Source organism: Myiozetetes cayanensis, unplaced genomic scaffold (genome assembly GCF_022539395.1).
Source record: "Myiozetetes cayanensis isolate MyiCay16 unplaced genomic scaffold, myiCay2020 scf1, whole genome shotgun sequence".
In the NCBI taxonomy this organism is placed as follows: domain Eukaryota; kingdom Metazoa; phylum Chordata; class Aves; order Passeriformes; family Tyrannidae; genus Myiozetetes; species Myiozetetes cayanensis.
In genome coordinates this window covers 118,954,168-119,201,627 of record NW_026086604.1, presented here as the reverse complement: position 1 = coordinate 119,201,627, position 247,460 = coordinate 118,954,168, and the positions used below count along the sequence as shown (strand labels likewise).

General features: G+C 41.1%; 5 protein-coding genes across 8 annotated transcripts; 4 read left to right on the top strand and 1 right to left on the bottom strand.

The window, feature by feature from the left end:
- The first annotated feature begins 23,543 nt into the window (after positions 1-23,543).
- Positions 23,544-47,423, top strand: KLHL7 (kelch like family member 7). Its single transcript, XM_050329361.1, has 11 exons — positions 23,544-23,789; positions 27,765-27,867; positions 29,158-29,251; positions 30,485-30,609; positions 31,626-31,801; positions 34,452-34,626; positions 36,058-36,200; positions 40,799-41,039; positions 43,996-44,197; positions 44,490-44,587; positions 46,157-47,423. Exons 1-11 carry the CDS (start codon positions 23,670-23,672, stop codon positions 46,438-46,440), a joined length of 1,761 nt encoding a protein of 586 aa, XP_050185318.1. The 5' UTR covers positions 23,544-23,669; the 3' UTR covers positions 46,441-47,423.
- A 145-nt stretch (positions 47,424-47,568) lies between these two features.
- Positions 47,569-57,613, top strand: NUP42 (nucleoporin 42). 3 transcript variants are annotated; one of them, XM_050329523.1, is made up of 10 exons: positions 47,569-47,967; positions 48,860-48,936; positions 49,426-49,504; positions 50,605-50,692; positions 52,565-52,814; positions 53,498-53,592; positions 53,909-53,985; positions 55,842-55,928; positions 56,695-56,779; positions 56,918-57,613. In XM_050329523.1, exons 3-10 carry the CDS (start codon positions 49,430-49,432, stop codon positions 57,526-57,528), a joined length of 1,368 nt encoding a protein of 455 aa, XP_050185480.1. In that variant the 5' UTR covers positions 47,569-47,967; positions 48,860-48,936; positions 49,426-49,429; the 3' UTR covers positions 57,529-57,613. The 3 variants fall into 3 exon arrangements, with proteins under 3 accessions (XP_050185480.1, XP_050185490.1, XP_050185501.1); XM_050329533.1 differs by lacking the exon at positions 47,569-47,967 and having other exon boundaries at positions 48,442-48,936; XM_050329544.1 differs by lacking the exons at positions 47,569-47,967; positions 48,860-48,936; positions 49,426-49,504; positions 50,605-50,692 and adding an exon at positions 51,073-51,239.
- An 18,880-nt stretch (positions 57,614-76,493) lies between these two features.
- Positions 76,494-91,985, top strand: GPNMB (glycoprotein nmb). The gene is made up of 11 exons (XM_050329400.1): positions 76,494-76,663; positions 81,545-81,691; positions 82,391-82,534; positions 83,812-83,991; positions 85,074-85,232; positions 85,705-86,013; positions 87,196-87,318; positions 88,029-88,131; positions 89,027-89,232; positions 90,572-90,659; positions 91,478-91,985. The coding sequence occupies exons 1-11, from the start codon at positions 76,594-76,596 to the stop codon at positions 91,629-91,631; spliced, it is 1,683 nt and encodes a 560-aa protein (XP_050185357.1). The 5' UTR covers positions 76,494-76,593; the 3' UTR covers positions 91,632-91,985.
- Positions 91,986-97,460: 5,475 nt separating this feature from the next.
- On the top strand, positions 97,461-105,014 carry MALSU1 (mitochondrial assembly of ribosomal large subunit 1). The gene is made up of 4 exons (XM_050329610.1): positions 97,461-97,641; positions 99,216-99,394; positions 102,153-102,234; positions 103,448-105,014. The coding sequence occupies exons 1-4, from the start codon at positions 97,461-97,463 to the stop codon at positions 103,624-103,626; spliced, it is 621 nt and encodes a 206-aa protein (XP_050185567.1). The 3' UTR covers positions 103,627-105,014.
- Positions 105,015-107,285: 2,271 nt separating this feature from the next.
- Positions 107,286-221,380, bottom strand: IGF2BP3 (insulin like growth factor 2 mRNA binding protein 3). 2 transcript variants are annotated; one of them, XM_050329384.1, is made up of 16 exons: positions 221,254-221,380; positions 220,536-220,757; positions 219,222-219,282; positions 195,781-195,829; positions 150,576-150,627; positions 150,416-150,479; positions 141,910-142,194; positions 139,578-139,712; positions 138,866-138,988; positions 136,351-136,486; positions 134,434-134,565; positions 119,269-119,388; positions 115,193-115,267; positions 112,244-112,375; positions 110,819-110,932; positions 107,286-109,924 (listed from the first exon to the last, which is right to left on the bottom strand). In XM_050329384.1, the coding sequence occupies exons 2-16, from the start codon at positions 220,708-220,710 to the stop codon at positions 109,823-109,825; spliced, it is 1,755 nt and encodes a 584-aa protein (XP_050185341.1). In that variant the 5' UTR covers positions 220,711-220,757; positions 221,254-221,380; the 3' UTR covers positions 107,286-109,822. The 2 variants fall into 2 exon arrangements, with proteins under 2 accessions (XP_050185341.1, XP_050185332.1); XM_050329375.1 differs by lacking the exon at positions 221,254-221,380 and having other exon boundaries at positions 220,536-221,098.
- Between the last annotated feature and the right edge of the window lie 26,080 nt (positions 221,381-247,460).

Here is a 247,460-nt window from a genome sequence, read left to right as displayed (position 1 = left end):
TGTGCTCTGCTGTTCTCCCCTGTCACTCGCACAGTCCCGCTGCCATCGCTTAGACATAAAAAAAGAGCTGGCGGCAGAGGCTGAATCGAGCCCGTGGCTGCCCCAGCAGAGGGACGGCCGAAGTTCCGCAAGGGACGTCTCGATAGGAATGCCTCGAACTGAACACCTCTGAAGTTTCATCATGCATGTCTTAATCATTATTTAGATACTGGATTCTTACCAGCCCTCCCAAAGTGAAGCGATTGTGAGCAAGTCTCATTCCACAGCACTCCAAGGCCTTTTCAATTACTTTCTTTCTTTTCCATTTTTTTTCTGTTGACTTCATCCTTGAAGTGCTTGAAGAATAAAATAAATCTACATACAGCAGAATTAGCTGCTTTTGGTTTTTAAAGTTCAGTTTACATTTTTTTGTTACCAGTAGAGTTGCTTTGCAAGCATGCTTTCAAGATGTAAATTTTAATCCTCAGGAGCACATGCTTATAGTAATCTTCAGGATTAATAAAGATTAGTCACTAATCTAATTGCTCTATGGTGAAATCAAGGCGAGGAGGGTATGATTTGGTCAGTATCAAATATGATGATGATATAGTCCAGATTAACACCACCAACATTTGTCACAAAGTGCTTCCCATACAGTTACTCATTTGAAAGTCATTGTCTTCTGTGCTGTGCCAGTCTTCATTTCCTCAGTGACTCTTACAGGTAGATAACCTGTTCATGTACAAGTTTATTGACTTCCCTGGAGCCTTGAATGCGAGAAAATACCAGGTTCACTGCAGTTCTTCAAGTTTTCTTGACATCAGTGTCTTTCTGGCTGGGCTGTTTCTAGGCTTGTGCTATTTTACCATTCACTTCCATAGGTATATAGTATATCAATTTATTCACAATAAAATATATGTGCTATTTTCAAGGATCTTTTATAATACAAACTATAATAAAATTTGCTTTTCGAATATAAATGTCTTACTTAAGCCATTTGTCTTTAGAATACTCCCACTGTGTTATGGTCTAAATTCATTCTGTCATCAGTTTCTATGACACTGGATAAAATAGGTCTGTTTTCCTGAAAAGATAGATATTAGTTCCAACAAAGATGTGAAAAAGCTTTATTATTTCACTAAGATGAAGAGAGACAATTAAATGCCATAATCTTAGGAACAACAAAATGTAGCTTTTTGAGGGAGATAATAACCTTCTACCTTCGAAAGAATACACATCTGAATCAGAGCCAGAACACTTAATGGTTTGGGGCTTTTTTTAAGGTTCTTTATCTGACTTTCTCTGCCACTGTTTCTGCCAACAACATTGCAGGCATACACAGCTTCCATCACAGTGTCTTTCCCACACGCTGACTGTACCTATTCCTGAGACCCTTCTGGTTTTTGTGACCCAACAGTTACACAAAACACCAAATAATTCAGTCTGAAAAGAACCAAGTAGAAGAGAAGGGTTTTTTAAACACTCTTCTGTTCCCTGAGCTGGTTTACTGCTCAGTTCTGCAGTTCTGAGAGCAGCATGGACCAAATTAGCCTGCATTCTCAGACCCAGTATCAGCAGGGAGATTTCAAACTGCCCTCTCAGAGGAGGGCTACAAGAAATCAGAACTTTTGTTCCACTTCCCCAGTAGTCAGGACTGCTCAGTGCTGTTTCACAAACAGTATTTCCAGGAAGAAGTTCCCTTTGTATTTCATAAAACATTGCTAAGAAACATAATTTGGAACCTAGAGCTTCTGCCTTCTTCGTAATTTTTGGTCTCCACCTTTTCATTACAAGTTCTTATATTTAGATATATAATGGAGTTGTAAGCCTCTTTAAAAATAGAAATCCTTGATAAATAAATACTTAACAACCTTAATCTCTGTCATATGACCGTGTTCTTAAAGCTCAATTCAACACACAGACCATTTTTAAAAGATAGTACATCTGGACCGTGGGAAAAAAATAGCAGTTATTTTCAGTCATCTGATCTCATACCAAATCCATATGTGAGACACCAAGAAGGGCACCATTTAGGGAAAGAGACAGAACTCCAGAAGACAATTTGTTGGTCCTCTATCCCACTGCCAGCTGAGGCCAGGCCAGCTGTGACTGCAGCAACTGCACATGCTCTTAGATGGATGGTACAACCATCGTGGAGCAGCCCTTCTGTTTTCGTTAGGATGGGAAAACACTCACAGCAGAATTAAGAGTAGTCTGTAGTCTTGATTAGAAATTCAGCTAACATTTCCAGAGACACTCAGAATCCACACTGCTCTCCTACAGAGCCTTTGATTAACTCCACTAATTGGGACTATGAGGAAGCATCAAGTCGTCCTTCAAATCAGCAGAGGTCTAAGAGCTTTGTATCAAATGCAGAGGGCTCTGGAGACTCTTGGTCTGACATTCTCCATGAAAACAGTTTCAGTAACAAAAGCATATAAAAAGTCAGGGAGAAAAAAGTAAGACAGTCATGCTGACCTAGGAAGAAAAACAGATATTCTGAAATTTCCTTTGCAATAGAAATAAAGTGACAGCACTTTCTGCAAAAACACAAATTCTGCAATTTTTATTTTTGGACCTCTGAAACAACTGACAAATTTTTGACAGTGTCAGATATTCTGTTTTGACTTATGGCTTTCCTCTTTATATTCTAGTTTCAACCATAAATAAAATATTTCGATAGCTTTCCCTTGAAAACATAAAAGAAACCAGTATCTTCCTACAAAAAGTTACATTTTATCAAATCCATGTCTTGACAGAAAATTGCTCCAACAGAAAGCTTTTTACCAGATCTTTCCAGAAAGTGAAAAATCACTAACATCTGTTTGACTCTAAAACACTGAAGAACTCGGTGTCTCAGATTTCTCATGTTTTCACAAAACATTTTAAAGGAAACTGATAAAGAAGGAAGGACTCTATAAGTATTCTGTAGCTCAACTGATTGAATAAAGTCCTCTTACTAGAACTTCAGATTAAAAAAAACACAAACCATACATTAACATAGAAATATAAAAAAGTATCCTTTACTTCATAATTTATGACAAGTTTTATTTATTCTAAATAAATATAGCTTTTATCTTATGCTTTTTACTGACCTGGAGCTCTCCTGGCAATCTGGAGCTCTCCTTACTTCGTTTTTCTTGGCAAAGCTTATACACAAGCCTAATGCCACTATGCCTTTGGTTTGCTAATATTGTGAAGAAATATTTATTGCAAAAACATTACAGTAGAATTAAAAACAAAATAGTTAATTTATTCTGCCATGCAAAAGCTTCCCAAAGGTTTAAATTTACATAACTCAGATTTAAAACTGAGTCTGACTTGTTGTTGATGGCCAGTTTTATAAACAATATGGTCCATATCAATATTTTGCACGAAGGGATGATGCTCACACCACTTGAAAATGCAAGGTAATAGCTTCTAATTTTGATTAAATTTTGAGGAGAAGCTACTGTAAGAATTTGATAACAGAAAAAGCTTTTTCTAACTGTACCACTAAAATAAGGCAAAATTTAAAAAAACATAGCAAGCAAATAATCATAAACATAAATAATACATAAGCTATCCTTACTACACAAGAGCTAGGAAATCCATTACTTTTTGTTTATCACACTTTAAAAGCAGAGGTTAAAAGCACATACATAGGTTTGTAAGCACAGCAGTTCACAAGATTAATTGTTTGAGTGGGAAGACACAAGCATTGCATCAAAACCTGAGTAGTCCAGAATCCTAGAAACGATCCCTCAAGGTAAGGGTGGGGAAGAGAAGAACAGTGTGGAGATCACTGTTATGAGATCTACAACCAAACGCACAGCATTACAACAGAATTGACAGCGGGGAAGGCTGTTTTTGGGAGGGGAAAGCTAGAAGGAGACAAGACTCTGCTACAGCAGAGCATCTTCTGTGACACACTCCCCTTGCAGCGCTACAATCCTTCCTGCTCAGTGAAGTACTAAAAGAGAAGCTGTTACCCACCAGGCCTTTTATGCAACATCCCTGCACTGGTATTAGCAGCTCAATTAAAGTATCACAGCTATTTTAATTATCACAGCTGAGCTGGGTTTCCTCTCCCTATCTACAACTGTTTGTGGTGCCTGGCTGGGGGCTCTTCCTTGCTGTATACACAAGAAGGAACAGGGAGGGCTGGTGTGAATGCTGTGAAAGTAAAAGAGAGAAAGACAGAGAAAAAATTGTGCAAGGCAATCCAAGGAATTTTGCATTTGCATGGTTCTTCATGCTCACTAATTGTTACTCCTACAGAAAATTCCTCTTCCAGCCCACGTGTGCCTGGGCATGTTGACAGTATTCTGAGTGTGTGCATTTATGGTCTTGCTGCTGGACTACAGAAAATAAACAGCTGAGTTTAGAAGGGCTGTCAGACCCCCCAACCAGCCTAAGAGCTTCATATTCTTTTCATGAGAAACTTACAGTCGTGGGATGTCTTGCAGTGTCCCACCCTGCCTCCCAAGGGGCCTGGGGGCTCCCCCATGAGCAGCCCTGCCCCTCTGGGGCAGCATTCGGGGCCAGGGCAGAGCCACTCAGCAGGCCTGCAGTGCTGGGTGTGTACGAGGCTGCCCAGCTGTGCTCACCACTTCCTCCCTCAGCATGTGTTTAGCTGATGAAGAGGCTGTGGTTGGGCTCGGAGCTAACAGTTGACATTTAATTGCTGCTTACTCTTGGGTGATGCTTGTCGGCTTTTCCCTTGAAGCACACGCACACATTTTTATATTGGAAGCTGTCCCTTCTGGTGTAATCCTGTTAGCCCCAAAAATCAAAACACTAGAGCCAAGCCCACAAAGTTCATGTGTCTTCTGCTAGCCCAGAGAAGAAGCTTGATGTCCCGCTTGAACACCCTGACACCCTTGGCCTGTGTGAAGGAAGCCCTGTATGGTTGGCTCCATACAGGACCAGTGGAAGCAGCCCTGAAAAGCAGCATGAGTGTGTCTGTACAGCAAAATCTTTTTGGTCTGACCCAACTTCTCTGCCATAGCCCCATCTTCCTCTCACCTGTAGCTATTTCAGGGTACGGGACCAGCACTGATCTGAAGACTCCACATTTCAAACAAATTCCCCAGGAAAAGCTAAGGCTTCAGCTACTTTACTAAGTTTCATAATCCTGAGAAAGGATAATGTTTACTTCAAAGCCAAAAGGGCAACAAATTTCAAGGCTAAGCTGCAAGGGGGACAGCAAGTAGGAAGTCATAGAATTATAGAATAGTTTGGGTTGGAACGGACCTTTAAAGGTCACCTTGTCCCACCTCCCTGCAGTGAGCAGAGACACCTTCGACTAGATCAGTTTACTCAGGGCCCAGTCCGGTCTGACCTTGAACACTTCCAGGGATGGGGCATCCACCACCTCTCTGGGAAACCTAGTCCAGTCTTTCACCACTCTAATCATAAAAATTTCTTCCTTATATCTAGTCTCAGTCTACCCTCTTTTACTGTAAAAGTATTATGCTTTGTCCTGTGATAAGCCATACTAAAAAGTTTGTCCCCATCATTCTTATAGGCCTGCTCTAACTGTACAGATAGCACTGCAACTGCAGATCACTGGAAGAAAATGTGGAATTACCATCAGTTCAGGTTTTTAAGAACAGTTTAGTTATATTTGACCCTGATTTAAGACAAATACAGAGAACTGAGTGATGTCTTTTCATGATTACCTTTCTGAGCTTCTAGGTTTTATTGGCTATGCTTATTCTCTCCTTTCAAAGTAATGGGTTACAGACTGAATATTTTAAGACTTAAGTGAAATTAAATTACAGTGTCATGAAATGCTTTTACAATAAGTATGGGAACACAAGTATTCTTAAATAGGAAAATATATGTAACAAAAATCTCACATACTAGAAGCAAAATACAAAGCAAACATGAGTTAGATAGTTACCTTTGTTACTTTTTCTGATAGTTTATAGATAAGTTTGTTCCCCATTTTTATAGTTCATAGCTATCTCTACCCAGTTCTTAGAATGTTACTGTGGGGATTTTTACAGTTTGTTTTCATTGTTAACACTAAATTTCCTGATGATAAAAGACACGCTTTTTTTTCCACGTTCTTTGGCAGTGCCCAAAGGAGATAACTTAAAAAGAAGTGCATTCTTTGCATCCCTTTCATTACCCCATTTATTTTAATAGAATTTTATGGAGTTTTTCTGCTATTTTTGCTTACTCAGAACAGCCAGACAGATGTCTGTTCTTGTTCTGTCAAGAGCATCAGCAGCTTTGTTTTGATTAAATATGTTGTTTTCCTGCCAGCAGGGAGCCTTTCCACTTGGTCAAGGACAAAATTCCAGCCAACAATTTTTTTTTATGAATGTGAACAATGACAAAAATCCTGCCAATAAGACTTGCTTTCCTCTTAGTGTGGGAGGTCACACATTTGTTCTAATTGTTTGGCCATTTCCCCTAGAATTCATAATGTTGGTTGCAGAGACCTGCTTCATTTTCAGAGTGGACTAAGGAGGAGAAGCAGACTCCGAAGTTTATCAGGCCATTAGTGCTCTGCTTTTTTGCTATCTACCTCCCCAAAGCCTGCCATTTTGAAGAACAAAACCTTATTATTCATAGGGCTATTATCTAGACAAAAGAGAACATTCAACTTATGTACTTATTATTTGATATAGGTGTACCCTGTTGATTTTTAGAAAGTCATATTTCAGCTCAGCAGCTTCCTTCACTTGGTTCAGCTTGTGCTATATTTTATCTAACAACATCTTCCGTACTGTCAGTCTGTCATGAAGAACACAGACATAGCACTGGCTAAAATTAAAAAGAGACAACATATACTAGTCACCTATCACATATTCATTCAAAGCTGCTGGGACTTCCAAGGTGGGGAAAGGTGTTTGATGTTTTTATCTAGTCATGAACTTCACAATCTTTCTGAGAAACTCAGGTCAGCTGTTGAACAATAGCTAAACATATTTTCAACTGCTTTTCAAATTATTTGTAGATGTGTGTGTTGCAGCCTTCAGCCCTTGTGCATATAAAATTGCCAGTGACTGACTTGTCTCTTGAATTTTCTGGGGATTTGTTCTCTGTTTGAGGGATTAAAATTATACCTAGTAATAGTACAAGGTTGTGGATTACTCATCGATGAATAACCATCACTCGCTCAGGCAGCTGTGAACCTTAAAACTGACTGGATGCCAAGCAGCTCAGGTGCTGGCAAGTGTGGAGAGATTCATTCTTGGTAAGAATAAAGTAGGAGGATTTGGGTTTTCCTTTTAAGGATTTCGGTTTTTCTTTGGAGAAATTATTTCTAAAGAGGATTAGGGTGGAGAGGGGGAAAGATAACAGAAAGGATGTAATGGTTTTGAGCAAGGGTTGTAATACAAAAGAAACTATATAATTGGGGGGGGGGAAGCAGTTGACAAACTGAGTATTGCACATGTGCATCTGTCCATATATATCTATATTTATGTCCACCTTCAGAGCGTATAGACACCACTGCCACAGACTGCAGCCCTGTGTGACCTGACTGGTGACTGTGTTTTATCAGTCAACGTGTTTTTCAAAGCATTATAGAAAGAAAAATGTCTCCATAAATACTAAGCATTGAGAGAATTACCTTGTTTTGACAGATACAAAGTCTGTTACAGCAAAGCTTGTTTCCTTCCTTGGCAAAAGAGATTTCATCACCAGTATCCCCAACAGTATTCTCCATTGTCACGATGACATCTACTGGAGGGGATAGGGCTGAACATCTATTTCTCTGTACAAAGTATTCAAGCTTCTAACATCAGCAGGGTTGGTGTAGTTTCACACACTGAGAACTACTGCAGTATTGAAATGTGTGGAAAGCAACACGACAATGTCAGTGTTCCAGGTATTTTAAACTGCAGCTCCCTCAAGAGACACAAGAGAAAAAAGGATTAGAGGAAATCCTTCAAACCTCATCTAGTATGTGTAAATAAAAATGGCCCTGCCAGATAATTTTAAATTATCATATGAAAAGACAGAAACCTGTTAAATATCTATTGAAAGATTCAATAAGCATTAACTGTACAATAATACATGTTATTGTGGTACTCCAAAGATATGCTAATCTGAAACACAGGTTTGTTAAAACAAAGGAGATATTAGAAATCAGTTATGCAAAACAGTATTAATTAGAAAGAAAATATATGCAACACTTTACATGTGAGGTTTTTAATTTTCTCCACAATAAAAATACCATATGTTGGCATGAAAAAATAATGTGTATTCTTGCTACATTTTCACTTCATATTTGCAAATGCAAATAGATCTTCACAATAACTGAGAGCTGAGAATGAATATGTTTTCTGAAGCATCACATTTAACTTCTTTTGTTGGAAATGAATTTCTGCAATTTGTTTAAATGAAACTGGAGTCACCAACTATTCAAGATGCTTTCTCAAAATAAAAAATTTTCAGGGAAGTGTGCTTGTTTTCCTTTAAGCCCATTCATCACTGCTAGACCATGGCTGCACCTTGGCAGGCTCCTCTTAGCCTGTGGAGGTCCTCTACCTGGGTGAGGGACAGCATATGCCAAGTTACCCTATTGTCCTCTTGTTCACTCAATTCTGTTGCTTTTCAATGGAGAGGAGCAGAGAATAATTACATGGGGCAAATTCTGTGTGCTACCAGGTGGCCTCTGCAGGCTCAGCCTGTGTCTGGGATGGAGAGTGTACATGTGGATTCTGGCTGTTGCTTCTGAGTAAGTTTATAGAGGAATTTCCCAGGAGAGAAGTACGCAGTCCAGGCCAGATTTTGCCAGGAAACCAAAGCAAACAAAACCAGTCCTGATCAAATAAACTTGTGCCCTAACACTGCACAAACCCAGACTCAAGGGGAAAAAATAATATTAAAAGAAAAGGGCTTTAATTAACAAAAGAAGATTTTGTGGTTTTTTTTAATTTTATTTTTTTGCCTCCTGAAGTTCCCCTTTCCTTCTTGTGGAGGAAGAGAAACAGTAACAGGTGCCTGCAGATGAGCAGGTGGTCTGAAATGAATGAATTTTTCAGAAAAACAACAATATACAAAGTCAGGAAATTTTTTCCTCATGAAGGAAATTCACTGTAATAATGATGAGAGTTGAGGACAGAAGAATAACATGAAGGAATCATTTCAGCTGGCATCAGTTGTGAGAGAAATGTGATAGAAAGCAAGAGGAGAGGAAATAGAGACTAGAATAGGTATCACATGGGGCTTTGACAGCAAGGCCCTGGATCTTACACTTGGCAACAGACAAAGAGACACTGAAGACTTCAAACTGCAAAATTAGATCTGGATACTGACAGCAGTGTGAGATAATGCAGGACAAACTGGGAGGAAGCAATGTCTGCAGCCAGGAGGCCAACAGGAAGAGAACCGTATATGACACATGCTGAGCAGCTGCTCAGTCTACAAAGGGGTAGGAATCCTGATGTGCTCTTTGTCAAATTTCCAGACCATGCCTGCCCTGGATTTCAAGTTGTCTGGAAACCAGAAGACCACAGGCAAAGTAATTTGGCAGCAGATAACTGCTGCTAAAAGCAGCCATCTACTGCCCAAGGTATTAGGGTTGGCAGGCTAGCAATGTGCTGTCAATGAACATTCTGAAAGGTACTGGTCACAAGCTGAAAGAAAACCACCACATCCCCAGTAAATAACATACCTCTATTCAAAATAAAAGAAGATACTTCAAAAGGATTTTACAAAAGACTTCTTCAAACAACTCCACTTAGCCAGCAGTGAAGATAAGTCAAACATCTGGGAAATTCTAGTGCCTTTCGTTTGAAGGATGTCACACACATAGCTGGAGTAATAGTTACAAGAACTACTAGTACATGCATCTATCTAACACCCCCATTCATCAAACACTACTCTTAGGAGGATTATACACATCAAAGGAGGAGATAGAAAAAAGCAAAATCACAGATCTAGAGTAGGAAAAATGAAGGGATGAAGGGAAGAACACATTCCATTTCTCTCTCTCTCTTTTTTTTTTTTTTTTTTAAAGGGGGAAAGTTGCTTATTAACATTGCTGTAAAAATCCTTCTGACCCCAGTCTGAGCAGGTTTATTCCCACATTCCAAGGCTCTAGCTCTAGCTATCATTTTTTTGTGTGTGTGAGGACATATCATGATGCTTCTGTTTTCTGCTGGGGCCCTGTCTGCACTTTCCAGACCACTAGTTATGGCTCACCTAGTCCTTCACATATAACTGTACTTCTGTTTTCTCTTCTGTTTATGACAGGTGCAAAGAACAGCCATCTTAAATCCTGTTATCTGTTACTTGCATATGAAAGATAAAGGTATCTTTAAACCATGAAACTGTCCACATGTACAACGGTTAGGTTTGCCACTCCATTTCACAAGTGAAGGCTTGTATTAAGGGAGAAGACACTGCCTGAGCATTCTCACACCATTCATTCTCAGGTGCATTCCCTCCTCCTTCAGGCTCAACCCTCTGTTTCCCACAGCAGAGTCTCAGGTGTTGGATTTTATAAAAACAAATAATTTAATACAGTGTTACAGCAGCAGAATCAGCTTGAGTTGGGTGCCTCCAGAGAGCCGCTGCAAAAAAAGAAATCCCTGGACAATTATATCCTTATGATTTGTGCACCCATGCCTTACATGCTCTGCATGTGCCTTTTTAGTCCAGTGTTGTTTTATGGTCTGGGGTCTTCTAACACCTTATGGGATTGTTTTTTCTTCTCCAGACAGGCGGGACATTAACTGTTCTTATCTGGTGGAGTTGCATCTTCTGCTGCCGACTGCCTCTTTATCTTGTTTGTGTTTCTCTTGTGCCTGCTCATCGATGGAACACAGGAAACTAAAAAAGTCCTAGACTTAGTCAAGACATTATTCAGCAACAACTAAAACATCAGTGTGTTAAAAACATTAATCTCATACTGAATCCAAAACACAGCACTGTACAAGCTACTAGGAAAATTAGTAAGAAAACAAGTTCTATTCGAGCCAAAAGCATAGATGTCAGTGAAGGTCCACAGCTTGTGGCCTAAGGCTTTAGCAAACCCAGTTACTCACCCTAAGCAAGTAAAGCTAAGCAAACAGCATGCTAAATCACACAATATTACAGCTCTGAAGTGACTCATTCTGTTTAAAACGTACTTATTTAATCTAAACAACTAACACCTCTAAACAGCCAGATATATTTAAATTCTCTTCACAATCTCTCTCCTTCAGTTTGTCTCCAGAAGGAACTTCTGAAAAGTGATCTTCTCCTCCTGTGTCTTCTCCAAGGATTTAGAAATCTTTTAACTCCTTTTGATATTCAAGGTCTCAGACTGAAGTTTGTTTCTCCTTGGAGACTGCATATAATGTCCCTGAATCCTGCTAGTTTCACTCATTATCTTTTCAATGTAGGCTTGTCTGCTCTTGTGTGGGAACAATTACATGTTCTTTGTTTGCTCTTCCCACAGCCTCAGGCTAAGTAAGATGAAGATGGGACACTCAGAATCCATCCTGTACATATTTCCCTTCGGTGATTAGACATGTACCTTCCATCACATTGTTTCATCTCAGTGCTAATAATTTTATTACATCCCCTCCTTTTTTTCAGTTACCTGTTGTAAGCATCCCAAAACACTGTCATTCACACTGCTTGGATCAAAGGTCAGCCTAAAGGTGACTCTGAACAAAGAACATCATCAGTAGACCCTGACTGCTGATGCTTTGTTATGCTCATGTCAGCCTCAGAAAGTCCACCTTAGTAATCTGTAAATACTTAATTGTATAACTTTCATGAAGATTAGAACTGTGAATATTTTTACACTATCAGAATTCCTTACTTAAACAAATGTCCCTACAGAAAATAATTCTGATCAAATTAAAATAAAACATATTTTTCCCCTGAAAGCTCCTGTTTACTTATCTTCCATTTCAACACAGAGCATACAAACTGCTGAGACAGATGCAACTTCAATGGGAAGAAATGGAGTGCAATTCCCATGCAGCTGACCTGATTAGGAAACAGGATCAGCACAATCTAATCTAATGTAGACATAGTCTATTGGACATTTCTTGTACCAAAGGCCAAACAACTTGATTCACCATGATTAAGGCACAGCAGTGTTGGTCTGGAACCTGGTGTTGAAGCCACTGGAGATCATTATGCCCTCCCAGCACTTCCTCCATTCCCATGGGGAGTTTCCTTTCTTCTCAGGAAAACAGAAAAAAATAAGTCCTTTCAATCAGCAGTGACTGCTCTTAAGCTCTAATTTCTGCAGTACTGGTTCTCTGCTTCACTCTAGATCTGTGTAACTGGAGGTTAATGGGACTAATGTTTTCAAACACTTTGCAAGATCAAGCCATGGTGGACTGCAACTTGTAAGATTAAGACTACTTTGAGCAGCCCTTGAACTTTATAGTCATGCTTCTTGCTGACCATACCACCTCTGTCCTATGCTCCATAGCTCCTGCATTGTGGGATATCATGTTTATGGGGCCCTTGAGATAAAAGGCTTTATTTTATCTCTTACAGTCTCATACATTTCTATGATGTAGCTAGTTCATCCAGCCAGACTCCAACCTGCTTCACAGAGAGCTGCAAGAATCACTTTCGTGGTACAAGCGGCTGTTTGACAACACACTTCAGTGCTACATAGGACAGGTTAAAACATATCCATCTAAAGGAAAACTCCAGAGAATTTTAGAAAGATAGAATGCAATTGTTCCACTGAAATTCATCCAAAACATCACCACAAGCTGGACTCTCATTTTACTAAGTGGTTACAGCTCTGCTGACGTCAGTGGATTTGCAGCTGTTCACAACAACATGAATTTGGCCTTGGATCTAACAATCTTATTGTTTGCAGGGAGGAGAGAGAAGGGTTGTTTGTTTCAGACAGAAGTGAGTCAGTGATTGTGTTGTAGCCCTGCTCACTGCCCACTGGAAACCAGTAAAGCCCCTATTATATCCCAGTTGCACGTGTATTATTGGGGAGATATTAACACATTGCCACGACTGAATAAAGGAGGTATCAGAGGTCAGTGTGTATCAGGCACCATCTGACTTCTACGTATTCATAAAGACTTTTATATAATCATAAAGACATTTATTAATTTCTTCGAATTTCAGATTATTTTCTAAAGGGATGATACGCTACTGAAAGCAGCCATACCATTCCCATCATCCCTGCAACGTGTACTCACTTGGCACCATCTAGGCTTGGATCCAAACAAATTACTGCACCTTGTAATCTCCTATCTAGTGTGTCTTTCAACCCTCTCTTGGTCATCTCCTCTGTCAGCCCCCAGGGGTTCAGCTGTCTGTGCCAAGGATCTGATCCAATGTGGCCTAGCTGCATAACCTTGGCTCCTCTGTGACCAAAAGCTGTGAGAAAATCTGGGCAAAATAAAGGAAGGGAAAATTACAGAGGTAGGGTTGTTGAATAGGGATAGTTAAGAGCACCAAGAGAATACAGGAGGAAGAACACTAAAAAGAAAGGCATAAAATGTTACAGCTTGGGAAATAGGGAGATACCACTGTCACTGGAGGCCTCAGTGAAAGATAGCAATCCATCAATCCTCTTGATTGTTCCATAAATCAGTTGCAATCGACTGCAGAATAGCTTCTTTTAATTATCACTAGTTGTTTCTTTCAAAACCAGCTTCTTCCTACCCATATAACAAATGTGCAAATGAACATGACAAATACATCAGTGTCATTCTAACGTGATTCCTCAAAGCTAGTTACTCCCAATAGCACGTGCATTACAAACACCAAGAATCACTACTCCTCCAGCTGTCATTCAGAGTCCAGGCTACTCCCAGGCTCTCGAGGTCTCCCATCAGTGCTATAGAAAACCTCCAAAAAACTCAGCCCTGTGGGGAGAGATGAGTTAGAGGGGCCAGGTATTTGATTTTCTTTAAGTAAATGCCAAAATGACAGGGCTTGTCTGTGTAGTGCCTTTACTTTCCTAACTAACCAGTGTTTTCTGGATTTCCTTCTACAGCCCTTATTATTCGTCCTGGGCCCTGTCAGATCTCTGGAGAGTGTGTGAAGTTCAGCTTATCATATACTCTTGTGCTAGCTCCATATGGCACACTCATGCTATACCAGGAATGACGAGAGCAACGTGACCTACTCTAGCAGTAGGATGGAATAACAACAGCAAGAAAGTATTACAACTGAACAGGGGCCTGCTGGTTGCAGGTAGGGATTACATAGTCTCTGAATTCATGCATCAAGTCACATGAAATGCTTTTTCTCCTTACAACGAAGGTGTACCATTTGTTTGTGTTTTGTGAGACCCTCCATCCCACACCTGCAATGAGCATAGTATACACTTATCTCTTCTCAAACCTTTCTCTCTTTGCACTAATTCTTCCATACCTCTTGGAATGGGAGAACTAAAAACTAGAGCCAAGGGGCTGAGAAACACAACCAGCATTAAGCCCACGTATGACTGGGAATTTGTGGAAATCTGTTCTACAATAATATTTTCATAATACAGAAAGGTACACAGAAAAAAAAAACAACACACAACAATCCACACAAGTTTGTGACTGCTATCTTACTCTGCCAATCCACAGTGAGTTGTTCATCTGCCCTGAGCTTCCCACATGAATTAACCCTCAGAAAGTATCTTTTACATTCAGACATTTAAACAAGTGCTTAACAAGGAGTAGAAGTTTTATGAGTCTTAAATGATCACAGGCTCATATTTCTTAACATAATCCAGAATAAACCATCACTGAAATGGCATTTTAATCTTTCTATGATGTTATTCTAACTTTAACATCAACAACTCAACATTAATTCCTACTGTCATAAAAACCCAGATTGCTTCTAAGGCCATTGGGGAATTATGTGAGTAACATAATATTGTTTATAACTGGATATTTTAGATGGATGTAGATGACTTCGTTCCAAAGGAGGAGCCTCAATTGCATGTCTCTTGGGGATGACTCACACAATGTTTCCTTGAAGGCATCCCATTCCAGGCAGCATTGGGAATGGAAAAATATGATTTGTTTAAAAGCACGTATATAGAGCTATCTTCAAATGTATTGTTGGGGCATAAAGGCTCTGAGTTCCTTTAAATGATCCAACATGACTATGAAGGCAGTTCTGTTGTTTCCTATTGTACTGCTACCAAAAAAAAATTAAATTTATGCCCTGCTAAGAGTTTCCCCTATATGAGGGCAATCCTGCCTTCTTTTTTTTTTGGTCTTTGATCAAGAAGCAGTTAATTGGCTTGTTCAAGTAGAAGAGTCTAAGGAATACACCTTGTTCACCCTGAGAAACTTGTGAAAGCTTTGAACTGGAATTGCTGATACCAACTTTTCTGTTTTGCTAGGCTTCATTTGTAGGTGAGATGGCATAAACTTCGCTCAATTGTTATTGTTATGCTTCTTTTCTGTACCTCAGTTTATCTGTGGGTAAAGCTCACAAAGATAAATATAGATAAACATAGATAAACTCACTCCCCAGCTTCACTGTTCCTATGTTGTCCTATGTGTTCCTGTTAAAAAAAAATTAAAAATAACCAAAAAAAAATTAAGATGCTTGGTTATAAATTCATGTTGAAACTAGCCACACTCAAGGAGTTCAAAACAGACTTTTCTTGGAATGTTTATTGTTTGGATGAAAACAAATCTCGGAATTGATGGAGCCTTAGTTGTGGAGAGTCTGATGGCGTCTGTAACACAAGGCAGCAGTTTTAACCATCGATTTGGACTTTGGCACAAACAGTTCTACTACTCTCTGATCTAGTTTCCAGCTTGGAGGCTAACCTGCTGTGAATTTAAACAAGTTCAGACACTTAAGCACATACTGCCTGAATTCCTCTATTTAGTTAGAAAGAGGATTTATTAACACTGAGAGCCATCCTTAACAGAAGCTATTTAGATGTAAATAACACTTTTCCTGATAGGTTTCTCCCAAGAAAAGACTCGTTCCCAAGAGGAGAGGACAGCTCTGGGCAGGGTCTCTGGTTGTTAGAACACCCAGAAGGGCAAGACAAGGCAATATGTTGTCTCTTTAAGGTTATGGTATTTCAAACTAACAAAAAAGAATGCATATGTAAGTGTTCATCAAATTGATGCCAATAACTTTAAGCAATAAAATCAAGAAGGGTACGTTTTTGGTTTTGTTTTTTCAATTCATTCTCCTGTACACTTTTTTTTTTTTTTTTTTAATCCTGTGCTTATTATGACCTTGCTACAAAAATCTCCCTTGCTAGGCCTGCATGGTTTTCCCTCTCAGGGGCAAGGAAGACTAGGGCTTTTGCAGCATCCAAAAGTTTGTCAGGAGGTTCAGGCTCCTCTGGCCCAGCCCCTGGCAAGCTCCCAAAGGTCAGCTCCAGAGGGCAGGAGGCTGTGTTACCAGAAGATGGCAAAGCCAATCCCAAATCCTTATACTTCAGACAGGCTTGCTATGTTCAGCTGCTCTACATCTATGTTGTTGCAACATCTGCTACGGTAGTTACTGAACTGTCTTGAAGACACATCAAATATTATGTTTTCCTTGACAAAAGGGCAGAGAAGTGGATAAGAATCACTGTAGACAGCCAAAATATTTATTGTTCTTCAGAGCAAAGAAGATAAATGAAGGAAAAGATTTGGAATTACTTCCGAACATTACCAAAGAGATGCATTCAGCCTACAACAGATGTTAATGACTTTGTGCAACACCTCTTGTGGCAGAATTCACTTCATCCCACCCATCATTTGGCTGGAGTCAGCCAAATAGGGATACAGGGAATCCTCTGTTCTCCATGTTTTGTTTACTTTATCTGTTCCCAAAAGGAGATTGTTTTAAGAGTATTCATTTCTCACAGTTACCTCCTTTGGCTGGCTCTGGCGATAAATCATTCCACAACAGCTAAAATGGAAGTTTTGGCATGAGGAAAGACCAGTGCTTGACAAAAGGCACGTCCCAGTCTGGCTGCCAGAACAAAGCTGCACTTGCTCCTCAGCCCGTCATGTCCCAAGCCTGACCACTGAAATACAGAGGAGTTACATTACAACAACAGTGCAATTAAATAGCATGAAGTTCAGCTTGGGTGAATGCAGGAGGTACGCTTTCAGTGCCAAATATATTAGGTATTGTCTTGCTGGAACAACCTCCCACATTCAGACTATCAGAGCACTGAGCTCCTGGGCAGGCTGCAGTGCCCTGACCACCCTTGCCCAGGACATCTGCTGGCTGCCCAGGGACCAGAGCTCCATGTCACCTCACCTCCTCTGATGACCACTGGACCATCTGCAGGTCCTGTCAACACCCTGGCCCTGTTCAGATGTGGGGGATGGCACCCTTCCCAAGAGAGCACTCACGTGCCAGGCTGGGGTCTCCTTCACAGCCTGCTCCCTCCTGGAGCACCCCCACTCTTCCTGCTCCCTGGCACAATGTGCTGCTTTGAGATAAGCATTACTGCTTGGGTGAACAAGCAGTAAAAATTACACAGTACATACAGTGAAAAAGAATCACTTTGCCAGTTGGGGCTTCAAGAGTAAATTATTTCTTGGTCCAGGTTTTCAAATGAGACCTTAATCTTTAAAGCAAAAAGGAAAAAAAACCTTCCTTAAATCATGAATAATCAAATAAAGTATAAATCCATTTTAGTTTCTCTTCCTTATGCCTTTAAAGATTTAACACAACTGACATATCTATGAGAACAGAAAATTTGGAATGTCATGGGATGTTGTAAGACACAGTTCACAGCATGGTAAGAAAACAAGAGTTTTCCTTTGGTTAGCACTGAGGGTCCCAATCTAAAACTTGAGAGAAAAAAAAAAGGAACCATTTCATTAAGAAAAGGGAAATAAAGCCATGAGAAAAGGGTACTTAGACTCTAGCAACAAGTGGTGAGGCAATTCAAGACAGTAAACAACTCTCCAAGCAAAGAAATCAGAAGGACCTCTAGTAAACTGTACAGGAGAGAGTATCCTGGAATTACTTCAAACACAAGGAAATTGTTCAGACCAAATTTCCCTTGTGCTCTGGCACGGCTCACTGGGATAAGGCATCCTTGCTGAAGAGGTTGCTGGCACCCAATAGGAGCATGATCCTAAGATGGCCAGCAACAGCTAAAAATGCACTAGTCAAAACCAGAATATTGATTTCAGGAAGTCTAAGTTCTCCCACTGCTTTTGGGAGTACAAGGAAATAAACTTTTGATCTACCTATACAGTGAGGCACCCTGGCTAGTGTAGTGATAAGCCCATTTTCTCCATGACGTTTATGTTTCCTGTGAGTATCAACTTGTCCTGGTGCTCCTTCTGGCATAACACAGTTTAAATTCCTTTATGTAGTTATATGGAGTAAAAAAAAAAAGGACTGGCCTGGGATAAATGAAGAACAGCCTTGAGGTTGTTTTAAAAAAAAAATCTGGGATGGGTTAAGATGAAAAGAATCAGAAACATTACAACTTGGAAAGTATTTTGCCACTTTGTTAGAAACATACCTGAGACCCTCAGGAAGTTCGCTTCAAAAAGTTAAACTTGCTGACAATCCCTGGTTTAATACTGTCCCAACTAAGCATCTATTTTCTTCTTTGATGTACTATTTCCACTGATCCAGTAGTGTCTTATCTGACTGATTGTCATTGATATTTTTTGCTCTCTGCTGAGACAAGTCGGCTTGTATTTCTCTAATCCACTGAACACAGATAGATGACAAACTCAAGAGAATTGGTTTTAAAAGAGAAGTCTGCTAAATGTATAATTCAGGCCTCATCTGGGAGGTCTCATGCCAAATGTACCGGCTCCTCTTCAGTCATCGCACTCTGAATGAAGCCTGTTACCGATCCCTACTCACAGGTTCCTATTTGATTTCATTGTTTCACCTGGGTTGATGGCTCTGCTCATGACAGCAGTGCTTGCACCCATCAGTCCTCCACGCTGGCATGAGTAGAGGGCACCTGACCTACCACCAAAGCTGACCGAAGGCATTTGAGTCTCCAGCTACAGTACTGCCAGAAATAGGATCATAGTACTGCTAAGTGTCATAATAGAAAGGTATCTTTCAGAGAGGATCACTGTGCTTTTGAAGGGAGGTGGCTTAGCATGGGAAAGAGGGATTTTCCCTGATCTCTGTTGGAAGAGCGCAGCATTCCCTTGGCAGCCTTCCTCTCAGGGCAAAAGCAGCACTGCAAGTTGGCACAAGATGTTCACTACATCCAGCACAAACCCTCCCCTTCTCACTCATGTTCCTACTAGGACCCACAATTTTTCTCATCTTCCCCATCTTCCCAAATACACACATGTTGCCCACAAAAGGCAGAGGCACTGCAGACAAGATGATGGGAAAGGAAAGAAGGGAGAGGCCTTGAGAGAGAGCAGTGTTGCTTCATCTGAATGAAGAAGAGGCATGGGAGATGGGTTACTAGACACAGGCTCAAGAGAAAAGACATAAAACTGGAATGAGAGATGAATCTACAATGTGGCTTCAGATTCCACACTAGGTCCATATCATTGTGACATAATTGATGTCCATGTGTTAGAAAGCTAAATTATTTGTTGGTAGAACTGCCTTGTCAAAGTTTAGGGCTTGACACGATTCAGTGCTCTCAGACCTAGGGGGAGGTTAACAAAGCCTGGGGAGAAGGATGTACCACTGATACTGTACACAAAGAATGAAGCATTTACAGGCTATAGGGACATTTGGCAGAACTCCTAAGTCAAGGAAAAAACTAAAAAGACACCTCAGTAACTGTACTGAAATCAGCTCCAACTGGATAAAAGGCAATTCTGGCAGGGGGAGATCGCGACCACTGATCCCTGAAACCCACTGACCTAAAAGAAGAGGAAGACTGAGTACATGGAATAATTAGCATGAGAATTGAGAGATCATTTACCAGTAGAAGATAGAATAGTAATTAATAAAAGAACCAGGGAACTTGTAGCCAATGAACATTAATGCTATAATGTTTGTTTGCTAAAATGTATAAAAAGTGAAAAGTTTTGGTAGTCATTGTGATGTGGATTCACCACTCAGCACCACTTTCTGTGCAGAAATGTAAATAAATCAAATACTTCTCCTCTGTGTGTGGATTGGTCTCTTGCACACCAGGTGAAAGAACATATTTTGGGACAACATAATGAGATCACACACGTTCACATTCAGATCTTCTACATCGTGTGTTAATTTGTGAACTGGGAAAAAAAACAAGGCCCAGGTGAACTGTTAGCATTTGTAGACAGCATATAACAAATTACTAATGCCAAAGACAAGCATTCCTCCTCCCCACAGAAGCCTGTGCACCCCTGAGAGAAAAGGATGCTGTAAATATTCTAATTTTCAGTGCCAGGCTAGCACAAAGAGCTGAACAAGTTACCCTGTGCCATTCTGAATCCATACTGTGAAGTCAGGCCTTGCTAATCTTCTATATTTCAGCACAACATGCTTATTACCTCAGCTTCTCGATTGAAAGATCTCTACCACAGTACAGATTAGAGAGTATTGGATTAAGCAAACAACATTCACTAAACATTTCAGGATAGCTATCTATCTTGCACCAGTCTGTTTAGTAGCATTAGTTGATGGCTTAAAATGTAATTTGATACATTTTTGAAACCACAATGAATAGGATATTGTTTGTGCCAGGCCGATAGCTTTCCTGTCGTGGGCTTTAAAGCATAATCTTTTTCTATTTTTAATTTGAACCTCAGTTTGTGAATTGAGGGATAAAATATCATTAAACTATAAGTGCTTGTAGGGTGCTTTGAGAATAACAATGTGCTTAGAAGAGACATGATACATTATGATGCTTTCATTTGTATTAAATCTGTTTAACTTCCTATTCATTAAGTTATTTTAATTTAATTTCTCAGATTTCACAAGGAGCTGACTCTTCTTTCCAATCCTTATCCTGAAATTTTGAATAAGAGATTTCTGTCGCTGAGATCACAGTGTTTTCTGCCATCCCTCCAAGATTCTAATTTCTTGGACCTGAAATCTAGGACCTCTGTATGTTTGGCTTTGGTTTTGGTTTTGTTTTTTTTTTAATCTTGGCATGTTCTTCCTGTATGGCTTTGTTTAATTACAGATGGCAGCGCACACACGCACATGTATCCCAACATAAGAAAGACATGGAACTGTTGGAGCAAGTCCAGAGGAGGGCCACCAAGTTGGTAAGAGAACTGGAGCACCTCTGCTGTGAAGACAGGCTGAGAAAGCCGGGGCTGTTCAGCCTGGAGAAGAGAATGTTGTGTGGAGACCTCACAGCAGCCTTCCAGTGTCTGAGGGGGCCTACAAGGAATCTTCATCAAGAACTGTAGTGACAGGACAAGGGGAATGACTTCAAACTGAAAAAGGGAAATTAAGTTAGATATTAGGAAGAAATTCTTTACTGTGAGGGTGGTGAGATACCAGAACATGTTTTCCAGGGAAATTGTGGATGCCCCATTCCTGGCAGTGCTCAAGGCCAGGTTGGATGGGGCTCTGAGCAAGCTGGTCGAGTGAAAGGTGTCCTGGCCCATGGCAGGGGTTTTGGGACTAGACGATCTTTAAGGTCTCCTCCAAGCCAAGCCATTGGTATGATTCTGTGATTCTATTTGTACACATACACAAAATAGCTGGTTTTCATCAAACAGGAATATAGAATCTTACCTCACATAAAGTGACATTTAACCTTAAAAGCATTTTAATTTAAAGTAAATCTAGACCTCTCTTGCACAGCATGCCAGCTCCTTGTTTGATAAGGCAACTTCTCCCACCTGCTTTGGGATCATGCTTTCCTCCCAGCTCTAAATCCCTTTCAGAGCATCTGGCTTGATCCCTCACAAGCTGCTCAGCTCATACTGTGGTCTGAAACAGTGAAAACTTCATGAAAGAAACTGGTTTTGTGGTATGTTGCCCCTTAGGGAGGACAGAGGTTCCCTGCATCCCAGGTTGCCCTCAGTGTCAAATCCCAGTGCAGCAGCTCACAGAATTCGGGTATGGCTGACCCTTCATTTGAGCCTGGTCTGGATACGGACATCATGTTAGCTCCTGCCTGTGTTACAGGCAACTTCCTGGACATTTCTTCTACTGCTGTGACTGATGCTACTATGCTATATGACTAATGCTATACATTAATGCTAATCTTTAGGTCAGGTAACGCTGCGCAGCCCAGGCACAGAGCAGTACAAAGGAAGGCAGCACACCGAGTGCTATCAATGTATGGAAGTGCCCATGTGGTGTCTACCAGTTCAGCAGGAACCAGCAGTTAATTCGCTGCTTAAAAGCAGGTCCCCAGGGAAAGGAGAGACAGGGACTTGCTTTTAGGCTTTCCTCACCATAGCACTCATCACCAAAGGAGCTGACCTTGCACACAACAAGCTGAACTCCTTAACTCAGCCAACTAAGCTCCCAGAGCAGGAGAGTGCACTCAGGGATCCAGCACAGCTATTTCTGTGTATCCCACACACAAAAAAGCCATCCTATGACTGCCCTCAAGATGAAATTAATACTCTATAAGTAAATTCTTTATTCTGTGAAATCTGAAATGCCCAGATGTACATTCCCAGTTTTCTCAGGCTATTACTTTGGCAAGAGAGGTGTAGATTTCTCATTTTCATACTGTAATATCATAAAATCTGGTAAATCAAGTGATAGCTGTGTCAGTCTGTTTATTTCAACGAAACAAATGTCAAACACATTAAAGTTCTTACAGCTTCCATGTAGTAATAACTGTTAGATAGCAGAACCACAGAATATTAGAGCACAAAGCCCATCTTATTAAGGCTTACCATATGAGATGTGATTTCAGGAACAAAGCAGCTCATTCATTTTATTAATAAAAGGAATTTGAGAAAAGTAATAAAATGACCTCATGTTATTTCTGCACGAAACTCTCTCCCTCCAAGTCATGGCGTGAAGTTGTTCAACACCTTCTTGTCTGTGGAATTAAAACTGGAAACATCACACAAGCGCACAAACAGCAACCTCACACTGAAACACAGCTTTGGCTGTCACGACGCTATTCATAGAACGAGGATCAAACCACCAAATATTTTGGCCATGGCATTATTTCTGGAGGAGGGGTTAGTGCAGCTGTCAAGAGAACGTGGTTTGTCTCTGGGTCGCGTTTGTTTCCTTTCCCAGCCCACGAGAGCCCGGAAGACACACGTCTCCAAGGAGGGGCGAGGTCCCTCCAGCGGGAAGGAGCAGCAGGAACCACTCGCCCCTTGCTCACTCCCACGGGCAGCCAAAGCCCCGCCAGCCCCTTGGGCAGGGCAGCTTCAACCTCCCCCGCGCGCTCGGCATGGCACGATCTCTAAGAGCACGCCCAGAAGCGGGAGCCTCGTGGCGCGCGGGACTGATCATTGACAGGGATTGGAATTCCCGGGAAGGAACCACGGCCACGCCCCCTAGTGGAGCCTGGCTCCGCCCCGCCGGTGCCCCGCCCAGAGTGGGCGTGTCCCTGGTGTGACCACGCCCCCAGAGCATCCCCGGGCCAGCCCCCTTCGCACTACGCATGCGCTTCTCTCCGGCTTCCACGTGACTCTCCCGAGTCCCGCCCCGCTCTTTGTTTACCCCGCGTGGGGGCCGCGCGCCTGCCGATGGCGTCATCGCGCCAGGCCCCGCCCCTCGGCCGCGTCTGGCGCGGGCACGGCGGCGGTCGAGGCGGTGCGCGCGCTCGTGTCCCGGTCCCGGTCCCGGTCCCGGTCCCGGTCCCGGTCCTGCCTCCGCCTCCCGGCACCGAGCGGCGGGAGCCGCTGTTCGCCGCCCGGCAGCCGGCGGGCGCATGTTGGCGGGCGGGGGCGGCGCGCCGGCGGTGAGCGCGGGCGAGCATGGCCGCGCCCGGGTCGGAGAAGAGCAGCAAGAAGAAGACGGAGAAGAAACTCGCGGCCCGCGAGGAGGCGAAGCTGCTCGCCAGCTTCATGGGCGTCATGAACAACATGCGCAAGCAGGTACGGGGGCCGTTCGCCGCGGTGAGCCCCAGCCCCGCGGGGTCCTGCCCTGCGGGCGCATCCCGATCCGGCTCCCGAGCGTGTGCCTCCGTGGGCTTTCCGTCCCTGGAGCGGGATGCGCTGAACGACCCACCGCATACGGCACCGCGGGGGCCCGGGGTCTCCGACAGCCGCACAGCGAGAGCAGCGAGCTCCGATTTCCCTTGCGTCTGCTCGCTGCGGGCGCTGGAGGCAGAAGACGCCGTGGAGCCGCTTTTCCTTATCTGATGATGCCTTTCCTGTGGTAGGGCAGGAGCGAGGCTGCGAGTGATGAGTGATGGCCCAGTGTCTTCAGCTGCAGCATTCACAGAGCCCTTTCCGAACAGAAACTTGAGGGTAGTAAAAAGGTGGTGATGTGGAATTTTTAACCAGGAATACCTCTCTGAACGAACTGGCTATGTGCCCCTGTGAACAGTGAAACTGCAGTGGGAGGAGAGGGATGACTGGAACCATGGTTTGGTTTCACAGGTAGCATTTCTTCTTGAATGCCTCTGGCCATCTTACTGGGAAGTCAGTGGCATTGTAGGAGTCTGCTGGCCTCATCTGGCCTCAAATTTTAACCTTTTATGCTGATTGGTTTTCTTGGTCAATAGTGCAATGATTATTACAGATGACTCCTCTGTTTACCAGTAGACCAAGAGTAGTAACCAAAATTACAGTCATGCAAGTGCATTTCAGTTGAGCTGTTAAAACTAAAAGAAATGTTTGGGTTTAAATTATTCTTTTTTATAAAAAGGCTTAAGTTTCTGGTACAAGAGCAGATGGATGATCTGTGTAACTCCTTGCATAGGAAGAAACCTTTCCTCTCTTTGGAGGAGCCAGCTTGATTGTGGAACTTTGGTTCATTTAAAAGCAGTGATGTGGAGCCAGAATGAAAGCTGCCTCTGAAGGCAGAACATGTAGGGGCTTCATACTTGGCCCTGTCATGTGCTGTATCTTCTAGGGTTTGGATGCTTGTCCTCCAGGGTTAGTCTTGCCAGAGACTCAGTCCAGCTTTTAATGCTGTCTGGGTCTTGGCCTCGAAGTGATACCATTGTTGGTTCTGTTTTTCTCCAGTGCTTCAGCCCTGTTCTTCTCTCACTAAAGCACAGTCAATTATGTTGTCTGTATAAACCATTTCATGGAATTAAGCTCCTATGTATAAAAAACAATATTGTTTTCAGTGACTTCAGGTAGCAGAGTAAATACTTGAAGCCTGGGATCTACTTTTTTGATGTAGTCTTTGTTTCTGATCTAATCACGTAAACATATCCCGAGGTGTGGCTAAGTTCGTAACTTAGTTCATCAGTGTTCAGATCATACCTCTGTCACTGTTTAAAAGGGGATGTCAGACGCTGCTATGATTTTAAAGTAGATGGAAGAAATATTGCCTTCCCTTAGATGTGTGCACAGCCCCCTTAGATGTGTGCACAGCCCCCAGCACGGGGAATTCACTGTGCTTTACCAAGTCTCTGTTCCAGTATGTGACACCCCATTGTCATTCTGTGTAAGTATCTCGTCTTTCAGTGCAGTAAAGTGACAACTCTCATGTAGCTATGAGTTACTCTAAACACAGAGTGAGAGCATCAGGATTAAGTGCTGTGAAATCTGTGTGTACTTGTGATGCAGATTTCAGAATCTGTTATGCTCAGGGAGGTACAGCACTGAATTTTTCTTGGAAACTTCTTATCTGACCTCAAATGGTGGCTTTGCATGTCCCATGTAGGATAAAATTAGGAAGTGAGCAGGACCCAGAGGAAAAATATACTGGTTTCAACTGATTAGTTGTGCTAAAGTTAAAGAGGATTTACAGGCATCTCTTTCTTCTAGTGTTTTGATAAGTCAAGAATTATGCTGTGGTTATAAAATCTGAACATGAGTTAAAAATTTCTCATGATGGAAATGTCAACATGCATGTGGAGCACTAGATACTTATCTGCTCTAGTTTAATGCTGTAGGAAGATGGGCTGAAAGTAGAGCTAATTCTGAAGAGACTGCTTTTTGTGTGAGCTGGGATCAAGAGGCAGCCTCCATGAGTATGAGTGTTTAGAGTAAACCATGGCCATACCTGGACTCCGTACAGGTGAGGTGTTGGGGCCACGTGTGTTTAGTGCAGGAGGACTTGCTTCTGATCTCCAACATGTGATGACCCACGTCTTTGTGGGTTTACAGAGCTGTTGGACAGCATGGGCATAAAGCCTTTGTTGCAACTTTGCAGCTGAGTGGAGGTCAGCCAAGAAAGAGTCACTGGAAATGAAGCTGGGATAGAGCTGCAAGGTGTTGCTGAACCTGTTGTTTGGAAGGTGAAATACCCTACGGAAGCTCTCGTTGGGGTGTGTCCTTTGGTTAACACCAGTCACCGGTTGCATCATGGAGGCGACCCAGTGACAGCAATGGATCCTTCTAGAAAGAATTGCAGAAATCCTTGGAAGAGCATTAGTTGAAATGGAATAGTCACACCCAGAAACATCCCAGTGAAAGAAATGAAAACGATGATCTGTTTTGGTTGGCAAATGCACTCAGGGAAGCCTTAGAACATCTGAGATCCTTCTAAAGCTGAGCTGAGGCATTAAATATATCTTACAAATGCAGTTTGGAGTTCAAGCAACAGTTGCAAGTCTTGGCAAAGTTTGGCCAGAGGATTTTATGGTACCTTGTACTGATAATTTCTGATGCTTGTTTTGAACCAGAAGTGCTGGGAATTTCAGCTTAAAAGATTTCCTCTGAAACTTTTCCAAAATAGTCTCTTTTGTTGTTTCAATCCTATATAATTTAAAGCTACAGATGTACAAAGGAGGCTGTATGTCACCCGTATCTAACTTCCATTTAAATAATATTTTTGAAATGTATTATTTATATTTTGTCCAAGGTTTGCTTCTGAATGTCCTTAAAAAAACCTAAAAAGACAGACCTATTTGAAGGGACTTTACATATGGGTTATCAACCCCTTGACCTGGATCCTAAATAATATTGTCTCTATGTGGTAAACACTGTCACAGTTCTAAGCAAGTATATATTTCCCACAGTAGGAACGTTCTTTTTCGGGGTTAGCCTTGGGATGACTGTGGGTAGGTGTTTCTGAAGGTAGATCATGAACTTAAGGTAATAGTCAGAAAGGAATTCCCATTTTTTGAGGAAGCGGTGCAGCTTGTTTTTTCTTTCTTAATAGAGAGGATGTTATAATCAACTGCAGTATGGTATGCATTTATTTCAGTCAGTATGTTCTTAGAAAGGATACCATTTCAAAATCTATTCATATTACTTGTTTTTACCCCAGTCCCTTACTCTCCTCTCACTTCTTCTGAAAACATCTATAAGTTCTGTCACTTTCTCCTTCTTGTGCATGACAGTTCACATGTAGGGGAGAAACTAGCTGCCTACATATAGATAACAAATGAGAAATAAATGATTTTTTTGTCTGGAAGCTAGTTGCTCAGGTATGGCCATTCAAACCCTTCCACAGAAGTGGTATTTTTCAGATAAATTTTCTTTAAAATGTTCCATTGAATGCTTTTAACTTGTTCGTCACTTTCACTCCAGTTGGGCAATCTGGTGGCAGCCTTCAGATAGGAGATTTCTGTGAGTTTTCTTGAAAATCAGCAGAAGAGTAGAGGAAAGCCACTGACAGATGTAAAGAGTGCAGCCCCTGCCAGATGCTGCAGAACCTACATTATTGGAGGCTGATGTAAATGCCACAGGAAAAACTTTAATCAGAGCTCGTATGTTATTTGTGGCCATCCTTAAGGTACAAATTCAGGGCTAAACTGACCTTTGATAGTTCTCCAGGTTTACTGAACTTGGACTTTCAGAAAATCTTTTTATCGCATAATGCTCTTGAGTTGTGTGGGTTACAAAAAGCAATGAATTTCCATAAACTGTTCTTAAAGAAATATTGCTCAAATATTTTAAAAAATACTGATTTCTGTGGTTTTTGTCTGTTTTTTTCCTCTGATTTAGAAAACTCTCTGTGATGTCATTCTTATGGTTCAAGAAAGAAAGATCCCAGCTCACCGTGTTGTGCTTGCTTCAGCCAGTCATTTTTTTAACTTGATGTTTACTAGTAAGTCTTTTGAAATCAATTGATTTTAAACTTTCATGATTATGTCCTGCTAGATTTGTGGCTGACAAGTTTTTATTTTATGAAAGTGATTAAGTTGAGGCATAAGTATAAATGAAGATATCTCACTTTGTGTCCTTTCATTCATCTCTGTTCACCCCTCCCCTCATTTTCCCTTTAACACTCCTCTGATCAAGTGTTACTTCATATGTAAGCTCTCTTAATAATTGGAGCCTACACTCTGTATTAGAGTTGATCCCCTTCCCTTAACCTGAAAATTGGGAGGTTAGGGACATGGTTTAATGGGTGGACTCAGTGATCTTAGAGGTCTTTTCCAACCTCAGTGATTCTGTAATACTTGTGCTTATGTGTAGTATCTTATCTTTTGTATGCCTTACCCATTAATTGTAAAATTACTGTGAAATCTAAGTCGAGTAGAAGTAAAATAACCGTGCCTTCCAGTGGTCAGCTGGTAACCATCTGTGGGCAAGCTTAGTGCTGTGCCTGTGTGTGTGGAGCTTGGAGCTGTCTCCATTGTGATCACTGTAAGGTAAACATATGCAGGTATTCTTCCCAATAATACCAGGGCAGTGGAAGGATTAAAAAAAAGAAAAAAAGGTTTATTTCAGATGCAAGGACCACTTTTTTATGATGTTACATTCCTCGGGCCTCCAGGGGCAAAAAGGCAGTGCTCTGCCTCCTCCAAGGCTTTTTGTATCTTTTATCTCCCCTCCCCCACTCTCTCTGGCCCAAGGAGGCCTTGTACATGTCTGCAAACATCTTATCTCTCTGCGTACCACAGAGCAAGGCTGAGAACTTCTCTTGCTATGGGGAGCAGGTTGAACAGGTGGGAGGGGGGAAAGCATTGAAACTACCTTTGAGAAAGAGTTACTACTCTAGGCAGAAAGCCTTCCTAGAGAAATAAGTTCTAACTTTCCCTTACAAATTCTTCCGGAAATGGCTTTTGATAGTGCAACATGTGCTTCCTGGTTTTGGTAGTGCTAACTTGGCAGTCTGTGCTGCAGTCAACAACATCTATGACCTTTTCTATTTAATACAGTTATCATAATTTACATAATACAAGCATGTACTCACACCAGTGATCTTGTTTGTTCCGCTGCCTCCTTTCTTTCCTGACTTGCATTAGTAACCCTGGGAAAACAGCAATCAGCTGTGTGCTGTTTTTAGCAGGTTCTCACTTTGTATAATCACTTTATTTTCTACTGTTTGCAAAACATATAATAACTAGAGTGGCTTTATTGATTAAAAGTTTGTCTTATCATCTATTTGCAGCAAATATGATTGAATCAAAGTCCTTTGAAGTGGAGCTAAAAGATGCAGAGCCTGACATTATTGAACAGCTTGTGGAGTTTGCTTATACCGCAAGGTAGTTTTGTTATTAAAGCTCACACTTTTTCTAGGAAGCCTGACAATTGTAAATGATAAAATTTTAAAATAATGCTTTTGTGATTCATCTGTTTTGTTACCATTATGATTCCTTATTTTCTTTAAAGCCTGATGTGACTAGACCTTCTATCCTTCCTCCATTTTCCTTTTTAATGAGTAGGAAGCTCTACAGACCAAAGAGGTTTGGTCTGTAGAGGTATTTGTCTCCAGAAAGCAATTCAAAGAATTTCAAGCTTTTGACTTCAGTGTTGGAGTCAAATAATATTTCCCACTTTTCCGAAATTCAGGCCCATATTGTTGTCAGCACAGTCTCTCGTTGTGGCCATGGTAGCTATGGTACGGAACCATTTCCAGGAGTTATACCTTCATCTCAAAACAGACAGGGTGGGTAACTGTTCTGTGAACAGCATTTCCCTCCTATCTCAGGTTGTCAGTGTGTTTGAGTTTTTTTGTGGTTTGTTTGGGTTTTTTCCCAAACAGAGCTCCTGCAGATGGTGAGGATTGTAAACAGTACTTAATCAGCTTTAATCAGATCCATGGATGGCAGGCCTTTCATCTTTGTACTAATGGGATTAGCTCTCATTAGGGAGGCTTTCTCTTTTTTTTTTTTTGTTTAAGAGGAATCTTCTTGTATACTCCGTCAGTGGTAAGAGACAGTCAGTGTAGGCACCCCACCCCAGCCACATGGTTGCCTGCCCTGGTGCCCAAGCCCTAGTCTATGGGTTCTGTACCTTCTCTAGAAGCACTGCCATACTGGTTCTGCTTATGAACTCTGGGCAAATCAGCCAGGGCACTCCTGATGGTGAGTTTAGACAGAGGACAGAGTTTGTTGGTGTCTGTTTGGGAGTACTAAACTGTCATAAAAATTTTTTTTTTTGATTTTGCTGCCTTTTTTTTTTTTTTGTGTTAGTGTCTAATCACACAAGTCAAAGCAATGGTATAGGACTGCAGAGGACCTGTGTTACAGGCTTATTCTTCAGATCCCAGGACTGGTTACTCTTTGCCCTGCCTCAGTAAAGCAGGGCAAATGAAAGCAGTTTGGAAAGGTCATGAAGGGAGATTGTGTCTTCAGACTATGTATGAAAGATTCTTGGGCATATAGCAGGGAAATAGTTTTGCCATTTCTGTGAATTGGTGTTAAGTTTGGTTTTTTTTTTTTACTGAAGCAAATAAGGTAATTTCAGATGCTAATTTTATGCCTTCTCCTTTTCAGAATCTCAGTTAACAGCAATAATGTCCAGTCTTTACTAGATGCAGCAAACCAGTATCAAATTGAACCTGTGAAAAAAATGTGCGTGGACTTCTTAAAAGAACAAGTTGATGCTTCCAATTGTCTTGGTAAGAGAAATAGACTTAAACTCACTGCTTAAGTTTTTTAACTTTGCTATTCCCAAAAAGTAGATAGTACTGTCTAAAAGACAGTAACATTTGGCTGAATCCAGGCAGATAAAAATAATTTTGCTCTGGATCTGAACTGTTGCACCTTGCCACAAGGTCCACTGAATGTGCAAGGTCTCATCCAGCTTGGTAGGACATTGGTGCTTAATTAATTAATTAATTAAATTAAACCATGGCTTAATTGGAATCTCTTGAAATTTTGTCAAGAGGTCATACACGTGGATTTTATCTTTCTAGTTTGCATTTTACTACTTAGAGCAGCTTGGAATAGTTGGAGCCCATGGGATAGTGAGTTACTCCTAGTACACTTGCTTTTCAGTTCCTGCTGAAAAGCTCCGTGCTTGTGTGGTTTCCAATGGGAAGGTTGGCAATTGTTGCTATTTATAGCTTTGTGCCAACCTTCCGCCCTTCCATCAACGTGGACCTGACTTTTTTCTGTTGGTCTGCAGCTGACTGTGCTACCTGTGTAGAAAAGTCACAGTTCACCATGACTCTTGAAGGAAATTGGGCTTGGTTGGTGACTGATGCTGCATGAGCAGGTCAGGGAAGGTCATAAACCCTGGATCCAGTTTCTCAAGCTGTTCTGGTTAGACTTTGTTGTTGTGGCATGGCTCAGACTTGGTTAAGGTACTGTTGTCTGCTTCATAATGGGGAAAGAAACATGAGGAAATAGTGCTGAAGAGATACTTAATACAGCAAATGTTGCAAGTCTGACTCTCCAATTAGTTTGGAAGGAATAGGAGTCAGCAGCTTGTCCTTGTCGTAGTTTGTCTTGAGTTGCAGATGAGTTATGATAGCATGTGTTTAAAAAAAAAAAACAAACATGGTAATAAATATTAAACTGGAGTTGCAAGTATCACTGAAATTATGGTAATTGTATTCTATTTTAATATATTAAAAGTAATTGCAGTTCAAGTTTGGAAGGTTTTTGGGTTTTTTTTACTTTTCCTTCATAGGCATAAGTGTGCTAGCAGAATGCCTAGACTGCCCAGAACTGAAAGCCACTGCAGATGACTTCATCCATCAGCATTTCACTGAAGTTTACAAGACAGATGAGTTTCTTCAGCTGGACGTTAAGCGGGTGACACACCTCCTGAACCAAGATACGTTGACAGTGAGGGCAGAAGACCAGGTGAGACCTGTTTCATACCAGCTAAGAGCACAGAAGTTCACTATCATTTTTTAATCAAGGACTTGCTGCATGCATTCAAGTATCTCACTTCTGATATTCCTAGAGGAAGCACATAGTGCTTGCTAAATTGTGGAATAAAACATGGATCCTAGCTTGGTCAAAATCAAATTTTAATAAATATTCACATTTCAAGTGTGGTTTTATGTATGTGTTGTTTTGGCAAACTAGGAAGAAAAGAGTCACAGAGGGAATAAGCGTAACAGTTTCCTTTATCGACATAGCTATAGGGCTTCTGATTCCATGGTATATGAGCTGAATTAAGTTTGATGTATCATAGCAGTTGCTTCTAGATTGGGATTTATGTGCTTTTGGTGAAAGTGGACTGCTTCAAAGTGTGAGCAGACTGGGCCTTAATGGCTGCATGTTTCTACTGAGTATGATCTCAACCTATTCTAGAGAGCAACTGCTTCTAGATGGAAACATATGCACACACGAGTTAAGCTTGGGGAACTGAGGGACTTGGAAGCAAGATAAGCAAAACACTGAAAGCTAAATGCATTGGCAGTGATGGATTGATGGAAGGCCCTTTTTTAGGAAGTGTACTTTAAAAAGTTTAGGTCACTTAAAGGAGCCTGGAGTTTCACTCCATTAAAAGTTGTAACCTGTGGTAGGAGTTACATTTGCAGCTGTCCTACTTGGAATACTTGATTCAGCTTGCAGCACAGCCCTGAATGTTTGTTTGCCAGTTTGTTCTTCCTACTGCAGGAAAACAGGAAGCATATAGGAGTCTGCTCTGCAGCCCGAAGAGTTGATTGTAGGGTCGTTGTAGATGCTGGGTAGTACTTGTAGCTGCTGCGTGCTTGTAGCTTCTCAGTCAAATCTGTTGAAAACAAACTGAATTATAATTTAATTTAACTTTCTTTGGGTATGGCATCATGAGTTGACTCATACCTTTGAAGTGCAACAGAGAGATTTTTGTAGCCAAGATGATATGTGTGTCCATTTAGAAGTGGATGTTTTGCTGACTGTAAAGTTTCCATTTATGTTGACCTCCAACAGGCAGAAGAATCAGTTTGGAGCATTAAGGTTTAGTTATTTGTCTTACAGTGTGGTGATGTACTTTACAAAAATAAGAATTACTAGGAGTGGGGGCTAATATCAGGTGACTGAATATAGTAGTAGGACGGTTACAAGTATAAATGAAGTTTTGTCACAGTTCAACAATCCTGCCAAGTGCTGGATGAAAATCAGGTTGCAGGGTAACATTCTCAGAGCTGGAAGTGTTGTTTGGCTTGTAGCCAAAATGACGCTTTAAAATTCCCGTTCTTGAAGTTCTGTTGGTAAGGTAGGATGGCATGCTTTAGCCTGGCAGCAGTGGTAGAAATGTTGTGTATCATCATTAAAATTCCTTTAGGAAACTAGCAGTGTGCAGTATGAAAGTACAGAAGTTTTCCAGTGGTACTGTAGGAATCTTATTTCTCAGGAGTACTGCTAGAAAATGGACATAGTACTCTAAAGTCTCTATTGGTGTAAAGCATATTTGCATTTAGCACAAAAAGAAAGGTGGCTATAAGTACTACCTGTCCCATACAATGTTCCCATCCCAGTCATTCTGTTGAATTTCCTTAGCTGATGGAATTGAGCCATAAGTATTTTTTTCTCTACTTTCCCTCATTCCCTGGTAATTTTGCAAAGTTATAGCTGGAGTGGTTTGCTAGTCCTTCTAAATAATTCTGCCATTAAGTGTCTTTCCATGTTATGTCTCAGTCACTCACTACTGATTATTGTGACCAATTTCAGCTACAGGCATAGGTGTTGGCTGTGTTTGTAATGAAGTTATCCGGCCACTTCAGAGTCAGTGCTACTAGATCAGCTTGATGTGTCTGAGAGCAACATGGAAGTATCATGGTTCATATATAATACTGGATTTTTGTTTCATTTCTTCCTGACTTGCAGTACAGTCATAAATAGAGCAGATTTCATGGTTACTTTCCCTGTTCTGACTTCCCTGCCCCTTAAGGAAACCCATTATCTTTTTGTGTAAAGAGGAGAAAGAGAGAAGGCCCTCTGATAAATTTACAGTAGTCTTCAGCTAAAAACTTTGATTTAAATGGTCCCCTGAGACATAACAATAGCAATATATTTGGATCCCCAACATGATGATTTGGTAACAGAAGCAGTTTGTCAGCTTAGGAAACCCTATCAAGTAGAAGCTATTTCAGCATTTCTGGGGAATTATTACTGATGTTATGGCATAGAACTTAGAGAGTACTAGACTTAACCTGGTACAGGAGTTACCCACATAAATGTGAATTGCAGATTCATGCTTTCCATTTGGAGGACAAAAAAGTTAAACAGCAGAAGTAGTGGGGTTTTCAAAACCTACTAGTAGATGAGTTTTATTCTGTGATTGTGTATTTGTTTTACTTCATGTCTGAGTATTGTCTTTTTGGGGGTTTTATTGACTGTTTTGTTGGAGTGGGGGTTGAGGTTTTCTCGGAAGCTGGCGATGGATCTGCACATACTAAAATGTTAGTATGCGTTAACCTGCAGCAGATATAAGAACCAGTTTAGAGCATTAAGGTTCAGTTATGTGTCTTACTGTGTGTTGATGTACCTTATTCTTTTCTTTGCATGTCTCTTGTTTAAGGTTTATGATGCAGCAGTCAGATGGCTGAAGTATGATGAGCCCAATCGCCAGCCGTACATGGTTGATATTCTTGCTAAAGTCCGATTTCCTCTGATATCAAAGAACTTCTTAAGTAAAACAGTTCAGGCTGAACCACTTATTCAGGATAACCCAGAATGCCTTAAAATGGTGATCAGTAAGTTGACCTCTAGCTGAAATCTTTATAATGTTCAGTATAATTTAAAAAAATGTTGTGGAATTTCTGAAGATTGTTTGCTTTAAAATGCTCTGACAACATACCCACATTAAATCCGTCTGACTGTGTTCCCTTTAGTATGTTGCCTTTAGTTGAAGTTGGATTAGGAGATTATTACGTAAATAAAACCTATCTTATGTAACAGTGTGACTTTCATTTGTTTTCTCCTAGCAAATGACATGAACTCCATGAGAAGTAATGGAATGGAGATTTTGTCAATGACTCATTAGGGTAATTGAAAGTCAGTCTACCTTTGGGACACACTAGTAATTTCAATATCGTTCATGCTCGTATGTGAATTAATAAAAGAAATACTTTATGTCAAAATTTTGAATATTATAAAGCTTCCCTAAGCAAATTAGAATGTTAATTGTATGTTGTACTATTTTTATCTCTAATATATACTGATGATTGGTCCTAAAATGATTGATCCTACGTTTGCATTCTCAAGGTGCAAATAAGATACGGAACAAGCTTCCCTTTTGTTTTTAGATACCATTTGTGAAATTTTGTCACGTAAGAAAGAAAAGCCTAGATGCTAACAATTATTCTGGAAATAAATTTTTAATTTCAGTAGCAGTTAACTAGTTGGCTTCATTTTAGTGTAGATCTAAAAACAGTACATAACTGCTTTCCTTCAGATTCAATGAGCAAGATTCAAATTAAGCTATATGTTGGTAAGTATTTGCTGACCTTGGACATCTCAGTCATACTTCTTGTGTAACATGGAGTTGGGTGCATTGTTTAAGAAATAAGGATTTTTTTTATGGTTTTAGTGGCTTGTAATGTCACCGATATTTTTGCATTCTCTGGATTGTTTCCTAGGAGAACACTTATTCTCTTCTACGAGTTATAACTAATATTTTGCACTGTCAGCTAAGAACATGAGTGTGCAATATGCTTATTATCAATCAGAAACTGTGGTGTGAGGAGGTGCCACAGTTGACTCCTCACTGTATTCAGGTCCCTTCTTTTAATGTTAGTATTGTTGTCTTTAGGCTCCTGGTTTTGCTGTTCCTATTCTTTGGGTTTGCCTCCTTTTGCCTGTTTCAATGCAACAAACTTAGTTGCTTGTTAATATTTTATAAGTCAGCTGTTGATCAGTTGGTGTATAACATGAATCTATATCCATGTCCTTATTGCATGGAGCAGGCAATTGGAAACAGGGTGTAAGTCTGGATGTATGCCCTTATCCTCACGTGCTGCTGTGCATTATTCTTCCCTTTTAAATCAAAGCCGTGTAGGTGTAATGTAGAAACTTGGTTTATCTCTTTTCCTTCTCTCCACTCTCTCCCCTGTCCCTGCCTCTGAAACATCCCTCTCTATGTATGAGCTACGCTAGATCTGCAACAGTCATTGTCTTCATTCCAGGTGGGATGCGGTACCACCTCCTTTCCCCAGAAGACCGAGAAGAGTTAGTGGAAGGCACACGGCCAAGAAGAAAAAAACATGATTATCGCATTGCTTTGTTTGGAGGCTCACAGCCCCAGTCCTGCAGATATTTTAATCCCAAGGTAATCGTTACCTCAGAATGCATTAAGATTCACTGTTTGTAATCTCACCTGTTTTACTCGCTGATGATATTAACTAAGAGATTATGATCTAGAAAATGGTATTAGGAAGGATGTATTCCCTGCTTCTTGGGTATACAGTTGGAAGGATATGGTTTATTAAGTATTTTTAAGTCTGTGTACCAAGATGTAATACGTCATTTTGAATAGAATGATTGTGTTTGTTTCTTGGCAATATTAGATACGGAGATCTGATCAATCCGTGAGTTGAGAATTGATTGGTATGTGCATCACACAGCTGCAAATAAATAAAAGGTCACCAAAACATCAGGCAATTGGTTAGGAATATAGAAAAGTCTGTATGCATGTGCATGCGCGTATGTGTTTAGAGAGTAACTCAAAACAATTTTTTTTAGCACTGTTAAGTTATTGACTCATATGTTAGTGTAGAATCCAGTTTTAAAGTGCAAGGATTTTGGTTTTTTTTAGTGCATTTATTATAAATATGCAACCACTTCTGAATACTAATGGTTCAGGATTTTGTTTGTTTGTAAGAGTATATAAAGAGTGGAATGGGGAATGGGGAGCGAAGTATTACGTAAGTGGAAAAGAATGAGTTTCTTCAACAAATAACTTAGAGGTGGCCAATTTAGAGCAACCAAGTTCTGCCTGAAATTTGTTCCCATGTTTCCTGAATAAAATTGAGCCACAGGAATGATGTATATTTCAGCTATGCAGACTAAATGGTCTAGAAATATCAACTGCATACAGAAAGATTACCCATACTCTGTTTTACCAGGCAAGCACTTGCAGTAATACAGAAAACATCAGGGCTCTCTAAGTTATGAGATCGCATGCATGTAATATTTTGTGCAGAAATTCTGGTTCTAACTCAGCATATTAAATGCTTGTTATGATTTCAAACAGTTTTGTGTGTTATCTGTGTGAACTTTATAGTCAGCGTGAGCCCTGTCAAATCTAATTCAGAATCAGTGAGCCTTGGGGATGTGTTTTGAACTTTTCTGTCACATTCCTATGTAAGATGAAACTGAAGGCACCTTCTTTGAGTACCACTCAGGTCTGGGGAGAAGGAAAACCTACTACCTTTGCTGACTTAGATTGAGAGACATTTGATATGTATGTCCATTTGGAGTTCAAAATTCCAAACTAATGACCACCTTTTTCCTTCATACACATGCCCAAGATAAGCAGTACTCCAACTGGGGGTGAGGAGGTGAGGGGTGCAGAGCAGATAATTCTTTGATAAGCCTTTGATCAGGGCATTCATAACTTTTCAAACAAGTTACATGGTTTTGGCAAAGAAATCTGGTTTGTGGATAAAAAGTACGATCTATGAAAGTCTACATAAAGCATAGGCTAAAATGGCTTTTTCTTTCATAGAGTATTTGTCTAAGCATAACACCAAAAAGTAACTCAGTTTGGAAGAAATTTTGCAGAACTGCCTCCTGATCAAGACTTATGGCTTTGCATGTGGATTATTGGGTGGGGGGAGAATGGGGCAGGGAAGGAAAATTTAAAAAGTGGGTAATTGGGGATGTTTTTTCTAACATGCATGTTTTCCTGGTGCTTGTATCCTTTCTTGGGTGTTCTTAGCTAGCCTGTCTTGTCTCATTGAATATCTTTTACTTCATTTCCAATTCTAAGCTATTTAAATGTCCTTTTCTGAATGTTTTGCTTGAGTATCTGAGTTTGATCTTTAAAACTGTGACAGTAGCTTCTTAAATGCAACAGAATCCAGAACCCCTGTTGAATTAGCATTTAATTCACTTTAATTAGTCTCATCAAAAGATGATGAAAGGGTCACAGAGCAGGGAATTAAGCTTAAGTACTTTTGCAAGGTTAGGACCTTAGGAAAGAATTGAAATTTTGTTTGTCTGTTAATTGAATAGTGACCTAGTCCTTCACTTCTGATTTTAATTGAATTTAGTAATTTAATTAAAATCTCATATGTCACCTAAATTGACAGTTGTAATACAAATTTCCATAACTCTGACATGATAAAACTAGTGCAAAAATTTTAATTTTCACCGATGCCTTTGCACACAAGATTAGTCTCTAGTGCTGATCTTCATTTCCTTGTTGTTAAAAGGGTGCTTTAAATAAGACTGGATTGGATACTGTGTGTTACTTGTTGAGATTGTTATCAGTATGAGTGTAAGACTATATTTGTTGTTTGTGTTGCACTGTAACTCGTATTTCCACTGATGCATGTACTTCATCAAGAGAGCAAAATGATGCACTGGGGTAGATGCAGATGGGTATAACACTTCTGGAGCAGTCTGGCACTAATTTGAGTAGAGATGTTTGTTTTCAGGCTACTGTTAGAAATCCTATTAACAGTTGTGGGTAGCATTTTTTCTTGTTAAATTTTCCACACAGTATTTTAAAAATATATATTCTTCCTTTCCCCTCCCTCAACCTGCCCCCCCCCCTTCCCTCCCCCCAGGTTGGGAATAACATACTGGTTGTTTTGTTCTATGAGTTCTTTGTAAAAAATTATATGTGACTTTGAGATTTTGTGTCAGCAATATTCTTATTCTTTGAAATTGCTGTCTCTAGTGACAAGAAATGGTTGGAAGTTTTAACTTTTTAGCAGTATAAAATTCAACAACATCAAGTAAAAAGTAACAGATGTCTGGCAACGCTATTTTTTGATGATTAAGGAACCAGCATACCTTTTATGAGGAGATGGAGGTGTAGTCAATAAGCTGTTAGTGGGGAGGTTGTCCATATTGGGCATGTCTGCTGTTTTCTGTGACAAATTTGGAAGACGAGGTATCAACTGAAAATGAGGGAAAATCTTAAACAAGAAATGTGCTTTTTCACATGGCCCGTAATTGCCCATGCCAGTCTTATCACAGGGTCTTGTGGCTCTTAAAAGGTCAGATAGTTTTAATAAGTGGTTAAGTAATTTGATGAAATCAACGGTTTGTTGAAAACAGAGATCAGCATGGGAAGTGTCACTGTATATCTGTCTTAGTCTGTCTTTCCCTACTCAGGCCCCCAGAAATGAGGCTTGCACTGCCCAGGGCTGTGTGTATCTTGGCTGTAGTGTAAAGCAACCCTTCTGCATAATTCCTAAATGTGTTAAATGCAAAAATTGAATCAATTCTATGTGGTACAGACTAACACTGAAGAGCATTGCAAGAGGATGGCCTAAATTGCCTCCTACTGAAAGAGGAGGATACTGCTGAGCATGCTCAAGTTATGGCTTTCCATTTGATAAAGGTATGGATGAAATGGATAAATGAGCTGAAGCCATAAAAGTGGGTCAGATCACAGCTCTTTATAACAGTAAAGGAAAACAACAGGATTTTTTTGTAAAATTGCCAGAAGTTTAAGCTAGAAAGTATGTTGATCTTGCACAATGCGCTGAGACGTTTTCTTAAGATTTATGCAGCTATTTATTTTGCCATGCTGTAGTATGGCTTTCCTTTCTAGGATGCCCCAGGACCTGTTTCTCATCATAAAGGGCCACATGCACCTGCCAGCTCTTCTTGATATGGGGGATGCTACAAGAAAAGATTGTAAGATGTTTTGGACTATAACATGCTCTGCCTCTCTTTCTTTGAACCCCCATGTAGGAGTCGCTGTTCTTCCTCATTGACCAAGGTGTTTGAAGTATGTCCTTGCTAAGAAAATGTAATGATGTAACGTCTTGTGTGAACCATTGCAGTGAAGGTCATTCAGCAGGTTGAGGTAGACCATCTTGAGGTGGCACAGATAACAGTTAAGGTCCCGTACTTTCCTGTTCAGTATAGGATACAAACTATGCTCATGGAATATGTGAGATGCTATTACTCAAGAAGTGTTTCTTGTGCTGTATGCTATCCTGGTCTGCCATCAGTTGCTGAGTTTGGTGTTATTAAGGCTTTGGGCATTTCTGCCTATATTTGATACTTGCTGATTTTGCCAATCTGTGCAAAATCAGTGTCTAGGCAACATGACTGCCAGTATTTGTGATGGAGCATTACCCTATTTCTCATGCGATCAACTGTGGATAGCTAGAGATCATTTGTGTTTTGTAAATTCTGTAAATAAGCTTCTAGTTGTCATGGTAATAAAGTATGTATCAGAGCTTTTTAACTGAGTTGCTTGTCAATTTGGATATTCTCCTTTTTCCATTGTCTTTGTTTGGTACATTCTGTATTTTATTATTTTTTAGAAATAATCCGTTACTATGTGTAAGATGTCTTCTTCCATTGCTATAAAAGAAAATGCAATCCTCACTTTATTGATCACATGCATTGTTTCTAACATAATAGCAGCAGAAGATCAATTCTGTTGGAAAAAAAACACAACTGTTTTTCAGGGAAGTTGTACCGGGTGCACACAGGGAATGAGGAAATAGAAATTCATAATGTCAATGGTTCATTACAGCTAACTATGTCTGTGTCTAAGAGAATTTTTCAAGAGTACGCCTGAGGAGTATTCTTCAATAAACAGTGTTCATGTTTGTTTTGAAAAGGAACTTAAAACTGACCATATCTAAATCTCTGTGAAAAGCTCTGTTTGAAAAACACTCGCTGTGCAGGTAAGTGTTATAATCTATTAGACATTACTTGTTCTTTGTAATGCAGGATTACAGCTGGACAGACATCCGATGTCCCTTTGAAAAGCGCAGGGATGCAGCTTGTGTCTTCTGGGACAACGTAGTTTATATTTTGGGTGGTTCCCAGCTCTTCCCTATAAAGCGAATGGACTGCTACAATGTGGTGAAGGATAGCTGGTATTCCAAGCTAGGACCTCCAACACCTCGAGATAGCCTTGCAGCCTGTGCTGCTGAGGGCAAAATTTATACATCTGGTGGTTCAGAAGTGGGTAAGACACTAAAAATCTTTAAAACAAACAAAAAAGCACAAAGAAAGATAGCTGGAAATTTTTCTGGTTTTTTGCATGACTGTTGACAAGAAACTGCACTTTGCCATGTTAGCCTAATGAGTTTATTTTCCTATATTTAGGATTTTATCCCCCTTTGCCCAGTCCAACAACCTGTGTTTTTTAAATGGTTTCACTGATTTAAATGAATAATCTTTACATTAACTAGAGCATAAAGTACACTGCAGCTCTTAAGAGTTAACTAGGGACAAGGCCAGGCTGTATGGGGCTTTGAGCAACCTGGTCTAGTGGAAGGTGTCCTGCCCATGGCAGGAGGGTTGGAAATAGATGATCTTTAAGGTCCCTTCCAAATCAAATCATTCTGTGATTCCATGAAATATATTTTGTGAGTCCCACTTCTTTTAAAATCTACAAAATTCAGAGTGGTTTAAAGTTTTCTGTGGTGTGTGGCCAGAATAGCTGCATTTTGACAACAGCTTCCTTGTATGCAGCATGTGTTGAGCCTAATGAGATTTTTTTCAAGGGGAAAAAAGAAAGGTAGAAAAGAGATCTTATAAAACTAATGCTTTTGGTGGTGAAATGATACCTGGTCCCCTAAAGGAATTTGTCCAATTTTTCTTTCAAATGACAGAAGTTATCTTCTTTTATTTTGTTATTCTGTTGGTTTGCTTCAGCAAAGGGAGAAATAATACTTTCTTTAGATGTTATTACTCTAAATAGTAAAGAAAAAATAAGACCATTGGGATTTTTTCTCTCTCCAAAAAAACCCAAGAGGCTGACTTATGCTATTGTGTTATAGGAACATTTTATTTTGTCTACACCTGGTACATCATCAGCAACCCAAAAGTTGTAATGTAGGCATGCTATATCTTTAAAAGTAGAGCTTTAAACAAAGCTATGTTCTGGGGGGGAAAAAATCCTAGAAGAAGAAAATTTTCTAATAGATCCTTTTGAGTTCTGCCTTGGTGCAGAGAGAGGTGAACAGAGAAAAACGGTCATAATTGGTGCTTAACACTGATAAGTCATTTCATGGGAGGTTGTAACATGTAGACCATGTAATTTGGCCTCAAATATTTTAAGAGGTCTAATTAAGCAGCAGAATAGGCAGTTCCCAGCTGCCACCTCGTGTAGTAAATGTGAAATAGCACCTTTCCCATTACTTGAAATAGACTTAACTAAGACTACATTGGGAAACTTGGAACACTACAAAATCTCATAAATATTCATAGTTTCCCACATTTCAGTTCATGGGGAATAAAAATAGAAACTTTTGATTGTATAGTTTATTTTCTAATATGTGTTAAATAGGTAATACAACTGTAATGGAGATCTTAATTTAGCAGTTTTCTTTGAAAACTATCCTCACATTGTGCACAGCTTCACTTTGTTTTCCATGAATATTACTCAGGACAGAACAGTAAAAGCCAAAAATTAATAATGGAGTTTACTTTGCCTGTACTTTTTCCATTAGAATTCAGTGAACACTGAATGTTTGGAAAAGTCCATCTCTCTTTAATCTAGTATTTTCTAATTTGAAACAGGCAATTATGTGAAAGCATTAACCTGATAAAATGCTTCAGTGTGTTTAGCAGCAAAGAAATAGAAAAAAATTGTATGTTTTTTGCATCAGTTGAAGAGGTTGGATTACTGTGCCAGTCCACGGTTCATTTCACCTTCTTGAATTGATGGGACTCATGTTTTATTTGCAATAACTAGCAGAGCTGAGAAGCTGAATTGTTCCACTCTGTTTTGGTACACGAGAAATACTTAAAATTATACTGAAAATGGAAGCTTCTATCTGTTAAAAAAAAAAAAAAAATTAAAGACAGATCTGCCTTATTTTCCATGGATGGGAATTTCTACAGCTTCAAAACAATAAGGATGTCTGTTTATATCAAAGAAAAAAATACATCCCGCTCTATACAGTTTTTGGTGAAATTAAGGATTACAGAGTAGAAGTAAACAAATGTGTACAGTTTATAGGAGTCTGTTTCTGTATTTTGGATCTGGAAACATAGCATTATTTTGAAGGTTCAAACCCTCAGCTGGTAGTGAGGTGCTGCTAGTATGACACAATTTTTGGAAGTAGAAATCCAAGGAAGAAGAGGCACAAGAAAAGCCACCTTTTACTGTTCTAGGTGAATATATCTATTGAAAGAAAGGGAAGAAGGACATTGGTTCTTTTCTGAGAAAGTTGTATGCAGCCTTCTCTGCCTTGCCTGTGATTCAGTTACCTCAGCACAAGTCTTTAAGCTCCCATCAATCTTCGTTAGAAAAATCACTTTTGATTTCAGTAATAGTTTTCTTGGCCTTTGAGGGAGGAGTACACAGACCCTGCACTTCCCGAAAATGAGTATCTGCCAATCCTCAGGAAGAAAATAAAGTGGGGAGGGGTAGCTGTTCTGTGGTTGCTAATAATTCAGGAGTATGACATAATCAAGCTATCAAAATTCCAAAGGCAACAAGTATTCTGGGAATTCAGCAAGTCACACTGCATACAGAAAAAACTCATGAACTTGTAGGAAGTTTACAAAGATGGTTACATCTTTACATCTGAAAGTTCAATATATCTCCAAGTAGTAAGAGTAGCATGAGCTGATGACAATGGGACCAGTAATCTATATGTGTCTCTGTTCAGCATTTATTCCCCTCAAAAAAAAAACAACTCTTTTTTTTTTTTTTCTTTTTGTTTTTAAACAAAAATAGCAATTTTATCAACTTACTTACTGGAACAAAAGAGTGAAAAAAAAAATATAAGTAGGTGCTTTTGAATAGTCCCAAATTTCAAGTTGGTTAGTTCTGCTTTTGGAGGTGGGAAAGCAGCTTTCCCTTTTCAACTAAGAAACAAAGCATCAGTTTGATAATTGCTGTTAGACTCTTGTCTTGAAAGACAACCCTAAAAATTAATGCCACTTTGGTGGGTTTCTGTTTTTTTAAGGAAATTCTGCACTGTATTTATTCGAATGCTATGACACAAGAACAGAGAGCTGGCACACGAAGCCCAGCATGCTGACTCAGCGATGCAGCCATGGAATGGTAGAGGCGAATGGTCTCATTTATGTGTGCGGAGGGAGCTTGGGAAACAATGTCTCCGGAAGAGTCCTAAATTCCTGTGAAGTTTATGATCCAGCCACCGAAACGTAAGTATTGTATTAATTCTGGTTATTTTTAGTCATTTGGGTCTTTGCTAGCTCTGTAAGTGACTCAAGTATAGATGACTAAAGGAAAAACTGTGTGTGGTAAGGAATTTTCCTGAGTCAGCAGTGAAGCATCAGTTATTTTTGTAGCCTTACTTGAAAGGCAGTTTTTCTTAAGCAGCTTTCGTCCCTATCTCATTTTCTTAATGATAGGTTTCATTTACATATTTTATACTTATTTTCCGTAAACTAGATGGTGACTCTTCCTCTTGTGTTTGGCTTTCTTTTTTCCCAGGTGGACTGAGCTGTGTCCAATGATTGAAGCCAGGAAGAATCATGGGCTGGTGTTTGTAAAGGACAAAATATTTGCTGTGGGTGGACAAAATGGTTTAGGTACTTTAATTCTATTGATTCTCTAGCTGGTCACACAGCAGTGAATTCTGCTCTGGTCTATTTTGCAATGAATTCTGCTCTGTTCAGCTGAAAAACTCTGAGCAACACTATCAAACATCCTATTGTTGCCACAGCAGTTTTGCCTTCCTCTTTTCACCTCCCTACTTTGCTCTATCTTATTTTTTAAATTCTTGTACTAATGACAGTACTGTCAAGTTCAGATATGCACCAGTTCTGAAGTAGTTAATATGGCTAAACCAGGCATCTAAGAAAAGAAATTTTTGGGTGGTGTTTTTGTTTGTTGTGGTTTTTTTTTTTTTTTAGTTCTTTATGATGTGTTTTGAGATATTTTAGCATCTTTTGAGAGACAGGTAAAGGTATAGCCCCTGTCTTAGGAACTTCAGTCCAAAGACTTAAAGATAGTCAGGTATTATAAAGTGGTGAAAATGTAAGACCTCTTTTCACTGCCCAGCTTTGAAATAAGACTTACTGTCATGGGCAGGTCATTTATAATCTGCCTGTCTCCTTGTCTTTAAAACTAGATGAATAGTAGTTTATTTACCAGAATAATTGAATTTTAATTACCCAGGGTTTCTAAAGTGCTTTTCAAAATGAAAAAATCGCATTATGAGGTTTTAAAAATCACTGTTTATGGTAAGTGGAATACTTGATTTCAGATGAATGCTATTTTAGAATATAGCTTGATTTTTAATTGGCTACTAAGACTATTCTATCGTGATTGATTCCTAATGCAAAAACAGTAGATGCATTTATTATCAATCTGTAACTGCCAGAGCTGCCATCTTGTACAGTGAATGCTGAATGCTCCTTTTAGAAATGCTAATGACTGTTCTTACTGGAATAGAATGAGGAAGAGTTATGTCTGGGGTGAAAGACTCGTACCTCTTAACATGATAGAAAGGTTTCTTAATCTCTTAGATCTAATAATTCAGAACTGGAAGTGAAAACTGACTCAGGGGTAACAGAATGTTTGTCACTATTCTAAGGTGTAATTACTAATGTATTTCCTGAAGAAGTGAATCTTAGTCACAAAATCCACTCTTTTCTAATAACTTTTGGTTTCTTTGGCCCTTATCAAAGGGACTTAGGCTTTTACACTTCAATGATTTTACTGAGCATCATGAGGAGAGACAATAGCCAATTTTGGTAAAGGTACCTAAGAGTCCTCTAGAATAAAATGCCCTAGCTATAGGGAAGTTTCAGATAGATTTCTAAGTTTTAGTCACTAGCCACAAATCCATCACAAATTCAGCATCATTAGTTCTTCTGTTCATGAAGTAGTAACATGTTGGAATCTCTAGAAAGCATCTAATGTGAATTTCTTACAACACATCTTGCTTTCAATCTCCTTTTTACTTTTCTCTGTATTTATACAAGGGTAAACTGCTAGTTTAGAAACCTGGGGTGTTTTTTCAGGTTTGGTTTTTTTACTGTAGGGTTTTTAAAACCTTAAAAATAAAGACTTCAGTTTCATGGAATATTTGCATGCTCCAGTTCAGTCCATACAGTATAATGTAATAAGCAATAATCTATGTCATTGTTTTGTAGGTGGCCTTGATAATGTAGAATATTACGATATCAAGATGAATGAATGGAAGATGGTGTCTCCAATGCCATGGAAAGGTGTAACAGTGAAGTGTGCTGCTGTGGGATCTGTAGTCTATGTCCTGGCTGGTTTTCAGGGTGTTGGTCGCTTAGGGCACATTCTCGAATATAACACTGAAACAGACAAGTGGATAGCCAACTCCAAAGTCCGTGCTTTCCCAGTGACGAGTTGTTTAATCTGTGTTGTAGACACTTGTGGGGCAAATGAAGAAACATTAGAGATCTGAAGACCTGTAGGAGATGCTGAGACATTCTTCAAGGACTTGGGGAAAGATGGCTATTGGTGCTTTGCTTCCATATTTTACTGAATCTTGTTAAATTTAATAACAGGAAAAAATGAGATGCAGCCTTTCAGTTTGTATATACAGCATATTGTGTAATGTGGATTTTGTCATACCCATTTTCTTGCCTGTTTTAAGAGATGGGGATGTGTTTTGAGAATCCACTTACCTAGGTGACATCACATGGCATCTTCCTTTAAAAGGACTGTGGGTGTGACCTTGTCAAACATAGACCAAATTAAAAACATGTAGAACTCTTCTAAAGCATTTGGTGAAGAAAAGATTTCTGGTTAAATGACACTTTACCAAGGTCAGTTGCAGAGATACTTCATTTAGTAATGGTGAGTAGATATAGTTTGGGTCATGAGAAAGATGAGCAAAATTTTTTTCTCATTCATACCTACCTGCAGAAATCTTACCAGGATGCAATGAAGATATTTTCTCAGGAAAGACCAAGGACTGCTGTCTAATAAAGATTTCCAATGTTTCTACAGCTCTCTAGGTCATGATAGCTGCCCTCTTCCAATGAGTTTCTTCCATCATTTGCATGACTGCTTATCAATTTTTGAAAGTTACAGAGGCCATATATAGAGATTAGACAAACATTTTGATGGTCTCTTTGGCATTTTGGGGAGCTTTCACAGAAAGACTTGGAATTTTTTTTTTTTTAATTACACTGAGGTAAGCGAAGTCAAAGGGTGAAGTCGACAAGAATTGTGCACTATAATTAACAAGTTGGAAACTTGGAGTGAATTTTCAATCTATCTTCCCAGGCATCAGCCTGTACATACTGTGGATGCCAAACTTGTAGCAAAGATGGGAAGAGGAATGGGAAAAGCAAATACAATATACAGATATATTGATTTTCTTCTTGAAAGTGACTGTTTTTAAAATGGCATGAACAGAGTCATTAAAGATACTTTACAGAAGTCTTCAGAAGTTGCGCATGGTTTTTCATCTCTGGTCTAGAAGCACAGAATTCTGTAAATGCTTTCAGCCAGTATGATGGTAAATTTCTTCGTCCAGCATAGAAGTCCAACCTGCAAAGCTCTCGGTGTCGTCAACACTGCGTGCCTCTTCTCAGTTCTGGAGAACTATACAAATGATGTCTGGATGTCTGTCCTGCTCCTATGCTAGTTTATTAATAGCTTCATTGTAATTTTGTCACCTCTCTTCTAACTTGCTCGTTTTTTCAGATCTGTTTCTATGAGACTATTGAGTTAACATCAAAAGTTGGTGCTTGCCTACCTGTACCTTGTACCTCACTGGTGCTGTGGATGTTTAGTCTGTTTTAATTTCGAAGGTCCTCCAAATTCTCCTAAGTAGTCTAAATCCTGGTTTTCAAAGTCAGTGCTTCTTTGTAGGCTTCCTCCTGGTTTTCTCCCTCACCCTGACCACTCTGCCTGTACAGACAGGAGTAGATGCGCTCATGGGCTCAATAGCAGTTCCTGCAGCTCCGTTCTTTTTTCAGCAGTAAGTGAAGGCTGTGCGACTCTTTTTTTTTTTTTTTTGTTCCCCCTTCCCTTTCCCTTCTCATAACCACGAAACAAACGTGTCCCTGGTGCCTCCGCTTCTTGAGAATCCTGGCGGGAACTCTGCCCTTTTTGGGCTGGACAGGCTCTTTTGTCGTGTTTGTATCCGCTTTTGAACTCGCGGAGCCCCGTTGTTCTAAGGGTTGAATATTCCTTGGCCCCCAGCGCCCCTCCGGCGGCGCCGCGGGGCGGCCACGCTCGTCCTTCGGCTCCTGCGGGGCTGCTGCCGCCTCGGCTGCGGGAGCGGGAGCGGGGCCCCGCACCGCCGTCCCCGGGTGCCCGAGCGGGACGGGCGGGGGTACGGGGGCCTGGAGGCCGCCCCCAGCCCTGCTCTGCTGCCGGCGGGAGCTCCGGAGCCGGCCGGGGCTGTCGGCAGCGGCCTCCGGTTCGGCACCCGCGGGGCTGGGCTCCGGCGCAGGGACTGCGGGATGTGCCACGAGGCCATGGGAGAAGCGGCTCGGGAAACTTTTCTGCCGGGAGCAGCGAGCAAGTGTCCAGCAGCTGCGTGCTGTGGCTGGTGAAAGCTGCTTCCGTTCCCACCGCCTCTGGGTGTTTGGGAGCTTCGGGAAGGCGAAGGACACGACGGCGAGTCGAAGGGCTGCAGTGATGGCACGGCAGGAACACGGCTGCAGCCGCTTCTCTTTATTCCTGTCGAAGGAGGGTGGTGTTTCGCCAGCTCATTTTGGGCGTTCACACCTGTGAAGTTTGATAATGAATCCCTTGTGTGTCTCCAAAAGACCATGTAATAACGGCCCATTTATTCGTAAATAGGGAGAGCAATTGTAAGTATGAATCTGTTTTCTTGGAGGTTTTGACTGCTCCTATCCTTGCAGGCTTTTCGGATGGCTTGCCAGAAGAGCTGCGTCTGGAGTATTACAACTGCAGAGCAAAGAATATCATTGGGAATTACGTAAGAATTTTTAAAATGCTGACTGCTGTGGACACCATGAGATAGGACTTGTTACTGTTCTTCAGTTTCCTAACTCTTGACTTACTTAGCTCCCAACTCTAGGAGATTATCAAAATGCCATAATATCCTTCAATTCTGGTACACCAAACAGAATGCTGAAACAGCTGCTGGTCTGTATGCTCTGCTATAACATCCTCTTTCTGACTGAGATCCCTGGCACAAATTGTCCTATCTCATCTTACTCTTTATATAAAATCAAAGAAGTTGATTTAAGGGCAGTGGGAGGAACACTTAAGAGGAATTCTCTGTTAATGACAAAAATCTCATTTTCTTGCTTTGAAGTTTCAGGAAAGCCAAAATCCTGTCTTCTTGGCTTAATGAAGTTATTTTTTAATTCTGGATACCTTTTTTCAGTTCAGTTGTCAGATCACTTCTTTTGTATTGAAGTCTTCAGTAATAATGACTTGCTTTTCTTTTCCCCCTTTTTAGATAAATGCTGTTAGTTGTACAGTGGAAAAATCGTCTGCTTCAGTTGAAAGCTTTAAATGCATCTACAAAAGCAGCTTTGGTAAGTGTTCAGGAAAGGCAAAATGTTCCTGTTGTCACCATTGAATGAATTAATTTACACTGATGTTAATTTCAGCTACAAAGACTTCTGAGATATAGCTAATTGTGATGTGCCACCTGGGCATATCCTCCGGAATCCTGAGATCAGTGAATTGCAGGCGGGTATTATAGACCCCTTTAGTTCACTGAGAGAAAAAGCCAGTCTGGACGATTCCATGTTAGCAAGGCAGCAGCTGGATCCCAGCTTTGGAATATTCTCATTACAAACCACATGAAAGGGACCAGAGCTTAGCACAGGAAACTGGATGTGCCAAGAAGAGAGAAGAGAGCGAGTGAAAGCAGTGCCCTAGATGGAGTCACAAAGCACAAGATGAAACAGTAAGAGATGAGAGCGAGAGCTGCAAGAGGTGATCAAGTCATTGACTGACAGGCAAAAATCTATAAACTGTAGCAGATTTGCATTTCTGTTTTCCAGAAAAGAGTGTGTAGAGACTGAAAGCATCTTGTTCATAACTGCAAGAGCATGTGGTCATGATGAAAGTGATCTGTGTCCGACTGGACAGCTCTATTTTTGCTTCAAGTATTTACTGAAAGATGTTATAAGTTAGTATAAGAATTTAGACAACTCAATTCCAATTAAACATTGATAAATTTATTAAGCAAGTGATAATAAAGCAAAACAGCGCTGGGTGGCCTGGAGGGCAAGTGCCCTGCCGAGACACACACCAAAATGTAGTAAATGTTCCTTTTTATACCTTTCCAAGTCCCGAGTTTTTACTGCGGCTGCGTTGAGGCTTCAGTTTGTAGCTCATTTTTAAGTGGTCATCTGGTATTTGTCAGAGATGAAAGGTGCAGTTTCTTATCAGTTGTAAATTTTACTGATACTGATACTTGTTTGTTTAGCAAGATGTCTGCAATTATTTTTACTCATACTTGCTTGATTAACAGGATGTCCATGAAACTTATCTTGTTGAATTATAACAAAAATTCCTTATTCCTTCATACACATAAGATTTTATGAACAAAGTTAACCCTTCTATTACAAAAGACAGTTCCGTTTTGGAATCTAGTGTTCACTTATGTCTTCGGAATTTTTTTCAGCTCTCTGCTTTCAAGAACACGGGCTCTCAAAGACCATCTCCTGCCTTTGGACTGGGAGGACAGCAGACATCAAGCTTTGGGCTCTCAGGTAAGTTCCTGGCCTAAGAACCATTAGACACGAATGTTTTCTGGAGTTTCCCTGCTGCTGTGTTTTTTGAAATGCAGCAGTGGTTTAGTGCGACCGGGGCAGCCACTATTTTTATATTTTTATCACTTCCGTACTAGCAGGCAGCGGCAGCAGTGCCAGCGCCCGGCTCCTTCTCCTTTAAACCCAGTTCCAGCCTTACCACTTCCTCATCACCTGCACCTTGGAATACTGTATTACTGGACGTCTAAAAGAATATTTTATCGTATTATTCCCGCTTGGGCCGCCGCCCGGGCCCCGCCGCCCGCTCTGACGTGACAGGCGCGCGCGCAAGGCGCGCGCCTGTCACGTCAGAGCGGGCGGCGGGGCCCGGCGGCGGCGGCGGCCGCGGCCGAAGCCGAAGCCGGGGCGGCCGCAGCGACCGGGAGCGGGCGGGCCATGGGCGTGTGCCAGTTCTTCCTGCGGGGCCACTGCCGCTTCGGGGAGCGCTGCTGGAACGAGCACCCCCGCGGCGCCGGCCGCGCAGGGGGACCCGCAGCGGCCCCGCAAGGTAACACACCCTCCCACCCACCACCCCCTCTCAGCGCCGCGGGGCGGGGGGGGTTTCGGCAGCACCTTCCGGTTCGTTTCGCTGGCGAAGGGTGCGGAGCCGCAGGTGCCTTGTGAGGAGAGGCTGAGGGGAGCTGCGGGGTTGTTTAGCCTGGAGAGGAGGACGAGGAGGAGGAGGAGGAGCCAGGCGGGACCTTATATCATCTCCGCGACCACCCGAAATGGTGTTGTAAAGCCAGGTTGGGTGGTGGTGGGGCTCGGTTTCTTCTCCCGGGCGACCAGCGACAGGACACAGCTTTAAGCTGAGCCGGGGACTGTGTAGGCTGAGCGTCAGGAAGGATTTTCTTCACGGAAAGGGCGATTAGGCGTTGGAATGGGCTGCCCAGGGAGGTGGCGGAGTCACCGTCTCCTGGAGGTTTCTAAGGGGAGACTGGCACTTAGTGCCATGGTCTGGTTGACGTGGCTGGTGTTGGTCATAGGTTGGACTCGGTGGTGTCAGAGGTCTCTTCCAGTCTACTTGATTCTGTGAGTCTGTGACCGTGGGGTGTGCCACAATGCCACGGGAAAGCAGCTCCAGGAGCTTTCCTGCCAAGAGCAGCGAGAAAGTTTCCAGCATTCTTACGTTGTGGCCAGTGAAGGCTGTTTCTGTTCTTATTTATTGGCTCTGTGTGTCTGGGAGCTTTGGAAAGGCGAGTGACATGATGGGGAGTTGAGAGCTGCAGTGATGGCAGGAACACGGCTGCAGTTGCCTGTCCTCATTCCTGCTGAAGGAGGGTCGGAGTTTGTAACACACATGCACAGATGTGTCTAAGGCCTCAGAACGGAATTCTGGAGCTCTCTGTGCTGCAGCAGAGCAGGAGGCAGGAGCTCCTAATGTAAACACATGATGAGGTAAATTTTTTTCTGCTGGGGTAGTTTCTTCATGAAATGACCTCAAGAAGACTGAAACAGTCTCTTTCTGGGATGCCACAGGTTGTTGGCGCGGTGATCTCATTGAAGGTGTCTTCGCTTGTTATGGCACGGGGGAGGTCAGACTAGATGATTTTTAAAGGTGCCTTCCAACCCAAACTATTCCGTGGTTCCACGTGAGGAGGAGGAATTCCCATTTACCTCTGACTTGTGAACTAGCGTGCATTACTCACTAGGTAAAGCTCACTAAATAATGAGGTTAACTCATTAGGGAAAAAAGCTACATTTTCATTTTAAACTTCTTATTGCCACCGTAAGACTCTGGTTATACTCACAGTTGTTGTTGATGCTCTTTGTTTTGTGTCTTAATGATTAAAAATTTCTCTTGTTTGCTTTCTTGGTTTTTTTATTTGGAAGTTACTAGTGGCAGAGGAGGAGGATGGGGTTCCTCTAACCAGAGATACAGCAATGTTATCCAGCCATCTACCTTCAAGTCTGATACATGGGGTGGCAGCAGAGATCATGGAAGAGGATTCTTTGGCTCCTCTGACTTTGGATCATCCGGCGGCAGCAGCAGAAATGCAGACTTCTCACAGAACAGGTTCTCGGCATTAGTGAACAGTCAGAGCGTTGCTGATGGCTCCAAAGATGAAGAGGAGAGACTTCTGTAAGTTATAGTCCTGTCTTACTGAAAGCATTTAGAATGAACAGTTTAAAAGCTTACTGACTTCCTAGAGATAATGCAGGGAACAGGATCGTGAGGAGGAAGCTGAGACATGTAGAAAGAACCACAGAGAACACAACTTCATTTGGTTCTCTGGAGTGATGCTGGCATGGGAAGGAAGTGATCCGTGTCTGGGACCTGAGCTGGGCAGCTAGACAGGTGTGATACTAATAAGATGGCATGGTATTTAAGTTGTGGGCAGAAAGATAAGGAATGAAACAAATATTTCAGCACTTGAAAATAAAGGGTCAGAGCCCCTTTGGGAAAATGAATTATCTGACTTGGTTTTCCAGACAAGACAACAAATTTTTCTGCCAACAGCAAAACTACTGAAACCTAGTTTCACACAGGCAATGTGTTACAGTCAGTTGAGAATGAACAGCAGATTCAAGGTGATTATAGGGCAAGTGCTGAGAAGCAGCAAGCAGTGTAATTTCCCAAAGAAAACAGGTTTTGGAACTACTTCCCATTACTTTCTTTAAGATTTTAACCGCTTAAGGAAACACTGTTTTCATGGTAACAGGTATTTGATTTTGACTTTGGACTCAAACCAGGCAATTGTTTCTGGTGATTTTGTTTTGACCATGTAATTTCACCTTCATCCGTGGTTTTGCTTTGTTTTGTAGAGAATGTGTAGTAAAAGACATGGAAATTTGGGAATCTTCTGGACAATGGATCTTTTCGTCTTACTCCCCAATGAAAGAAAAGATGAATGTCTCAGGTAGGTAACGTTTTTAATGTTGTTGCGTATTGCTGCTATGTAGGATGTTTCTGTGACTTGCCTACACTGTTGTACCTCTGTGGAACTGTTTGCAAGGTCATGATTTGCCTTGTGATGCAACAGAAAGGAATATGAGATTATGGCAAATTCATATTGGACGCTGACACCTCTGAAATTCTGTAATGGATCTTTCTTTGTGTCTCCGACTGTGACTGACTTAGGACAGACAACGTACCAAGGGCCATTTCTTTGTAGCTGGTGATTGTAAGTATGAATGTGTTTTCTTGGAGGTTTTTAACTATTCCTGTCCTTGCAGGCTTTTCGGATGTCTCACCAGAAGAGCTGCGTCTGGAGTATTATGACAGCAGAGCAAAGAATATGATTGGGAATTATGTAAGTATTTAAACAATACTGGTGTGGACACTCTTTGGGACAGGACTTATTCCTATTCTTCAAATGGCAACTCTTTACTCATTTAGCTCCCAACTCTGGGAGATTTTCAGAATGCCAAAATATTTTTCAATTGCTGTGCACCAAATAGAATCCAAAAATAGCTGCTGGACACTCCTTGACTTAATCTTGTCCCTGCTCTTGTGCAGTATTTGTAGAAGTTACTGGAATGCTGCCTCAAAAATTTAGTATCTCATATGCTATTAGTTTGATTATTATAGCTGGTTGTCTAGTGCTTTAAATAGAAGACTGGCAAAGTTTATTTGACCTTGTTCTTTTACATGCCTTTGTTGCAGGGAACTAATGATGAAAATAGCAGATACTTCTTTTTTAGAAATATGTATGCCTTTGGAAGTAACACATATGTTTTTACATAAAACATCTCTCAATGTGTTTGTATTGTTCCTTCCTCATAGTCCTGTCAGTATCAAGGAAGCTAGCAAAGTTTAATGTTGTGCCAAGAAGGAAATTAGGCTGTTGGAAATTAGGCTGGTGGCAAGTATAAACTAATTTAAGCTAAATTTCACTCTTACTTCTTGTTCTTGGTTCTGTGTTCCAGAAGAAATTGCTGTTGTCATCACTCTGGCTTCATATGTTTAGATTTACCAGAACTGCATTTTCAGAGACAAGAGATACATAATTTTTTAAACTTCAATTAAAATAATAAACCAAAATGATTAAACAATATGCTATGCCTGGCTATTTAAAAATAAATAAATTATGGTCTCACCAAAGTAGTAGATGCAAGTTCACAAAACCCTCATTGTGTAGATGATAACTGTATGATACGGTTCTCTCACAAAATGTTTAAGTACAGCATGTCTTTTCCATGTTTCTATTCTTAAACTGGGTCAAAATGTGAATTTTCTGGTCCGTTGTATAGGCAGATATCTAGTAACATGATCTTCCAGCATGTGACTAGACACAGGAGAATTATTGATGTTTCTGTTGTAAGACTTTTTTTAAAAATTAAGGAATTTGTCTACAAAAACATTATTAATTCTATTCTTAAAGGCATTTTTCACATTAGATGTTTTACTTGTTTAGGTTTTAAGGAAAATTAAATTAGGCCAGGCCTTGAATTAGATGTGTTGCTAAACTTAAACATAATGTTAGGAAATTTACGTTTAAAATTCCTGAAAGGTTATTTTAAGACTTTGCAGTATCTTGTTTAATACTAAATCACAGTTATCAAGACACAGATATTATTTACTGCTGCACTGTTCTGTGCAGTTATCTAATGGAACACATTAAAGGGGTGGATTAGATATTTTAGGATGATACTATTAAAATGTTCTGAATTACAGTGTTTTGAAAGTGGGTATTTTTTTTCTGAAGATGTGTAAAAAGCTAAGGCAAATCTTAGGACTTGAGCTTACTGAGTGAGTGCATAAGTAGACAGGCCGGAAATCAAACAGCAATTAAAGAGTTTGTTCTCATATATTTAAAACTTATATGTCTTATGTCATTTGTTACTTTTTTCCCCAGGTATCTAATTAAGAAGGAGATAGAACTTGGATTTAAAAAACCCCAGAACTTTTTTTTTTTTAATATTATCCCTGTGTAAAGTACAAAGGTTGATTTAAGGGCAATAGTAAGAGAGTTTAAAGGAATTCTCTGCTAAAGACAAAGGTGTCAACTCCTTACCTTGAAGTTTCAGGAGAGAAAAAATCCTATCTTGGCTTAATGAAGTTTCTTTTTTAATTCTGGGTATCTTTTTTCAGTTCAGTTGCCAGATCACTCTTTTTTGTTTTTAAGTCTTCAGTAATAACGACATGCTTTTCTTTCCCCCTTTTTAGATAGATGCTGTCCAACAGTTAGCGGCACAATGGAAAAATCGTCTGCTTCAGTTGAAAGCTTTAAATGCATCGACAAAAGCAGCTTTGGTAAGTGTTAAGCAAAGGCAAAATGTTTCTGTTCTGCGCTAATGTTGACCCTTCCAAGACAGAATCAGAAGACGGGACTGGAATTGCCCTCCAGGCCGTCTTAAGATAAATAGAGTGTTTGGGTAATGCCGGAATGAGGAGTTGAGAGATAGGTGGGAGACAAACCCTTTGGATAACATTTGAAGATAAAAAAAGTCATTGATCCTGGGAAGGTGACAAACACTTCTGAATTGAGATGTTTTTTCAGAAGCAATTGCTTGAGTTAAAGCTAATAAGCAATAATTGGGAAGACAGAGGAAGTGACTTTATTTAAGTGGAGTTTCCATGAAGTGCATTAAAGGTTCAGTAGTATGATCTCAGCCCTTGGTCTGTTCAACGCTGAAAGTGGAGAAGCAGGATTTGGGCTTTAGCACAGGAAACTGGATGTGCCAAGAAGAGAGAAGAGAGCAAGTGAAAGCAGTGCCCTAGATAGAGTCACAAAGCACAAGATGAAACAGTAAGAGATGAGACCGAGAGCTGCAAGAGGTGATCAAGTCATTGACTGACAGGCAAAAATCTATAAATTGTAGCAGATTTGCATTTCTGTTTTCCAGAAAAGAATGTGTAGAGACTGAAAGCATCTTGTTCATAACTGCAAGAGCATGTGATCATGATGAAAGTGATCTGTGTCCGACTGGGCAGCTCTATTTTTGCTTCAAGTATTTACTGAAAGACAGTTCCCTGTTTTGGAATCTAGTGTTCACTTATGTCTTTGGAATTTTTTCAGCTCTCTGCTTTCAAGAACACGGGCTCTCAACCATCTCCTGCCTTTGGACTGGGAGGACAGCAGACATCAGGCTTTGGGCTCTCAAGTAAGTTCCTGGCCTAAGAACCATTAGATACAAATGCTTTCTGGAGTTTCTCTGCTGCTGTGTTTTTTGAAATGCAGCAGTGGTTTAGTGCGACTGGGGTAGCCATTGTAATCTATTTTATCACTTCTGTACTTGCAGGCTTTCCTGTGAGCAGCAGCAGTACCAGTGCCAGCAGTTTCTCCTTTAAAGCCAGTTCCAGCCTTATCAGTTCCTCATCATCTGCAGCCAGCCCTGCTGCCGGGGTCTCTTCTGCTGCCGGTAGCGCTCCTGCGTTTGGGGTGACGTCCTCTCCCAGCGCGCCCCAACCTGTTGGGTTTGGCAGCCCGGCAGCTCCATCTGCAGCCTCCTTCTCCTTCAAAACAGCTGCAACAGCGGGTGGCTTTGGGACTTCTGGGTTCTCGGGCTTTGGCGGTGCCGCTGCTGTGAACTCTTCCGGCACCACCACTCCGCTCCCAGCCTTCGGAGCCTTTAATGCAGCCACGGCCACTTCTGCCTCGCCTTCGAGCGGTGCTTTGTTTGGACAGACTGCCAGTGCCTCTGGACATCCCGTCACCTCAGCGCCTGCTGCGGTCACCAACACCACCACCTCAGAGAAGTTATTTACACCCAAGAGCGAATTATCGGCTGAAGAGTGGCAACAGTTTGAAGCCAAGGAGTTCACCATTGGAAAGATTCCTCTTAAGCCACCCCCATTAGAACTTTTAAACGCTTACGACCTTTTAAGTTTATTCAGAAGTAACATGTTTTGAAATTAAATCAAATACTTCCCTTTTGTTACTTTTTGTTTCTTGAGTCTCTTTTGCAGTAATAAACCCACAATTATAAACACTGGAATATTGTATTTTTTGTAATTTCTTGGTTATTTTGGATGGACTTTTTACATCTAAGATATTAACTGTTGAAACTAAAATAGAATGTTCCCTTCTGTATGCTGTGCTGTGAAATTCTGGGCCAAAACTGTATGAAATAGGCTGTGTCGAAAGAAAGACTGTTTCAGTCAGATATTCACAGCCGACTGCTAGAGAGAAACAGATGCAGTGCAAGATTGGTTGTTGTTGGACAGCCTTGTCTTTTGCCTCTTGAAAGGGTCCATGCAGCCTTGGACGGTTGTGTTTGGAGAGAGAGGAGGGCTCCTGTGTGGTCTGTACCATGCCAGATGCTTCTGTCCCCTGGGAGTCATTTCCCTGTGCCAGTTGATGCAATTCAGCTGTCGTGAGTAGTTGTGCCTGAGGTCACTGTGCCTGTATGAATGTCACACAGCTGGGGGAGGACAGCACTGAAGGCGTTCATCCTGAATAAGGAACTTGTGGGCTGCTATTTTGACACCTGAGATGAAACTTTGCAAGCAGTTGCAAAACTGCCTTTCTGTGAACCTGTGGAATTTTGTTGTCAGGTTCTCAAAACATGATGGGTACACATATTAGCAGTACCTTTTCTGAAGTCATGATATTAAGGTACCCATTTTGTTACTAAGACGCTCTAAAAGCGGGAGTTGGGAATCTTCCAGAGGATGTCCTAGACACAGAGATGGCAAGATCTGGTGTTTTCACAAATGGGCTTCTGAGCATCTGAAAAGGCAGTAGAGAGAAGTGTGATATGACTTACCTAGCAAAAAACAAGCTATATATTTGGCTGCAGAAGTAGAGATAAGTATAGGCGAGAAAAGAAGGGAATAGTATTGCTCTAGGGGGCTCACCAAACTGCAGAAAATAGGCAACAATTTGTTAGACCGAAGGAATTTGTCCCAATATTTGCACTGTGTTGGGTTTTTTCCTGTTCATTCTGTTCTCCTTTGGGTATACTTGATTTCAAAGTAGGTTGCAAGTAAAAAGGAGTTAAATATCTTCCTTTTAGCTACAGTCCTTTCATTTTTCTTAACTTCTCCTTTTTGCAACTGTGTTTTTGTTTGGTATATGGCTGCTCTCCAGAAAGTCATAATATTGTGGTCTGGCATATAAAAACATGTATAGGGTGGCAGCAAACTCACAGATGTCACTTACTGTACCTTGATTTAGAACAGGAAACATGAGGTGACTATCCAAGCAAAGATGTGTAACATGTCCTGATTAGCAGAAAATCTTGGTCTGTGGAATAGGCTCGAACATTTAAGCTCCACGTGATATTTTCAAGTAACTTCCCTTGCTTTGAAATAACAGGATTTATGAGTCACTGAAATTCCTGGGGTGTGGTACAAACAACTAATTTGAAGAATGATTTGAAGTTTTTGTTTTCAAGAGATCATGGATTAATCCCCAGACAGTAGCACTTGAGACTGGCTGCATACAGGAGAAAACCCCTCCACTGCCCCAGCTGAGGAGGCAACCCAGCATGTAACAAATGCTCTACCCTTTTTCCTCCCAGTGATACTAGCAGCACTAGCATCTCAAAATGTGAATTAGCAGCTGATCAGGAAAAAAACAAAAAAAGTAAACCTCAGAGAGCGTTACAATTGTGTCTTAGGAGTTAAGCATCACAGTGGCCACGTGCTCTGTAGTTCCACAATGTGCAGTCTCAAGTGGCATGATAGCTTTACAGTGAATGAAGCAAAATGGACTGCAAATAACCAACTGACTAGATTTAAGCCTCAGAGGATAAGCTAAGGGCATCAGCAACAATAAATTAACCAGTAGGCTGAGGAAAGAAGAGCCTTCACAAATATGCCTGGGAGGGAAATGAATATGAAAACCCTATTAATACAGGAGCACTGAAGGGAGATTGATAACTCTGAAATGGTGGAAATCTGTTTAAAAAATATTTGAAATGAGGGACAGCTGAAAATCAATGAGGATGTAATGCGGTAACTGATAAAAGCAAGTAAGAAAATATTTGTGAAATGTGAGCTTGCTGCAGCACAGTGGAAGTCCAGGCAATTGCTGTACTGGTCAGTGAGGGAATCAGCTAATGGACTTGCTACTGTTCTGGTAAGTGATATCACTTACTCAGGTAAGTGATAGAACACGAGGGATGTGATAGCAGACTGAGGAAATAACATATGTTAATGACCAGAAGTACTCACTTTGTTGGCGGTTACAAATAATTTGAGGAGTTTATAAAGACAGATCATCTGGCTTTCAGTAAGGCATTTGATACAGGCATTTAGGAGGTGTCAGATGTTTATGTGACAGTGATTAGGGTTAGCAATTAATCAGAAACATCTACAAGTGAGTGAAAATTTTTATTTCTAGTCCACCTCCCGTGTCCTAATGCAGAGTATGGAGAGAAACTGGGCAATAGTGGAGGAAGAAAGCCACAGGTTGTATAAGATAGATATCTAATGTATAAGTAGATATCTAATTATATTAGACCTAATATAAGCCAGCAGCTGAAGGAAAAATCTGGACTGCAAGTATTTAGAGAGCAAACTGAAGAGATGAAAGGTGCTGACAGTGAGATATGAAGCTGTGGTGGTTCAGATCAGTAAAATGTAGTTTGAGCTGTAGGAATATCCTACAGCTGCAGTAATGCTGTGCTTAGTTATGGGCATGCAATTGCCAGAGACCTGTGAGATGACTAGGAGGAGATTCAGCAAGCAAGCAAAGCCATTGGAAATGAGAATTTAGGAGGGAACTTAAGAGCTGAATAAGCTCTGCTTGGTGAAAGCAGAGGCTGTGACATGAAATGACTGTCTTATTGAAAGGGTACCCTCTCAGGAAGGAGGAAATGGGACTTTTTAAGGCATTCTAGTAACCACAATATTGTGCTACTTCACAGAAGTCTTAGGAAGTTTCCCACCTGGGAAAGTCCTTTTCTACTTCTGTTAAGATCTGGCCAAGCCAAAACCAAAACGCTAGAACCAAATCCCTACCTGTCAGGATTAACAGTTCATGTTCTCAGAGATGCAGCAGTCAGCAGAAGTGGATCTGGTCCCTTCCCTTTGAACCAAAATACACCAACGTTTGTGCAGAGAGTGACAGGAGTGCAACGCTGAGCATTTGGGGCAGGGAGCTGTGTGTGCCCCCACCTCTCCTGGGAATGATTTAGGGGGCTGGCCATAAAGTGGGACCCTCTCTCCATTGAGTTTAAAGAGGCAGATTAGCTCCCTAATACTGGGAGAGAATATGCCTCCTGGTCTTGAAACCCACACTTAAAACTCTCACTTGCAATTGCCTGGTTTTCCTGTTAAGAATAGCTAAGCAAAAAAAAAAAAAAAAAAACAACAGAGTTGTTCATAGCAGCTCAGCCTTAGGCAATATGCTTATTTAATCTGCAGTGCTGTTGCAAATTTTCAATTTGGTCTGCAGAATAAAGCTAGGCACCTTCTTACAGCACAGTATCACGCAATGGGCTCCTTGGTGGGACCTACCCTCCTGTAAAAGAAGAAAACAGGTCTTAAAATGGAGGGAAGAAGAGCAAGAACAAACAAGACTTAATGTCAGCAGGCTAATCAGCATTTTTGTTTGCTTTGTCTTTCCTTCACAGCCAGTAGGGTTTGTTCTTACCATGTCACATGAGAGACATAAGAAACAAGTTTTATACCTTTCCTTTTCTAATAAGCAGATCTGTTATATTGTTAATTGCATATTAGTCATCAGAAAAGTGATCTGGTATTTCAAAATACCTGTTGTACCCGAATTTCTGTTTTGTTATGGCAGTGGGTTCTTAGCAAACTAAATGCTGTTTAGTCAACATCAAGTAAGGCTTCTGCAAGTCTTCCACAGAGCCTTATCTTTGCAAATCACATGAAATATGCCCATTGCATATGCCCTACAAGTAATTAGATTAGTTCTAATTATACAAAATAGATCCGCCCTTCTGTGTGAATGAAACAAGTAACATTTGCGTGTGTGCATGTAAAACCACGTCATGTCACTTTTAAACTGAGACTAATGAGGTAGAGTTTTGATCTCTGATAGCTTTGCTTTTCTGTCTACCCAGTTCTGTTGTTGTTTTTCTCAGTCTCACAAACATCTGTGCAGCTCTGGCTTGTAATGCCCTCTGGTATTAAGGCACTCTTTATAGGCACAGGAGATCTTTAGTAGTTTACCTCTGCAAGTATGGGCTTCTCTTAAAGTATCTGTAACGATGAAATAGAAGTAAAATAAGATAAAGCTGAAGCAGTTTGTAACCATGGGTTGCATTACAAAAGATAAAAAATAATTAGAAAAAGGAAAAACCTGGTATCACTTACTGTTTCTGTATGATAAATGGACAATAGATGAGGTGGACAAAAGAGGGCCTTCAGCATTCTCCCATAGCCTGTGTGCTTGCTCAGAAGCTCCCACAGGACTGGGGACCAACAGGTCCTTGCAAAGTGAAGCACTACTCGAACTTCACCCTAGGAGCTTGGCAGAGCATAAAAGAGAGACCCAGCCTGCAGGCAGATCTGCCAGCCTGGAGATAAGGCTGCCTCAAATTTTACTGCAGATCCTCCTGCCTGGAGTCTGCTTCAGACATCTCTCTCTCTCTCTAACCTACCTTCCTGGAGACTAATGTCTTTACTCCCTGCCCTGTGTGCCTCCCACTCCCCTGCTTTTGCATACAAGGAGGCATGACTCCCTTGGCCTCTCCGTGCAGGTTTTGCCGATGAAAACGGCCACCAGAAACCCTTCTTCTCCAGAAGTCTGTGCCTCTACCTGAAGCCTACATGGGAATTCACATGATGTCGGGACACAGTACTCATGATTTGACACCTCCAAGCCAGCCCACAAGCAGAGCTGTACATCACAGGTGCTGGTGGACCTTCAGCATGACCTGTCTTTCCAGCTGGTGCTGTTTCAAGGTTCTGTCTCATCAGTGCCCTTTACTCACATATTCAAACTCCACATCACATGATGTTCCTAGAAAAATGAATCCCACTTAACCTTTAGTCATCCTCTATAACCACTGGTCAATTCCTCCTGCCTGTTCTTCCCAGAAGCTGCCTCTGCTTCTGAGGACCAACCCTAGAAACTCAGAGGTACTAAAACTCCCCCTACCCTCAACAAGAAACTGCCTCTGTTTTTCTAGACTCTTGTCTGAAACACGTGAGAAGATTTCTCCTAAAGATCAGTGATACAGTGATGTACCTTCCTATTTGGCATGTCCTCTGGTCGCCCACCCCTTCAGTAGGGAGCTACAGGGATGGTCTCTGAGCTGTGCACTGGGGGCAAAGGTGGCACCACCATTTTGTCATTCATCAGGTGTACAACCCTGAAGGAGGTTGTACACCTGAGAAAACGCCTCTGGGCCTCCACACAGTAGTGACTGTAGTTCGTTTGCTAACAGGTCCTTAGCTGTCTGTATCTGCTAACAACAAGATTAACTTTCTCCTATTTTTCCCTTCTGAGCTTTGCTCTACAGAGGATGAGGAAAAGAGGGGCAAAAAAAAAAAAAGGCACAAAATACTTACAAGTTTGCTGAAATACATGACACTGCCAGGGGAAAAAACCTGGACACCCTAACTTTTACTTATATGATTGAAGCCCATGCTTCTTTTCATAGCAAAACTACAGAGCAATGACTATCAAAGAGCACAAGCAATGTAAGTTAGTTCTTGCAGAAGGAAATACAGGTGCCAATAGTAAGTCAGTACTGAGGTAACCAAGGTATGTTGGACACCTGATGACATATTAGACTGTCCTATCTGTGCTGAAAAAAACCAGAATCATTGCAGAAGAGCTTCTACAATCCGACCCTTTCTTTTGCATTAATCTCCTCCCACTTGGAAAAATACTGGATAACATTACAGAAATTAGTAGAGTGTCTCAATATTAAAGATACTGTTGGAGAACAAACAAATAAATGCACAGAAGACCCTCCATGATCACAGCTGAAATAAACTGGTTCTGGCAGCAAACTTCTGCTTAAGTGGTCACTGGACAGATTCCATCCTTACGATGACCTACTTTGAGAAGGTTTATTCTTCCAACAATAACAGAAACAGTCACGAACAGAGGGAGTCCTATAAAGCAACTGAAGAGTACATGAGAACAACATGTGGTGTTTTTTTGTTGTTTTAAAACTGTTGGAGTGTGCGTGGTGTAATTTATAGCTATGCATCCAAAATCATTTACTTAGGAGACTTGTCTATATTGAAGTACTTGGTGTACAGGAAGAGGAAAAAAATTACATTTTACAGCATTCCCACCTCTGAGGCTGGGCCTGGTGATTCACGCATCCCTGGAGGTCAGCCAGGGGACTTAAAAACCATGGTCCCAGTGCACACTGTGCATCTTACAGACCCTCAGTGTGGACACATCTCTAGAAAAGGTGCCCCAGGGCTGTGATGCTGGCTGTTAGACATCTAAAAACTTCCCTATGAAAGCAGGACTCCCAAATACCAATTTAAGTTTCTGATGTAGCGCACAGGAGTTAGAAAACTGCTGAGGTCAAACTCATGGTGTTTTCTGGTTTATATTCAAATCACTCCATTTTAACAGGTTTCCTAAAAAAACCCCCATGGTTTTGATTACGCTGCCTGATCATCTGTCTGTGATTCCTTCAGCATCCGTCACCTTTTTTAACCCCATGGCAAATTTTCAGGTTTTTAAATCTCAAAGATTATAATCTCATAGCTGTAGTAAGAATTGTCATCTGGATGAGGAATTAGACTAAAATTAGTGTTCCAACTGATAGAAAAGTAGGCAAAACTCAGATACTAAGATATGAATACTGCTAGCAACTGGCTGGCTGATCAGCACATATGCAAATCTCTTATCCAGAGCAGTTTACCAGAGATTTGCCTCTTTGGGGTATTAAAGAGGACAAAGGGCACCAAACTACAGGAAATTAAGATTCATATCCATATTCTGTGGGTCTAAACCAACTTGTTTCAAATAGCAAAGCAAGATTCTTCTGTGTTCAAGCATGAAGTTAACCCAAGAACAAGGAACAATACCATGTGAGTGCAAATATAAGAAAGAATCGAGGCTCCTAACTCCATCCTGGATTGCCAATTTGCTGCCAGTTTCATACTTAATAGAAATCAATTAAATTATCCATGATCCAGGAGCTTTGCTGATGTCTCCTCTCTCAGTATTCCTAGGATCCTGCCATTGTAGGACCTTCCAGCCTTCCATTTCTGATGAGGAAAACAGAATCATTGCAGAAGAGCTTCTACAATGAAACAGAAACCAGGGATGATCTTTCACTTAAACAAAACTGAAAATAATAGTCTGACTAAAATTAAACCATTGTTATTATGTTTTTTGCCTTCTGAGCAATTTCTAACCATAATTATTCCCTAACCCATTACTGTATCACTTGCCCTTTGTCCTATCATATGACACATATCATATTAATTTGCTTACTCTTTTATTTGGCAGAGAATGCCATTTCTGCCAAAATATGTGAAATTTTTCAAGACATTTCACGTATTCTGGTTATTGTAAAGAAACTGCTAGCTGTAGTAACCAGTTGAGGAAATTTGGATATTCATTCATCTTCTAGTCTTAAGTGTAACAAAATTTCCACCGTAAGTCTTAATATACAGGAGCATCTGAATGTGACTGAATGAATTCAGACAATTTGAGATGTTTTTCCATCACACAGCAGACTGAAGAAGCCCAAAGAGCCACTGGCTCCCTCTGTTCAAACTGGGAAGAGTTGTCTGTGCATCAGTATATGCAGTCTCCTTTATTTTGCAGGGCAATCACATCCTCCCTGAAAGGATCCAAAAGATTCAAGGCAACCCAGGTCCAAGTAGGAATATTCAGACTCACCAGTAAACTGAAGCTTGGGCAGACTGCAGAGCATGGCTCTGATGGGCTTTCCACAGGAAACACCAGTGAACCAGTAACTATTTGTTCTCTAACTTGACATAACTTCTGCCTGTACATATTCCATCATGTTCAGATGGGGACTTCCTAGTTATCATCCAAGGCTTGATAAGATTTTTGAAATAGTCAGGCAAGACTTCTCCCATTCAAATGTAAAACAAGAGAAAGCAAAAAGCAGAAAAACCCCAGATCAAGCCTTTGGCCCAGTTGCATTGCTCCTGGAAAACCTGCACTGCCAGGCGACAGAGCCTACTTCTTGCTTGGTTCAGCTGTAGCCCATTACAGGATGAAAGAAAGGAAGCAGGGTTCAGAAGTCCTTTACAATGATAATGAGAAAAGGATGACATTAAAAGTTTCCTTGGGTCCCCAGCAGAGAGAGGATTGCATCTCTATGTGCCTTCTCCTCTCTGTGGGCACGTAGGTTTCTCTGAAATTTGTGTCCTGGATCACCAAAATGTTACTCCAATCACACACATAAAAGGTGTAACTATGCCTCTTATTCTCTGCTGCCACACGCCTCCTGCCTCCTAACTGTTGTTATCTCTATTGGCCAAATTGGAAGCCACCAGAGATTACCTGCTGGCCCTATGGCTACCACAAGAGCCTGAGCTAATGCAAGAGCAATCTTTGCTTACAATTAATGAATTATATAGAAAATAGGCAAGTACTAAGTAGGGTTGTGCTTCCCAGGGCACCAAAGCTGGCTTGGTAGAAGACTGGCTGAGCCAAGGCCATACTGTAGAATCCCAAGAGCACATGAAAACACTCCAGCCATGCTGGTGCTTGGCTGCCTGGCTGATCATTATATGGTCATGAAATGCTTAGCACAAAGCAGTGATAGCTGATTATGCCTGCTAAATACTGCTGTGGTACTAACACTAAGTGGTTCTATTAGCAAGTCCGTTTTGCCAGTTCTTAATTGCAGTGAAACTTGGGAAGATATAAACATCAAAGGAACCCTTTTAGCTAACCAGATAAGTCTTGTCTTTATTCCTATGACCTTTTAAAATTTCTCACCCTATTCAATTTGAAAACCTGCTGTAGGCTATTAGAATTTAAATTAATACATGTTTATTTGGAGACTGTAAAGGTAAATGAAAGGTTACATATACTGGTACAAAATTGCTTCCTTTCAATGGTTTGCAGGTACATAAGAAATAAAATTAAATACCCTTCTGGTCTCCCAGATTGTTCATTATAATTGCCCAGGCTAGTAGTTTTTTAACTGAATTTAAAAGCTCTGCTTAAAGATTGTGATGTATTTCAAAGATGTATCTGCCTTCTCTCAGCACTCTCTGTAAATTATTACTAGCAAAAAACTTGTGTACATCGCTTTCTCCACACAACTTGCTGCAACAACATTAGAGGACTGACTTCTTAAACAACAAGAGAGTTGGGATTAGGAGAGGAACTTAACCAAAGGTCACTAGTGGGAAACAGACCCTTAGAGACATTCCTATAGCCCTTACAGCATTTAAATGGCCCTAAAGTGAGGCATAGCAAAAGAACCCGTCCAACAAGAATGCAATGAGTAGGGATGGAGTCTCTTTGAAATTGCCTGCTTTGTCTTAGGCTATATTTGCTCTTATTTAAATAGTAAATAGTTCTCATTTGTGTTGTAACCAGAAATAGCTCTTAAGAACCAAAGCCTTTCTTGTGTATCATGGATGCTTGTTCTAAGGAGAAGCCATCTCAAAGCTCTGGATGACTTGGTTGGTCCCCACCCAACAGGAAATAATCTTTCTTCTGTTGTAAATAAGTTGAAACTTTTTTTTTTTGAATTTAAAAATAGTAAGTATTTCAACTATATTGTGTGAGAGAGTTGTGTGTAATCCAAAAACACATGAAAAGTATTCAAATACTATAATAATAATGGCCAGTCTTCGCGAGCGAAGATCCGGGGAGGTCTTTACACCTTCCAGCCTGCGCATTGGATTTTTTAGGTGAGACACAGTGTGCGCGGAACTGAGCCCACCCTTTAATCCTAAGGTTCATCTGCCGGGGCCAAGCGAGCTTGGACGGTGGCAGTGAGGTCCTTAGGACGTAGGTGGGTTGCCTTTAAGGGCTAACGAGCCCCACCTGCCCGGGAGTGGCCCTGACCGGGAATCGAATCCAGGTCTCGGCGGTGATAGCGCGGCGCCTTTACCACTAGACCACCAGGGGCTCCACTCAACTACTATAGGAATGAAAACTATAAAACACACTGTAGATCAATAAAATACAGATTTTGCAAGTCCCTCTGCTTTCAGTACAAAGTTGTGATGAAGAGTAATGTGAGTAAAGACTTCCAGGAGATTATATTTTCTGGAGCTTTTAACTTCCATCTGCATGAACACACCATGCTGAAGCTTGACAACAAATGTCACCTGAAGTCCAAAGCTTGTGACTATGGAGCAGCGTATATATCTTGCCTGGGCTTTTCAGAACACGCAAGTGATGTCCTTGAGCCTTGCTACATTTGACTTCAAAAGTTTCATAATGCAGTTTGTTCCTTACTTTTTTATTTAAATTTGCTGTGGTTCTAAGAGCCTCAAAGACCTGGAAGATGATTCTTAATTAAACACTTTGTGATTTTCATACAGTGTTCTCTTTCCACTGAATTTAGATAGCCAGAAACATTTTAGCTGCTTAAACAAAGGAGCAGTCATCAGTGTCATGTCCATTCCGGGGAGAGACTGTATTAGCTCCTGGGAAGACCTATCCAGAGGGAAGGGGAGCTGGTTTATGATGTTTCGGTGGGTTTCTCCACTGAAACAAAATGTCACCTTCAATCACTTTCTTTCAGAATCTTCCTATTTCATATGAATTAAAGAAATAAATCAAAGAAGTTGCCTTCAAATGTTTTCAGACACTGCAAGCACAGTGGTATTGGAGGTGCTGGGGAGACATATGGGGTCAGAAATATGCAGCCATTCCTCAGCGCAGTGGGCAGAGTGCTAGTGGGGGTTATTGATATCTGCATGTACAGCTGCACGACATTTTACGTATTGTTATACCTGTAGTGCTCATTTTGCTTAAAGTATTACTAACTCTCCCTTCTCTTAATTTTTCTCCCTTACTAGTAGAAAGCAAAGTAAATTATTTACCCAAAGAGCAGAGTGGCAAAGAAGTCTCCTTCTTCGTATTAATGTACTTTTCTCGCAGCTGCAGATGATGTTTGGAACACCTCACTTGTGCTCTCTGTTTGCACAGCTGAGATGGAGAGGATGATGAAGAACCCTGTCTTGCAGACTGTCTGCAAAGCAGCCCCAGACAGTAGTTATGTTTTTAACATTTTTTTCTGAAAATTCTCTCTCCCTTCTCTCCTCAGTTACCTGGTCCTGAGCACTTACTATGAAGCTTTCTACCATGCTCCAGTTAGACAAGGAGATAGGCATCGTAACTCGCTCCTGTGCTGTTAAGGCCCAAGCAAAAAATTAAAGCAAATAAATGGATCTCACTATTCTGATACTTCATCTGTGGTTTTATGAGAAAATTTTGAGATGCCTTATCAGGGAAAGACATCTACCAGAACCCAGAGCTGAATTTCTTCTGAGGAATTGGTGAAAACCATATCCACGCAAAATACTGATCTGAAAAGTGGCTGCTGCTGACAGTGTTCCAGCTCGGTGACATGATGCCTCAGCAATGCTCTCTACTTGTTGAACTATGAAATCAATTAGCTTGGAAAAGACCTTTGAGATCATCAAGCCCAGTGTTTAACCCAGCACTGCCAAGGCCACTTCTCACCCCTCTGTCAAGCAGCAACACCATCACAGCAAAGGGCATCAATTAGCATTTCAACTCCAGCTGAGTTTTGCTACTCAGAAGATTATTTCTGCCTAAAAATGTAAACAACCTTATGTTCAAAGTAAAAGTGTTGGGGCACAGAAGAGGAGGAGAACATTAAGTGTGCATCTAGGTGAAATCTGGTAATTCAGCTGTCAAAATAGGTAAACAGTTTCATCATTTGCTCCCAGTTTTAGACTTTTGAATTGCATCCTAGACGAAAAAACAGCATGGCAAGGTAAAGAAGATCTGACTTCCTGTGATATTCTGAATAAAACAAATATAGCTTTTTGGGCTATATACGACATTTCCTTACTTTCATCAATGTCTCGATTAAACTTCTTGATTTGAATAAAGTTCAAGTACATGGACATTTATGACTAATTAATCTGCCCTCAGCACCCATCTATTGTAGTTTTTATTTGTTATCAGAATATCCATGGAAATTCGACTGTTAAGAAAATTGCTCACTGAAGAATTTTTTACAGCTTGAGTTTCCTCGGCCTCTGTGTCTTAGCAAACACTGACTTTTCTTATGTTTTTATTTTTCATTCTACAACACACCATTCGATAACCAGTTTTGTGTTCAAAAGTTATTTTGCATTGTGTAAGACCAGAAGAACTAGATCCTCTGAAATGTAGGAATTCGCAACTAAAAGATCAAATTATATCTATTTTCATTTCATAATTTTGTTCTTATTTCATAAAAACATATTATTTTGCCTTAATCTGAACACCACTCACCACAACTACAGGATGAAATATCAATGTAAGTTTATAGAGATCTGAATGTAAAATCTGTTTTTCTTCACTTATGCTTCTTATTTCTTTACTTTTTCTTCAGGACTATTTAATTTTTTATATATTTTGATGTCAGATACTTACAGAACAGGATTAAATTCAGACTGTTCAGACTGGATATAATATCCCTTACTGAGAAGAATGTCAACTACCACACGTTGGATCTAAATTTTTTCTTAATAGCTGTTCACCTTCTTTCCATGTGCAGCAGAACTGAACCTTTTGCAGTGAAACCTCTTATGTCAGGCACGAAAGAGCTTTCTCTTCCTCCCAGACCACTGGATATGGTAGTGCTCCAGGCAACCAGCTGCAATTAAGCAGCATGGCTGAGGGAAGATTTGTTTAGCTATTTTGCTCTTTTAATGGAGACAGTTTAAATTATAGATCTAAGAAGCAAATATTTCTATTACATGATGCGCACACATTTTCTGTAATGATTCTTGTCATGTTATATAGCATTTCTTGTGCAGAGCTCATAGGTCTGGTGATCAGTGCTAGACACATGTTAGACAGATTTTACCCTCAGTATGTCACTTAAGCCTGGGATTGCAAGTAGGCTGCTGTAGTAAATCAATTTTTTGGTTCTCACACAGTAAAGCCGTGTTAGATTTCCCAGTATTGGCAAAGAAAGCTGAAATAAAATAACCATATTCCCATGCAGATTTAAAACAGAATCGGTGCAAGGTTTACTGCTCCTATCACATAAATAAAGGATATTGATGTTTAAGATGAATTCAGAAGATTAACTCTTATATATTTAATATATATCCTTGCCCACATGTGATCAGAACTGTTAAAGATTATTATGTAATGCATTTGGGATAAGGGCATTAAAAATATACTCTTGTCCCAGAGAAACAGCAGTTTCTGTTGAAGTTTCCACAATCAGGAGCTCCTGCAGCCATGGACCAGGGAAGTAACCCTACCCAAATGCTGATTTGGGGGCTGCACAGCTGCATTACCAGCCTCAGTGTCCCCTCCTGCCCTGCCAGTGCTATATGGTGACATGAGGGCCTGATCCTGCCACCTGTTACTCTGCAACAGCCAAAGATGAGTCGATGTGGTGATGGATGTGTGGGAATGGGCAAGTTACAGCACAGCCAGACTGTTCCTCCAGTGCCTCACTGGTTAACCCACAGCCCCAGCAAGCCATGACCAGTCTGTGCAAGTGGCAACAGGCAAACTTGGAAAAACCAATCCAAACCAAACCCCCATATGACTTTTTCTTTCTATTTCCCTCCAGGCCTTCAAATGAATCTTCCTCAGTGCTGTCAGCCACAGAAGGTGGATCCAGGTGGATATAAATCCTAGGGTGACAGCAAAATATCACTAGGAGCACAATAGCTCCACTAGCCCAGAGTTTGCCTTCTTTTTATGCCATAAATGTTACTATCTAAATTGGGCTCCTAGATAGAAAACTGGTTGCTATGTAATACAATAACCTTTCTTCTCCCGTCTCTATTGCCTGTATATTCACTGCTGGGCCCAGCCTCTTTGGAAGAGATTACTCTGAATTACTGCCACGAGTCAGTGGGAATACAGTGCAAAAATGCAGCATTTTGCCCACTTTGTTGATGTTAACACATTAAAGAGTATGTTACGCTATAGCTCAGCTGCCAACATTTTCATTAATTCTGAGTCCTATTTCAGAGGAATGTGGAGGTTATTTCTTAAGCAGTCAAGGCAATTTCACTGGAGCATAAAACAACTGAGCTTGTGTGGTGAACTCTTATCCCGAGCTCATAATAAGTGAAACATAGCATATACAGGATAATAGGGTACAGCTGAGTACATTCAGTTTACCTTGTTTCTTAGAAAAGTTTTAAAGCAGCTTTGCCTGTGAGACTTCTCCATTGGTGTCCTCTCACCAAAGTAGCTACATAGTTGATGTTCAGATGTTCTTAACTCTATTTGCTTTGATAGGTCACCTTTTTTGGGAGGTTTACTGGTTTTATTGTTTCTGGATTACTTTTTTGGAAGAATTTTTTCTTTTTTTTCCTAGCCAAAATATTAATGAACATCTTTAGAGAAAAAAGAACTTTTCAGCAAAAATTTGATTGCTCTCTTGAGCTAAATGATACCAAAAGCTGTCTTTAACACCTCTGGGCAACAGGGAGGCCTAAATTGATTTCATTATATTATGACGTAAAATATGGGTCTCATGCCACAATAATCATGCACTTTCAGCTCTCCTGATTGGAAGAGGTCTGTGCCTTGATGAATCATGGTGCCTCTAAACCACATCATTAACAATTCATTATATCAATATGAGGAAAGCAGTAGAGTAAAATCAATGTTCAGATTGTAATTTAACCATGGCAGCTGCAACAGTGAAAGTGGGTCGAGCTATAGACAAGCACATAGAGCAAGCCAGAAGCTTACAGAGGCTTTGGAAGACCACAGGCTACCACCACGGAGCACTGGGATTATCAGGATCACTACACCTCCTCCTTCACTGGCATCATAGTTAAAAAAACCCCAACCAGCCTACCTAGAGATATTGGATAAACTTGCATTTTGGGGCACTGTCACACACATGGCTATGACTGAGCAGGGAGTTTAGCATTTGTAGGCAGGGACCAGTGAGAAACTCCCCTGAAAAAGCAGAGAGCTGGCATGCTCATTCGAGCCTTCCCTTAAGAGGAAGTCAGGCCAAAAATTACTTGTATCACAAAACATCTAAAACTCCCCTGGTGCAATTTAAGCCCATTTCTTCTTATCCAGTTGGTTGTTACCTGGAAGAAGAGACTGATCCTCACGTCTCTACAACCTCCTTTCAAGTAGTTGTAGAGAGTGATAAGGTCACCCCTGGGCCTTCTTTTCTCTGGGCTAAACAACCCCAACGTCCTCATACAACCCTCATGCTATGGTCATTCTGTGTTCCTATGCTGTCATCAAATGCCAAGTTAGGAAAAGATCTTTAGATTGCAAACAGTTTTAGATTGGATATTAGGAAAAATTTCTACACAAAAATGGTTGTCAAGCATTGGAACAGGCTGCCCTGGGAAGTGATGGAGTCACCATCCCTGGAGAAATTTAAAAGACAAGTGGCAGTTGGGGACATGGTGGACTTGGTAGTGCTGAGTTAATGGTTGGACTCAATGATTTTACAGGTCTTTTGCAACCTAAACAATTCTATGATTCTATGATTCTTTGACCAATTCCAACACAGGAATTTGGAGAAATGTACGAACTGCAAGGAAATACCTTCCCATAGAAAATGGTAAAATGCACGGCTTTAGCTACTACAAAAGCAAAAAATAAAGATACTAGAATTACTAAAAGCCTTTTTAATCAGTAGCAAGGGTTAATTCATTTTTTTAGTGATAAACTGAGACTGATGACCAGAAACTGATCAGGAGGTTTTTTTCCCTGGTACAACAAGAACTGCAGACTGCTGAGGCAGCTTTGTTTACATGTTCGGTTCAGTCAGCTGATGGCCATTGTCCCGTGTGAAGTGAGACCCACATGATTTCTTCCCAGAAAGGGAATTTGTCCAGCCTTAAGCAGAGTTCCCTTGAGAGATCACTGGTAATGGCAGACAGCATTTACCTAAATGTACCTGGTTGCCAAAACAAGATTGTCTCGTTTTCCTTTGCTATCTTGGCTAAAAGCCAAGTTCATTCTTCAAATCCCTTTTTTTTTTTTTTCTTCTTCTTTTGTTTTTCCTTTCCATTTTTTTTCTCTTTTTTTTTTAAGGTCTGGTGAGCAGTGATTAAAATTCCTGTATTCATGTTGCGTTGATGGCAGTGTGATAGGAGTGTGAGCACGCCAGCTCTGTCAGTCTGGACATGCAGGTACATATGCTGTGTTCACACCCTGTCATCTGACAGGCCTTCAGGTAGCAGAGATGTGTATCTCCTCAGTGAGATTTAATAACCAAGGCATTGAAGCTGTGAAATACCAAGCACTTCCTGCCCACGCACTTCTTTGTCAGATGAAGCCCTAAATCTCCCTGAATGTGTGTTTCTTTGCTAAGAGAATGTTTAGGGTATATTTTAAACCTTTTCTCCTCTGTAGCTGCACAATTCAATTCAGCTGTTTAAATTGCAAAGCTGTTTCTCAGAGAACAAGAATAATAATGTAAAAACTATAAGGTTAATTTAAGATCTGGTGATATTCCACCGGTTTCAACCAACTTTTCAGTGTTTCAGATAGGCTAACTTTCAGACACAGTTAGCTATGGCTGGGACATTTGGAGAAGTTAGCTCAGTTTTCAAGTGGCCTTTTCAGCCTTCACTTATCATACTGTTCCTTGGCTTTTTATTCTTATTTTCACTTCTTTTACACCTCTGTTCCTCCTAGCTCTTTCTTTCCTTCTTATACAGTTTTCTCCTCTCCTCTTTTCTTATGAATGTTGTTGGCTGCAGCCACAGCACAAGCAGACCCAAACATTTTCTATCTCAGCCCTGCAGGAATGTGTAGTCTAAGGCCCAAGAGCTGAGGAGGAAGAACGTGAGGGACTGTAGCATCACAGTAAAGCCACCTTTTAGTTATTATCCCAGCCCTGGTGGTTTTGGATTACTCTAACCACAGGCCTGATCTTCAGTGCCTTTGAAGTCTATTTACAACATGTTTAATAATTTTCACCAGCTGGTCCTAATTGAGACTGTCACTCAAAATTTATGTAACAATTTCATGTATCAAATAACATGGCAAAAAACTCCATCCTAACCAACTTCATTGTTTTTAGGCTGATAAATTTTTGTTTTTAATTAACAGGCATTTGTTAGCAGCTTTCCTCTGGAGGTTCTGAAAATCCTCTTGGGAATGAGAGTTCAAACCTCCTTTCTCCCCAGCAGACTTTGGATCAGGCCCCCAGTGTTGAACCGTGGTGTTTGAAGGTCACTTTTCGCTTCTAGGATTAACAACCTGGAAACGAAGGAGTGCAAATAATGTCCCACGTGGTTTAAAAAATAATTGTGAATGGCTTAAAAACCTGACATTTCAACTGGGATGTAGCTGATTGAATAACAACAAAAACGAAACAATCACATGAGGAAGTTGCAATCATATGATTTTTTTTGCATAGTCAGTCACAGCTTTGACTTTGATTTATGCTCTCTTTCCTTTCTACCAGATAAAGAGGGCTTAGTTTAAACAAGCCTGGCATCCCTAAGGCTATTGCCTTCACCCTTCTCCTTGGTTTGCAGTAAGAAGGAGGGTTAGCTGCAGCCAGGGGTTGTTGATGCATGGAGCCTACATATGCAAGATGCACAAGACTGGACATCAGAGCCTGTGTTACTGAGAGAAATGCTGGCTGTGGTGCTCAGGGTAGTGACAGTAACTTACACAGCTAGTAGAAAGCACTAGAAAAATGGAAGAAACTAAGAACAAATCAAAAAATAAAAAATAATAAGTAGTCAGAGTTCTAAAATTCCCTTCCACTGGGCAATCTTCTCATTCTGCTGACAGGGCCTTGGACTTGTGGATTTCCACCTGCCCTGCACAAAATAAAAATGGTTTAGTGGTGCTCAGCTTGCTGGTTTCTGGCTAACTAGTATCTCGCTTATGAGCGCTATACTTTGGGATCACTGAAACTACTACTGACTTCTCTCTTGAGGACTTTATTTCCTTCTGTGCTATGTCATCTCACCAAAGCTGCAAACAGCAGCATGAAACTTCACAAGGCTGCCAGGGCTGCAAAAAAATTCAGCTGCTGCACTGCCTGCAGAAGAACACCTGGGCTGGTGAAGCCCGTTGAACCTGAACTCGAACCATTTGATGCAGTTTGCAATCTGCATGTATTATGCTGCTCCTCTTGAGCCATTGCTTATACTTCATTACTAGGTTGGGCAGCAAAACCTACTTTTTCTTTATCTCTACACTCCATGAAGTTTATACAATCAAGTACTTGTCTGTGTGGGGTCATGGCAACTTGCAAGCCAGATATTGACTGGCCATCACCACACGGGGGTTATGATTCCTCTTCTAACCATGGTTGCATGGGACATGCATGTACTCACTAAATGTTTAAATAACGTTTTCCTTAACAATCAAGTCTGATCAGGAGCCAGATCAAGGGATGTGTTTGAGTTGGCCGTTCTCCACTTAGTGTACAGTTGCTGCCCAGCATTTGGGGAGAGCCATGTGATTAAGTAGCGACGGGTTCATCAAAAGCAGTGAGCTGTTGCAGTAACACTTGCAAATCAGGCTGGGGCAAGAATTAATTTGGATTTCTGGAAATAAGTGTTCTTAATTTAAAAACAAATTAAGCACAAAAATTGATCATAGTGCAAAACTAGTATAAAAATGCCCGTGAGGTAAATGGTGCGGCTCTAAACAGGTCTCTCAGAATTCCCAGGGAATGCTGAAAGCAAAGGGAGTGAGTCATAAGCACATGAGCTGAAAGAAGCTGAAGACAAAATCATGCATCTCTGCTTAATTCCATCACATGATAAGTCCCGGGGCCCTTCATTTAATCAGAGAGCAGAGCAGTGGAGAAACTTCATTCTCACTTCGCAGTGGGGACCGGAGGAGTTACCGTAGGCAGGCACCGGCCACGCTGCTCCTCTGTGCGCGCTGAGCTGAGCCAGGGTCTCCTCCAGCATGAGCAGTGTTCGCCACCACCTCGGATTGCTGCTCCTGGCCGAAGCGGTGCTGTGTGCTGCCGCCACACGTGAGTGCTTCCTTCACCCCGTCTCCTTTCCCTCCCTGCCTCTGTGGGCTCGGTGACCCAAGCCAAGGGCAGCGACAACGGCTGCTCCTTGCAATGCGGTGGTTGCTGGAGCTGTGCCTGGGCATCAGTAGGCGAGAGCTAGCTCCACCTCAGGGTTGCCTGACTCTGGGTGGAAATGGTGCCTGAGCTGGAGAAACATGCTGAGAACTGTTCGGTTATCTGTTCCCTGCGCTCTGCAGGTACACAGAGCTGGCTGCAGCTAAGCCTTGGCTCTCCACAACAAATTTCTAACAGTATTTCCCCAGCTCAAGCATGGCCAAAAAGGCAGATGCAGGGTGGATTTCTCACAGTTTGCTCAGCTCAGCTGTAGCTGGGAGAAGCCAGGCCAGAGACAGTGCTCCCCACTGGGACACCCAGTCCACACTGTGGATCCCCAACCTCAGGTAGCCCAGTCAAGGAGTTAGATTTGCAAGCCACCATAGACAGGGATTGAGCTGACCTTCTGCTTCTTTCTGGGCTCTCAATTTGACTCAAGTATTAGGATGACTCCCTGAGCTCAGGGCTGGGAATGTAAAAATGGGATTTTCAGCTCAAATTCCAGAATCTACAGTATGGAAATTGAAGACCGTAAAAGCTGAGCATCCATCTAGCCTCCCATGGGAAATAGCAGTGAATGTACAACTGGGCAAGTCAGGACACTTTGCCAGCTACTGATGACTTACAGGAGCAGAACTGCCTCGATCAGATGCAGAGTCATTGTATTTAACAGCCTTTACTAGACTTTCTTCCATCCATTTGTGCACTTGCGTTTTGATTGCAATCCGTGTAAATTTTGGGGACACACTACATCCTACCAGAAAGAAATTTCACACCTTAACTCTGCCTTATGTGAAGAAGTATCTATCATGAGCTTAGAACCTGCTGGTTTCATTTGATTCTCCTTTTGTACTTTTAGCTTCTTCCTCTGTGCTGTTCATGATCCTGTTTTTATGTTCTCTTCTATCACCTCTTCTCCAGGCTTCAAGACATAGTCTATTTAACTGTTCCTCAGATAGAAACAATTCTTTCCCTTTGTAGCATCCTCACCACCTTTCTCTGTATTTTTTTTCAGTTCTCTTATACTCTGCTTGAACTACAGAGAGCAGAGCAGCATGCAGTACTCAAGACATGTAATTATACAGTGCTGTAATGCTCATGTTTGTTCTCTATCTAGCCTTTTCCTAGTTTTTCAACTACCAATGAGCACTGCATTCAAATCTGTAAAGCTACAAGATCTCATCTCTGAGTTCAGAGCTAGTTTAGAGTCCCTCATTCTCAAAGTAAGGTTAAATGTAACTATGCTAACTTTCATACAGTTTGATTCTTGAGCCATTAAGTCTCACACAGTCCTCCCCTCTATTACTTTAATGCACTGTCTTTAGCAGATAAATGAACTTTACTGTTTACCTGTTATTCAGATTATGAATATTTTAAATTATTTTAACAATTTAGAAAACTGGGCACTTATTCATAACTTTTGTTTCATATATCCTAACCAGTCATTTATTCATGTGAAATCCTTTATTCTTATCCCACAGTAAGTTAATTGCTTTACATGCCTTCAGCAAGGGACCTCATCAAATGCTGTCTGGAACTCAAGCAGAGTGTAGCAGGCAGGTCAGCCTTGTTTCCATGCTCTTTGTTTCTCTCAGCAAAACTCAGAATATGTTTGTGAGAAATGCACTCCTTTTACAGCATATCATATTAATGTACTTTCTGCTAATTCTGTTTTTCACTGCTGTTTTTACCAGCCTCTCCAATTTGAGCCTCAAACATTTTGTAATCCTCTAAATCTTCCCTGGAAGTGTTTTTAAAAACTGTCAACACATTTGCCAATTTTTTTTTCTCAGTCACTGAAGCAGTGTTAAGCAAGATGCTACATGCTATGGTTAATAGCTCATTTATTTCGCTCTTGAATAACTTCCATACTTGGGCCATCCTATCTAGACAAATTTGGAATTTTGCTGATTTGTTCTGTAATTCGTTTTTTTGTGCTACACTTTGTTTTGAGGGAGGTTCTTTGTCACTGTAAAGAAAAATTCTAGCACAGAAACATCCTATGTTCTTCCTTTGAGAAAATGTAAACCAATGTATATGACTATTCCTTTATCTTCCCTGAATGCTTCTTTTGTATCTACATCATCTTTTGGCCCTAAATTTCCTGGTAAGCTTTCCACCTTCCTTTATATTTTAAAAAAAAAAATTAATTGGTAATTTTTATGTTTTTGCAAGTTGTCCCTCAAATTCTTTTTGCTTTATTATGTTTCTATATAAACTTCCTTTAGAAAGTTTACATTACTGTCTGATGCCAGAGCACCAGCCTTTATACTTCTAATACACTTTTATCCTCTATATCTGAGTCATCTTTTTACTGCTGCTGTCCTAACACTGGCTTTTGTTCTCTCATGGCTAATACACCATCACAGGAAATGCTGAACTTCTCATCTTTGCTGCATTTTTCACCAAAATAAAAACCAGAATGAGAAATAAGAAAGTCAGTTGGAGCATGAGATCTTTCGTCCTGTGATCACCTCACCAAAACTATTACAGTAATCAGATCCTTGGAGTGTAACATTATTCTGTCTATTTCAAACTGAATTGCTCTAATTTTGGTTATGACCAACATCTGTTCTCGAGTGGTTTTCATTGTTAAAGAAGAAATACATTTAAGCTTTTTTTTCCTTTAGATTCAGCAACTGAAAATCTTCAGTTCCATGTGTTAGAGAAACCAGTGCAGAAGGCTTTCCTCCTCTGAGAAACCTTCTTTGTCTTCTGCTAAAGCTTGTGAAATGTTTTATATTCGATTGAACTAAACAAAGCACATCAGGGAGGCAAAGAAATGCCTAAGGACCTTGTGATTTAGAAGCAGTGACCACAGTTATTACCAAAGCTGGCCCAGAAAATGAATTGTGAATTCAAGGATTGTTACTGAAAATTCAAAAATTAAAAGCATTTATAAAATTAAAAGTGATCCAGATCTTCTTGATGAGTTGACCATTTGGGAAAAAAACAATGATTGAAAAGTTTTGATCTGAGAAAATCAAAACATTTTTACACATTAAATAATTTCTAGATAAAATCAAAGTGACTGGGTAAAAGAAATGACAAAAAATGTGTAGACATTTAATTCAAATAATATGACACATTAATTTAATGACCTAAAATGCAATTGAACTTGATAAGCGTTTATGAAGTGCTTTTATAGTTGCTAATCTGTTTTTCTCCTGAGCAAAGTTTCTGAAGGACAACATTACCAAACTCTTCTTCTGACCAAGACTGAAAACAATACATCATGTGATACAGGTCATTAAGTAAATACCAGTAGTGATGTTATGCTTTGCTCACATCAAAATATATTAAATCTCCAGGAAATACTTGATTCAAGTGATTTAAGTGAGACTGCAGGGAGTTCCTGTAGGGCAAAAGACTGTGGGAGGTTATGTTTCTGAGTACAAAATCTGTTATTTTCCTCAAACCTTTCAGTCCTCAAGACTGGGGAGAGAGCTACTATCATCAGCTCAGAGCTGAGATGGCTCTGGCCAAGGGACGTCCTTCCTGCCCAGTAGAAATCTCACTGGGTAATAAAACATCATGAGAAAGCAGCTCCTGTCTCTTCTTCAGCACAGTTTTTTTGGTTCTCCCTTGCAGTAAAATTAGGAGTCACACACCTCTGAAGACTGTGCTTAAATTGGCTACACCTCCTCTGGGCCTTTTCCAAAGCTTGTAGAAATTCCAACGCAGCCAGTTAGGTTACAGCACACAGGACCGTTCTCGCCCTTCTTACAGGTCTCTGCATTTCCCTTGAAGTCACCCAGAACTTTGTTGCACTGGGTATAAATTTCAGAAGCATTCTGCATCAGCTACCTTTACAAGAAAGCCATGGAAAGCAGAAATCCTAACTTTCTTGATGTTGTGACAGAACGGCACGCCCAGCTGTTACCTTACCTGATTAACATGACAGAGTTCCGTAAAGCCTCCAGGCTTTAATGGAGCTCTGCCCATGAACCTACATATGAACATATTTTTGTGGCATCCTATAGTGGCTGACGTGTTCCTAGAGGTTATTTGGATATTTACTTTGCTTTTCACTATCTGTCCTTCGCGACAGAAAGAGGAATCCCAGAAGCCTGGGAAAAGTTTGAGCCCATCATTTGTAGTAATATGAGAAGCGAGAGGTTATTGAAGTTATTTAATATCTGAGCCATTTTTAAGTAATAGACATGAAGCTTAATATGTTATTGTTGTTATATTACAAACACATTGAATTTACTACTCAGCTCTAAATTTCCTTTTCTGGAAATACCAGCTTCTGTTATAATTGATTCCACCCTCCCACCCAAACCACTAGCCAACTCACCAAAGGAGCTTCACTGGGTCAAAATTAATTCCTGGCATAACTTACACTAGAACAAAACTCAGACACAGAGTGAATTTATCCTGTTAGCCTTTTACTCATACATTTATTACCAAGCAAGCTGTCAGAAATCAAGCAACCTCTATACAGCCAGCCTGACTGTTGCAGGGTTGTGTCAATTCATACAAAAAATTGCTCTGATATGGTCAAAATGTTGTAAACCCTTTTATTCTTTCTCTGGAAAGTTTGTAATACTGCATGTTGGAAAAAAAAGGGTCAGTCTGACAGTGGTGGAATTGTCTTTATGTTGACTATAGTTGATGTGTTTATAGCTGAGATGATAAAATTCCCTAACTTCCTATTGGTGAAAAGTTTTCTATCACCACAAGAATATAATTATAATCAAAAGGCCATTCAGCACAGGAGCAATGCCTTTATAGAGTGTTAGGGAAAATGGCATTACATTACATGTTTGGTTTTCTCTCTAGGGTTTCAAGATGTGCTGAGCTATGGAAGTACTTCTGCCACATCCTACAAGAAGCTACAAGGCTGGTCTAGTGACCAAAATAAATGGAACGAAAAGCTTTATCCTTTCTGGAAAGAAGGAGATCCCAGATGGAAGGACTGCTGGAAAGGTGATTGCACACATGCATTTCAAAGATACTTAAAAAACTGGCCAGGAAATCCACCTCATTGCAGGGTGTAGGTGCTTTAGTACATTTTCATAGGGGCAATATCCACTGCTGCAGAGAACAGCAAATTAGGGATGATTGGCTTTGATACCATTCCCAGTAGGTTGCCTGAGGAAGCAGAAGAGTGAGCTATTACATAAAATGCTTTCCCATGACTACTGGTCTCAGACATTAATACTTCTTAAGAAGGGCTCCAGGACAGTCCATTATTTGAAACATGCCCTAGAGGACAGCTAGCTTCATCTGTTTCTCAGTAGGGCACATGGGCTTCAGTTTGACAGCTTTGGCAAAGATCCTGTTTATTATCACCTGGCCTGAGCTGAGGTCTAATGACTGCATCCCTGGGGAGAAACAAACATTTTCTCCTTTGGAATATATTGACCCCCATGTGTAGAAAACTATTCTTAGCTCTACAAAGGAAATTTATGTCAGATCAATAAGTGATGTGGGGGGATATGATGATTCCCTCTGATTTTTTTCAAGTTGGGGTTTTGATAAAAGTGCAAGTGACTTAGAAGCACGAAACCCCTTAGAAGCAGAGTAATCAATAAAGCATTTATCATGTAAATAGTGCACAGTTGATGGTAGCTTCTTCTCTGATACATCCTTTACTGCAGTGAAGACCCATTTTCTTTTCTACAGGTGGAAGGGTGACAGCCAAATTGGACAGTGACAGCCCAGCACTGGTAGGATCCAACGTCACCTTTGTTGTCACTCTCCAGTTTCCTAAGTGCCAGGAAGAAGATAATGATGGCAACATAGTATACAACAGAAACTGTACCCAGGGTAGGTAATGGCAGTTTCCCTGCACTGTACACACATCTGCCTGGTGTTGGTGTGAATGTGTCACGAAGCTTTGAAAGCATCACAGCTCCACCCTATGAACAACAGCCAAGTTGCTTTTAATTGACAACACTACTTGTGCCTATCTAACCTGTGCCACACCAGTTTCTTCCCTAAGAAGATCACTGTGGTATTTTGAGATTGACCAACACTATAAAATTACCTTCCCAAAACAGTCGCGTTAATTTGGCTTCCTAACAGAACTGTTACTGCTTTTCAGCTCAGGCACAACATTGCACAGTCACACTGCTTTCTTCCAAACTTACAAAGCTGTAAATTCGTAAAACTGGGTGGTTTTTTTCAGTTAGGATTTGTAGAATTCAGTAACCATACCTGCATCCTGAAAAACCCTCAAGAAAGAGTAAATCTCATACTCCCACATTTTAAGAATTAAAAAAACAAACAAAAAAATTTAAAAGTCAAGCAATATTTTCCTCAAATAACCACTTTCTTTCATCTTATTTACTGTTACATGGAGCAAAAAAACCCTATCATAATTCCAGTGTTTGAAGCTGCTGGATCTAGAATTAAACATGCTGTTGAACCTTTCATGCTCTGAATCCATAAATGTTCAACAAATTTTTTACTGATCAAAGTAATTTTCATTTCAGGGAATATCGGCAATTTTTTTTGTCAGCCTAAGTTCTAGTTTTTAACTGTCTATTGTTTTGTTAATAGTTGATATCCATTCTCTACTTAATATCTACTTTGCTGTTTGGGGGAGGAAACTATTTATTATTCAGAAAAGAACTGAAATTCATGTTTAAGTTATTAAAAGGTGTAATAGAAAACTTTTCTGACAAAACAAAACAAACTAAGTCACTTCTTCCCAGTGCTTCCATGGCCACTATTTCTACTTAAAATTTTAGATTCTCCTTGTTAAATATTTAGGTAGCCCCATTAACTTCAGTGACAGAGTAGCCCCCTGCAGACTTGACAGCAAGTTTTTGGGCAAGCAGTTTAAATTGTGTTTGGCCCATGAGACAGTAAATTTTTTTTAAACTTTTAGATAAAAAACCACCAAGATGGAACAATTCAGTGTTTATATTAAAACCCAAACAAAGCATAGTCTCAGAAAAAAAAAATGGATGTCAGTCTAAACATACTCTACCTTGTTGTTTAGGTGCAATAACTCCTATAACTGGGGATGCCTGCCTCATGTTATCTGACTTTCTGCACATTTGTCAGTTGGCCAGAACTCATCCTATTTCTCCCCTTAGATCCTCCAGCTTCTGAGGATCAGCAAGTCTATGTCTACAACTGGACTGAATGGATCGACAACTGTGTCTGGGAAAACTGCACAAGCAATCACAGCTATAATGTATTCCCAGATGGGAGACCTTTCCCTCATCATCCTGGCTGGAGGAGAAGGAACTTTGTCTACGTGTTTCACACATTTGGTTAGTACCACAGCATATACCTTGGTTTGGGAGCTGCAAACCTTTGCACACTAACTCATTCGTCAAGTATGTTTCAATAAAAGTCCTTTAAAAAGGATTCCACCCTCTTGAGCGGAGACAATGAATTCATTTCCCACTTTCCAGATATTCGGTGTGAAAATCGTGTATTACCAGAAGATTCTCTTTAAATCTACATTCACAGTACTACCACTGAAGAATATTAATTTACTCCTTTCAGTAGTACTCAAAATCCTTTTCTAGGAAAATGGAGGGTCGGAGCAAGTCAGTCACATGATTTGTTGACTGTTCACTGCCACTGCAGACTCTTAATTTTAAGAGAGAACAGAGTGCTGTATATCATCAGTTTAACAGTGTAGCACTTCTTGCCTCTGGGGAGGTGAGAACTGCCACTGACTGTGTGATACTGGTCTGGTCACAGATGCTGATTTTCAGTGTTTCCAGCTCCTGAGAATGTAATGGTTGGGCTGTTCCTACCCTTGGCTACATACTAAATCTTCATATCCTAAGTTTGCTTGGCTAAATCAGTGTTATTGTCAGTATTGTCAGAGCATGAGTAATAATAATGTTCCAAATTTTATGTAGAGGTGATAGTTTTTATCTACCTGAATCAGGTCTGTTAAAAAGACAAATAAACAAACATACACAAATAAACAAATAAATATATACAAATGATTCTAGAGTATGAAGTAAAAGGTATTGTATCTTCTGGCTACACTGAAAGAAAACAAGATCTCCTAAAGTGCCTAACACATCAACTACATAATCTTAATGACTTAATATAACAATTGCTTTGGAAAGATGTAGATGCTTTGGCAAATTTTTCTTGGATTAGTGAATTTGAGACCTCTTTCTGACACCTTTGAAAAAACACGGAAATAATGGGAGTAAACACATAGTAAAAGTATTCAGTCCTCCAAGAACACCTGCCAGATTACTGGAAGAGAATTCTAAACTATTTGTTTTGATTTAGACAATCCGAGATCCTCAGAGATATTGCCTCTCATGAAACAGCTTGTATCCAGGCTGAAGGGGAAAACATTTAAGTTCATGTTCTCTTTCAGGTCAGTATTATCAAACAACGGGACGATCTTCAGCAAAGTTTTCGGTCAACACAGCGAATATCACTCTTGGCAAGCACGCGATGGCAGTGTCCATTTACAGGAGAGGGCACTCAGGATACGTTCCAGTTGCGAGAGCAAAAGCCGTTTACTCTGTAACAGGTGAGTGTGCTGGAGTAAACTGCAATAAAATACTGGGGTATTTGTTGCTTGGATGTTAAAAGAATTCCACACAAGCATCACCTGGCATGAAAAGAGGACATTGCCCCAAGAAAGACTTTTAATATGAAAGTGGAATCTCTGGTAAATTGCCTTGCAGTAGAGCAAGTTACTTTTGTGTCTAGCTCAGTAGTGACACCTCTACTTTGGAATGAAAAATTATTTATGAAAGGAAATGCAATCTTCCACAGATGTCTCTGATTCCTCATTTGTTTCCATACTTTTCTGGGTAGCTGTTTCCTACTGACATTTAGTCATCAGATCATAAATCAAATTAAAGTAGAAGCCCGTGCTAAAGATACTAATGTCTCATATTCTGACTGTTGCTGTTCAGGGACTTTGGAGCTGTTTGTTGTTTGTAGCCAGGCATCTACGTGTTATTTATTTACTCCTTTTTTTTTCTTTTCCCCTCCAGACAAAATTCCAATACTTGTGAGTATGTTCCAAAAACACGATCGCAACATCTCAGACTCCATTTTTATCAAAGACTCACCAATTACATTTGATGTGAAAATCCATGATCCCAGCTACTATCTTAACAACTCTGCCATCTCCTACAAGTGGAACTTCGGAGATGGAAGTGGCTTATTTGTAGTCAGCAGTTCTACAACCTCTCACACTTACACTCTGCAAGGAAACTTCACTCTGAATTTGACTGTCCAAGCCATTATTCCTGTGCCCTGCAGGCCAGTAACACCCACTGCACCACCGCCCACCTCAGCAGGTAAGAATTTATCAAACAACAGTGACATTTGAAGCTATGCTAAAACTCTAGCTTCTGATATTTTAAATCCATATCTTTAGGAGGTTTACTGTCATCATGAAAGAGCAGCAAGGCTCTGCAAACTCTCCATAACTTGGTTTAGAGACAGAACCAATAGCTTAAACTCTTCTATGACTCTATGGCAGGGATCACTTACACATTTAACACGTTACACATCCAGTTCTACCCCCACAGTGACAGCATACAGGTGTCTTCAGGTGGACATGCAGTACACGTAAATTTTATTGTATAACCCCCATCACACCAGGTCAGGACATTTTAGCCTTGCATATTCAGGGTCATCTTCTGAGGTAAGATGCAAATTTAAAGTGAGAAGTATTTCAGAACACTCTTGCAAGTTCCTTTCTGGATTGCATTAAATTCTACGCAAAATTAAATGAGATCAGATTGAACTAGAACAACTTAGTCATATTCAAAAATACGGGATTTCCACATGGCTTTAACCCAAAACAGCTTTTCCACTTTAAATTTATTGACTATCATATTTCAGAACAACTTCCATCATTTTCAGAGTTGGTTTATGATCTCAGAGGGTTTTAAGGTTTGCAGAAGGCCTGCAGTTTCAGCTATAATACTATTATTATGAGATTGTAAATGTGGCTATATTTTTCAAATTTCATATTTTTAATATGTGCTTTTACCAAAATGTTGAGTGAGAATCAAAAATTAAAGGAAAGACATAATTTTCACCACTTCCCCTCTTCGTTTTTCCACTAGCTGTAATGTAGAGCAGTGGGAAAATACCAGCTTTTAAAGAAAGCATTTTAAATCTTTTATTGGCCTTGGGATTTCTTATATAGTTGATTTGGGGATTTCAAAGAAGTGATTAATTATATTACACCTTGTAGCCTCCCTTTCATTTCACAGAGATGGGTGACTAGCAAGGTGGCTTTTAGAGTGAGTCTACCCAGGCCACTCCGGCGTTCTACAGCTGAGCACATGTGTATTATTTAGGGATTATTGTCGTGATCCCATACAGATACATACATGACTGCACAGCTGCAAACCAAAGTCACTAACGACCTATGGAATGAAGGCAGTTGGAACATATGGCCATGTTCAGAATACCCCTAAGTAGAGCTTGTTCTAAAGTTGTGTATCTATTCCTTTTCCCTCAAACAGTAACAACTGCAGCATCTTCCAGTTCAGACCCTTCTGCCTTTGTCGAGTCAATGGAGGATAATCCTGATGGAGGTTGCCATATTTACAGAAATGGATACTATGGAAATGGTATCTCTGTTGTAGGTAAGGACATGGCCAACACCAGAACAAAATTACGGCACTAACAATGCACAAAAAAGTATGGTAGGGAGACTATTTATTTAGACAACATTTTATCAAATACATAAGACCCACAATAAGATCCTTCTTACAGACATGGTTGAGACTTTTAAAGATTAATGTAGAGACATCTAACTGGCTGACTTCGGTTTCTTCATGCACTCTGCCAGGACCTAGTGGCAGAGGTTATGGTCCCTTGGTTTCAGACACAGGAGTCTGGGCTTTGTTCTGGATGCCTGCTGATGGCTGACCCTGTGCTACATGTGGTGTTCCAGGCACTTGCGCTGGAAAATGGCTGGTAGGGATGTGCACAGTATCACTCCTCTCTCTATCATCAGCTTCTGAACCTGCCACACCAGGAGCGTATGGGCTGGGGAGGGGCTTTAAACAAGGTTGAATTGACCTTTGAATGCAGAGAAGTCACACGTAGTGGGAAGTGATCGAGTAAAATAAGTAAGTAAATAATAATAACGGGGGAAAGAAGCAGAGCAGAAAGGAGCAGCCTCACAGGGAAAGCACTGGAAAAATTTCTCAACTTTCAAACCACTAAGAGGGAGAGGAGGTTATGGAAAACAAGACCTGAACTGAGCATCAGCCAAACACTTGAGGTTCAGTATAAACAGACTTCAGAGCTTGTCAAGTGTCCTACTGTTGACATGTGTTTCCTCTCCCAGAGGGAATCCTTGAGGTAAATATTATTCAGATGACGAGCATCCAGACGACAGAAAGTCAAGCTGAAAACTCCCTGGTTGACTTTGTTGTTACCTGCCAAGGGAGGTAAGTGTGTGAATGAAGCGGTCAGTGTTCCCTCTTTAAAAATAATTAGGTGTTGGAATGCTGTCTGCGCTTAGATACAGCTGTATGAACAAAATTTGGGAACTGCAGTGTTTCTATTTCTTAACTGGAACTAAAGATAATGCAAGTCTCATTTGTAAACTGTGGCAACAGAGGTTACTGCCAGGTGCTTATGATTCAGAGCAAATGTCAAGTCTCAGCAAAAATAACAGAACTAGAATTGTGGGAAGAAACAATTCTTTATTTTCCTGGCAAAAAAAGATTTCAGCACCTATTGTAAAATGGGAATCAGTTTACTGAAGTTCTAAAGAAATCTTTCCTTTCTGGACGTGATTTTTTTGACACTTGAAGTAAATGGGCATGTCCAAGCAATTTCTTGGATAGGAAAACATTGTGCTAATAGTCCTGGCTCTTCTAAGATTAGAATTGAGAGGACTAAGAAGTACAAGAATAACCTTGGTAATACAACTGGAAAACAATTAATCTCTCTTAATCTAGTGGTTTCCTTTTTGACACATGATATCTACTTGTAAGAATCTGCATTCCTTTCTTAATGATGTGTATTAAAGGTAATGGACTTTATAAGTTGATTTGATACACATAATTTTGTGATTACCATAAAATGTTAAATGATAAGCAGAATAAGAAGATAATTATATAGATTGTATATATGCATTCCGTATAAAATCCACATGTGCATATATAAATATATAGGTGTGTAAAAACTATATATAGTATTAATAAAACACTCTTAAATCACTCTAGTGCCACTGATGTCAACAGGCACCAGTATAAAACTGGTGTACCGGTGCAATGTGTTTATGAACTGGGCTAGCAGGACTCCACAGATGCAATGTGTTCTCTCTTCCCTTCCCAGTCTGCCCACAGATGTCTGCACAGTAGTTTCTGACCCCACTTGCCAGGTGTCCAAGAGTGTGGTATGTGATCCCGTCGACATCAGCGATGAATGTTTACTCACCATCAGGAGATCTTTTGAGGAACCTGGAACGTACTGTATAAACATCACCTTGGGTGATGACTCGAGTCAAGCCCTTGCCAGCGCGCTGATTTCTGTAAATGGAGGTGAGTCCACACACAGCAGATGTGGGTTGTCTGTGAGTAGCTTCTCCCTGTGGTCGTTTCACTGCAGGGGAAAGAGCACAGGAATATATATGGGTTTTTTATTAAGCCTGGAGGCCTCAGCTAAGACTGTGCCAGCTTGTGTGAGAGTCAATATAAAGATAAGGGGACAATTATTTCTCTATGGGAATTTTAGGTGTTGGACCTCAGTTGATTTATGTTTACGATCCAGTGAGTAAGGTAATTATACAAACTTTTCAGTACTACAGAGTATGAATAGTTCTTAAGCCATAATGTATTTTTCCACCAAAAACTCTGTTGGACAGAAAAATGGGTGGGGGACATACCCACAGATGGAGAAACAGCAGAAACAGAGAGGAGTTCAGCTCACTTGAGACAGAATCAAAGTCTGCAGCAGAGTTGGCTGCCCAAGGCCCTCTTTGTATCCCATTGACCTTGACCAGGTTTCTATTTCTACATGAGGATAAGATGAAGCAGGTTCTGGAATGATCTGTGTAACATTCATTGACTACAGAGTCTGCCCAAGGTAACTAATTCAGAACAGCAGGTTTACCTTTGTTTGGAGGAGTATCACTGTATCTTGCTCATAGCTATCCAAGCACTTTGACAGAACCAGGTACTAAACTCAGCCTCAGCCAGAAGTCTAAATGATCATGCTGTCTCTCTGCTCCCACTCTGTTGCCCTCCTGACCTCCCATTACAATGTTCTAGTGACTCTTCTCAACTCTTTAATTACTATCAGCCAAGAAATTGACCCTTTGTGGTAATTTTTCTCAGTAATTTTGGCTGATTTTACTTAATCTAGGTATAAATGTATGTGTACTCCAATTAGTTCATTATGACTAAGGCCCAGTGCCAGAGCTGTAAGTGCATTCTGACTCCTAAATGTGAAAATAAGCATGTAGGATTTTCCAAAACTGTATTCACAGAGGCCTTCAGCCCAACGAAGCTGGTCTGCCTAGGTCTCCTCCAGAGGGCAAAGCTAAATTCTACTTTGGGGCTTCCACTATAATCAAAGCAGATTAGCTTCAACTCCTGGGGTGCCAGCAAGGCCCTTCATTCCCTTCTGTGCTGGAAGAGCACCCACGTGTGTGAGGAGCATGACAAAACTGGCAAAGCCCAACTCACACTCTGGTGGAACCGAGAATTACAATGAAAGCACCACCTCCTGCCAGTCACTGACCTCCAATGCTTAATGTATTAGAGCTATTAAGTCTACTTCAGTCCATACAGCAACGAAGTAAAAATGGGATTTTCCTTAGAAAGTCTATCTCACTGTAAAACAGGTTAACTTTTAATCATTCTGTTTTCTGAACTCTAGGATCATCATACAGAACAACTGAAGGTGTCTTTATCTTCCTTGGCTTGTTGGCAGTTTTTGCCACCATTGGGGCATTTGTCCTTTACAAGTAAGTTGCTAGTTTCTGTGATTAAAAACAGTTCAAGGAACTGCCAAAATATTAAGTTTAAATCAACAGACCAAGCAACTTAAATCAGCTTTAGCTACGTTTTTGTTTCTTTATCACTGCAGTTCCCAAACACTTTGGCAAATATTCAAGAAAATGAGATTATTGGCTTAGGCTACGAAACCAGTGGAAAATATGTAGATGTTAGGAGTTTTCATAGAAATTATGTTCTGTGCCCATAAGCTACTAATAAGAGCAGGCCTGGGAACTGCATGTAAGTGGAAAGCAAACTCACACTGCATGATGCGATTTATATATGTAGTGAAAACGAAAAAGCAGAAATTTAACTTAGCTCTAAACCTCTTACAAGAAATGTTTGCAATGACTGACAGATTGAGAATTAATCACCAAAATGCTTCATTAAATAACTGACAAATAAACTCTTCGGGAAAAAGGTGCTGGGGATGCAAGACAGTAGTTTAGAGAAGCATATGTTACTACAATATTAGCTTACTTGTTTCTCATGAGACTTTAAGACTTCACCAAGGCTCCTGAGACAAGTGTGTGCTCACCCTTCACAGTCAGTGGTGAGAAACATACACCTCCACAGAGCAACAGTTCTCCACTAAGCAGGTGGAACCTTCTCTTTAACCAGGTCCTAGTCACCACTACTGACCAGGCATTAGATGGGATTGGACAGGGAAGGAGGAGAGAGAATGTATGATGAATAAATGATTAATGCTCTTATGCACTGGTGGCATGCTAAATGTGGACTTTCATTTAAATGTCTTTCAGCCACTAACTGTGCACATTCCTTGCAGGAGATACAAGCAATACAAGCCTATTGAGAGAAGCGCAGGACAAACAGAGAAGCAGGAGGGACTCACCGCTTACTTCAGCAGTTTCAAAGCCATTTTCTTCCCTAATACCACTGAGAGAAATCCTCTGTTGAAGAGTAAACCAGGCATTGTTTAAACCTTTGGTGTAACACTATTAGATTACAGAACTCATACTGAACTGTACTTTAATGGGGCTTCCTTGTTATTGAAAAAAAAAACAACAGGGAGTAAGGTGAAAGCACACATAGATGGGATAATAACTTTTGGGGCTTGGTGCAATTAGAAACATTAAAGTAGTCCTTAGTAGAAGAACGAGGAAGTAGTTTTAAGCACTTGCTGTTCTTATTTATGATCTAGGATAAACTCTTCTGAACAACTAGCAACCCCCCCACTCCCATACCCTTATCTGGGTTTTCTTACTTCTGGGTTAACAACCTGCAAAATTATTCATATCCATAATTTGGAAGGGGGGGAGGGGGAGAGATTAATTTAAAAAAGACAGAAAAACCCCAACAACCAACCAACTGGTAAACACTTAGCTTTTATTGCTGCTTACTGCCTTAGCAGGATTCATGTCTTTGCTTGAAAGAGAGTCACGGGGGGCAGTCACATGTTATGTCTGTGGAATGAAACGTGCCATGGCCTATTCCCAGGCATTGACACTGAACTGCTGCTGCTGTTAAACTGTTTGGGAGGTCCTAGCACAGACTTGCCCTGGGGCAGTCTAGCTCCCCACCAAGCAAACCCTAGATTCTGGGAACCACCAGAGGGACAGATCCCCACCGGGAGTTTGGCAGCCGCCACCCTGATTTGCAGGGTTCAATAGCATGGGTGCAGCTCATTAAATTCCAGTTGGCCTCAGGGCCAGAAAACAGGGTTGGATACATTTAGTTTGCCACTGGACATGGCTACCAGTGCATGAGTCTCACTATGAACTAGACCACAGACACCCAAGCAACAAGATGAGGCCTATCGGCTCGGCTCTTCCTGTCCAAACTTTGAGTCCCATGTAAAATCCTCAGATGCAATTGCTGATGCTGTCTTTGTTTCCTTTGCTCTTGAGAGACCGGATTGGCACCGCCATTCCCTGGAGGGCAGATGTGTGGATATACCCTCCATATACAAGGGTCAGCAGAAGAAAGGGTCTAGCAGGAAGGGGTAGCATTCAACTCCCTTTTCCCCTTCTCTTTTCATTTCTCTCTCTCCTGTTGTAAAGATACAGTAATTTCTGCTTGCTCCTACATCCCTCTGTCTTTGACCACTTAATCAAAAAATGAAAAGCCCAATGTAAATAAAGCAGTATGTTCCAGTTTCTGCTTTTGCATGATGCAGCTTAGAAAATATAAATTTAAGTACAACCAATGTGCCTTGTTCACTCTAGCTGCAATTCTGTGTTAAAAAACCCAAACTCTGAGGCTTTTCCCAAGCAGTCTTGCTTTGTAGCCACACATGCTCACCATTCAGCATTGTGGTATTTCACAGTGTGAGATCAGCAGCAAACTGCTGAAGGCTTGGTCACTGGATGATGACAAAAGGACAGCATCTTATTTTTAGCAGAGTAAAGGTTGCTAAAGAGCTTTACTGAGATGAGCAAGCAGATCAAAAATGCTTTATAGTTCATGTTCCATAAAAGCCCTGCTGTTAATAGTAAAGGTTATAACCAAAATGGAGGCTGGCAATAACCTAACACAATCCACTTCTAAACACCGAATTCTTTGACAATCTATATTTCAAGATAATTAGCTTATTTGCTGTGTCTTGAAACATCTCTGATACATGCTGTTTTCAGGTGATATAAGCATAAACACACTTTCCTACTGTTTTATCAGATCCGTCAAATGCTCACCAGCCTATTTTGTTCTTTTTTTTTTTTTTTCCCAGGTTCTCTCATTATTTTAATTCTTTTATGGCCGTTTCAGTTGTGTTATTAAAAGCAGTGTATTTGCTATTGTTCCATCTTCCTTACAGTTAACATCCCATTGTCTAACCAGAACTGGGCATCTAAGACTACTTTCTGACTTAAACACAAAACACATTTTCTGCAAAAATTACTGCCTGAACGTTATATCCTCTGTTATCAGTCAGGCAGGACTGTAATTTGTATTTGTTGCTCTAGCTTGAGGCAGGACAGGGGTTCAGTGGAAAGCTTGAGATGACCTGAAATGAAGCATGAAAACATTAAATCTGTCACATCTTAGGATCAGTGAAGATGCAGGCTACCACTGGCCTAGGCTGTATGTAGAAAGCATCTTATTTCTGCAAAACACTGCATGTTAGGAGCTCAGAGATGTCATAAGCTTTTGCACAGAAAATAGCTTTTGGGCATATGTTAAGAACTTTTTTATTCTTTAACCTAAGTATACAGAATATATTGCATTACCTCCCTTTAAGTATCATGTCAGACTATTACACTTTTATAGTATGATTTTGCATTTTCAGCTGTAACTTCTATTTCATACATCTTTACTTTTATACAATGGAATTTAACTGCTGCACTGACAAATAAACCATCTAATGATTTTAAAGACCAGATTTTCTTTGTCTCAGAAAGGAATACTCGGAGATAAGCAACTTGACGAGTTGCCCAATTATTGATCAAAACAGTATCTACCTCCAGAAAACACAAATTTTCTTTGCCCTTAGTTCACACCTGGTACTACCATTGGTTATCTAGCTGATTTTGCAGTCTCCCTTCAAGTGTACTCAGAGCAATGGCACCACAAATCTGAGAAGCAAGGAGACTTTCGCAACAACCAGATGACAGCTAAGGAACCCAATTTCAGAACAGATCAGGATACAAATGAGCTTCATGTCCTTCAAAGGCAAGAACAGCTGACAAACAACATACTTGTGAATGTCAGCAAATGTTACAAGACAGCTTTCAGGCACCCCCTTTGGAGAAATAACATCAAGAATGACATCAAACATAAATGTACATAATTTTTATAGAAAGAACATCTTTTCAAACATGTCATCAAGAGAAACTGGAACATCAGTTGGGGAACAAGTTTGTTAAAAATTACTTTAAAAACTGAACTATTATTTCAAACCATTTGTTTTGTTTCTCCCCCCTTTTCTTCTGGAACATTTTTTATAGCACGCTGTTAAGACACTCATCAGATGTTGCATTTTTTTTCTTACCAAAAGTATTTTGAAGCTGAAACCAAGGTTAAAACCCACCAGTCTCAGAAGGAATTGTAGAAGAATCAAACAAGAGTTTGCAAGAGACATCTAGCCACTGTGGCTCATTAGTATAATTGATCACCTCTAGCCTCATACACCATAGTCAGATTTGCTTTAAAGATATACAGGTCTGTATAATTCTCACAGAATCACAGAATTCTTAGGGTTAGAAGGGACCTCTGGAGATTATCTAGTCCAATCCCACTGCCAAGGCAGGGTCACCCATAGCAGGTTGCACAGGAATGTGTCCAGGTGGGTTTTGAATGTCTCCAGAGAAGGAGACTCCATGACCTCCCTGGACAGCTGTTCTGGTGCTCTGCCACGCTCAACATAAAGACATTCTTCATAATGTCGAGGTGAAACTTTATGTGTTGTAGTTTATGGCTCCAGCTCCTCATCCTGTTGCTGGACACCACCAAAAAGAGTCTGGCACCAACCATGACTATGCCCTTTAAACCACAATACCATCATTTTACCATTATACTCAGTGAGAGAGGGAAAAAACATTTTGAATGGTAATTCTCTCATTTTACCATACCTGTAATTGCCAGCATGTCCAGGGGAAGGATAGACGTGGAAACACATTTCACCCACCTTAAATACAAATGCTCAGACATGCCTAGGTCATAATTTGTTAGCCCTTGACCACATTCTCCATAGCAAACCAAAGACAATGAGACTACTACCCTGTGCCCATTAACACTGTGTGGGAATTACACAAATGTAAAACACACTTTCCCAAGAAAAATCAAGTTTCAAACCAGCTGCAGCTTTTTAGCCAAAGCCACTGACTTTAAAAGGGGGCACAAGACTTGATCTGTGATATATGATTTGGGTTTATATGGCAGCGCCCACATTTTGTATCTGCCCTCTTACAGATGCCCAACAACCTAGCACAGCACAGAGTTGGTTAAAGTGCAGGAATGGCCTTTTCTCTCAAATCCAGATATATTAAATCATCCTTGATTGGCTTGTTCACTTGGTCACTTGGTTGGTTCAGCCTGGAGAAGAGGAGACTGAGGGGAGACCTCATTGCAGTCCCTTTCAACTCAGCATATTATAGGCTTCTATGATCCTTTAAAATTTATGCTTGCTCAACTATCCCCTGGTCCATGTTCCCAAGCCACGGTACCAAACAAACAGCTACCTTTGGGACATATCGCTAAGGCAACCTGCACCTGTTTTCTGGCTCCAGAATCCCATAGGCCAGGTGCAGCTCAAAACCCAACTGACCAGCTGCATGTGGCAGGAGGGACAATGGAGACCAAAAGGTTGAAGAGCAACCGGCAGTGTGTGCTGTAAAACAGATACCCAGTCACAGTTTCTTGCTGCATGATCCAGGGCTTCAAGGAGGCAATGAGCCACAGGATCGCGTCCGAATTCAGGGAGAAAAAAAAGTGGGTGACAAAGATGTTGAGAGGTAGGAAAATTTCAAAATCCAAATACGGGTTTCATGTAATGCAGGAAAACATACACGAACACACACACACACACAAGGAAATCTGAAAAAGAAGGCCCCTTCCCCTTTTACCACCTTGAAGGTCAGACACTCCTCACAGAACACAGACAAGGAGCACAACACAGGGATGGGGAAGGTGAGGATGAGCCACTGTCAGCCCCAGTGTTCCTTGTCTGCACAACCACACTCCCACACTGGGACTCTGGTAGGGGGCCAGGGGTGCTTGGCTGAGGCTGGCAGGGACCAAACATAACTGAGCTGCATCACAAGCAGTGTGACCAATAGGTTGAGGGAGGGGATTCTGCCCCTCTGCTCTGATCTTGTGAGACCACACGTGGAGTGCTGCATCCAGCTCTGGGGTCCTCAACACAGGAAGGACATCAACCTGTTGGAGTGAGTCCAGAGGATGACCACCAAATTGATCAGAGGGATGTAGCACCTATCCAGTGAGGAAATGCTGAGAGAATTGGGATTGTTCAGCCAATGTGACCCAATTTTGGCCTTCCAGTATTTGAAGGGAGCCTACAGGAAAAACGGGGCAAGACTATTTACAAGATCATGTAGTGACAGGAGAAGGGGGAGTGGGTTCAAATTGAAAAAGAGCAGGTTTAGATTAGATATTAGGAAAAAATCCTTTACTGTGAGGGTGGTGAGGCACTGGAACAGGTTGCCCAGGGAAGATGTGGATGCCCCACCCCGGAGGTGGTTCAAGGCCAGGCTGGATGGGGCTCGGAGCAATCTGGTCTAGTTGGGGGTGTCCCTCCCTGCTCATGGCAGGGGTGTTGGAAGTAGATGACCTTCAAGGTCCCCTTCCAACCCAAACCACTGTTTGATTCCAAGACGGCCCGAGCGCCCGTTCCTCAGAGAAGGGAGGTTCCGACGAGCGGAGCCGCAGGGCCCCAGGGCCGTCGCCCCGCTGGAGCTCGAGGACACCCGGCCAGAGGTTCGGGGACAGCCGAGCAGAGGTTCGTGGACACGGTGGAGTCCGTTCGTGGACACCCGGGCGGACGTTCGGGAACACCCGGGCGGACGTTCGGGAACACCCGGGCGGAGGTTCGTGGACACCCAGGCGGAGGTTCGGGGACACCCGGGCGGAGGTTCGGGGACACCCGGGCGGAGGTTCGGGGACCCACTGGGGTCGGTTCCTGCACACCGCTGTTCGCGGACTCCGCCGGCAGCGCCGCCGCCTCCGGCAGCCACCGCGCGCGCACCCGCCGCCGTTGCCCGAGCGACGGCCGGATGGGCCAATGAGGCGAGGGGGCGGCCCCGCCGCCGCCCAATCGCCGTGCGGCGCGGCGGGAGGGGGCGGGGCGCGGGGCCGGCATGTGGCGGGCGGTGTCGGGGGCGCGGCGGCTCCTGCGGCCGCTCGGGGCCGCGGCCGGGGCCCACCCGCGGGCGGTGCCGCCGCCACCCCGGGCCCCGCCGAGTCCCCGCGGGGGCTGCGCGGCGGCGGGAGCCGGGGCCGGGGTGCTGGAGGCGGCGGCGGAGCGGCGCCAGGCGGCAGGTAGGGCCCGGGCGCGGGGTCCGCGCTGCGGGGGTGACCCTGAGCGAGATGTGACGCCTCGGGGAGAGGGGTCTGCTCGGGGGCGTGGAGTCGCGTCTGCAGGACCCGTGCGGTGCCCGGTGCGGTGGGGTCGGCCTCACCTCGGCTGCCACCGCGGGCCTCGGGGTCACGGCATCGGCGCTGGGCCAGCACCGGCTCCCTTGCCCTGCGGGGAAATGAGGATTCGGGGCTGGCGCGGATGGATCCTGTGTGTGGATGCCTACAGGAACTTCTGAGGGGGCGGTGGTGCCGAGCTGGAGGTGTTTTTGGGCCGTGCACCGGCGGTCCCCCCGTTACGTAAGAGGTTGGGAAGCAGTAACGGGTGGCTGGTTACGGGACAAGCCTCGTGTGCACGGAGCTGGCGTGTCCCTGCGGCTGCTCTGCAAACCTTCTCCAGCCCCGATCGTTGTGGCAGACCGTGCCCGGGGTTGTTTAAGCCATTCGCTCTCTGAGGAGCCACTGGAGACTTCTCATGTGGCTACCAGGCAAATATTTAACTTTTGTAACCACTGCGTCTGGAGGGGCTGTGGCCGTCGCTAATTTTCTGCATGTGTGACCACAGCAAAAAGTTGAAAGAGTGCATGAGTCCCTGAGCTCAAAGGCTTCCATTTACAGAAATCTGATCCAATTTCAAATCCCCCGTTCATGCATGTAATTGTATGTAGCTATTGTTCTTGTGTTTGGCTTTTTCCTTATATTGGGGAGTACGAAGTTTGGCTCTGTGCAGATGCTCGGTCTGCACTAACGTGCACTTTATAGTGGTAGACTTGCGTTGCTGACAGATTCAAATTATGCCTTAAGTGTGCACACAAATTGCATCTACCTAATTAGGACAAATTATAAATAAACTGGTTTCTCGGTGTGAACTCAAGGTAGTTGCACAGATTTAATGGTTTCTAACCTGGCTTGCTTAAACTGTTGAAGGACTAAAGCATTGTCTACAATATCATAATCCTCTGCAGCAGAGCCGGCTAGGGAAAGACAAAAAAAAGTGGCTTTACTCCATGTGGAGATAAAAAATATCTGCATCACGTCAGCTTCATTTTCAATATATTGATTTCACCTGCTTAAGACTCAAGAATAATTTCATCACCATGTATTGTCATGGGTCTGTTGAAAAGCATTGTTTTGAAATATTTTCAGTTTTGCCTATTGTTTTAATAATGTCTGTTGCGGTACTTAAATTTCATTCTTCTTTATTGACAAGTATCTTTATGATATCCTTGACTTTTAAGTGCTAACAACAAGAAATAAGTAAGCTAGCAAACATCAGAGTTTCCTTTAGGTAACTGTTATATCTAGTGCTAAAGTGTTGTTTACCAGAACACTGCTTAGTTCTCAGCTTTGATGGTTTTAAAGATGATTTGGAGAAATCTGCAGATCATGTTGCATTGTGAGTATCAAACCAAACTCCATAATGAGTGACTAGCTTAGGCTATAATTCAGTTAATTGCTATTTTATGGCTTCTTAAATGGTTGATTTTTGCAATTAAAAAGATAAATTGCCACTGTGTTATTTTTTCCATCTGCTCCAGATACTGTTCTTCAGAAGTTCAACATTGACTTTGTTGTAGCACTGCTGAGGCAAGAAAATGCTAAAGACATCTGTGTCATCTGTCCACCTCCAGAAATAAAATACTGTGATTATTTTATAATTGTGAGTGGATCTTCAACACGGCATCTCCATGCAATGGCACATTACATGCTGAAAATGGTAAGTTCTTGCTGCTCTCTCTGAGTTTTGGGGAATGGTTTTAAATGTTGTGAAGGGAATTTCCTCAGGTTTGCACGTATAAGGTTGTACCAGGTAAGCTGAAACTGATTACATTATATAATGTAGTCCTGAATGCATCTAGCAACTAACTGTGCTTTTTCCCATTAGCAGCATTACACAAAATATAGGTAATATGTTTTAAAAACAGACCTCTCTGCATGTAGAACAGTGATGACATCAGCAGAGTCTGGTGACTAGGACAGGAGTGATGTGAAATGGTGATGACAACCTGTGTCCACTTTTATCTTTGTCCAGCAAGTGCCATAACTGTTCCCAGTCATTCATAATACTCACTGTGACTGACTCAAACCCTAATCCCTAAAATTTCCAGATCCTTAGGTATATTGTAAGGCTGGGAAAAAAGATAGCATTGTAAGAGGCACAGGATCCCCTCCTGGGCTTAGTAAAGCAAACAGCTGTTTAATATTCACCCTGCTGTGCATGAAGAGGAGCAAAGGAAATGCAGTGGTAGCCATCCTTGCATAGAACTCCTGTGCTGTTTGGCTTTGTGGAATGTGAGCTTTTCAGTATAGAAATAGAAGTATAAATTCAGTATAAAAATACAAGTAGAGCTTGGGGATGAGGATCAGACTCAGGGAAGGGGAAACTTCATGGCCAGAAAAGAACTGTCTGAGTTTAAAAAGTGCAGTGTGAGGAGTATAACCAGTCGCCGTCTCAGTCAGCTGTCTAGTCTCAGCCTGGAGTTTGCCTTCTCTTCACCCACTTTCTTTCCCTTCCTGTCCCCATTTTTCCTTTGGCTCTTGGTTGTACATTCTTCCTTCCAGTCCCATTGGTTTCAGCTGTGAGACTTGAGAGGGGGAACGAAAGAGGGAGAGACAGTTTTGCTTTTCAGTGTATTTCTGAACAGGTTGGGGAGTTTCTTATGTTCCTTGCAGGAATTGATGCATCTTTGCAAACCAAATTTTTACCTTAAGCTGGAAGTTGCATTAATGTGATTTGAATGTACTAAATCTAAGTGCTTAGTATATGTTCTGTTTGCATAACTTGCAACAACTTAACAGCTTTCCATCTCCCCCAGACCAGGAGATATCAGTGAGTACCACTCACCCTGCAGAAACGTGGCTGTGCTTCATAGCTGCACCCCCTGGTGGCTGTAAAAGCAGCGATTTTTGTAAGGGCAGAGCCTCTGGGGAGATATCGGGTCCCTCCTGGGCCTCCTGAAAAACTGGGAAGCCTGACCAAGTACATGGGAGTGGCTGAGCTTGTCTCACATTGAAAGTTTTCTAGGCAAAAATAAGCTGAAGTTTAAGATGTAAAGCAGAGCAGGTGCTCAGTACTGGCAGGCAGCTGGCGAGCTTTACCATTACCATACCTAAAAGCTTATGTTGGTGCATGATTTAGCCACACTAAAACACAGAAGTGCTCAGGCTGTACCGAGAGATCTTCCTGCTTTGCTTCCAGTAGCTTGTAGATGGCGAAGTCCCACCTACTGCTTACCCATTTCCATCTGGTTTCATGTTAGAGGAAGAAGCTAACACTGGGCTTTATTATAATCTGTTCACCTTACACATCCTCTAAAGATGGGGCTTGGAAACTTGTAGCAGAGATCAGCCTTTGCAGCCTGATGATAGCTGATGGCAGTGACCACAGGGCTTTTAGTGTTTTAAGCCAACTTTCAGAGAGTCTTTGACAGCTACCTGCTTTTGAAGATATCTCACAAGCCACCTTAAAGAAAGGAAGGTAGAACTAGTTCTGAGTTACATTTTGAAAGTAACTCAGAACTAGTACTGTTTAAAAGTTTTCCTGCTGGTTTTCAAATGGGTCATTATCTGGCAGCCAGCCAGTTGTCTGGAACAGCCAGGAACAGTTGTGTTTGGTGATAATTGCATTCCCAGTGAGGGGGGACTCGCTTCTTAGCCAGCCATGCTGGTGTATGTTACTTTGTGTTTTGCCTTTCATGGTAGAAAGGACTGTTAGAGCCCTTTCTACTGATGCTTCTTGTAAAGAAACAAGTAGGTTATGTGCAGATCTGAAAGTGCCCATGCTTGAGCTTCTAGTTGTCAAATGTCCTCATCTCTGGTGGTTGCAAAGGGAACTACCCACTTTCCCTAGCTGAGTGTGTGCTTTGAGCTGCCCCCTCACCTCTCCCGCAGCGGTTCATAGCTTGGAAACCTGTGTGCCTGTCCTGGTTTTGCCCAGCTTGCAGTGAGTGGTGAGCATGTGCACTCCAGAGACAAGAGGCTCGCTTGAATGCCTTCCTCATGGCACAGGATGAAACTTTTTCACCCCTCTCCCCTCTGAGAAGAGGATAAACTTCCATTTCTGCATCCTTAAGTAGCCAGTGTAAAACACCAGTGAAAGGGATCGGAAATAAAACTTGGTGGTAGCGGCAGTTCTAGAAACCCAGTAACTGAAAGACTACTGTAATGCCGAGCAGTTGTATTCAATATTCATCTTGGTAAAATATGGATAACCTACAAAATTCGTGGATAACTGTATGGGAATTCAGAGCACTAGGTTCCAGATTTGATCTGAAATCCCACTGAGAAATCTGTACTTATCTTCCAGTACTGGAAGTGCATATTCTTTTTTTTGTGCAGACCCCAGAACCAACATGAAGTAATCTAACCCATTTAAGCTTTAGAACAACTCAGCAAAATCTAGCTTTTCTGTTAAGTTTTAGTGCTTTTAAATAAATGCAAAGTACTTAATTTCCTGCCATTACTTTTTTTCTTAGTACAAGCATCTCAAAGAAGAAGGCGATCCTCATACTCAGATTGAAGGAAAAGAGACAGATGACTGGCTGTGCACTGATTTTGGTAAATATTTGTGAAACTGACAAGTACAAAGTTCTGCATGAGCTCTTTGTTGACAGAAGCATCTCACCATGAACCCTGGTTGCTATGGGGAATTCACAATACTTTCCTGTTTTGGAATTCCAGTTGTTGCTTGAACTCATTGAGATACTAAATGATTGTTCATTAAATATCTTTGGCACTGAGAAAACATACTCTTTAGTGGCTAAAACACGTTTTAATAAATTGGAGATAACAGTAGTGGAGAAAAAAAAACAACTTTTGTCAAATTTCTCAGGTTTCTAGAACCCCTGTTTGGTTAAGTGGGTACTTACTGTATACTGCCTTAGGAGTGAACTATTAAACAGGCTTTTTCACTGTCCAGATTATACCATGACATGGGGTAAAACATCAGTCCTAAGAAATTGAGTGTAATTCTTTATTCTACAAGTGCAAAACTCTACACAAGTTTAAAAGACTGCATTCAAAAAGCATTTCTCCTTCACTGCTAACTCTAGAATATCATCCTCTAACTTGGTGTTTTGACCTGAAAGAGAGGATAGATGAGTAAGGAGCACTGCAGCCAGTGATATTAAGCCTTGGTTACTTAATTGTCATAATACTTGACTGTAATAACTGAAAACCAATTAAAATTTAAGGGCATAAAATTGAAAACCAATTGAAATTTAAGGACATAAAAAAAGTGCATTAGACAAACCCTGGAATAAACATTCTCTACCGTTGTTTGCACAGAACGGAAATATCTAAGAAAAACTTACCAAAGTTTGGACCTATTTCATTATAAAAACCACCTGAGAAGTGTGAGCAACACAACTAAGAAAATTACTTGGCTATAGCTGGATGTTGTTGGTAATAAAAGCAAGCTGAAAATCCATCTGTCACCTTGTGGGAGTCTTTGAAGTAGAATTCCTTTTGACTTATTTTCTTCTGTCCCATAGAAGTCATAACTTCTTTGGTCTGGAGTCCTGTGATAATGTCTTGTTGTGAAGTATTGTGCCTCATTTTTGTGAGTGTAGTCTTGGAGTCTTTTGAAGGACTGACCAATTCCTAACGCTGTTTAAGAACTGGAAGCAGCAATTTAAGAAGATACCTCTATCAGCTGACCTGTTATATTGACCCAGAATGGGGGTGGAAGACTTGAACTCTTTGCACAGCTGAAGGTTTAGTAGTGCTTTACAGTCCACATTAATTTATTGTGAATTTCTGTTCTGCACAGGTAACATAGTGGTGCATTTCATGCTGCCAGAGACACGAGAGGTTTATGAGTTGGAGAAGCTGTGGACTCTCGGTTCCTACGATGACCAGTTAGCAGAGATGACTTCACAGTCCCTGCCAGAAGACTTTATATTTGGACTGACTGCTGACAGCAGTGATCAACTTGAGACAAGAACTTAATGCAGCTACTGTGTGGAAAGAGAATGGGTGTGCCTTCACAGATCAGAGAGAGGCTTTGGAACTGACTGAGCAGTCAGTACAGTTATCAGTACAAAACAGTGTATTTACTGGATGTGCCTAAGCAAAGTTCTAAACCAACTGAAAAAGTGATCAGAATCATAGAATCATCAAGGTTGGAAATGACCTTTAAGATAAAGTCCAACCATAAAATGTCAAAGAGGGAATCCTCTTAGAGCTTCCTGGGGGAGCCACTGTCCCAGTGGAGTTTGCAGTGAGAAGAGTGGGATAAAAACAGCTGCTCAAGCTACTTAACCTGAAACTCATGCTCATCCTCTGGAGTAATTGGTTTTTTTAGTGTCTTTGAAAAACTTGCCTGTAGTGGCAGTGCAAAACAGATTTGAGTGCTGCAAGTTAAAACTGTGAAATAGTACAGCTGGGATGACGCTTCTTGTGTTAAGCCATTTGCTTCTGGTCACAATAAAGCAAGTCATGGTCTGAGTTGAAGGGGGACAGAAAACAGACTGGTGTTACTAAGAACATAAAAGCCAAGAGCAGCAGTGACAAATAAAATGTGCTTTGAGTTAACAGAACAGTAAGTCAGTTTTTCAGCCAAGGCCAATCTGGTTTTAATAATAATAAAACCCAAACTGAAGTGCTTCAATTAGTTGTCTTCAGTTAAAAGATTCAGCTCATTCTGCATGTGCAGTTGGCTCCTCCTCTAGCTTTTCTCTCACCTGCTTTCTGAAAAGGGACACTGAGAAACACTCTGGCAGTATAAACCTTCAGCTCTTCGAAGTGGGCAAAAATAGCTCCATAGGAAGCCCTGGGTCACTGAGCATTACTTACTGCAAATGGACAGTTGGGCACTCTCAGAAGTTATCACACAGTTTGTGCTTAATCTGACTGCTCAGTGCTCTGCTAACCAGTTAAGAAGAGCTTCAAGGTGGTAAACTTGTCTATGTAACACACTCCACTACAGGGCAGAGCTTTCATCACTGGATTAGGATCTCTTCCTTCTGGAGAAATTTGCATTGCTATGCATCAGGAAGCAGAAATGAGATTCTGAGGGTAGTCACCTTTTTCACCCCATAGCACCACAAAGTACTCCGAGCCCTGCACAGCAGCTGCTCAAAGTGAGCCTGGTCATTGTGCCTAATGCTGTGTTGTTCAGGAGGATGTGTGCGTGTATTGAATTAAACAAACAAACAAACAAAACAACCAAAAAAACACACCCAAAACCTTCTCCCTCTATTTCACATCATGTTTTCTTTCTCTGCCTAGCCTCTCTTCTTTCAGGAATGAGTGCCCCCAAGTTCACCTGCTCTTTGATACAGGGCAGCAGATACTTCTGCAGTTAAGCAAAGGGCATTTATAAAATGTAGTTAAACTATACAGATAAAACATCTTTGCCCACAAAACAAATATATTAGTGTTAAGTTTGAGTGCAGAGAAGGACTTTCAAAATGCTTCATGATAACTTTTCAAAAGTAATCACATGGGGGAAAGATAACCTTGGCTGTCTTACAACCTGATGGGTTCTAAATCAGGCATTTCCTCCTAGGAGGGATGTGTAGGAGTAAGTGACTCATTCCCTGAAACAATTTGCCTTTTACTGCTGCTGAGGATCAGTAATACTAGATGGATAGAAGCAGGTTTAGGAAACATTAAGCCATTATATGAACCCACATTTAGTAACCAGAACCACATATGGTATCCTGTCTACGAGAGCATAATAATGAAAGGAGCACCTGGAAAAGAACACTTAGGGAACAGCTTCCATGGGAAAGGTTAGGATTCTTAGAGGTGAAAAGGGGTAATAGTTTGTAAGACAAGACAAAAAAATTAACGGAGGAGGCAAAAAGCCAGTAAAATAAAAAGGTATAACTGACTTTACCGCTAAAGCATAATGTGAAAAGGAGTTCTATGGAGCATCCACTGGTTGCTATTAAACAATCAGAACTGCCAGCCCAGGAAAACAACTTTGTCCTTACCCATTTAAGAGAAGCACTGACAATCTGTGCTGAGCTACTGCAATGCCTTAGTCAGGGTACTTGCCTGCCTTGGTGAGACTGCGGCCTGATACTGTTAAAAGCTGGGGACTTACAAATTAACTAAGTCAGGATAATCAGTACTGTGCAACATTAAACACCTTTTGGAAAGAAAACATTTGGGGAATTAGGTCAATGGGTCAGGTGATTTCTGTGTAAAATAAAAATAAATCAAGCAGCTTGTGCAATGAGTCTACAGATTCATCGTTTAGTCCTCTTGTACAGAGGTACATGCAGGTTTGGCTCCGTGCAGGATCCCTTGATGATGGATGAACAGGAGAAACCAGTGGAAGTGGAATTTTTGTCATCATTTCACCCATTTCCTGCACTGCATTTGAGTAACTTCATTTTCAGGTAAACACTGATTGTGTCCGTCAGTTGAGCTAACATCGCTGTTGCAGCCCAGCTTGAGTGCTTTCTCCACAATTTTTCATGTTCGTTTAAAAATCCTACACCCTAATACCGTATCAAACCCAGGCTGTCTTGCACAGCACACATGCTTCATTTAATGGGAAGTATTACAAAGAGCGCATGCCTTGGAAATTGCAGCTTCAGAATAAAAGCTCTGGAAGGTTGGAAGCAAATAAAAATGTCATGATTAAGCAAATGCTTAAAAAAAGGCAGGAGCTGAGCTGTCACAAATGCACTCACAGTACAGAGCAAGGCTTCTTACGTTGCTCAAATGGCAGGATGCTGGTTCTGAGAAGATAGCTTGATATTGGCATGGAAAAATGAGCTTAGGGTGTCCTGTGAAATACAATACACAGTGTCTTCTACAGACATAACTTCTTCAGTTCCCTCTTTCTGCTGGTTGGACCCAGGAAGTGAAGACAAGTAGGAGGCTGCAAGGGTTTGGAAAACAAGTTGTGTTTTCCACTCCTCTTCAGTGAGATACAGAATTGTGTAATTCATAATGTTCCTTCATTCCCCAACTCCTCCATCTCACCTCTGAGACATTCAGTTAGACATCCGGTCTCATTTCTATTCCAAATAATGTAAACAAGGATCTAAATATATTGGCATACCACCTCGCAGGCAAGTGGTGTGTGTTTGGGTGGTCATGGCTGGAGCGAGATACAGATTGCCCAGCACATTTGCTTGCTAGTGTGACTGGTTCTACCTATCCAACCTTCTAGGGCCACGTTCATTACACAGCTTCATCACACCAAAACCACCACAAGTAAAGACTGGGTTAAAAAATGCCAAAAAAAGAGAAAAAAATTATTGCATTTCGGATCTCACATCAAACCTGTTTAGGATTCCTTCACATTTGTCCTGGGACAGGACTGCTGAGTTCACATCTGTTCCACAGCAGATGAACCTGAGAGAGCTGTGCAAGACAAACCCTGAAGTATAGGTTCTACTACAGACGGTATGGCATTGTTAGATGGGAGGGAGAAGATGAATTATAAGCCCCAGAAGTCAATGCTTGTGTTGGGAAGTGCAAACATGGTAACCTAGTTGTCCTAGCAGCTATGGAATACCCATAAGGTGATAATTCATCCTTACCCAGTTGTTATTATGGACAGAAAACCAACTTGATCAAAGCACCGTAAATATTTAGAACAGTCTGTCCCTATGCCTCATTAATTTAAAAAAACACCACACAACTTTATCTGATGATAGGAGTTAAACTCTTTATTCCATTCAGAGGCATCTGGCAAGTAGAGCTGCATTGGGGGGCACATTACAGATGAAAAATGATCCATACTTTGTGGATATTGAAATCATTTACAGTATTTACTTTCTAGCTATTCCCAAATACTCCAAATTACCAAGTCTCAATTGAAAAGAAAAACATGAATTACCATATTAAGTCTAGAAATTTCAGAGAGATGACAGTATTTAAATCAGCAGATGTAAATGCAGCGCCTATCTGTAAAGTAATTTTTTATGGAAAATAACAAAGTCAAATCCTTCTCAAATGTTAAGAAAGGAACGTCAGACTGACTTAAGCCTCAACAAAATTTAAAATGCTATGTACTTTTCATACTTCAGTAATTTTAAAGTCATTGTAAGAAAAAAAATTATCCTAAAGGCTAGATGAAGGTCACTGTCAAAAAAGGAAAAGAAACTCATTTTTCTTTGCTAAAACTACAACATAAGTTTGTGGTTTTTAAACCAATTAGTAAAGAAGAGATGCAGGAAAAACACTTCAGACCATTTTCAAAATTATCTAATCTGTACAACAATGATCTTTGGGAAAATTATCTAGTCTATGTAGTAATGCCTCTATCTCAACATGAACCTAAGAGGTAGATAACAAAATGATGAAACAAATGTTTTTTGCTCGCTGTGCCCCTCAAATCAGTGCAGCATGGTGATTCTGATCATCTCATGCACAAAAAAACATCACAAAAAAGGTTCAGAGGTAATAGCATGGCTCTGTCGACCACACACACACAGGCGCGCACGCGCACACACACACACACAGCAGTCTTTATGCACCATGTGTTGCCACATTTTTTTTTTTTCTTAAACTGAGGTAGACTGAAGTTTATTGTAGAAACTTGAATGTGTCACTATTACCACAATCATCATTCAAATTACATTTGGAAATTAAAAAATTTGGTAACTTTCCTGTTATCCCTGCCTTTTGACATTTTTTTTTTGTTCTTCTCTAATGGTTGGTTGCAGAACGTGCATAAATCCTGCTGCATCTATTATAAGCCAGGCTAGAGAGGTTGTTGTTTTGTTTTTTTTTTCTTGTAATCATTTTTAATACCTTCAAAGTGGCTTAGTGTGGCCCATAACAGCGGCTGGATATGTAAACTTAGCCTTTCATTATCTTTCAATGATCAAACACTGTTTGACCTTCCCCCATCGTGGTAACTGAAAGCAGTATGATGTGATCTGCAGACAGCAGAGAGCCTCTTGGCCTCAAATATGCTCTAGCAGATCAAGTGTTCTATCAAACTGAAGATGAAGCTTGCTCTTTGAACAAAATGGCAAAGTCCAAATGGGCTGCAAATGGTTAAATGTAGCATTATTAGGTAGTGATGGTCAAAGGCACAAAGGGTTCATGCATTCAATCAAGTAGCACAAAAAAAAAATTCAGCCTCTTGCAGCCTTCTAAATTTTTCCCCCAACCCCAGCCTCTTGCCATCACTTCCTTGTCCTGTTCCCAAAAAAGTACCGTCACAAACTTTTTCATCCCATCTTAAAAGAAAACTAAACGGCATTGCTGCTATCAGAATGTTGGCATCATTCACTATCTTTTGAACATTCACTGAATTTTTTTTTTAAACAAATGATGGTGTTGAAGCCCTCAGGAAATCTGAGGCTGTGTTTTTTTTACCCACCTTACTCCCATCAGCCAGCAGCTAGAAGTGCTCTACTATATTTTTCCCCGATAAGTCTGTAGTACTCCTGGCTGGTGGCTGATCAAATTTTAATTTTTTTTAAAAAAATAAAATGCTCAAGAACTATTAGCTTTATAAAGTATACAAAATACCAAAAAAAAAAAAGCAAAAAAGGAACAATTTCTCATTGAGGTACTAAATGCCTGAGGTAGTTTAGTAAAATGCATATTTATCTTTTTATGCCCTGGCCAACACCATTCAACACTTCCCTTAGGTTATTCATGGCAGTGTTATGTAAAAATGCAACCAAATTATTTTTAAAAAATGCCACTTGTTTCAACATTGGGACTAACACTTAAACTCTTGTCAATACCCTTGCTCTAACCCAAGCCCACCCACAATCCCACCCTCCAAATGTGTTTCTTCTTTTACAACTGGACCTATAAGAGCAATGCCTTTTCTTTTTTTGTTGTTGTTGGTTTTTTCTTTTCTTTTTTTTTTTTTTTAACCAGTGAACTCAGAAGAGAAAGCTTCATTAAACCAAGTTCTAAAATTGTTGGGGAATAATAAGAACAATAAAAAAGACTAACGAGTTTATGTTAAATTGTGAGAATAGAACAAAAGGGAAGTGAAGGGGTCCTTATTTTAAAGCTGGGTTTCAAAAGTTTGAGAGAGCCTAAAGAATACATTCTCAGAGACAGCGTTCAACGGTTGCCTGGTCCTCGAACAGGTGATTGGCTTGGTGGATCTTCTGCATAACTTCAACAGGTGCTCACCACCCGTCTCTCTGTCGCACAGTCTGTCTTTGGTCTGGCATCTGTCTCTGATGGGCCATTTCCTAAACCTTTATTTTCGTCTTGGCTGAGGCTGTCCGCTTTGCAATGTTTTTTGCTGTTGCTGCTGCCTTCTTACCTGAGCCAGTATTTCCTGAATTTTTCTCTGAGCAAGCTGAAGGACACAAAGAAGAAAAAACAGCCCATCATGATGCCATGCTGCAGTGACTGCTGTTTACAACCAACAACAGATGCTACTAGGATTAAGAAAATATGGAATGACCAATGATTACTTGTTAGTTATAATACACTTGGGTTAGTCCTGATGTACAACTTAAAATTTAATTTTTCTTTTTCCACCTACCACAACTACCTGCCATAGTCAATTTTCACATCTGTAATATAGAAGGCATGAACACAGGAAGATGACTACCCATGTTAAGATTACTGAAGTTACAGCCTACCTTCATTTTACTCCTCTGGAGATATTAAAACCACTGCTTTAATAGTGTAAATGTTTTTTATACACCAGGGAATCCAGAAGGTCAGACTTACATGATTTCCCAGCCCCCTCCCATCCCATCTTTCTGAATTACAAGTCACCTGTAGCAAAATACCAACAGGAATTGGTCTGAGTTGAGACTTAAGAGAGGGAAGGAATCTTGTGATCCTTTTCTTTATGATATTAAATCAACAGATGGGGCAATGTAGACAAATTGCATATCTGGAGGCAGTTCTTGCCAAATAGCATGATATCATTTGTGTCTCTATTCCTTCTGAATTTCAGTCCAATCACAACTTGGGTTTTCTTTTGCTTTGAAAGTTTTAGCAGTGCCAAAGCCAACGAATTTAAAGAGACTGTTTTACATATGTAACCATGCAATATTGTTATAAATCTCTCACAAGCATGAGTAAAGTTTATTGCAGCAAGACAAGCAGAGGAGCCTGGCAAGCAGTGCTTTTTGTATCCCGAGTAAAAATCTTGCACCCCTTGGTTCCTGAACATGGTTATAAAAGAAAGAACATGGAAGCATCAAGTTAATAAGGAAGATCATTCCAGTCCTCCTACCTGGCATGCATAGAAGTGACCAGTTATTTTCACAACCACCTGATCATTTTCATCAGGTGTCTGGTCACGAGGGACTACAACTTCTGCACTTGTCAAGTTTTGAAGCTCATTTACCTATAAATAGAGAGTAGAAGTCAGAAAGCCTTAAACTAACAAATATTCCACAACCATCAAGCCTCAAAGGTACTGACCACCAAAACATCTTCCTCTTAAGTTACACTTCAAAAACACCCCTCGCTATTAGAAAGCATCTTTATGCAGCAGTGTGCATTCTGCAAGATGAGCCTCTTGTGCCTCTTCACATAAATTAGCACCAAGTTCCCTGGGTTTGTAGAAGTGTTTTAAAGACTAAATACAACACACAGAAGGTGTTAAATACATGACTTAAAAAAAGCAAATAGATGCCACAGTGTTTACAGTTGAGTTTAAAAGTGTAAGGTCAGAAAACTCATATAATGTAGTGAAGAAGAAAAATGCCAAAGTATTTATATGCTTTGCCTCGAGAAACCTCCACAAGATGGAGAACTTCAAACAGAACAATGAGAAGTCCTATTTGTGCAAAGTATTTTCAGTAGCTTATCGGCTTCTATAGTGTTAAGTAGAGGTAAGGTTAAAGTCTTTGTCCCATTTACACTAATTTTATTTTAGAAATGCACAGCATTATTTTATTAAAAATGTTTTAAATGAACAGCTTCTCAGATGTGTTTGTCCTTAAACCTCTTACCACTGCAAGTGATGGAAGAGGCCACATTGGCCTTCTGACACTGAACTTAGGAGACCTCATTGTACTCACAGATGGACACACAAGACTGAACCATTTCTTTGCAAATATCATCTAGCTCCTGACTAATAATCATATGAAAATACTAGAGCACCCACACCTTTTCAGGATTGAAAAATCTCAGTGGCGTTATTTTATACAATAAATTGAGCCTAAGGAATGCCATCAATTAAACTGAAACAAAAATAGATACAGTGTTTTTTGTACTATGAACATGTCTTAATTTCCCAGCGCTTCTTTAGAAATTATGTTTTCACTCAGTTTTGGACAGCAAAATCTGGCACATAAGCTAAGGTTCACAAAAGCAGGGCTCGAGTGGAAACATTCATTCTAAATGGAAAAACTACATTTCTATTAATAAAAGTCCTGCAGATCTGACTGGTCGTTAGACTATTTATTTCTTCCCATTCCCCCCCCCCCCTTTTTTTTTTGAGATGAAAGAAATCATTCTGAGATTGCTTTTTTTGAATCCACACTAGAAGAAAGGAAAGCCTAACAAGTACAGCTAAGGAAATAGCTCCTGCTTTAATATAACAAAGGATTAGCTATTAGTTAGCTAAAAGTTTAAGCTTTATATGTGTGTGTGTACACCAAAGTAAGAAACATAACTGAGCAACACCAAAAGTTTTATTTCAGCTACTTACTGTTTTGCCTCCTTTACCAATAACTCTACCAGCAGCATAGGATGGCACTTTTATATGAGCCTCAAGTTTCACTTCTTCTTTAGGTCCAAAGAAATTTTCTTCTTTAAGTTTTCCATAGATTCTCCCTTGAGCCTGCAAAAATGCTTTCAGTTAGAGAATGTGCTCATTGGGATCTAGTTAACTTCAAGAAATTCCACAGAAAGGAGAATTCTCAGTACTCAATCCTGACAAAGTGTTTTCCCCAATAAATACATTATTTCTCTAAAATAAGTTACTGTACCAAATTGGGAAGCACAACTGTCCTGCTGTAAAGATTGCATGACGAACCAGGGAATCAAACAACATTTTAACAGGAATCATTATTCTGCTATTTAGTAGAAATATTGCTTTTAAAAGAAACTATTGCATTTCTGTAGAGGTAAAGAGTGGTGGAAAGAACAACTGTCTGCCTGAAGCTTTTTTATTACACCCAGAAGCACGAAATGCAATTAATTGACTCAGAAACCCATTCTTTTAAGGATGCTAAACAAAAGAAGCCACAACACCCCCAACAAGTCATGGGATAAAGACTCCAATTAGCACAAACAGCTTGCTTTTACAATCCATTACAACATATTGTTTAAAAATAAAGAAACCTGAACTTGCTCAATTTTCTAAAGTGAAAAATCAAACTGCCTAGATCTAAATAGTACTGTGGGAACAGTATTACTCCAACCAGCACACCGTTCCTTTTTCTGGGAAACACAGAAGTGTCAGACAACAAGAAGAACGTCCATCAAGACTAAGTTTGCAAATCTTGTTGATTTTTAAAAATATTTATTTCTTTATTCCCTGACATTCATGAGTGAATTAATGAGAAACGGTAACCAGATCATCTTCTATGCATCTCCAAGATGCTTCAAAAGAACATGCGTTGTTGCTGAATTACAAAGCAAGGTGGGATCTCGACTTTTAAAAGGTTGTAGATGTTCTTCCAGCTGTCCCAAATCTTTCAGCTCTTGAAAAAGTCTTTAAGGAAAGGAAACAATCTAACTGGGCTGCAGTTGCTTCACAGCAAAATGGTAGCTGAAATACACTGTCTACACTAGATTCCACTACACTTGCACATCCCCAATCCAAGGCAATGCACTGATCCCTGAATACTGGTGTAATGGATATGCCTAAACTAGGGAGCACTGCACCAGAGGCTGTAACAGTGGCATAGTCTCTTCCCATTGCCTTGCTAATAACTAGCCCTGCATACTGCAACATCCTCAGGCTACTGCAGCTGAGGAAGAAGGGGCACAGCTGTTGTGGCCACCATGGACATGAATCAGACAGCAGAGCACAAGGTACTAAGGAAAGGAAGCCAAACTCAGTCTCTGGGACAAAGCTGACTCTCCAAGAGCTGGCTACTCACCTGAGCAGCAACTATTCCCTCTTCAAGTTGTTGAGCACCAGTTTACATTCTTGGTGCCCAAAAAAACCAATAGCCTGTCCTCAAACAGAAAGAACACCCTTAAACAGAGCCTAAGAACACTAATGAGGCTTGGCCCTGACCGTAAGGCATGCTTCAGGTTAACAGTGGCAATAAAAGAAAGGACAGCTCTCTCTCTGCCCATCATAGTGAAGGGGGCATTGCTCAAAGAGCAGTTAAAAGACTTACAAGGACTGGAGCTGAAGGAAGCCCCAAGAGATAATCACTCTCCTTCACAAGACCAGCATACTCAGGAGCATGGACTGTGCTAGTACACTGATCCACATTTGCAAGCAAAAGCCCAAGTGTAGAGAAGTGAAGACTGATTGATGTAATTTTAGTCTATGTATGGGGTACAGAAAACCTATTTGCATGATCCAGGTTGGAGAGAAGAGCTGCCAGAAGAACTCCATCTTAGTGAGGAAGCCTGAGGACAAGGCTTTGCCTACACAAAAAGTCAAGATAAGGGATGCTCAAATCTCCTTCAGCACGCTACTCCTAGAGGGTAAGTCCACTGTTATCTGATGAAAAGAAAGGGTAGCCAGTATCTGACCTTGCACTGATCTCAGATCATAAGAGTACCCCATATGTAAAACACTCCACGTGGCCAAGCCCACATGCACACAGAAAACATCACTGAGGCAGAGCTTCAAAGTTACCTGCCCTGATACTTTTCCAGAAATCCTAAAGGCATTAACAAAACTGATTCTAGATACCCCTGAAGTTTGTGTGCCTCCTTCTTGCTAGATGCCCTGAAGTAAAATTACCAAGTCAAAAATAAGAAGAGGCAAGAGAACAATGCCTGGACATAAACTCTCACGTGACTTTCTTTCTATCTGTTCTGGGCCTTATCTGTGATGAGGCCAGGCTGCTACACTGAGCTGTCTGCATCACTCCTAGCCTGGTCAACTCCTTTTGGGGTAACTAGATTTATCCCTTGGCATCTAAGGCAGAAGGCCACTCCAGAACTCAATTTAAACACAAATGAGATAATCAGGTTGACTATCAACTTGTAGCTGTAGTGGAAATACAATTAGAAATCTTGTAGTTAGTTATTCGTTGAGCTATCCAAAAAGTATTTTCTGTTGGGCACACAACAGCAACCTGGGAAGACTCAATCTCTCATTTAGTCAGCTTTATTATTTCAATTAAGCACATGAAACTGTTGCACATATTAAGACAAACTAGAAAGACTGAACTAAATGGTGCTTGCAGATAAAAGGAAAAAGCAGGAATGTAATATGGCCATATTTTTTGCTAGACTGGATTCCTACTTACATGAAACTCATAGTTGTCAGATGACCAGAATGTGGCTTCTTATAGTACTGTATTACTCATACTCTTATGAGACACTTTTCAACAAAACAAAAGCAAAACCCCAGTGTTTACTAAAATTCTGAATAAAGCACATTTGGAACCAAGTGTTTTATTTTCAATATCGTACCTCATGGTCCAAAGGCCATTACAGATTAACAAGTTTTTATATGTTGTACCTTGAACTGAGCTTCTGGAGGTCCAGTGATGATAACCATTCTCAGCTTAGCATCTGGTCCTTCAGCAGGGGCAATCTGGAATGGATAAACATAGCTTTTGGTAGCTGTCTTTTGAACGAATAGTTTAAAGCCACCTCCTCCCCATTTCGGTCTCACATTCTGTTCAAGAGTGAAAAATTATTCGTTACAGCAGCAGCATCACACTTCAGTCATGACGGGTTTATTCTCTTTAAAGTGCATTAATTAGCCATAATGTAATATGGAGAAACTGGCTAAACTATAAGCAAATTTACTTCTGAAAATTAAAGACACAGCAACTCATCCACATATGGCAGAATCCCACACGCCATTTTCACGTGGCTATGAGTGGTATCAGACACGTAGCCTTCAAAAAGATAAACACGGTTAATAAACTGAGATTCTCATCCCTACCCATTAGCTTGAATAAGTTTTGCTCATTAGCAAAATTTTGCATTCGTCGCCCTGAGAACAGAAGATCACTTTACTGTTGTAACTAATCGGATCCAAAACATTCCTCTATACAATGAGTTCACAGTTTCCAAGGGGTTTGTATCTACAGACGTTTGTGTGACCCAAATAAAAATTAAGCTCCACCAGAGCTGAGACAGAGACGCCTGCAGGGTCTTTAGCAGTTCATGTCACCACAACAGTAAAATTTCTGTGGGTGTTGTTCTCAGACTCCAGTGGCATTAAATAATTCAAACTAGCCTCTGACATTCCAAATGAATCTTTTGTTTATCACAACTGACATTTCCATTGTTGCATCTAGTATTACATAGCTGCTGTTGAATGAGCAATATATTAAACACTACAGAATTTCATCTCAGCTGTTGGCATAGGGATGTTATTCATATTTTACAGTTGTAGTTTATTTCAGACAAATTACCAGTCACCATGCATCATTTTGCTAACTAAATAATTTTGCTAAGGAAAGTTTATAAAATTATTCATATTGTACTCTAAGATATAGAAGCCATTACATCCTAGTTATCTGGTTTGCATATCTGTTTTTCAAGATTTCTGCATTCCAACTGGATATATCTAAAAATACACTAATTTCACGGCAGTCCATTTTTGTGACATGACGTTGTGGCAAAGAGCAAGTACAGACTAAATCCATTCATTCTTTGGAACACAAGTATTTTAAAGGGCCAAAATTTCAAGGCACATTTAGAGGCAACTGACTGAACAGAGCTCAGCCTGAATTGTCATTCATGAAAGTTGGACACTGTAGTCTTTTTTCAGTCACGTCATGTTTTTCTTACTGAGCACCAGCACCTTTATTGAAATGTTAAGAAAAATATATTCCATCAAGCCTTCATTATATTTTACATGCATTGAAATGTTCTGGGACATATCTTTCTTTGCTTTTGTCTTAGAATGTCCTGTTCTCAGAAGCTGGGGTAAAACATGGCTGAGGGCTGTGAAAGAAACACATATCAATGAACATTTCAATTCTGGAAGGGGTAACCTAAGAGTCTTCTGTGTTAATTTTGTCACCTGGTCTTGGAAAAAGTAGTGATATACATACAAATAGTAAAGAAGTGGTGAATTTAACTTTGGAAATTAAATAATTTTACACTCCTAGCCAGAAACAACCAATCTTCCATATGCCAAGCCACAAGCTGACAACTTCATACTCCCAAAACATTCCATCATCAGGAAGGGTTACTCTGGAAAGAATTTGTAACCAGGGAGATGACAGTGGGTTCCCAACTGTAGTACAGGATGGGCAGATAACAGCCCAGAAGTCTCTGCCTGGCTCTTTTAGTGAAAAATTGAGTCTGCTGGAGTCCCACACTGAGCCTGCACTGCCAAGCAATGACCACCAGCACAGAGACACAACCTGAGCTCATCAACAGCCACATACACCTCTGAACTGACAGCCTGAACACTGCAGCCCTGTATAGAACCCCTGCCCACCTGCAGTTTTAGTCTTACTTGGTAGCTAACGAATTTCATCAGATCTACAAAGCTCAGAATGAGCACAAAGAAGATGTACAGGGATTTAAAACATTTTCAGCTGTAACAAGCTACAGCACAACTCAAAACAAGACTTATGCTCAGATACATACTTCCTCCACAGAGTAGGATTACTGCAGCTTGGCAAGTTAAAAGTTACTCACAGGCAGCACTCCCTCCAACTCTTAGCTAAAAGCACAGATTCCTTGATTCACAATTTATTATTTTGCTCCAAAGTTTTGACAAAGGCCAGGTGGTCAACATGAGGGAAGTTCAAAAAGCTTTGAATAATTTATCACCTGTCATATTTAATACTTTCACACAGAAGCAAGTGTAGTGCTCCACATTGTTCTGCCAGATTACAGATGAAGTTATGTTTTTAACTGATAAGCATACATGCAACTTCCCAATTTAGCAAGCATACCCTGCATCTGTATAGTTTTGCTAAGATTTAATCCCATTTTCACAAAAATTTCTTTACTTTATTGCTAGTAAAGGAACAAAAGACCAGAACTTCAAAAAACTTTTAACTGAATTTCAGTTAATACAGAACTGTTAAATGCATTTTGGGTAGAGGGGTGCCAGCCAGTAGAGGAAGCCTGAGGCCACTGTTAGCCAGGTGCATGAGAAACACTGGAAACTCCCTTTCCACTAAACTGCCTTTCAAGGACCAACTGAAAAACGAGTTTGGATGGGTTCTTGGAGGTCCAGGTTGTTTCACATTTCTCTGTCCACCTAGCAGTACCTTCCATACACTGCCTAATCTTTAGATACAAGCTGGGGGAATGGAGAGGGAAAGAGGAAATCCCTGTGATATATCACACCTCCATGCAAGACAGATTTGATAAAGAAAAATCAGCACATCTCTCTTTCTTCTATTTCATTTTCCTCCTAAAAATACGATTATTAGCGCTCAACTAACGTAAACCATCTGGGTAGTATAACAACTATTTAATATACTGCTCAAAAGAAGGATGGAACTGGGCAGCACATCAGTTGGTTGACTGATCAGCATTCAGCAAACTGCACACAAGACTCATTCATCAGGATTCCCCAATTACTTCGCTCCGCACACTTAGATGAACACCTGCCAAGCCAAGCCCAGCCTCAGCGGCTTCACCAAGCTCAACTCAGCATAGCCAGCTCATGCCCCTCTGCCCTGGACTTTTGGCAGTTCCCCACCATAGCACTCACTAAACAGGCCACATCTCCTGATCAAAAACAAATTGCTGAGAAGAAAATCTTTGCTTCACCTGTGCAGGAAAATGTCAGTCTAACAGCACATAAAGCTACACACTGTACTTCTAATTTTTTTTTTTTTTTAATTTAGGCCAAAACATTATCTTTACAGTATAGAAGAGCCTAATTAAAAGAAAAAAAATGCTCAGTTGTCTAGAGAGGATATATGTGGTCACAATGGCATCAGTAGCAAGAAGCCAAGGCCTTCCTACGACTGCAGCTGGTACTAACCCCCAACAACAGCCAAGATGGATTTCACTGAAAGGTCAACCTCTGCAAACCACCTTGTACATGAAATGTCGATACACAAACAGCTGGATGTTAAACTTGGGTAACAAGGTAAACATGATGTTAAAGAACTGACTGACCCCAGGAGCTTGCAGCACATGGGTGATGCTAAAACGTGAACACTTCAGCATGGAGCCATCTGAGCTTGACAGCCCAGACCGATCCATCTGGAACAGAGCAAGAGCAGTCACAGCAGCAGGAAACTTCACCTGTGCTGCTGTTTTTAGAAGGGGAATTTACCTCACCAATTTTCACTGTACTGAAAGCAAGAAGAAAGCCTTTAAGCACTGCATCATTAAGACACAAGTCTGTTTCTAAGAAACTGAGACCACCAAAGTAGTTTTCTTTGCAGCTTATATTTCACACCTCAGGAGACGTTTGAAAACACGCTTCTAATTATCTTGTCTTAAGGAAGATTAAAAGATGATTTATAAACAAATGTACCATTTATCACATCACATTCTAAGCACGGAGTTGGGGAGGATGTTCACGAAAGCACGGCTTGTGCAAACTTGCTGGAAGTGTCATGTAGAATAGGCAGAAAGTTATAGTCAGTGTAATAATACCTTAATAGATGCGCCTGCAAAACGAGAAAGTTGTTTGATGTGCTGTCCCTGCTTGCCAATAATAGCTCCAACTGCCAAGGCTGGGATGAACAGATGAACAGTCTCAGACTCAGGCTGTTGCTGTGGGGAAGAAGGAAAAATGCAGTGAATGTTTTTGAACATTATGAATCGGACTGACAAGAAAATGGGTACGGAACGGGCATGCATGGAAATGAGGGGGAAATAAGATTTCCCCCTGTGATGTCTGAATATTAAGGGTCTGGCTTTTTCTGAGAATCACAGAATTCACAGAACATGATACACAGTTTGAGCCAAAAGAGGATTCTTTCATCTTGCATAAAATACTCGCAATTTTAATGCTTAGAGCTTTAAAAAAAACAATCGAGGTGTTGTTTCTTTGCAAGGCTTTTGCTCTTACCTGTTGCTGTCTGAATTCTCTTCCACATGCAAGACTCTGCAGGTGAGGCTACTACAAGCAGAGGGGCTACAGACTGAGCAGGCAAACTTTCTGGTTTTCCTAGCTACATTTTTAATTTTAGATTGTGCTGAGTGCCACAAAAAGCCTCAGAGTTACATATATGCTACAATTTCCTTTGTGTGGGAGTGATCTGGAATGATAGCCAGTTTGAAATCTGCCAGTGATTCCTCCTGTGTAACATTATGCAACAGTTGGAGCCTTGGCAGCAGTCCTCATGCAGGCTAGTAAATTAACCACATTAGGAATTCTTAAAAGCAAGAGGACCCCACCACTGCACCCACTGGGTATCAGGCATCACTGCATCGTCCTATTGCTTTCAAGCAGACACCCCGGTTGGAAAGCACAACATAATACTCAATATCCTCTCTACAGGCTGCACAGCAATGATCAAACAGCAGGGTTACATATGCCACAGTAAGTCATAACTATTTTAGCAGCCTCAGAAGAGCCTGTCTCAGATTAATGGAGCATCGTCAAGTACGGAGTACGCTACCGCTAACCCTTCTACTTATGTCAGGGTTACCTCAAAATCATTTCACACAAACCTTTCTTTGAACGAGGAGGTATTTAAGACATTACACCTCCTCTTTTGAAGCATTTCTTCCTCTGTGTAGCCCTCTTATGTATTTTCCAAATTCGTTTTGCTCATTCTCAACAAGACAAAGCCAACAAGCTCATTTTGTGCCAAGGTCTTCTAAAAAAAACGCAGACATTCTCATCCTTGCTTTCTCAAGGTGACCAGCACCAAGCACCAGCAAACAATGCACATGGGACCAACCACACTCCTTTAGCTTTGCTCACTTGCACATTTTGGTAGGGATACAGACCCAAGTACAGAAGCTCACCAAAGCAGCTTTTTCCATGACATTTTTGGGAAAAAAATCCTGCTATATTCAACACAAAGCAAAACACAGCTGCAATCCTAAAAACACTATTTCCCACTTAAAGTTTCAGTAACTTCTTTCAACTGGTAGCAAAGTCCCACTGCATTAACCATAAACTAATCAGAAAAAAAATGCTCATTTCCAAGTTTTACCACTTCATCTTTGGTAAACACAAGTCAACTGTAACCTCAGGGGATACAAATTCCAGGCACAGCTCCATGTACCAGGTGAAGAAACCCCAAAATAGGATATTGAAAATAGAAACACATTCTGGCAGTAGCTTTAGGTGATTGCAACAGTTGCACAATTTACCCTGTGTTTTCACACTTACAAGGTATTAGGATTCATAGTCATTTCATGCTGGTTTAAAAGCCCCCGTTCTCCCTGAATGCAGCCCTCCACACCCAGCCTCCCCACTGCCCTGTATGTTTTGTGGCCAGCAGGATTGCAGATCCAGCCGATTTTTAAGGCAGTGTGTTCCTGATCTGAATAACCAGAGAGCCAACAAGCAGCAGTCAGGATCAAGGGAGGAAGCAACAACAATTAGGTCAGGGAATGGGAAAAGGTGGGAGCACCCCTTCTAATCTGCCTACAGATCAGTTTAAAATGATCTCAAAACTACGCCCTAAAACTACGTATTTGTAATGAAAGATACCAGTCACTTCAGTATATATGTTAAGAAGACTTCCCAGAAGATTACTCATTTTCTCCTCCTATTACAAACATCCTGAGTGTTGTCACAGTAAGTCCTTTTACGTGTTCACTGAGAATCCACCAAGATTTCCAGTAATTTGGAAACGCTACTGTAGGTACTTGCTCAATCTTACCACTTCAGAAAACTTTCTAAATGGTTACAAGTTCATGAAGCATTCGTGTTTTTTCCAGTTTTGTTGCAAGGACCCATACTAACTGCACTGGTTGTAGAGGCAACCCCTCATTCCAATCCAGACAGTTTAGCCACCCCATTTGTTCACTCATCTCCTTATGCTTTACCTTTGATTGTCCACACATGCTTCAGCTCCTGCAGAATTCCACTGTTGAAGTTCTCCCTTCCACATGCAACTCCAGCCACCCTCTTCCAGCTAAACTTTGAGCTAACACACACACACACACACACTTTCCAGCTAGTTTGCACAACAGTGCTGCAAATCAACTGTGTAACTTGACTTGATTTTCAAGAATTTAAGCAGCTTCTACCTCAAGCCACCTCCAGACACATTTCTGTACCATGGAAACAAATCAAACTTCATTATTTTTGTTTGCATATATTTCCTGCCTTCCCTCTGTTGCCCATCTGTCTGCAGCACAGTTTTCCCCTCTTCTTCCCAAAGCTTAATTTCAGGGCATGTTCTTTACTAGATTCAACTTACCACTGAAATTCTTTTCTGCTGCCTCATCTTTAAACATGAAAGATGGGTAAAGGCAATAAAAGACAGAAGATGCACATGTGCCTTTCTAACTGTACAAGTCAGCTCACTGTAGCACTCTTCCCCCATCCCTCCTCATGCTTTTGACTTGTTGAAACATTTCAACTTCTCTTTTCCCTAAAGGATTTTGTTATTTTTTTATGTGACTGAGGATCTTTAACACTAAACTTGCATTTTGGTGTAACAGTGATATATGTTTACTAAAGAACAGCAGAGAATCTGTTGATACTGAAATGTTCATACACTCCTTTTTCAAACTGTCTGGAGGAGTACACTGGCACACACGCATAATCAAATTCATCTCCAGTATAACATGATACCAAATTTAGAGAAATCGTGTCCATTTCCTTACCCACACTGATTTTTAACCACTAGGAAAAAAACTACTGTATATCTTTCTTTTTATTTCTGGCAGAAACCAAGTCTAGCTAAAGCTTTTGAGAGCATCATAACACCAAGTTCAAATTATTTTCTGTCCACCTCCCTACCCACAATAATTTTTAAATCCTTTTGTATTTACTGGAAGACTATCCTGCAAAAGAAACACATCCAAATATAATGCAATGACTATACCGCCCATCAATCTTACAGATGCTTCTGGGGATCTTAGAATGGAAGAAAATCAGCTATAATTTAATCTTACCCATGCCATGCCACATAAGTCACGGAGCTTTCCAGGAACTCCTAGCATGAGTTATATCAGAAATAGATTCCTAGATCTTAAACATATGTTAGAAGCACTAAATTTAGGGAACTTAATTTCCCACTCCACGAAATCTGAGCTTCAATGTTCACTGCCTTAACAAAGCCAAGCTTGCTTAAACATATACTTAAAATTTAAAAACTAAAATATACATGTGTATGTATTTTTAACAACAGTAAGGTCTCCTGTACAATTTTCTCCTCCTCCCCATTCACTTTATTTTCCCCCCACATAAGAAAATACTTTATTCAAAGCCAGCCCAACCCTAGCAACTGACAGAAATGTAGAAAGAAAAATCTTTAAAAGTAGTAACTTAGGTTCACAAGATGTATAGTCCGTACACCCACCCTAATTTGCGAGTAACCATCTCTAGTATGTGATGCACAGATCACCTCTTCTGCCCCAGCAATATTTGCAGTATGGGCCCATGACTAGTCCATCCTAACGAGAACAGTTTGTCTTGTGTAGCTGTGGCACACAGATGACACCGCGGTGTTCACGCAGATGGAAAATCTAGGTTGTTTTGGGGTGGGTTGGTTTTTTGTGGGTTTGTTTTGGATTTTTTAATTCCAAGAAGAGTTCCAGAAACAGAGATTTTTTTAGATACAAGAAACGGATTCTTCAAAAGCATGGAGACAAGAAACAATTAATCTAGTTCATAAAGAGCTAATAATACTTGCTTTGTTTCTACAAAAATCAGTCCACTTTAGTCACAAAATAGGCTTGATAAGGAATTTTTGTCTATATCCAGAATATTTAACTAATGAAAACAATTTTAAATGCTGGGTTTGTTCATTAATTGGATTCCAATTTCCATCCAAATTTTGCCTGATGAAAATCAGAAGTTAAAAATTAATCAAGCAAATAAGAAAAGCACCATTCATCATTTTTTAACAGAAAATGGAAAAAATACATTAAACAAAGCAAATGGCAAACTGCATATTTGCATAAATAGAAAGATATATCCACTCTGTTAGCTAAGAGTAGTTGTGGTATACAATACACACTAAGGCTTTTAGAAAAGTAACCAAAGTACACATGTAAAATTTGATAAGTCAACTTAAATGAGATTTCATGCTTGATCATTCAAATCACGATTGAAAACAGTGACCTAATGCAGAGATGTAAATCAATCTACCCCACTGGATGACATTAAGCAACTGCTGCTGCACACCATTGGCTCTAATATTTTGCACTAGTCCAACTCTTTTTCCTTGAGCAGCTTGGGTACACCTCCTTCCATACCTCCTGCAAGTCCCTGAGCACCAGCCATCTGTCCCTAGCCTAACAGTCCATGCCAACTAATTTTTTTTATTTTTAATTTTTCCTTTAAATTCCCACCACCTCCATCCAAGATCTAGATTAATCTGTTCCTAAATCCTGTCACTCCTCTCTGCTTCCCCATTACACTGGGCTCACCTAGAACCCCTGCATTGCAGGTAGCATCATTCTACCCAGACCCTGCAGCCCTACAGAAGATTTTCCCAGGACAATCATTTCCATGCTGCCAACCCTACGACACTGTATTTAACTCTTAGCAAACCGGCTTAGCACAGCCATCACTTCTTGGTTTCCAGAACCTCAGCAGGAGTGAGACTCTTCTCCTCCTTGGGATATTGCCACATGTCCTTCAGCACAAGAGCTATTGCTCCACACCAGAGCTAGAAGCTGAGTACTGCCAGCCAGAACAATTTGCAAATTCACTCTTCTTTCTGCAACTCTTGCTTGCAGGGTTAGAAAGATCTGTAGAGACCAACTGCCCCTAAGATAAGGTTATTATAACATTTCTCTGCCAACTCCTGATGCATCAGTCCTACAAACTGCCCAAAATCAGACAGAAGAAGAGCTTTCCCCCTTACCTGATAGACTGTCAGAAGCAGCAGCATTCCCTCTCATCTCACACTTGGGTAACAGCCAAAGCATGGCCAGGCAAGGATGAAAACTCAGAAAAGGAAGCTATGATCCTCCAGGTAGACAGTGGTAGGTAAAAAAGTAGGTCCCAACTACTAGAGCTGGAGGAGGGGACATTCTATTTGGAGAATGGTATTTAAAAAACCAAACCAAAAAACCTACAACAAACCACAAGACAGAACAACTAACAATACACAGAAAAACCAATTTGCCTTGTGGGTTCTTCCCTATGATGACCCCTCCTCTTTTGCTTTTGGCTGATGCTGCTGCTAGGTCAGTCCACAGTTCCCTCCATCAGCACGAGTGTGTGATCCCACCCACTGCAGAGCTCATAAAGGGGCACACTTGTTATTTATGTCCTGAAAGTTCATTTGAGAATTAATCTCAGTCTTTTTCTGCAAATCTGGCAATAGTACAAAATTTTTTCAGTCATGTGTTTAAGTGTCTCCACAGACTCCTTGCTCCATCAAATACACGTGGTTGGTAAATCCATGGCAACATTTGGGATAAGGCTATAAATCTTTAAAAATGTTGTACCCACTGAAGTAAATACGATTTTTATGCCAGACATCAATAGGAGCAGAATCAGATCTTTGCTAGTTTTTAAGCCTGTTATGTTTCATGTTGCCAATTAATTACCTTAGGTTGAGACGTTTATTTTAAGTCACAAAGTCACACTAGCCATTTCTAGTCAGAATCAGGTTTTTTAAGTCGAGGGAAATAATTTAAAATCATTTTAAGACTGCATAGAGAAATCTCAGACAACATTTGTCTACCATCTAGCCTAGTGGGTTACCAGTGTGTTTTGGGGTTTTTTAATAAACAAATCCACTTTGTAAAGTAAACATATACAGACAGTAGGTGACTGCATTAAAAAGCTCTCTTTTGCCATTCTCCCCCTTCCCAACTGCCATGATCACCATCACCAAGACAAGGCAGACTTACAGATAATTTAGTCTTCAGAACACCCTGAGTTTTGCCAGGAAGTGAGGTATTTTATTCAAACCCTGTACCAGACACAAAGCCAAAATTTAAACTGTGTTTTTGCAATGCACTGTGAAGAATTATTCTGGCCTACAGCTATATTAAATGTTCTTATTTAGTAATAAAGACTTGTGGCAAGGGAAAACCAGCATTAAGCCAAGTATCCTTGAAGACATTCTAGTAGGATTCAAGGCATTAATAAGAAATAAGCTTTAGATAATGGTGAAAGAAATCCTACTGCATTCATTTTCCAATACTAATGCTAAAAATTTAAGCCTCTGTTGGAAACAAGAGGTTCATTAAGGACAACTTAAAGTCTTAGTACATAGGTCTAACATGATTCACAGTTTTATAACATCCTTGCAAATACCTCGAGCCACCATCTTGTACATCAGTGAAGTGATGCTGCCAGTGTAGATTATCAAACTGTAGCCTGAGCTCCCCCACCCTCCAAGATTTTGGGTTTATTTGGACCAGATTGAAGTTCATGCTGCAAGTCTAAAGCTTTCTGCCATATTCACTGCCTAAAAAGCCAGGGCAACAATCAGAACGTAACTGAGTTCTTCACTGCTGATTTCAGTCACTCAAGAGGTAGCAAAACACAATTTCAAAGAAGCAATGCATATTTTTAACTCTGATCTGCACACCCTGAAGCATTGCCCATTTTCCCATGCACAAACTGTATAGACACCATCCTCTCATGAACCCCAGGTTAATGCAAGATGCAGGAACAATAAGAAGGATTTCCAAGTATGGCAAGCAACTCCCCCATGCCAGCTTCAACATCACACTTGCAGCAACCTTCTAGTGTGATCAGGAACTCCACCACCTCCCGCTGGGTCTGGGTTCTGGGTTGGGAACCTGCTGTGTTCAGACCAGAGCTGGCTCCCCTTTGCCCTCTAAGTGTTACTGCTGCATTGTGGAAGAAACACGTGTCACTGGATGAATTGAGAGCATGACCCTTTCTGAGACACACAGCCCATGGCAAGGCCATGCAGCTGAACCTCTCTCCCAGCAAGCAGTCCCAGACCCCCAAAATTGTGTAGGAGTCCTCTGTCTGTCCAGCTAAGCTGGTCCTCTCCTCTGAGAGGTTGAAAACTTAAGCAATGACCTCTGTCTGCATTTCCAGTTTGGGGACTACTGCATTTAAACACCTGAATTCAACTCAAGGACAGCTGGTCATTACACAATGGTCAAGAGTGAGATGCTCTTAAAAATCATTTCACTTAGTACTACTCACTCCACTTCCTGGCTCTTAAACTTAGTACTTTTCATCACCATCGTCTTCTACCTGGCAAGCCATGGGAATCTCCTCAGACTACTCAAAGTCACAGTGGTCACAGGACCACACCTATCAGAAGTGTTTCCAACATGAGAGGCTAGCTAGGAACAAGGGGTAGAAATCACAGAAGCAGAGAAGGAATGTTTTCTGGCAGGCTGGTTATAAGGCATTTCACAAGCAGGAACTGGTCTGACATATTTCTGAACATGGCATGAACTTTTTGTTTTTGCAAAATCTGACTGGCCACAATGCCAAAAAAAGCAATCTGCCACCTTTTATTCTGAATAGACAGCCAAAAGCAGAAACCAACATAAGGAACAGATTGTGAAACTACGTAAGCAGTAATTTTGCTGGTCATTTACAAGCAGCAAACACAGGTATTCAGAGTTGCAATTTTGTATGACCACCAAAACAAGAAGTGTATGTGTAGAAACACTTCCACAAAATCATAGCTGTAACACAGGAGCCACACAGATGCTCCAAGCTCACACAAGTTGCACAGGAAATCAGTGGCTTTGGAAGACACAGGTAGTCATCAGCTCTGGTTTACAAAGACACTGCTCTCAGATTCCATGACAGCTGCCAGAGAAACAGGTTGTGTAAACACAGAAAGCTCACTTATTTTTCCATCATGTTTAACTAACAAACAAACAAGAGATGGAGCCAGATACAAGAGAACGAGGACTTGACCTACTTTTGTTTCTGGCCTGAAGGAGCTCAGTACACTCCAGTAACAAAATATTTGGCACCTTGAGGAATTAAATTTCCCATTTAGTTTAACATTCAGAAGGTGCTGAGCCTGGTACTTAGAGCTTGAGAGTCTGAGATGCTCCAGGGAACACAGATTAAATCTTCCCACAATGAGAATCTGGGAGCATAAAAACAAATTCTTATTCTCTTGTTCAAAGAAACTATAAATATCTCTACAAGTATTCAAATCCACAGAGGAAGACACTTTTATTTTAAAAAGCACGGATTAGTAGTTAGCAAGTGATGCTATTTGCAGTATGACAACCTTAGAACTACCAAAAGACCTACCATTGAGTTGCCAGATCTTTGTACATTACATGGTGACATTTTTGCTTCCCTCACAGGGGGGTGGGTCTATCTCCAGAGGCAGAATAGTTTGCTCTGGACATGGGTCTCTGCCAACACAGCACGGCAGGAGCAGGAGAGTTTCAAGACAATGGGAGAACCAACCATTTTTCCACAGGGTAGAACAATCCCAAACTGTTAGGCACCATGGAGTGAACATCTTAGTTGTCAAAAAAATTTATTATTAATTAATTTAAGGAATTAAGCATCGAGAAAGGTGTATTTCAAGGCACTGAGGTTACAGTCTTCAAAAGAAGTCTAATTAGCAGGTTGGGTGTTTTTTGTGTCAGACAATGCTGTCGTCCTATAGTGTCCTCAGATTCTATGTGCTGCACACGTATGGTTTTAATTTCACTGACATAAAACTATTTTGTAAGAACACCGGTAAATCCTTCTTCACTCCCCAAAACCAGATCCTCTTTTGGCTGTAGTACAGCTCCTCAAAAAATCATCTACTGCTTAACAAGCTGGCCAAATTAGGGCAAAGCCACTTATGACTACACACATTATAGATGTACAGACATTACTACCTTTGGGTAGGTCAGACGTAACAGTTGCGAGAGCTAATCCTATCAAACCCAGACATCCAAAGGAGCCCAACTCCACCAAGTAAGAGTCAAAGTACCTGGAAACACAGGACAGTTTTTCCTCTTCCTTGTCTCTCTCATCTATGCTCAGGGCATCAAATGAAGGCCCTCACTGAAGCAATTTTTCATTTTAAATTACTTTTCTTTCCTGCCAAAAGCACAATACAGTTATTTCTTCTCTTACTTCTATGCATTATGGAAGATGTCTTCTTTACTATTATATGAAAATTACTGGAGAATAAAGAAGGAATCTTTCTCTCGACCACAACGTCTTCTAAGGAGAAAGTTTTCCATTGGCATGTTCCTCACCTGCAACAAAAAGCTTCAAGAGACGGCAAAGAGAATAAAGGAAAGCAACCTATCAGCCTAGCTGTACAAGACTTTGTCATTAGAATAAGGTGGTTTCATTTTTTGGTTGTGTTTACTGTAGGAAGCTACCCTTTTTTTTTTTTCAACTTTCCATCCCCCCCACCCTTCCTTTCCTAGAAGCCTCTGTGCACATCCCATAACCTGAAAATTAATGATGAGGCTAAAGAAAAGGTTAGAAAAAGAGTGCTTTTTGAAGGCAGAGCTTCAAAAAGCTACAACAGTTATGCAAAGAGACCAGCAGAGAAAGCAGTCCCACTGCAAGTGGAGGAGTGTCTCTTCACCTTAGCTAATTTTCACAGGGCAGAAGTTCAGCTGTCTCTTCCATGACCTTATAGGTGCAGGAGGGCAGCTGGTGCGAACTTCTCCTGTGGAGAAAAGCTGTCTACTTCTCACCTGACTTTTAGTTTATCTGCCATGTGACAAAGAGAATTAATTCTACTGCCCTGTTTCAGGACATTCAAGGGCAAGATGAGGTCTCCACATATGGTCTTCCCCCATACCCTTGGAATGCCAAATTTCAGGCCCAAAGGCTACAAACGAAATGCAGTTGGATGTAAAATTAACATGCAAGAGTTCCAGTTGTAAAAGAAAGGGTGGTGCAAACCACTTAACCCAGTAGTTGGGCCAGGTGTATTTAACTGTACACAGCTGAACTTAAGATAAGGATTTCTCATTTGTTTGGAGCTTTAAAACCTTCAGTGTTGCATGAGAACAAACTTCTATTCTTGAGAGACAAGTATGTGCATATTCTCCCCACAGTTCAGAAGACAGAAGCAACAACTCCAAAACAGCTTTGAGCAGTACAACGCTACATCTGAAGCAGTTTGGCTGGGGTACTTCTTAAAACATTTTTTGTGGCAACATATCTTCCAAAAAAAAAAAAAAAAAAAACCAAGCACAGGGCATATTCACTTCTACTCTTCTCCTCATACAAGTCCCAATGCTTTGTGCAGGTGCTCAGGTCATGACACTTGTTACAAATGACAGCGGGCAGACTAACGAAACTCTTTGCAATTGTGTCAGAACTGCAACACACACGAGCATTGAAGTGCAGAGCTAAGGAGAAAGATTTAAGGGTAAACAGAAAAGTGATGGTTTCTCCAGGCCCAAAAGCAGCTGGACAAGACATCAGCTACAAATAGGCACAGAAAAGCTACTGGTCCTTAGTATGGTCACACAAGGGCATACATCAATCAAAAAACCACCACTAGTTTGATCATATCATCAGTATCCATAAGAAGAAAATAATGACCATTTCATGGTAAAAAGAATCTTTAACTCCTAATATTTGTTTATTTATCCTACTTTTTGCTCAAACCTTGAAACATTTCAATGATTCCCAGTGTTCTGATTTGTCTTTTAGGAGTCCAGAGTAATGTACACATAACTTGAACTTTTGCAAATAGAGAGAGAAAAGTTCAGAAATTGAAACAATATACAGTTCCATTGCATCCCTTTTAAGTGATGCACAAAAGAAGTGCTTTAAACAGGGAAACACAGCTTGGACTCTGCAAATAAATTATACAATTGCAAAATCAAGAACTGTTGCTAGCAATAGGTAAAAATACAAAAAAAATGGATGATTAGCCTGCACTAGATGTGCTGCTCAGACAATGTTGGCAACATGCAATAGACATGTGCACACATGCATGTTTGTATCTGTAAACAGAGAAGTACCCAGGACAACTTGTTCTTTCCTGTGTGGACTCTACTGCCAGGACAGAGTAAAGCAACACCCAGATTCTTTGGGAGACAGAAACTGCATCTCATGAGATTAGATGAGGCTTTGGTGTGTATACACCAGTGTGAACCATCATGGAGATGGACATTAGGGAATAAGATATCTCAATCACACGGACATCATTCTCCTGAATGCGACACAGTCCAAGGAGCTAAGTGCAAACCAGTGTTTGACAACATCTCCATCTCCTAAGTTAGTGACACTGGACTGTACCTGAAGCAGCTGGAGAACAGTGTTCATGCTCTTGTCAAATAAGCCTTATAGGTTTGCATGAAGAGGGATAGGATGAAGCATCACACACACTAGCATAGCTAAACCCATGTTAATACAGCTAAACCCAACTACTCAGTCCTAAACTCCTGAATACTCAGTTTTAGGAATACTCGGCTCCAGCGGTGGGTGTTCAGACCTGTCACTAAGCTCTGGCACTTTAACAAAACCCTATATCTGCCTACTATGTAGGGTTTTTTAATCTTTCCACCCGCATAAAAAACCAGCAGCAGAAATGCAACAGTTTCAATCATTGACACCTCAGCTTCTTCAGTAACAAGTCCTGCAGAGGGTCATAGCAATACTTCGCCTCTAGAAAATAGTACATATGAAGGATCAGCTCCATATGGACACTGCTGCTAATGCCCAAAATTCAACCACCTACCTCTTCTGACCCAAGGGAGAGCCGCTTGTGAGTTCATCCCCACAAGGTGAAGAAAGGGTCCATACAAAGATACTACAACAGAAGCTTCATAACCCTCAGGTACATCACAGTGGAGTCCCAAGGCTCACTATATGGTTTGTAAGCACACAAACAGACTTCAGTGACATCTGAATGCCAAGAGGCCCCTGATGATGGTGTAGTTGAAACTGACAAGGAACACACCTTTGCTCAGTCAAACAAACAGGAGACAGGGAAGAGCCACCCTGACAAAATTTGCACTACATGAAAATAAGCGAGACAGCAGCAGGATACTCTTCCTTATACCCTGATGCCAGCACTGTTTTCAGAAAGGACTTTCAGCTTTCTGAAACAGATATCCTCAATGTCAGCTAACCAGTGCTCCCAAGCATACAAGGACATCCACTCAAAACAAGTTAAAGGGACTTGGGTTGCTCAAACACTTTTGCCATAACAAGGAACTTGTTAGCAAATAGCTCATAGGTAAATGGACATAGAGTCTCCTTGTGAGTTCTTCATTAATGTTTCTAAGACCTTCTTTCCCTGAAGCCTCTTTTAGTCACAGATTTTAGTTAAATCCCTCATGTTCTTTCCTAGATATCCCTCCATGTTTACCTTTAGCCTTTCAAATTGTTTCCACTTCTTCAAAATACAGATAGACTCTTTCTACTTCTGCATGCCCCAATAACCTATTTTATCAGTGTCTGAAAAATTGTTCTGCTAGAGGGAAAAAAAAGAGTAAAACTCAATTACAGAAAATTAATTCATGCACAAACAAGGTTTAAAAGTCTTCAAAATGGAAGCTTTGTTTTCTGAACAACTGCATCCATTAAGAGAATAGACTCATATTTTCCTTGTTTTCTCTCCACAGAGAGGGACAGGCACTCCAAGGAATCTGAGGGGCTAACTTGCCTGAAGCCCACAGAACCACCTTCTCTTTTCCAAATACGGTCATTTGTAAGTACAAAAAGGTGAGATAGTTTCAATTACTCATGTTCATAGCTGTTCAAGTTGTTAATTTGTTCTAGAAGCCCTTTGTATCAGGTTCAGGGGCTGCATTGGTACCACCCCCAACCTCCACAAAAGCCATCAGAGTTTATCTACACAATCTGTGAGTTTGTCCCTTTTTGCATGTTAGCTTCTCACACATCCAGACTGTATGGAATGAAAGCTTTTTCGGAGGACTGAGCATGAACAGAAGCAAGAGAGTTCAGACAGTGTGGTCCTTCCAGCTGCAAAGTTTCTACAGTTTTACACAATGACACTTGTTTCTTGATGCCTTTTTCCAGATGTTGCCACTATCCTATTTCCAGAAACCTGGAAATTGCCAGAGATCTTAGCAGGCCAGAAAAGGTGCATCCAGGGCAGGGCAGGGGCAGGGCAGGGGTAAAGGTGCACTAGCAACAGAGGGATGGACAAGAGTAATCACCAAATTCAGCGTTGTTTAGGTGCATATTTAAAGCAAAAGCAAAAAGAACCACGACAGGGGGAAAAGGTGGGAAAGAAATGAAAATAAAATCAAGTGATGAACAGAACTGTGGGCTTACAGTATGCATCTCAAGAATAGCAAAGTAGTTTGTAAATCTGGAGTAAAAAGAAAGGAAAAGCCACACTTTTAATTACCACTACAGAAAGTTATATACTGTTAACAAACCACATTCTTTCTCTTAAGAAAAGAAGAAATAAATTGAGGCAACCCATTACTAGAAATAGCATTTTATACAATACAGTGAAGCAGAAACCTGTAGTTTAGTTCAGTCTGCCAATCTAATTGAGGTGCAGAAGGACTGGGAGAGAATTTGTCATAAATAGAGGCTCTACTATTAACAGTAAAATAACTAAGTATAAACATATTTCCATTGCACTTTTCATTTAAGCACTTTTTTTCTGATAAAGCCACTATTATGCTCAATATAGTTCATAATACCAAAGTTTTTCATTCCCAGAAACAATGCTATGAGTGTGGAATTTGTCCTGTTTCTTGCAGAGACTTTTTCTTGGCTTCTTCCTCTGGGAAAACTATTTAGGCAACAGCTACCATTTAGTGCAATGTAACTTGAGTTATTTGATAAAGTTCAGTGTGATGTGCTGCATTTTTACTTTTTTAATTCACGAATAGTCTCAGACTTAGCTCTCTAGATGTCACTGCAGGGCAAAGAAGGGGATGAAGTGAGCCACAGCAGAGTTTGTAAAGCTCTCTCATCCACTTGTTAGAGTTGTTTTGAAAATTCATCTTCCATTGAGCTGCTAACAACCATCACCACCAGAAACAGGGAAGAGATGAAAATCACCTCCTCTGTGTAATGAGGTAGTGCTTTGCTATTCAAGAAAAGAATCTCAATTCCAGAAAGACTCTGGAGCTTTCTAATATAGAAAATTGTCTTCTGCTCCACAGCAAAAGACCTCATTATCATTACTAATCAGCACTGAATTTGAGTAAGATTCTATTGAACTTTTTCACATATTTGAGAGCAAAGTGGCAAGTAAATCACAGCTTCCTGGCAATTAACCCATGTAATTTAAATCCTATATATTTAGCAGTACTGTATTCAACAGGGTTTGTACATTTATAAAATTGCTACATTCAAACATTTTAGCTACGTATAGACTCCCATTTTATGACAAGAGATCATTTCCTTCCATATCAACAGGAATAAACGTGCAGAACTAACATTAGTAATTGAAAATTTCATCAGTTTTTAAGTTCTATTTTATATGAGATTTCTTTCTGTACTAATTCAAATTCTCTATAAAGTAGTATCTAACACTTTCCTAAGAAACACCATTTTCCAGTTTCACTGGGCATTGCACTAAACGAGCCTGCTCCCAACTGCAGCCACATGAAGTGTGTTTTCAGTGTGCAAGCAGGAAGACAGACAACATTTAGAACAGAACACAGTACCAAAACACTCTTCCCAGATTTTTCAGGTAATTTCACAAAAGATGCAGCAATCTGCTTAGTTTTGAACAGCAGCATTGTACAGATTAGCATCACTATCAACTAACCATCCAAAATCAGAGCTTCCCTTACCCCAAATGGTGGATATGAAGCAGCAGCAGCAGCAGAGGCAACACTCACTGCGGGAGGTGGTATTCCTGAAGAAGAAGGTGGGAACAGACCCAAGGCATTCAGATTTAATCCAGGAATTAAATGTGCTTGAAGCTGCAATGGTAGAAGAGTTATTTAAGATTTACAGTCCTGGTTATTAACTTAAATAAAATCTGAGTTGACATAGGCTATTAACCTTTTGGGATGTTATTTAAAAAAAAATTTCATCTCCATTACTCCAACAACTCTGCTTCAAACCTATTTCCCAGACATATGCACAGATCAGTAACATTAAAAACATGTAGAAGGAAATGCATCTGTGAATCACTTGCTACAATTTAGTCAGTGAAACATATTTCAAACGTCATGGCAAGACACCCAGATAATAGTACAATTTACTTTCAGAGTGAATAAAATTATCAGAAAAATAATAATTTTGGCCTTATACTAAAAAGACAGTCCTGCAGAAACAGAGAAAGATCATGCACAAACCCTGACTTTTCATACTTGAAGGGGCATAGATACGTGACACTATAACCCCATCCTCCTTCCCCTGTCCTTTCCCTCCCACTCCTTGCAAAAGATGAAGTGAGATACCTCCAGCATTTGCTGGGAAAATTGTAAAAGTTGTGTGTCTCTTGCTTGACCACACCCACAAATAGTGGCAGCATCATGTGGTAAGGAAGAATTTGCTGTCAGTGATACAGAACTTTTCAGTACCCTACTCCAGATTATTGCCCAGTAATATGAACATGCTTTAGAGATACCTCAGACAGACACCATCTCAGGCCGTTAAAATAAGTCATCAAAAAACCCCCATAACTTCACCAACTCTAATACTACCTTAATCACTACAAACAAAACCTACAATCCATACAGTAACAGAGGTAGTGCTTGGCTTTCCACATGTTTGCCAAACAGCAACACAGTCTCTAGCTCACCCCATGTTCCTGCTTGCTATATGAAACAAAAATGCTCCACAATGAATTACTTCACGTCCTCATGTGTAGTTTATGTCCTGCAATTTGCTTAGCATGGGAGGCAGGGGGGGAACGCAGAAAGAATATTCTCTCTAGTCAGTAGGAAAACCATGAAGAACAGACATTTCTAGAAAACCAGGACTACTGCAAACTGAAAAATATTTCCAGTCTAATTCTAGACCGTATGATTTGGATACACACACACACAAAAAGCTCTTCATAACTTATCAGGAGTCTCAATCATTTCTCAATATGCATTAGTAATACTTTGGCAAACTAATGAGATATGTTGTTTTCATTACATAAGCTCCAATCATCTGCAAGTAGCTAAATACCTTTATGATCTATATCAAGAAAAAACTTAACAAAGCCTTCTTAAATTAAATAATTGAAAACAGGAGAGATCCTTCTTCCATACAAATGAAGAAACTGTGAATCACTACTTTAAAAAACATGCAAGGTAGAGCACGCAAACCACAACAGCACAAACACACCTTCAGGTTTTTGCAACAAGAAAAAAGTGAAATGCTCACCAATTTCCTAAATCTGAATCAAGTTACCAGTTCCCCCACTCAAAACCAACCAGAAAAGCCCTTCATTAAAATAACATGCAAGCATAAATAAATAAACATGTGCCCACACCCCCACAAATTAATTAAAGAGGCAACAGAGGCTGCAACAGAAAAATTCAACATGAGAATAGTGAGACAGGGCACAGATTGCCCAGAGACACTGTGGGCTTTCTATCCATGGAGATGTTCAAGACGAGACAAATCCCTACACAATTTCGCTTAACTTTAAAGTAGGGCCTATCTTGAATAAACCCTGGGCTGGGCCAGGTGACCTCCAGGGGTGTCTCACAACTAAATCTTTCCATGGTTCTAGTTTCAGAAAGAGCCCACACCATAAGAAAACTCACATTCATAGCAGCAATGTCATTTTCATAGGACTCCCTGATTTTCTTCATAATTTCTTCCTCAGCCTTGGCACAAGTTTCAATACTGCCTTTAACCGTAATGGTCCTTTCCGGATTATAGAGTGTCAAGTCCTGCAATCTGCAAAGGAAACAGAAGCACAATTAATTAGCAAACAGAAGAGGGTAATCCACGTTTATCATTCGAGAGAAATTACATCTGAGCGTGTCAAGTTTGCTCTCCAAAGAAGCATAGAATCAGTTCGTAACAGGGCTCAAACACAGAGAATCTGGAGAAACTCTGTTCTCCTGGGAAACACAACATAAACTACCACAGTGAGGTTTGGCATGAGATGGTTGAGACGTGCTTAGGTGCTATGCAAAATGGAAACCATCACGCTGTGTAGGAGCTCAAGCAATATTCTGCTTCACACTCCACATCAGCCCTACCAACAGAGAGGGCTTCAGACACTTCAGACACCAAATTAATACCAACCATAAGAAACTTTCTTTCTGTGAGAACTACAATGTATTCCTTACGGATGGAGGGGGGAAAAGCCTAACCCTCAGTGAAACTGCAGGAGAGCCTCCAAATACTCAAAATGGGAAAAAGGAAAGCTGTGTGAAAGTCAACATGTGCTGCAAAACACTAGTAACTCCTCTGGGAAAACAAAAGGTTGACAACATTAAACAAGCACTTTATTTGGTAACAAATGCTAACCTACTATGGTAAAATGGAACAAACTAACAGGGAAGCCATGGCATATCCTTGTACTGAGAAATGGTGGAAAAGGGGTGAAGACAAAAACTTCAGAGCAAGACGCAGGAGTGAGGAAGCCCGTGGCAGAAAGCTGAGAAGAAGTAGCATGCAAGGCTTTGCTTTCTTGCAGCGTAGCATCCTGCACATCTCAGCTGAACAGTGGTGAGCACAAAATGCATCCACAAAACAGTCCTAAAGTTTCCAGTGCACAAGCACGAAGTTACTGCCTCAGGAAGGAAAGTGATGTAAAACACCCTAAAGAAGAAAGGAAACACTTTTCCCAAACCATCTGCCTTACTTCAAATTTTTGGACAAGCTTACAAAATAGCCTAAATGAAGAGATCAGGAGAAATACTCATTAGATAGAGCAAAATCAGTGGGCAAATATGCTCTCTCACGTATTGATTATACCAGGCAACTTCATGGGGCTATTTCAGGCATAGCATGACAAATGCAATCTTGAGGCCAAGATTTTAGTGCAAATAAACCATTAACTTACTAAATTAAAAACTACTCCGTGAGTGTTTACAGACAATATGTTATTTATGTCACCATCAATAAAGACAAGTTGATTTCACAGAATGAAGACTGTTATCCCATTTACCCTGTACACATTTTTTTTCCTTTAAGCAACAGCATTAGCATCTGAGTACTATTTGCAAACAGAATATTTATGCCAGCACATTTAAGAGTGCATGCTGGCCTTACATAATCTATTATTGAAGCACACATTTCATTTGTTTCTCTTCCTTACACTAATTCCATAAACACACACCTTTAAGGAGGGCCTCAGGTTCTTTCACCCAAATTCGATTTCCTCTTTTTAAAAGAGCCCCATTCACTCTAAACTTCCTCGTCCTCATTTGAGCTATTTTCTGCTGTACTTTTTTGGTCTCCTGCATGTATTCACACCTCTTCAGACATCTTCATGTGTCTTCCAAAGTTTTTCCCTTTCCTACAGCTTAAAAGCCTTATTCTCACCCTTTCTGGATAAAGGCAAACCCAAGATGCCCTCAGATGCTTGGAAGTTCATGCCAGAGTATTCGTTATTCAGAACAGGAGGTTCTCTGAAGATATTACTCCAGGGTAAAACTCCTATTGACTGCCAAGCTTCTATGATAATCTAAACAGTGATTTGCAGATTTCCAGTGAAGGTGAAAACTCTTGTTTAATCTCAGTTGAATTTGACCAGGTCTCACAGTTACCTTCACAAACTCATCAAACAAAAAGCTATTACTTTGAAGCAGACTAGCCAAAGTACCACAGTTTGGCTGCTAGTGGTCATGAGGAACAGAACTGCTACTAAATATACTCCTTCCAGTATTCATTTGCTTTTATTTCCTTTCCTCTAGTCCAAAAATTTAATACATAGCAGTAACTAAAACATCACTAATTTCACTCATTTTTGCAGATAGCTCAGAACCGATCCAGACTTACAGTTTCAAACACTCATCATTACATATGGTATAATATGTTAAAAACAACCGACACTTAAAATATAGTCTGACACAGGCTCCACATAGCCTATGTTATTTTTAGGTTTGCTCTTGACTGAGTTTACAATGAAGACTCACTGTTTACATAAAATTTAACTGAGCTTAAGTAACAGTTTAATCCACATGATGGAAAGGCCTCTGAAGGGCTGTTATCTCAGCCTTCAACACACAATATTTTTGTAAGAACTCTGTACCTGAATGTACTGCAGCAGCATTGCTGCTATTTGAGACATCTCACCAAAACCTTAGGCCACCGAAAACTTACGGAGATATCGTGATTTTAGTATCTGTGTCCTGTTCAATTTTCTTCAGGTTTCTTCCCTCTTTGCCAATAAGTCGGCCAACAAAGTTATTGTGTGCCAATATCTTCAGGGGAATTTCTTCTGTACTGTAATGGAAATTATAACCAGTGAGACTTTTGGAGACCAGAGTACAAGTTATTATGTGTGTTACAGATAAATTTTATTTTCATAGAAATATCCACAACTCCCATCCACTAACACATGTTTACATGAGATGCAGAACAAGTCCAGGTGCAATGGACTTTTCAGAACTATCTCCTAGAGCTTCATTGTAACATACCTTGAGCTAACGGTACTGAGCTAAAGCTCAGACTGAGGTAACAAGAGCTGTTGGGAAGGAGGTATATCTTAAAGCTTTTAGCAAGGGCTCACAACATGTTTTGCTCACTCTGACTAAAAGCTATCAGTTGCTCAAGAAACTTCTGTATTTGCTCCAATTCACCTTAAAATCACAGCCAGACAACACCACCAGACAAACAGTAGATGTGTGCTGGGACTAATTAAGCAACAAGACTGTCTTCAAAGATAAAATGTCTTAGTTCCTTTACCTGCTTAGAAATGGATATTGGCAATGAAGATTCAGTTGTTAACAGTCTTTAAAGACTACATCTTTAAATGGAGTCAATGAGAATTCAGAATTTTTAATGCTTCCACAATAAAATGCCTTTTACTCACAATTTAGTATCTTGAGCTTCCTTTTGCATGATCTCCATAATAATTTTACAAGCCGTTGAGCAGCCTTCAGGAGTTGAGTGGATGGTAATTGGTTTCTCAGCAGCACCTGCATTCTCTTTACGATGAATATCAATTCTTGAAAGAAAGAAAAACACTAACTGTAACCATGTACTCTATGGTAAGCCTTGTGTATTTTCAACTCTCATAAAACTAATTTATTTTGAGCTAACAGTGACTACATTTGAGTGGTTTAATATTGAAACATTTACAACTACTTAAACATATCCTAAATACTAATTTTTGTGTGTTATAAAGAGCCTCTCCTATCCTGATTTTACCAGTTAAACCCCATCTTTGTAGACACTGGGATCTCCTCTCCTCAGTAGACTCCCATCAAGATATGCAGGGAAGTTATTAGGTAGACAGTCTGTGGTAAACCACTGAAGACATCTCATCAAGCTTTCCCAGCATTCCATCACCAGCCCCATTGCTCCACTAAGAATGCCTGTGCAGCTATAGGACAGTCAGGCTTTGTCCCATCTTGTCTTTAATTAGCTCAGCAGCAGAGTTTCCCAGCATTCCTCTGCTTGCAAGTAGCATCACAGTACTTGCATCCATCCTCAAGATTAGTTTCTTATACTTTTTCATCCTGGATTTTGTCCTGACATTACCTTTCCTCTAGCTCCAGCCTCTACTACCCTAAAACCACTAGCCTTGGTCTACACCATGGTTTATGTAGCTCCAGGAATTTAACAAAAATTAATTTTGATCTGCATAAAGACAATGCCTAGGATATTACTGGTCCTCTGCCAATAACTGCAGGTCACATATTCTTTCTATCTCCGCTTTTTCCTTTTGCCCCTCTTCCTCAGATCATAGCTGTTTCCAAACTGAAACAACAATGCTGCTTTTCAATAGGCCCTTCATTCTTGCAGTTCTATCCAGTACTGAAAATTCATTTAGTTTCACAATGAAGGATTTTCCAAGAAGCCCGTGGCAATCCTTGGTAGAAGTGGAAGTAGATGAAATTTCTTTTTTTATCCCCAAATCAATGAAAACATCTTTCTTGAAGTTGCATATCTGTAAAGTTAACAACCTGCAATTATTTCTGCTCTATCCACCCTTCTTTTAAGATATAAAAGCTTTCCTTATGCCAATTTTCCAGGATTTTTATAGTTGGAGAGTTAGATGTTTTAGATATCACCTGAAAAACTGGTTACCCATAGGCAATCTACAGCCGAGTCTTGTCAGGACACCACAAATCTCTTAAACCTGTGCTGTTAAACACACTAAAGAGTCTCCTGGGTTACAAAATGCTAATGAGAATTTGGAAGGAGCATCATGATAATCCTGGGTTTGGAGGGTGGGGGAAAGCCTGTTGGTTGGGGGTTGGAGGGTAATTAGAGAGGACTCCCTTATCCTCATTAACTGCTCTCAAAACTGAAGCCGCCACCCCCTCTCATACCCCTCACACACAACTTATTTTCACATCCTGCCCGCTGCAGTTACAGAACTGGAGGCTCCTACCAGTGTACTGCTGAAGGCAGCATCTTAACTCTGCTTTTAGGGGTATCCTGGAAAAAAAAAAAATCTTGGAATAGGAACCCCACCTCCCTCTTCATCTGCGCTGAGCTCTTCCTTGTGGGTAGGGATTTAACACGCACTGGAAACAATCTCCTCCAGCGTCTCTAGACCCCAGTGCTTTAAGCTTCTTAAGGCACTTAGCAGCTTGCTTTTTGCCTCCCGTGCATTTCCTTAATCTGTGTTTTGGTGTGGTCTGCAACTTGATAGCAACAAATGTGTTCTCCAGAAATACAGGGTGGTGAGGTGTAATGAGTAGTGAGGATAGATAGGAAGGGGTTTCATTCGTTTTTATTTCCCCCACACACCTCTTCAATTAGCAAGATTTACAAATTTTAAGAATGTCATAAATCAAACTAAAGCTAGAGTAAGCACCTGAAGACTTGGGTATGTCAGCACACTGACTGTATGTCCCACAGATCAACATATAACAGCTCTTTCAGTTTCACTTTTTGTGCCAGAGCCGTAATAGTACATCTGTAAGCAAGACTTTCCAACAGAGTACTATCCTGCTAGCACTGCCTAGTTTCCCTCTTTTAAGAAGGGAGAAACGAGTCAGTATTTGAACATATCTCAAGGACAGAATCTAATCCTTAAATAAATCTTGCTCAAGATTTCTTGTTCACTGTTACCTTCATTTACTCTCTGACCACACAGATTAGTTGTGAAATTTTACAAATTCCCCTTTACATGAGCAACGAGAACACAATATTAAAAAAGCTGTTAACTACAGTTTTGTAAAGGAACTTACTTGGACTGTGTCTGCTTTGTAATGTTTCTGATTGTCGCTCCTTCTTTGCCGATAATGGCTCCTACAAACTGCGTGGGAACCAGCATCCGTAGAGGAACGTCCGACTGTGGTTTCTGCCTTGTGGTTGCGCCAGGTGACCCTTGCCTAGGAGGACCCCTCTGTCCAAATCCACGTCTTCCCTGGGGATGTTGTTGCGGAGGTTGCTGGGCTGCCATTTCATCAGGGATGTATGCGACTTTCAAGGAATAGTTTTCAAGCTGAAACCCATTCAGTTTTTCTATTGCTCTGTTTATTTGCAAAGGGGAGGAGAGAGGAGATTAAGAAAAAACCCACAATCACATGCAGGGCCTTATGAAATGACAAGTCATTCAGACACCGACTTCTGTTCTTTGTAAACTGCACGGTAAAGCTAAAAACTGGTTTTAAGATGAAAAGTTATATTTTAAATTCTTCAGCCAAGATTTTGATTACACAAAGTCACAATATTAAGAACTACAAGTTAGTTCTTGCTTGCTCTGGGCTTCTGTGCACTTTAAAGGTTTTGCTGGTCCAACCCTATCAGCAAAACCTCACAGGAGACAGAGCTTATACACTCAAAAGCATTCTTTTGCCTGATTTTATTTAAATCAATTTCCCAAACAGAATTAAAGCTGCACCAGAGGGAAAACTTTTTAGCTGCTATCACAGCACCTTCATTAGGGTTTTTGCCAGCACAGCTATTTGGCTGTAGTTTTTGCAATAAATGATATAACTGTGACAGCAAAGAAAAAAAAAATATGAAAGAAGACAGCACCTACTTCATTCTCAGCAGGAAAGGAAGCAAATTCGAATACTTCTTAATGGCATCTGAAACACCACTTAGCGGACCACAAATGCAAAGTGTAACTTACCAACTAGTCATGTTGTAAGTAGTGAAGTTTAAAAATTAACTAGAAAATTAAAGCCCACACGTGTTAAACTCTCCAGAGATGCAAAGCTGTTAGAAGACATTTAAACAGTGTTTCAGCTTCTCTTTTAATTAAACATTACAGAGGGATACTGCCCAAATATACACAGCCTGCTCCCACCATGGTGGTCCATCACAATGAATAATCTTTGGCTGCTCAGCATTCCCCCTCTGCTCAGTCCCTCTTTCTAACCAAGGTGGGGACAAGCCTGCAAGCCAGCCTGACCTGCTGGTGATCTCCTTCTCACAGGGGGAACAGAAGTCAACTTAGAAACTTATTCTGTACAACTAAAGATCCAGCCAACAGAAGGAATAACTAAGCTACACGCAACACCCTGGGTAAACTAGTGGTATAAAACCAACACACGTGCCCAAGAAAGACATTTCAAATTTTGCTACGAAAGGCATTATTACTCAGACTATCTGTGATATACTGATCACTGAAATATGCATTGATTTGGAGTAGTTTAAAAAAGGCCAGGCTTAATCTTGGACCGATGATTACCAAGAGATTTTCTTTAAAGACAAAATTTAAACTAAAAGCAGTAGCGGGAGGGAGGGGTTTCCATCTAATATTAGAAGAGCTCCAATCAACACACGAGCAAGGCCTGTGACATTCAGAAACTTAACCCAGTCCCTCCATTCACACATCTGCAGCAGCTTACTGCCAGTTTACGAAACACTCAGCCTTGGCAACGCTTTTACTCCTGCCTTTACCACAGAGGTGAAGGATGGTGCTAGCCAATCACCTGCATTTTAGTAGCCAGTGAAAAACACTACTAGTTTCCTGACCCATTTGATAGCCTGGGTCTCTAGCAGCTTTTGAAGCCAAGTAGCAGCTTCAGACATAAGTGGTATTTGGGTACTGAGGATAACAACGTGCCTGTCATCTCCCTGGAGTTGAACCAGCATCCTCAAAATACTCCAGTCGGACAGTAAAGAGCTTACGTGAAAACAAGTAATTTGTGTCTTTGGAACAGTGTTTAATAAGGGCTGGTAATAAATAAGGCCCAAGGCAACGTCAATGAACAAAGAAAGCAAAATATTGAATAACTGATCACTGCTCATTAAATACTTCTGCTAACCAAATGAAACACAGGTCCTCTGGGAATTGGGTAGGAGAGCAATTACTCCCATAACAGAAGAATCCCTCACAGCAAATGGCAAATGAGCTGGATTCAAATTTGGTGAGGCTATTTCAGAGCTGACAATTCTTAACTTTTACTCCATGGACTTTGAAGAACATTTTATTACACAATAAAACCTGTTTACAAAACAGTAAGGGTAGTGAGCAGACTAGTTAAACTTGTGTTTCTCTGGATTTATCTCTCAAGTTTTTAGTTTCCGGATAGATTACCAATGCCTCAAAGGCATTTCACTGAAATCCCTCTCTATGGACATCCTATCTGGGAAAGGGGTCCGGAACTTTTCCTTTTCATGCAAACATGAACATACTAAGTTTTTGTTGTTTGCAAATATCTGAGGCTTCTGTTTCTGGGTTGAGTTTTACTGAAATCCACTAAAAAGCTGAACTGCTACCAGGGAGGGAAAAAGCACTGCCAGATGATGCAGTTGCACAAGCCCTGTTTCTTTTGGAGTCAAACCTCAAGATGTTGGAGAGATGAATACCAACAACTTTGCAAATGTGCTGGTAGGCTCCAGATTGAGGTTCATCCCGACTCACTGTCTTCCATGCTTTCATTTGACAAGTTCAGGCACTGTTTCTTTCCCAAAATGCATCAGTCTTCTCTGGCTTTAAAACATCTTTGACCAGAATCCCAGTACTAATACAAAACTTTACATTAAATCAGTGCACAGGACTTCTCAATGTTCCTCAGAAGTGGTATGAAGAGAAAAGACTAGGCTTTCTGTTTGCAACCAAGCTACATACCTATCATGTTTTCACAACAAACACTTTATAGCAACAACTAGTGCATATATGTGTATGTATATCTATATATACATTTCTATACGCACCATCCTTTTCCTGGAAAGAAGGTTGGAATTTTTCTACTTAATAACAATTTATAAATTGCTAAATGATTCCATATGACTATAAGTACCTTAAATTCAATGCAAACTGAGAAAAGTTCATTTGCCATTGTGGAAAATCAATTATGTCAGCAGTGAACTATCCCTGGCCACCAAAGCCATATAATGACATGGAAAAATAACACACTAATTCACCCTGTGAGTCACAGAGTTCTCCATATTTTATAGGCTGACTTGTCTTATAATTTTACTTGCTCAAGTGATGAGAAGTCAGAAGAGTCAGTAATTAAATCATTTCCTGGGTTGGTGGTCCCATATTCTGCACTGATTTGGGCATGCACAGTGGAATGACAAGGTAACTGATTTTCAGTGGACACACCACATACAGAGTTTCGGCACATTTCTTACACAAGACACAACCTCAGCTTTTGAAAGGTCCCTTTGGCTGTTTAGCCCGGCCTTCGCATTCCAGAATCTGACAATCTGCACTAGGTTTTTAAAATATTGTCTCGCACCTTTCTTTGGCTGTTCTGAATTCATGTTTATCAATTTTGTGGCACAAACTTAGGGCTGGAATTAGGCAACGTGATGACTCAGCAGCCCTTCAGCACTGCAACAAACTCAGTTTTAGAGGCATCTAGGCACTGCTTCAGGGGTTGAGGGGAAAGATGTGGAAGAAAAATCACGAAAGAGACACAAGTGACTAAGAACTGTCTTCTAGATGGATGCAGAATTCCTGTGAAACAGCATCTAGGACAGCACTTGCTATCAGGAGAGTCATCCCAGCTCGTGGGAAAGTCTGAGCCTCAGATAAAAGCAAGCAGCTGGTTCTTCGCAGCGCTAGAGCCATCTGTTTCAGCCAAAGCTATCAGCACGCTGCAGCCCACCAAATACACTTCAAATCAAGCTCCTCATGTGAGCACACACTCGCATTGACTGACCACCTCAGAAACTCAGATCCAAGCCACAGCAACACCACCTCTGAATTCCCACAAAGACTCTGCTCTCCCAAACAGTTTAGGAGGGAAGGGGGGGAATCTCCTTCCATGACCACAAGTTAATAAAGGCCAAGCAGATTATCTCTGTCAGAGAGCACTGCTGGTACCTACTGAAACAAACCACAAACCATCTTTTACGCAAAGGTTAAAAAGCCTTAGAGTCACTTAATGAGGACAAAGATAGAGAAAAATTCGGTAAACTGCCTCATTAAGAAGTGTCCTCCTCCCCCAAATCATCTTTAAAAATTTATATTTAGTAGAAATGGAAAATGTTTCCACTTCATATACCAGCAAGACCCAGTACACAAAAATCTCTTAATGTAGTTCAGAATCTTTTAATAAAACAAATTCATTAAAAGACTGCAACGACTACTGCCTGTGCACTGATAAGATGTACAGCAGCCTGGCTTTTGTTCATGTAACACCTGCTCAGAAGCAAGAGAATTCCCACATAAAAATGAGACCTTTAAACAAATATTTTGTAAATTCATCACCTGAGTTTTCCCCATCAAAGTGACATCTCACTGCTGTCCTCTCGTGAGCTCCCTAAGAGAATGTTTGCCCAGCCTTCTCCCTTGTGAAGCTAGTGGAGGTAAACATCCTAGAAAATGATTACAGTGAATGCAGCGAGTCTTTTGCTGGAAATCACTCTTCCACTGATAGCATGATGACACTAAGCACTAGATGGAGAACATATTTCACTCCCACATGCAGCTTGTACATACACCACCTCTCTTTTTTCTTCCCTGAAGATACATTTGCATACGACAAGATGGATATACATGGCAAATTTTCCTTGACACAATAATTTTTTTACATTAAATAAAAATACAGTTTTCATTAGTACTTCTGAAAACAAAAACAAAGAAAAAAATAAATCTAAGCTTATAATCATACACCACTGAATTTTCAGTATTATCCTTCCTATGGCAACATTAGCCCTCACCTGCAATGGCACATGGAAGCACTAATTATGTGAACTCTCATTCATTCATCAAGGATACATGTATGCACACAGACAGACTTGTCCTTCACTGAAAAGGGTAAAAAAAAAAATTGTTTTACAAGTATTCTAATTAAGAGGTGACCACTAGTGGACTTTCAAAATCCCAGGTAGAACATGTACTAGACACCTACACTGGAACATTTTGGGGAGCAAAAGAGAAGGTGGTGTAACTTGTGAAGGTAACAGCCATAATTTAGGTGGCAGCATGTCAACAAGGACACAATCAGCATGTCTTGCTGGTTGCAGCCAGGGATTGATATTGGGAGAAGGAGGGGTGTCTTTTGGCAAGCACATCCCAAACTGCCACAGCACCTGCATGCAGCCTGTTGGGTTGTTCAGAACGAACCACAGGCTACAGGTGCTGTTGCTCACCCTCTCCTCGCTTCCAAATATTCCACAACCCACCACAATGCTCACAATTGCATTGTCACAGCAGCGTGCACATGCTTTGTAAGGCCCTCTCCGGTTTCTGAGAAGGACAGCAGCAGGGGCAGTTTCTGAGATGGAACAAATCCCTCCTCCTCCTCCCAAGTGGTTGCAAGAGAGGAGGGGAAGGATGTGGTCACAGAGATGCCCTGGTATTCCCAGCCTTCTCCTTGCTACCCACAGTCCTGGAGAGCAAAGGGTGGTTTTCCAAGGCCCGTGCATGGCTCTGTGCTTGCTGTGCACCCCTCCACAATGCTACCAGGCTCTCCAAAAGTACCTGATTTGTCATGATGCTGGCTCCCCTGCTCTGGCCACATAGTTGAGGAACAGCATCCTGATTTTTCTGACAAGACAGCCTCATGCTCCTCCACGAGGTTGTCACTACAACATGAGCTGTCACTACAACAGGTCAAAGACATAGACTTCTCTCCCAACTGGAAGTCAGTAACTGTGCACATCTCAGATTTTGGGTGCTGTGTGTTTTAAGACTCCTTTCTCAAAAAGACTGCAGCATTCTTTGATAATTTCAGCTCCCAAGTTAATTTTGGATAAGCCCTGTATTGAACATGCTGCAACTGTAGTATGAGCCTAGAGGAAAAAAACCTCTGTCACAACAACTTAGACTGCAAGACAGAAGAATTCTCAGTTTCCCAGCTGGGTGGAACCAAAAGTTTTGTTCCAAAGTACCATCCTCTAAGCAATGCATACCACACTTGTTTAGAAGTGCTTCTCAAAAGTATCTCTAGGTTGTGTTACAGCACCTTCATTGCACAGTATTGCCAGCACACACCAGCAGGGCATGGCAGTGCCATACAGCTATCCAGAGGGGGTGTAGCCAACTTTGCATGTTTTGTCAGCCAACACTACTGTGAGCTTAGTGTGTGCATTGCAAAAAGTGCAGAAAAGGTGCATTTAGAACTAGGGATCCACTCTATGTGTCCGCATAGAAATCTCCAAATCATGGTGTTTAATCCAAAATACATGGCAAAGAGCATCATTTTCCCTAATCAGCTAAATTTCAAACTACAAAGCTTGTTAGCAGCTGCTGACTCCTGACAACTCTAAATAGCTTTGGTAAAGTCAGTTCCTGTTACTACATGTGCTTCATAGGATGACCAGCACCGCCTTTATCAGCTATCAGCACTTGGACACTTCTCCCTCTCCAGTGCCACTGCCATCCACCACAGTCAGTTCACATCTGGGAAAACCATTTAACTGAAACAGCACCACAGTCACTAGGGAAAAGCCATGCACATACAGGTCCTGTAATGACCCTTTATTGCGATTCCTCACAATTTTTTCCATACCTCAATCTAGCCACTCGTCCTAGAGATTCCTAAATGGTTGCAAGGTCACCTCCTGAACTCAGACAATCTGAGCTAACATTTTTTTGAACAGAATATGGACTCATCCACTTAGAAACCCCTGTGCCCCTATGAAACCACTCAGAAATGCAAATCAAGGTTCCTCCACTTGCCCCACCTGTTCAAGGGAACCAAACTGGGTCAACATTCAACCTGTATCGTTTCAGGTCCCCAGCAACATTCACACTGAATATCAATTCACCTGCTTCCAACTCAAGATGTTTCCATTTATTGTCACGTGATTTCTCATGCAAACCAGAATTTTATCTTGGACATTTCCATCACAGTCTTTGCTTATCCCAGCATTTCCTCAGGATTGACTTTAAAATTTAGCAAGTACAGTTTGAAAGGGGAGAAACTGCATGTTGTTTTGTCAGCTTCAGAAAGGAGTGCACAAGCCCAGGAACTCACACCACAGACAACAGACAGCTCAAAAAAAAGTCATGTTTCTTTCCAGGGTATTTTTGGTACTTCCTTCTTACATTTGCAGTGGAGGAACTGGCACATGTAATATGAATCTGTAACATTTCACGGTAAGTTTCTTCAGAACCAGAAATTCAGCCTTTTTGTTAATTACTGGGCAGCAGAATCAAAAGCAACAGAAGAACCCGAAGAACTTGTTGAACAATTCAGGTTTTGAGAAAAGTTAAATAGTGACTTCAAGGAAAACATTGTTTCCTTCAGCTCCAGTGTACACAGGAGATACCACTGACACAAGTTTCCCATCACATTTGTTTATAATGTACTAACAAGTAACCTAACACTTTGGAAGATTAAATGCATGTGTTGCACTCAAGTTATGCACAGATCATAATTACTTAATTATATGTACAAATATTATTTCATTTGTAATTTTGAATTAATGCATACCATAAGCATGCTCTGCATTTTAACTGCTGGTTTTAGTTAGCCACAAGGTGGCAGAAATTTCAAAGTTAAAATAAAAAGATCATTGTAGGCTCTTCCATGGGTTCGGTTTTGTTTGACCTACTATGACTAGGAAGGGGGAAGTATGCTTATGCCACCAGATTAAAACTTTAAGAAAACACAAATCCTTTTTCTATATGTGGGTAGAAAAGCAAAATTAAACCTATAGAATAAGGTGTAATATAAATTTTAAAGGAAAAGCATTTACAACCACTGATTAAGACAGTAAAACATTATATTTTTAAGTTTATAGATTAAAATACATTAAAATTTATCAACTATTGAAGATATAAGCAAGCATAAAATATGTGTCTTAAATTTCAAAAATACTAAATAAGTTATTTTAGGTATTTAGATTGTACTTTTTGCATGTTTGAAAGCAGCATTCAATTTTCTAATCTAAAAAAATGCCTGTCTTCTGGTTAGCAGCTGCATTTTTCTAATATTTTTTCCCCTCTTATTTTGCTATTATTGTCCATTAAGAAACAGATACAAAAGAATGAACACTGTAAAAGGGTATCGCTAAAAGATGGCTAAAAATCATTAAACAGTAACTCTCATCCTCTGTCACTGGCAAATTACTAACTTTCTGCCCTCCCCATTTGAATAAGTTTGCTCAATTTCTCCATTTCTTGAAGTTTTAAATTTATTTTTTATCAAAGAGCAAGAAAAGATGATAAAAATAGTTAATTAAGGTAAAGCACACTAGACTTAATGAGGGGAAAACAGACTTTCTTAAAAGTCAATGCTTAACTTACTGTTAAGTGAGGATGTAATTAGAAGCAAAGTTGCATATGAATTCTAAAGTGCAAGTTAGATGACAATAACAACTAAATAAGATACTTACTGTCTAGCCTGGTCCTTATTGCCGTATGTTACATTTACAACTGCAGTCTCCGTGTCAGTGTTCACTAGAAAGGAGGATGCAGTGGAAAGAGGTTAAGTTCAGTGTGCACTCACTTCCCACTACAAATCTGAAAGCAACTTGAGAGTAGAGCCGTACGTACCTTGCTCACAGTTCTCCACTGTTCCATACTGAGCTAACAAACTATCCAGCACCTGTAGGAGGCAAAAGAAATGACAGATTAAAATTTCAAAGTAGACTAACAAAACAAAAAAGCCTGTAAAAACACAAAAATTGTAAAATAGCTGTATGAGAACATAGATCATTCAAGACAGTCACTCCAACAAGAAAGAAATGCTAACTATTCTGGGAAAAACAAGCATACATTGCTTGTATGCTTTCTCATAACAGAAAAACCTCTTTAATGTGAAAATACAGAACAGAACTCCAACAAGTCACACTGCACTGTATGTCCCAAACTTTGAAAATAAATCTCCAAGTTACCTGTTCTCAAAGTGGGCTAAAGCATAAAGAATTAAAAGAAGAGTAAATCCAGAGTGAAACTTTCTCCGTGTATTCCAAGAACACACAGCTAATTTTGTCGCTGTTTGGAGTTGTTGGGTTCTTTCCTCACAACACACTTAGATCATACATAAAAAAAGTTATTTTCTTCCTTAGTGGGGTATTGCCTACATAGAGAAGGTAACCAGAATAACCAGCAAAACAAGAGCTGTTTCACAATTATTTTGACAGCTTTCCCATAGATCCATTCCAGAGGAACCACTCACAGCAGTATCTTCACCATTATTTTAAAGTCACAACTAATTTTTCTTTCAGTAGAAAGCTAGGGAGAAATGGGTAAATGTGTATGACAAGGAGCAAAAGAAAACTGCATGAAGTACTTCTATCTTGTATAATTTCCTTTATTCTAGTCAAATGGAGGATGAAGGCAGAAGAACACAGACTTTTGGGGGAAAATCAAGGTGTTGGAGTATTCCAGTAAAAGCATTAAAGCACCCACAGTTGTACTGCTTCTAAAATTCACATGGTATATGTTTCTTCTTCCTGGTAAGAAATAATGTCGCAGAAAACAGTGACTGCGGCAGTAACTAGCACAGGACACAAATACATCATTGTGGTGTGTTGAGTCCTAATGATTTGTATCAGAAATTAAACTGATTCTGGAGAAATTCATCATTTACACCAAGAAGTGAAAAAGTAAACTTGCAATCTCTTCTGTGACCAAAGTGTCATTCTCCAGTTAGTCTCTAAAGCCAAAATGCCAGTAGGAAAGGGAGTAAACCCCTTCAGGGAAAGGAGGAAACAAGGACAGAAGGAAAGCAGTAGACACAAAAAAGCTTCTATGCAGCTTGCACTACACTTCCCTTCGCTATAACTAGCAACTGAGAGTGAGTGCACAAAACCTTAAAAACATAAAATTCAGTCTACGCCCTCATGAGATTAAAAATCCCAGTTTATAATCTATCAATGCATCATATACTTTGTATACATTTTACATATATACATTTTTAAGATAAGTTTGGGTATGTAAACTGCAATTTAAAGACAACTTATATCAGTATAATTTCCACTCTTTACCACCTACTAAAATATAAACTGCACGTAGACATTTCAAAGGTAACATTTCAGAACAGATATTTAAAAGGCAATGTGGTGCTCGCCAAGTTTAAGCAATGCATTACTGCTTCTAACTGCAGAATTTCCCCATCCTTCTTGTAGAGACTCTAGTAAGTTTTCTTGGCAACTGTTTTGTTTTCATAGACAAGTTGTTAATTGTCCTCTCCTTCTACAAGTAGAGATTAGCCTAGTCTGAGAGTTTGCCTTTTCAGTTCCCTGAAAAATAATTTTTCTGCCACTCCTCAGATCTGACAATTGGAAACTAAGTGAATGTTTGCTCTGAAATTCACTAAATATTACTGCAGCAGAGATGCTCCAGGGGATTAAAATAAATTAAAAGTCTGTGGAAGATCCTTTTAAGACAATTAAAGTGTTGGCACAGATGAGTGGGAGAGTTGTGAGGTCTTGCAGGTCTGCAGCTGTACCTCCACACAAGCCAGGAGAGCCACCACATGCGATTAGAGGAAAGCCTTCTTCCACAGACAGCTTAAGTGATCCCTTGAAATCAGTGGGTGAACAGAATCTCAGGTGGGGTCAGGGGTTTAAAACAAGAAAAGCAGAGCAAGTCCCTGGCTTAGAGATCCATTCTGAGAAGTTTAGTTAAAACAGGATACTGAAGAGTTCATTAGTCTGATAAAGCAACTCCTTTGTCCGTACAATATGCCAACACCCATGCCGTATTACACAGCGAGTGTCCTACAACATGAGCTAACATCTTTAGGTATTACTGCATTTGAACTGTGCTAACCACCAGCTAGCTCATACCCACTCTGCCCTAAAGCTGCATCACTTCAAAACAACAGAATTTCATTATCATCCTTAATCATACAGGAAAGGAGCAAAGCTAGAATGCCAGAAGTTCCATGAGAGTTTGTTGGATAATAATTGATATTTTGTAAGGTATTGTTATATTTAAAGTCACCAGCTTCATCAAGAAAAGAAATACTTTAAAGCTGAATTCACACAACTTTTCAAAGATACTACATTGTCTCTAAAAACTGCTTTCAGTATGTTTCTGATCAGCCATCAGAAACATCTCAACATACTATCTTTGCATCTGCTCCAAGAAGCCTGAGAACTAAAAGGCTCCTTCCCTGTTAATGCTGAGGAGCAGCCCAGGATGGCACATTCAGCATCCCACTCCACAAGGAGTTCTCCACTTATGCTATTCCTTAATCCTCTTCTGAGTCATTTCAGTCAGAGACAGCGTCCATCTGGGCTTTAATCCAAGTGATTTGAGATCCCATGTTCTTAGAAGAGTTACTTTACCAAACAGATTCACGAGGAGTTTCCTCAAAGGATTTTTAACTGAAATGAGAAACGATCCTCTTCGGTCAAAGACACTTGCTCTCCACAGTACTGTCCTCGGTAGAAACTTGAATTTTCATCACCATCAGCCTCATGCAGTAAGATTTAAAGCATGATAAACGCCACAGGGGTGTTTTAACTAGATTATAGTTAAAATACACTTGTAAGAAAGTTTCTGCAGCAGTTGAGGTGTAAGGAGCAAACTTCATGGGTGAGAACATTTTTAATGGAACCAGCTGATCCAGATGGGAGAAATCATTGCAGGTATACTGCAAGCCAGATCCTCTGTTGTAACTCACTTTCAAAACACACAGCTCAATCCTGCATGTCTTTCTTGCTTTACATGTATTTACTGCAACAGTCAGTTCCTATATACATCTTTCATTTCTTTATATGTCTCTCTCTCTTTTCCCTCTCCCCAAATTTTTTTCTCCCTAGCCCAAAGCCTCTATTTCTGCTGCAAAACAAACATGTTTTGTTTAAGCTGCTCTTCCGTAACACTCTTGGTGTACAGCCTTGTTGGGCAATCAGAACAAAATTCTAAGCCAAGTTGGTGGTGCAGCAGCAATTCTGATGAGCAGCTGAAAAGTTTATTTGTACAAATATTTAATCTAAGCTAGGAAAAAAAAGGTCTTTCCTTTTCTTTAGCTCTCCTTCTCGCAGTTGTCTAAATTGGGTCTCCTGCTCTTGTTATAGCACAGATGTCTCTCTCACAAAAAGCTGCAGTCTTATACTGTGGACTTTCATTCATCAGGCTCTAAAAGCCAATTCTGACTTCATTATAAACAGCATTACCCTACACCAAGACCCACAGATCGAGGCTGCTTTACATGGAAAAAAAGAAAGAAGGAAACATTACTTTTCAGTAAAGCCAAGAGCTTGACGCAAACATTAAAATATCGCAGTTCTCATACAGATTTCACAGGTTTAGAACTAGCACCTTTGAACAAATCATAGCAGTTGTTTTATACACTTTCAGAACAGTCTATTTCATACACATCATCTTATAGCGCTGTAGGATTTCTGCTGTACACTGTAAGCAAATTAGTCTCAAGATATGTGGTCTGCTAGCACAGTTAACCATATTGTTTCTCTCTCACACGCACTTCACAACGGGAACTTCACAGTGATGCTGCGAAGAACCTGAAGTTATTTTCTCCACTCATGTAGAGCAAATCCATTAGAACACCACCCTTATTTCCATGACTCCTGTGCCACATTGACTGGGAGTTAAAATTAGTCAACACAACTGAAATAATAAATAGTAGAGGCAAAAAGAGACAGGAGGATTAGGGTCATTCGGTAAAAAAAAAAACACGTGGAAATATTTGCCTGCAAAGACTTTGAGTGTACTGTGTGAATTAACAAAAACCACAAACCAAAAAGACAGGTATCAGGCAACAATATGAGGAAAGAGAAGTAGTGTGTACACATGGCTTTTTGATTTAAGAGAAAAGAGGTGGGGATGAAAGAAAACAAAAGAGCCAGATAAGGAAAGGAGAGTGTGACTGGGTACAGAGCAATGCTGATATCATTCCAGATATCAAGCCTGGCTGAACCACTGATGCCATCTGCACACTTCAAGTACTTTCTTGGTGTATTTAAGTCTACCAAAAAAAATAAAATAAAAAAAAGGCAAGCCATAATGCAATTTCAGTTAATTATATTAATGGAGCACAATTAGTCTGATGTGGCCTCCCCACCTGTCCCTGGTGTACTAGAATTTTCCGTGCTGTGAGAGCAGATCAGGCATTTTGTGCCTTTGAGGTGTGAAATTACCTCAGCAGAGATGCTACTCTTGCAGCCACACCAGCTGCCAATGACTGACCATGGCAGAAAGGCTCTTTAAAGTTTCTTCAGTTTGGCTTAATCTTTTTCTTGGTAAAAGTCATATCCCCAACAAGTGGCCGAGCTAGCATGGCTTTACAAGGAATATTAAATATGAAGAAGCCCCTAATAAACCCCTGAGGAAGCAGCCATTTTTGAAAGGTTTAATTGGGTAACACTGCATTGCCTGAATGGAGGCTGAGGTGGACAGGTGAGCTTGGCTCCAGGTTGCCCAGTGTAGCTACCCATCCGGGCAGCCTGTCTGGAATACTGCCACCCATCCAGAACCCAAACAGAGCAACTCTGCCCATTTTCACCAAAAAGGAGAGTATGCTGGTTCTTTGTAAAGGCAGAGCAGCATGGACATGGAGTATCCAATCCAGCACATGGTCTGCAGGGACACAGTTATTTCTCCAAAACCTTGTGAAGGCATTTGAATAGGCAAAGCCAGTCTGCAATGGCTCAGTGTATTGCAGCATGTGGTGATGGTGTTTTTCATCTTGTAGGCCCTCCAATACCCAGTTTACTGTCTCATGAAACCATGACCATAGCCTGGAAGAATCAGAAAAATAAGCCTGGAAGCTGCTGAAGTCATTGTTTGCACACACCAGAAAGGCAGCGCCTGAAAACAATAACTCTGGCTTATTTACCACATCCCATACAAACCCTGGAGTGAATTCTTCTCCTGGGAACTTACAGTTATATCCAAATGTTCAAAACTAATAATAAGTTTACCCTATAATACAATTCTGTTTAGGTGGCATTACCAGGGTTTTAAGAATGTAATGCTGAACCACAGAGAACAAAGACAAAATTGTCAAAGGGACTACTAATTGAGTGACCAATTTGGACACCAAGGGCTTGATTTTCCATAGTGCTCAGCACGTCTGCCTGTTCAAAGGGCAGCTTCAAAGCCACTTTTGGTAGCAAGGAGAACACGGCACTTCTGCAAGACCTCTGGCTCATCACGAGACAAGCTGAAGACAAGGCACACACTTAGCAACTAATAGTGACTTCTGCTTAAGGAGTTAGCACAGCACCGGAGACTAGAATGTGCAGGATTCAGTTTGCCATGGCAACATTCAATTCCCCTAACCAAAAGGGTCTGCCTTCCTGAAAGTCCTCAACTTGCTGCAAAATTAAGAAAGCATGTGGTGAGTAAACTGGGTCACAACTCTTACAAGACTAATCATCTTCACTGCACAGGCTGGACTTGTGACAGCAGAGCCATCCTCTGGTCTGAGCCAGTGTCTCTCCCTGCAGTGCAAAGAGCAAACATAGGTCCCTAGTTACCTTGCTCTCACTGTGGAACATCTGAAATGCTCAGTTAAAAAAAAACTGAGCTAAGATGACGTGAACTATCACAATTTTGGTGTTCCAAATTAACAAAAAATAGACAGCAACTGAAAAGAGGTCTCAAGAGCATCACATGCAACCATGACTACAACTGTTGTAACTAACTCCACATATCACATGTGTTTTTAAGTATTTACAGATAGTACTGCTGGACCATTTAAATTTTTATATATATATACACACATCCACCCACCCTGTGTATATAAAATAAAACAGGTAACAGAAAGAGAGTGGACTAAATGCTTTACAACCACACTGGTATTCAAGAACAACATTTAAAAGAACCTGCCTTGAATCTGCTATGTCAAAAATTGCTTGAAGTAAAATTTACATGATTTACCAGTGGAAGAAGGTTGGCTTCTAAAAAAAAAAAAATTAAGGAATCCAGCAAGTATAAGCAACATGGTAAATCATTACAGATCAACATCAGTACCAGAACTCCCTCTCCCTTTTTTATATAAAAATTCACACGAGGGAAAAATTCACTGAGAGAATATTCTAATGAAACCCTGAAAATAGAAATTGAAAAAGAAATTTTTAGGTTACAAAATTAGCCCAGGTACTGAATACAGCACACAAAAATTCTCTGTGCTTTCATGTTCCCACATTACACCCAAAACTGGAAATAGTCTCTTAAATGTGTTATAGGGAGGAAAGATTAGTGTGCATTACACTAAGGAGGTGTGTGAAAGAGGGGGGAAATCATAGTATCTAGGCTGATAAATAGCATTAAATGGTCTGCAAGGCTAAAAAAAAAGTACTTGAGAAATATAAGAGAAAGGAAAAAAACGCCACTTATTAGATGCATGGGTGGCCTCCTTCACAAAGAGATTAAAGGGAACAGGATAATTCATTTTGGAAAGGAGTGAGAGGGAATATGATACAGGTATTATGAAATAACGAATCATGTAGAGATGGCCAAATTGGCAGCTTCTATTCACCCTTCATGTAAATTAAATGAAAACAAGTTTGAAAACACAGAAATAAGTATTTATGCAACACTATCTGAACACCATTAAGCACTGCACAGTATCTGCTACAATACTTCATCAATCTCTCGTCTCTTTACACTAAAGGTGTAACTTCAAGAGCAGCTTCAGACAACGCTGGAGTTTATGAACCAGGTTTGCACTAGTGCAAGTGCTCCTGATTCAGTACCCATTGTTATTTCCTGAAAATTAAAAATCACCGTCACACAGATTGGTCCTTAAATGAGGAACTGCTGTTTTATGTGGCAAATCCCCTTTCCCAGAATCTCTGCATGGGCACTGTTGGGGCCCCGTCCTCCTCAGGCAGACGGGCTACCAGGACACTTCTGCGGCTCGGCATGAGGGAAGGATCACATGCCGGGCTGGCAGATGGGTGTTGTGAAACGTAGTAGGATGCAGCAGCAAACACTAGTGTTCATCTGCCTCCTCTTGCATTGAGGCGGCCAGTTTAAGTGGAAACACTTGTCACTACTTCTACGATCTCATTTGTAGTTTGCCAAAGGGAAGGAAAAAAAAAAAAAGCTATAAAAGCATTACTATCCAGTGAACACCCATTGCCCAGCTCTGATTAAACGATAGACTAACACAAAAGCAAAGGGAGCCAGCAAATTTTTAAAGAATGTTTGGAAAAGATGCTGGGATAAAGGATGATTTTTCTGCTTTACTCACAGCACTGTACCAAAATACAATTGGTGCCTTATAGGCAGTTTCAACACTTTGCTGGGGAGGCATCGGGGCACCGGTCTCCGTCAAGAAGACGATGGCTCAGCCCCGCAGTGAGAGCTGCAGCGTCCTGCTCCAGGCAACAAAAGCTAGAACAGAAACGGTTACGTTTTTAACTTTCCCCTTCAGCCTTTTGGTCCTCTAAATTTTGCTAACTCCATGTCATTAGAGAAAGAGTGTTCTTTTTAACTGCAAAATTTGTTAGGGAAAATTATATTTCTTCTACATGCTTTACTCTCTTCTGCGTGTGTGTGCGCGAAAATAGCACTTTTAAAAGCTATTTTCTGTAGCTATTTAAAAGTCATGATGCAACTTCATTACTGCTCTACAAGGTTAGTGCTATCCTGATATTTTTAGTTTCAGCATAATAATAGTTTGTTCATTTTAAAAATGCCTTCTGTAAAGCTGGAATCCTGCAATTATAACATATCTGTCAGACAAAAAAAAAAAATTGATTTTCGGACCATCTTTTAGAATCAACAATTACAAATTCAAAGAAATCCCTCCACCAGAGCACAGGTATAATTCAAGAAAAGGTCATATGTATGAAAAGTGTTGCCTCTGGTAGAGGTATGACAATGCACTATAGAAACAGGGCCAAGTCAGTGCTTGATACCAGGGAAATCTTTCCTGGAAAGGTTGTCCCATAATTTAACATTACGAATTTCCTCTAAGATCTGCTTGTAACTATCCAAAAATGATAGAGGGAATAACAGAGGCAAACCCTGTAAAATGGATTTAGTTCACAGATTAGTGCAGATAAAGAGGAAGTATATTAGAACTGTGATGGAGATCACATCTGAAGCATACCCTCTATTGTGCACAAGATGCAAGATTACAAGCTTTCAGGAAAAAGAATTCTTAACAATCACTTCATGAATATCTTCAATTTCTTTATAACCAGGAAAAATGATAAAAAGATTGAAGCATTTTTCTGGAGTTATAAGATCCCCCTTTATAAAATGGTCACCCATAAGATGCATGCCATGCCTTTGGCTTCACAGCAGTCCTAATAATGTACAGCACTGCTATGGACCAGACACACCAGGTTTGGCCTCTAAACAGTAATGTTCTGAAATATGAGAGACTACTGAAGGGAGGGAATAGTTATGTGTATTTACGGAGGCTTACAGACATGTTACTGCATATTCTCACACAAAGCTTTCCTTCAAGCTATCAGTGCATGTCACTTGCCTCATCTCCCTAGTTATCTTGCTGGCACAACAAAACTCCTGTACCTGAACGCAGAACCACCAGTAGCAGTCTCATAACTCACATGGCAGCCCAGCTACTTGAGTAGTTGCAACAGCTACACCTGAAATTGCAAAAGACATCCCCACAATTTTTTTTTCTTAACCCACCTCTCCTGTTTTGTATGGCAATTTCCAGGGAGAAGGAAGCAAAGAGGACAACCTTGTCTAGTCCCTGCTGTGGGGATCAAGCAACAAAAAAAGTAGGGGAGGTTTTACTGAGACTCAAGAACTCAAGCCTGAGATCAAACAGAAGCAAAAGTTACATACACTTTAGGAATGATCAGGGTAAAACAAGTATCCCACCTTCAAGTGCTTGAGTTACTTCAGCTGCAGAATTGAAATGAAACAAAGTAAAGGTCTCCATAAAGTCATCATAAAGTCTCCATAAAGTCATCCTTGTGCCAGCATCTGAGCACTTTGGTAACATCAGTACTAACATAGAGGCGAGAGCTTTGCAAACAACAACAATGTGCTGTCAAAGCCTTCAGACTGCAAAAACATGAACCTTGGAGCAAAGGGGAAATAAAGGAATTGAGTGCAGAAAATTTCTCTAGTAAAACACATTATCTAGCAGCTACCTAACTATTCAGATAGTAATAAAAATAATATATATTTTCTAAACTTGAAACCAAGTTACTCAAACCTCCCTTAAAGGGCTATTACTATGAAATTCTGTTAAACACAGATTTACCAAGATCCATGAGATTTCCAAATCTACCTTAAAGAATCCCAGCATTAAGGTCAACTCATGCACTAATCTGAAAGGTAGGTTTAAGAGGATGTTTACAAATAGCCACAAATTTTTGAATGCAATTATCTAAAGTAGAAATTAAGACTGCAAGCGATGCACTATGCTAATACAATTTGACCTATATATACCCAAACAAAACAATTCAGAGTGTGAATGCTAAGTGCTAACTGACAGCTTATAGACTATGAATTACTTTCAAGAGTCAGTTTTGAAGGAGAGTCGAATGACAAGCAAGATGACTGGAACAATTCAAGGAGAATGGTCATAGCTAAATGATTTAATTCCCCCTAAACTGTAAGAGTGATCTGTTTTCACCTACTTGCATTCAGAGCCCTCTACAAAGAGGTGAAAGAGTTTTCAGTTTGCAGCCTTGCAGGAAGCATTCAGTCACCAGTAAGTTCCCAGGTCTGAAGTTTATTGTTCAGCCTCATCATTAATAAAACTAGAATACGTTCTTCGTTCTTATAAAGGGAAAACAAAAGAGATGTAATCAGGAAGGAAGCAAGTTTACACCATTCCACTCACTCTGCAGTTGTACAGACCTGAAAATCAAAATACCCTCATTCCTCACAAGCACTGGAATTCATAGAGGAAAGAGGGAATACTAAATAACATGGATGATATATGTTTTTGGGTTGTTGCTCCTTTATTCAAAAAGAACTGCTTGCTCAGAACATCATTAATCGTCTGCTATTCCTCAGACTTATGAAAAGCAGAAAAAATCAAATACAGCACAGAGGTCTGCTCTATTCTTACTGGTTTCACTGATCCTAGAGGAAAGTTTAGACTCAAGTCTTATATTTTGTACCTAAATTTTAAGTTCAACTAATCCTTTCTGCTGAACGCACCAGGCTCTAGCAGCTAAAAAAACCAATAGAGCTGTTCTTTGCTAAAGTCATTCTTGTGCCAGCATCTGAGCACTTTGGTATCATCACACGCTAGACTGATACCAACACAAACCTGCTATTTTACAGAAACCTGGACACTTAATTTGGATGCAAACTCTTTCTTATGCTCTGAATCAGGCACTGCAAGTATTTGAATAAATGGTTCTAGTCGTGTTTCACTCTTGTTCCATAAGTAGATGCACAAGCTGTCCTCTGCTAAAAGTACTTTAACTCTCTACAGCAATAGTTCCCTGAACGTTAATCAAAACCATCTGTAGTAGTAATAAATTAAGAGTAAAGGTGAAGAATACCGCAAAGCATGGAGAAGTTGTATGCCTATTACCACTTTCACATTTACTGTACAATAAACTATCTTCCCTTGTCAAAATAACTCCCTCTCCTTAAGCTTAAAATTTAAATTTTTTGACATTTAAAAAGCCAGCACTGTTTAAAATAAGGGAAGTGGGAGTGTAAATCCCCAGTATACGCCTGTATGAATGCACACTTCATTCTGATTTTTTCACTGATTCATAGCTAAATACTCAGCCCAACAGAAGGGGAACTAGATTTTTAGGCACAGAGGGAAAGAGTACTTCAGTGCTTTGCTATTGACATGGAAAGAAAGAGGAGGCGGTGTAAGAGGAACTAAGAAATCTTGGTTATTCGCCTGTTGAATATTTAGGGAGCCGCAGCTCTTAAATCCCTGCTCATGGCATCTGGATGAGAATGAAAAGTGCTACTTGGAGCCGAGCATGGCAAGTAGATGCTGAGAGCAGTAGTAGGAGACTGCTAGAGCAGGGGAAAATTTTATTTCCAATCATTAGCAGCACTCACCTCTCGCATTAGATCAGCAGCTGTGTGTAACAAGCAGCAAAAAAACAGGGTGGTCCAAAGAGCTTCCAGGAGTAGGCAATGGGTGTCTGGGTGTCTATAAAGAATAGGCAGCCCGAGTGCTGAAGGAAATGTAACCCAGCTGGGAGGCTGGGGAGGTCATGAATGGACCCAACAACCCAAGGTCTAGCCATTGCTCAGTCTTCTGGGGGTGGAGGTAAAGAGTGAGACAGGAGCATTCAGCAGAGATTTCACAGGAAACACAATCTATGCCTTGCAGAAAAGGACACTGATGAAGTCTTCAGCTGTCACAGAAGTAATAAGTACTAGAGATGCTTGTAAAATATGAGGGGCATCATAAAAGCTCTCAAAAAAAAAAAAAATCTGTACAATAGACTTTAGGGATAAGCAGCATCACAGCCAGATCAGAGAAGGGAGCAGATAAGAACATCAGCATCCCAGGTCAGTGACCACTCAAAGCCATCTTCTGAGTGCAAGGGAACATAGGATGAACATAAAAGAGAGGTAGAGACATGCAGTACCAGAAACCTCAGAAGTCAACTAATACACACTCCCTTACAACCTCATACCATCACACTGCCCCATCCCCATGCTTGGTTTCAAGGAGACGGAAGCAGCTCGGCACACAGAAGCAGTCATATACAAGAAGCCTTGAAGCCCGAAAGCACAAGACTACACTGATGACATGATTTTTGTCAACCAGATACTTGAAAGGGAGAAAATCAAAAGCATGACAGAGACCTTTTAAGCAAGCATGGCAGAGCTGTGCTCAGCATAGAGATGCTCCAAGACAGTCTTCAGACATGAGTCAACTGAATAAAGCTGGGCCTGTTGCACATATTCTACTATAGAGACAGGTTCTTAAATTGTGAATAACGAACAAAAGTCAGATACAGCACAGCATCCCAAAAGAAATGAGAAATCGTTATAATGCAAAAAAAACCAAACAGAACCCCAAACCAGAAAGCAAACTTCCCAATAAGCAATGAGAATATGTCAGAAGCTCTAAATAAAACATTGGACACTGAATGTGGAGAACAAGCTTCTGCACCAGCACAGCTCTACAAATGGCACCTTTCTGCTAACTTACTGCTCCAAACTGCAAGGCAGGTGGAGAAGCTGAGGGTTTCCCTTTTGTTTTCACTTAAAAAAAGAAAGTGTTCTACCTATCAGGGACCTTTTAGCAACATTTAAGGTTTTTTACTTTAAGCATATCTGAGAGGTTCAGACTAAGAGGTTGCCATATTGTCCCCTCCAGGACATCACAACGTCTCTGGCAGTAGGACTGACAACACTAGAAGAATTGCTGCCAGGCACAGAGGCAAGCTTAGAAACCTGAACACCCTTGGCTAGAATTTGAAGTCTAACTCTATACCACCCCAAAAATACATGCGAGCATTTGGCCATTCTTCCACATAGCAACAGTAAAATCGCTTTTCCCTCTGCTTACTTGAGAGCATGCTTAACTTTCAAACCAGCACAAATAGTAAGCTCAGCTATGGCAGAAAAAAAAATTATGGGATGGGGTAACATGGCTGAGTGTGCTGCAGCAGCCTGTGGAAAGCAATACCCCATGAGGTCTGGCAGCAGATCAAGGGCAGTCACTTCAGTTGCTTTTCAGATTATATAGCTTTGTGAAATGATTTTGGTAATATTCAGCTTTCTAAAAACCTCTCTATGGAAAGTGGTCTTTTCCAGTCCCTTATTGTTGAGCTTTTACCCACCAGTGCACAATGTGCTACTGTAGTTGTGCTGGCTACCATGCCAGCAGCACAGTAGTGGTGCATGCTGCTGAACCAATGAGACCAGCCCAGAACATGAGGAATGTCTCCCTTTCCAGCCTCCTCTTTAATTTTAGTGCTCACACAGCCCTGCTGCCAGGGCAGGCCATGCCAGGCCGATATTTGATTTGTAAACAGACACTCCAACATGCTCATCTTAGCTGCAGGCTCCAAGTTATCTGCTGCTATTCCCAACTAGCATGCAGGAAGATTTCTGTGTGTAACCTTATCCACAATGGTGCACTTTCACAAGAAAGAGGCAGACAGTTAAGTATATTTTGGTTATTATATTGGTTTTTTTCCTCAAAGAATAGGGGGGGGAACCAACCCAGACCTTCCTTTGTCACCCTCCAGCCTGGATTCTGGGGTGTTCAGGAACAAAAGCACAGTTAAGGCAGAAACACTTTGCCTCTGCACACTAAAACATGCACAGGGTGTGTCCTCTTTATGTTTAATAAAGGCTCTTGTGATTTCCAATATGATAAAGGAATCACCTCAGGGTTAACGCTCTGAAAATATGAATAGAAGGTGATCAGGAAACATACAGTTTCATTCCTTCCATTGTCTTCCACCAGTACTATGTAGGGCACCACTTAACCTCTATCAGCAGTGGCTATCACAGAGCAGTTCCTGAAGTGTACACTAGGCCCTATCACAGATCAAGTTTACTTTTAAAAATTACCTTGGACCCACCTTTCTCTGGAAGCTATTTAGATACAGAGTCTCAGACACCCAATTTCAGTCAACTGGAGTCTTCTGAGGTTAAACTCATAAAAGTGTTCCATTTATGTTCATTTCTGCATGCTCAGAGACAGACAAGACATTTCACTTTTGGTTTGCCTGGATTTTTTTTTCTTGAGCCTTTCAGAAGAATAATCACAAGAATAGGCATCCACAGAAATGTCAGCAACTTATTTCCAGATGAGAAAAAGACCAGGTCTTCTGGACTGATGGACCAACTGCTCCATTCTCATCCATTATTCCCTTGAAGTCACCTCAGTGCTAGCTTGCAGTGCTTCTTTTGTTTGTTTTTTCTTCTATGAGTTTTGCCTAAAACTCAAGGACACAAGTTTTCCTTCAATACATTTACAAGAAGAGCAGGGGATCATATATGAAGGGATCTGAGATAACCAAGCAATAACAAGAAGCTCAGAAGGTAGCAATGTGCTTTCCGGGGAAATCAGAAATCATTCATTCCTCTGCTCTTCCCCCCTACCCCTACCTTTTTTCCTCTTTCTTTTTTTTTCTTAAGCAGAAAAGCAAAAGTTAGCTCAATAAGTTCTTTTTCCCCAGTACCTCACTAAAGAAGAAATGTGCACATGCCACTAATAGAGTACCTAAGTCTCTGAAGAATGATGCCTGTATAAGACTATGTTCCTCACTGTTTGCATTGTGTTAAAACTCCCATTAAAATCTTCAGTGTTTATGGTATTTTTATACCTTCAGACAAAAAAAAAAAATCAGGAAATAACTCAAGAGATCTCTGTCCAAATTCTGGGAAAAGGAAGCCTGATTTATCTGCACTCCAACTGCCTCTGTGACTACTTGCTACATAAATAATCAGTCTTTAATTTTTAAAAAAGCCAACAAATAAGCATTACCCACTTCCTCTCATCTGTTTCTTGTTACAGTGTAGGTACCAATGCCTTCAGCTGGCTTTTCATCACAGGAGAAATGCTAAAGGCAGGCTTTAACAGAAGAATATGAAGTCAGTGAAGATACTTGTCATATTAACCGTGTTAGCACATACTCCTAGAAACCTCTTACAAAAACATTCAGATTGGTTTTCTGCAGTTGACAGATATAAGTCTTAGAAAATCCATCCCCAGGATAATTTAAAGAGTTAGTTCACAGAAGTGGTCCAGCTCCCCACTTCTCTCTGCACTCCTGCATAGGTCTTCAGTACCACTGCTACAGATGTGGATTACAGCTGCTTGGGCTTGAATACGTGCAGCTGACTATATACTTTTCCTAGGAGTTTAAATAGCTTCCTTCCACTGTGTACAAATGCATATCTACACACACAACATAGTATACATATTCATCCATATCCCTCCCACTTGCAGGATAGCAGGACTCAGCATGGGATGTGTACACAGCACACACTTCTCAAAAGAGCCCTGCACAGCAGCAGCAGAAGATGAATAATGGTCACTTCACTCATAGTTGGTTCATTTAAAAAGTGACATCCCGAAGTCAGCAGGACATATGTAATATTGTTTACTAAATTCAGCATCTTACCATAGCATTATGTGTTTATTAGGATAAATTCAGTTCAAGCTGACCTCCTAAAGGTATTCAAAACTAAATACTCCTCAGGTAAAACAGAAAAATACATGACTAGACCTCACACCAACAACTGAGAGCAAGTCTATCAGGAACAGTTTTAAAATGACAGAAACACCAAAAATTACTAATTTAGGAAAAGGTGTACAGTAGCCCCACACACTGGCAGGCTTCTTGTGCATCTTACTGTGAGACAGAAACCCTGTACTCTGAGCCCTGAACCCTGCACTCATGTTCCCTTATCTTAATATTGAGGCTTCTGTGGTGTTTTCCCCACACAGACACTATTTCAAAGAGGACAATGTCAATATGGACACACTGAAAGTTACATACAAAGGTTATTGACTTAAAGTTCAAGTGCTTTCAATGACCTTCTGTATCTGCTGCAATCCAGTCAATTCAACCACCACTGTTCATGTCACAGTAGAACTGCAGATGAAGACCAGGTCTACAACCTGCCTCATGACAGCACAGCGACCTGGTGTCAGAACCAAGACTGGTCTGATGAATTAGATCCTTGACTGAAGTTGGCTTTGACTTTTGGTGTGGCCCCCAAATTCTGAAAACAGCTATATGAAACACCATTACTAGAGCTATTAAAGGTCTAAACAAGTCATTTTACCCATCATAAAGTACAATCAGCTACACCTCAGCAATCTCAAGCCAGTGTTTGAGTCTGTACCACTGGAGTACGGATGATTTTTAGACACCCACCACTACAGACACTTTTCCCATATCACCAGAGACTTTATACTTATTAAAACTTCTACCATTTCACAGCAAATAATAAGAGATTTTATGCACTTGAAGACTTTCATCTTCACAGAGGGCAGCAAAAATACTTAATGACCTTAGGTCTTCCTTGGAGGTCAGGTTTTACTTGTTCTGCCAGAGATGCCTTCAAAGTGGTCCACATACTTCTTAGAATGGCACACAAAGAGCAAACCTAGAGCTCCAGAGGGACTTGGCTAAAGAGAATAATGTGACAGAAGTAGCTGAGAAGAGGATGTTCACCTCAAAGAAGATGGTAGTGTGAAGTAAGGGAAATACCTACAGCCATTCCACTCAGTACTAGGAAAATATCATTTGATATGTCAGTAACTCGTTTAGGGTAAGCCTACATTCACCAAATAATCGAATAAATTTCACTTTTAAGTCATCCAAGATACTTCAGAAAGTGAATGTTTAGACTCTTCACTTCATCATTCCCTATTGCTTTAGAAACAGTACCAAGGTGTTTGCAAGCTCCTTAGTTTCATTCTCAGTTTGAGACAACTATGAAGAGCAAGTTATGCAGCATTAAAAGACAGAAATGGGGTTGTAAAGCAAAACGTGATTTGTTAATGCAAATCTGTACATGAGTGCATGAGCACAAAACATCAGCATCCATCTATTATACAGTTCACATACTGGAGGAGCAAACATGTACATCTGTGTAAACACACTTTTCCTTAAAATACAAAATATGTAAGGAGAAAAAGCAATATTACAAGAACTTATTTTGCCCCCATTTATTTTTTCTAAATCTCCTTTCTACTGCACTCTTAAATGGAAATGAAAAGCATTGTAGAAGCAGTATCCAGTAGGTGTGCAGTGGTTTGAAGAAAAAGGAAAAACAAAGCTCTAGACCAGGTGAATGCTAAGGTTACATAGAGCTGACCACGCTATAAGTAGTAAAGGTTTGGGTTATCGGTTTGTAGGTTGAAAGGTTTTTGCATTTAGTTTTTTGCCTTTTTTTATTTTTTTTTTAAGAGTCTATAAATACGGTACTGGGGGTTGACCACAAAAAGCTTAGCACTCAGAGTACTGCAGAACAGGAAGTGTCAACACGTTTACCACTTGTGCCATGAACACAACAGGCAACAAGTTGTGTAACCTGAGTTTGTTACAGAGGTGTACCAAGATGCAGTAGCACAAACTACAAAATCCATTAATGCTTAACCATAATCAGCTTTGAAAAATAAAGTTATTATTAAATTTGCTTTAAAAAGTTTAAGGAAATCTTGTAATCCCAGCTTTAAAGTTATAAAAAGTTTTAATTGCAATATGCAAGTACACATCACCAGCACATGACCTGCAAGAAGAGCTATGAGAATACCAGGCAGGAAACTATCTGTATGTCTGTCCTTCATCTGTTACACTATGAGGAAAGAGCAAACAGTTACTCTAAACCTTTCAATTAAACATTCATTTTCTAACCATTAGAGAGAAGACAAATGGTTTAAGTTCTGGAGTTACCAACTGCAAGTTTAACTAGAACCATAATTACAAAATTCCAAGTGGTAAATTATGCACAGAGAGGCTGAAATATTCTGTTTTCCCATGTAAAATACAATCACCTCTTCACCCAGTCCAATAATAATAAAACTGAATAAATGCTCCATTGTGTATACCTCTAAATTACCCCATGGCAAGTATAAGTTGTGCTGTAACAGTGGTTACAAACCACCAATCAGATCAAAAAAAGCACATAGTTTTCCAACTTGGATGTGAAAACTTAGATTCCTTAATCCAGAACAAGTCAGCAGAAAAGCTCAGCACCCCTACCATTCCCAGCAGAAACAGTAAATATTCCAGATCCTCAAAAGGGGTGGGTCCAATCTTACTTATTTCGCTTTAGGAAACAATCCTTCACAACAGGTACATTGGGATTTATTTTTTTCACCTGTCAGCTGCTAGATAGAGAAAAGCTGCGCAGTTCTCTACTAGGCATCACCAAGAAGAAGTGTATCTGTGCAACCTTCAAACATGCAGGCAACTATACGAGCAGCACTCGTGCACAGCTCTGAGTCTAATAATGAGCACGCAGTTGTAAATCTGGTATGAACCAGACCACGTGAGGATATGGCCATCTGTACAACGACTGCAACGCACGTTACTGGTGCAGCGCATGGTGTTCTTCCCTCGTTAAAAACACCAGCACAAAACCATATATGTGAAGCACATGCCTGTTTACAACAATAACTTCCCCAGAAAAGCTCAGAAGACCGCAAAGCTGGCGACAAGATAGAGCAGTTCAGCCTCACGCAGCTGAGTGAAGTGTCACGAGAATGAGCTCATGCCCTGCAACGCTCGTCCGTGCCGAGGAGGCTGCGCTCGCAGCTCACACGAGCAAAGCCAGACCCCAAGGCTTCCCACACAGGAGCACCTGGTACTGGCTGTGGCGGGCAGAGCTTCATTTTGCCTGCACACCTCAGAGCAAAGTGAGAAGCAAGAATGCATGCCTTGCAACCAAGAGAGAGGAAGGAGAAAGTCTGAGGCGAGAGTCAGACATGTGCCTGCAGCTTCACCAGCAGCAGCCCATGTTCTCCTGCACGGCAGCTCCACGCTGCAGCTCCGGCCAAGCAGGGGGTCCTAACGCCAAGAGCCATGGCAGCCAGTGACACTGGGTCGAGAGGCTGGGGAGGGTGGCTGGCCTCAAATCTCAGCGAGTGAGCCCAGCTGTTGATTACAAAGCAGCTGTACAGCCACTCCAGCAAGGCTGTCAACCTGTTGGGTCCCAACAGAAGACCTTTCACCCACAGATTTTTTTTTTTAATTTTTTTTTAAAGCTGTGTTTTTTCTGCTTTTAGATTGTTGCTTATGAGCTGTGAAAGACTGCAGCCAATTATATATTTTCATGCATCATGAGTCACGTTCCTCCCCTTTTCTTTGTCCCAGCCATACGACATTTCTGCATCTGATTCAAAAATGCAGGGGCATGCATTTCTCTCATACAATAAGGTTTTCAGAATTATTCATTATTTAGAAATGCACAGTTTAATTTGCACTGCATTATAGTCTAGTCTCTGTCTTTTAATGCTGCATAACTTGTACTTTATAGTGGCTCAAGCTGGGAAAGAAACTAATCGCAGCTTGCGAACTCGTCAGTTCTGCTTCTATAGCAATAGAGAGTAATGAAGTACAGAGACTAAACATTCATTTTCTCAGGGATCTTGGATTATTTTAAAGTGAAATTCACTCAAAAGTTTGATGGATAGAAGGGTCAAGGAAATCCATGCAACACTAAGGGTTTGTATAAGGCAGGACACAGCGCAATCCCTGAGAGCTATTCTATTTGTAAGGGTAACCCCTTTTGGCACAAGCCAGATCATATTTGCAGAGTCAAGACTCTCTGCAAATGCTGCCTCCCAGCACTGAACCTCCAATGGCTCTTCCCTCTACCTGGCTAGTCCCACTGGGTCTTTCCCCATAGCCCTGGTTGCTCTCCACATGCCACCACTTAAAGAAACACATGAACTGCTTTAAAGAAATCTGCAGTACAAGAACCCTCCAAAGCCCACAAGACATGACCTCCAAGAAACAACTAAAAGACTCAACTAAAACAACTAAAAGACCAGTGACAAGAGAGAAGCCTGAGGGAAGTCTTAAACCTGTGGATATTCATGTGAGAGTGGAGAGAGAGGAGGCACAAGGAATTTCTCCTCCTCAAGCAGTGGATCTGCTGAGCTATAAGTAGGCTACAAAGGCACCAAGGAAACAGGAGGTTGAACAGCAGGACAACGTGAGAAGGCCGTGAGATCCACCACTGCTCTCCCACCAGCAACAACAGCACCAACCTAGCAAAGCAAGGCACTGCCAAAAATCAGAGCTTACTCCCATCTCCCACACTTTCACAGGCAGTCCCTGGCCCATGCATGCTGCTTGCTCAGTCTATCCCGCTCCCCACCCACCACGTTTCCACTGCCTCAAAGTTTTCAGGGCTGCCAGACTGACATGTTTCCTCTCCCTGGGCTGGGGGGTGAGCACTGAGTCCTCACTCACACAGCAACCAACCCCCAGTGCTCTGCCCTGACCAAAACCTGCCCTTGCCTGCGCCATCCTCACACCACTGTCACACTATGTCACAGGCATGCTGGGGACTCGATCTGGGGCAAAAACACAATTCTTCTGGGTAGCAGAGATAAAGCCAGATGGACTATTGTATGCACTTACCGTAAAGGTAAAGCAGGGGGCAAAGGAAGCAAGGAAGGAAGGAAGCTACATTAAGCTTACGGTTAGTTAAAATAAATCTCTTCCCCTCCCCTTCCCCCAGGCCTCACATACCAGCTCCAAACATCTCCCTTCCTACTCCCAGCACAGACAGTTGCCTCCCAGGTTCAGGCTCCGAGGCAGGTTTTGTGTTTCAACCAGTCCCAGACTGTGCCGAGGAGCTGCTTCCTGCACAACCAGGGGAAACGCTACATGGTACCACAGCACAGCACATGGGTCCGAGGCACAGGTTCTGTGGAATACATCCGAGGGAAGTACGGCAACCCTCACACGGTGCGCGCAGTGTCACACTGATAAAACACAGCGTGAAATGCTTTAAGAGGCTTTACCTAGTTCAGCTTTTTTGGAAGAAAGGTGTGACAAAAGCACAGTCATGAAAACAGACCAGCTTTGGCTAATGTAACTGATTATTCTTCTAACAAGGTTTCAACCACATCTGAAGTAGTTTCAATAATGGTGACAACTACCAGCAAAAAGAGAGCAATGTGACTTCACAAATAAGTGCTTAAAATACTCAGAAAAGGAAATATCAAAGAAAGAGCACAGACGCCTTAAAAAGACCAAAACACACCTCTGCTCTCTTCCACTGAGATTATAAAAAGTTATTGAGAGCATTACAGATATGCTGCCTAAGTTTGTTCATATGCACAAAAAATAAATCTGAAAGCTCTAAATACTAGAGTAGAACACAAAAAAACCCACCCCAGAATATCTGAGTGAAAACTTGCCCATCCAAATACTTGTTTAAATAGAGGAGTGACTTTTTAGACAACTAGGAAGCCTGCGAGTTTGTAGCAATGTCAAAGTGCCCTATTTTTAGCATTGTGTGTCAAGGGCACATGCCTAGAAAGCACTTTCACTACTTCAGCAGTTTACAGGAAAAACAAGGTAGACAAGCACTTGCTTATTTACAGACAGATGAGCCCAAATCTTGTGTGTGAATAATCACAAGGGACTCCTTCGGTTTTACCAGGTGACTCACTGGGGCAGCATCAGGGCTCCTGACACAGGCCCTGAGCTCGATGCTATCAGAAGGAAAAGGCTGCATAGCAATCAAAATCCTGAAGAGGGGCTAAGCAGTAAACTGAAAGCAAATGGACTACATTAATTTCTTTCAACTGAAAAGTAAATATTTCAGATGGGCAAGAACAACAAAGGGTCTGTAAAAAAAATTTTTTTAAAAAAATCAACTGTTATCAAAGGCCTTGCATTCCCCAGTGGTTTTCTATTTTAGGTCCTACATATGACTAATTTTCAAACTTTTCAGTACCTCTAGCATCAGCTGCTCAAAAAAAAAAAACCCAAAACAGAAAAATCTTTCATCTGTGGATGAAAGCCTGTTCAGAGTCATCTAAAGGAAGCAAGAAGCCTTATCATTTTGGTGACCATTTCCAATGTTATTCAGTACTCCCAAAATTAGACCGCAGAGCATAATACTGTAAAGTCACGCATTATCTAGTAGCTCTCATTCATTAATAAAAATAGTTACCAGACATCCAAGATATTAGCAATACACATAACACCTGACCCTCTGCTTTCAATTAATACCTATATACCTGCAACCATCTTTAGCCACTCTCACAGGCAAGTCTGCTGCATTTTTCACTAGCAAGCATCCTTTATTTGAAATATCATCTGAATAGTTCCAAATAAATTCTTTACTGTGACTACAGACTCACGGAGTATTCTTGTGTTTAGCTAATAAGCTATGCAGTGAAGAAGACAACAAGGACTAGAAAATGCACAGTTCCAGAAAACTGAATATAAATTCCTTCTTCCCCCAATCTAGTGGCATAGGGGTGCCACAAAAGCTGTGCTTAGGCCATCTACAAGCAATTTAAAAAAAAAAAAATCTTTGGCCAGCAGCAAGGTCAGATCACCAGACTCTCACCAGTTGAATCAGATGAATCATGTAAATGAACAGAACAACTATGAAGCACTGAGCTGCCTGAAACTTGGCAATAAACACAACAATAAGATTTTAACGAGACAAAGGTATAAGCTAGACAGCAGCATTCTGCCTAAGGTTACAAAAGTGTTTCTATACACAAAAGTTGTTTTGTTATTTAAAGTTATGTCCGTGCCTATTCTACCACAAAACCTTACAATTTAGTAAGTGTGTGATTCACAGCATCCTCAACATGTTTACAACGAACAGAAATACCAGAGCAGGCTACTAACTAATAGCCCATGGTATGCTCTGCTCCTTCTAAACACAGAGATCAAGATTAGTTGCCACATGCTCTCCAGAGCTCTAGTGGAAAGAAGTCATTCAGCTGTTAGGAGGACTGAAGTCAGAAGATAGAAGTTTTAAGAAAAACAAAAATAACCTAAGTCAGTTTACGTGAATTTTCTATTTGCACAGAAAATCTTCAACCACACTAACTTAATCATCTGTTTTCACTAGTAAGACATACTACCTTAAGTTCTGTTTTAGGAAACCTTACATAGGATATTCAAGAGTATCTTTACTATTTTCTTTTTAAACTCCAGTGGATAATGAAACATTTAAGTGTTGTGTGCTGATCAGCATGGTCCCCACACTACAGGTACTCCAACAGCAACTACCTGTGACAACTAAATCCAGTGTTATAGAGACAGAGTTCAGGAAAGAAGACAAGGTCAACCAGCAAACAGGCTGGAAGGCAAGAGTGGATGATACAAGATGCAGACAGACAATGACAGTGTTGCTTTAACAACTTCATATGGCCTTGGCTGCTGCGACTGGTCTGCATGCTGCGCTGTTCTTAGGGCAGTAAACAGGGACAGCACAGTGTGTAAAATTACTGTTGCCAGCAAAACAAGCGAGCAAGCACAACTTTGGGGTGAAAAAAAAAAAAAGAGTGGGGACATATTTGCATCTCTTTTTGGCTGCATTAGTAAATAAGCTGCTGAGCAACATAAATCCTATTAATTTTCCATAGGAACAGATGTTTGCCTAACGCTACCTCAGTTTCAACACTTGCTCATAGAGAACACGTCACACAAAACATGCTACTAGAAGAATAAAGGAAAACAGTATAAAACAAAAACCAGTTCCAAGATATTTCTACGTCTGTATAAACAAAGTAGGATGTGGGCCTAATCCCCATACTACAGCTTCTCTCCTGAGGCACCTAAATGTAATCACGCTCCTGTGCTACTTGTCAAGTGATCTGAACAAATCACAGGTTACATTTTCACAAATAAGCCCAGCATGGCTGCTTTGGGAGCATCCACACGGCTGCAGTGTAGAGAGCCCAACTCTAAAGGTTTTTGGATGCCCTACAGCTGAAAAAAAAATCACCCAGCTAAACCCTACAGCCCAGGGGTGAAAGGTACAGGTAAACTGCCCTCCAAGCCCAAACAATTACTAACTGTATTGCTGCACATTGACCTAAAAACCTTGATCTCAAGTATGGCATGTAGCTACCTTTACCCTTTTTCCCCACCTCTCCCAATCACACCAAGCACAAATAATCTCCCCGGTCACCTTTAACCCTCAGCTCCAAACTCAGAGCAGCAAAGCCTGCCTGCACCACTGGCCCTCCAGGACTGCCTCACCGAGACAGGGGTTTGCACATGGGATCCAAGCTGGCTGCACTCTGCTGTGAAAGGGACCAGGGAAAACAGGTGAGATTCAGGAAAAGGAGCAGCAGCAAAGGAGAAAAACTGCAGGAAAGTTTGGAGGGAAAAAAGAAAAAAAAAAGGAAGGAAATAGGTATATAGTTGCATAAAGTTGAAAGCATCAAGGTTATGCTCAGGGTTGGTTTTTATCACTGTGTCTCAAACTATTAAGTAATTCAAATTCTTAATTCTGAATTAATTTGCCAAAGATGAAAGCAAATATTGTTTTAAAAAGGACTACCTGTCTTAATACAAAATGCAACAACTTTTCAGTGGTATCCACTAAAACAGTGTCAGACCAAGTGTCCAACAAGTCAGCAGCTTGCTTATAAATCATGATTCAGTGTTTATAATCTAACAGCAGTAAAATACTACACTTAACAAGGCAAGTGTCTTTTTCTTTTAAAACTTCAGTTAATACTCTAACTCTTCACTGGAAGCGTTCTGAAAGTGTGGTTGGCTTTTTTCAGATGAGCAGAGGGTCTGACAGAAGGTTCCTCCAAAATCATGTACATCTTTTAGATAATGGAAAAGAACTATGGATTTTTCAAGACCTGATTATACACACATGAAGAGGCAAGGCTGAGAAAAGCAGACTGGTTTAGAACCTCCCACGAGTCACTGAATTTGGAGATCCCGTTACTTTAAGCCCAGCCTAAATGTCTATCTTTAGAATTAAGTTCTGTTAATTGGAAGATGTAAAGGCAACAATATTACTAAGAGACACATTGCTCAAGTGCAGAACCCACCTCCATTAGTTGCTTTTCTTGCAACTCCATGCATAGACAAGCCTTTGTACTAATATGCACAGGTAGTGACAAATCTCTGAAATTTAAATACATTGGTTTTTTTTTTAAATCTCTGTAACTGAGTTCCTATATTGATGCAAATTTTAGGAAATATAAACACTGCTTTTAAGTGCGTTACTCTCCGTAAAGTGCTAAATAAAACAGTGATTTATATAAATAATCATAAAAAGAAGCCTTGCTCTAAAGAACTAGTATTATAAGAAAAGATGCAGAGGTTTAAGTCTTCTCATGCAGCTAAACACATTTTTCTTGTTAATATTACTATCAGTGTACAAGGAGAAGAATTTTCCTGCATATAACGGAGTTGGTCAACCAAGGGTCACTGAGATAACATACAAGAACTTAGAATTATACTGGTTTTTAATCATGACTTCAATACAGTAACAGGAGATGATCTAGTACTGCAACGAGTGGTAAAAGTTACCATAATTTTAATATCAGCTAATTCTAGCCCCTCCTTAAAGCTGTACATTTGCCCATGCTTAACTTTCCTGACATCAACGTTTGCCCATTTGTTGCCTTTGGAAAGGCAAAAAGAAAACCAGCAAAGTAGGCAATCATAGTTATGTTGTAGAGGACCGACAGGATTCCACTGAAATTAACTCCCAAAATAACTTTAAAAAAAAAAAAATCCACACAAAAATAGCTCTCACACAAACAACCAAGTTTCATTTTTACGGTACTGCTTTTAAACCATTAATGAGTCATCACTTAAATCACTAGCTACATTTATAAAGAATTATTCACACAGTAAACTGGACTTTATAAAACGCAACTGTATATATTTCCAATACATCCTATTTTTCTCCTTTAAACTAATTAGATACACAGGAATTCACTGATTTAAGGGTGTTTTTTTAATTTTATTTTTTTATTTGCATTTTGAAGTACACTTACCACAGAGATTTTGTTTCACCACATAGCAAGAACTCAATGTCTCCTACTTACTTAGCCTACACAAAATTTTCCTCTTTACCAGAAGAGTTTTCCACCAAAATAAATGAGACCAAGAAAGATCATGGTGTAGCAGAGCAACATAAAATGCAATTAGTGGTAAAGTCTTTGTAGGTTGTGTCATGTCATATTCTTTCTGTGCCTTCATGGGGCAGTGAAGACTTCATTAGAACAAATTCCAAGCTAAGACTGACTCCTGCAATCACTGCCCACTTCGATTAGTCTTAATCTTAGTGGAAGCACTGCAATTTTCACTGATTGCTTGTTTGAGGGACATATGATTTGCGCAATGTTTATTTTGGGCCATCACTGAGGGAGGGGTGTAGCCAAATGGGCAGCCTCCCAACCCAGATCACACAAAATACAGCGTTTGCACTCTAGGAACATCTCAGCCTCAGCCAAACCCAGGGAGCCTGCCAGTGTCGGGAAGGGTTGGACTCATCAAGACCCACCCAGAGGACTCCTGAAAATGGAAGCCACATTTCTACACCCTTGCAAGCCCCACCAACAGCAACACAGCCCAGAGAAAGCAGGAGAGGGTGACATGGGTGACCTTTATAATGAAGTAGCACAGGTTACAAAGTGAAGTCCACAGATATCCCGCAAGTACTGTAAGAAGGTGCTATAAAGTACACCATGAAGTGGACTCTTCATGAGTGAGAGGGAACGCTGCACAACACACTTCAGGAACATTTAAAAAACCCTGTATTCCTCACATAAACCAAGCTGGAAAGTCAAAATGATAAATACCCTTACTTATGGAGGTCTTGCATCCACACACAAACCTAGATTTCACTAAAATCATTAAAATATGCAGGACACACACGAAAGAGCAAGTGCCCTGCTCATACAAATGTCTCTGATGATCCCAAAAAAGACTTTAATGTGGGTCACACTACTTTTCAGTGCAAGCTCTATTCATCATGGTACCTGCACCCTACCGAGTGTTGGCTCTGTGGGTTGTATATTTTGGTGATAGAGCATATTCTTACATTATTACTCAGTGATCACATTGGTGAAGTAACCATAAGGAATAAGAAATAATTTAACATTTGGGTGCATTCCAAAGTTACTGTATATATCCTGTGCCACAAGAAAACAGAAAGGAGGAAACTATGCCTTTTAGTTTCCCACATTTCCTCTCCAATTTTCTGTCTTCTTGCTCCCAGGAGTAAAGATTTTCTCACTGATAAACTGTGAAGGTCTGGGCTGCTTAACAGATTTAACAGATACACAACACAGGAGACAACAGCTACAATAGCATGGGACAGCAGGAAAGAGCAAAGACCACGTTAATGACCCCCTTATAGTTGCAGCTGGAGTCAAGCGGCAGGATTTCCTTAGACAGCATTGCTACATCTGGATCGCTCTCCAAAGGAAATGAAAAGCACCGCTTCTGCAAGATCTGCTCTCAGATAAGCCAAAGCCACAAAAACATGCAAGAGGCAGTGATGACGTGAATTGAATAGATAAAAAAATATAGGAAAAGAGAAATTAATGCACATTAGCACAATAGTTACCTCAGTTCAGGTGATCATCATACCTTGGCAAGAAAAAACACAAGCATCGTAACACAGATCACTAGAAACTAGTTACAGTCAGCTGATGGGTAGTTCAGCAACAACACAGGCAGGGGCGGGAAAAAAGCAGTTTTACGAACACAACAAGATAAGAGAGACCTTAGAAAGTATAAACAAGGAAAGTGTTGCTCGGACTTTTTTTGAACACAAAAGCAAGCTTCACAACCACAACTAGTATCTCCAGAATTTCATTCCAAAAGTGGTTTGCAGAACTACATAATCCACAATCAATACTATACAAAACATCTTACAGTGCTATTAACCTTTATTTTATATCTGTTTTCCCCAAATTCAACTAATATTCTTCTAAAACCATAGGGCAGTATGACTCAGTAACAGCAGAGAGGGAATTAGGAGATCTAAACTTATGTATGGTCACATCTCTCCTGTATATTCCATTTGGTAGATTTTTGCATTCTTAGCAGCCACAAACAGTTGATGGAAGCTGAGTATTATATAGGCTGCAGCTTAATACAAAAGACAGCCACAGCATAAAGTCTTAATTTAGGATCTCATGTGCATCTGATACACATGCTGACATTTATCAAAGGTGTAAAGAGTCCTCTTGTGGGTTAGCACAGAACATAAGAGTTTTATATTATATATATTGTATTTGGCCACTACAATAAAAAACTTCCTTGCAGTCTGCTTATACAGGAATATTTCTTTTGTATTCAGAAAATTAATTCAATTTTTCCTTAAAATTGAATAGAAGCAGATATTTTAGACAGATTTCATAGAAAGCACCCATTAAGCTGCAAGGAAGAAGTAATCTATTAATTCTAAAGTAATGTTTGCAACATCACCCATCAGTATTTCTTATGCCTACAATTAAATTGTTTCTATATCTTTAAGTACTTTTCTCACTAGAACAAGAAAAACCAAAAGGGATCGAAAACCTACTTATTTTTGTGAAACAAATACTCACAATTACACAGTTCCAACTAGTTATTCCTCATACTCCCCAAAAAGAATAGGTGTAAGATTTCCCACCCCTTTGCTGCATGCATCTTCAAGCACTGCTATCTCTGTATCCTCCAGCTTTTGACTAGAAAACGATTTGGAAAGAACAAAATCTTTGGCATCAGGATAGCACAAAACCTGAAAAATCCACACACACATATTTTCAAAGCTCTTTAGCTCAAGCTCATAGAAGACCTTCCCCACAACGATATAACCAGACACTGGTTCCTGGCAAAGAGGATGAGGGTAAGATGCCCTCTGCCCCCACCTGTCCTGGTCTTTGATGGAAGCAAAAGCCCCAGGAAAGCTGTGGGTCCTACAAATCCCAGGAGGCCCTCTAGAGCCCAGGGAATACAGTGTAAGGATGTCACCATGTAGTTGCTTGTGGCTAGAGTACGGGGGAGGGTGGGGTGGGGGCGGAGAAAAGAAAAGCAGCTTCCTCCAACAGTTAGTGGAAATGAAAGTAAAACAGGACTTACAGAGCACTCCTATTTGCCAGAAAGGGCAGGACCTTGGCTCACAGGCTAGGAGTCTCCTTTAGTGGCAGCAAGTCTCCAGTTATGAAGCCTCACCTGATAGTTTGCAAGCCTTGAAGGAATTGTCTAAACTGCCTGCTGAAAATACACGCCAGTGGGCAACAGGACTGTATGCAGCACCTACACTTACTTTTCTACTAAAATCAACATCAGAAAAGTTAGAAAACAGGTAAGATAATGAAAGCTTGTTATTTACACCTCACATTTTGGCCAGCTCAGAGAAAGAAATCAAACTCATGAATAGCAAATACTTTGCAAGGAACACGACAGGGACTTCAAGTGAGGGAATAATTAACAGAGAATCACAGTTGGTTTGCTGGGTTTTCTGTTTTGTTTTCCAAGTAATGCTATGAAAAAGGTTATTAGTAGATTTAAAGACAAGCAGAGAAAAGGTGGGGTTTGGATTGGGATTTTTTTTGGTGTTCAGTTGTTGGGGGGGTTGGTTTGGGTTTTTTTGGTTTGGGGTTTTTGGGGGGTTGTGTTTTTGTTTGGGTGGTTTTTTGTTTTTGTTTGGTTTTGTTTTGATTATTTTTTAAATTCTTTTTGTTGGCAGGGGGATGTCTGGTTTCTCTTTTTAACTTTTCTTTGCAGACAAAAATTTGGGTTCATCTCATGGTAAAATCTTCTTTTGCTGATTTACAGAAATACGCCTGAACTGTTCATCTGGCATCAGACTAACAGTCTGGGAAGTTCTATTTAAAAGCATTTTTTAAAGTTTAAGTAACAGTGCATGAGATGTTAGAACTCAACTAGAGACTTTAATTTTCAACCTTTTTATGATCTACATTTTTCTTCTTCCAAGCTTAAGATGTCAAAAAGAAAAGCAGAACTAATATCCAGTATCTATAACTAACTTCTTAGGCACAAATTGAATGTGATGGTATCAGTGTTCTGAAACCTAGTATTCAAATGATCCCTCATTTGATTATAAATTTACCATTGCCTGAATGAGAGAAAACTCATGAGCAAGTAAGTTGGTACCTTTATATGCTCCAATTAGATCACAAAAGATAAATACTCTTCAGAAGTGTTTTGACACTTTCAGAAATCTTCAAACTCTTCACTTTCACAGCTAAAGAGTATTTGCCACGACCCAAAAACGTGACAGGGTGCCAAGCCCACAGGCTGCAGAAGTCAATAGGATTTTTTAAGGGGTTCCCCCCTCACACACAGAGCACTCTGGCAGAAAAAGTCAGTGGTGCCCCCTCTTATGCTTTAGCCACTAGCTTTATCATTAATCTTTGAAAGTTTCCCATTGAGACTGAAGGCACCTTTCTCTTATTTGCAAAATAGAAGTTTCTTCTGTCCCAAGCCCCACCACGTGAATTTTTCAGAGGTAGGAAGGCAGGAGAGATCATGTTTTCTACTACATAGGGAGGAGAAAAGTAGTCAAAGAGTTGCTGGAACAGCTGTTGATCACTTCTGGTTGCATTTGCTTCCACTAAAACCAGAAATCCAAAAGGGAAAAAGTGTCAAATGTCACTGCAGCATGATTTGTCACTTCACTAGTTACAGTGAACTAGTCTACAACCTGGCTGCTCCTCAAACATGATCTTTTTTTCTTTTTTTTTTTTTTTTTTTTTTTTGAGTCAGTACAGAAAACAGCGTGTTACTTCACTTCCATTCCACCATTTCACACAACCTATACCACCTACTTCTCTGAAAGGGACAAATACTGCTTCAAATCAGAAGCTCTGTGGTCTTTTCGTTTAAATATTTGATCCAGTGATGTTCATGTTTATGAAAGATATTTTTTTGAGGTCTTAAAAATACATGGAAATATGCGCAAGCTGCAGAGTCACATATCTGATCACACTAGCAGGGCAACACACATGCACATGGTGACCCTTCCTGGTGCAGAGCAGCAGTGCAAGGGATGGGCTTCAGGAGAAGCAGGAAAGATTTCCAACAGAAGGATACCACATGCACTTCTGTGCTTTACCATAAGAAACCTGCTGCCCCTCCAGCCCGGGACAAACACTTCCTGCCGTGCAGAATCCTGGGGTCAGCTCCAAGCAGCTTTACATCAGCAACCTGGCATCACTACTAGCAGATTCTCAGGTTTGCCACTACCCTAGAACAGGAAAGGTCATATGGCCAGACAGATCTGATGAGTTCCCTCCCTGATCTCAAGGTAAGAAGGTCTCCTCTGCATTTGTGAAGCTCCCACCAACTAATAAAGCAGCTGGTCTCACTGCATCAAAAACACAAGCAGAAGACAGCATTATACTTTCTCTGTCAAGCAGAAAACAGACACTTAACAAGTGACATACAGCAGGGCAATGCTTTTAATCCCACAAGCTCAGAAGATAGTACCATGCAGAAGAATTGAGAGCAATAGAGAGCAGTCAATGCAATCCAAGGATACTGAAGGCTGTAGCTCTAACATCTCTTACAGATGGCAGTCTCAATGACCCATGGCTTGCCTCACCTCTGTGATGCTGCATTACTGCATTGTCTGAATGGTGGAGAAATTAATAGCTGCTTCATAATGATTGAAACATGAACAACAGAACACAAAGGTGGCCACTAAACGGGTTGGTTATGGGAACAAAATCACACTTCCATGTTGAAGCAGGTTAATGTATTTCATTACTCAGGAGAGGATGCCACTTTGAGAGTTCTCCTATTTGTTTCATGAAGACATAAAAGTTACTTTTGTAACATATGGCCACATAAAACAAATCAGTGACATGTGCATTTCTACAGGGTCCAAACGCATCACCAGTCACTGGTTTACACTAAAAGCTGTCACGCAGTAAAGTGAAAATCATGGGCACTTGTCTCTAACATTTAGCAACAACATCTGACTCCACCCCCCTTCCCCCGCCTTGTCCCAACTCCTGAGCTGGCCAAAGTTCATGTTTTCTTCTGATATCTTTTGTAGTCCTTCCTCCCTCCTCCTAGATCCCACAAGGAATTTCACAGCCAGTGAGCTCAGATAGCTGAAGGCTGGTTGCAGTGGGTGTACACAGCACAGCTAAGAGAAGTTATAGCTATACAGCTATCCACATATGCTAAAGGTTTTCCTAGTCCCTCATAGCTCACTCAAGATCACATAGTTGGAAGAGTCACAATCACTAATCTATCATGAATCCCCTCTGCACACTCCCACTACAGTCTCAGACATGAAGCCACTTCAGGTTTTCAGTATTTACCACCACCACCCCTTCCACTGCACTGTTTCTTCTACTATGTTTTTAAAAACTGGGATGTCACCAGGAAGAGATGCCTCCTGAGTATGAAACCCAAACCTAATGTGGATGACACACACTAATAATAATAATAATGGCCAGTCTTCGCGAGCGAAGATCTGGGGAAGGTCTTTACACCTTCCAGCATGCGCATTGGATTTTTTAGGTGAGAAACAGTGTGCGCGGAACTGAGCCCACCCTTTAATCCTAAGGTTCATCTGCCGGGGCCAAGCGAGCTTGGACGGTGGCAGCGAGGTCCTTAGGACGTAGGTGGGTTGCCTTTAAGGGCTAACGAGCTCCACCTGCCCGGGAGTGGCCCTGACCGGGAATCGAACCCGGGCCTCGGCCGTGATAGCGCCGCGCCTTTACCACTAGACCACCAGGGGCTCCTATGACACACACTAAATACTGAACATTAACAGGAGGCTGAAATGAAGGGGTAAGAAGAAAGTTTCCTATAAGGGTGGAGTCACTCAAGTCATCCTGGCTTATGATAGCAACCTAAACCAGCAACCATTTGGGCTGCAACAACCAATATCCACAAATCAAAATTTGGGGTAAGGAGCTGCCCACACCACCACCTGTAGTAAGAATGCTACAGGTCCACAAAAGTGCTATACTCAAAAAGAAGAAACAAACAAAAAAATTGCTGTAGTCAGGATGTAACATGCATCACTTCACTATAAGCTCATGTGGATGGCTCCTGTAAATTTCTACACATGCAGACAGAGAAGCAGAGATACCAGAAAAGAAAGTGCCAGAAAATGAAACGTCTACTGAGAAGGTAGGATGCAAGACTTTTCCAGACCAAAAGCCTGCTGGATCTACATAAGGACACCAGTGCACACTAATGGACAGCAGATTCATAACTCAGATGACATCCAAAAGGGTGACAGCTGCTACAGGTAATCACGAAGGCTACAGATTTAATTACATATCCAATGCAACAAAGGGCTGAGGAACACCTTCCTAGAAGTCACTGGTCCATCATTATAACCCTCTGCTTCGGAGTACATAGTTGAGGGTTGGCCTTCTTGCTGATGCTCACGCTGGGTAACTGAGTTTAATATAAGAACTAGGTGAGCAAACAAGTGAAATTGTTGCATGAATAGTATCTACCAGTCACATAACAGCCTGTTTCTACCACTAAAAGCAACAAAAAAAAAAAAAAACCCACACCTCAACACCTAATAAAAGGTGTATCAAGAAACGTTGATTTGGATTAATTTCTTACACATACATTCAATCCCCTATCAGGTTTTATAAGGAAGTGGTTATTTGCAAGGATAGATTTAGTCTATCTTCCCCCGCAAGTTAATGGTGGGCTACAGTTTTCAGAGTGATTTCCTGTTTGCAGTATATTCTGAAAATCCTGCTCATTTGCTTCACTAAAAGGCATGTGCTTGGAAGTGGTTTTGATGGCTTTTAGTCACATCACCCCTTTTGATTGCCATAACACTCAGTGTCTGAAAATAAGGGAGCTATTTCAAGTTACATTCCCTTCTTTCGCTGCCCACATGTACTTGGCTACCATTTTGGGACACGGGATCAGAGGGAGCTTCAGGCTTTAGAATAACACAAAAAACTTGAAAAGGCAAATACATCAACAGAACTTCACTCTCTTCCCCTCCGCTCAGCAGATTTGGCTCAGTTGGTGCTCATGTACATCCTAAAGATCTCCTACCTATTTTTCATGTCCTCATTTCTGCTTTTCAGGGTCTCAGCCTAGCAGCCAGCACCTGAACCCTGCAGCATCCAGGCTCTTGGACTGAGCATCAGCAGAGTGGATAAAACGGCAGCATGCAGGTGCAGATTGTGCTGGTATCTCTTGCCTTCCCATAAGCCTGTGGCATTTCCCCCTTGCTTGGTACAACAGCTTCTCTGCTTGCCTTTTGGTCATGTGTCTCCTCTGCAGCTGAGCTCATTTTGTTCCTTTCCTGTACTCATCCAAGAAATAACTCAAGATTTTCCTGTATCACTAGATGAAAGCAAGCAGGAGCTGCAAAAAGACGCAGATGGGGCCTCAGTCCTGAATGGTCAAGTTCAAGACTCCAGCCAAAACAGTCACTGAGGGAGGGAACACATAGGTAAATGCAGCAATGTGCTTGTGCATGCAGAAGTGAAGTAGAAGGCTTGTATTAGGAGCAGCACCATAGATTTGCTCATTGGAGAGGTAGCCTGAGAGCCAGTTTCTACTTGGCCAGCAAACGAAAGTCCCACACACCTAAAAGCACAGTTGTGAGAAGAGATGTGCTGACTACCACTGCTTTGTAGAATCAACTGAACTGGAACTAGCCAGCCCCTTGGAAATAATCACATTTTGTTTCCCTCCCTCCACACAAGAGCCACTTGCATAAAGTTAGGTCAACATGTGGTAAGCATATGATTCAAATGTAACATTTCCTGGCAACCAGCAGCATGCCCAGAGGAGGATCTGCACTACTGATAATGTCGATTTTTCCCAGGGTCATCATAAAAAAGAAAAGTCTGCTGATCTCTTGAGACATAAGGAGCAAACCCCATTCCAGTGATTAGCTTTCCACTAGTTTTATGGCAGCTCTTTTTTGTTTAAAGGAGCAAAACCCAAGGCATACACAGACGCCTCTGACAGCAACTACCTTCATGAAGTGAAATAACCTAAAGTGAATGCTATAACTGTGTGCAAATTTGAGTCCTCAACTCCAAGTCAATTAAAACTTCCATGAATAGAAAAAAATAATCAAAGAATGGGAAACAGCTTCCAAAAACAACTCAGCAGGCTATAGCTCTTCAGCAAGAAAAAGAAATGGCTGAGGAATAAAGGTCATTAAAATATTAATGGAAATAAAAAGGGAGCTACTGTTATTCACTCTTCCAATACAGGATCTGGGAGGTAGGTGGAAGTTCAAACCATATGAAATGAGATGGTTCTTCCTGCACACATGCCCTGAAACCATGCCACTTCACTGCACTACGTTGTGGATGCCAGAAGTTTGTACTGGTTCAAGAACATACTCACAAAAACCATAGACTGATTTTTCAAACTCACTATATTTCACAAATACAAACTACTGTCAGTAGGTTTCAGTGCTGCAAAATGCCAGAAGCCAGTAGAGTGCTCTGATGAATTATCTCTATATCCTTGCCCTTATTCCTCTACCACTCCCAGGGCACAGCAAAGGTGGCTTACATGACTATACATTAACGTCTCTTCTGACCCAGTGTTGCTGTTTTTATGTTCTTCATGCACAAACTAAGTGGATTAAGAATCATTGAGGCCACTTGAAGTTAACATTTTTCTATTCCTTTGGCTACCATGAACAAGAACTCATACCATTTCTCCTATCACTGCCCAAGGAACAACTCATTTATGCATTTCCTTCAGTTCTTTTCAAGTTATACAACAGGTAAGTCTGAAGTAGCAGTCCCTACTAGTGATGTCTTCTTTCAAGGCAGATAACTGAAATTAGTTCAGAACTTCTCTAAGAGTAGGATAGAAGTAATTAGTTTCTTAATTACATTTATATCACATTAATTTTACAATGCTTGAAGGGCATGCTGCTTATAAAAGCACATAGCTTTACCAGCAGCTTTGTCCATGTCAACAGAAAAGGTATGGACATGTAATTTCATCAGGAATTTTTGGGCTGCACTCCCAGCATCTAAAGCCAGCACTTCAGCAGAAGACCCAACACCAGTACAAACTACTGGTTCCTTATTTCACACAGAAAAATGAGCAACATTCAGGTGTCAGGTAGCATAACTAAGAAAGAGTAAGTTTCCATGTGAAAGACAAAGAAAACTTAGGTCAATAGCTTTGACATAGATAAGTACATTTTTCTTATAAAAGGATATAGGTCTCATTCCATAGGTCAAAAGCATTTTTTGGGATTTTTATTACAACTTGCTAATCTGAGATTGCAAGCTTTCAGAAGCTGAAGTTTTCACCAAGTAGCCCCTCGGCAGTTTGGTTTTTATGCTATTAGAGTACCGCTGGGAAACAAGATCATGCGATTACATGTGAAATGAAGACAGCAAGCAGAATATGAGCCATGTCTGTGTCTTGGTAGCAAATAAGGTCAACAACAAGCTGGCTGTATTAACAGAAGCACAGGCAATGGATGGAGGAAAGTTAATGGATGTTGCATTAAAGGGGATAACTAATCACATATAGATACTTCATCCAGTTCATTCAGTACAAGACACCCATTGAGAACCTGGAATGAAGGGACACCAAGATGGTTGGAGGCTGGAATACCTCTCCATTGAGGAAAGGCTGAGGGAAATGGGCTTGGTGAGCCCAAGAACAGACACCTGTGGGAGGAGCATAGCAGCAGCCTGCCCTAGAGGTCATTGAGAAGACAGACCCAGGCTCTCCCTAGAGATGGGAGAACAGGAGACAATAGGCTTAAGTTGATACAACAGATGTTCTCACCAGGTATAAGGAAAACAATTCTCAGGACAATTAGTTCTTAGAACTGGTCACCCAGAGAGGTTGCATGAACTGCATTCCTAGAGGTTTCCAAGACTAGACAAAACTTTAAGCAATATGGCTTAAATTCAATTGAGTGCTGCTTTGAACAGAAGTTGGACTACAAACCTCCTGAGATCCCTTCCAACCAGAATGGTTTTGTAATTCTAAGAAAAAACACATCACAATGCTGGATAAAGAGGTTGCATCATGAATGAAGTGACTCCTTAAGTAAAACTCATAGCTAAGGGATGCAACATTTTGGCAGCTGAGCCCTTGAACAAAGGCTTTCACTGACACCTTTCTAGAATTACAAATAAAAAGTAAGATTTGGTGGCTGGATTCCAAAAAAGTGTTTTGAACTAAGCAAACTTTGTGTGTCTGTTAAGATTTCTCAAGTTTTGTAGTCACTGTTAGTGACAGGGTAAACAAGTAACTATATTCTTCTAGGTTTGTGAGCAACATGTTTTAACAGTGCCAAGCAACCCCATGGTGACAATACCAAAATTCCTGCACGCTAACAGCTGTTATAAGTATTAGAATATTTCTGAAAACTTAAGGGATTACATGTTGTGCTTTCCTTTATCCAGAAGATCAAAAACCAGTAATGAAAACAGACATTTTCCTCATCTCAGGCACAGGACGATGGAACAAATTTGGATGGGGGGGAGAAGTTTTTAATTAAACAGTTGGACTGAAACATTCCCTTTTTTTTTTTGACCCTTCACTTGGCTATTTCTCCCACTGAATTTTGAAAGGGAAATACGATATAGGGTCATAAATGCAGTCTCCAAAGACAAAGATTCTGCATATCTTAGTTGGAATGGTCAACACTTTTAACACTTAAAATTCACCAGTTCTCTGTGCTTGGACAATCAGAGCCCATCTCAGACAGAAGCAGGTCATACTCCAACATAGATATGTAGACAACACACTGAATCACAGAGCTGTGTGGCTCAGATGAGACAACAGATTCAAAGCCTCAGGTCTAGGCAGAAGCTCCTCTCCACTCCTTGTGTGCCCCCTCCACAGTAGGGTTAACAATATCTCACAAATCATGCCCCAAAACTACACAGCTTGCTTCAGATCACGATCAAAAAGCTGTGGCATTTCACAGGACCTTCTTCAAAAGTTGCTCAGCCAACTCTCCTGCCTCTGCCATACAACTCAAAGTGGTTGTGTGAACAACCACCCAACATTTCCTGCAGCACAGCCCAAAATCTTCTACTTCCTCTTCTTTCAACTTACCACCTTGGCCACCTGGAGGAAGAAGTGCAACTTTCACACCTATAAAGTCTGTCAGTCAAGCCAGCTCTGACCTGGTGAGTCTTCAGATTTCTTTGACCCAGAGTATTAACATTATATCTAGCTCCTGTGTTTGGAAGACCACCTTCTGTATCTTCTAGGTGCTTAGCACAAGAGAGTCCTAAACTCACCTCTAACTTCTCTATTCATTGTTTTAGCTAACACAAGTTTCCTAGAGAAAAAATTGTGTAAACTAATGTGATGTTACTTTTCTAAGCCTACAACTATAATAAAAGAACAGCAAAATATCTTCAGTGGGGATTTCTAGGATATTAACTCTTACATGGGCAGATGTTTGATAAAAGTATCGCCATCAATTGCGTTTAGTACGATCTTGATTTAAATACACACTGAAGCCCAATTCCTAAAGAAAATTAACTTTGCTCATTAGATTTTTCCCTTTTCTATAAAACTGCATGACAACTATCAGCAGTGCTGTAACCAACATACTTGTATGACTAAATCATTCCAAGTGAGAAAATACTCATATTGCACGTTTATCCAAGGGCCTTCACTCCCACACCCTGTCTTTTAAACACCTGCAAGAGGTGTTTATTACTTCACATATACCTGTGAATATCATCCCCTATAATTAAGCCAGGCAATTAAACCCCAGCATAAGCCAGTATGTTGTCTGAAGTACAAAAGTGGGTGGTCTGCCACAGACATGGTCTCTTTGCTATATCAGATTGCCTCACCTGCAGCTAAACCCAGTTAGATGATGGGAAATACGTGCAGCTCAGGCAAAATAGTTAATTCAGAGTGTGCGTCCAAGGTCAGGTAGTAGGAAGGAAAGATGATCATCCTCTCTTTTCTTTTTGGCAGAAGAGGAGTAAAGGCAGCCCCCCACGGTCCTCTGTGTATAGATCCAAGATCAAGAGGAAGCAGTGCCTTTCTGAGCCTCTGCATTGCCCCAGAGGCTGTTCTACCCTCTGTCCTGTAGTTAGGAATGGAAATAAGCAGGTGATCAGCATTCAAACTTTGTTTGATGTGCATAATTCTTGATAAACCTCTCCAGTTTCTCATTATAACAGAATTAATGGGGAAAGGGGAATCTCCCTTCAAAAAGCTTTTCAGACTCTTCCCTACAACAGATTTATCAGGGAATCACTGACAACAGTACAACAGCAGGCAAGAAGTTGACTTTGTGATTACTGTCAGGTAACAGTCATGACCAGCCTACTGTCAAACTAAAGGGCTTTATTTCACAGGGTTTGCAGGGACCATCCCATCTAGTGTAGTATCAGCTTTGTGTTTATTAAACTTGAAGATGGCACAAGGCTGAAATAAAGTTACATTATGCCAAAGGACAAGAGCTCAAAGTGATCTTAAACTACAGAAAGTACTCTGGCAAAGCCTCATGGGCCATTCCCAGGTGACAGACTTAAGAACAATCAATAGCCTAGAAATAAGAGTCCTGAGAAGAGACTAAAAGAACTTAAACTCTCCTCTTAACCCTCCCTAAGCAACATAGGTCTTCAAATATAGAGAAGACTGTTGCAGAGAACAGAAAAACACATTCTGCATTCAGCTGCTGAATAGGACAAGTAGTAATTGGCAAAAAGTACAGCTTAGTGGCTAACGTAGCACACTGTTTTCTGTTTTCTCCTCAAAGATCCCTACCAGATTCCCAGACCTAGCAGGCAGTAACAGATTTGTGCATGCTTAGTGTTCTGCTAGCATTTTTATAGCTATACATTATTTTTATTGCACCACATTAAGCTGGGATTCTTGGAGGATGCTTGAGGTAAAAGATTGTATTTCAATATATTTTAAATGTCTTTACTGTTGATTCACCTTACTTCTAGAATTCTTTTCACTGTAACTCCAGCTCATTCCTCCATTTCCTCTTTACATCTTGGCTTTATGAGAAATATCTATTCTGTATAATCCTAACTTAGTTGCAATAGTTTTATGGGGTTTTTTTCCTTTCTTAAAACCCACAGGTTCTCCACCTATCTTCTTCATATCCTTGGTATTCGAAAATAAGCTGCATCTTAAGCAGGTACCATTCATCAAGATTAGTTTTTACACTGCATCTCTAGTTCAAAGAGCAAACAACCCACCCCACACAGCTTAGCTGTCTTATTTGAAGCAGTGACACAAGCTACTACAGATCCTCAGGACAAACAGTTATGTGTGCTATAAGATTTGCAAACATTTTCTCACAGTCACAGTCAGTCTACATTCTTTTAAAGAAACTGAAAGTTTTCTTACAAAATATGCAGATGGGTGAAGATGGCTCAAAGCTTTCTTGCATTGACAAATCTCAATGCAGAACCTGAAGTCACTTTGTAACTCTGATCCAGAAATCCTTTCCCATTACTACTTCTGCTTGGGGAATCTGAAACATCAGAAGTCACCATAACTACGAGACTTCATTTTTCACTTCCATCAAGAAGTGAGGAAAAGCAAACCCTGTTCAGCAACATCCTTTTGCCTTTGAAAGAGCTAAAACAGACCTTCCTTCCCACACGTTTCTGTCCCCAAAAGCAACCTGCAAGTCTCACAGCAAAGCTAGGAATACACATTCACAGCATTTTTCTTGCTTTCTTTCCTCACACAACAGGTTCACACTTCACAGGCTGGGCTTTTAGTCTACCTTTTTTGTTACCAAGTTCATCGACACTGTCTGTTTATCTGCTCCATCCAAACCAAGAAGGAAATAAGCCCACAGAAGATAAGTAGGAACTCTTCAACAGCTACCTTCCTGCTGAGCCAGCAAGTGCCATTTTTGGCACCATCTGTGTCCTGGAAGTCTGTTCTCTAGTGTTTTATTCACTAAACACTGATAAAATATTTGGAAAGAAAATCTCTTGAGGCATCTTCTAAACTGTAGATGCTAGTTTTAAAATGTTTTAAAAGAAAGAAAAAAAGTGGGTGGTATTGCACACCACAGTTCCTTCTCAGAGAACTTGACTCAAATCCCCATCGTGTTAAATCAGAAACAAACTCCAGGTACTTCAGTTTTAAATCACCACATCTTCCTTCCAGAAGGCATAAAATTTTGTCTTGCAAATACACCTCCAGTGCTGAATACGCACAAGCTAAGAGAGTCCTTGCCATTACAAATTAGGAGTGAAATCAGTATCTTACGGACTGTAGTTCAGGAAAGAGTAATAGAGATCTACTTTCCTGCAGCGACCATAGAGCCAGGGTAGTCGTTTCCAATGAGAAAGAGATGAGACTGGTGTATGTGGAGAATGGAAAAAGGTGGTGTGCCAAATCCTTCACCAGTCATGATTCTTAGGACAAGTCTGGACTTTGTATTGGATGAGTAGGGAAAGACATGGGGAGTGGGGGAGAAAGTGATAACCACATACTATCACTAAAAATGATGCACTAACTGTTTGAGGGTTTGCCTCACAAAAGACTTTGTAACAAGATAAATTTTTTTTTTTAAATAAAATCTGATCATGCATGTGTTCTCCAAATTACTAAATTGATACAATAACCTCTATAGGCAAATTATATGTAAGCACACCAGAAGTGATGATGCTTTTATGGAACATGGTCGCTGACCCAGAGTCCTCAAACGCAGACCGCCCAGTGAAGGAAGGGGGAAGATGCAAATGACCTCTTGGATAAGTAGAGAACATGATCCTGGATAATCCCCTACCAGTCCAGACTCCAAATGCAGTCTGAGGCAAGTTCTAAATTTTCTTAGTTCAGACAGAGTTGCCGCCTTCCCTCCACCTCCTAGCTGGGCAAGGAGTACAAGAGTACCCAACCCACACATACAGGAACCTGCAGAACCTTGCCAAAAATCTTGTGAAGTTCAAATTAATCACCAGACAAGTTTTGTACAAACTTAACCTTGAATGACTTGGAATAAATTAGAATTTTATCTTCTACAGCTGCATTTTTCAAGTGAGCTCTTCAGAATAGCAACCTTGTGGTTTTGTTTCAAAGTAGTAACTCAGCAGATTACAGCAGGTCATTATCTGCCTCTTTTTCCACCACTTAAACCTGAATATGGTCTAAAAGGGTTATCTTACCTTTTTTACTTACACCATGATGTCTGATAAGTACACAGAGGAAACAGCTACAAGTCCAATTGCTATGGCTGGTTTTAAGAGTCACTATTTTGTTCAGTAACTTCAAACTATGTGAAGGAGAACACTAACCGGAATATTTTTCTCAAAAAAAGGCAACCAGAAAAGCAAATAACTAATTTGAATTTATGTATTAGTCTTGCTAATAAATGCTTATTACTCTGTGGCCATTTACACCACTGTTTCCCAATCTATATGGAATAACTACGGGTCAAGTATCCTACCACATAAGTTTTCAGAATACCCACTTACTTCTGAGGGGAAGTAAAAGATTCCTTATCACTAAAGTTCAGTGTTTTCTCTCTTCTGTGCTACTAAAGGCACTAGATTTTACTAAATAGGCATGCCTGTCTCTTACAAAGATAAGAGAGTACACCAGTGGAACAGTTTCAAGGTTTTCACCAGAAACTAATTTACTCCAGCATTTCATGAATCTCAAAAGGCAGCTTCCACCTGCACTGAGAACAAAGGACCTGTATTAATAATGGGGCACCTTCCTCAGCTGATGCATCTCAAAACATTCTCAATTCAAATTAAGCTTTAATATTCCCTGAAATTTTTTTCTGGTTTAGAAAACCAGGAGGCAGAACTATTATCTGTGGTGCTCAGGAGTGGGAGCTACTACCAAATTCTGTTACACTTCACACTACAAGCACTTCAGTTACATTCCTGTGGGACCAGCACATCCCTACCACGCTTCCAGATCTGCTTTCTCCAAACCTGACAAACTGCACTTGAGAACATTATGGATGCCTTCCTTATTATAAGAGCACTTTGTGGGTGGGTTTTTTTCATAAGCCAAGGACCATCCATCTCTGTGCACAGAGATGCTCACTGGGTCCCAGTCCCACATGGCTCAAGGCATGCAGGTACCACTGTGTGACACACTGGCAACAAGAACAGCTGTGGAGCACTGAACTAGAGGCATGCACTGACTGCTAGGGACACTCCCGTGGACTTCCCATGGAAAAAGGTGGTTTCTATAAAGACCAAAATCAAAACAAGACAATTACCTCAACTTTTGCAAAGGATGATACTGTAACCTTACTAAGAGTGGCTATACTAAGGGAGGAAACTTCACAAGAACAATAATCTTCACCTATCTCTATGTTACAGTAAAAGGAAAGGTGTTGCAGGGTACTGTGTTTTGCATTTCAATATTGAACACACATGAGGGCTCACAGATTAGCTAACCTAGGGACCTCTTTCATCAGTTGCTTTTTGGTTTGGTTTTAAGGATTTCACATCCGTTAGAAGTCAGTCTTGATTCAAGAAATTAACAAAGAAGTGATGAGGCAAGAAAACTGGCACAGAGGGACTATAAGACACCATTTAAGTAAAATCACTCCAGCTGACACACATGTACACTAACACACCATCCCCTCAGAAAATATTCTGCAAGAACATTGCTTCAATATAAATACCTCTCTGTATCTATAAACTTCTACTCTCCCTACCAAGACTTGTTTTAAGGAAGAATCAAAAGCTTGCTTACAGAGCTCAAAGGAAGTTTTTTCAAGGATTTTAGCATCAACAAAAGATACCATAGCCCAAGGTAAACTGACATAAGACAATTCCCTGATGAATTTAATCACCAGTTGTTGTATTTCATCATCAGCACTGTTTTGTGAATATACAAATCTTACCTGCTTAAGTGCAGAGGTGCCAGACCACCAGCACTTACAAAACTTTTAGAAAGTTAGTGGACAAACTGTACTTGGCAAGCAGCCCTGATGTTGCAAGGGAATCAAAAAGTATTGTAGAAGTTTTCAGGTCTCAAAATTTTGTACTGAAAGGATCAGGTCTTTACAAGTAACTTGAGGACAACTAGGCAAGACTGAGATTATGTTAATAGGGACAATTTTAACTCTTCCTTGGGAGTGTTAGGAAGATACAATGTTTTAAAAAGGTAGGCAGAGAGAACATCTCTCTGAGACCAGATGTCACCGCAGAAACTGCAACAAATAATTTGAAAAATCAGGAAATAGATAGGAAACAGGGTAGGTATCTGTAATACACAAGCAGAATTAGCCACAAATGTGTAATGAGGCATAAGCAGGTAGAAGCATTTTTTAGTACTCTGCTCAACAGTGCTTACATCCCTGTTTATTCACATCTCTGAACTGTATGCCTCCGCTCTGATACTGTTCCTACACAAAATCCTCAGAGGAATTTGGTACCAAAAAATAAGTTAGCTTTCAAATTAGTCACTCTCAACCATTTCTATAACTACTCTTCCCAGAAGCTTGACAAAAAAAATATTTATGGATTTGAAAAAAAAGGTATTGGGTGGATACCGTTCAGCAGAGGGGTGCGCAAGGTTTGGGAAATGCAGAGGAAAAGCTTAGACAGTCAGTAGACACCAGAAAGGCAGGTTGAAGCAATGAGAGGCAATGTGGGCTGGAACCTTACAGAAACCCTGTAGTTTGACAGCCTAGGTTAAACAGACCAATGCCTTCATTTTTCTTCAAAGCTAAAGAGCAATCAAGCAGTGCAAACAAAGAAGTTGCTACAGATGGAAAGTTAAATGAAGGCAGACCAAATCTGCTGGAGAACTGCTACCAGAGCTGTATCCTCACACCCTCCACCCTCTAATCTCCCTCAGGCAAAAGGATGACTTATCACTAATAAAACATGAAAACAACATTTTAAACACACATACACAGTAGAAAAAAGAAAACAAATCTGTTCTTATGGTAGTCCATCTACTGTAAAAATTAGAATACTATTAGTGAAGTGCAGCAACTATACGCTATACTGATGATAGGCAATAACCATAATAGCACAAACGAGCAATTTGCCAAAATGCCACCACTATAGAGGAGCTAGGAAAACACAAAAACAAAAATCCACCACCCAAAAAAAAAAAAAAAAAAAAAAAAAAAAAGAAAAAAGAAAATCAGCATTAAGTTTCCGCCAAGTATTTAAATATGAACTTGTTTTAAGTTTATTGAACTCATACACCAAACATCAGGTCCAAAACGGACAAGCTTTCAGTCAAAGAGAGTGAGTGCGTCAGGAAGTCAGCATTCACCAAAGAATCCATTTCAACATTTTTTATGGTTAGCTTGGAGAGCAGAAATGAAGGCAGTTATCTGAATTGCTTAGAAGGCTCTATTGTTCCCTCTTCCAAAGGATTTTTCCCCAGAACAGAATGGGTGGTGTGTGCAAAGCAACTAAAAGGTGGGGGAAGGGGAAAAGTACTGTGGGATAAAGAGAGAAACACAAACAGTTTTTAAGCGAAGATATAATTTTTTTTAAGTAATTTCCTACCTCCCACTGCAAGTGAGGCGGGATATTCCTGATCTGAAGCTTCCGACTCCTGCAGATAAATTAAAGAAAATAGTATTTTTAAAAATAATTTTAAAAAAATAAATTAAAAAAAAAACCACAAAAACAAAGAAAACATCATTGCAAGACTATACATAGCAGTGTCATATATTTAAGCATCTGTCATACTAAGAGGGGCAAAACCAAATACACAACTCAAAAAAACCCAACAGATCGCCGAGGGGGGAATGTCAGGTCAAAACCATTTCAAGTCCAAAGAGCTGTTACAGAAATACTTGTTACACATTTGACAGCTGTTACATTTCATGAAGTCTCCACTTTTCTTGGAGACTATATTTCTATTTCAGCTTTAAGGCCTTCAGTATCTAATTCCCTCTGTTATAAATGGGTGTGATAATCCCATATATTTGTGCTGGGTTCTCCTTCACACACTTTAAGAATTTTTTTGTTATTTTGTTTTGTGAATCTGCCAGGAAAATACTTCAGGATTACAAATTTGAATTAATACATTTGCTTTGATATTAGATTAACAAAAAGTTTAATGATGGACTATTTTCCAACATTTACATGACTAACATTCTTCCTCCCTGATTGGGAGGAGAGGGTAAGAGTCTAGTAAATTCCTTGTATTTTTACCCCAAATTTACATCAGTTTTCACTTATCTAGTAAACAAAACATTCACTTTGAAGTGCTACTGCAAAGCCTGGCAGTGTGCTGGCTGCCTTCACAGCCAAGTCCTTTGTCTCGTCCCTTCCCCCAAAGTGAGAGAACAAATAGATGCCGGAGATGCCACAAAACCCTTGGGATTTACAAGAATGTGTAGATTAACACAGTTTCGGCTGGGCTCAGGTAGGGTGAGCTAGTAGGGTCTGCCTGCCCATCCTGGGAAGCTCTGGGGACAGGAGAGGAGACAGAGAAAAGTCTAGTTTAGAAGGTCTTGGTTACATTTTGGTTCACCAAAGCAGCTAAATAAGTGTCTTGTATCCAAATAGTTTTACTTCACGTTTTAATTGCTCAATACTGACCTCTCACAGAAAAAAAAATGTTTCACACTTTAAGGACTTTTTGTAACAAACTTACACAGGCCAGTTAAGTCCTGCAGCAAAACAAGTTTTAGAGGTGTTCTCATCTAGCGGTAAAAACAAAAGCTTTCCTTTTCCCCTCAAATCCTTTTAAAATACACTCCTTTCCCTAATACCACCACCTACCCAGGCCTGCAGTGAGTGTTTTACATCTTGAAATGCTCTTCTCAACAGGCTTTATCCAAGGCACAGCCGGAGGTTACAGCACAAAGCCACCTTGCCCAAAGAGCTCCTCATGTGGCAGTATCAACCCCCAACACTACAGCAACCATGAGATCAAGCCACAAGTGTGCTTTTTTGCCAGAAAAGATGAACACCTCTAGGTCGTGCAGCATTTCTCAGCTGTTTTCACTCCCTCTCAAGCAAGTAGGAGCACATTTCAGCATTTGATCATATAAATAGGCAAGGAAGGGAGAACAAAAACCCAAACCACACACAACCCCATTTTAAGGTTTCGTTTTCAATAAAGCAAGGAAAGTCCGGAGCTGCTTCACTGAGAGCAGAAAGTTTCCTTGAAGTCTGCAAGGTTTTCCTTAAACTCAGCTAGCAATAATGCTACAAAACAGTTGCCCTGAAGTGGTGATATACTTCTCTGAAATACCAAAATAATCTCACACAGCAACCTGAAACTTCAAGTTGGGTCCTAAAGTAGAACATAAAAGGGGTTGTTCATTCAATATTAGAAATACTGGGAAATTTTAATACAGCAAAACCCCAAACCACAAAACTGGCAGCTAATATGCTATTCAACGCACTTCAAACAGTGCTGTGCCATTCCTCTCTCACACTTGTAGATTCAAATTGAAATTCATGAGTTTCACAGCAAGGAGTGCCACTCACAGAAGGATCCACCAAGCCCAGCAGCCCTGCCTGCCACCACACCAACAACAGGTCTCACCCCAGCTCCACACCAAGTCTGGCCACAAATGCTCACACTGAGCTGTGTATATCCACTGGTGAGAAAGGGAGGGCAGAAAAGTCCCTTCCAGAAGCACTTATGTATGTTTTCCTTCTGAAATTAAAGGTGAGGTGGTAGCTGTGTGAAACCTGTATGTCTTCTCTACTGTCCAATACCTGAAAGATGGACCAAAAAAGTCATCTCTACTTTTACTCATCTCTTGTTGAGGACTAACACAAGGTTTGGAGGTGTTTTTTCCTTCCCATGTGACTTCAAGGGCCTGAAAAGTTCAATGCAATTTAGAACTTCTGCCAGCCAACAGAAATAACTTGGACATCCTGAAAAGGAGGACTAAGGGAGATGAGCAAAGAAGAAATGCCACCTTAAAATTACCAGTTCCTTTACCACATTCATAAACAGTCAAAGGAAATGGCAAGCCAAGTACAAAACGGGTACAGTCCTGCTGTGCACCTCAATTTATGGCAATAGTGAGACACCTATTGTACAAAACTGAAAGGTCACTTCAAAAATACAAGACTAGTTTGTACACACCATTTAATTTGGAACTATTTATACCTTCATCAGTTTCTTAGCTGCAAGTAATTTTAACTTGTCACCCAGGGCACAACTTTGAAATCTGGTGTTTACTGATGCATGTAAAAATGTATTCTTCTACATTATTTCTGTATCACACTTAGCAATAAGGAAAATATATAAATGAATAAAGCTTTGCATGGCCAAGAGAAGAATCACGTAGAACCAGTGTAAGATAGAAGGTCATAGACAGCTTTGAGATTTCCCCATTTCAGCCACTATTAGCCCCTGTTAAAAAAGACATCTAAATATATCCCTTAAAATTACCTAGAAATACACCAAGTTTGTAACCCCTTTCCCCCTCTGCCCTTCTCCACACACAGAAAGAATAACTAGAAGTGACCAAAGTGGTTTTGTTTTGTTCCCAGGACCAGAACGAGCACTGAACGAGCAGCGAGCAGATGGAGACAGAATCTCCCACATGCTGCGATAACCTGCAGCTCCTCCTCAGAGATCGCTCCCTCCCGTCCTTTTCCTGCACTTCGGCAGCCTCGTACATCTCCTCGCTGCGAGGCAACACGAGTGGTTTTGCAGGCACTCTATTGCTTGCATGTGAGCACACAGAAAATCAGCTCTCAACTTCAGGAAAAATCCCAAGCCAAACGTGAGCGTATAGCAACGAGTAAGGGACAAAGCTGGGTCCTGACTGAATTTACCAGAGCAGCAACAGCTTCCACGAGGGTGGGTTCTGATTTCAGAAAGCACACTTTTGCACATGGTCAAAACCCCACACAATAGGTGGGGAAAGAAAAAGTATGGAAGCATCTTCCTGGAAATACACTCCCATCTCAGACACTGTCAGCTCTTTTAGGATGCTTCCGTCTTCCTCATGACACAGTTTTCTTAGCTAAGTATGGTTTATGCAGAGATCCTACAGCTATCCCAGCCTGACAGCAGACCCCTACAGAGGGTTTTGTTATGTTCTGTCTTGAAGTAATCTCAAGTTTTGTTACTCTACAACTACTTGCAGTCACACTAAGTGCATAAAATAAGAAATAGTCCTCTCTCATCCCCTGACAGTATTTTATTACAATCGTTGCATTTAAAATATAGCTCACCTAGTCTTAATAAATCCTTAGTAAAACACTACCAGCATCTCTCAGTGTAACTCACACAAGCCTTGTGTGTGCAGTTTTTCCAGTTTAAGCAGATTTCTTAGTTCGTTTCTCCTATTCTGAATAGGCATTGCAAATAGATGTCAACTGAAAAAAACTCTGGGCAAATTATGTTTGTGCTCTGTATCATATGAAGGTTTTTGAAAGCTACCTATGTTCACAGCATGTGAACAGGTGTTCCCATTCATTTATCTTTTTCAAAGATATCCAAAACACCTTTAATTGGGCAAGAAGAAAACAGGCTTCTCTGGTTTCTGTGTGAGGTTAGTCCATAAGCAATTGTTTGGCAATAATTTACTTTTCATAAAGGGAATTGCACACATTCTAATTTAAGGAATTGCACACATTGCAATTCTTCTTTTCAGGTACTATCCAGGTAACAGGATTCAGTTACTTTAAGCCACTGCTGAGGACCATATGCCAACGTATTTATTCTGGGGATGCTGAGACATGGAGCCTTGTGTTTGGGGCACACGAGTATCTCTACAACACTGAAAATAGGTAAAACAAAAAGCCATTATTGTGCCCCTTCACAAAGAAAGCAGCATATTTGTGCTACACGTGTGCACAGAGACAGAAAGAGTAAAGTACCACAAAGATGGATAATTTACTAAAAGCCATCTTAGTGATCTCTGGAGGGGTAATCTCTCTTACTTAAATACAGAGAACAAACATATGAACAGGGACACCCAGTGCTCCCAACCCACAAGAACCCTCTACACATATGAAACAATATTAGACATGTCTTAGGAAAAAGGTGGTGGGTGAAAGGAGTAAGAAAAGCCATAATTTAGCATTTTATTTCTTTTATATATACTTTTCTTCTTTCTCTACCCTCACTATATACATCACTTTTTTCCTTCAACATATCAAGTTCCTCTTGAGTTAAAAGGGTCTCTAAATTGTCTATTTTTGCATCCTTGTATTAAATAACATCTCACTATACACTTTCACTAATAGAATCTCACTGTATGCTTTATGTGACACTTAGCAAAGGCAAATCACATCAGATCCACACATCGCCCTAAGGGAAAATAATTTTAAATAACAGAGAATAGACAATTACAAAGCAAAGAACAATGAAGTATCATGCTTTTGCTCACAGTCCAAAATTTTTTGTATCTCATAGGTGTGTCAAAATCTGACTATTTCACAGGGAAACATAAGTATCAAAGTGACTGCACTTCCACACAGTTGTAACTACACTCTTACCAGACCAGATACCTCCTCCAGATACCTGCTGCCTCCTGCTCAAGTCCCATTTCTCAACAATAACACCACTTAATGGACTCTTACTTCAGCAGCCATATCAACTACGCACAACCCTAATGCCTTCAACCCACAAAGCACAAACGTACTCCTTTTAAACAAGAGCCTATGGAAAAAGAGTTAAACATGTTTGAAAGGAGATCAAGTGAACATTGACAATGTTAGTTCATTCAACTGTTTGAACTCAATACCTATGGGATAGAGAGTAAATGGTCTCCCTTTTCCACTCTAAGGAACGTGCAAAGAGCAAGCGCTTATTCATTTCATCCATTCTCGGTAGGTACTGCTACGCTGGTTACCTGGAAAAAGTCTTGGCGCCTCACACCAACGGCACAGATGCAGAGTATGCCAATACCCACCAGCACCCAGTGCTGGTACACTCCCCAGTGCCGTCTCCCAGTTCGTGGTCCTCAGCTCTGACAGTTACATGTGATGCCGCTGCAAACCCACTCACTGAAACAACCATTTTTCTCCCTGAGCTACAAAGAGCTGCATGAAGACAAAAATAAGTCAGTTCTCAGGTTTACTTCACTGAGAACTCAAACTGAACATAGACAGCTGGAGATGAAATATTAAAAAAAAATAAATAAATAAAAAAACACAACCACACAGTAAAAAAAGCCCTTCTGTGAACTGTGGCTAATGCCACATGGCAAGAAATAAGTTCTGTATAAGAAGTCCTGACTGGAACAGCCATAGAAGCAAAGTTAGCAACTCCTATAGCCAAATGGAAAACTGTTGGCAATCAACTAATTTTATAAGGGAAAGGGAAGAGGTGTCTTACTGTTTACTCTGCAGCCAGTAAAATAAAAACAGGCAAGAAAAAATACACAGAAAAGCTACCCCCCCAAAGAGTTCATTAGTTTCTCCCCCACAGGTTGCTTCAAGTAGCTGATGTTTGGTCACAACAGAGTGAATCAGTGTTTTTAATGCTCTTCTAGTGGGAAGAAAAAGGAAAAAGGGCAGGTTTACAGGACAAAATAAATAATCCTTAACTATCAATTCATATCAGTGTGGTTGGGGAAAAAAGCAGCAGTAGCTTTTTAGTTACAAGGTGAGGGAAGGGTGTTCTTGTTTTCTTCATGGTAAATGGAGGTGACAATACACATTGAGCCACTAGAATGACCTGTCCTGCAAGAGGTGCTGCAGTCTCTCCCTCCCCCCTGACTTCACACTAAAACTCTGTGTGTTTAAGCAGTCATTTAACTGTTTTTACGCTGTTCACATTTGATTCCTGAAAGTACCTAACAAACAGCAATAAGTCCATTGACTGGAAGCTGGTTTACCAGAAGCATTGACTGAGGAGAGACCTCACTGCAGTTACAACTTCCTTGTGAGGGGAAGAGGAGGGGTAGGCACTGATCTCTTCTCTGTGGTGAGCAGTGACAGGACCCAAGGGAATGGCCAGGGGAGGTTTAGTTTGGATATTAGAAAGAGGTTCTTCACCCAGAGGGTGGGTGGAAACTGCAACAGGTTCCCCGGGGAAGTGGTCACAGCATTAAGCCTGACAGAGTCCAAGAAGCATTTGGACGATCCTCTCAAGGCACATGGTGTGACTTTTGGGAGTGGTCCTCCAGGATCAGGAGTTAGACTCTATGATCCTTGTGGGTCCCTCCCAATTAAGCATATTCTGTGAAATAAAGCCTATTGAATGCTCATTCTAAGCCATCTTTTTATACGTAAAATTTTACATGTATATACACATGCAATTATATATCTCAATTTGCTTTTTCCTGACAAGTAATTCTGATAAATAGAAAACCAAAGGATCACACTTCCTACCTAAAAAGAAGGTATTCTGAATTTCTTTCAAAAACCAACTCAGTTTCAGTCAAGTGAAAAACAGAAGTGTTTATATCACTCCTATTAAAAGGTAATTAATTTCTAGTATATTACAAGGCACAGTTACTATATTTTATTAAATCAAGCCATGAGTTTGCAAAACAGTTCATCTTGATGAACTTACCTTACAGAAGAAAGGAGAATGGTTTCAAATACTGACTTATTAAGAAACATCATCACTTTTTATTTCTACACATTGATCTGGACAGCAGAATACTTGAAGAGGAAATGTTATTGCTCCAATTTCAGACCCAATTCAGCAATTCAAGCAGACAAAGCTTGGCTAAGCCACAGGCAAACTGCAGCAATACTTCTCTTTGTGTTGACTCATTATTTAATCCCAGACCCAGATTTAAAAGCACTCGGTACTACCACTCAGGGTAAGGATTTTCCACAAAATTTAGACAATTTTTTTCTCAAAGCTCGTGCAAGACATGACAGTTGGCTCCTAACTACACTGTTTCCCTTTCATCTTGCGCATACAAACTCACCAAAGCGGCCGCTTTGGAGAGGTGCATTATCTCAGCATTCAGGACGAAAATACTACTCTTGGATTACCTCACAGATCCCTCTGTGCTGATGATCAAATTTCCTACCAGTGCCTGCGAAAGATCAAGTTTATTTACTATTTTTCACCAGGATGAACAATCAGAAAGCCATCTGTGGGGCCAGTACAACCACACAGCTCCTCTCCCTAAAGCCACCAGCTAAACAGCTGGGCAGAGAGCTGCACTCTCCTTGCAGGATTAACTTGAATACCCTGAAAGAGACTGTGTATTTGTGGACAGGCTGATAGCTCAAGAAGCACAATCAGAAGATTTATACTGACACATCCAAGTTCTTATGTTTATGGGGATTAGCTGGATAGTAGGCTTTCACCTGTTACCATTTGCTTTGGAATTTTAGCTCGACGATTCTTCACATGTCTAATTAGACTAAAAGCTTATATTCATTATTTGTAAATTCCCTTGAGTGGACCATAAAGGCATTTTAAGAAGAAAATTCTAAAGATTCTGCCATTACCATATTAATGTTGAACTTCTTGTTTTAAAAAAACCTTTCATTTTCCAGGTGTTGTTAATGAGGGAAGGCTGTCAAGTTTCTTTTAAATTAAAGAATTAAGCATTACTTTAAATTTAATGGGAAGCTCTAGTGTCCTTTAGAAAAATGGGTCTATCTTTGTGGCTTGTGGTATTTAAAGCCTCTTCTCCTATGCCAAAACTCTTTGGAGAAACTGGAATTTTGGGGTTTTTATTGGGTTGATTTTGGTTCCTTCCGCTCTGTTTGATGGGAGGTGGGGGTATGTGTGTTTTTTCTAAATGCTACATTTTCTCTTTCCCTCCTCCTCTGAGCAGGGGTCTCTATTCCTTAAACAAGTGTACTACAGAGCTGATTTTGTTGACCAAATTTTTTCAAGCTATGGTCACTTGCCATTTATTCTCTCACCCTACCACTAACTTGTAATTACCTGGGATGTGGATAAGAGTGAAAACACTAAAGAGTTATATGAAAGACTGAAAATAACACTTTTAAATGCAAAAGTACTTCTAATCATGGAAAAAAAAATTGTCTGCTTAATATCCTAACCAGTGTAAACTACTAATCCTTTAATGATGAGGCACACTCCTCTTTTATCTCTCCTCCTCACCTCTCCTCTCCTTCAGCCACCAAAATAGGTAAAGGCTTCTTCTCTCTCATTACATTTTTTCCCAGTGCCCACAGGGGCTGCTGCTTGAAGCAATACTCCCATTATGAACTGTGAAAGTTTACATCAGCTGTAAGCAGCAGCTCCAGACTGAAACTTGCATACAATGAGCCCCTCCAATACATGACCAAGCTAAGGGATGGGGAGCAGTAGATTAAAGAAAAAAAAAAAAAAATCCTTTTCTGTTCTCTCTCACCCCCCTCTTTTTTTTTTTTTTTTTTTTTTAAATCTCCAATGAATTCAGCTCCTTTTAAAGAGCCCAAGGAGGAGAAAGAAATGGTGTCAATAAGATACAGTCATTTCTGAAGCAAAAGAGGGTACCAAGACTGCAGTAATTAAAAGCCAACATGGTACTTTGTTCTAAGCAGCTGCTGGATACACCCTCACAGTGTTTTTATTTTGCACATCTTCTCTACTACCATTTCTTACTCCACAGAAGTTTACAAACCACCTAGAAACCTGATGGAAATAAGTGACACAGATATCACGTACTGTGTAAAATTTTGGCAACATTTTTTTGGTATGGGAGGTATGGCACCAAATTAGATCTTACCTAACAATAACTCAGTGATTCACCCTTCTCAGACTGAAATATCTAAATAAAATTAGCAGCACTCGTACACAAACTCAGTAGCCACCATGCTGCTGAGACCAACTGCTCAACCACGAGCCTGTGTTTGCAGAGAACATCGGAAATGCTTTCCAGATTCCTTACACCACAGCGATAGACAGGGAGTCGAACCTATTTTAGTCTCTTTCAGGTCATGCTCAAGTGAAGCTAAGGTTGTTCGTACTCAATTTGAGTTCACTGTATGCTCCAGATTAAAAAAATTCAGTTCTGGTTTGGGGGGCTAGAGGGGAAGCAAAATAGCAAGAGTTGCTTTTCTTTTGCAGCGTGTAGTTGCAAGACCTCTGTTACACAGTCTCAGTAAGCAGGGAACTTCCATTTGCTACCTTTTTTCCTTTTTTTTTTTTTTTTTTTTGCTATTAAATATCCAATTTAAAACATTCAGGATGGGAACCAGCTACTTCAGAACTTTAACTCAGCATGGCATTAGGGTAGTTCAGGGACTCATCCCACTTCTCCACTGCCTCGCTGTTTCACCCCACACAGACTTTTTAAAGACAAGACTATTTGCTGCCTCTCTCAGGCTACTTCACAAAAACTGACACAAACTGATGTCCAGTTCCTAAAATTATCTCAGTAAATGAAAATTCCTGTGGGGTTTGGGAAATGAAAACACTGAAACACTAGCACTGCTGAAAACGCCATCTAATTTCAAAAAGCTTATATGCTATAAGTAGAATAAATGAAAAATCTTTGCTAGTCTAATTTTAAGTGTATATGTAAACTTCAGCTACCAGACAGGCTCTCCAACATTTTCAAGACTCTTCCATGATATAAAAGAACATCAGCAGGGGTAACCTACTTCATTTAGGCAACTGTCTATATAACAGTATCTAAAAACATGAATAATCTTGGTGCTTAAAAGAGCAAGATAAACTAGAAGATAAACTAAAAAGATACACTAAAAGCAGAATTAACAGAAGCACAGAGTAAATAAATGCTTTCAAATGTACAGCCACAGTTTCCAGGCTCTTGCCAGTGTGTAGAGCCACTGAAAGAATGCAGAGTGTGTGTGTGCACGTGCATGCATGGCTTTCACTCTGCATCTATCCTGACTGAAACTTCCATTTTTATTACTGTTTTTCAGGAATATGTATATTACTCAATTTTGCAAGAGGACATCTTATACTGACATGATAATTGAACATTTCAAAGATATACTATGCTCCTCAACTGATATTTCAGGGAAGCCTAACAAAGACCTGCAGTTAACTTGCTCACATGACAATTTCTTTTTAATTAAAAAATATTTTCTACCTTGCAATCTCAAGACAAGTCAAGAAAAAAATTAAAATACTGGAAAGACAAATAATTTCTTTCAAATCTTCTAGACCACACTAACAGGTATAGAGTGGAATACTTTACCAGTTTTACAGCAGAGATATCAAGTCCATTGTACATTTCCTATTATCTTTGCTTTAAAATAAATAATTTCTTACATTTGAATAGCTTCAGTACAATAACTCTTTCACACACAAGTTTAAAATAGAACAGAAACTTTCAAAGTATAAACTGATGCACATTATAGCTAAGACTGCACAGACACCAATTTTCACTTTGATGCTCTAGTATTTCACTAGTACACTTTGTTGAACTGATTGAATACCAACAAGAAGAAAGAGCACTCAAATGCTGGCCCTTACTAATGGCAATTCCACGTGGCCTTAAACTGATTAAGTGACCTAAATCAGATGAGATATAACACCTTCACTGGAGGAGTGCTAGAACATGTGGGTTTTGTACTGTCACCACCAAATAGTTTCCCTTCCTTTCTCTTGCGCTATCAAAATCCAAAAGTCACCGAATGTGAATACTCTGCTTTGTCATTTTTATGCTGAATATCACTAGATGCAGAGATTTTTAAAAAGTGACACTGCTTTTTCTGTAATTAAGTTACTTGCAAAGAGAAACAAATTCAGTTTATGGTTTCCAGACATTATTTTCAATTTCTTTTTACTAATTTTCTCTGAAGAATTACCACCCCCAAAATTAAATCATACTTAATTACACAAAAACCTGCATGGAGAGAACACTTCACAGCTGTGATTTCAGCTAATAGTTACCTGTTATTTAGAAGAACTGCACATTCTCTCAAAAAAAAATTTGTCCCTTTGAAGTATAGAATGAAGTATAGAATGCACCCTCTTTCAGCTGGTATGTAAAAACCAAATAATATCCACACTTTGCACAAGTTTTCTGTTTTAAGGTTTGATCTAAAGACTGGTTACTAAAAAAAAAAAATAATTTAAAAACAACCGTGCAAACTTGTCTTTTTTTTTTTTTTTTTTTTTGCTTTTAGAGCAACAATTTGGTCAGGGTAAGTAAACCTATACTCGTAATCCACATGCACAGCAAATAATTTGTACTGACACAAGCATCACAGTTTGTGTGTAAAGAGTCTTTTGCAATTTTTTATATTTACTTAATAGAAATACTGTTAATTATCTCTTTCATTAAACTTCATTTTTAAGAATTACCAAAACAATCTTCTGTGCTTTTGTCATAGCAGCTTTGATTAGTGCACACAGGCTTACATAGTATAATATATGAAAGCAATCCCTGAGCTTTCATACCAGGGCTTGACTAAAGCCTTAGAGTATCATTTCATTCTGTTCAACTGGAAAAGTCAACAACTAAAATGCAATTGTTCACTGACTTAAAAATTATGCAATATTTCAATTCTACAATTTCTTTCAAAGGCAAGTTATACTGAAAAATTGCTTATATACAAGAGGTGTAAGTATTTTCTTTAGCAACCCTTACAGATAATATTTAATAATTTCCCCCACTTCAGTAATACTATTAAAAAATCTACCCTGACTTTGAGTAGTGACATATAAAGCAATTACAGGATAGACATTATCACCTTTTAAAAAACTTCATTATTTTTCGTTTTTCACCAAAAGCAGAATACAGAGCATGCTTTGAGGATGAAGATCACAGCAAGCATTAACTTTTTCACTGTCACTGTAGATTTGAATACACTGCCATGACCAGGGAACAAAAAACAGAGTTTACATTTCTGCACTGGTAACCACAATCTTTACGTAGCACTTAATATTGACACTATCTTAGTTCACTTTGTATTAAACTGAACAAAATTGTAAATTTGGATCAGGTAGTTTCAATGCAGAGAAAAGTCCTATATCATGTTACAGCTAACCAGTTGAAACATAAGTATAATGTACAAGTTAATCATCATTAATGTCAAGATTATTTGCATTTAGTGACTTGCAGTTTTCAAAGGCATAGCATTTTGCTGCATATTTAAATCCAGATTAGGAACAAAGTTCATATGAATGATGATGATAATTTTGACCAAGTTTAATAAATTATTTAGTAGATAATTACTTCAAATTTAGTTTGTATACAGATGTTCAAGCTTATTATCACACCAAGGCAGTAATTACTATCTTATTTTTACAATCATACAGTACTGATTTATAAACAGAGATACCTAAATTAGGTGGTACTTGCTCCCACTAGTAGATCAAGTTGCTTTTACCTGAGACCACAGCTTAGTATAGTTTAAATACACCTTTCAAAGCTTTTAAATTCAGCTGTTCCATCTGTATACAGATATGACCAACAACTGAGGATTTTAAAAAAGACCTGGAGAAAGCTAAAATAGTAAGTTAAAAAAAAAAAGCTTAAGGGCCTACAATGCTATAAAATTCACCCACAGTTACAAGTCACCCTTCTTTAGGGATTACTAACCATTTTTTCCTAGAACTACTAAGTATATCTTCTTCACTCATCTACCCCACAATCATTCCCCAAGATTTCAGCTTATTTCAAACAGCTCCATGCCCAGTACTGGACTATACAATGAGACACAACTACCAGTAACAACCAGAACTGGAGCTACCAAAAGCCTCAAAACAAAGCAATCGCTCCCTCCCTCTCCTCCCCCAAACCTCAAAGACATGCTTTAATAGTTTGTAACCACATGCACGTTATCCACAGAGTGCAAGGAAAGTTCACAGAGCTGAATGTTACAGTGGAAAGAAACAGGTCAGGATACCTGCTCAGCCCCCTCAAACTAGGACAAGCCCTCCTCATACAGCCCCATTCTCACCAGGCAGAGCATGCACCAAGCCATCTCCAGAAAGTTATCACTGCTCAAATGCCATTTCTTCCTCTGGAATTTACAGGTTTTCATCATGGTGAAACATGACTAAGTTTTGGACAGATTTTTTCATGCCCTGCCTTTTTGCCCTCTTTCCTCCCCCCCCCCTTCTACCTCCCTTTTCTTCCCCTCAGAATGATACATCCAGTGACACAAGTTAGAACTATGTCAAAGAGAGGCTTTCTGCAATAGGAAACCACTCATGGTTTCCACCAGCACTCTCCAGCTAAAAAGTTAAGATAGCTTCAACTTTCATTTGAAAAGCCATTTTTTGAAGCCCTGCAGCACAAAACGCAGCACTGCCATACAGAGGGAGACTGACATAATCACACGTGTGGTGCTGGATCTGAACTGCCCCTCGTGGGTTCAGGAGTAGCATTTTCACATGAAGATGCTGAACCTAATGTATGCAAAACCAGTAATAGTCACACTAAGTGAGCTATGTGGGTCAGGTGATGTGAGTCCAAGGACCAGGAAAAAAAGCAATGTACATAAGCTTATTATTTGCCACAGAGGCGGCAAAATCCAACCACAGCGAGTGAACGCAATTTGGTGGTTTTAGCAAAGCTAGTCAAATGCAAAGGTACCTTTAACTCATTCTGAAATCTCGGTGGGCTCTAGAAATTATAATGACAAATTTTCCAACTGTTTTCCCAAGATCACTTTCAAGGAGCAATGGGTAGCTTCAACTATTTATAGGTTAAGCACATTCTACATACCTAAAAACACAATTCTGCTCATGGTTTGAGTTTAATTGAACAACTCCCATAAAGCCCAGTTGTACAAAGGGTGTGTACACCACAACTTTAGAGAAGCTTACCATTCTATGTTAAATGCAGAATTTGGGTATATTTACATGTTAACAGTCACTTCTTGTTTAAGAGAGCAACCAGGGTGGAAGAAGGTGTAGAAATCACCTTATTTATAAAATTTCTCTCTCAACTGCATTGGAAAAAACTCTGAAAACTTCTAAATAGAGGTATATAACTCACTCTAAGGAAATACAATAAATAGCAACCCAGAGCAAGTTATCAAATAGAACAGGACTTCACCTGTTGCTATTAGGGCTCAGATCATCACTGAAGAAAAAGTCTGAGTACTTAATAAATAAAGGTTCTCCTACTTTTTGACTACTATAACTTTATGTGGGACTTTTTTTTTTTGGGGGGTTGTTTTTAAATAAAATATTTTAGCAGAATAATCACTCTGGTGCATCTTCAAATTCACTAGTATTAGCAGTATAAGAACAATTTTACACCACTGTTACTGAGCTCCAGAATTAAACTCTGGAAAGAAATTTAATGAGAGCACACAGTATTAAAAGAAAATAAGAGCTGTCCATTTCTACATTATTTTGTTCAGGGTACAAAAAAGTTGCACGTTACTTAGAAGTATCCTACAATAAAAGCTTCTGTGGAGGTAGAAAGCTCAAACAGTCAGGTAACAAACAAGTACTGACATACTCCAGCACTTCTCTTGGGTCAACAGTAGTGCCTCCTGATTAGCAATGGCAGTTTGTAGTGCTTTTTAGTTAGGATAACACCAAGTTATGCTGCTGCCCACCACCACCTAGAACTTCCTAAACAACCAAGCTTCTATTAACATAAACCTCACTGTGTAAGAACTCTTGTTGACCAGCACCAGCACCCACTGTGATCGATACCACTGAGACACACTTAGCATCGAACCCCGCTCACTTGACCCTGGTAAATAGCTCCCTCTGCACACCAGACCAATGGTTTCCCACAAAGAAAAATGTGGTTCATTCAGGGATCCTGTCCCCTTGGTAGGAAAGACCCAAGTGCTCTTTACAGCATAGCAGGACACATCTCTAACAGACTAACACCCCAAAGGCAAGGGGGACCTGTGTGAGCTGGTGTACAGCTAGCAAAGTCATCTGAAAAATTATTTCTAAATTAGCAATAATATTCCAAGACAGAAAAAATCCTTTTCTTTTTTTTTTCTAACCACTACATGCTTAAGTTTGCCACAAAACTTTCACCAGAAAATCATTTAAAGCCTGTGTATCAGAATTTTAATTCATATGAGGAAAAAGATAAGGTTTACGTTATAAATGTAATCTACTGTCATGGGTTAAACTGCTGCCTAAACTCCTCTAATATCCCACAGATTATGTTTTTCAAGTACAGTCCTAAAGACACACTGTTTTGAAACTTTTACTCTAGATGTAGGAGGAAAAATTCAACTCCTCTTCCACGATAACCAGGAAACCACCGCCACATAAAGAGTCTCCCCTATGTGTATTAACTAAATAATCCGCTCTATCACTAAAACTAAATTTCTAGACAATCTGTTCTGTAACTGCTTTAAAATAACTGTTGATAAAAAAATATTAAAAAAAGTAAACATTAACAAAACTTGCATCCTTTGCTAGATTATATACACATTTTCCCTGTCAAAGCTAGAGCACTTTTGCCAACTCTGTTTCCCAAGAGTTTTCCCAAGAGTCTCCCTACAGCACGCTTAGAATTCCCTCTGATGGCAGGGAACGAGGGACAGAGTCTGCAGGATCAGGCCCTAGGATGAAAGCTGCTTGGACCAAGTGCACAGTACAACTCACTCAAGGTGGGGATTCCCCTACCCCTCCCCTTTCTCATAGCTGGTCCCCCTGCCCTGCTTATTCCTAGAAAAATCAGAGTCTCACCTTGATCCACACATGTTAGATATTTAATGAATAATTTCAAATCCAAACATAAGAAGTTTTTTACTCCATCTCTAACTGCTCTTTAACATGAAATTTTGGGAAAATAAGTAACTGTAAACCCAACTAATAACTTAAGTTTATTATTGTTTTCCAACAAATTTTTGTTCACACAGACTAGAGTTCAGGAATTTTGATTTCTACACTACAATACAGCTCCATTCTACAGCTCCATTAAGATGAAGCAAGCTCCATTTTTGAGGGAAAATCTATAGGACCGTACACTTAACATGTAAAAATAAAAGACAGTTTACCAAAACAATAAAGCATAGCTGTTTTCAAACAGGAAAAAATGTATTGGACACACGGTGTAGACTACATATTTTAAAATAGCATTCCTAAAGTTCAGCTGAGCATGAAAGCTAATCTTTCAAAAGTGAACATTCAGCTCCAGTTGCGTTCAAGGGTACTGGTACTAGCAAAGGAAAAAAACCAAACCAACAACTCCAACCTTACTATTTTTATCAAGTCTCCAGATATTTTTAGCTGGTCTCTTCTCAAACTGCAAATTATTTTATGGTAATACAATCTTTCAAAATGCATATGTGGATACATATACAGAAACACACACACACAAGGGACGCACACATATACATACACATTCTCTTTCAAACACTCCTGATTGGTGAGACGTAACACAGAGGCTAGTCACAAAATAATCAAGACAGTAAAAAAAAATAAAATAAAATGGAGTAATGCCCTTCCCAGCAGACCTTTAATTTCAAGACAGTTTCATTTTTGCACTTAGTGCCATACCCAAGAAGAGCCAGATCCCTCTCTGAATAATTGTTTTATCTGTGCTCTTATCCAAATTTTAACTTAGAAGTACAGAATACTTGATTTTACCTGTTAGGGTCAGTTTTCCATCCATTCAGATTTGCATTGAGACAGCTTGAGTTGGTGCTGATTCCACTGCACCATGAAGAGGCAGGCAACAGGGGAGGTACATTGCTGCTAAGGTTACATTGCACAGGAGATAGTTTCATACTACAGGTTTCTCTTGTGCCAACTGTCATGATAATACTCTTTGGCAAATAAGAATATTGTAATTTTTAATTTTGAAATTTCAATGCACTTGCAGAAAAAAAATTGAATACACCACCTTTTTTGGTGCCACTCTATTACTGTCATTACACATACAGTATTTTAACATTTACTAGGGTCAATATTAGGCTAATGCACTTCGTTTGCTAAGTATCCCACTACAAACATAAAGATTTCCTTCTCCGTTAAATATATGCATCTTTCAACACACACACACACAAACCAATCACAGAGTCATAGAATATTCTGACTTGGAAGGGACCCACAAGGGTTATCAAGTCCAGCTCTTAAATGAGTGGCCCATATATTGCAGATCCGCAAAGAAGAAAAGCCAGGACGCAATACAAAATTGTAATTTTTTTGTTAGTTACCTGAAATGTGCCCAAACACACGGGAGCTCTTGCTACCACACAGAAATTTTTCAAAGCCAAATTACATATTCCAGTTGATGAGAAGGAACAACTGCCATTGAAGTATCCAGGTGGATAAACATGCCCAGACAGGCTGGGTAGCATCCGTGAGGACTGGGCTTACTGATCTCCCCAGCATACCCCAAACGTGAACACCTGGGGAGATTTTTGGATGGTGCATTCAATGTTATTTTCTTTTTTTGGGCAGCAAATATAACACTCACGCAGCAAAGATGCAGGACGAAAGGGCACATAAGCGCATACACTTGACATGTCCAGGAGGGAAAAAATTATGGAAACCCAAGATTAAAACTATAAAATAATGCACAAGTATTTCACATTATGTCACATTTCTAGACAAAACAAGAGGAAGTTATGTCTTGTCTTAGCTTTCAACAGTAATTAGCATATAACTTAATATAATTCTATATTCTGCATCATTAGAGATGAAGAATGGACGGATGTGGAGATAAACACCTTGTGTATGAAAACAAAGTGAGAGAACTCGCATTAAAAGAGAACAGTCTCGACGAACTCTGGAAATACATAAAGCACCTCAGTATTGTTAAGTGTATCAAACCTATTCAAACTCTTCAACCCATCCCTCTCTATATATAAAACATGAAGAGTTATTGTCCATACTTAGATTTAAAGCATTTAATTTTTGCACATGTTCTCCACCTATTTACTGATTCTGAATAATCAGACTTCAACAGTAAATTTCACTCTTAAATTACAAGAAAAAAGGTTCTAAGTCAATCTTACCCTGTGCCTGTCTTACTGGGCTCAGCTAAGGATGAAATCACCAGAGAGAGAATGCCTTTACATGTGGTATATACAGCACTAGATATTTTTTACCAAAACCTCAGGAGGATAAAATCCTAAACTGTAAGATGACATTGAGGAGAAGAACAGGTTTAAGGAGTAAAGAATCTTTTTTGTGAAGTTCCCTGAAGGACTAGCCCCATCCATAGTTAAGTATTAGGTGTATTTTAATTCTGGGTCCCTCTCTCAGAACCATTGTGGGAAACTTCACATTTTCTATTGGATAGGTAAATCTCAGACCATTAAAGAATTTTTCAGGTCAAAACTAAGTATTTGAAGTCAACCCAGTAGCTAGCCAGCAGCCATAAAAGGACTCCAGCACTGTAGAGTCCTATACTCTACACTTAAAAGAGTAACTGAAATGAATACAGTCCTATTTTACAAAAATACCACCTTCAAGGTTTCAAAAAATGTGGAAAATGTTATTACCCCATGCTTTAAGGGGAAAAAAAGGGAGAAATAAAAAAAAAAAAATCTTAAACATTTCCTGATTATATTTTTACTACCCTTGAATTACACTTCCAAAATGTTATTTTTTATTCCACCCCTTCAAAATTTACCATATCTATGCACAATTTAAGGTCCACTACAAGCATGTTCTCAGGGTACCTTCCATAAAAGGAAGGAAGAAAAACGAGAACAGGACCAACCCTTCAGGACACACATTTAGAGCTGTTTCATGTGTTCCAGCTGATTTTTAAGAACTGCAACAAGAAGGGATTTTTTTTTTTTATTAATGATCAAACAGTATGAGGAGCAATAAAAATTAAAATTCCAACAACGTAACAGTTAACATGGCTAGTGAAGAATTATCTGTTCTTGCCATAACAACTCATCTGTATAGGAATCACCACAATTAGTGTTTCTACTCTAATTGTAAGCTTTCAAAGATCAAACAAAAAAAATTCTGTTCACATCTGCAAATATAAAGTGGGAAACAGAATAAAAACCTTAAATCACTACGTGAAGTTTTGGCCCTTCCCTCTCAAAAAATATTCTAGGTTTCAGCACAGAAAAAAGAACAAATATGGTTAACAAATTACATTTTCTATCATGTGTCCTTATTTTGAGCACGTTTATCCCTGCTTGATATTTACAGAAGCCAAAAATACAAATCAATGCCACTAGATTATATTTTTCATGAACTGTGAACGTTGCAGACACCACATATACTTTAGCATCACCAAACCATTTCCCACCGCCTTGTGCACACAAGATACGAACCCTCATTACACTGAAAATCAGCAACACAATCCAATTTCCATCCACTGCTCACCTCTGGAACAGAGATGGCTGCATGAGGGGCATTTGAGGCCTATTTTCCTTAAATCAGCCTACAGACACCTCTGCATCAGAGATGAAGCACAGCTGGCAAGTTGTTGCTCTTCCCATAGCAGCATCACCTACAACGTACACCTTTGTTACCTGGTTCTCCTGCTCCCTTCCCAAACAGACTCCCCAGAAGGGACATAGCGAATTTATTTTCTCAGCAAAGAGCCCTCGAGGTGGGGAAGAAAAATAATTAGCCCTCTAATTGGAAAAACACCTCATTGTTACAACTGCGGTGTTTGTGAGCGTTTTAGGTACCTGAAGGCCCCAGGAGCAGGCATAGAGGACCAGGTCGGGGTGGGAAGCCCACCTGGACATGGAAGCCAGAGCCAGGAGGCTGCCCCAGGCACACCCCCAGGTGCCCAGAGTTAGCGCCTGCCCTCCCCCCTCATTGCGCACAAGTGACATCAGGGCTATTTGAATAATCAGATTGCAGCCTACATCGCCTTGTGAGATACCAGCTGCTCTTGGATTGCAGTGAGGTAGTACCCAAAGCCTTGCACCACAAGTTCCACGTACGCCATGGGCTGCCAACGTCCTCCCGCGCTGCTGCTTCGCGAGGAGAAAACTCATCTAAGTAGTGAATGTGACCAACAGAGCCCTGCCTTGCCTCTCAGAGCGCAACTAGCAGTCAAAATCATTACAATGCCTCCTCTAACTTTTGCATGAAGTGACCTAAACCTTTAAATATTGCAATAGCCTTCCTCCACACTGAGGGGTCTAAATGCAGAAATGCTGCATTCCTTTGGCATTCCCCTGAGATTTCAATAGTAAGTCAGGAATCTACTCCGAGCTTATTAAATACTTCGCACCTCCCCCAGAATAATTCCCCACCCTTCCATCAAGGAAACCTTGACCAGGCCCCTTCTTTCAATCACAGCATATCCCCTTGTCTGTTTTTAAATGCTTCCAGGGGGGGTGGGGAGGAAGAAAGCCACACACAGGCTCTCTCCTTCCTTCCACAGCAGGTAGGAAGGCAATTTTCAAACCTGGGTGTGCCCAGTTCAAATCAGAAGATCCAGCAAGGGCTGGAATGCAGTGACTACTGGGCCCAAGAATTTTGCCCTGAATAACAAGCCAGGCACACTCCACATCTTCTAGATTCAGCTCAACTTTATGGCAACTCTAGCTGACACCACCTCTTGACCTTCCTTTATGTGACAAGGATATGGATTACCAAACCCTTAGCCTTTCCTCCTGTGCACCTCAGGTATCTTTCGCCAGAGATGGCTACAAAGTACCTTTCTGAGCAATAATGTACACACTCTGATTTAAAAAAACCAAATCAAAAAAGAAAAAAAACCAGAAACCCTACTAATTATCATGTTTAAGGAGGCTGTGAGGAAAGGATCTAAGACTCTCCATGAAGCAGCCTCACAGCAGCAGAGGTCAATACAACGTATTGAATAATTTCAGTGCACTACAAAACAACTTTTGCTCTTATGAAGTAATCATTTGACCAAACTATTAATCGTACACTCGTGCTGAAAGACAGACTTGACACATCTAGGTTTTTTTTTTTAATGGCGTCACTTCTCTAACCGTATCTCGCACGCTGGAGTGCACAGGGCTCTCTGGAAAGCACTCCCTGGCCTTGCAGCCTGCAAACACACTGGGTGGGCCTGAGGGGCAACAACCCCCACTCCAGCTGCATCTCCACCTTTCCCTTGTGTAAAAATAAGTTACTTTGAAAGAACCTTACCAACCAGTTTCGCCAACAATACTCAACAATTGAAAACTGTCCTTTTACATGTAACTACCAAACTAACACTAAATATGCGCCCAGTAAGCAATGTTTAGAAAAACAAGGAAAAAAATCTCCAACTTTTTGATCCCCCACTCAAGAAAGAAAAATATTAGACATCTATACAAGAAACCAGAGAGTCACTTCTACATATGGAGGCCACTGAATGAATTTCAAGTGGCTTTCTATATTAGATTTTGGGAGAAGGGGAGCGGAAACAAAGGGGAAGGAAGTGCAGTTATGAGAAATGCAATTTAATTTTCTGTTAAACAGCAGTCTAAATCTGAACTATATCTAATACATTCCAACATGATACTGCACAATAAAACACTGTTTCAACAAATAAGGGCTTTGGGAGAAGCAACACGGGTATGCTGATACAGTTACATTTGCAATTTTTTCAATATGTCTATATGTAGGCAAGCATGCCTACAGAAGTGCTTAGGTTCAGTACAGAATTATTTTCAACAAGTTACAGGCAGATAAATGTTTCTGATAATTGCTAATTCACAGATAAATAGGAAGACATGCTACCCAACAGAAAGAATGGACTTTTACACCATTTCAGCTGACAGTTGAAACAAGAGGAAAATACTTTTAAAGACATTAAACAAAGATTAAAAAAAAAAAAGTTGGGGTAGAACCAATGATTTTAAATTTATATTTATGACTGTAATGAATTTCTTTTCAACAGCATTAATAGACCACTGTTTGTGCAAGCTTAAGATTAATAAGCATAAGAGTAAGTTTATTTGAGACTAACAGGAAATTACCCATTCTTATATGGCTTATGGAATTTTCTTCTTAAATCTAAAAATATATTTCATCTACAACAATTTTGTATACAAAATATCTGAAATATAGGCTATTGTAAATCCAAACCACATACCTTGCATATTAAATGAGAGCACATAGAGCACATTAATTTCCAGTGAAAAGTATCAAATAAATAAAACCATGAAGATTCACATGCTATGAATTAGTCCAGAGAGAGTTTACCCCCTCCTTAACTAGAGCAAAAATCCTCCATACTTTCTCAAGTGAAGCTTTCCTCTAACACTAAATAGTGATCAAACTTCTAATTCTCAAAATACAATGCCCATCAAGACAGCTTAATCATTTTTTCCAATCAACTATCTTAAAAACACTGTAGTTTAAAAAAATAATCCTGAAATAGTAGAAGCCCCTTTTAATAAAGTTACACAGAAATACTTCCCAGATTGAATAATGGAGTACAGGAACAAGCACGTGGAAAGTTTGATCTATTTTTTTTTTTTTTTTTTTTACTCTCTAGTGCATGGTAGGTTTTCTATAATCTAAATATTTGTGAAAGCAGGCTGAATTGCTATAGGCAGCATAAAAATACTATCCTGCTTTATTCCAAATATTGCTTTTTTACAGGAGGCCCAACAAAATTACTGCCTCACAAAAATTAAAGGTATGTTTAGAAATTAAGGATGCATAAATCCTGTCCTTACTGGGAAGGAGTCATTCTCCTGCTGCTTCTAAAGACCAGCTCAAAATAGTGATGATAAAATCCTCTCAAATACAGATGAGACTTCTACTACATGCCTATGAAATGCTGCAGACTCCAACATGGCAGGATCAAAAAAATATATACACCAGTATATTTACAAGGTGCTTTTGTTGCTGAAGCAGAGCTCACATGCTTGCCCGTTATACAGTTCACAACACCACATTTCATTTCCTGCTAGCACAGATTTTAACTCTTCTCACAGAACTTTAAATTTTAAAATCTTCACCATCATTTGTCATCAGTGTATTTTAACCTGCCTCTCCCACAGAAAGGTACTTTTCGTTGGTTGTTTGTCTGGTGGGTTTTGGTTTTTGGTTTGTTTTTTTTTTTTTTTTTAATAAATTAAATAGTACCACTGCAGCCTGGCCAAGACACAAATACATGGAGTGATACTAGAAAACCTCTCGGACAGCACTGAGTGCACGCCTGTGGTTTTAAGAAAGCAGTCCATTTATCTACAGGGAAGAGAAACACAAACCTAAGCATTTTTCAAATTGCTTCTCACTGGGTAACTAAGGGCAAGGGACGGGGGGGATAAAAATAAATTACCTTTGTCTTTTCGGGACCGAATGTTCAACTTCTATGAGTTTCCCATGCAGCTCCACTTTACCTGCCGAGATAAACAGAAAAGGGAAAAATATTCGACTGCGGCTGTGCGTCCCCGTCTCTCGGAGCGGGCTCGCAGGGGTGCGAGGCAGGGAACGGGAGCGCAACACGTTAGCCCATTCATCGGCAGCCCGGGCACCGCCGAAGCGGGGTCGCAGCGCCCGGCAAGGAGACTCATCCCGGCGCCGCGCCGCTGCTGCGGGAGAGCCGCGCTGCCCTCGGCGGGGCCCCTTCCCCCGCCCCGCGCTGCAAACAGCCGGCGAAACGCCGTGTGCGGGAGCCGGGCTCGGCCCCGTCTCGGGGAGGGGGAGCGGGGTCTCCGCCGCCCCCAGCGCTGCCAACTTCGGGCGGTTTTCAGCTCGGAAGCGGACGGGAAGGGAGCCGAGAGGAGGCGCGGAGCGCAGCCCGAGCTCATCTCCTCCGAGGCAGCCTCTCCCGGCAGACCTGAGCCCATCTCCTCCGAGGCAGCCTCTCCCGGCAGACCTCCGCAGACCCGCTTCACGCGAAAATATTTTTTTTTTCTTTTTTTTAAAGCACACAAAAACAGGATGTCGGGGCCAGGAGCCGGCGCTGCTGGAGGCGGTGATGGGTGCGTGAGAGCAGCGAAGAGAAACCGAAATAAATAGCCGGGCAGCGCCGGGCGGGGGGGCAGGCAGGGCTCCCTCCTCCCAAGTTTGGAGCAATTCGGCGGCTCGCCCCCAGCCCCGCGGCCTATGCCAAACCGAGGGGAACCTCAGCCCGCTCCGGAGGGAGGCGGCCCCTGCGAGGGGCCGCGGGGGAGTCCAGCTGTGCCCGGGGGGCGTGTGTGCAGCCGCTGCTCCGCGCAGGGCTCAGCGCCCGCAGCCCGCCTCCGCCTCACTGCACTCATCGCCCCCCCAATGCAGCGAGGGCCCCTGGCCGGGCAGGGCTGGCCGTGGGGCTTGGAAAAACATGGGAGCTGCCGCTCCGCGGATCTGTGGGCCCAGGCTCTTGCCCCTCCCCGGCCCCACTCCCCGGCCACTCCCGGGGGGCCGCCGCAGCGCTAGCCCCGCGCGAAGTCTCCGCGGGAAGGCCGAGCGGCTTCGGCCGCGCTCGGAAAACAACAGTTCGCCCCTCACCTGAGGGCGAAGGGGCAAGGATCCCTCCCAACATCTCCCCCGGCCCGGCGGCGGGTCCCAGCCCGCCGCTGCAGCCGCTCCGCCGCCGCGGAGGAGGGCGAGCGGCGGGAGCCGTCGGGGCTGCGGAGAGAGGGTGGGGGTGGTGGAAGGAGCCGCTTACCTGAAAGTGCTTCGATGGCCTTCATGGCCCAGCTCTCGTCGGGGCAGTCCACGAAGGCGTACCCCGTCTTCACCAGGAATTGGCCCGAGAAGGGGATCTTGGAGTCTTTAAAGAGACTTTCCAGGTCGAGGGGGCTGACGTTCTCGCCGAGGTTGCCGATGTAGAGCTTGTTCATCTTCCTGGCGGCTCGGGGAGGCGCGCACCGCGGGCTGCAACCCTCGTCTTGCGAGAGGAGGTGGGGAGGAAGGGGGAAATAAAACAAAATGCGATGGAGGAAGGAGAGAGAGAGAGGGAGAGAGAGAGAGAGAGGACGGGGAGAGGAAGAAAAAAAAAAAATCAGATCTGCAGCTTGTGTCCCTCCCTCTCCCTCTCAAGGGGTAAAAAAAAAAAAAAAAAAAAAAAAAAAAAAGCGCGTAGCCAAACGGGAGCCCTAAGTGCCTGCCGTGCTACCCGGGCGCATGGGGGGCGCGGGGGAAACACCCAGCGCCGGGGCCGCGGATGGCGGGCTGAGGAGAGGAAAAGGAGGAGGGGAGGGGGAAAAACTACTTTTTTTGTCTTGCCCCCGAACCCCTTTGGCAGCAGCAGGCGGACTATGAAAATGTCACACTACGTGCATACAGGCGCCGCCTCTCCGTATAAAAAAAAAAAAAAAAAAAAAAAAAAGAGAGAGAGAAGGGGAGGGGGGAGGGAAGGGCGGAGGGAGAGAGAAAAAAATTACTTGAATATTCCAGCTTTTTGAATGAGCCACGTGTTCAAACTACAAATCAACTTCTCACGTGAGGAATCCCAGCTCTTCAATTAGCGAGTGGATACGGCGCACACACACTCACGGAGGAGGGCTGGGGTGAAGGACGGGGAGAGGGGTGGGGGGAGGCTGGACAGGACAAGTTTAGAGAGGGCCGGAGGGCGGGGGAAGGGGAAACCGGAGTTGGGTGGGCTCCGGTCTGCGCCGCCTCTGCCCTTCCGCCGGGGGAGACCGCTCCGAGCGCCCCCTCCGCCCAAAAACGGCTGGGCGGCCGCACCTCCCCCCGTGCGAGCGGGGTGTGATCCCAGGGAGGGAGGGGAAAAGGCACCGCAATGCCCGCCCCCTCCTCGCTCCTCCCCCGCCGTGCCAGGCGGTGGGGATTATTCATCGGGGTCGTGCCTGGGCGATCCCGCTCCCCGGCACTATGGGTTGGGGGGAGGAGGAAGAGGGGGAGGAAAAAGAGGGGATGCGAGTGTGAGGGGAGGCGGCGGGGGAGAGAGAGCGGGATCCGCTCCCGCGCAGCGCCGCCGCGGCTGCGTGCTGGGGGGCTGCGGGGCGGGGCGGGGTCCCTCCAGCCCCGGAGGAGCCCCATATGGTAATGATCCCGCATTACTCGCGGTGCCCCTTGTACTGAGCCTTACGGAAGGGAGGAGAAAGAGGGGGAGAGGGGGAGAAAAAAAAAAAAAAAAAAGACAAAGGGGTGGAGGAGAGTTGGGGGATGATGAAGAAGAGAGTCCTGGGGCGAGGGAGCTGCCCGTCCCGGGGAGGGGCGGGGGGCGCTCTTCATGCCCATCTGGGCAGTGGTGGACGGTGCGGGGGGAAACGCGAAGGCACCGTTGCCGTCGGCTGGTAACGGCACACAAAGGGATTTGGCGACCCCCCTCTTTTCCTCCCCTCCTCCCCCTGCCCGGTCTAAGGAACCATTCATAATTCTCCACATTCGTACAGATACAATGGTGGGCTTGTGGGGGAGGGGTTTGGGGGTGTGGAGCCTTTCCAGTGCAAACAAAACGTTGCCTGAAGATGAAGAAAGGATACGGAAATGAAAGCCAGCACTGTGTTTAATATAGCGATCTAGTAGGTTTTGTTTAATAATTCAATGCACTTTAGCCGAAGGTTTCATTTATTCCGTGATAGGCTTCTTGTGGTACGTTTTAATAGGTATATCCATGGAAAACGGTTAAATACTTTTATTAGTGAGCAGTGTCTGGATTTCCACATGTCCTGTAGTATGTCTGGAAATCCGTAGTAAAGAGGAACGCTTCCTAGTTTTGTGCTTAAACTTCTAACAAGTATACAATTAAAGAGGGGTGATTTAAATCTCCTTGGAAGCCGTGCTGGGGTCAGGCTTTTGTTACCCGCGCTGCGGCCGCCGCAGCTCGGTGGTGGTACCCAGCGCTCGGGGGTGAGTCAGTCGCTGAAGATTTTGCTTGTGGTGGTATGATGATGCAAGGAGACATGGCTCACCATGAGGGCTGAAGCCCCAGACCATTGTGAAATTGTCAGGGGCTGGGCGAATGCTGCAGCAAGCTGGAAATACGGCCCTTCTGTTGTGTGCATCCAAGCGATTGGCTGACCAAAACCCCTAATATTTGTAATTTCAATCCATTGTTTAATCTCAGGGTTCTTTTAATGAACTTTTAATTGTCAGGTTATGATTGAGGAAATCGAGTGTTTTGTGTTTCGCTAATCAGAATTTAATCACAACTTCCATTTTGTAGAAAATTTGCAAATAATTATCTTGGGGAGAGAGAGATTTTTTTTTTTTCCTAGAGATTTAACCTGTTTATGACTTTTCAGTGTTGGATGCAGAATTTTTTCATAAATGAATTTGTATTTCATAACCTCAGTCTGTATAGTCTGGCTAAAATAAATAATTGCTTATCCAAGTTAAAAAGAGCCCCCTCAAAACTACCGAATTCTTAGTTAAACTTGTGAAAGGAATTAGTCACTTCTCCTGCAGATTAATTGCATTCTTTATAAATTTGATTTGTACTGAATCTATAAGGCAGTCTGTATGAGCTCATTTCTACATGGTTGGTCTATAGTGTTATGTGGTATTTCCTCTAAAATTGCTAAACAGGGTGCATATATTTAATTTAATATTCTAGTTTGATCATCTGTTTTGTTGGAAGAATTTTTTAAGAAATGAAGATTGAATGCTCATGATAACATTACGCATTACTTGTCCAATAACATCATAAACCGCTTTGTAATCAGATGATTGGGGAAAAAAACCCTTACTTATTAGCAACCCCCCCCTTTTTGTTTGTTTGATACTCTGAAAAACCTCTTGCTAATAAGCTGAAATATTTTCTGTAAATCTAAATAATGTATAGCTTTGTTTGTTAAGAAGTGTGGGTTGGTTAGTGGTTTCAAGAGTAATTCCATATCTTGAATGCCAAAAAAGGCAAATCAACAACAAAAACTTGTTCATGCTTCCTGACAAATCTCCACTTCCCTGCACAGATGAACACAGTTCAGACCAATGGGGCTCTCCCAAATGTTAATGTTACTGAGAATATAGCTTTGCAGTTTGAGATGTAATTTATTTTGGCAGTCACAAATCAAATGCGTGAGCACACATCAGAGCATTCCCACATACTAATGTATTTTTCGATTCACTTCTGTAAGAAAAAGCATTATAAAAAATTTTAATTTTTTTCTGTATTTCAATTGTTTGTGTTTATTGCCCACAGAAGCCAAGAAGTTGTTAAAATACTTACATAAATATTGCACACAAGGAAGCACAGCCAATCTTTAATTAGCAAGGGCTTTTACGACATTCTGCCGTTCAGAATTAAAACTCAACCATGTGCTTCTCCCCACCCCCGGGTGAGACTCCGAGAGCCTCCGCCGTGTCCCTCCACCCCCTCTTTCATGGCCAGGGGAGGGCAGGGCGCTCCCTCCCTGCCCCTTCCCGAGGGTAGAAATCCCCGGCTCCCGCGGGGTCGGCGCACGGTGGGTGGGTGGGTAGCACGTCGGTCCGGCCGCAGATCCAATATTTCCTTTTTTTTTTTTTTTTTCTCCCTTTTTTTTTTTTCCCCCCCAGGTTACAGCTGCCTACGGGCGGCTGCCGCGTGGGTTTGTGGCTGAGCCGCGATGGGCAGCGGGGGCCGGGGGCGCTTCCCGCGGGCTCGGGGCGGCCGCAGCCACGACGGCGGGGGCGGCGCGGGCGCGGAGCCGCCAGTCCTGGCGGGGCGGGCACCCGCCACGACGGGACGGGCCGAGCCGGGACAACCGCGCTGACCCGCCCGGCCCCGCCGCGCCCCCTCCCTCCGTGTGTCCGTCCCTCCCGGCCGTCCCTCCCGCCGTGCCCGGGCCGCGCAGCCCCCGCGGGCGGCCATAGCCGCTCGTAGTAAAGCGGCGCGGCGGCGCCGCCTCCCATTGGCTGCGCCCTGCGCCTACCAGCGCCGCCCGCCACGGCGGCGCGGCCGCCCATTGGTCCCCGCGCCGGCCCCCGGGGCGCGTGGCGCGAAAGCGGCGGCGGGCGCGGGGGCGGCAGGGGCAGGAGCGGCGGTGGGAGACGGGCGGGGAGGGATGGGATGGGATGGGATGGGAGACGGGCGGGGGGCGCGGCGCGCGGCGGGGCCGGCCGGGGCAGGGCCGGCACGGCACGGCACGGCACGGCGCGGGATGGGACGGGGTGGGATGGGATGGGAAAGCCAGCCCGCTCCCTCCCTCCGCCCTCCCTCCCGGCGGCGGGCCGGGTCTTTGTAAGGCGGTAAGTGGGTGCCACGCCGCAGAGGTGCCGGTTCCGGGGCCGCCGTGCCGCAGCCGCCGCCGCCGCCGCGCCGCGAGGGGCGGCGAACAAAGGAGCGGCGGCGCGCGGCCGCCGTGCGGGAACGGGATGACCGCTCCGGGGAGCCGTGGGATAACCGCACGGGGCGGGTCTCCAGCGCCGGGGGGCCTCCCGCAGCAGCAGCGATCCGTGCTCCCGGGCCCCGAGCGGCGTTCTCGGCGGGTCTGGCCGCCCTTCCCGAGGCGCGCACCGCCAGCTGCCTGGGCAGGTCGGGAAGGCGGTGGCGCCTCGGTGCTGGCGGCCGGTCCCGCTGCCGAGGCTGGGAGTGGCCGGGCTCGGCTCCGCCGGTACCGGCGAGGCTGCCGGTGCTCGGCGGAATGCCTGTGGGAGCACCGGGATCAGCCCCGCTCCGCTCCGGCTTGGAAGTTTTTATCACAAAATGCTGCAAAACCCAGTGAATCGGCGACGGAGAGCGCGGCGGGCGGCGGTGCCGGTGTGGAGTGAAACAAATAAATCGCACGATGCATCGGAAGTTTCAGGGCTTGAGATAAAACATTGTAGCCAGCTCTGTTCGAGTTTCTTTCCAATAAAAAAGAATTACAAAGTGGTTAGCTGTCTGTGCTGTTTTGCTGACCGGAAAAGTTACAGGAGTCTTTTTGTTTTCTGCTGAAATGTGATCACAGTCTTACTGCACAAAAGTAATACAAACAATTTCTAAATAAGTATTCCGGTATATAAAACGTGCTGATTGTGACTTACAACGAATCTCTACATGCTGATTTGAAAGTAAGTATTTTTTTTCCCATTTTGTAATAAAGGGATCTCTTTATTCAAGTACTGATTGCTCGCTTTATCCTGTTTTCAGCTTTCAAATATTTGCAAACTGATCTTGCAAAACAAAAATCTGATCACCTGCTTTTTAATGATGTGAGAATAGCTTACAGTCTTTTTTGTTTTTTTTTTTTTTTTTAAATATGCATATGTACATAAACTTTTCATCAGTGTTCACTTTGCTTGGCACAGCTGGATTTAAAATGGGACTTTCAAAATAGAACTTATCGTATTTCAGTTTGATACATGAAACCTGAGATCTTTGCAATTGTGTTGGAAAGAGTATGTAGAAAAAAACATAAATATATCATATACATTATGGATGGGCAAAATCCGAAGTTTATTTGATCCAGTGATAGGAAGAATTGCCAATATGGCTTCCTCTAGCTAAAGAATATTTTGTGGGGCTTTTACAAGCAGTGGAGAACTGAAAATGAAGGCATTATTTAAGAAGTAAAATTGTTTTTCACCAGTTAAGTGTATTGTAACTCTTTTCAGATGGGGTTTTGTTCTGGTTTGGTTTTCTTACAATTTAGAGAAACCAGAATTTATTTCTTGTTTGCTCCTTCTTTCATCAAGGAGATCTTTTGCCAAGAGGAAAAAAATATCAAGTAAGGGAGTAAAATGGGGCAGCAACCCAAGCATGAAATCCTTTTGGCGAGAACAATGAGACCCTCCTCTCCAGAATCTGTTTTGCCTTACTGGTACGATAACAGTGTCTTCAGCCAGCAGTATCATAGGTCTATTGTGAATTCAGCCCCAGCACTGTCCATATCTTAAAATTATAGGGGAGGAGTGTTAAATTTGCTTTTTAATACATAGTATTGGTTAGGTTTTGATGCCCAGAGTTCCTTCCAAGTAGCAATTCTTTATCAATAAGAAAAAATCATCTCTCTTCCTCTAAAAACTCTACCATATTGCTGGTCTTTGAATAAACTCCATAACAATTTGATATTAATATTTTTTAAAATCTTAATTTGGATATAAATTAGTTTTTTTGTTATATTAAAACAAAATTGAGGATGGTAGATGCTAAAGTTTCATAGTTTAATTTTTATTATTATTATTATTTGTTTGAATGTCTTAAAAATTATTTATTCTGTTGCTGGAGGTTAATTAGAATTCATTGTTTTCCAGTTCAGGCAAGAAATTGATCTTTTACAAATTTTATCAAGAATAAGCATTCCAATTTCAATGTAACATTCATGAAAAGAGCTTTTTAAATTGGCCATTAATATGTATATCCTTTGAAGAATGTGGTCATGAATGTTTGTACTTAAAGTGTGTTTTCCCAACACATGTTTTATCATTTGCTATGTATTATTTTTCTCAAGATCAGAAAGCATCCTAATGTTAAATATACTCAAGTTTTGTTTCCGGTCTGTTTCTTGAGCAGACTGAATAGCTTAGTCTGTGAATTATAGACTATATGGCAATTTAAAACTACCTATGAGGCTGAAGGCTGAGCAGTGGGATTGTTGGTTCCTCCTGCAGACATTAGTGCTTACATATGAATAATTTCATTAGGTCATTTCAGTTATTGTTTAACTGCTTTAAAATAAATCAGGTTTAGTCTTTTGTGTTTCTCATGAAAGCCATACCATACAACTGTTTCCTTTGCAATGGATTCCTTAGTATAGTGTACATATTTTTGGTATAAAAACCCAGGGAACTTTGATTGCAAGAGATCTATTTCGGTAGGTATCGTCAGTATAAAATGGCTGGCACAATCTCTTTATACAAGGAATTCCCTATATTATTTTTTCCCCAAGTTATGGTTCCCTGATAGTTAAATAGTCAATGAAGTTTAACCTTATTTTCTGAAACACTGTATGCACAGTCTAGTTATTTCCAAGAGTAAGATCAAGTAACTAAAACTTCTACAAAAGTAAGTATTTAAGTAGGAGAAGAGAGATCTGTAAAACGAAAATCCCCTGCAATCTCATAAGGCAAAGCCTGTAAAAATAAATACAAGTCTTAGTCTGACAAAATTAAAGTGCATACATATAGCGTTACTTTCATGCTAATTAATTCCCATTTTAAAGCTCAATTTACATCTCAATTGAGCAATCCTTGATAAAACTGGAGGCACACAAATATATCTTAGACTAGGTAGTTGTTTCTATAAATTTCAGATTCAAGTTTTTCTTCTAGAAATGTTTTGGGTTTCTTTAAAGTTTTGCAACAGTAAACAGTTTATCTGAGCTTTTAAATACTTTTTAAGTACTACTCAAACCAAAGTTAGGAAATCAAGTAGGAAAACATGAAACAGATTATATATTTAGGTAAACCTAAGCCTGCAGGGCTAGTTTGAAGCTATTTTTTGCAAGCCTGTTTTGAGTCCATTGTTTGAACGTATAGTCATGCTGTAGGAGTGGGGCTGAGCTCACAGAATGCACACTAACAAAGTACCGTAATGGGGTCACAGGGGCCAGAGAAAAAATTCAGCTTTCTTGCATCAGACCTGTGATAAAGCCCCAGCCTGTGTGTAAACAGTCAGTGAAACATTCTCACAGGCAACAGCTAGAGGCAAAGCTAATACCTGCTTTATTTGCCGTAAGTTAATAATGTAAAAAAATATAGTCAAAGTTGCATTACCAAAGAAATGCCAAAATGTGTTTGTTTTCGTTTTTTGGGTGAAAAAAAATGTCAATTGCATGCTTCAGTCTACATTCTTACACTGAATGAGAGGTCCAGGAAAATTCAAAAGTGTTTTCTACCCTTTTGTTTTAGTGATGTGTGGATTTCTAATGTTAATACTCAATGGTGAAATACTAATTTTGAACTGAAATACGATTCTAGTCAAATATGATCTTAATTTTTTTCAACACACAAAAAAGCCCCAAATATCAGTTCTGATATCAATGAAACATAGACATAAAGTAACTTAATTGAATTGTGTGTTCAAGTTGCTTAAGTAAACCCTGAAATTCAGAAAATTTTTGTTTAAATTTCCTTCAGCTTGGGCAAGTTAGTAAAAATAGAGCCTTCCCTCAGAGTAAAAAAAAAAAAAAAATCAAAATAATCCAAATAATTAAATCAATATTTCTAAGATGATAAGAGTAAAGGGGGGGGTGTTTCATATCAGTCACATAGTCTAACTATTTGACTGAAAGTAACTTTTTTCTATCCTGACTTTCAAATTTTAATTGCACACTTTAATGCTGCCTTAAGCTTTAAGGAGCTAATATTCACTCAAATACTGCTAGTTTGGGGTGTGCATGTTTTCAGCAAGTTGTGGTTATTTACTTTGAGAAAAACATGGGTAGAGGGAGTTAAGTATTGAAAAGAACAAGACAAGAGTGTTTCCGGACTCCACCAAGTCAAAGGCCAACAGGTGCCCCCTCAGTTCCTTAGGAAATCTCTCCCTGGCCTGGCTAAAATGTTACACTCATGATCTGCAAAGGGGATTTTCAAATACTGGCTTTTTAAGAAACAGAACAAACCAGATCAGCTTTCTGGATGCAAATGCTGTCAAGCTAATTTATGGGTCTTCCCTTGTCCTGTAAATAACTTGCAGAGGTTCAAAACAAACTTCGAAGTGGTTCATGGGTGTATTCCAGTGAGAAGCAGTGAAATGTAAAGTTTCAAAGTTCAGTTGTCTTAATAATTAGGAAAGATGGAACAACCCTTTCTTTCCCTATAAGAAAAACAGTGTTTGCCCCATATATTCTTCCAGACAGTTTGAAAACTGTTTTGAGCAAGAAGAACTTAAAAAACTGAAAAATTTGACAAACTGTAGCCTAAGGGTATATTTTGTTTTATCTCTAAATTATGGTTGAAAAAAATGAGTGAAAAAGATATGAGATTTTTATACCTTAAATCCCCACAAGAACCCTATTGCACAGACAGACACTGTTTACATCTCCTGCAAATAAAGTTGCAATTGATTTAGTTTTATTCTTGTACAAAATGTCAGGGTTTGGTTTTTGGTTTTGTGGGGGTTTTTTGTTTTGTTTTGGTTTTGTTTGTTTGTTGTGGTTTTTTTTTTTTTTTTACATAGGACATCTTGTTGCAAACCTATAGCGTAAGATATTGTATCTCTGCACGCATAGTCTCATCTGAAAACTTCCCTGGAGCCTGGTGAAAGCAAGCCAGGACATGCTTTGCAGTTCTGAAGTTGTAGGTCAAGTAGTGGAAAGCTCTGAACACCTTTGAGATGTGGTTATCAAATGACTGTTTCTGGTTGTAAACATCATACTTGTTAGATTCATAGTCAAAATTTAAAATATATACAAAATCCAGGGTTTATTTTCAACTGTTCAATTTCTAAACTAATAATCCAAATATTTTCTTTTGTATCTGCATTACACTTCAAAAATATATCATTTTCTCCTTTATTAATTTGTTCTTGCTAAAGTGTTAGTTTACAATTTTTTTAACAAATGCATTTTCTGATAAGTTTTTTTAAAGATTTTGCAATCCCAAAACCAACTTTGTAGATTATATATTATTATGAATAATTTTATTTTTATACACTTTAAGGATACAAACATTCTTAAGTCCTGAAGAAGTACATCTGAAATTAATCTTAAAAAAAAAAAAAAAAATTAAGAAATACTAAAAACACAGCAAAATAAAAGGGATGTTTTGTTGCTTTGTTGCAAGAGGTGAAGCATTTCTTGCAGTTAAATACTAAATGCAGCACTTAGTCTTTCCAGGATATCTGTTGTTTTCCGTAACCCTTTTTATGTGACCCCTGAAATAAATTGGGAATAAGGTTGAGGTACAGCAAAACACAATACTCCTGACTGCATCAGAAATTCCCATCCATGACTAAACAAGTGACAGATGAAAACCTTTCCTTGCCTTGGAAGGAGACCTGCATTATGGTTAGTTGCTGTTTTAAACTCTGATCTATATGTAACTAAATTTAACAGAAAACAAAACGGAGAATATTTGAACACAAACTCACTTTGGCTATGGTCAATGATCTCTCTTAACAGTAAAGAGTTGTCCTAAAAGAAGAATGGCTTCCTTTCCAGCAAACTTGTTTTCTGGAGAAGTTCAACAATTCCTGGGGAGAAAAGCTCAACAGAGTAATGTGGTGAGAAGTATTCTGGAGAGAAGTGGTGGGGCTGCCTTTGACTGGAGCTACCAAATCCTAGAGGAAAAATAGAGCAATAGTGGCCAGTGCTGATCATTAGCATCACAGATGAAATGCTGCCTTTTCTTTCACACATCCTAAAACGCCTGCCTGTGGACACAGAGAACTGCCCTTTGGCAGTGGGGGAAATTATCCTTTTTCCACTCATCATGTAGTATTTTTTCGAAAAGAACAGGCAAGCCCCACCCAAGGAGTCCAATCTACGCTAGTGGTGGGTGTCTTCAGATACAACCTTTTAACTCCAAAATGTAAATTTTCTGTATTCCTGATTTACTCTGTCAGTCCTCAGATAGAGGATGGATAGAAACATGCACTACCTGCTAAAACTCAACAGATTTAATGGCATTTACTGAATCATAAAACAGGTACCGTGAACACATGACCAAACCAACAGATAATTTAAGGACAGTAGTAGAACTTGGGTTTACGTAGACACTGTTCCCTTACATCTGGGTGCTTGAATACAAAACTCTGGGGTGAACTGAGTTCATCTATGTCCATTGGGGCGCTGACTGCAAGGTCACTGTGATGTGCTCAAAAAATGGGTGGGGAGGCTTTTAAAATTAATAGATGATGCTCTCCCCTATCTTTTTCGCCTTCGCGGGCAACAGTTGTGCCTAATGATTAAATAAGAAGCCTGCCAACGTGTAAGGGACAGGCTCCTTTGGGGAGCTGAGCAGGGAGGACATCTGCCTTGGGAAGGGTCTTGGGCTGGGTGAGCCTGGCTGAGGCAGGGCTGATGCAGCCGATGCCGGAGCTTGACGCCGCTCTGGACTCCTCGGGAGAGCGGGAGCGGTGGGTGGGTACCAGCGGGGAGCGCGGCTGTGGGGGCAGAGGTGGCCTGATGGCTCCGGGATGTCGGGCACCTCGTGGGCTCACCTCCGGGCTCCCTTCCCTCCGACAGCCGCTTCCGTCGGATGCTTTCTCTGGGTGGAGTTCACGCACTGGAATAACGCGTGAGGCTCAGCCCGCAGGCGTGGATGCGCAGGGGAGCCGGCGGCGGTGGGGAAGCCCCCGGCCGCCCCCGCCGCCCGCAGCGCCGCCCGCCCGCACCCTCAGAGCCCGCATGGCCCGGGAGCGCGGGGCACGCCGCCCTCCCACCGCCCGCCCCAACAAAGCTGGGGAGCACTCCCTGCAGAAAATTGCCGGTGGGGCTGCGGGGGGCCCAGGGGTGTGCCCGAGGGGCAGCGGAGGGAGCGCCGGCGGCGGGAGCCCCCCGGTAGGCGCCAGCCCGGCCCCCGCGGTCCCGCCGCCCCTCCTTCCCCCGCTGCCTGCCGCTGCTTTCCCAACCCCCCTCGCCCGCCCGGTGTCCCTTCACACCCCATCGAAATCCCTCCCCAGCCCCGTCTCCCCCGCCCCCAAGCCCTGCCCGCGCCGGGGTCGGGGAGGGCCGGCAGATTGCGGCGGGGGGCCCTCGATTGGAAAAGGGCTGGGAGGGCAGCAGCCACTGGAGGACAAGCACACGGTGCCTTGTGGAAGATGCTCCTTTGCAGTAGCCACAAAAGACCAGGAATAAAGACAAGAGAGATCCGGATTTCAAAGCAGCGGGAGGAGGGAAGACACCAATATTTTCCTTTGCACTGACCTCGAGGAAGGTGCCCCAACCTCACCGCCACGGAAAAGCCAAACCAAAAGCCCTAAAATGTTACAGTATGTGAGTGCTTTACATTAACAATTCACAATTGGCTCTATACATATTTAAATAGAGACATTACTAAGCTTGTGCCTATTCAGACATACATCCGTAGTAGGGATGCTGGCTCCTCACATTTTCTCTGGCTGCAGTGTTGAAGAGAAGATAGTGGAGACACAGGAAGAAGAGTGTGTACATGTATGGTTCCCAAGAAAGTGGATTTCACATCTCTTCATAGATGAAACACACCATCCTTCCCAAGTGCTATAGGTAATTCTAATCTTGGAAAGACTAATGTCCTAGGCAATGATTTTCAGAGTGTTTCCTTTTCTGTCAGCAAAAGTGAAGCGGAAAAGGGTAGCAAGCGCTAAACCAGAGAGCAAATCACCTTGTGGGAGCTGTACCCCACAAACAGGCTGGATACAACACAACCAGGGTACTGGCACAGTCCCTGTAGACCTGTTCAGGATCTGTTATTTTCAGGAAATACAGTCCTATCCTCCATGATGCCTTCATATTCTCATTTTCAGGGCTATAGGATCCTTGCTGCTCAACAGAGGCAGCTACTAGTGAAGTTTGATGTGTATTTACACAGGAAAAGCATGACAAACCTGTGGTGCTGCTTATTTTCCTACTCAGTCTCTACTCTCCTTTGTCTACTCGTAGCCACGTCTTTCCTGTTTCATCTGGGGTTTTTTTTTCCACCCTCCTTCCCTTTTCAACTCTTGACTTTAGTCTCTGACCTAATTTTCCTTCCCCAGCCATTATTCCCTGTCTTCTGGTCTCTCCACCTGCCTCCCTTCCCTCTCCTCCTTACTAAACAGTATTTGGTGCCTCCATCCCTCTGCTCCTCAAGGGGACTTTGCTTCACTCCTGTTGTGCATGGGTACCCGTGTCCACTGGTAGGAGTTTTGTCCCATCACCGTACTGATCCATAGCAGAAGGCTGAAGTCAGAAGGTGAAGCCTTTTGTCATGATTTCTACAGAACATTTGTCCCTGGGGAGCCCTGTGCAGGGCACTGCCTCCTACCTCTACCCTACTTTTAGACTTTCCTGAACAGTAGCTGGTGGAACACTCGCTCCCATCAGCACAAATACGATTGTGGTTTAGGCAATGAACTATGGGGCACTCCTCATGTAGGTTTCCTCATTTATAGGGTTCCCACTTGCCTCTGAGAACAGATCTGGTGAATGTTGGGCTTTGCTGGAGCCATAATGCTGCTCTAGACAATCCCAGTGTGTTCAAATTGTGCTTTGGAGAGGGCAGAGAAGAAGCTCACTACACCAAGGGGCAGTGGAAGACCGGTTCAATATAACATATAACTGCTTTAGCAGTCCCTTCATGGGGTTGTTCTTGAAAAACTGCAACTCTCCCTTGACGGCTGATCTCCTGTGAGTAGGACTCTGGTGGTGGCAACATCTCACCAGAGGTTTAGGTGGAGCAGCTGTAGGCTTGAGGAGCTGCTGCTGATGCAGGGTGCTCTGAAGCTCAGAAACACTAGCTACAGACATTAGCTACAGAGGAAAAAGTTTCTGGCAAGAAATTGTCACTGTGCTGGAGAAGAAGCAGCACAAACCCTGAGCTGGGAGGAGGAAGTTAAAAGCCGATGAGATCTTTGTGGGTTTGCAGTAACCGATGTCTGACAGGAAGAACATGCCAACATAAAGGAAAGAAAGAAAAGGAGGGCAGCAGCTAAAAATCCATATTGTTCACTCATTTACTAAAGAGTTGTCTGACTCCAGAAGAAAAACAATGTATTAGCTGCAAGAAGAAAAAAAAAAAACCTGTTTCTGTAGCTCTCTCTGAAACTGAAGTTTTGCTTCTTTATTAATGCTAGAACTTTAGAACTATAAACATCATCTTCTCCTCCTTTCAAATCTCTTGGTTGTTCATGAAATTTTACAAGTTCCATGGTTATTGATTCAAATGTTAATAGTTTGTACTCAGCAAAATACCATACAAATGGATTCATCACAAACCAGCTTTCTGTAATAAGAACCTTCATTGCAGCTGCAATCGAGGAGGTGACTTAGTTCTCAGTGCTGCAGAGAGATGAGGGGACATGGAGAGGGACTGGCAGGAGGGAAAGTCTTAGCACAGGTTGCAGAAAGTGGATCAAGCAGAAAGCTCAAGGTAGTGTCATCCGCTGCCAGAAATTACTTCCTGGACAAGTATAATGTTTTCTTCGTCTTCATTTTCATCTTGCTCTCCTCCATAGACAGAGGTCATAAAATTTGCACATCCACCTGCTCTTATCACAGTGTCTTTATCCCCTGCTGTGTACCAGAATTTCCTCTTTCCACAAATTATAGCTCTCCAGATTCTTGTTTCCTTTCCTTTCCCTTTCCCTTTCCCTCTCCTTTCCCTTCCTCCTTCTCCTTCTCCTTCCCTTTCTCAATACCTTCCTGAGCAACTTCTGAATTTTCCAGTTTGCACTGCTATCTTCAGCCTAGTACCTTGTTTTCCCCTCTCCTTGTCCATATTGCAGTGTGGTTTTGCAAAGCAACGAGAAATTCCTTTCTTACACCTTTCTCTCTTCACTTCTGGTGCATTTGCTATTCCCACTGCTGAAGCTCACAAACGCTGTTCAGCTTTTGCCACACATCCAGGTGACTGGCAAACCCTGCCTGTCTCCCTCTTCTACATGACACTTTTTCTCTTCTATCTTTGCCAAGGAGGAACTGTACACTCTCTCTTTTTAGAGAGGAAGACCATCTTCCCAGCAACGGAAAGGAATCAGTGGGGCTTTCCCCGATTAAGCCTGATCTAATGCACCTGGTGAAATTTGGAAATTCTTGGGTACCTCTTCAGAGTCCTACTCACATTCTTTGTGATTAGTGGAAGATTATGGTAAGTTTCTGCATGGATATCACCATCAAGAAAGTAAGCTGGCAGCATGTTTCAAATGAGCAGTTGCTGTGCTGATATTTAAGAAGCTAACTCATAAAATTATCACTATAGCCACAGAGGCTCATCTTTCTCACCCAGAACAAGTTAGAAATCATAGAATCATAGAATATCCTGAGTTGGAAGGGACTCACAAGGATCACTGAATCTAGAAAGGTGAGTGTGACAAAAAGACCTTGGCAGTGTTTTAAGCTATCGGAGTTTTGAGGCTGCTTCTTTCCTGAGGCTGTTACTCATTAGGGACTTGATGCTGGTCCGTGCTGCTTTTCAGCAGCAAACGGGTCAAACAGCTGCTTGGATGCATTTAGTTGCCTCTGACGTGCCTTTGGTTAAAGGCAGTGAGATAGCACAGTGTAGTTGTGGTGGAACTAATGAGCTAAAAGTAGAAAGCAGGAGGAGACAACAGCAGGTGGCTTTAGCAGGCGGGAAAATGAAGGTTTATATTTCCACATGCCACAGAGGATGATTTTAGCTATTTGGGTAGGTATTCAAGTGGAAATCCCCTCTGCTACTCACCAGGCTCAGAGAGAGGTGATTAGAGATGCTGTTCCCAGACCCTGGTTACCTTCCCATATCCATTTCACCAGTCCCAATAGGGTAGATGGGTGGTGAAGCCCAGAACTGGATACGCTGACAGCTGCTCTTGGTTCAATCAGAGATGATAGCAACTCTCTCCCTCAGATTTACTAAGCTTCTCCTTGCAGTGTTCTGTGACGGAAGCAGCATCCAGGATTTATTTTTCCCTCCAGAAGTTGTAGAAGGGAGTGAGTTTCATCTTTGGGACACAGACTTTGCCAGAGCCAGCCAGCCATCATTTATGACGTGCAGCCTGAGGATGACGAGCTGAGGTGGCTCACAAGCTCATGATGACAGGGAATGCAGCTCTTCCCTTGGTACCATGCGCCTGGACAAGCTGGGAGGGCAGGGGGTAGAAGCCAGATGCTCCTCCTGAGTGAGACAGGGATCACTGCGACACACACAACAGGTGCTGGAGGGTTGCAGCTCTAGGTCCATCTCAGGCAAACAGGAAGGCCATCCGGCCAGGAGGCATGACCTATCTGCAGCACTTCCAGGGACGTTTTCCCTGAGCTCTCTTCCTCTGTGTGTTTTATAGGACAAGTGGAGAAGAAATGAGAAGGTGTTGCAAGAAAACTGCACCCAGACCAATTCCCATCTTGTGGAAGCTGGAGAGGTTTTTTATAGTGTCCCCATGATAAGCATAATTTTCCTGTCCATCAAACACCTTAGTAACTTTGTGCTCATAAGCCATCCCAGTTATATCCTCTGGAACCAGACTGTTCCTGTAGGAGTGTGCAAACTAAAGGACAACTCTTGTACTCAAATCACTTTCAAGCAACAAGTATGTTTCCAAACCTGTGGAGGCAGCAAGGGCACCCTCACAGCACTCAAACAACAGGTAGAGCGCTCCTGAGACACGTCTCGAATTCTTCATCCTACTGCCAAAAAACTAACATAGGGAATGGTTTTATTCATGTAAAAATGCATACCTTACCTTATAAAGAGGAAATCTTAAATGCTTGGAGTGTCAGCAGTTTTGCTTAACATCACATAATTGGGTGCAGAAGCCACGGGGCAAAACAGTGTCCCAACCCAGGAGACAGTGCAGAGGTGGGAAGCCATCAGATCTGCTCTGCTTTTCCTCTGCTAACCCAGCCCAGCTCATCATCAGGGTAGTACAGACCATCTGCGAGGAGAGACAGAGTGACACTGTCTCAAAGGGGATATTTGGTAATTCGGGCAGCTTATTTTAGAGGGTAATACCTATGACACCTTGGAAACTTGCTGTTTAAAAGTGGTATTTAGTGCCTTTTTTTCAGGGCAGGGAAGAAAAACGCACATGGGTCTCTAGGAGTGATTACTCCAGGCAATGTGGACTTGGAACCAAGCATTGTCATTCAGAGGGTTACTACACTTCATATAAATAAAACCCGTCTGTTGAGGATGCCTGAACTCCACTCGTTTGTTTAAAAATAAGAATATAAATAAACACTACACTCTGTTTTGCCACACTTCCCAGTCTATTGCTCTAGTGAGCCAGAAGAAGCTGCAGTTGTCTTCAGGATGTAACTGGGAGAATCCACTCCTTCTGCTCCCATCCTCCCCCTTTCCACTCCTTCTCCTCCTCCTCCTTTCTCTTTGTATCACCTCTGTTCCAGCAGACTAACAGTTCTCACAGGAATTTACAGAACCTGCACCTATTCCAAGATAAAAGGAGTTGCCATTAACATTTCCTTAAAAAAACTGTTGCCACCAGAAGTTCTGGTCAAGAAAAAGACAATGATGCATTTTTAAGTATCAGGGAGGTTGGATCCAGGCTGGAGCAGAGTTTGATCCTACTCAGAGTGGCAAAAGCTATGGTCTTGCCCCTGGTGACACATGGTGTGCTGGGCAGTAACTCAAGTAACAGCCTTGCTCCCCGACTCACTTTTGCTGCCTCCTGCCTGGAAGGATGAGTCCCAATTGCTACAGACTGTCAGTGGGTTTCTGAACACAGGGTATGGGGAAAAGAGCCACAGTTTTTTTCCTCATGTCCCAGCAATAGAAAAAGTTTCTGAGTGACATATATCACTAAGGGCAGGACATGACAACTCATATTTGTCTGTCAATAATCCATTCCTCATCTCTTGACTTACCTGCAGGAGTCTTCTCCGTGACACTGCCTGAAGATTTGCCTCCTCCAGAGCTCTGTGGTGTCCATGTCATTAAACAAACTCCTTTTCTACAATGACTTTCTTTCCCTGCTACTCTCCAAAGCTGATGTTAAAGCTCTCCATCTCCTCAAAGATACATGAGGACCCATTTCTGTATGGGAATCCCTATGTTCTGAGGTATGTTAGCACAAAACCATCAGGTCTTCTGCCCATTCCTCCGTGGGGTTTGGGCTCAGGATCCCTTGCAGAGGGATAGATCCATGGTTAGAAAACAAAAGTTTTGCTTTTAGATAGGTTTTAGCCTGCTTATTTTGCAGCAAGCTTCAGCAAAGTCTTCATTTAACTGGTCCTTCCACATTTCACCCACTGTGGATACTCCAGCCCTGTTATCTACTTAATTCTTTTAATTTTTGCTTACTCACTCCTCCTGTGCATTTGAGAAGTCTCACCCAATTTCTGGTTTCCTACACAGCTTACAATACCCAGAAAGTGAGACACCAGTGACTGCATCAACAACCATAACAAGTTAGAACTGTACAATGCCCACATTAAGAATATTTTGAAGAATCTAAAGGAGGAAAAAATTAAGGAAGAATCTGCCCACTACGAGGAGTTAAAGAACAGGCATATCACTCATAGGTTTAGCAATTTCCCAGCTACCTGCCCCCTTTAGTTAATTAAATGGATTAATGATATTCTTAGTCAAAGAAAACCTGTAACAGTCACAAAGAAAAAGACACAGAAGCAGGCAGATGCTACCTTTGCACCCCTTGCTGTGCTGTTCCAACATGTGCTGAAGATTTCCTCTCTGTGAGTAGCTGGAAATCCACTATTCCCCAGAGAAAATGCTTCTTTTTGCAGTTTGGGAACTTAGGTAGAATGATTTCATCCGAAGTTTTCCTAGTTTGAAGTTTTGATACATTCTAGCTAGGTATCAGCATCCTGGTTTCACTCCTCTTGTCTCTCTCCTCAGGATTTCATGTGTCCTCTCTGAACAGGGTCACCGCATCAGGGTCTGAGTGCAAACCTCCACTTTTCCACTTTTGGAGACAGCTGAGATGCACACAGACATGGAAAGTCAATGACACTGTGTTTAGCCCTTGCTCATCTCAAGGTTCACATGGTAGGTGCCAAACTCGGTGTTTTACCAGGACACAGCACAGTGGGGAAGAGCCCAGATGAGGGGTCCAGTGCCCCAAGACAGCTGACCCCTGTGCAAGCTTGCCTGGAGAGAATGCTGTGCTGTGGCATGGCTGTGCCTTGGATGAAGGCTCCACTGAGTGTTTCTCACAGGTGCAAGACAGAAATATCTTTCTCAAACTGAAAAGAAAAAGTTGCAGGCATGGCATGTCCTGGCAGGCATGGACAGGTGGTGTATGGCAAGGCAGGGGTTAAGACCAGAGGGAAGGGGGTTGGCTGGCAGAAGCAGACACAAATTCTGGAGTGGTTCTTTCTCTGTGCTCCCCTGTCCAAGGTGGGCATCAGGGACCCTCAAAAGGAAAAAAATTTTTTTTTTAACCATTCTTGTCTGGACTCCTCTGGTAATTTAAAAAGGAATAAAAATCTGGAGCCCAAAGAAGTAGCACCTTCTTTCCACAGGACTCAAACAACAAGAAGGCCATAATTCAAGCTTTCTAAATCCTTCTGCTCCCCACAGCCCCCAATACAGTAAGTTACTTCTAGTCCTACTTGCCCAGGCAGCCACTGGAACAGCTGGGCTTGCAACACAGTGGGTTTGGGAGCTGCCCTAGAGCAGGCGATGGAGCCACTGAATGAATCTCTGGCCTACCCAGAGCTTCAGCTCTCACTCCCCCTTCCCCTGTGAGTGGTAGGGCAAAGGATGGGGGATCCCTGAGGTGCTCCTGGCTAGCATTGACTGGTGCTCAGCTACATGAGGTCTTCAAGCTTAGAAATCCTCAAGCCCTGGTTTTGGCTGAGGGAGCAGAGAAATGGTAGAATGTTTTGTCTTTCCTAGGGTTGGGGGTGGGTAGAGGAGCTCCAAAGTCTTGCCCACAGCAGCCCCCCAGCTTTCCAGGCAGGAAACAGCTGCAGACCAGGGAACCCTGGTTGACATTGCACAGCTGTGCTGGGGGGCTGTTGGGGATGGACACAGACCCTTAAACCCACTTGGGTGCTACTGGTGGGAGGTTCAGACTGTATGATCAGCCTCTGGGCTGGGCTATACAACTGCTTTTGATTAACCCAGGGATAACCACCATCTTGAGAGACTCTGATTTCTGTAGTTAAGATCCCAGGTTTCTTTGGTTTTGGAGACCTAAATTAACTGTGTGGCACAAAGATGCGCTAAACCCTAGAATTTAAGGGAATATTAAAACATGGATTCTGTAATATTTTTTAAAAGTCTTAGTGTTTGAGCTTGGATTTCCAACTACTCTGCAATGTGCAGCTTGCAGACGTTGCCACGGGCGCTCAGCAAGGAGGGGCACTCCTCATGGCACTGGGCTGGGGCATTGCAGGTGAGGTGGAATAAGCATGGGCTGAGACATAGAGCTCAACCCCTTCCTCAAACTCAAGCAAGATGTCTGTTCCTTTATCATCTGAATCCACATCAGAAAGAAACTTCTCAGGTTTTTTATTTCCAGAACTGGACTCTCTGAAAACACATCTTCTCCTGCGACATCTGCTTGGGACCAGATTGACCAGTCCTTACGGCTATCCCTGTGCATGTGGACACTCTTACATGTTCTGCATCCATCAGTACTAGTTTAGACTTCATAAACTTATTCTTACATTATATGAAGTTGTTTAATGGTCTTTCACAGACTGTCTTACAAATCGCCCGCTGTCTTCTGGAGCTGGAACACACCAAATAAAAAAAAAAAAATGTTTCTACATTCCCACCACATTGGGTGACTATATCCCAGTATGAACTTCCCTTTACAGGGAATATTTTCACCTATATCATTACTTAGGTTAGTTGTTAACTTCTATAAGGGTTTTGTCTTTTTATACTTTGAAGATCTATTGTTCTTCACTCCTTCCTATGAAATTCACAGACCAGTTGCTGCATGGGTTCCTTTCTAGTTTCTAGTAGATGGAAATTAAACACACTGTATGCAAGATCGTCTAGAAACCTAGACTTTGAAAGAATGTTTAAAGACAAGAAAAAAACCCACACTTTATGTTCCACTGCATGTGTGAACCCAGTATCAGATTTTTGTTTTTTCTTTAAGTGAAATTTTACTCTTGCTACTTTTTTCCTTAAGTGCTGGCATCAAACACTTCCCGGCAGAGCTAGCTGCATCAGGGGGAGAGTCAGGGCCACCACAGCCTACCGTCAGTGCTCAAACAGATGATTTGGCATCAGCCCCTTTAATTATTAGTTATATTCATTGTAAACATACGAATGACACCTTGACACAAGCAAGAAGCTTGTCTTCAGCTTGGCAAATAACCCTGCCTTACCTGCTCAAAAGGGGCAGGAGGCCGGCTAGATGTTCCTTTGGACATGGTCCAGCAGGATGAGGCTGGCATCTTCACTGCTCATATGTTCACTGATACATGAAGAGGAAAGGCTTTGGAATGTGAAAAGCAGGTTAAGACCTGTTATCTCTGCTTTTTTTTCCCCTGTCAAACAGAACAGAGCACTATCCTGTGCACCTCACTGTGCACTGGGAGAGGAGAGCCAGTGAGAGCAAGAGCTGCCGAGCAGTAATCCCACACCTGGCTAGGGGCAGCAGCTGGGGAAGTTTGCGTTCAGCTAATGGGAAGCTTGACTACCTGCAATTAACCTTCCTCCACAGTGAATTAATAGCTCCGAAAAAAAGAAAACCTGTTAGAAGTGATCGTGCCTCTTGGAACTATATAAATTATTCAGTCAGACTGAAGTTGTATTTGATGCAGTCTTAAAATCTTGGGGTCTTGTGGTTATTTTTTGTTGGTGGTGGTTTTTTTCTTTTTGAGATATGTTTTTTTCTGGGGGGGGGGCGATATGATTGTTTTTATTTGTTTGTGTGTTTTTAAAGAGACCAACTCCTAAGCATTTACCACACAAAACTGTTAAAGCCACAACCTATAAATCCAAATTGGCAGTTCCTTATGGAAGAGAGGATCCTCAACCAGGCAGAATTCAGCTGTAGAGTAACCATGGAATTTGGCATCTGGGATTTTTCAGTGTGAAACAGATTACCTTTTTGTTTCTTAGGTGTTGCTCTTCTCTGCCAAATCCTGCACTGAATCCAGTAGTCTGAAAAAAGGGAAAACTGACATCTAGGCCAAAGAGTAGAAAAGAATTAGGAGCATTAGGAAAGCATATTAGACTTTAAAAGGTGAGAAGCAGGAGACAGCAGCTGCTGTCAAAGTCCTCCATTCTGGTGCCATCCTGACACAGTTCAGATCACACCAAAATATTCCAGCAGTGCATGTGAGAGTCATCAAGCAGGTGCAAGTTCCCTCGTGAAGGCATTTTGTATGTTTGTTGTGAGGTTAGATACTACACAATATTTGTAAAGATCTGTGTTTGTCAGTCTAGTGGAATCGTGTATCATCAACAGTGATTTAGTAATCAATGCCCTGGGGTTGCTCTCTCCTGCACTGCTGTGGGCATTAGGTGTCTGCTTCCACATAACCTGTAGAAGACAGTAGAGTCACTACAAATTCTTGAATCCCAACATCATACAGAGTATAAACATGGGCTGCCTTTAGCTATCCATCAGGTTCTCTTTGTGTCCATGAGTCTTACAGCATTTCTACCATGAGAGGGCCAGCACACAACTATTGAGGTAGTGCTGCAAATACACATCTCTCTCATAATCTTGCCTCCAACAAACCAAACTGGCAAAACACTGGATAGTTGTGCTGAGAACAGGAACAGAAATGGAGCAGTGAAAAAGAGGGGTCCAAACAGCCCATGATTCCTCCATCTAGAGAGTTGAAGACCAGACTCCACACAGAACTGATCCATTGTTCTACCCCAATTAGTTTATATGTGGGTAGTTTAGAGATGTTTTCATTCTTATTTTCATTATTATTTTTATTTATTTAAAGTAAATATAAAGGTCTATGCAAGTTCCTGGAATACACCTGTATTCAACTTGTGGAGTTCTTGTCAGTACTTTCGTTTGGGGTAAATCTTGAAAGACAAAGATACTGAAGCATCTTTGGAGGGTTACCTCATGGCTGTGCTGCTTACCGCTGCTGCTATAATCCATTTATTATGAGACTGGAAGTTTTGGTAGGTCATAGATTACTGAAGATCAGATGCTGTGCAGAGAGTATGCATCCTGGTCCTAATGCAGTAATGAGAGGAGAAGGTGGGTAGAATCTCAGACTGGACTGGTAGAACAGTTACATCAATATTGGTTCTTGGTGACCACATTCTTCACTCTTGATCCCTAATGTATGAGACACCTTCACAGTTGGAAAGCTCAACTAAAAAAAAAAAAACAAAACCAAAAAAAACAACCAGAAAAAGGGGTGACATCAGAGAAATAGCTACTTTTTAAGTTTAGAAAGTAATCTTACAGAGCAAGCATCACTAGCCTTTTGCAGTGGGAAAATTACTTGCACCGTAGCTGCTTGTTCTTCAAGAATTGACTTAAAGAATGGTTTGCATACCCTTGTTAACAAAGATCTTCTTTCATGTTTTGCCAGATTTAGTTGCTATTTGAATGTAAAAGAGATCTGCTATTAGATATTGAAAATGCAGCCTCAGTTACTACCACAAAGGTTAAGAAATCATTCTGTGCAAGGTGGTCTCTCACTTCCTCAGGAAATTCAGCAACAGGCCCACTAAAGTGACTTTTTGTGGCCTTTCCAAGGCCACTAGTTTATCAGCCAGTTTTCATGAATGGTTCGACTTGCATATCTAAAGCAGTATAAAGAAAAAGTATTAGGCTTATTTGTTCCAGTTTAATAACAAGTTTAACTCAAACTGAGGAACTGCGATGATGGTATTTTTTGCGCCATCTGAACATACTGACCTACGTCAAGGAAACTGTCTTCTACCTTAATTTGATCAAAGTGTTGTATTTACAAATATAACCGTATGAAATCCAGGAAAACCTTCCTCTGCTGAGTCTAACAGTCCCTACCTGTCTATATACAGAAGCAATCCTACCTGAAATATTTTATGCAGAAGTAAAATGTAAGCAATGCAAGAAATTATATCTACAGGTACTGCAGATAGGGTGGCTTGAGTTTGCATGTCGTGTTCTCCTTTATACTGGTGTTTAAAAGGCAAGGGCAGTGACTGTGAGCACAAGGGAAATTTATTCACATCATTTGCCCAACCAAAAAAAAAAAAAAAAAAAAAAAAAAAAGCTTTTGTAGGAAGGAATAGAAAATGTTTATCCTAGATTGTTTTCTCTCTCTGGTTATTCACATTAGTTCTAGAGGACTGCAGCAGCTAAGCAGAGCACACTGATAGTAAAGGGTGGCAGTGGTGTAAGTCTGCCTAAACTGTTGTTTATCTTTAAGTCTGCCTAAACTGTTGTTACTTTGTGAAGCCATGCAGCAGAAGGTGCTTTTCCAAAAAGCATTCTCCAGCTGCTTGGACCACTCCAATTCCACATCATGCAGCACCAAAGTCAAATGCTTTGCCAAGTACTGCAATACCAAAGACTTAATGTCATTACAGATTTAAAATATAGCTATATAGGACAAATGATGAAACAACAGCCTTAAAAAACTTCACCTTATGGACATCATCTTTATACATATACACACACTTGGAAGTTATTCTGACCCCACACGTAAACCAGTATGTCTCTTAACTGTTGCTATCAGGTGCAAGTTTTCCATTACATGCACAGTCTCAGACTGGTTGATGTAGCAGCTGTTGTAAACTTCTTGTGGCCACTTCTTGGAAGCATTTGGGAACACAGTATGTTTAAGAGCAAGTGTTACCTTGCATTCTATAGCCTATGCCTAGAATTGAGGCTACATAGAAACCCAGATCATCATCAGGTTTGTTGAAAGTCAGTATGTAAATATTCCCTGCAATTCATTGTGAACTTCAGCTTCTTGTGTACTAGCACAGAGCAACACCAGGTTTTTTTACTTAGGTTAACTTGGTTTTACTTTGTTGCAAAACTGTAGTATTTATTCAGAATTCTGAGGATGCTTGTAATTCATCTAGAACTAAACAAAGTATAAAAATGTCTAGAAAAAAGTATGTATCTGTTTCGGTAACTGTGTTTACAGACACAGTGTGAGAATTACCCACGTTAATTAATTTCATAAACAGAGTCTGGAGCTTAAAGAAATAGTGTTCCTAAACCCATTCACGACAAAGCAGTGATGAGGTTCCTTTCCTGGGAAGAATGCAAGCCCCAGAAGTCACAAGAACCTGCAAACACAGACATCAGCACAACTGATCTCAGTTAAAAAAAACCCAACCAAGCAACCAACCAACCCACCCAACCCCCCACCCCCCATTTCCTCCCCAAAAATGAGGAAACAGCTGCAAATTACCCTTTCCATTTCAGGACTGTCAGTTTTAGAGATGGCCAACTAAGTTTAACAATTATTCATGCATTTCAGACATGTACAAGTATGTCCAATAGAGTAAGAAATACCACTTTCACCTGTTCTTCAAATGGACTGCATCACATCACTGAACGTGAAGCACAAAATGCACCACATAATACAGTGCTGTTACCACTGATAACTTCATATGGGCTAGTGATAAGTAGGATGTTTAGGTCGACAGATCCAACTGTTGGAAAGAACTATCTCCAAGCTAAGGATTGCAGCATCGCTTTAGCTTCCAGGCAACAGATTTGCTGAACTGCTCTCTACCTAATGCACCTTCTCAAGCCTTGACAATTACAGGCCACAAATACTACAACCTGCAGTAAGTGGCCACCTCTCTCTCTCTCTCTCTCTCTCGCTTATTATAACCCAAATTCCCTGAGCCTCCTTCAACCTGCCCTGCAGCTATTTCCCATGCTTTTGCATCTGGTTGTCTATTTCTGCACACTACTCCCCATAATTTTCACAGAATCATCCAGGTTGGAAAAGACCTCTAAGATCACAGAGTCCAACCGCTACCTTGTCAACTAGACCATGGCACTAAGTGCCTCTTCCAGTCATTTCTTAAACACTTCCACAGATGGTGACTCCACCACCTCCCTGGGCAGTCTGTTCCAATATTCAACCCTGTCCATCAAGAATTTCCTCCTAATGTCCACCCTGAACCTCTGGTTTAGTTTGAGGTTATGTCCTCTTGTCCCATCACTGGTTGCCTGTGAGAAGCAGCCAACCTTCACCTGTCTACACCCTCGTTTCAGGCAGTTGCAGAGAGTGATCAGGTCTCCCCCGAGCCTCCTTTTCTTCACACTAAACAACCCCAGCTCCCTCAGCCTCTCCTCATGCGACTTGTTCTTCAGACCCTTCACCTGCTTCATTGCCCTTCTCTGGACTTCAGCACCTCAACGCTTTTCCTGTCATGAGGGGCCCAAAACTGAACACAAGATTGGAGGCATAACCTCACCAGTACCAACTAGAGAGGAACAATCACTGCCCTGGTCCTACTGTCCACACTAGCCTTGATCCAAGTCAGGGTGCCATTGGTCTTCTTGGCCACCTGGGCACATTGCTGGCTCATGTTCAGCTGGCTGTTGACCAGAACAACCACCTACTTTCTCCCTGGCCAGCCTTCCAGCCGCTCTTCCCCAACCCTGGAACACTATGTCAGGTTGCTGTGGCCCAAGCGCAGGGCCTTGGCCTTGATGAGCATCATACAATTGGCCCTGGCCCATCCATCCAGCCTGCCCAGATCCCTCTGAAGAGCCTTCCTACTCTCCTGCAGATCAACATGCCCACCCAACTTAGTACCATCTGCAAACTGACAGAGGGTACACTCCTACCCTCATCCAGGCCATTGATAAAGATACTGAACAGGACTGGGCCCAAGACTGAGCCCTAGGGAACACCACTAGTGACCAGGTGCGAACTGGATGTGACCATGACTCTCTGGGCTTGGCCCTTCAGCTGTTTTTTTTTAACCAGTAACAAATGCACCTGTCCAAGCCAGGAGCTTTTCCAGGAGAATGCCGTGGGAGACAGTATCAAAGGCTTTGCTGAAGTCCAGGCAGACTACATCCACAGCCTTTCCATCTTCATCCACTAGGCAGGTTACACGGTCATAAAAAAAAAAATCACATTGGTCAGGCTGAACCTGTCTTTCCTAAACCCATGTTGGCTGAGCCTGACACCTTGGCTGTCCTGTACATGTGTTCACACTCAAGGTGATCTGTTCCGTAACTGTCCTGGGCACCAAGGTCAGCCTGACAGGCCTGTAGTTCCCTGAATCTTCCAGTTGT

Coding starts and splice junctions, on each gene's coding strand:
- KLHL7 (XM_050329361.1), top strand. CDS start 23,670: ATGGCCGCGCCCGGGTCGGAGAAGAGCAGCAAGAAGAAGACGGAGAAG. Junction 27,868..29,157: donor TTTTAACTTGATGTTTACTA/GTAAGTCTTTTG, acceptor ATCTATTTGCAG/CAAATATGATTGAATCAAAG. Junction 31,802..34,451: donor CAGTGAGGGCAGAAGACCAG/GTGAGACCTGTT, acceptor CTCTTGTTTAAG/GTTTATGATGCAGCAGTCAG.
- NUP42 (XM_050329523.1), top strand. CDS start 49,430: ATGCTGTTAGTTGTACAGTGGAAAAATCGTCTGCTTCAGTTGAAAGCT. Junction 49,505..50,604: donor CATCTACAAAAGCAGCTTTG/GTAAGTGTTCAG, acceptor AATTTTTTTCAG/CTCTCTGCTTTCAAGAACAC. Junction 53,986..55,841: donor AGAATATGATTGGGAATTAT/GTAAGTATTTAA, acceptor CCCCCTTTTTAG/ATAGATGCTGTCCAACAGTT.
- GPNMB (XM_050329400.1), top strand. CDS start 76,594: ATGAGCAGTGTTCGCCACCACCTCGGATTGCTGCTCCTGGCCGAAGCG. Junction 82,535..83,811: donor CAACAGAAACTGTACCCAGG/GTAGGTAATGGC, acceptor TTCTCCCCTTAG/ATCCTCCAGCTTCTGAGGAT. Junction 83,992..85,073: donor CTACGTGTTTCACACATTTG/GTTAGTACCACA, acceptor GTTCTCTTTCAG/GTCAGTATTATCAAACAACG.
- MALSU1 (XM_050329610.1), top strand. CDS start 97,461: ATGTGGCGGGCGGTGTCGGGGGCGCGGCGGCTCCTGCGGCCGCTCGGG. Junction 97,642..99,215: donor GGAGCGGCGCCAGGCGGCAG/GTAGGGCCCGGG, acceptor CATCTGCTCCAG/ATACTGTTCTTCAGAAGTTC. Junction 102,235..103,447: donor CTGGCTGTGCACTGATTTTG/GTAAATATTTGT, acceptor TGTTCTGCACAG/GTAACATAGTGGTGCATTTC.
- IGF2BP3 (XM_050329384.1), bottom strand. CDS start 220,710: ATGAACAAGCTCTACATCGGCAACCTCGGCGAGAACGTCAGCCCCCTC. Junction 138,989..139,577: donor GAAGCTCAAGATACTAAATT/GTGAGTAAAAGG, acceptor TTTCCATTACAG/TACAGAAGAAATTCCCCTGA. Junction 115,268..119,268: donor TTGCAGGCGCATCTATTAAG/GTATTATTACAC, acceptor TATCCATTCCAG/ATTGCCCCTGCTGAAGGACC.